The following is a 288,358-nucleotide window of genomic DNA, read 5'->3' on the forward strand; positions in this document are numbered from 1 at the left end:
AATTTAGAATATTCGACATGTTCATGTATGGATGTATGTATGTATGTTGCCTTACCTCCGTTCTGGAGTACTTGTAGACTTGGAAGGAGGTTTTTTGGTCTTTGACCCAATCCCAATCCCATTGGTTATACAGCTAAGTTTGGACTGATCGAATTGCCAAAGAAAATCGGGCTCGGACAAGTGGCTGGTAGAGACATCGAGATCATCTATGTCACTAATATTGGCCATGTTGAACCTGTTACCCCCCATAAACATATTATATGATGATTGTTCTTGGTAAATTTTTGAAGAATTTTGGAGATATTTTTGGTAAAAGACATCGGGCGAATTCTCGTTTTCTGCTTCCCAACATCCTAAGGGGATTCCTACTCTATTAATGTTGTCTTGTTTGTTCACCATAACCTTATCAACCCACTCACCCGAGCCCGACTCTTTCTCGTCATCCCTGAAGTTTTGTGTTGGACTGATAACAGGAGGCCAAGGAGGTGAATTTGTTAGTAACTCGTCAAGAGAAAAGCTTTGCTTCTCTTGCCTCAACATTGAGTTCGCTCGTGCCTACAAAATGTGGAAAAAAGTTATCAAATTCCTCTTGATCTATACATATATATTGTGTATGTATGTAGAGAATGCATGATGACGATATGAACAAGCAAGCTTTATATGTGGAAAACAATAAGTACCTCAATGTTGCCAGCATCACCCATGAGTTGTCTAGCCCCCAACATAACTCCAACTCGGTGATTAGGAGTAAACGGAAACAAATCACTACTAGTAATGTATTTTTCAGAGCAATCAGTGTCCGAAATAGAATGTCGACTTTGCTCTGTTTCTCCCTCTTTCCTTGCCAAAGCTGCCTTAAGGCTCGCAATCTAAGAGACGATTCCAACTAGTTACTAAAAGGAATAGTATAACAATTGCTAACCATCAAGATAATCATCTCGACCAATATGTGGAGGTGACTAAGAACAAGATAACCTGTTCTTTGAGTTGTTTGACATCTGCAATGTCTTTGTTCACTTGGGCGGCACCGAGTTCGACGGTAGCCACACGCTCTGCAAACTTGAGAGTACTTATTGTTTCAGCCAAGGCATCAAGCTCGGGGCTTATGTGAACAAACATTAGTGTCTTAGCCTGCCCTCCTGAAAATACATTTCTAGCTCCAATATAATTAAAACTTTCGGAAAGAAAAAAATGGATGCAGTCAAATTTCACCTTAAAAGAATTGAAATCACAATTTTTTCAACAGTTTAAACTCACCCAGTGAGTCTTGAAGAAGTTGAGTGAGTTTGCTGTTTCGGTACGGGACATGTGTATTCTTTTGGGCAAGGGAAGCAATCACATCCCCTAAAGCTGATAGAGATTTGTTTATGTGTTGTGCCTCTTTTAGTCGATCGCCTGTTACCTCAGACTTGTTTACTCTCTCACTTCCTGCAAGGTCAACAAGATGCATGCAGCCACGGAGAATAGTACCGGAAGTTAAATCCTTTCCTTGAACATGGACAGTTAAGCAACTGCAAGTGATGAGACAAGTTTTAGTTTTAGAACAAAGAATATTTTGAGACGAAATATTGTAAAAAAGAAAAAGAGGATACCTATGAGAACGACTACTACGGTCATTTAGAGCGGTCGCACCAACTGCCCGATTCCTTTGTCCTAGGTTCATCAGATCGATAACATCAGATGTCGATGAAACAGGCATAAGGCTTGCATCGGGTACATTGAGACCTGTCTGAGAGCTATTGCGAATTTCTAATGTATTACTTGATTAAGGATGAGCATCGATCGAAAATTAACCGGCAAGGGGCAACTATTTAACCCTATATAAAAGAGGTTCCACACCAAATGACCAACTTTTGATCAGTCAATAGTTTTATAACCTTGTAAGAAATAAAATCAAATGAACAAAAGGATATCTTTTGTTACTTCCGTCGATAACAAGGAGATCCCTGACTTGCTCATTATAAATTTCAATCATTTGAACAGCAACATCATAGCGGAAGGTATCCTTTCTTCGTTCTGCTAGAACAAACAAATCACCTAATGCCCTGTAATTTACTCCTTGATTTTCCTCTGTTAGGTCTTTGGGTCCAACCTACATACAGAAACCGACAAATCCAAAAGAAAACACATATTTCAAACAAGTATTAGTTGAATGTTTTATCATACTTTTAGTGAATAATTCAATTCTTACCATTGTGTAACTTTTTCCTGACCCTGTTTGGCCATATGCAAATATACAAACATTGTATCCATCAAGAACTGACCGAATTAGTGGTTGCATATCAGAAAATACCTCCGCTGCGGTGCAATAAAGATATAAACTAAGTAAAGAATGCTAAAATTGCAGACAGATTATCGACAAGCAATTAAATTTAGTGTTGAAACCTTGAGTTACAGATTGCCCAAAGACTTTGTTGAAGGTAAAGGACTTGCATCCTTTACCGTACTTTGATGGGGTGCCGATGGTGATGTTTCCATCTTCTATATGCTCCACAGTGCTAACATAGCTAGATCTTTCAGACAAGAACGGTCTCACACGACAATAAACACGGATACTTCCTGGTCAAATAAAGTTGATAACCTTTGTAATTAATTGGAGGACTTACTACAAGACATAAATCATTGTTAGAACTTATGCAAAAGGTAACTTACCTTTAAGATCCTGCACTTGATTGTATAGCTTGCGGTTTTCTTCTAGAACCCTATGGTAACCAGAAGCCGCATGAGCTAAACCATGAATATTCATACCTGTAAAGAAAAAGTGTATTAACTAAAATTTGAGATTAACATCATGCTTTGCATTTCAATAAAACACAAGAAAATGAAAATAAGTACTTCCATTAAAGCAATAAGTACCGAGATTATTGAATTCTTCATGAAATTTTGTTTGCATGTGTTGCATGTCAGCTGTTGTGGCATCAATTGTATGCTTTAGGACCTGCAAGATTTATTATTCTTATAAGTGCTTTGGTAAAGTACATAGTCGAAAAGAAAAAGGAATATACGACACGATTAGTTCTCACCTGAATATCTCTTTGTTGCTTATTAAGGATCATTTGCAGTTTTAGAGATTGATCTTTTAATTCGTCATTAGTGATGCTTTTAAGAAAGCAATCATCTTTCTTCATCATTTTGATATTTGTTTCCTCCATCTAAAGGAACATAAATTCGTGGGGAGAGTTTGAGAAACTCAGCCATATCATTAACACATTGAAGAAAAGTGATCATTGTATACCTTTTTATCCCCAGAAATTGGTTCCGATAGAGGCTTGTTGAAATTGGAAGCAGTGATGTCTGTTGAAGTTGTTTTCATCTTACAATTTGGCAGAGAAAAACATGTGGTTAGTAAAGATTTTTATTAGTTACATAGTAAATAACTTCCAGTTTTCTATCAATTTTGCAGCACAAGTTTTGCGATTACAGAATTGAATGTACCACTTCATATTGGCTTGCCAGACGCTGCTCAAACTCCTCTACAACTTTACCAAGCAAAGATTCAACCAGCTATCAACAACAAAATATGACCAAGTAAGTAGCTGTTATAGCAAAAGGATAATCAATAGCTTATTATAAACAATAAGAACATAGGAAAATTTCTAAGAGAATATCGAAAAGACATGAAACGAGTGCAATATCATAGTGGTCAACAAGCCCCAGAATTTGCACTCATAGGATCAACGCGAAACTAAAACAGTATGACTCAATGTTTGATATGTTTATTAACAACATTGAGCCGATAAAAGCTTACCAGCGGAACTTCTTCAGGATTTTTATCAATTAGAATAGTGTGAACCAACATACTTAATGAACCAGCACCACCCTGCTTGTACAGTAAAAAAACTTCATTCACATTGACCAAGTAGAACATAAAAACCCGCGACTACTGTAAAAAGTTAAGGCTTACCGACCATTGTATTAGGATCAATATCAGTGGGGTGACCATTGGATAAGTTCTCATTCATCGATGAAGTCTTTTGAAAAGAGTTCATGAAAGGCTCTGAATTTTTTCTTACAAACGGCTTTCCCAACGAGGTCGTTGCAGGTTTCGTGTTTCCACCAAATTTCCACACTCCATTTCCACCTGCGAGCTTCCATTCGTTATAGGACTTGAGCGCTAGAACACAGTTCACCACTCTCGTAGATTTGCCCCTCTGAAGAATTTTAACCAATTTACGAACAAATTAAAGCACATCATCTATTATATACTATATAATAGCATATCCTCTATTATAGTTAGTTATTAAAACTAACTTGCAAAGGTTGAGCCAATTAAAGCAAATTCAATTTTGATTTTGGATATGTATTAATAGTTTTAAAATATATTATTACTATAATAATATATAATATATTAATTATTATATATGTTGAAATATATTCTAATTCACTTACTCTTTGTACATTTGAAAGTTAATCCTTCTACTATAGTATATAATGTTTATCATATCATATCATATAAAATATAATATATTAATAGTTTGTAAACATGCATTAATAATTAAACGTTATAATATTATGTAATACTATATATTTTACTATAATTTATAACATAATAATAGTTATATATATTAATAGTTTTAGTAATAGTTATATACTATTGGGAGAAGTTCACTTATATCGATGTAAAATTAAAGTTGTTTTATCTCTTTATACGATTAATATTTTAACGACCCACCCATCACATTTTATATTTCATTCATATCAAATTTGATGTCAATTAAGATTTTCTAACTATTTATTTTATGTAAAAAAAATTCAACTATTTAATAAATATTAATATATATAGTATTTTAGATCAATATGATATAGATATCAGATTGATTCAAAAAGTCACATGCATGACAAGTGCAATTATATCGATAAATTCAAATGTTGGATTGTTAAAATATTAATTGCATAAAATTGTGTAAAACTAAAGTAATTTTACAACGGTGTAAGTGATTCCTACTTATATACTATATTATTATATTATGTAATAATATACCATCTATTATAGTTAGCGATTAAAATCAATTTAACCAACAAATCGAGCCAATTAAATCAAACCAGTTGGTAAATTCAATTTCGATTTTGGACAAATTAATAGTTATATATATGTACGTATTAATAGTTTGAAAATGTATTATTACATTATGTAATACTATATCACATACTGAAATAGTAATCAGTAATATTTTAATTATCATTATATATTATTGTTTATTATTATATTGATTGAAATATGCTTTAAATCCCTACATTTGAAAGTTAACCCTACTACTATATTAAATAATATTATATCATAACGTATGATATATATATAATATTAATAGTTTATATATTTGCATTAATGATTAAATCTTATAATATTATGTAATACTATGTCGTTTATTAGAATCTATAATATGATATAATAATAGTTATATATATGTATTAAAGTTTTAATAATAGTTATATACTATATTATATAACAGTATATCATCTATTATAGTTAGTGATTAAAACAAACTTAATCGACCAAATCGAGCCAATTTAAGCAAATTGGTTAGTAAATTCGATTTTAATTTTGGACCAATTAATAGTTATATATGTATTAATAGTTTTAGAACATATTATTACATTATGTAATACTATAAATATACTATAATAGTAGTATATAATATATTAATTATTATATATTATTGTTTATCATTATACTAGTTGAAATATGTTTCAAGTCTTTATTATCTTTGTATATTTGAAAGTTAGCCCTCCTATTATATTATATAATGTTGTATAATATCATACAATATATAATATATTAATAGTTTATATATATACATTAATGATTAAATATAATTGGTTAATATATTAATAATTTATATATATGCATTAAAATCAAATTAGATAATCGATTGATTTGACGTTGTCGTTCGGTTTTGATTTTGAAATTCAAAACCTTTTAGATTAATTAACTAAATTTACACCTATTAGATGCAATATATATTTAAACCCAAACTCAAACTCAAAGCCCAAGCCAATACTAAACAAACCCAAACCCAATTACAACCAAATCCAACTTAAGCCTATTTCAATTTTATTCAAAACCCAACTAAAATAAAAATAAACACATTCCAAATTAAAAATTAATATAAATATAATAATATTAATAAAAAAATTAAAGGTAAAACCTACCATTCTAAATCATTAAAATTAAATTTATTAGTAATGTTATTAGTATTGCATAATTTAATCATTTGAGATAAGTATAACACCAATTATCATATTATTAAATTAATATATATTATTATCAAATTTATTTATATAAATTTAAAGAATTATTAATTTTATATATTTATACATATATAATTATAGTATTCAAAATATGTTATATTTCACATTATAATCTAATATAAAATTTTTAATATAAATATGTAATGCACATTTTCATAAAATAAATAATAATTATTTTAAGTAATATAATGAAATTATGTTAATTATTAACGTCTTTTATGGTTGTTCAATTATAAATTAAGATTTTTTTTAAGTTTTGAGTCGGATTTATTTCAAGTTCGGGTTAGATCGATCTCGAATTCGGATTTTTATGAGCTTTGTCAAAACGGAATTATGTTAAACTTGAATTTTTTTAGTTTTAGGCTTTTTATGGCTCATATTTTTCAAGTTCAAATTTTTTTCGAGCTCAAATCTATTATGGATTTAAGATTTCTCCAACTCAAATTATTACGTGCTTGAATAAATACGGACCAACTTTCGAACTCGAAGCTATTTCTGAAAATGAAACCATACTTACTAAACGAAAGAATCGAGATTGGAAACGTACTTGTTCTAGATCAGATGCCTCAAATGTTGGAAGCCGCAATTCTTGGCCCGCTATCAAGAAATTCCTTACATTTTCAAAGTACTGAAATACTGACAATGCAGCTCCATCAGGTATGAGAGCTGCATCACATGGACTTTCCACCACCTAAAAACCAACCACCAAATTAATTACTGGTAATTAAAAGGAAAATCAATTTTAAAGAAAAAGTCTCAACCTTAGGCACAGCTCCAGGTTGAACTTTATTAAGAACATTGCATAGGATTATTCCACTCCTCAAACCAAGCCTAAATTCTTCCTCCGATGGCTCTGCCGGCAAATCTTTAGCTGCCACAACTCCGACCATCTTCCTTAGCCATCTAGCAGCTTCGTACCTCCTTGACGCTGCCATACAAAAGGTCATCACATTCAAATTTTACTCACCAACAAAACATAATTCATCTCAATTTTGTTTTCTTTTGAAGAAAATGAAGTGGAGGGGATCAGAGACTGGATTTAGAATAAGAAACCCATCATTTATAAAAAAAATTTCATGAAATTACATCGTGACTGATTAAGGTTATAAAAAGGAAAGAACGCATGTTTTGCAGTAGAAAATGAATCATCATTCAACAAAGTCCAGATGATCATCACATTTTCATTTTTTTTGGGAGGGAGGGGGGTCACTTTTTAAATCCCATATGTAAATTTATTAATGTCATTCAAAATTTACTCTTATCACTAGCGAGGCATAATTCATCTCTATTTTGTTTTGAAAAGAAAATAAAAGCTGTAACATGATCAATGATCAGGAGGTTTTCCTTTTACTAATTCAAAGTAAGTAGGCATCAGAGACTGAAATTCGAATTAATATATATATATATTCCCACATTTTCCATGAAATTACATCACAGTGTTTGCACTTGAAAATTAATCATCATTCAACAAAATCCAGATTCTGCCATTAAAGGAAAAAGAAAAAGAAAAGAAAAAGAGTACCAGTCAATTCAGCTTTTCTAGATTCCAAATCAGAATCCTTGGAGCGATTGCCATGGTCCAAGACATCTTCCACAACTGAAGCAACTGAAAACGACAACGTTCCCTCTGCCGCCATTTTCTCTCCACAAATTATTCCCGGAAATTTCTTCTTTTTTTCTCTCACAACTCCACCATCCAAAAAAAAAAAAGAAAAATCCCCCAGATGATGAAAAACTGAGATACCAAAAACAGAAGAATGAGATAAAAAAAAAGGAAAGTTTGGTGGGGAAATAAATGGGAGTTGGAAGTTTTCTTTTTATGATATTAACACTGAACTTCTACAACACAAATCACATTCTCCATTACCTTTTTTTTCTTTTGCTTTTGCTTTTCTGATTCTTTGTACAACGTAGAAACCAAAGCTAACTCTGCTTTATAGTTTATAGTTGCATACATTTACACCACTTTGAGTATATATATATTTCCTTCTCCCAAACCTACTATTACGCCAAACCTCTCTCCCAGCCTCACCTCGTTGGAAGTGAACTCTGTTTTTGTTAAAATCTAAGGGTTATACTCAATGACGGTCAAGCAGTGATATTAAACCACCATTAATTGGTTGAATTGAAAATTGATGATTCTAGTGGTGATATAAATTGAATCATTTGTGATACAGCACAAAAATTAAACTATTAAAGATCAAATTAATTTATGATTTTTTTAACTTTTTTAATATTTATTTAATTATTATTGAACTAACAGTTGAACTAATTGAAGTGAGTAATATATATGTTTTTTTTTAATAAAAAAATGGGTAAAATGAATTACAATATTGTTTAAAAATTATGAAGTGCCTAAAAACAGAAACAGATATGATTAATAATAGAGCAGCTCAAAACAAATTGAAATTACAGTTTGTTTCAACTAATGTTAAACCAACCCTTAATTATTATCTTGTTTACCAAACAATGTGGTTACAAGAGTTGAAGCTTTATTTCTTTCTTTCTAATAAATCAATTACTTAGGAGAAAGACGGACCCGGCTGATCCCGACCGGTAGGTAACAGGCACCTTTTGGTTGTTGAAAATCCCAAAACGGTTACCAAATAGCATATCTTTGTGTCGTTTTGAGATCCACTTTAGCTATAACGCTTGGGAGGTAATGAATGAAAGCTTAGCATTAACCCAATCCCAATATACATGTTTGGACGTTATTCATCTTGAGGGTTAAGTAAGCCAAATGATGGATATTTTTTTAGTGTTATAATATTTTAAATCTAAACTTCGTTAATAGCTTGAGTTTCTAAAAAGACATTAGGTTTATAGAATTAATCATTGAAAAATCTCAAAATCGTGTCTTGTGAACATGTCGCCTCTTTAGGTCATACTATTTCAGAGTTGGAAAACAAAACCTCTTAGTAAGGAATGTGTGTGCACCTGTGTAAGAGATAAAACTTAACGAGACCTTGGCTTAATAGTAATGTTGAGATCTTGAGAACAAAGTTTTTCAAGTTCGAGTTCAACCATCAATAAATACTATGCGTAGATACTCTTTTAAATTTATTTTAAGTTTAAATCCCACTATATATGGATCATGTCCGTAATTATTCTAATTTTCAATTTGGTTACATTTTTTATTAAGTCAATTATAATTATACTCATTTAGACATGTATAATTTGTGATTGTAGAAGCTATTGAAATTGATTCTTTTTTCAATTAATATCTATATATTGGAAGTTCCTCTTTTTTATATGGATTTATTATTTATTGGTGATTGTTAGATTAAATCAAGTGGTTGAGATCTTAAGAGAAAGCTATCACAAATTTAAGCTTCTCTTAACATTCATATGAAAAGGGATGTAGTTTATCAAATGCTGGCGGAGCGATCACATTATAAAATTTAATGCCAATTATAGTCTATTAATTAACGAACAAGCATAAAGGTTTTTGTATAGTAGAAACACTTTCCAACCGAAAAAGTCTAATCTAATAAATTTTCTACCCAACATATATTTATATATAACACCACCTTAAATAATACGATAAATTTAAGGGTTAATTCCACCAAATGTCTTCAAACTATTGTGTAGATTTTAAATTAGTCCTTAAACTTCAAAACATTTTAATTGAATAATGTTAGTTTGGATTGAATGTGGAGCATATTTAAAATATGAGTATTAAATTGTAAATCTATGAATACCTATTCATAGAGAACCAAAGGTAAAGTGATAAGGAATAGCGGAAGAAGATCATATTCAAGTTGTTTGACTCAAGAAAGAAATATTCAGATTTGATCTGTAAAGAATAAATAAAGAAATTTAGAAATAAAGAAAACAAAAACACTAAAAAATTTGAGAATAAAGAATAAATAAACAAAAAAAACAAAGTGGAAGATGAAACGAGTAAATCGATGGATATGATGGATAGATAGATAAGTGTCCAATTGAAACCTTTGAGATATAAACCCCAACAAACTCAATTTATGACTTTAATTAACCCTCCAAGAATTAATTTCTTGGCAAATTTAAGGATGAATAATGAATTCCAACGACTCCTTGAAGAAAACTACTACTAAAAATCATAAGAAAGAAATCTTGCATAAAGAAACTAACTCCCAGAGTTGAAAACCTTATTAATGAAAACAATTGTGCCTCTAATTAACAATGAAGAGGCTTTTATATAGGGTAGCTAAGCACATCCAAATAGAATTCATAATTATACTGAAACTCTAATTAATCTAAACAGCTAGTTTTAAACTAGACTTTATTGTTTGACTAAGAAACATAAAACTCCAAAATAACTTAAAATACTTAAAAATATCCAAAATTGAAATTAAATAAATAATAAAACCTAATAAATAAAATATTGGAATCATATGAAATAAAAATCAAGCATAAAAATCAAACCCAATATGATTTAAACTCGAATTAAAAACCCAAAACTTGTAATTGTCGTAATAATCCCGTCCAAAAATTTTGTTTGCATAGTCTTCATTAAAACAATTATAATTTGAGTTCCTAAACTTGAAATCGAGTGATTCAAAATGCATTTCAAATATAAGAGATAGATATTCAAACGCTATGAGACATATCAACCTAGAAATGCTTGGATCCTTTTGAAAAATTCACTGCAAGTCGATTGATTGTAACATGGCTAGGCGAGTGGGCTTGATTGGGGTCCTTGAAGTGTAACACCTAAGCTTGTTGACATTTTCCACATGGGATTTTTTTCATGGATTAAGATTTTAAGTCCACGAACAAAACTGGCCCTTCTAATTCATACTTGCTCGGTATTGAACTCCAAAGTCCATCGTCTTGAAACATCAACTCTTCTCAAAATTTCTTTTTGATAAAGTCTTGAACGAATAAGTTGAGTTTTGACTTCAATTATGTCACACCCAATTTTCTTTAAACCCAAAAATTAGGAAAAATTTGGGAGTTAAATTGAAAGAGGCTGTAAGCTGGCAGTCTCTGCTAAAAAACTAGGAAAACTTAAGAACAAAATTGGACATGGTTGAGATTCAAGTTTGGTTCAGTTGGATTAGAACCAGTTGGTCTCTTAGTTGGAGACATAATGATTGTTAATAAATGGATTTTACATGGTTGAAGACTGTGTGGGAAAGACTATAAATAATCAGGAAATAACTTCTCGATGAGGATTCAACTCCATTTTGTTTCACTTTCTTCTCTTATTCATCTTCTTTTATGGTTGCCTCAAAGAAGAAATAATGATGGGGAGCTCTGCATGGAATGGTGATCGCAAGAGTTAAGTTAGAAAAATGGAGAATCCAGTGAACTAGTAAGGTATTAAGACCTTCAGTGTTTGTAAGTTTAGGAAATAAAGTTAAGGATTTCCAGAACTATTTTAGGGGTTTTGAATGTTTCTAGAAAACTGAATTTTTTGTTGAAAAAAGCTGAGATTAATTTATGGTATTAGTTGTAATGCTTAGTTGCCAAGAGAATGGAAGCTTTGACATTTTGGAAAGGCTAAGTTGAGAAGGGAAAGGAACATTAGGTGAGTTTCTACTTACCATTCCAAGAATGCTGAATGATTGGCATGATTCTGTGTTAAGTTCTATTGTGGCGAATGTTCTCTGTTGATTGTTTATGCTAAGTATAGGTAGGATTTCCTGGTAAACGGGTATCCGCCACTGTAGTTCATTGTGCACGAAATAGTTATGATTTCATGGTAGTTTATCTATAAAATGTAAGCATTGCATATTTTCTTAAGGAAATTATCGATGGGTTAGATGAAGTTAAGAATAGGGAAAGACTGCTTCTGTTGGATACCGCCATACGATGTAGTTGTATGCAAATCGTAATGTGCGAAGCTTTGGGCCTTGCGGAGGGGACATTGTGATGTTCAAGCATCAAGGTTAGGACACGAATGGAGGAATGTCCGGAGGAGTAAGGTAAAAGGAAAATTGAAATTCCATTTAGATTCTGCCATCCAGAATTGCTGGGAACAAATTGTGATGTGCAAAGCTCTAGGCCTTACCGAGGGGGGGACATTTCATTATTCGAGCATCAAAGTGGATATAAGATGAATGATATTGACAGTATTTAGTTTCCATAGAGTATCATCGTGACGACAGTCAACAGGATCTATGGGGCGACACTACGACGACAGTAAAGTCCTTTGAGGCGACACCTCACAGAGGTTTAAGGTGTAAGACCATGACTTGGCTATGGTAGCCAATGAAGTTGTTAGGCCGTTAAATGTGGGTGCATATTGTGTAAGACCATAGCTCGACTATGACAACATATAGAGTCTACTTAGATAGTAAACACAGGATGGTTTGCGGGGACACTAAACACAGGGCAGTTTGTCGAGACATTAAACACGAGAAAGTTCATTGGGATAGTAAACACAGGGCGGTCCGTCGGGACACTAAACTGGAGTAGTCCTATTGGGAAATATGCCCATATTGTAGTAAACATATAACTATTTTCTATTTATTTGAATGATGAATAAATAAATAAATTTAATTTCACATTTCACTATTATGTCTTTTATATTTTGCATGCATAGCGAAATTGTGACAAGCAAATATTAACTCATTGATTGTCTAAAGTTCAAATTGAAGATAAGTGGCATTGTAAAGAACGCTTACATTGCGAGAAAGACAACTTACTTTAGTAGATAATCTAAATGAGCCCGTAATCCCGTAAAAGAATCAAAGTGAGCATTTGATTCAAATACTAAGAAGGATTATATGTCGTTTACAATTCCAATTGGGGAGATGGCTAGTCTTGGCTATCAAAGCAGTTGACTCCACGAGTAGAGACATAGGTGTATTCATTGGTAGAATGATACACTAGACTGGACCCAATATTAATTAATTCTAAATCCATTTGTGACTTAATTCACTTTGACGTTCATGGTGTGATTTACCTAAATCCTGAATTAGTCATTGACCATATGTATGCAACTCATGTGCTTTGATATAAGTGGAGGATTATGCTCTAAAGATGATCGAGCCCATAGCCGGTATGTTGGGTACATGACTTGTGTATGGCATCGCTTTACTAGCAATAGTAGAATTCAAAGCTCAATTAAAAAGTTAATGATATCCTCTCATTGGCATTATGTGGACTGATAAATATGGAACGTGGCCACAGGTTGCTTGTTCTTGAACGAGCAATTTATCACAGTCGTTTGTTGATAGTAATCATATTAATTATTAAGAAGACACAATGCTGACAGTGAGATAAAATAGGATTGTATTGAATGAATAGATTTAACTTAAAGGAATCAAAGATATCATATGAGGGTAACACAAAAATGGCGATGTCATTGGACAAAATAGTTGGATGAATTACTTTCGTAAAGAGTGTACAATAAAGAGTTTTCACTCATGGTACTTCTTATGAACTGACTCCATGATTAGGTAATTGTGAATTATCGGAATGATACTTCTGGGTGTAATTGCAATCACTAGAGCCTAATTGTACATGTCTGATTGGTCCCTTCGCAAGCTTAAAAAAAGCTCGATCAGACTGCATTTGAATCAAAAGAAAATTCTACGACTTTGGGAATAATTTAATTAAGTTGATTTATTCGATGTGGAATTAAATTAGGTGATCGTAAGAATTGTTTAACTAGAGAATTTGATTAAAGAATTTTCTTGAAAAATTAATTTGGAAAGTCTAAGTGATTTTTGGAAAAATTAATTTTGATCGAGTAAAATTAAATTAATCAAATCAATTAAAATTAATATGATATTTTTGGAAGTTAATTTTCAAATCAGACAATTGGCCTAATGGGTAATTGAGCTTGAAAATTGGACCTGAGATCGTAAATTGGGCTCGGGAGCCAAAAATCGAGACCAAGACCCAAAAACTGATCGAATTGGGCCCGGTATGTTAAACCAGGCTGACGGTCCAACGATGGTTAGACAAGACTGGTCGGGTCCTCATTGACCCAGATCGAACCGACAGTAGTCGAACGGCCTCAGGGTGCCATAAAGGTATCGCACTTGCATCATTATACATGGTGGTGCCGGTGGCTGCGACAGCACCGTCCTGGTCACCGACGGCGGTTGGTTGTAGATGGTTGAGCAGTGGAAGAGTTACACTCCTACTGAGACTATACCAGAGAATTTAATATCATATTAACTACTCCAAAAATAATATTATTTTAATAGTTTAATATTAAATTTAATTTAATACTCATCTTAATAGTATTTTATAATTTAGTATTAAAGTAATTATCTTAATATTAAATTTAATTTAATATTTATCTTGTAGATAAATATTTTATTATTTTAATAAGATTTAATATTAAATTTAATCTAATATGACAAATTTCATCCTCAGATCTTCGGAACAATCTGGTATTAGAGCCAAAGAGGAGCAAGTATTTCTAAATTTTAAAAATATTCAATTTGTTTTCAATATTTCTGAGTTCTATTTTAACTGTCTTTATTAATGTATTATTATTTTACTGAGTATTGATACACAGTCCAGTTAGCCATGGGTTAGGCGTGTTAAGGACAAAGTATCCCTGTAGGCAACTATAATAATCCAGAAATCCTGATAGTACCCCTTGTAGGAAATAAGAAAACAAAGAATGTTTTCCTTCCTTAGAAGAACCAATTCTTCTACAAGCTTTGTTTCCAATCAATCCTAAGAGTCCGACCAAACCTCAAACAATACCTTTAATGAATAAGAAGAACATTACGAAAATATTCCCCAAAGATTTGATAATTGGACTCTTCCAAGAGTTCCAACAAACCAAGTTTATAAGAAAACAACTTTTGAAAATTTAAATGCTTTTTGCAGTTACGTTATAAAAACAAAATAAATGAGTTTAACTATTCAAAAATAATATGAAACAATCCAATTATTAGATAAAGTCGTCATTAATAAACTCAAAGAACAAAAATACAAATATGTCCATTTTGAATTAGTCCAAGTTGGTGTCAAACCTCTTAGTGTTGAAGCCACTGAAAATACCTCAATTTTTATTGTCTTAAGAGACCAAAGACACATCATGCTTAACGACTCATTATTAGGAACTATAAAAACAAGCTTATGTACTGGCCCAATACATTTTAATTGTTATCCAAATTTTATGGTTTCTTTAACTGACAAAAATATTTTACAATCTTTGACCCTCTAAATTCATACATATAACTACAAAATGCTTCCTGGTTCGGAGTTACGAACTTTAGTCTATAGACTCCACTTCAAACCTGTGTATTCTGTAGTTAATACCAAGGCTTTACTTCAAAGCCCAAAAGGACAAACCCTCTTAATAGAAACAAACACCTCAAGATATCATACCAAAATCCCAAGAGCAATACAATGGCATGAAATCAACCTTCCTGAAAGGTGGAAACTTGAGGGTGCTACAGACTCTATGGCACAAACTCCAATAAAAAAACACTTCATTAAGTGAAATTTCCCAACACTAAGATGGCACAGTTGAATTAATATTCAACAGGCCACGAAAAATGCCTCCAAGACATTCCTTTGAAATAGGAAATACCAGCACAAATTTAAGAGGTAAAATTTAGAAGAAGAGTCAAATCAAAAAACACAAACGACAGATTTTAAGACAGCTAGAGCTTCTGTCTCTTCTATCCCAACAACATTTAGAACCAAGTTACAAGAAATAGATAATTCCTTAAATATAGCTGAACCTATCTAAGCTAGACAGGAAGAGAGTCCCCAATTCACCTAATATGTCACCGACATATTCATCAATGACTAATAATGCAAGACAAGGAGAAAATTTAGAAATATTTGTTCTAGAAAAATCTTTTGTGATAAATAAGGAATGGTGTAGAAAACACTTCTATTCCAACAAAAATAAGAAAAAAAGAGAAGATTATTCTAAAAATTATAATGATAAAAAAGAAAACATTCTTCAAGGATATTATGAATTTATGAATACCCATAAAATTCATATAAAATTCTTTGAATGGTTTGAAGAATATTATTCAGAATCTATTAATACAATAAAACATAGTACTAGATGGCAGACTAATAAAGGTGAAGTTGAATCTCAACATCCCCCTTTAATGGAGGTTCAATATCTTCACAAAAATACTAGAATAGAAGCAAATCTTTTAAGAATGAGAGCTTCTGATGCAGGAGAACAAATCTCATCAAAAGATATTAAAATGACAGTAGAACAAAACAACTATACAAATATCAGTCTTCATACAATAGGAAAACAATTAGATTATATTGAGAATTTGGTAGAAAATCAACCGACTAAGAAAGAACCAGTAAAAGAGGTAACAGAAAAAATTTCTAAAGAACCAATATTTACACCTTATGAACTTTCAAAACCTTTCCAAAAATCTCAAAATGATTTCTTAATAGAAATCCAAAATAGACTTGATGCTTTGGAAAGTTACAAGTCTGAATTAATTGCACCAAATACCCCAATGCAAGCTCAACATTCAGTAAATACATTACACCAATCTTCCCAATCTGACTCTGACCAACCAGATGAACAACAAATTAACAAAATGACCTGAAAAGAACCAAAAAGATTATATTATCCAAAAATCACTACACTTGATCTTAATATAGAAGGAAAACTCATTTTCCAAAATAAATATAATGCTAATACAATTTATGAATGGAATATAGACGGAATGTCTGAATATAATATTCTCAATTTATTACAACAAATGACAATGGTTTCAAATGTTTATAAAACCCAAAACCAAAATGGATTAATCAGTGATCACACTATAGCCAATCTTTTAGTTGCTAGATTTACTGGTCAATTAAAGGGATGGTGGGACCATGCACTCACTACGACCCAACAAGAAGAAATCTTGAAAGCAATAAAAAAAAGATGATCAAGGAAGAATTATTTTGGATGAACAAGGAAGAGAAATCCAAGATGTAGTAGCAACTTTAATTTTCTCAATCTCTAAACACTTTATAGCAGATCTTTCTCATCTTAAAGATAGAAATTCAGAATTATTATCAAATTTAAAATGCAAAAATTAACCGATTTTAAATGATATAAAGATGTCTTTATGACTAGAGTTACGCAAAGATCTAATAACCAACAACCATTTTGGAAAGAAAAGTTTCTAGCAGGACTTCCTTTTTTACTAGGAGGAAAAATTAGAAATCAATTAAGAGAAAATTACAGAGGTATTATTCCGTATGAAAAACTTACATATGGTTAACTAATTAGTTTCACCTAAAAAGAATGATTAAAAATTTGTCAAGATTTAAAATTACAAAAACAACTTAAGAAAGAAATATATCAATGTAGAAAGGAATTAGGATCATTCTGCCACCAATTTGACATTAGGAATGAACCTTTTTCTTCAAAAACATATTGCCCTGTAAAACCAAAAAATAGGAGAAAGAATATTTCAAAATATTATAAAAAAACCCAAATATAGAAAATACAGAAAAGAAAAGAAAAGAAACAACAATAAACAAAATAGATAAAACAATAAAATGTTATAGATGTGGAAAACCAGGACATATCTCAAAATATTGCAAAATTAAAAGAAAAATTAATAATTTAAATCTAGATGAAGAAATAGAACAAAAATTAAATGAGACTCTCTTAGAAACAACTTCTTTTGAAAATGATACATCCACCGAAACAGATGAAATACAAATAGACGAATTACATAAAACATCCCAATCTTCTAATGATGAAAATGAACCTTCAATTAATAAGTTAACCAAAAACCAAGAATTTATGATTGAAGTTATTGATAAAATTTAAGACCCAGAACTTAAAAGAGAATACCTTTTGAAATTAAAATCCTCATTAAAAAATAAACCAAAAAAAGAAAAAGAAAAAGAAATTATTTCTAGTCAATCACAAATGTACAATATACAAGATATAATATTTAATAAATATGAAAACTTAAAATCCAGAAAAATTACAAATTCTAAATTACAATTAGAAATAAAACAAATTAAATTAGAACTTTCTCAGCATAAAATGGAACAACAAGAAATGAAAAAACAACTGCAAACCTTAAAACATGAAATCCTAGAAAATAGTTCGTGAACCCGAACCTGAAGAAAATACACAGGAATATATGATGGTTCTAACTGAAGTATCTATCCAAAGGTATTTAATAAAGACAAATATTGTTATAAATAATGAATTTCAATTAGAAACAATAGCCCTTTTTGATACAGGAGTAGACCAAAACTGTATTAAAGAAGGGATAAATCCAAAAAAATATTATAACAGAACATCAGAATCTCTTAAAGCTGCAAATGGTAAAAAATTAAAAATTACTTACAAAATTCCCAATGCAGAAATATGCAATAAAGGTATAAAATATCAAACATATTTTTTATGGTAAAAGATATTACCCAAAATGTCATATTAGGCACCCCATTCATTTCCTTACTCAAACCATATAAAGTAACAAATAAGTCTATCTCCACCAAAGTTTTAAACACTAAAATAGAATTTCTTTTTGTAGAAAAACCAAAAATAAGAAATCTCAACTTATTAAAATATTTATCCATCCATAATGGGCAAATAAATAATTTAATTAATCATAAACAAAAAGAAATCTCTTTTTTGAAAGAAGAAATATGTTTTAAAAAATTGACTGAACAATTAGAAAAAAGAGAAGTCCAAAAAAAGATAAATCAAATCAAAGAGGAAATAGAATCAACAATTTGTTCTGACATTCCTAATGCTTTTTGAAATAGGAAAAAACACGAAGTAACATTACCATATAAAAATAATTTTGATGAAAGACAAATACCTACAAAAGTAATGCCAATACAAATGAACAAAGAAATAGAAGAATTTTGTAAAAAAGAAATACAAGATCTTCTAAATAAAAAAATTAATTAGGAAAAACAGTTCTCCTTAGAGTTGTTTAGCATTCTATGTAACAAAAAATGCATAACTAGAAAGAGGAAAGCCAAGATTAGTAATTAATTACAAACCTCTCAATCAAGCCTTAATGGATTAGCTACCCAATACCAAATAAGAAAGACTTGTTACAAAAACTCTGCAATGCAAATATTTTCTCAAAATTTGAAATGAAATTAGGATTTTGAAAAATCCAAATAAAAGAAGAAAGATACAAAATGACATTTACTGTACTATTTGGACAATATGAATGGAATGTCATGCCTTTTGGATTAAAAAAATGCTCCATCCAAATTTCAAAGAATAATGAATGATATTTTTTACCAATAATCTCAATTCACAATAGTATACATCGATGATGTATTAGTGTTTTCAGAAAATTTAGAAAAACACTTCAAACATTTATCCATCTTTATAAAAGTCATAAAAAAATAATGGTTTAGTAATTTCTAAATCCAAGATAAGTTTGTTCCAAACCAAAGTAAGGTTTTTAGGTCATTACATTACCTAAGAAACCATTACCCTAATAGAAAGGTCCATAGAATTTGCTAGCAAAATCCCAGACCAAATCCTTGATAAAGTCCAATTATAAAAATTCTTAGGAAGCCTCAATTATGTCATAAACTGTTATCCAGGTCTTAGCAATTATGTAAACCATTATATGATAGGCTCAAAAAGAACCCACAACCTTTGGACAAATGACCACACCAATATTATTGCCTAGATTAAAAAAAATTACTTAGCTTCCTTGTTTATATTTAGCTGATCGAAATGCCCCCTAAATAGTAGAGATAGATGCTTCTGAAATAGAATACGGTGAGATCCTAAAACAAGTGAAAGGGGGAAAAGAGCAAATAGTCTAGTTTACTTCCAGACACTGCAATCCAACTCAGCAAAATTATAGTACTATTAAAAAAGAAAATTTATCAAATGGTTTATGCATTACAAAAGTCCAAAGTGATTTATTAAATAAAAAATTTCTTTTGCGAATTGATTCCAAATCAACAAAAGAATTTTTTAAAAAAGATGTTCAAAATATTACCTTAAAACGAACTTTTGCAAGATGGCAGACAATTTTGATCATATTTGATTTTGATATTGAATACATCAAAGGAGAAACTAATTCTTTGTCTGATTTTCTCACCAGAGAGTTTCTTCAAAAATGCCACCCAAATCCTGAGACAAAGGAAAAGGAAAAATAGGAGAAACATCCAAAGCCCAAATTTTCTCAAAACTAATTAAGTTATGGTATGAAATTTTCTATGAAAAAGAAAATGAGAGATCATCATCCCCATCAAAATCCTCCAAAAATACATTCGTTTAAGATGCACACAGTCCAAATGAAATTGGTTCTCAAATAAAAAAATGGATTGAGTCTCTTTCTTAATCTTCAGAAATGGCATTGGCCTTTTCTCAAATGAAAAAGGAAACTCCTCTCAAGCAAATTGTTGGTGAAGCAAAAAAGATTTCAAAAAATAAAAAGATTGTTTTACACAAACCAAGATCTTTAAAAAATATTTTAAAAGAGACATCTCTCCAAGATGTTTTCCAAAAAGAAATAGAAGTGTCTTGTAACACCCCAAACCCGACCTAGATGTTATGATCGAATCTAACGATGTCACATGGAAAAGGATTTGAAGACAAGATTGTCGAGTTTGAAAATCGTTACAGTAAGTTAGCTTTTATTTAATTCGAAAAAAACTAGTTGATTTGCTTTAAATTTTGTCTTTTAGTGGAAGCTTTTGTAACCAATTAATTTAGGAAAAATCGTTTCTATTTACGAAAACCTCAGTTTTTAGAAAAAGACCGTGTTTTGTGGAGTTGCAGTTTTAAAAAATCCATAAAAAAACAATATAAAGTCCCAAATTTAAAGCCAACCAGTCCATAGCCCAGAAGATAAATCAAAAACCCCAAATAAGCAATAAATTCTAGGCATTAACGGAAAACAGTCTAAAATTTACGTGTGGCCACGTCGAGTCCTCCGCTGCACCGATTTGTCAAGTCTAGGGATTACCTGTACAGATTAAACAGAGAAATGGTGGGTTTTTGCAAACTCAGTGTGTAATCCCCACAGAAAACATGCATACAGATAATCAACAAAATTCAGTTAGATACAGTTTGGGGCCTGTGCCCATCATAGAATCATTTTGGGCCTTAGCCCATTAAGATATAGTCTCAGAAATACATTAGGGCCTGGGACCATATCAGATATAGAATGCAGATACAGTAAGTCAGAATCCTACCCATCAGCCTCTACACACCATCTTCGTCCAACCCTACATACCATGTGGGGATTAAATCAACCCACCCATCCCTACCGACCATGCTGTACCAAAAAGCGGCACGTAATAAGAAGGTTGCAGCTGAGCTGCCAAATAACAGGCTTAATAGCCTTTCAGACACTTCCTCCAAATATCATCAACCCACCCCGATACAATGCAACATACAACATATGTCATGCAATTATGCAATTAATAGTACATACATTCAGATATCATAGGTCATACTCGGTATAGAAATTAGATAGATAGATCACACATATAGGGGCCTAAGTAAAGCTTACCGACCCTACAGTAAGTCCATAGTCGACTTGGGCGACCCGTGCAACCTTACAGAACTTTTCAGAAAAATGGGCTCACACGCCGATGTGGCCCACTCGACCCCAATTGGCCTTAGCCACATGATCCATTTTTATTGTAACCCGTGCTAATTAATTATTCATATATATTTTCACTATTTACTTATATGTTCCTTCAAAGTTGTCTACTTGAGTCATTGTTACTAAATTATTTATATCTTGAGCTACAGAATTCCAAATTAAGATTAGCTTGATGTTTTTAAAACTAGAATCAAATAAATTTCTACCATAAATTTTTAGAATTTTTGGTTCAGCCAATAAGTACAGTAAAATCTTCAAACTTACCCCTGTTCTGCTATCTGATAGCTTTGTCCCTTCTTTGCTAAAAATTAATTATATTTTAGTACAAAATTTGGATGATGTTTCCATTTGTTTATATTGAAAATAGACTCATTAATAATTTAAAAATGTAAATTTTAACCCCTAATTATTTTTCTTCAATTTTTGATGATTTTCCAAATATCAGAATAGGGGAACCCGAATTCATTCTGACCTTATCTCACAAAGTTTATTATACCTCACAACTTACAATTACATTACTTACACCGTTTCTTCTATAAGAAACTAGACTCAATAAGCTTTAATTCCATATTTTATTCATCCTGTAATTCGATTTCCACAATTTATGACAATTTTTCAAAGTTAACCTACTACTGCTGTCCAAACAGCAGCAATTTCAGCTTTTCGCCGAATCCTTTTTCTTTTTACGTTACGGGTACACACTTGATTTTGTTTGATGCTAAAACAATCCCCGAGCACTCCAAAGCCTATAATCAAGATGCTAAACATCAATTTAACAGATTTACAAGTGAATTGACAACCAAGAATGAATAGAAACCCAACTTACCACCAACGATAACCCTCCGTTTAACTATTGTTAAGACGAGAACACTAAATTCACCAGTCTGAGCCTCCCCCTATGCCCAAATCATAGAGAAAAAACGTTACCACTTCAGTCGTTAAGAGATTCATGACAGAAACGAAGAGAAACACTTACCGAAACTAAGCTTGCACTAACCGCGTGCGAAAACGAAGGAAAATAAATGGATTAGGGAAAAATCGAGAAGAAGAAAAAAAAAAGAGAAATATGGAAAAACTCAGAAAATTTCGGCAAGAGGAAAGGGAGAAGAATATACGACAAAATTTTTTTAGAAAAAAGAGTCAAATTTCAGTTATGGGAAAAAAAATCTCGATAACCCCTAAAATCCCTTAATCTTCTCCCCTAATTCCCACTACACATTCACTACTCAGAATCCCCCTATTACACAACTTTATCCCGAAATTTGAGCAAAAAAAATAATACCCTTGCCTGCATAGAGATTCAAACACAAGACCTCCACCATAATAACACACCATTTAATCACCAGACCAGCAAGCCCATTCTGATGTAATTTACCCAACAATCAAATAAAAGCCTACTGAACAATAGTAAAGCCTAATTCATTCAAAATACCAAAATTTTTCCAAGCGAAGGCTTGAACTTGGGACTTCCCAAACACTCCCAGAACACATAACTACTAAATCTGATAGATATTTGTGTCATATTTTCACAATAACAAAATTAGAAATTTTGGGGCGTTACATGTCTTCACAAACTGCTACATAAAAATCCTCACAATATTTTCCAAACAAATGTTTTGAAAAAATTCTTATTATTGAGGAAGAATTTTCAGAAAAATCTCCTCATTTACTTGCAAAAGAACTTTTCAATGGATGACATTTCAAGCCATCGGATTCTCAAAAACACCAACAGTATTATGAAAACATACTGGTTCAAACTGGATTAGTAGTTTTCAAACACTACACAAACCCAAAAGATCCAAATTATATTACTCATTCAACAGCCAAACTATTAAAAATTCTTCGACCAAGGGATTGGGGTGAAAATCCAAATTCTCCAAAGAAATTTCCATCCAAATTTACCACCAAAATTGACCACCATCCATTTTTCACATATTGTGATTACCAAATGGCATGTTACAACGTCTTCTTAATGAATAATCAACATATGAGACATTCTTGGCTCATATATTTCAAATACGGTACCCAATTCAAATTCCCAAACTAGTTCTAAGAATGGTGGAATTTGTATGGACTATCATCTTTTGAGATCTTACCAGAAAAAATTCAAAACTTATAGCCCAAATTCTTTGACAAATTTCAACCTGAACTAGACCAAAAACACATTTATAGAACAATCCATTTTTTTTCTCAAAACTGTGCATTTCTTGGATTGTTTCTTGGAATTACTCCTATGAACAAGATCCATATACTGGAATTCTATTATTAGTTTGAAACTTCAGAACTAAATGGTGGGACAAATTTAATGACTAAAAATACGATTCAAAATATTTGGATAATTTTTTCAATAAGAATTCGATATTATGTAAGTCCCCAGCCCCAGATCAAACCACAACAAAATTCTTTCAAGTAAAACCGACAGCTAGTGCAATGTTAGCTCAAGCCAAGACCAAGAAGGAATACAGAAACTCATAGCTAAAATGCTCAGCTCAATGGATTCTAAATCCGAAGATATGAAATCTTCAACGTCTTCAATCAAAATGGTAGATCTTACAAACGATACCACCATAGTAACCATTACTAGGACCAAGAAAAAATAATACAAAAGAAAGAAATGAATGAAGATGAATAGGAAATATTCTCTGGCAAGAACAATAAATATTCCTTGCAAGAAAAGATGAGTGAACAGGAAATATTCTTTGGCATGAACAATAGAAATCTCTGGCAAAAACAGTAAGATTCTCTGGCGCATGAATAGTGAATATTCTATGTAGTTTGTATTTTTGTAACTAGAGAATATATTCTCTGAAAAGTTTCAATTATGTAATTATGTAAGGGATTTAATTTCCCATTTCAAATGATGTAAAGATACAATAGCCCTCTATAAAAGGCTATCAGGTTTAGAATGAAAGGCACGACTTGAAATACCCAATTCAGAGATCAAAACTCGTTTCTCCAAGTTTTAAGTTTTCAAAATTTAAGTTTTTAATTTTTTTTCCTTTTCAAAAATTTAATCAAACAATCTTTCAAATTTTAGTTTCAAATTACAAATTACGATTACAACATCACATTACAAAGTCCATCATCAGATCCTCGGGACAATCTGGTACCAGAGCCAAGGAGGAGCAGGTGTTTTTAAGTTTTCAAGATAAATAGTAGATTAAATTTAATATTAAACTGATTAAGTGTAATATAGTTGGACTCTCTAAACTCTCTCTATATAAAGAGAGTCTTGGTTTATTATTAACAAATACTTAAATTCAAGAGAAAGTTGTAGAGAGAAAATTCTATGAAGAGATTATTCTAGAAATTTTCTAGAGATATTTTTTTGATTTACAACTTGACCTAAAATTTTAGAGAAATTGCAAAATTACACCACTGGTAATTTTTATGAAAAATTTTATGATTTGAAGCGAGCCCACACTTGGCAGATGTGAGCTTTAGGATAGCGGAGAAGACTACTCGGTCGAAACACTCATCCTAGATGAATCGAAAAGGTACAATTTTGATTAAGTGTTTATTACTTTAGATATCACAACCAAGATCTTGTTTTGGAAATTTTTTTGAAAACTCTGGTTTTTCCCTAAATTTATTTTCTGTTACATTTTCCAAACCCGTTTTTCCAACAAGATCGTTAAGACGTTAAACAAGGGGTCATGTTGAGTAAGACCATAGCTCGACTATAACAACATGAAGGAGTTCACCGAGACAATAAACACGGGTGGTGTAGCATCCTTACCCGGCTCGGTCACCGGACTCGAGTAAAGAGATGCTACAGTAACATTCAACAATCGATAACCACTTACTAAACAATACTTATTGATAATTGATATTCAATGCAATCAAACATATTGAATTTTAAACTCTAAAAGTACCTAATTGTAAAATCCAAGCATAGAATAGGATAAGTTTAGAAAATTTCTAAATTTTTAATGAAAATATTGAAAATCCGTAGTTAGCATCGATATTGAAACGATACATTTGTGAAAATTGATACCAAAATTGAATATTGTTTCCTTTGCAAAATAATGATATCGATATTTATTTTAGGGTATCGATATTATATGAGAGCATCGATACTCAAATAAAAATCGATACCATTTTAGCATTTTGTTTGTTTTAAAAATGTTCATGTGGTTAAGTATCGATACCAAACCCCAAAGTATCGATACTTATTTTTAAAATTGTAAAACCTCATATTCAAAAGTTCAATTCATGCCAAAATTCACCTATTTAAACACCTAATAGACTGACCAATATGTCTTTATTGACGCCACAATTCAATAATCACATCAATATTACATTTAAAATCAAAGTAATGACATTTAAAGTGTTCATACACAATTAGCATTTCATACCAAAACATCACTATTTACCATTCATAATTCATCATGCCATATTCACACATTCTATAAGCCTTATACCAAAATACCAAACAAGTTCCAAACTCACACATATACCAAACCAAGACATATTTACATATACTCAAAATCCATCTCAAATAAACATTCTCCAAACTATTAACTTCACAATTTACTATCATAAATTCAATTCACCTATTACATGCCATATAACCTAAAAATGAACATTAAAAAAAACTACTGATAAATTTCCAGATAGTGTGATTCTTGAAATCGATCCAATCACCCAAAGTCTCAAAAACAAATCTACAAAAAGCAATAGAAAAGACACAAGTAAGCTTACTTAAGCTTAGTAAGTTCTACAAATTAAACAATTAACTTACCTAATAAACTTAATCAATACAAAAAAGTTATAAATCATAGTCCTGTCATTCATAATCAAATCACAGGTGAGCCATAAACTTGTATACGAATGAATCAATTCAATCAATTACATTATAACACTAAATATACTCGATGAATGTTGTAATGGATTTAGATACAGAGTTAAACAACCAAACACATCAAATCAGTCAAATGAGCTGTCCAACGGAGGACACACTTGAGCACCAAGCTCGTAGGCTTAACATCTTCCCCCAGAACACACCTAAAGCATTATAATATAACGCGATAGTTCGTAACAAATGTTGAACTTCGGTATATTCAGTAAACATGAATAAAACTAGAATAATCATCTCAACATCAACCAAGTCTCGTACAGCATGCGTCATAACCTATTGGTATGCCAATCCTATCCTATCCTACGTTCATCGGCTCACATATTTACCATGTATCAACATTCAATACAATTTCTTTTCCAAATCATTCCATTTACCACAATTCAATACTTCCAAGTCATTTTAATATTTCCATCCATAAGTAATTAAATGTTTAAAATATACTAAAATTAAACTGTACGAACTTACTAGGGCCAAATTGCAAAAACAAAAAAGTTCAGAGGCTACTTAACAACCTTCCCTTTTCCACGGTTATCAACTTGATCTTAATTTATAATATAATTTATTTCAATTATTAGCCTTAATTTTCATATTCTATTCAATTAAATTAAATTCATATAATTCTTTAATTGTAATTTTACACATAGGCCCCCCAACATTTACACTTTATACAATTTGGTCCTTAAAACCAAACAAGCTTATTTCCCCTAATTAAACTTTATAACTATTAAACTGAATTTATAACAATCTCAAATCAATCCTCACATACTGCAATTTCACATACATATCATATTTAATTTGATTTATTCAAAAAAATCCTTAAACTCAAAATCATGGAAAATCTCTTAGTAAAATCTTCTTAGTTATAATGCCCTAATAAATTTATTTATGTATCTATGAGTTCTGACACAAAAGAAGTATCTGTTTTTGTGGTTAAGTGTTCTGTGTGTGTATGAGGTCTTGGGTTCAAGTACCACATTTGGAAAATTTTTATTCTTTTTTGGTCCAAGTCTTACCCTTATGGAGTGGGCTTACATAAAATTATATGTTATTCATATCAAAATGAGCCTGCTGGTTCGAGTGATAAGGGGGTTGTTATGTTGGAGGCCCTTTGTTCAAATCCCTACGTGAGCAAGGGAGTTTATTTTTGCTCGATTGCCTATTAGAGTTTCAATCGAGAAGAAATTCTTATGAAGTTGAGAGTTAGTGGTTTAGTCGTTTTAGTGGTTAGTGGGGGGTTAATGTAGATATTATTAGATTTAATTGTATATTTATTTATTTTTTTCAAAATTTCGGCTCTCTTCCTCTCTTCCAAATTTCTGACGTTCATTTTGCTTCTTTTCCTATTCTCCTCTTCTATTATTTTCTCTTCAATATGTATCATCTTTTTATTATTCCAAATTGTAGTTTTTCGATTCACGATGTTTGTACGTGTTGAGAATTGCAAGGTGTGGAGTTCTTCTTTTACAGAATTGTAAGCAAAATCGTTCTGGAAATCAGGTTCTATTGGTCTCGGGTGTGTTCTTGCATCAAAATCGTACAAGGTGTATTCCAAAAATGTAGAAAATCGAGCTTCAGTGAAAGCTAAAAAAACCTTACTGTCGACGCCACACAGGCGTGTGCCTGGCTGTGTGGTTGGCCGTGTGCAAGACACGATCGTGTATTTGACGAGGGCATGGTCATGCGCAAGACATAATCTTGTGGTGGTGTTAGTGTGGCCGTGTGGGCCACATGGACATGTGGGCCCACATGGGCATGCCACACAAGTGTGAGTTTTGGGCCAGGCCGTGTGGCCACACAGGCAAGGCCAATCTAGGCATGTATGCCCACACGAGCATGGGGGCCCATAATTCTAAAATTTTCCCTAGGTTTGTACGGTTCGTTCCGATCGACTGTGGGCCTACTGTAGGGTTGGTAAGGGCTAACCAAACCCTAAAATTATGTGATCTGATATTCTGTTCTAAGTTGACACTGTAATGCATGGCTGATTGTTCTGTTAATTATAAATATGATACTCGTATATGAGCATGTTATGCATGGGATTACTGTTTCTGTATATCTATATCTGTGACTGGGGTGGGTTTTGTATATGTGGATGAAGTGTTCTGTATGGCGACCTTCGCCTATATTCTGGTAGTATGACCTTCGCCTATATATGGTGTATAGGGATAGATGGGTGTTTTTAACCCCACATGGTGCAATGGGATGGTCGAAGTTGGTGTGTAGAGGATGGGGGTAAGATTCTGTATATCTGTTCTGCATATTTGTATCTGTATCTGTAAAGGACTTAAGTCCAATTCTAAAACTGAACCTGACTGTGTATGTGATATCTATATAAGTTGCATGTCTAATTCTATTGGGCTACATGCTGAGTTTATGAAAACTAACATCCGTTTGTCTGTTCTGTTCAGGTAATCCACAGGCTTAGGCGGACCGGTGCGACGGAGCCTCACGGTGACCACAAGTTCATAAATGATTAAGATTCTGATTTTTATTTAATTAAGGTTATTTCTGAGAATTTTGTAATTAATGGACTTTTCAGACTGTTGGTTTTATTTTGGATTTGAGGTTTTTTATTTAACACTTTATCTGAGACGATTAGCTAAAAACGTGATTTTTAATACAACAAATGTTTTCAAAAAATACTAACGGGATTTCCAAATATAAAGTTTTTATTAATTCGACTGTAATTTATGTTTTGACAAATAAGTTAGTGAAATAACACTTTCTATAAAGGTTATAAGTGAATAAGAGTTACAAAATTTGAATGATTTATCGAACGACTCAGTTTTCAAAAACCTTTCTTTGTGACATCTCCAAATACGATCATAACATTTAGGCTGGGTTTGGGGTGTTACATTTAGTGGTATTAGAGCCAGGTTGAAAAACTCGGGCTGTGGTTTTTGAAACTAATTTTTAAATCATTTGGATAATTTAAGAAAGTATGTGGTACTCCGAGTCTCTGGCACCGATCCTGCAAGTATTTCTCAACTTAAATAGAACTTTCTGAAAACACTGTAGTTAGTACTTTCTAGAACTGTACTGAGATAGTTAGATACTGAAACCTCTGAAAACAATTATGAACTTCAGATAATTTTCGCATAAAATATCTACTAATAAATACTGGAACTGATACATAAAATTTTATAATGTAGATAAAATTTGAATATACAATGAGCGCTCGTGGAACTAACAGTCGTGGTATTCGTGGGCGCGGTAGAGGCCGTAGAGGGGCTCGAGCTGAGTATTCCTCTTTCAGTAGTATGCTAAATTTAGACACGAGTGAGACACTGGTTTTGCCTGCTACTGAGACTGGGTCTCAAAGCCGTTCGCATGGGGATGACGCACTGTCTCAAGCCATGCTGAGAGTGTTGGAGAGGGTCGCTGGACCCCATTTTGGATCTGGGGGCCGTGGGTCAGTAACTGAATGACTCCGGTCTAATGGTGCTGAGCTGTTTAGGGGTGTCACTAAATTCGACCCTACTGTGGCCAAGTATTGGTTGGAGGCCACCGAGAGGATTATGAATAATATATAATGTACTCTCGAGCAGAAACTTAAGGGTGTAGTCTCTTTACTTCACGACGAGGCATATTAGTAGTGGTTATCGGTTGAGGAGGGTACTCAGTCGGATCGTCTGAATTGGGATTTCTTTAAGACTACATTTTAGGGGAAGTATGTGGGAGCGAGCTATTTGGATGCTCGTAGGCGTAAGCTCATGAATCTCCCGTAAGATGATAGGCCTGTGGCCGAGTATGAGGCCAAGTTTCTGAGGTTGAGTCGCTACGCTCAAGGCATAGTGGCGTATGAGTATGAGAAATGTGTCAACTTTGAGGACGGTCTGAGGGATAATTTGAGGGTATTGATTGCTCTACAGAGGGAGTGAGAGTTTGCGATTCTTGTAGATAAGGCGAAGATCGCTGAAGAGGTTAAGAACGTGGAGTGCCAAAATAGGGACCGTGAGAGGGGCAAGAGTAAGAGGGATTCAGAGCCCTCTAGTTCTGTTCAGAGGCCTAAGAAACGGGCCAGACCTGATGGGCCAGTTAGAGTGGGGGTTTTTGTTGCTCCTACTAGGATTCAGCCATGTGGAGATTGTGGTAAGCGCCATCCGGGAGAGTGTTGGAGGTGGTTGGGGGCTTTTTTAAGGTGTGGGTCTTTGGAGCTTCAGATTCGAGAGTGTCCGCAGTGGTCTAATCAGATGCAAGCTTTAGGATCGGGTTCTGTACAACCTTAGAAGGCAGTTCAACAACCGCCTAGGGACCGTAGAGTAGCTAAGGGTGGTAATGGTATAGGCCGAGGACAGAGAGCACCGGGTAGAGGTGCTAGTCAGACTAAGGCGAGGCAGCCTACGCTGGTTTATGCTACTCGACGCCGAGAGGATAGAGATGCTTCTGATGTTTCATTATTTAACATTCAAGCAAAGTAATCCATCATGAAACTTTAAAAACCTACAATATTCATCAATGGCATATTTCAAAATATTAAACCATTTAGTAAATAAATTCCTGGGTTAGCTAGATAGAGTTAATTCGATCCCAAAACATAAAATTCATGAAAAACGGGTAAGAAAATACTTACATGAACCCCTCCATGCTTTGCCAAAACCTAACTAGAAACCTGGTGTTTTTTCACCCTCCTAACTTCGGCTATCACTTGAAGATGAATTTCATTATTTTTTTGTTTAAGTTAGTTTTAAATTTTCTTTTACCATTTTACCCTTTTTAATATAACACAATGCTTAACCAAACTTAACCCATAATTGTCCACCAACTTATTGAATGATTTAATTAACACATAGGCCTAACAACTTACATTTTACTAACCAATTAATACTTTTAAATAATAAAACCAACTTTTCAGACTTATACGTTTTGGTCCATTTTCTTTTATTAACTAACTAAATGATAAAATTTCTTAACCAAAATTTAATACAACACTAATGACCTTGTAAATATACGGACTGACATGTTGGAATTGTGGTCCCGAAACCACTATTTTCGACACCACTGGGAATTGGGCTATTACAAGTGGATAGACAAATTTTCCATGTAACACCCCAAAATAGGGCTTAGGAGTTTTAGGGGTATTTTAGGGATTTTAGCTTTAAAGTGTTCGAAATTCTATGACATGGTACACTGTAGATGTTTTCGACTATGGTTTTTAGAAAATTAAATCAATTTTTGAAAATGAGTTTTAAATACCTTAAAATTTAAAAAAATGACTAATTTGTAAAAAAATCAAAACTTAGAGTTTTTAAGAGGCAATTAGACCAAATTTTAAAATCCAACCTAAAAACCCCCATTTATATTTTTATTTTCACGTTAGTCTTATTCTCCACTTATACTTGTGTCGTCCATAGTTCTCCCAACTCTCCTAATCAATTTTGAATTCCAAATTCTTATTCCTTTTGATTTCTATCATCTCTTAAGTTATAAATCACCATATAATTTAAGAAAAATACCCAAAAACACCATAGTTTTCTCCATTGTCAAGCTTGTGAGTTATTCGAGTTTTCAATCAAACACTCAATTTTTCATCATCTAAGGTGATGATTCAACTCTTAAATGGTTTTAAATATTATTTAGTCTTTAAAACTAAGTTTTTAGCCATTAAATTGCATGTTTTGAATAAAAGCCGAAAATTGAGTCGTTAATGGTGGATTTTAAGATTTTGAGTAAAAACATGGTTTCAAAGTATTTTTCAATTAGTTTTGACATGATTAAAAATTTTCTAAACTTAATTTGAAGTTTCATTAAAAAATTCTTGAGTTTTAATGAATTTTTGAAAAATAGCCATAAAACATGTCAAAAAACTTGATACCATGAATAAAGTATTTTACTCTAGTTTAAAGGTTAGGAATTATTCATGGATTAATAATTAGATGAATGAAACTCTTTTTATGTAAAAATATTGTGTATAGACCGAGATAATTGAGTTTTAAGTTTGTTATGTTAAAGGTTTCGGTTACATGGGAACATAGCTTAAGCTTATGTTTTTGATTGCTTGTGGTGAGGTCTTGGATGATTGTTGATTACATTGTTGTGTGAATTGCTGTGTTGAAGTTCTAGATTCGATAGGACCTTCTACGAGTAGAGATAAAGGCAAGGAAAGATTAGTTTGAACTTTCAGCTTTTTGGCGAAAGCATAATTGGTGAGTGTTTGGAATAATTGCTTGTGGACATGATTCAATGCGTTATTTGGGAATTTAGTAGTACCCTAAACCCCTACTCTAAATTTCAAGTGTAAGCTTTCTCAAACCTATGCTATCTTGTGAACAATGTGCTTATGTGTTTGTGAATATGTAAATTAAGATGAGATGTTATAACATGTAATATGTGGTTATGATAACCATTGTGAAAGTGAAAATGTGTACATGTTATGTATATGTTAAATATTAGTGACAGTGTTTTGCTAAATATGCAAATATGCAGTGATAGTGCACGGATATCGATAAGTGATATGTGTTTGATTTCAGATGTTTTGGCCTTGTGATCTTGAAACCATTGGATATAGTTGGCATACCATGGAATTGTGAGTACTCACCTATATGTACAGTGATTTTAGGCATTGAGGCCCTGGTACATGTTGGAGGGATAAGGGAATGCGATTTAAACTCCATTCAACGGGATATGTGAGGGGAAATAAGGAGAGTGTTAGCTTTATGTTTCACTTTTGGGGCATGTTTAACTCTATGAATCTATATGGTATGTTGGAGATCTGTGTATCCGATGAGTAATGACGGAGCTCACTTTTATGGTTCATAGCTCAGGTGCAAAATTATCTTAAATTATGAATATGAGTGTATTACGATATGTGTCTATATGACATGTGATCATTATGCAATTTGTCTATAAACATGTTTTTGAGTATTGTGACATATACTTGAATGTTATACGATTATATGAGTATTGTGATATATGCTTAAATGTTATGTGATTATGTGTAATGTGGTATATGTTTAAAAGTAAATATGTTTACCATGTAAAATAACTAATAATAATGCACGAGTAAGTATAATACGAATGTAACGCCCTAAATAACTTATTTATGTTTTTTGTGAAATCTGACACATGTGTATATTTGCTTCAGTGGTTAAGTGTTATGGTGTAGGTGAGAGGTCTTGGGTTCAATTCCAACTTTTGGCAAAACTTTGTTCTTTTAGATCCAAGCCTTACTCTTATTGAGTGGGCTTATATTAAATTGTTTGTTAATCCACATTAGAATGAGCCTGCTCGTTCGAGTGGTAAGAAGTTAGTGTGTTGGAGTTCCTGTGTTCGAGTCCCTGCATAAGTGTGGATATTAATTTTTGCTCGGTTGTCTGATAGAGTTTCGGTAGAGCTAAAATTCTGAGATAGTTGTAAGTTAGTGGGTTAGTGGGAGAAAAATAAGGGATACGTTGTCATATCTTTTATTTTTCTTATTTTTTTTCAAAATTTTATTTTCTTCCCTAATTTCTGACGTCAAATTTTCCTCTTTTCCCTCTTTTGACATTTTTCTCTTTTAGGAAACTTTTTTTCGTTTCCTTTGATTCGAATTGTGAATCCTTCGTTCAATCGTCGTTATTGCGATTTCCTGGTTCTTTATTCGACTGGTAGGTAAATTTTGCATCCCTTTAACTTCTGGTTTAGGTTTAGCGATGTTAGAATTTAGTGATAATTGGCGGATTCTGTGATTAGGTGAAGATTGTGAGGTGGAGAATTGCATCCCAGCAAGTGGTGCGCGTTAGAGGTGGTTTATCGTCGGCAGTAAGTCGATTTTGTGATTAGTTCTTGTTGGCGAATACGTTAATCAAATTTCAAAATCGGTGTTGGGTATTCTGTTTTTATGCTTCTAAAGGCTCGGGATTATTTTCGTATCGAAACAAACCAGGTGTGCTCCCAAAACGTAAAAAATCAGATTTTGACAAAAGTCGAAAAAGTTTTTTGTCAAAGCCACACGGGCGTGTGTCTGGTCGTGTGAGAAACACGGTCGTGTGTCTGGTCGTGTGAGAAACACGGTCGTGTGTCTAACGAAGGTGCGGTCGTGTGTAAGACACGGTCGTGTGGTAGTCTGAGTGTGGCCATTTGGGCCACACGGTCTTGGCCAAAGTAGACATGTTATCCCACACGGGCATGTGAGCCCAAAACTATGAAATTTCTCCTAGGGTACCATGGTTCGTTCCAATCGACTGTGGGCCTACTGTAGGGTTGGTAAGGGCTAACCAAACCCTAAACTATGTGATATGATATTCTGATAGTCTACATTATGTAGGATTCTTATATGTACAACTGTTTTGTTAAGTATATATATGTGATTTGTATATGAGCATGTTATGCATGATGTTATTGTATCTGTTGTTCTGTATCTGTGATTGGGGTGGGTTTTGTATATGCGGAGGAAGTGATCTATACAGCGACCATTCGCCTATTTTCTAGCAACTTGACAGCATATTATCTGTTATGTTCCGTATCAACACTATATGGTGTACAGGGATAGGTGGGTCTTTTTAGCCTTACATGGTGTGATAAGATGGTCGAAGTTGGTGCGTAGACGATGAGGGTAGGATTCTGATATCTTTATATGTAAAGGACTTAAGTCTGAATCTGAATTTGACTATATATGCAATTTTTGTATGTATAGCATGTCTATTTCTGTTGGCTTACACACTAAGTTTACAAAAACTCACTTCTGTTTTTTTCTATTCTGTTCAGGTAATCCACACACTTAGGCGGATCGGTGCAGCGGAGTCTCACGGTGACCACAAGTTTTCAAATTGTTTTTAATTAATGGTTTTCGTTTAATTAAGGCTTACTTTTGGGAGTTTTATAATTAAGGGACTATCTGGACTGTTTGGATTTATTTTTGGATTTAAATTTTTAATTTAACATTTTAATTGCGACGGTTGGCTAAAAATATGGTTTTTACTAAAAACAAATGTTTTTTTCTGAAAATATGAACGGGATTTTCAAATATAACGGTTTCTAATAGTTATAAAGAAATATGGGCTATGAAACTAGGATGATTTATCAAAACCCTTCTTTGTAACATCTTTGGATTCAGCCGTAACATCTAGGCCAGGTTTGGGGTGTTACATTTAATAGTATCAGAGCCAAGTTGTAAAACTCAATCTGTGAATTTTGGGTTCCAAAATTGTGTTTTAATAAGAATTTTTCAAATAATTTGGATGGTTTTGAATATGTGGTACACCGAGTCTCCGGCGTTGATCTTGTAAGTAATTCTGAACTTAGATAGAACTTTTTGAAAATATTGTAGTTTGTACTTTGTCAGACTGCACTGAGTTAAGTTAGAGACTGAAACTTTTAAAAAACGTCTAAACTTTTGATAATTTAAGCATAAAATATCAACTAATAAATATTAGAACTGATGCATAAAATTTTATAATGTAGACAAATTTAAAATTTATGATGAGCGCTTGTGGTATTCGTGGGTGAGATAGAGGCCGTAGGAGGGCTCGAGCTGAGTCTTCCTCTTTAGGAAGTATGTCAAATTTAAACACGAGTGAGACACTGGTTTCACCTACTATTGAGACTGGGTCTCAAAGCCGCTCGACTGGGGATGATGCACTGTCCCAAGCCATGTTGAGAAGATTAGATAGGGTCGCTAGACCCTCTTCAGGATCTGGAAGCCGTGGGTCGGTAACTGAATGACTCCGGCCCAATGGAGCTGAATTGTTTAGGGGTGTCACTAGAGTCGCCCCTACTGTGGCTGAGTATTGGTTGAAGGCCACCGAAAGGAATATGAACGATATCGACTGTACTCCTCAGTAGAAACTTAAGGGTGCAGTCTCTTTGCTTCGCGATGAGGAATATCGGTGGTGGTTGTCGGTTGAGAAAGGTACTCAATGAGACCGTTTGAGCTGGGATTATTTTAAGACTGTCTTCCAGGGGAAGTATGTAGGAGCGAGCTATGTTGATGCTCATAGGCGTGAGTTTTAATAAATCTCACACAGGGTGATAGATTTGTGGCCAAATATGAGGCCAAGTTTCTGATCTTGAGCCACTATGCTCGAGGCATGGTGGCATTTGAGTATGAGAAATGCATCTATTTTGAGGATGGCTTGAGGGATAATCTGAGGGTATTGATTGCTCCGCAGAGAGAGTGTGAGTTTGTTGTTCTGGAGGATAAGGCGAAGATCGCCAAAGTGCTTAAGCGCGTAGAGCGCCAAAATAGAGATCGTAAGAGAGGCAAGAATAATTCCAAGCCCTCTAATTCTGTTCAGAGGCCTAAGAAACGGGCCAAACCTGATGGGCCTACTAGAGTGGGGGTTCCTGTTGCTCCTATAAGGATTAAGCCATGTGGTGATTGTGGTAGGCACCATCCGGGTGAGTGTTGGAGGAGGTTGGAGGCATGTCTGAAGTGTAGGTCTTTAGAGCATCGGATTAGAGAGTGTCCACAGCATGCTGATCATATGCAAGCTTCAGGGCCGAGTTCTGTACAGCCTTAGAGGGCAGTTCAGTAGCCACCTAGGGGCTATGGACCGGCTAAGGGTGGTAATAGTATGGGCCAAGGACAGAAAGCACCAGGCAAAGGTGCTAATTAGACTAAGGCGAGGCAGCCTGCATGGTTTATGCCACTCGACGTTGAGAGGATGGAGACGCTCTTGATATGATCACGGATACGTTCTTTATTTTTTATATTCCTTATACTGCTCTGATAGACATAGGTTCTACACATTCCTATGTAGCTAGTAGTATTTCCAAAAACTTGGGGATTGCTATTGAGTGTACTTCTAGTGAAATTATTGTATTGAGCCCGTTAGGGCAGTCTGTTCGAGTAAGAAGACTTTATAGGAATGTGTCGTTGGAAGTACAAGGGACTGTATTTTTGACAAATTTGATGGAGCTACCGTTTGGGGAGTTTAACTCGATTCAGGGTATAGACTGGTTAGTTGAGCACCAAGTTAGTTTGGACTGCGCAATTAAGAGGGTTGTTGTAAGGACCGTGGATGACAAGAAAATAGTAGTTATCGGTGAGCGTCGAGATTATCTGTCTAATGTGATCTTCGCTCTAGTGGCAGAAAAATTAGTTCAGAAAGGGTGTGAGGTGTACTTGAGCTACGTCAGTGTTTCAGTTTCTGATTGTAGCTCTTTGACTAAGCTTCTGTGTAAGGGTGTTCCTTTTGTCTGGTCTGATGCGTAACAATCGAGCTTCGAGAAGCTCAAGTTTGTTCTGACTCAGACTCCAGTTCTGATACAGCCTAAATCTGGTAAGGAGTTTGTAGTATATAGTGATGCATCACATGTCGGTTTGGGATGCGTGTTGATGCAAGATGGTAAGATTGTGGCTTGCGTCCCATCAGCTTAAGTCACACGATGGGAATTTCTGCCGCTAGTTGAGTTCGCCTACAACAACAGTTTTCAGTTTAGCTTCTAGATGGCACCTTACGAGGCTTTGTATGATCGTAAGTGTCGTACTCCGCTATGTTGGACTGAGTTAAGTGAGCATCGGGTTTCGGGTCCTGGGTTGGTCTCTAAGACTGAAGATAAGGTTAGACTAATTCGAGATCGTTTGAAGGTAGCTTCTGATAGACAGAAGTCCTATGCAAATCTGAAGAGGAGAGATATCGAGTACTTTGTGGGTGACTTTATTTTTCTCAAGGTTTCTTCGTGGAAGAAAGTTCTGAGGTTTGATCGTAAGGGCAAGTTGAGCCCTAGGTTCATTGGGTTGTATCAGATTCTGAAGCGTGTGGGATCAGTCACTTATCAGTTGAAGCTACCTTCAGAGCTGTACCGTATCCATGATGTGTTTTACATCTCGATATTGAGGTGGCACCAGTCTGATCCATCTCACATTGTCTTTGTTGAGGAGATCGAGGTTAGACCAGATTTGACTTTTGAGGAGGTGCCAATTCAGATTGTGGATCAAGATATTAAGGTTCTGAGGAGGAAGTCCATTCCGTTGGTTAAGGTTTTGTGGCAGAATCATGGCAATGAGGAAGTCATGTGGGAACCTGAGGACTCGATGCGTCAGCAGTATCCTCATCTGTTCGGATCAGGTAAATTTTAAAGCCGAAATTTCTTTTAGAGGGTAGAGTTGTAATGCCCTAAGTAACTTATTTCTGTTTTTGTGAAATCAGACACAAGTGTGTATCTACTTCAATGGTTAAGTGTTCTGGTATGGGTAAGAGGTCTTGGGTTCAACTCCCACTTTTGGCAAAACTTTGTTATTTTAGATCCAAGCTTTACTCTTATTGAGTGGGCTTATATTAAATTGTTTGTTAATCCAAATCAGAATGAGTTTGCTGGTTCGAGTGGTAAGGAGTTAGTGTGTTGGAGTTCTTATGTTCGAGCCCTTGCGTGAGTGTCGATGTTAATTTTTACTCGGTTGTCTGATAGAGTTTCGGTAGAGCTAAAATTCTGAGATAGTTGTGAGTTAGTGGGTCAGTAGGAGAAAAATAGGGGATACGTTGTCATATCTTTTATTTTTCTTATTTTTTTCAAATTTTTATTTTCTTCCCCAATTTCTAACGTCAAATTTTTTCTCTTTTCCCTCTTCTGACATTTTTCTCTTTTCGGTAAACTTTTTTTCGTTTCTTTTGATTTGGGTTGTGAATCCTTCGTTCAATCGTCGTTATTGCGATTTCCTAGTTCTTTATTCGACTGGTAGGTAAATTTTGCATCCCTTTAACTTCTTATTTGGGTTTAGCGATGTTAAAATGTAGTGATAATTGGCAGATTCTATGATTAGGTGAAGGTTGTGAAGCAGAGAATTGCATCCCAACAAGTGGTGCGCATTAAAGGTGGTTTGTCGTCAACGGTAAGTCGATTTTGTGGTTGGTTCTTGTTGGCGAATACGTTAATCAAATTCCTAAATAGGTGTTGGGTATTATGTTTTTAGGTTTCTAAAGGCTCAGGATTGTTTTTGCATCGAAACGAACCAGGTGTGTTCCCAAAACGTAGAAAATCAGATTTCAGCAAAAGCCGAAAAAGTTCTTTATCAAAGCCACACGGGCATGTACCTAACCGTGTGGTTGGCCGTGTGCGAGACACGGCCGTTTGTCTGACGAAGGTACGGTCTTGAGTGTGGCTGTGTGGGCCACACGGGCGTATGGGTTTTGGCCCAGGCCATGTGGCCACACTGGCAAGGTTAATCTAGGCGTATGGACCCATAGCTATGAAATTTTCCCTAAGGTCGCATGGTTTATTCCGATCAACTGTGGGCCTACTGTAGGGTCGTTAAGGGATAACCAAACCCTAAACTATGTAATATGATATTCTGATAGTTTGTCTTGTGTAGGATTCTGATATGTACATCTGTTCTATTAAGTATTTATATGTGATCTGTATATTAGCATGTTATGCATGATGTTACTATATATGTTGTTCTGTATCTGTGACTGGGACGGGTTTTGTATATGTGGAGGAAGTGATCTGTACGACGACCATTCGCCTATTTTCTAGTAGTTTAACCAGGACGGTATAAGGTATTACATTCCACCACCCATAAAGATGTGTCTTTCACCATCACTTGGCTTTCTATAACTCAAGCAACTCTGCATAGAAACCTTTATGTGAGTAGTAGCACCAGAATCTATCCACCAAATGTTTCTAAATACTGAAGCTAAATTAACCTCAAATAGACCAAAGTAAGAATTATACATTTCTTTGCACGCCAGGCATGATATTTGACACATTCTTTCTTCACGTGTCTAGACTCGTTACAAAAGAAACAACTCTCTGTAACCTATTGTTGTTTCTTTTGAGTTGGACCCTTAGTAGCTTCATTCTGATATTTTCTTTTCTTTCCCTTATCTTTAGAGGCATTGGCCAAATGGCCAAATGAGCTCATTTAGAGTCCATTTCTCCTTTTGATAGTTGTAACTAATTTTAAATTGGTTAAATTGTGTAAGAAGCGATGCCAAAACCATAAGAATAAGCAATTCCTCAGAAAGTTCGATCTTAAATGCCTTAAGTCTTGAAGCAATATGGAACATCTCCATAATGTACTCCTCACGTTTCCTTGACCCTTATATTTCATAAACATTAAAGAAGTCAGAAATGATGTCATCTCAACCTTATCATTTTTTGCAAAACATTTCTCAATTTCATCAAGGAAATCTTTAGCTTAAGTAATCTTTTCAGATTTTGTGCTCTTAAAGGCTTTTGGAATTTTGTGCTTCATGATCATTAGACTCATGCGATTTGAACGATCCCACCTTTCAAAATCCCTTTTAGCAGAAAGGGTGCTTTCCGCAGTGAGAGGTGCGAGTTGTTCTTCCCTTAGTGCAAGGTCTATGTATATATTAGACATTTATAATTGTCTGTGGTGATAAATGTGTGACAATTATAATTGTCCTCTTTCCCGCACTAACTTATTGCTCACATAAAGTACCTTATAATTGTCACACATTTATCACCACAGATGTCGTTGAAATTCTGTCAAATATTAACTTACCTTTGCGTCAATTAATAAACGAATGAATCACAAAAATATATAATCATCTTGATATTTTAAATAAACTACTCTACACAAAAGAGGTCACTTTGGTGGCGTTTTGTTGCAACTAATCTATTTAAAATATTAGACATCCTTAATTAAAACCCAAAGGTAAAATTTGAATTTATTTGTTTCATAATAAATTTATCTTAATTTCATCTTTCAATCAAATTAAAAGATAGTAGTATATGTATTTATATTTTTTCCCAAAACAACATACATCAAAGTTAAATATTAAAAATCAACATCATAATAATTGATATGTCCCACAATTCAAATTATAAATCATATCATCACAGTTTAATCGAATATTCGGAATCATCAAATGTCAAAACCAAATATTATAGAACTAAACTTAAAATTAAATTCCTTAAACATGCATCAATTTAGTATGAATTTACATCAAAACGTCCATAAAATTATATATATATCCCTACCAAAAAAAACAATTTCAATAAATGTCCAGCAATTCCAATTTAACAGAGAATTATAATTGGATTCATAAACAATTTAATATAAATACACATAAAACTTAAAACCATAAAGTAAATCGAATTAAATCTACCGATAAATATACACACTTATATGATTTACAAATAAAATATATGTCATAGCAAAATCATATGATGTCGTATATACTTGTAAGGGTAGTATAAAGACAACAATACCAAAGCTGTTATTACCATAGAAATAGGGTTAATTTAACGCCCATAACCATATATATGGTCTACTTACAAAGCATTTATAACTTTTGGCACTTTACACATTCCTTCCAAAGATTCATATTTATTTCACATTAAATCAACATACTCGTCTGCCACGAAATTTTGAGTTCATGTTTCTAAAGGTTAAAAAATTATAATAAAAAAATGAATATCATAATATATTTTTCAAAATAAGATCATAACAATTTATAAAAATCAAACTATATGATAATCTAAATATATCGTAAACACACCTGACTTTTAGCAACTTTTATCAGCAATCAATGAAGGAAAAAAAGCTAATGTGAATTATAAATCGAGAACCACATTCCGATCATGCAATTGCCCAATCAATAATCTAAATTATTAAGAAAACCCTAAAAACCTAATCCATAATTAGTTAAAACCAAAAATTTTAATTCAAGTCCAAAAGATATAATATCTTTATAATGGGAGCACTAAATTCATATACTCCCAAGAACAGAGTAATCTAAAAATATTAATTTTCAATGATTCAACATGACGAGGCTCGGATGCCACTTGTTAGAATCGTAAAAATAAATTTGAAATAAAGGTTAATAAATTAAGATCTATCATGCAAAATCATCAAGAATAAATCATGGATAAAACTAGATGCAAAAGCGTACCTGAATTCATCGATTTCTTGAAATATATGGATCTTACGATTTTGATCTTCCAAATTAGCACACAAACAATTTAGAGAATATGACTCTCTCTTTTCTAAAGATGGATATTAGAAAAGTTGTGTATGTGTTATTTGGGGACCATAATCCTAATATATAACTTTTGTACATTAACTCTAATTTCTAATCAGCCCATCATTAATTAGAAATTAATTACTAGAGTATCTACACATATTTGACTCATACTTTATTTAATAACTAAAGCTCAATAAACTTTAATCAAATTATATCACTTTTAATTTGAACTAACATTTTATGATAGTAAATAATAACATGTATTTATTATTTATGAAGGGATTAAAATGAAATTGTTTTTTTCTCCTTGTAGTCGCCCATGAATTGCCCATTTTTAACCATTCGTTATCCATACCTATATTCAATACGGAGTAGTGTTGCAAAGAGTTCATTGTTCAACTAAACTGGCTTTTGTATTTTATACGTTGCTTACCAGTACCCTTTTTCGAAAGGGTAGTGCTGAAAATGTTCAACTAAGCTTTTGTGTTTCCCGGACTGCCCGTTTCGGATTTTGGCCAAACAGGAGATTTTTTTTTTTGTTAGGGTTGGAATTTCCAACTGCAAAGGATTTTGTATTTTTCAAATTGGAAAGGAAATGGGAAGGGTTAGGGTTTTAAAAAAATTCAAAGGGAAATGGAATATTACCTTTTATATGAGCATTTTCTTAACAAAATGATTAGTTTACTCTTGATTTAATGAACATGAACTCCATTTTTTTTAATAGAATCAAAATGTAATCTGAACTATAATACAGAACGATCGATTTTGAGGAGTTTTACCCAACATATAGTTTTCTTAATACGATCATTTATACGAAATTGAAGTAGTATTTGAAAAGTAACACATTTCATTTTTAATCCTTGGGTTTAAATTTCAAGTTTTTATTAGCGAACTGAAATGAAAGACGTCAGGGTAGAAGGGGTCATATGCATTTCCTCATAGTCAAGTAAATGGTTGAAACGTTGATTGCATGTTAATGATCCCTTAAATATTCGACTGTTTAGAAGGGTTAATAAGACTTGTTTGTTATCCAAAGTATTCTTTGATTGTATTGTCCAAGTTGTCGTGGAGGTCTGCTATACTGTGTTTTCAAGTATTTATTAAATGAAATTTACTTCTAATGTTTTTTTTAATAAATAAATAAAAAACCCTCCCAAAATTGGTTGTTTTATTTAGTGTCGGCACGAGCCTCTTGTGTAGTAGCCAAAGTTGGAGTTAACAAATAGTTAAACTTTTGGGGATTAATCCAATTAAGCAACGAACAAGTAAAAATTAGTAGAAGAAATTAAGAAATTGAACACACAAATTTAATTTGGAAAAAACTCCTCCAAAGAGGATAAAAAAATCACAAGCAAATATAATTTTACTATAATGGCAAAAGCACGAAGAATACAAAATATGGAGATAAAAATTAAACCCCGAAACCTATAACAACCCGGTTTAGACCCTAGTCGGACAGTGGTTTCAGGACCACGAATCCGAGTCAAAAAAATATTTTAAAATTATTTTTTGTGTTTACAGTATATGAATTAATATGTGTGAAAGTTTCATGTGAAAATTTTATCGTTTGTGTGCTCGATTTTATAAAAGGACTTAATTGCGTAAAATGCAAAAGTGGCTAGCTATTTGTTAAAGTGCTATATTGCTATAGCTTTTATAATCTGGGTCCTTATGTTGATATTTGACCATTGAAAATAATGGGCTTATATTATAAGTTTTATCATTAAAATCATTAAGGTTAGTTTTGTTAATTAGTTAAATATGTTAATATAATAAAACATAAAATAAAAACCATGCATTTATTCATCTTTTGGCCGAAAATGCAAAAGAAAAAGAAAGAAAAAGAACAAGCTAGGTTCGGCCTTGTCCAAGCTTGATTAAGGTATGTGTTTAGCTCGGTTTTTGAAAATTTTTGCATTTTTGAGTTGGTTGCTTCGAATACTAGCTAGCCCATGTTTGAATTTTTGAATTTGTTGATGTATTCATGTTTTGCCATTGATGATAACTTGTAGTTTTTGTTGTTTGATGATGAAAAATAAATTTATGTTGATAGATTATCATGTTTAATTAAGTGATTTTTGGTAAAAATATGTATTAAGAATTAAATTGTGAATTTTGTAAATTTAAGGGTCAAAATGCAAAATAAATGAAAGATATGGACTTATATGAACCATATGAATATTCGGCCAAGCATGGGAAAAATAAAATTTTGAATATTTTGTGTTTTATGAAATATGGACTAAATTGTAAAAAATGTGAAATGTTAGGGGCTAAAGTGTAATTTTCACATTTATGTGTTTTTGAACAAAATTGAATGAATTTATGATTAAACAAGTCAATTTGTATTAATTTATATCAAGAAAAGAAGAAATCGAATTTGGATCGGGGGAAAACAAAAGTTGTCGAATAGTCGTCCCGATCTGTTTATCTCCGTACGAGATAAGTTTATAAGTAAATAAATATTGTTAAATTTGGATGTATATGTACTATAAATTTCGAATTGTTATAAGCATGGGAGAGTTGTTTATGAGTTTGATTCGATTGAATTATGAAGTCCAAAAGCCCCGTACGAACCATAGGATTTCGGTATGTGATTTCGTGTAAGACCACGTCTGGGACGTTGGCATCGATTTGAGATTTACGTGTTAAGACCATGTCTGGGAAATTGACACCGTATTTGACTTCGTGTAAGACCATGTCTGGGACAGTGGCATCAATATTTGATTACATGTAAGACCACGTCTAGGACGATGGCATTGTACGAGCTGTTAAGCTATCCGAATATCCTTAATGATTCCGAATGGTATAACGGGCAAAGATTAGCAAGATCAAATATGAGTTCGGTTTAAATAATTCAAGTATGTTTTATGTTTATATGATATTCGAATGAAGAAGTAAGTTTTGATGCAATTATGTGACTATGTGAAATAACTTGTGAAATGTGATTATATATATGTATGAGTTTAGTTATATTCGGCCAAATAGTAATAAGTTGTTAATGTCCTTATTATACTTTAATTGCTTATGACTTATTAAGCTTTCCAAGCTTGCTGTGTGTGTGTTTGTTCGTTGTTTTATAGATTTTGGGAAGCTAGTTACGAGCTCGGGATCGTCAAGGAAGTCCGTCACACTATCAACCGTTATTTCAGTATTTTAAAAGCTCGAATTAAGAACCTATTGCATGTATAGGCTAGTATTTGTTTTGGTTGATTTTGAATTTGTTTATAAGCTATGCGAAAATGGCCAGAGATGATGCTTATATTTATGCATTTTCGGTTAGGGTATATGTGTGTGGTGTGTTTGGTATTTGATTTTGGTATGAAGTAATGATATATATATATGGCTTATGATTAGTTCACTTTGGTAAGCTTGATATATGATTGATGGATGTGTTTTGGTTGTGGTTTGTTAATAATGCTAATGATAGTGATTTTCGGTCATGTATTAACTTAATTTGTAAACATAGATGATGGTTTTAATCTAATTTGTGGTTCGGCAATGGTGATTTAATCATATAGTTAACTGTTTAGTTATATGTTAATATTGAAATTAGTCGTATTCGTTATGTGTGGACTATGTTATACTATGGATATTTGACAATTTGATATGGTTACTTTGAGTCAATTAGAAATGGTATGCTTGCATTAGTGAAATGGTTTAGAAATGATGAATAATGTGTATAAGTATATTCGGCTAAAGTATTAGACTCATATTAATGAGTATGTGATACGATTTAAGTTATGTATTGAATGTGAATTGGCTATATAGGTTTGGTTGTTAAATGGCATTCGAGGAAAGTGTTTCCGATTAATTTTGCTAACCAAATTGATAAGAAGCAAGTTGGTCTTGTGTGATATTTTGGTACAATGCATAATATGTGTAATAAACATGATTTGATTCGGCATTTGTACTTATGAATTAAGATGATTTGATTTGATTTCATGATTATATTATAAACATGTTGTATTGGTTATATGATTTGTTAATAAGTGAATTAAATGCAAGTTTATATTTGACTTGTAATAGGTTTAATTAATAATTTATGCATATGAAGTCATTGGTTGTGAAATGATCAACTTTGTTATGATTAGGAAATAGCATATTTTAGCTTATGATTGAATGGCATAACTTGTACTATTTATGTGGCTAACCTTGATAGCCGAATAAGCAATGAATGAATTTGCTAAGTGTGTATAAATTTTGGACATGATGATTAGCCTATAAAATATATGTAAAGTGATATGATTAGTATGGGTGTTCGGAAATGGCTCAATTGATGTATACATATACGCATAAACTTGTAATGAGAAAATAGGTATGTTTTAGTATTATAAATTGATTTATAGTTGTCTTGGAAATAGGTTAAGAGTTAGTAAATGATGTACATGCAGAATCGGCTAAAGTTAGGTAAATTGAATGTATATATATTTATGCACATATGTCATGGTTGCTAATGTTTGGATTATTGGCTAAGCATATGTGAATTGACTTGATTAATGAAATTGTAAGTTGAGTATACTATGACTTGAATTATGCATTTTTCTTTAAATGGTTCATATTGATTATTAAGTTTAATATACATGTGTATTGAAGTATGTTTAGGAAATGTATGTTTGTGATATGCTAGATGTATGTTTTGTAATGTTATAAGCTTGAAAGAAAATTTTAATATACGAACGATAAGAATATAGTAGTATTAAGCTTTGAAAATTGAATAGGATAAGTGTATTGATGTGATTGATTTGCGAAGCATGAAATGTAATGAATACCTGTTTTTAGCTGTGTTCTGTTCGGTAATACCTCGTAACCCTAATCCGACGACGGGTACGGGTTAGGGGTGTTACAAAACCCGAAAATAAAGAACTCTCAAAACGTAAATACAAAATTCTCAAAAAATGTTATGAGTTCTAATTTTAACAAGTATTTCTTCTAAAGTTGTAAAAGAGCCTATTTATAGGCTAAATTCGTAGGTCAAATAAATTATACTAATAAATGATAAATATATTATACTAATAAATACTAAATCTTCTAGAAAGAAAATATATTTTGTTTAAATTTATTTGCAAGCAATATCTTATTTTATTTAACAGGAATTTGGGTTACACAACTCTAATAACCTCCACCTTGACACGAATTCTCACAACGTCATATTTGTCAAAGGCCACCACTGGCCTATCTTGAACTATGTAGGGAATTAACTGAGTCAAATATATGCTTAAAAATTGGAAGACTTCTAGCCTTTGACTTGTGCACTTCCAAACCAAAACTAACTCGGGTCTGATTTTCACGAACATAGTGCCCAAACTTTTCAAAACCTACATCTAAAAGAGAACCTCTCTTCAACAACATGGTCATACAATTTTCCCTCCTATGACCAAGATGCATCCGCTCCAAACGAGTTGACTTCGACTCTATAACGGACAAGGGACGTCCGGTTTTACTGGTCACTGTAGAACCTTCCAGAATACAAAGACTGTTGGTCCTTTTACCTTTTAACAAAACGAGAGCCCCACAAGACACCTTAATGACGTTCGACTCAATGTTGGCTCTACAACCTTTCAAGTCTAAAATACTCAATGAGGTGTGATTCTTTCGTAAATCAGGTACATACCTGACATTTGAGAGTACCCTAATCGTCCCATCATGCATCCTAATTTTAACAGTAGCAATACTAATTACCTTACTGGATGAATCGTTTCCCATGCGCACAACTCCACCTTCAACCAAACTATATGTCCATTCTCTATTGGGACACATGGAAAGAACATCCTAAATCTAAGATCCACTCAGACGTAAGCTCGAAACTATCACTCGTTGACACTAACAAGAAATTATCACCGCTTTCGTCGACCAAATTAACACCAGCTACATCTTCCTTGTTACTTTCAGCAGCCTTTTATTTCACAATTTATAACAATCTGCTTTGATGTGACCTAACTTCTTACAATAGCGACACATTTTATCTCGCTTCTTTGATGCTACCAAAATGAAAGCTTGCCTATTTTCCTTTCTATCTGAACCAAACTCATTGTCGAGTTTATATTTACTCAACAAATGACCCTTCACATCCTCGAACGAGAGTTTGTCTCTGCCATAAATCAGAGTCTCTCTGAAAGATTTGTATGAAGAGGTAAAAAGCACAATAATAGTATACCCTAATCTTCATCGTCAATCTTAACCTCAACATTCTTTAAATCATTCAAAAGAGTAATAAATTGAATAATGTGATCTCTAAGAAACTTACCTTCGTTCATGCGAAACGTAAATAGACGTTGTTTCGACACTAAACGGTTAGCCAGAGACTTAGTCACATAAAGAGTTTTTAACCTTTTCCACAATGGGGATGAGGTTTTCTCCATCAATACCTCCTATAATACCCTATTCGCAAGGCACAACTGGATTACAGATAGGGCCTTTTCATCAAGCTCTTCCCATTTTGTCTAATCTAGATTCTTAGGTTTTTTCTCGGTAACAGCCTTTTTCAGGCCGGTCTGAACTAGATTTGTCATCATCCGAACTTGCCACAGATTTAAATTTGTGACACCATCAAACTTCTCAATGTCAAACCTAGTTGCTGTCATCTCTGAATGGGCTAATCTATGAAAATTGAACTAGCTTTGACACCACTTGTTAAGGATCGACCCGATTAAGCAATGAACAAGTAAAAAATAGCGGAAGAAATTGAAAAATTGAACGCACAAATTTAACGTGAAAAAACCCCTGCAAAGAGGATGAAAAACCACTGGCAAAGATAATTTTACTATAATGGCAAAAGAATGAGAATACAAAAGATGGAGATAAAAACTAAATCTCAAAACCTGAAAACAAAAAATCCTCAAAACGTAAACATAAAATTCTAAAAGAATGCCACTCTGAGATTGTATCATGTGATCACCCAATTTTTATATAAAAATTCTTATTTTTAGGTATTGATCAAAATTATAAAAAAGTTGGCAAGCTTAGGGACTAATATGGAAAAAAATTAAAAAAAAAATCAGATTTAAAGACTAAATGTATAGATAGATTTGGTACAATAATAAAGGAAAACGGTTATTCCCAAACGAAGAGACAAATAATAAAGCTTATACAGTCAGGAATAATGTGAAAAAGGGATTCCATGTTTTAGTGTAGCGAGTAAAATTTCCATATTTCAACTCCCTGATCATTACAGAAGATGAGATTATTGTGCATGCATAATACAAGTGCCCTTCAAATTGCTTAAATTAAACTGAATATAGATGAAATGGTGTGCATACACACATCTATATAGATGAAAAAGAAAAGAAACTGAAGATGGGTAATTTTTAATTTTAAAAATGGTAAAACACATAAATCTTCTTATAGTTATTTTTTATTGTAAGCTTTGGATGTTTTTAATTAGGTTGATTGAATTTGTGCTCAATTACCTCCAGATACTAAGTTCAATTAGTGACTTTAAGTTGGGATAGATTAATAAGAAAAAGAAAAAAAAAGCAATTTGGGATTGTGGAAGATATGGTAATTTAAAATTGGGAGATTGTAGAAATGAGCTATGTATATTTAGGGTTTATGACTCAAAAGAAAGAGAATTTCCATTCTGATGTTGTGAAACTGTTTATGTTTAGGATTGGTACAAAGAACCTAACTCCATTACTGGACAAATTAGATCATACTTGTAATCTTGGTTTTGGCCACCCTCACATGGATTCCTTGCTCAAAAAGATGTGCAACCACCCCTCTTACTGATCTACAATAACACTTATATTTTACAAACGAATGTAAGGTGGAGTACTATGGAGTTAGATGTACCTTAAACAGCAAACTAAAAAACAAAGTCTTTTGAAGGTGAAAATAGAAAAGGAGACTTTGATTTGAAGAAAAAGGCAGTTTTGTTAACAGAGCAAACTAGTCCAGTTGGTGGTAGTTTTAGGTGCTTTGAAGGCCTAAAAAACTTTCAGCAACTGCTTCTTGTTACAATGAAAAGACGTGGAGAAAGAAAGATGATGAGAGTTTTGAATTGAGGGATTTCATGGGCTTGTGAGTTTTAGAGCATTAAACAAATATGTATTACCTACACATAGATATCAAGCCCATGAAACCCAAAAGAATAGGCACAAGTCCAAGCAAAATAGCTAAGCTCCATAACTGACAATAGCTCCTGCCAATCACTTAGTCCTTGCCCATCACTCACTTTCAGGCAACCAATGACACCTCCAGTATAAAAGGCTCCCTCATATTCCCTTTCAACTTGCTTCTATTATTTACTCTGACTTGCGTCAGCCCAACATCTCAGTAGCCCAGCTTCAATACTACCAGTTTGGGGCTTTGGGAGGGAGCAAAGCCCAAACGAATATTTTACTCTTCACGGGTTTACTATTCAAAGTCTAAACTCTCTTTTCTTCAAGGGCATTTCAATCGATTAATATGGTAAAAGTACCATAGAGGTCCTTGTATTAGGATTTGAATTGTATTTTACTACATCTATTAAAAAATTAACAAATTAGTCCCTATATGTTTGATCAAAGTGAATTGGTCCTTCTGTTAAAAACTTTATCCATTTCTACTGTTAAAAATTGGTCCATGTATGTTAGCATAAGGTATGCATGGCACATCGCGTGTCACTATTTGGTTATTCTTTCAACCATGCCAATTTTTAATGATAGAAATGAATGAAATTTTTAACAGAAAGGATCAATTCACTCTATGATCTAATGTACAAGGATTAACATGCTCATTTTTTAGTAGAGGGAGTAAAATACAATTTGACACCTAGTACAGGGACATCCATGATTTTTTTACCAAAATAAAATTATATACCTTAGTTGGATTATTAAATTTTTCATGATTGGTTCAGTTGGTTGAAATGTAATTTCTTTTTACTTTGCTAAGAAAATAAAAGATAATAATATTTTTAAATTGTAATTTGTGATTAAGATGACCAAATCATATATATATATATATATATATACACTACAAGGTCTTAAGGTCTCAATTGACATTAGCTGTCAATTTTTTGATATGTGGCATACTTATCCTATCGACACATGACAACATAATTTATCTATATATCCATTTTTTTTATAATTAATAGAAAATAATATTTTAAAATTATAATATATTTTTAAATTAATAGAAGATAATTTTAAAATGATAATAATTAGATGTTACACCCCTGTTTTACTTGGAAGGTGAACCATTAATTATAAATAAATTTATCTTATAATTATATTTTAACATTTATGTAAATAAATTTAAAAATATAGTCGAATGAAATACAATAATCTGACAAATCAAAAACTAAAATAATATATAATTTGTGAAATCCCTTTAAATATTTCTAATGGATCCACAAAAATAAATAATTTAAATAATACAAACAAACTCACAAATGATACAAATACATGAAAATAATTAAAATACAATCCTAAAAATATTATTTATATCTTCCAAATATTATTTCAGGAACAATTTTAATTAATAATTAATGTTTAAATAATAACAATTTTATAGTACAAATAAACAATTCATGCATCACATGGGATAAAATATGTACAGTTGTTCATGATTAGGGAGAGTAGCAAGATTTTTAAAAAAATAATTTGAACCAATCTTTTTGCGATTTAAATATTAAAAATTAATAAATCATTAAAATTATTTTTTATATTAATATTTATATATTTTTATAAATAAATTTAAAAAATAATATATATAATAAACACAAAAATGTAATAAACATGTGGAGTTGTGAATAGATACATTAGTTAGTGTTATTATTTCATATATACTATTTATATATGTTCTAATATTGTGGCATTGATTGGATTTATACAATTTTCACTTTTCATTTCACTCATTAATAAAAATAACATATAGTATTTGATACATTGTTACTAAGAAATTTAATTTTACAAGACCAATTAGTACACTTTAGGAGTCCAATAGAATAATATTTTACTTAGCACATTAAAAGAGTATGTGTTATCATTTAAATTCAATTTGTAGAATCTAAAAATTTTATCTACAAAATATCATATAATCATTTTAATAATGATAAATAGAGTTTATTAATGAGACAATAATCAAATTTTGAGTTCGATTTAATAATTATTATTCTATTATGATTTAAGAATAAATTGGACAAAGTCATTAAAAATTGAGAATATATTTACTCAAACCTTTCATTTTCATGTAAAAAATAATAGTATTGGAATTACTCTTATATTATTGAGTTTGGACATTGTTAACAATATCATATTATCGGTCTACAAGAAAATTGTTGAAGGAAACATAGTAATTTGATGATGGTAATGTGAGCTTAATGATCCAAACATGGTAATATCATATCACCGATTTTAAAAATGATAAAAAAATTTAAATCGATATAATAATGTGACGATGAAATCTTATATTTTCTTCCCATGATAATAACCCGATAAAAAAATGTTGAACCAAATATAGTAATATGATAATGGGATCTTACAATTCCTTAGTAACGATTATCTAATCTAAACATCCCCTTGTAACATCCCTAAAGGCCCCTAGGTTGTAAGAAGTATAAACTCGAGAATATATGTGTTAAGATTTCTTAGAGTAAATAAAATGTGAATTATCAGTGTTAGTAGAAAAAAGTATTGAGTATTGAAGGAAATTAAAACAAGTAAGATGTTGTGAGATAATGATTTGAAGCAAGGAATGAATCATAAAGAAGTGAAAAGGAATGGGGCCAAATCATAAATACTCAAAAGTTAAGGTTTCGAAGTAAGAAAGTGGAAAAAGTCTAGGGACTAAAGTTTTAATTTTGCCAAATATGTGAATGGACAAATTCTAAATATTAAAAAGTTTCAATGGCAAAATGGTCATGTTGGTGAGATTTTATAATTTTATTATTTTAAATAATATTTTATTATTTTAATATATATATGATAATTATAAAGAAAGTGTGAAGGAAATTATTTATACTTTCACAAAGCTCCCAACATCCATAAGAGGGAGAAGAAAGAAAGTTTGCACTTTATGTAATTTAGTCATTTTTCATTAAATCCACCATTTTCATCCAAAATTTATGAAAATTTCCATAGCCACCGAAAAGGAAAGTGAAGTAGAGATCCTAGAGAGTTTGATTGTCATTTTGGAAGAAATAAATTGGAGTTGGAAATGAAGTTAAGAGAAATTAGGAACTCAAGGTATCCAAGCTTGAAGATGAAGATGGAAATGTGAGAAAGCATGGGAATGTGAAGAAATTAAGGTAAGTGGTTTAAATTATTATGTTATATTTATTTGAGTGTTTAATTTGATGAGATATTGTAACAATTAATTTTGTGTAATTATTTTCTATGTTCTAAGTAAAGAAAATATTATGTTTATGTATGAAGAGAATGATGGATGATTTTAAGTGAATAATTAAAAGAAAGTGTGAGTGGTTTAATTATGAAAATTTATAATTCAAAATTTATTAGTGTGAATAACGAATTGTGTATTTGTGATGTTGAAAGTGTTAGATATTTATTTTGAATATTATTTGGATGAGTAAGTTGAAAAATTATTTGTTAATGTGATTAGTTTGATAAAAATTGAAGGACTAAATTTTAAATTTAAAAAATTCTGAAATTAAGGATTTAAATAGAGATATTAAATCTTGGGCTTTTATGATAAGACTATAAGAATATGATATTTAAAGTACTGGACAAATTGTACTTAAACTAGCATGTTTTAGATTAAAAGGACTAAATCAAGAAATTCATTAAAGTTCAAAATTTAAGAGTTGAAATGTGAAAATCTGAAATTTTAATATCTTAATTGTTATGTATAGTTTTTTTTTTAAAATTAGAAAAGAGAACATTATGTGATAAGAATTGATGTTATAGGGACTAAATTGTAAATATTTTAAAATTTGGAAATTTGAGATAAAGGGATTGACTTATAAAAACCTGGGAATTCTGGGATGTTTTTGGAAGAAATAGATTTTTTTTCAGGGACTAAAATCATAAAACAGTAGCAATTGACCTTCAGGGACCAAATTATAAAACTGCAAAACTAGAATTTTATGGATTGTTCTGTAAATTTTGTAATATTAAATGAGCAAAATAATTACATAAGTGGTTAAATGAAAGTTTTGAGAAATTATTTAATTAAAAAATAGTTAAGTAAAAATATTAAGGTGAAGTGAATTATATATGGAAAAGAATATGATTAAGAATAGATTAAGTAAATGAAAAATATAGTATAATTAAGAGAGATGACTAAATTGAAAAAAATTAAATTAAATATAAAATAGAATAAATTATGATGCATTCCGATACATGTGTTTCAAAGTTCTAATTTATGAAGACTTTGAAGCTAAAAAAGAATAAGTAACATCCCTAACCCGTATCTGTCGTTGGAATAGGGTTAAGGAGCATTACCACCAAACCGTAACATAAGAACATACATTTCCAAACATTTCATTAACCATAGTATAATTCATTCATACACATGTATATTGTTCCCTTTTAAAGCCCTCGAGGCCCTAGAAACACTTTAGAAATGATTTGGGACTAAATCAAAAACATTTAAAACATTAAGAAAAAAGTTTAAAAAATTTACAAAAATTCAACAATGGCAATATTCAAAATCTTTAATAGTTTCAAAAACAAAGGTACGAACTAGCTGGACCTAGTTACAACGATCTCAAAAACATAAAAATTATTAGAAACAGGTGAAAAACGGACTCACATGCAAAGCTTGGCCGAAGCTTCAAAATCACCAACAATGGCTTTCGGTGAATGTAAAAGAGAATAAATTAGGAAGACAACCTTTTGTTTCATATATTTTAACCTTTATTATTATAATAATGAATTATCTTATAAAACATATAAAATTAAAAGATTTTAAAGCTTAAAACCGTCCCACCATCTTAGGTATGGGTAAATTATCCATTAAGGCCATCCAATTATGATTATTTAATAAATTAACACATTTAAACTAATAGCAATTAATTTTTTTAGTTTTTACGATTTAGTCCTTTTTAATTAATTAACTATCGAAATATTAAAATTTTTTAACGAAACTTTAATGCAACATTTATAACAATCCGAAAATATTTATAAAAATATTTATGGCTCGGTTTATAGAAATAAGGTTTCGATACCTTATTTCCTAAAACTACTTGACCTTAGAGTCTTACCACTTGAACCTAATTGTTCTTACATTTAACCAAAAATTATTAAATCAAATTTTATTATTACACCATATAATATTTGTAAATTTTAAATAAAAATATTGACGGATTTGCACTTTAGTTTTGTGGTCCCAAAACCACTATTCTGACACATTAAAGAAATGGGTTGTTATAGAATAATAATTTAGTACGTATTCTAAAACTTATAAATAAGATATCGATACATTTATTTTTTAAACCATAATTTAACCTGGAAATACTTTAGAAAAAGAAATTAAAATTCCTAATTAAAACTTGATTAAAAGAGATTTAAATGTTACACGAAATGCTAGAAAAGTAAACCAGGGTTAGAGATTGGAGCTGTAAATTTTAATGTAGCGCTCATTATTTGTGATCATTAATGATATGACTTTTTATTTCTTTGATATATAATAAGTATTTTTTATTAAATACAAAAATACCATATATAATGTTAAATGTAAGGTTTTTAAAAAGTTGGATTAGATCCACCGGTTGAACCGGAAATTAAAGATTCAATTAATTTAACTAGCGATATAATTAGAAATATCTTTAACCATTTTGATTCAATAAAAAAATTCAAATATCATGAATAGAAAAAACATTTGAATTTTCTTATTTTTTTATTTATGACAAAAAAAATATTTTTTTTTTATATTTTGGTTCATTTATACTTATTTAAATATATATTTTTATTAATTTTTTAAATAGTTTTTAGATAAATTATTTTAAGAGATTAAATCAAAGTCCAATTAACTTAGCTTTTAATTTGATATTATAAATTTTACTATTGTAAATAAGATTCAAAAGTACATTACAAGCACAAAAACAAATATGAGCAACTATAATATAGAACCAAACCAATACAAAGCAAAACCCTCAAGTTGTGGCTTATTAGTGAGTGTTTATTTTATCTATGAATAGCCTGAATTCTAATTATATTGTAATATATATAAACCAATACAAAGCACAACAGACAAAAAAATAAAAAGGACCTAGTAAAATCTACCCATGACATACCCACATGGTGAGATTAAAGACCAACATATCACAATTGCATATAGTGGGACTCAAACTTAGATACTTACAACATGTTTGGTTCAGGAGAGTATGAATGCATTATAGCCCAATTCAGCAGGCCCACCACCAAACCATTGTTTGGTTGACCGTAATTACCTATTACAGCCCGTGTTGAATATGAGCTTATTCAAAGATGAGGGAGTATAGCTATTCCTTGCCCTCCCCACTAAATTGGTGATTCAAGGCGTATGGAGCAAGTAATTAGCCCCAAATGTTTCAATTTTATCCTCACCATTTTGAAACCTTCCTCACTCAACCCGACAGCCCCTTTCACCCAACTTCCATTGCTTGCTTTTTTTTTTTCTTCCATAAAAGCACACATTTCTTTTCCTTTCTTTTTGCACCACTATTTTCGTTCCAAGGGAAGTGATAAAATAATATGGAGAATGAAGGAACGATGATTGATCTTAGAGGAACCCCAACCTATGTTGGCAGATATGTTCGTTACAACATCTTAGGTAACATCTTCGAAGTCTTTTTCAAGTATGTTCTTACTATTCATGTAACACTCTATACCCGACCCAATCCACAAGTTCAGGTATCGAATGTCACAAACCATGCATAACTTGACCAAACCTTTGACTGTCCTATTTAAGTATTTAGTTTCTGTATTTTACAAAATTAAACTTCACTCATAAACTACTTCAAACAAACTTTCTAACTCTTACAATTTTACAATGATGAAATTTCTGACATTTTTTGCCATTCTGATTTAAGTTTGATAGCATATTTATTTTGCATATTTTACGTACTCAAATCAACTTGTTTTTGAATTAATTTCTTCTAATTGGTGAATTTTATGTTTAAATTTTATCAGGAACGAAATTCGGATGCTTTAATTCAAAAACAAGCAAAAAATGATTAAATTGAAGGATGAGTAATTGAAGAGGGGTCGAATCAGAAATTTGGAGACATTTAGGGGCTGACCAGATTTTTGACTTTGTAAAAGTTAAAATTAGAAAAGAAATCTTATATTTATTTCATGTAATTAGTGGGTAGGTGAGACTAGCCTAACTTTAGCATATGGTTTATGTAAAACTTGTGGAAAATGTCAAAAGGTAGGAAATTTGAGCCAAAATAATGAAAATCCTGTAACACCTATACATGGATGTGAAATTTTTGACGTATGGGGCATTGACTTTATAGGGCCTTTTGTCTCATCATTCGGTACCATTTATATTTTACTTGCAGTTGACTATGTATCAAAATAGGTAGAAGCTAGAGCCACCCGTCGTGCTGATGCCAAAACTGTAGTGGATTTTTCTAAAGAGTTATATTTTTTTCTAGATTTGGCATACCGTGAGCATTGATCAGCGATCGGGGAACGCATTTCTACAATAAGGTAATCGACACACTTTTGAAAAAATATAGGATAGTGCAACGAGTTGCTACGGCTTATCACCCTCAATCAAATAGTCAAGCGAAAGTATCAAATCGAGAGATCAAATTGATTTTGGAAAAGACCGTTAAGCTAGATCGGAAATTTTAGAGTTTGCAACTAAATGATGCGCTGTGGGCGTACCATACAGCTTATAAGAGACCCATAGGTATGGCTTCTTATTGACTTATATTTGGTAAACCATGTCATCTTCCTTTAGAATTAGAACACAATGGATTTTGGGCGATTAAGTAATGCAACATGGAGCTAAAGGCTACGAGTAAGTATCATAAATTACATATTCAAGAACTTGAGGAAATTCGACGATAAGCGTATAAAAGTGCCCAAATTTATAAGGATAAAATCAAGGCATACCATGATCAAAAAATAAGTCGTAAACAATTTGTGGTAGGGCAGAAAGTATTACTTTATGACCCTACACTAAGAACCTGTGCAGGTAAGCTCCAAACTAAGTCGTTAGGGCCTTTTGTTATTACCCAAATATTTTTGTATGATACAATTGAAGTCAAAAGTGAAGAATCCGAAAAAAAATCTTCAAAGTCAATGGAAAACGATTGAAGCCTTTCTACGAAAATTTTCAAGTACACATGGTTGAGGAATTAATCCTCGAAGAGCCGATTGAATAAACTTCTAGATCGTCGAACTAACGACGTTAAAAAAAGCGCTTTTTGGGAGGCAACCCACATTTATTTTAATTTTTTTAATTTTTAATTTTAGTTTAATTTAGGTTGGAAATAAAATAAATTATTATTTAATCCATTTAATGTGTTATTTTTTAGGAATGTGGCAGAGATTGTCAATTTTTCGAAAATCAGATACCGGTCGTGGCATGGGCGCACCATGTTAAGTGCTTTCATCTATTTTCCTACAAATAATAACCAATACATTAACCCAAATAATAACCCTAAAACCCAAAACAACTTAACCTACTTATCTCATACCTAATGCTAACCCAAAACCCAAAACAAACCCAATTACCCAAAACCCAAACAAGCCCAACTAAACCCCCCAAAAAAAAAGAAAAAGAAAATGGGCCAAACGAACAATAATGACCTAAGAAAAAAAAAGAAAGAAAAAAAGTGGAAAAAAAGTCCCAAACCAGCTAAAAATAAAAAAAGAAAAAGAAAACCCTTAAGCCCTCAACCCTTTCGCTCCCTTTCTTTTTCTTCTTTTTCTCTTCTCAAAAAAATCCCTAACCCCATTAACACCATCACATCACCACCATCGCCTAACACCACTGCCACGTCGACCAGTCGCCAATTCGTTCTTGGCACCGAGCACCATCCCAACATTCCCTTTTCTTTTTTTCTTTTTTCTTTTTTCTTTTTCCTTCTTTCTTCTTCTTCTTCCCCAACTTTATTTACCGGTCGCCACCATCGTCGAACAACTCAACCATCGATCTTAGACCTCACAAAGCCGACGTGGTCTCGTTGTTTCTTTCTTCACCGACCGGCTCTCTTCTCTTTCCCCAAAACTCCACCATTTACATTTCCTATTCCTATTTCTTCTTTTATTTTTCAACATAGCTACTGACCCCTCCAAACCACTATGAAACTACATTTAGAACTCCCACCATAATGCTACCTTTCCAACACATTTACGTTCACCACAACCACTACCTAAACGCTGTTCTCCGCCATCGTAAGCCAACACCACTGTCCCGCCACCGTTCACTGCCTCGAGCCACTATAAAATAATCGACATTGATTTTGAGCACGAACACGTTCCATGGTTCGAACAAGGAACCAAGTAGCCAACAGGTTCTCAACTTCCTTTAATCGTGGACAAAAATAATTTTCAGCTTCTCCAGTCGTCGATTTAGACGATGACAACTCGAAACCATCTCTGCCCCTACAAGACGAACAGTCGTGCTTATTAGGAATTGTCGCCAATGAAGCCCAATTTCAATTAAGACAGAATGCTCGTACAACAGGTTGATTCATAACTTAAAACCTATTTTACCTTTACTAACATACTATGCAGGTTGTTCGGATGAGGCAGGGACCTATAACGACCATGGCGAAGGTCCTTCAACTAGAAACGAGTATGTTTCTTAGTGTCAAATAAGGTTGTCCTCCACTCGAACACATTGACAACCAATTGATGTGCTAGTGACGCCTCCACATAGCAGTACTGATGCTGCTGGAAATTCAAGTCCACCACCCGGCCGCCTAACGAAAATGTTCAACCATCTCGAGACGGTCAACGTAATAGGCGAGGCCGTACCTACACTACTCCCACCGAAGGACGAGTATGAGGGTCTTTAAACTTTACAACCCCAAAGCATCGTGCAAGATATGACAATATTAAACAACGTCCACTCCCGATGTGGAAGCAAATTGATCTTTACACCCTTGATATGTTAAATATATGTGATGCTATATTGAACTATTTTGATGCTATTGGTTAGAATTCATTTGAAAATATTTCATTAATGTGATGTTATTGCTTTATAATCTTAAGACCTTTAAGGACTTGTTGGTGCATGAACCCGTTTTGAGATATATTCATCGATTTTTAGCTAAAAGCTATTCAGGTCGAAATGATTCGTCGTCTATTTTAACTAAAACATAATTGTTCTTCTTGTGGTGTATGCATTCTGGATTTAAAGTTAATTTAGGATATTGGTTTTCACGAAATTTTCATACTATTTTACGCTCTAATCGACCACTAATACTTGGCCTATATATTACAAATTTAACCTCTCAACTTTTTCCCTCTAAAGTCGATTTACCGTCCTAAACATGTGCATATATTATGGATAATCTAGATGAGTATTGTTTGGATTCTATGAGTTTTCTTGCCGGCACCCCTACTGCATATTATTTTGTTCCTCTAGGTACATGAACAGCTCGCAGTAATAGGGCCTTTTGGCAACGTCCCAATTTCACTACTAAGGAGCAAGAAGAGCAACCTCATTCATCGATAGAGGCACGTTTAAGCTGGATCGAAGCTTGACTTGACACAATAGAAACCCAAGTCTCCATGATTCTCGACATCTTGCAAAGTAGTCACTTTCAATGCCGGCAAGCACGTTAGATACACATGGGGAGTATACTTAAACTTTCTCTTTACTATACTTGATTCATATAAAATATACTTGAGGACAATCATAGGTTAAGTGGGGGATTGGGTTAGTAAGTATGCATGTTTGAATCTCTTTTACTGCATGTTTCTCTTTCGCATATATTAGTTCCTATGCTGGATTATTCATTAATTTGTTTAACATTGAGCCTCTAATTTCATTATTTAGTCAATTTAGATAGTTGGGTGATTCTTGAATTAAAGTGTTCAAATATCTAGTTTAATCGGCATGTGTGTTTTAAAGTTGATATATGTAATTAGATTGTTTCATGAAAATTGGTTGTTTATAATTGATTGGTAAGAATATTGTATTTGCTTGTAAGTAAATAAATAAATTAAAAAAAACAAAAAAGAGATAGAAGAAATACTTCTCCGCTAATAGCTCAAGTTATGAGTGAAGATTTCAGAAAAGTGACCGAATTTAGTAACCGGGATGAGGTGCTTGGGCTGTTATCTCATCTCGCGTAATAAGGTTCAAGTGACGAACCAAAAACTTACAAGCATTCTGCTAACTAAGCTGCCATGAGTAGGGACAAATAGTTTGTTTGGTGACATATCAAATTAAGTAACCGGAGTAGGGTGCTTTGATTGTCATCCTAATTCACATAAAAAGGTTTGACTATGTCCCAAATTTACTACACAAATTAATTAAGAATAATACCTTGCAAATTTTGGTTTAAACTCAATTTAGTGAAATGATTTAATTTGCATGTTTGAGTTTTATGGACACTTGTTGATCAAACTAAGTATTTGAGCACTTATTCATTTTTTCACCTAAATTTTTTGTATTGATCATAGTTGTGGAAAAGAGGCTTGATTTTTAATAAGTTACTGAATAATTTCTAATGAAGGAACGTACAGTATGCTTAAGGACAAGCATAGGCTAAGTAAAGGAATTTGATAACATATTTATTTTGCATATTTTACGTACTCAAATCAACTTGTTCTTGAATTAATTTATGTTAATTGGTGAATTTTAAGTTTAAATCTTTCCAGGAACGAAATTCAAATCCTTTAATTCGAAAATAAGCAGAAAAGGATTAAATTGAAGATGAGCAATTGAAGAGGGGTCGAATCAGAAATTTGGAGACAATTAGTGGTTGATCAGATTTTTGACTTTGTAAAAGCCAAATTAGAAAAGAAATCTGATATTTATTTCATGTAATTAGTGGGTAGGTGGGACTAGCCTAATTTTAGCATATGATTTATTTATTAATAGGTGGGATGGTGGACTTGAAAAATACACCTTGATTTGCCTGGCAATTGAATAGAAAAAATTCAATTTATTTTCTTTCGTACTTTGCGTGAAAAAGTGCAGGTATTCTGCCAACTTTTGTTTCCATTTCAATTGTCGAAACCATTTTTTCAAAAACAAAAATAAGTTATCGACTTGAAAACGAAAATTGGAGTCGCCACCAAACTTTTATTGAGGTGTGATCGGTTCACCTTGAAAACTATTTTAGGTCTATGAATTTTGAGAAAATAGGTTCGGGAGTCGGTTACGCACGAGGAAGGGTTAGCACCCTCGCAAAGCCCAAAATCGGTACCAAATTGATTATTTAATGTCTTTGTGTCAAAGGTTTGAAAAGATTTTAAAACATGATTCTTGTATTTAAAAACTCGTATAAATCAAATTAAAACCCTCTTATTTAGGGAATATTCGATTGTTTAAGTCAGATGAAGAAATCGAGACTCAATACGTTAGAGTACAATTTCTCAAAACTCTCAAACTTTGAATATTCCTTTTTTATAGGAAAAATTTCATCTCAAGAAAACAATATGTCATACTCAATACATTAGGACACAACATGTTGGATTCCCGAAAATGATTTTTATTTATGCGTTTTGAAAAAAAATATTCTCAATTATTTAGGGTTAACAAGAAAAGTTGGAACCCAATACGTTAGAGCTCAATCTTCTCAAAAATCTCAAATATCGAATATTACATTTTGAACAAAAATGGTTTTAATGCTTTAATGAAATCAAACATATTTTCCTTTTTAAAAAAAACAAAATGTTAATATACGACATGAAATAAATACTTTAATATAAATTATATATGTATATGTATTTACAATATATATATAAGTACGACCTATAAGTAAATTTTGAAAATATGCATATGCATATATTAAAATACGTATATATAATATACACATATATAAAACATGAATGAAATATACAAAACAACAAAAAAAAACTTATAATAATTTCTAAAAAAATATGTAAATATATTATAAAAAATGCATATATATGTGCATGGATTTTTTTTTGAAAAGAGATCAGCTGATACTATTAAATAAAAGGAGAAGGAAACACCTGTTACAGACTTAAAAACAATAAAATGAAAAGTCAAAAAATGAATGGCCACCCAAACGGTGCCTTGAAAAACAAAACTGAAAATAAAAGCTGTCTCTAGGACACCTGAAACGCCAAAAAAAGAAAGAAAAAAAGCCTAAACAACCCTTCTCCTTCCTTCTTCTACTTCTGTTGAGCATGAAACCTGTCTATAAGCCGTACTAGAGACATATTTTCTCCCAAAATCGTATCTTACTAAGATCACAATCTCTTTCTAAAATGCGAGTTCATCGGGCTCAAAAACATCACAGACCCGGACTCTGCCTTTCCCTCTAACCACCATGAATGTTGTTTCTTCTCTCATGATTTATCAAAATCTCCACTGCATGCGGTGCTTCCTCTATCCAAAATCGAGGATGCTCGTAGCGCCCTCCTTCTTTCGCCATCGTATGAGCCGCTTTGTTGGCCTCCCTAGGTATATGCTTGAAACACATTCTTTTAAATCTATAACTTCTTCCCTTAATTTCTTTAATCAAGCTGCTAATACACGATCTATCTTCATCCACAGAGTTCAGTTTACGTATTATGGTTAACGCATCCCCTTCAATGCAAACTTCCTGGAACCCCATATCTTCAGCCAAAATAACGGCTTGTAGACACGCCCTCGCCTCAGCCATCACTGGATCTGCAATATTTTCCCATGGGTAGGTATACGCTGCCATTATTAGACCTTCTTTGTTTCGCGCTATGATCCCTGAGATAGAACATTTTGTTATTTGATTAAAGGAAGAGTCAAAGTTGATTTTTATGGTGTCATTAACCGGTGGTTCCCAAACTAAATGTCCAACGTCACATGAGTTCTTTAATCTCTCCCTCTCAACATTTGTCTCTGCATAGTAGGCCTTAATAAATCCCACAACTTCAGTAACTGACTCTCGTACACCATCATGATAAAGCTTATTACGATTATGCCAGATTGCCCAAAATGTAATAGCTCTAATTTTACATGTATCTAGGCTCTGGTTTTCAAATTCTGTTGCTAACCACTTCTTCCAACTGTTCTCTCTGTTGCATGTTGGGACTGCCATTCCCAAACCCCGCAAGACTTGCTGCGTGAATAAGCAACGTCTAAATAGGTGATCCGCCAATTCCTCTTCAGTTTGACACATCGGACACCAAGTGTTGACAACCAAATTCCGGGCTTTTAGATTATGTAGAGTAGGTAGAAAGTCATTAGCAATTCTCCATAGAAAAATTCGTATTTTGCTTGGAATTTTGAGCTCCCAAAGCCTTGTAAAGAAAGTAGTAGGGATTTCATTATTTAATCTTGTACCCCCCTCTGTAATGAGCCATCTATAGCCACTTTTAGCTGTATATATCCCAGTATTGTCGCCACGCCATACTGGAACATCCTGTATCCTGTTGCTCACCAACGGAATTGAAATTATATGCTGCAGTTTCTCTTCTCCGAACAGCGTGCGAATAATACCTTGTTTCCAAGTATAATCTTCCTTGTTAATTAAATCCGATACTTTAGAATATCTGATATCAATATTTTGATGTTCAACTCTACACTGCCAGGTCCAGGAAGCCACCTATCATTCCATATGTCAACTGAATCTCCGTTATCAATTCGCCGTCCCACTCCTTCCTCGAGAAGATATCTAGCTCCCAGAATACTTCGCCAGGTATACGAAGGGTAAGCTCCTAACCCTACACTCATAAAATCCCCCTTCGGAAAATACTTGGCTTTCATAACATGTGCAAACAAACAATCAGGTTGTGTGAAAAGTTTCCATCCCTGCTTCGCTAACAGGGCCACATTAAACTTTGACAAATCTTTAAAACCCAATCCTCCCTTCGCTTTGGGGATGCATAAAGCTTTCCATTTGCACCAATGAATCCCTTTATTTGTTTTAGAATTCCTCCACCAGAATTTACTCATTAAATTCTCGAGTTCTTGACAAAATGAAATTGGTAACTTAAAACATTGCATTGCATAAACCGGAATTGCTTGGAAAATAGATTTTAACAATACCTCCTCTCCTTTCCTCCAGCCGATAATAGTCGCACATTCCAATTATCCAATAATTTCGCACAGCGCTCTTTAATGGCCACAAAGCATGCTTTTTTCGACGACCCACCATAGTTGGCAACCTCAAATATTTCTCTGGATTATTAGAAATTCTTACTCCCAAAATCCTTCCCACTTGATCTTGTTTACCCAAATCAACATTACCGCTAAAGTAAATAAGAGACTATTCAAAATTGACCAATTGCCCAGAAACCTCTTTATAAACTTTAATCACAGAAACCTCTTCATAATCTTTAATCACACGTTTCATTCAATTTGCTTTTTCAGCTGAAGCTTCTCCAAACAGTATACTATCATCTGCAAAAAACAAATGTGACACTGGGACTTTACCTTTTCCCATCGTTGTTCCAATAAGATTTCCTTCCCTTTTTGCAAGTGCAATCAGCCTCGAAAATCCTTCCGCACAAATGAGAAATAAATATGGACTTAATGGATCACCTTGTCTTAACCCTCATTGTGGCCGAAATTCTTCTCCATTCTTCCCATTAATCACTACTGTGTATGCAACACTGGTAATACATCTCATTATAAGTAAAATCCAGTCCTCACAAAAACCCATGCTGCGCATCATTTTTTCTAAAAAAACTCCATTCAACCCTGTCATATGCATTGCTCATATCCAATTTTAGAGCGAAACTTTTAGACACTCCTCTTTTCTTTTTCAAAGAATGCAGTACTTCGTATGCTATAAGGATGTTGTCTGTGATTTGTCTCCCTGGAACAAATGCTCCTTGTGTATCCTCAATACATAAATCAAGTACTTGTCGAAAGCGATAAACGAGGACTTTTGAAACAATTTTGTAAATCACGTTGCATAGACTAACGGGACAGAACTTGTTCATAAACTTTGGCGACTTCTCTTTAGGGATAAGAACTATGTTCGTATTATTAATCTCCTCAACATTTCTTTGACCATTAAGGATATCCAAGCAATATTTAGAAACTCCCTGTCCAACAATATGCCAATATTTTTATAAAAAATTGCTGGGAATCCGTCCCGCCCTGATGCCTTGAGAGGTGCTATCGATTTTATTGCCCTCACAACTTCTTCTTCTTTAAATTCTTGCATTAAAATACTGTTGTGTTCGTTTGTGATGCAAGGTAAAAAAGGTTCAAACAATCTATCATGGCTTGTTACTGGTTTGGATGAAAACAAATCTTTGAAGTACTTAATAGCCAAAACCGTGATTTCATGCTCATCATTGATCAATTCCCCAGCTTCATTTTCCAGCCCTTAATCATGTTCTTCCTCCTGCGATGTGTCACACTTTTATGAAAAAATGCCGTATTCCTGTCACCCATACGAAGCCAGTTCACCCTTGCCCTTTGTTCCCAATAAAGCTCCTCATTATCTGCTTCAATGTTCAATTCTAATTTAATCTCTGTAATTTCCTCCAATACACCATCACTAATTTCGCTAGCACCCATTTCCAATAATCTTTCATTTAACTCTTTCCTTCGTTGGTCTTTCCTCCGCTTCTCATCCTTTGCCCAAATACTCAAATTTGACCCCACTTTTTCCAACTTCTCAAGCACATCGAAACTATTAGAGTTCCATTCCTGTTTTAATCTCTCCTCAACTTCATCACTCAAAATCCAATTTGCATCAAAACGAAAATGCCATTGTTTCACCCCTCATTGCATATCCTTATCCCCGAATGTATCCACAACAACTGGACAGTGGTCTGAAAAACTTAATGGATCACCTTGTCTTAACCCTCATTGTGGCCGAAATTCTTCTCCATTCTTCCCATTAATCACTACTGTGTATGCAACACTGGTAATACATCTCATTATAAGTAAAATCCAGTCCTCACAAAAACCCATGCTGCGCATCATTTTTTCTAAAAAACTCCATTCAACCCTGTTATATGCTTTGCTCATATCCAATTTTAGAGCGAAACTTTTAGACACTCCTCTTTTCTTTTTGAAAGAATGCAGCACTTCGTATGCTATAAGGATGTTGTCTGTGATTTGTCTCCCTGGAACAAATGCTCCTTGTGTATCCTCAATACATAAATCAAGTACTTGTCGAAAGCGATAAACAAGGACTTTTGAAACAATTTTGTAAATCACGTTGCATAGACTAACGGGACGGAACTTGTTCATAGACTTTGGCGACTTCTCTTTAGGGATAAGAACTATGTTCGTATTATTAATCTCCTCAACATTTCTTCGACCATTAAGGATATCCAAGCAATATTTAGAAACTCCCTGTCCAACAATATGCCAATATTTTTGATAAAAAATTGCTGGGAATCCGTCCGCCCTGATGCCTTGAGAGGTGCTATCGATTTTATTGCCCTCACAACTTTTCTTCTTTAAATTCTTGCATTAAAATACTGTTGTGTTCGTTCGTGATGCAAGGTAAAAAAGGTTCAAACAATCTATCATGGCTTTTTACTGGTTTGGATGAAAACAAATCTTGAAGTACTTAGTAGCCAAAACCGTGATTTCATGCTCATCATTGATCAATTCCCCAGCTTCATTTTCCAGCCCCTTAATCATGTTCTTCCTCTTGCGATGTGTCACACTTTTATGAAAAAATGCCGTATTCCTGTCACCCATACGAAGCCATTCACCCTTGCCCTTTGTTCCCAATAAGCTCCTCATTATCTGCTTCAATGTTCAATTCTAATTTAATCTCTGTAATTTCCTCCAATACACCATCACTAATTTCGCTAGCACCAATTTCCAATAATCTTTCATTTAACTCTTTCCTTCGTTGGTCTTTCCTCCGCTTCTCATCCTTTGCCCAAATACTCAAATTTGACCCCACTTTTTCCAACTTCTCAAGCACATCGAAACTATTAGAGTTCCATTCCTGTTTTAATCTCTCCTCAACTTCATCACTCAAAATCCAATTTGCATCAAAACGAAAATGCCATTGTTTCACCCCTCATTGCATATCCTTATCCCGAATGTATCCACAACAACTGGACAGTGGTCTGAAAAACTTAATGGATCACCTTGTCTTAACCCTCATTGTGGCCGAAATTCTTCTCCATTCTTCCATTAATCACTACTGTGTATGCAACACTGGTAATACATATCATTATAAGTAAAATCCAGTCCTCACAAAAACCCATGCTGCGCATCTTTTTTCTAAAAACTCCATTCAACCCTGTCATATGCTTTGCTCATATCCAATTTTAGAGCGAAACTTTTAGACACTCCTCTTTCTTTTTGAAAGAATGCAGTACTTCGTATGCTATAAGGATGTTGTCTGTGATTTGTCTCCTGGAACAAATGCTCCTTGTGTATCCTCAATACATAAATCAAGTACTTGTCGAAAGCGATAAACAAGGACTTTTGAAACAATTTGTAAATCACGTTGCATAGACTAACGGGACGAACTTGTTCATAGACTTTGGCGACTTCTCTTTAGGGATAAGAACTATGTTCGTATTATTAATCTCCTCAACATTTCTTCGACCATTAAGGATATCCAAGCAATATTTAGAAACTCCCTGTCCAACAATATGCCAATATTTTTGATAAAAAATTGCTGGGAATCCGTCCCGCCCTGATGCCTTGAGAGGTGCTATCGATTTTATTGCCCTCACAACTTCTTCTTCTTTAAATTCTTGCATTAAAATACTGTTGTGTTCGTTCGTGATGCAAGGTAAAAAAGGTTCAAACAATCTATCATGGCTTTTTACTGGTTTGGATGAAAACAAATCTTTGAAGTACTTAGTAGCCAAAACCGTGATTTCATGCTCATCATTGATCAATTCCCCAGCTTCATTTTCCAGCCCCTTAATCATGTTCTTCCTCCTGCGATGTGTCACACTTTTATGAAAAAATGCCGTATTCCTGTCACCCATACGAAGCCAGTTCACCCTTGCCCTTTGTTCCCAATAAAGCTCCTCATTATCTGCTTCAATGTTCAATTCTAATTTAATCTCTGTAATTTCCTCCAATACACCATCACTAATTTCGCTAGCACCCATTTCCAATAATCTTTCATTTAACTCTTTCCTTCGTTGGTCTTTCCTCCGCTTCTCATCCTTTGCCCAAATACTCAAATTTGACCCCACTTTTCCAACTTCTCAAGCACATCGAAACTATTAGAGTTCCATTCCTGTTTTAATCTCTCCTCAACTTCATCACTCAAATCCAATTTGCATCAAAACGAAAATGCCATTGTTTCACCCCTCATTGCATATCCTTATCCCCGAATGTATCCACAACAACTGGACAGTGGTCTGAAAAACTTAATGGATCACCTTGTCTTAACCCTCATTGTGGCCGAAATTCTTCTCCATTCTTCCCATTAATCACTACTGTGTATGCAACACTGGTAATACATCTCATTATAAGTAAAATCCAGTCCTCACAAAAACCCATGCTGCGCATCATTTTTTCTAAAAAACTCCATTCAACCCTGTCATATGCTTTGCTCATATCCAATTTTAGAGCGAAACTTTTAGACACTCCTCTTTTCTTTTGAAAGAATGCAGCACTTCGTATGCTATAAGGATGTTGTCTGTGATTTGTCTCCCTGGAACAAATGCTCCTTGTGTATCCTCAATCATAAATCAAGTACTTGTCGAAAGCGATAAACAAGGACTTTTGAAACAATTTTGTAAATCACGTTGCATAGACTAACGGGACGGAACTTGTTCATAGACTTTGGCGACTTCTCTTTAGGGATAAGAACTATGTTCGTATTATTAATCTCCTCAACATTTCTTCGACCATTAAGGATATCCAAGCAATATTTAGAAACTCCCTGTCCAACAATATGCCAATATTTTTGATAAAAAATTGCTGGGAATCCGTCCTGCCCTGATGCCTTGAGAGGTGCTATCGATTTTATTGCCCTCACAACTTCTTCTTCTTTAAATTCTTGCATTAAAATACTGTTGTGTTCGTTCGTGATGCAAGGTAAAAAAGGTTCAAACAATCTATCATGGCTTTTTACTGGTTTGGATGAAAACAAATCTTTGAAGTACTTAGTAGCCAAAACCGTGATTTCATGCTCATCATTGATCAATTCCCCAGCTTCATTTTCCAGCCCCTTAATCATGTTCTTCCTCCTGCGATGTGTCACACTTTTATGAAAAATGCCGTATTCCTGTCACCCATACGAAGCCAGTTCACCCTTGCCCTTTGTTCCCAATAAAGCTCCTCATTATCTGCTTCAATGTTCAATTCTAATTTAATCTCTGTAATTTCCTCCAATACACCATCACTAATTTCGCTAGCACCATTTCCAATAATCTTTCATTTAACTCTTTCCTTCGTTGGTCTTTCCTCCGCTTCTCATCCTTTGCCAAATACTCAAATTTGACCCCACTTTTTCCAACTTCTCAAGCACATCGAAACTATTAGAGTTCCATTCCTGTTTTAATCTCTCCTCAACTTCATCACTCAAAATCCAATTTGCATCAAAACGAAAATGCCATTGTTTCACCCCTCATTGCATATCCTTATCCCCGAATGTATCCACAACAACTGGACAGTGGTCTGAAAAACTTAATGGATCACCTTGTCTTAACCCTCATTGTGGCCGAAATTCTTCTCCATTCTTCCCATTAATCACTACTGTGTATGCAACACTGGTAATACATCTCATTATAAGTAAAATCCAGTCCTCACAAAAACCCATGCTGCGCATCATTTTTCTAAAAAACTCCATTCAACCCTGTCATATGCTTTGCTCATATCCAATTTTAGAGCGAAACTTTTAGACACTCCTCTTTCTTTTTGAAAGAATGCAGTACTTCGTATGCTATAAGGATGTTGTCTGTGATTTGTCTGCCTGGAACAAATGCTCCTTGTGTATCCTCAATACATAAATCAAGTACTTGTCGAAAGCGATAAACAAGGACTTTTGAAACAATTTTGTAAATCACGTTGCATAGACTAACGGGACGGAACTTGTTCATAGACTTTGGCGACTTCTCTTTAGGGATAAGAACTATGTTCGTATTATTAATCTCCTCAACATTTCTCCGACCATTAAGGATATCCAAGCAATATTTAGAAACTCCCTGTCCAACAATATGCCAATATTTTTGATAAAAAATTGCTGGGAATCCGTCCGCCCTGATGCCTTGAGAGGTGCTATCGATTTATTGCCCTCACAACTTCTTCTTCTTTAAATTCTTGCATTAAAATACTGTTGTGTTCGTTCGTGATGCAAGGTAAAAAAGGTTCAAACAATCTATCATGGCTTTTTACTGGTTTGGATGAAAACAAATCTTTGAAGTACTTAGTAGCCAAAACCGTGATTTCATGCTCATCATTGATCAATTCCCCAGCTTCATTTTCCAGCCCCTTAATCATGTTCTTCCTCCTGCGATGTGTCACACTTTTATGAAAAAATGCCGTATTCCTGTCACCCATACGAAGCCAGTTCACCCTTGCCCTTTGTTCCCAATAAAGCTCCTCATTATCTGCTTCAATGTTCAATTCTAATTTAATCTCTGTAATTTCCTCCAATACACCATCACTAATTTCGCTAGCACCATTTCCAATAATCTTTCATTTAACTCTTTCCTTCGTTGGTCTTTCCTCCGCTTCTCATCCTTTGCCCAAATACTCAAATTTGACCCCACTTTTTCCAACTTCTCAAGCACATCGAAACTATTAGAGTTCCATTCCTGTTTTAATCTCTCCTCAACTTCATCACTCAAAATCCAATTTGCATCAAAACGAAAATGCCATTGTTTCACCCCTCATTGCATATCCTTATCCCCGAATGTATCCACAACAACTGGACAGTGGTCTGAAAAACTTAATGGATCACCTTGTCTTAACCCTCATTGTGGCCGAAATTCTTCTCCATTCTTCCCATTAATCACTACTGTGTATGCAACACTGGTAATACATCTCATTATAAGTAAAATCCAGTCCTCACAAAAACCCATGCTGCGCATCATTTTTTCTAAAAAACTCCATTCAACCCTGTCATATGCTTTGCTCATATCCAATTTTAGAGCGAAACTTTTAGACACTCCTCTTTCTTTTTGAAAGAATGCAGTACTTCGTATGCTATAAGGATGTTGTCTGTGATTTGTCTCCTGGAACAAATGCTCCTTGTGTATCCTCAATCATAAATCAAGTACTTGTCGAAAGCGATAAACAAGGACTTTTGAAACAATTTTGTAAATCACGTTGCATAGACTAACGGGACGGAACTTGTTCATAGACTTTGGCGACTTCTCTTTAGGGATAAGAACTATGTTCGTATTATTAATCTCCTCAACATTTCTCCGACCATTAAGGATATCCAAGCAATATTTAGAAACTCCCTGTCCAACAATATGCCAATATTTTTGATAAAAAATTGCTGGGAATCCGTCCCGCCCTGATGCCTTGAGAGGTGCTATCGATTGTATTGCCCTCACAACTTCTTCTTCTTTAAATTCTTGCATTAAAATACTGTTGTGTTCGTTCGTGATGCAAGGTAAAAAAGGTTCAAACAATCTATCATGGCTTTTTACTGGTTTGGATGAAAACAAATCTTTGAAGTACTTAGTAGCCAAAACCGTGATTTCATGCTCATCATTGATCAATTCCCCAGCTTCATTTTCCAGCCCTTAATCATGTTCTTCCTCCTGCGATGTGTCACACTTTTATGAAAAAATGCCGTATTCCTGTCACCCATACGAAGCCAGTTCACCCTTGCCCTTTGTTCCCAATAAAGCTCCTCATTATCTGCTTCAATGTTCAATTCTAATTTAATCTCTGTAATTTCCTCCAATACACCATCACTAATTTCGCTAGCACCAATTTCCAATAATCTTTCATTTAACTCTTTCCTTCGTTGGTCTTTCCTCCGCTTCTCATCCTTTGCCCAAATACTCAAATTTGACCCCACTTTTTCCAACTTCTCAAGCACATCGAAACTATTAGAGTTCCATTCCTGTTTTAATCTCTCCTCAACTTCATCACTCAAAATCCAATTTGCATCAAAACGAAAATGCCATTGTTTCACCCCTCATTGCATATCCTTATCCCCGAATGTATCCACAACAACTGGACAGTGGTCTGAAAAACTTAATGGATCACCTTGTCTTAACCCTCATTGTGGCCGAAATTCTTCTCCATTCTTCCCATTAATCACTACTGTGTATGCAACACTGGTAATACATTCATTATAAGTAAAATCCAGTCCTCACAAAAACCCATGCTGCGCATCATTTTTTCTAAAAAACTCCATTCAACCCTGTCATATGCTTTGCTCATATCCAATTTTAGAGCGAAACTTTTAGACACTCCTCTTTTCTTTTTGAAAGAATGCAGTACTTCGTATGCTATAAGGATGTTGTCTGTGATTTGTCTCCCTGGAACAAATGCTCCTTGTGTATCCTCAATCCATAAATCAAGTACTTGTCGAAAGCGATAAACAAGGACTTTTGAAACAATTTTGTAAATCACGTTGCATAGACTAACGGGACGGAACTTGTTCATAGACTTTGGCGACTTCTCTTTAGGGATAAGAACTATGTTCGTATTATTAATCTCCTCAACATTTCACCGACCATTAAGGATATCCAAGCAATATTTAGAAACTCCCTGTCCAACAATATGCCAATATTTTTGATAAAAAATTGCTGGGAATCCGTCCCGCCCTGATGCCTTGAGAGGTGCTATCGATTGTATTGCCCTCACAACTTCTTCTTCTTTAAATTCTTGCATTAAAATACTGTTGTGTTCGTTCGTGATGCAAGGTAAAAAAGGTTCAAACAATCTATCATGGCTTTTTACTGGTTTGGATGAAAACAAATCTTTGAAGTACTTAGTAGCCAAAACCGTGATTTCATGCTCATCATTGATCAATTCCCCAGCTTCATTTTCCAGCCCCTTAATCATGTTCTTCCTCCTGCGATGTGTCACACTTTTATGAAAAAATGCCGTATTCCTGTCACCCATACGAAGCCAGTTCACCCTTGCCCTTTGTTCCCAATAAAGCTCCTCATTATCTGCTTCAATGTTCAATTCTAATTTAATCTCTGTAATTTCCTCCAATACACCATCACTAATTTCGCTAGCACCAATTTCCAATAATCTTTCATTTAACTCTTTCCTTCGTTGGTCTTTCCTCCGCTTCTCATCCTTTGCCCAAATACTCAAATTTGACCCCACTTTTTCCAACTTCTCAAGCACATCGAAACTATTAGAGTTCCATTCCTGTTTTAATCTCTCCTCAACTTCATCACTCAAAATCCAATTTGCATCAAAACGAAAATGCCATTGTTTCACCCCTCATTGCATATCCTTATCCCCGAATGTATCCACAACAACTGGACAGTGGTCTGAAAAACTTAATGGATCACCTTGTCTTAACCCTCATTGTGGCCGAAATTCTTCTCCATTCTTCCCATTAATCACTACTGTGTATGCAACACTGGTAATACATATCATTATAAGTAAAATCCAGTCCTCACAAAAACCCATGCTGCGCATCATTTTTTCTAAAAAACTCCATTCAACCCTGTCATATGCTTTGCTCATATCCAATTTTAGAGCGAAACTTTTAGACACTCCTCTCTTCTTTTTGAAAGAATGCAGTACTTCGTATGCTATAAGGATGTTGTCTGTGATTTGTCTGCCTGGAACAAATGCTCCTTGTGTATCCTCAATCCATAAATCAAGTACTTGTCGAAAGCGATAAACAAGGACTTTTGAAACAATTTTGTAAATCACGTTGCATAGACTAACGGGACGGAACTTGTTCATAGACTTTGGCGACTTCTCTTTAGGGATAAGAACTATGTTCGTATTATTAATCTCCTCAACATTTCACCGACCATTAAGGATATCCAAGCAATATTTAGAAACTCCCTGTCCAACAATATGCCAATATTTTTGATAAAAAATTGCTGGGAATCCGTCCCGCCCTGATGCCTTGAGAGGTGCTATCGATTGTATTGCCCTCACAACTTCTTCTTCTTTAAATTCTTGCATTAAAATACTGTTGTGTTCGTTCGTGATGCAAGGTAAAAAAGGTTCAAACAATCTATCATGGCTTTTTACTGGTTTGGATGAAAACAAATCTTTGAAGTACTTAGTAGCCAAAACCGTGATTTCATGCTCATCATTGATCAATTCCCCAGCTTCATTTTCCAGCCCCTTAATCATGTTCTTCCTCCTGCGATGTGTCACACTTTTATGAAAAAATGCCGTATTCCTGTCACCCATACGAAGCCAGTTCACCCTTGCCCTTTGTTCCCAATAAAGCTCCTCATTATCTGCTTCAATGTTCAATTCTAATTTAATCTCTGTAATTTCCTCCAATACACCATCACTAATTTCGCTAGCACCAATTTCCAATAATCTTTCATTTAACTCTTTCCTTCGTTGGTCTTTCCTCCGCTTCTCATCCTTTGCCCAAATACTCAAATTTGACCCCACTTTTTCCAACTTCTCAAGCACATCGAAACTATTAGAGTTCCATTCCTGTTTTAATCTCTCCTCAACTTCATCACTCAAAATCCAATTTGCATCAAAACGAAAATGCCATTGTTTCACCCCTCATTGCATATCCTTATCCCCGAATGTATCCACAACAACTGGACAGTGGTCTGAAAAACTTAATGGATCACCTTGTCTTAACCCTCATTGTGGCCGAAATTCTTCTCCATTCTTCCCATTAATCACTACTGTGTATGCAACACTGGTAATACATCTCATTATAAGTAAAATCCAGTCCTCACAAAAACCCATGCTGCGCATCATTTTTTCTAAAAAACTCCATTCAACCCTGTCATATGCTTTGCTCATATCCAATTTTAGAGCGAAACTTTTAGACACTCCTCTTTCTTTTTGAAAGAATGCAGTACTTCGTATGCTATAAGGATGTTGTCTGTGATTTGTCTCCTGGAACAAATGCTCCTTGTGTATCCTCAATACATAAATCAAGTACTTGTCGAAAGCGATAAACAAGGACTTTTGAAACAATTTTGTAAATCACGTTGCATAGACTAACGGGACGGAACTTGTTCATAGACTTTGGCGACTTCTCTTTAGGGATAAGAACTATGTTCGTATTATTAATCTCCTCAACATTTCTCCGACCATTAAGGATATCCAAGCAATATTTAGAAACTCCCTGTCCAACAATATGCCAATATTTTTGATAAAAAATTGCTGGGAATCCGTCCCGCCCTGATGCCTTGAGAGGTGCTATCGATTTATTGCCCTCACAACTTCTTCTTCTTTAAATTCTTGCATTAAAATACTGTTGTGTTCGTTCGTGATGCAAGGTAAAAAAGGTTCAAACAATCTATCATGGCTTTTTACTGGTTTGGATGAAAACAAATCTTTGAAGTACTTAGTAGCCAAAACCGTGATTTCATGCTCATCATTGATCAATTCCCCAGCTTCATTTTCCAGCCCTTAATCATGTTCTTCCTCCTGCGATGTGTCACACTTTTATGAAAAAATGCCGTATTCCTGTCACCCATACGAAGCCAGTTCACCCTTGCCCTTTGTTCCCAATAAAGCTCCTCATTATCTGCTTCAATGTTCAATTCTAATTTAATCTCTGTAATTTCCTCCAATACACCATCACTAATTTCGCTAGCACCAATTTCCAATAATCTTTCATTTAACTCTTTCCTTCGTTGGTCTTTCCTCCGCTTCTCATCCTTTGCCCAAATACTCAAATTTGACCCCACTTTTTCCAACTTCTCAAGCACATCGAAACTATTAGAGTTCCATTCCTGTTTTAATCTCTCCTCAACTTCATCACTCAAAATCCAATTTGCATCAAAACGAAAATGCCATTGTTTCACCCCTCATTGCATATCCTTATCCCCGAATGTATCCACAACAACTGGACAGTGGTCTGAAAAACTTAATGGATCACCTTGTCTTAACCCTCATTGTGGCCGAAATTCTTCTCCATTCTTCCCATTAATCACTACTGTGTATGCAACACTGGTAATACATCTCATTATAAGTAAAATCCAGTCCTCACAAAAACCCATGCTGCGCATCATTTTTTCTAAAAAACTCCATTCAACCCTGTCATATGCTTTGCTCATATCCAATTTTAGAGCGAAACTTTTAGACACTCCTCTTTCTTTTTGAAAGAATGCAGTACTTCGTATGCTATAAGGATGTTGTCTGTGATTTGTCTCCTGGAACAAATGCTCCTTGTGTATCCTCAACATAAATCAAGTACTTGTCGAAAGCGATAAACAAGGACTTTTGAAACAATTTTGTAAATCACGTTGCATAGACTAACGGGACGGAACTTGTTCATAGACTTTGGCGACTTCTCTTTAGGGATAAGAACTATGTTCGTATTATTAATCTCCTCAACATTTCTCCGACCATTAAGGATATCCAAGCAATATTTAGAAACTCCCTGTCCAACAATATGCCAATATTTTTGATAAAAAATTGCTGGGAATCCGTCCGCCCTGATGCCTTGAGAGGTGCTATCGATTTATTGCCCTCACAACTTCTTCTTCTTTAAATTCTTGCATTAAAATACTGTTGTGTTCGTTCGTGATGCAAGGTAAAAAAGGTTCAAACAATCTATCATGGCTTTTTACTGGTTTGGATGAAAACAAATCTTTGAATACTTAGTAGCCAAAACCGTGATTTCATGCTCATCATTGATCAATTCCCCAGCTTCATTTTCCAGCCCCTTAATCATGTTCTTCCTCCTGCGATGTGTCACACTTTTATGAAAAATGCCGTATTCCTGTCACCCATACGAAGCCAGTTCACCCTTGCCCTTTGTTCCCAATAAAGCTCCTCATTATCTGCTTCAATGTTCAATTCTAATTTAATCTCTGTAATTTCCTCCAATACACCATCACTAATTTCGCTAGCACCATTTCCAATAATCTTTCATTTAACTCTTTCCTTCGTTGGTCTTTCCTCCGCTTCTCATCCTTTGCCCAAATACTCAAATTTGACCCCACTTTTTCCAACTTCTCAAGCACATCGAAACTATTAGAGTTCCATTCCTGTTTTAATCTCTCCTCAACTTCATCACTCAAAATCCAATTTGCATCAAAACGAAAATGCCATTGTTTCACCCCTCATTGCATATCCTTATCCCCGAATGTATCCACAACAACTGGACAGTGGTCTGAAAAACTTAATGGATCACCTTGTCTTAACCCTCATTGTGGCCGAAATTCTTCTCCATTCTTCCCATTAATCACTACTGTGTATGCAACACTGGTAATACATTCATTATAAGTAAAATCCAGTCCTCACAAAAACCCATGCTGCGCATCATTTTTCTAAAAAACTCCATTCAACCCTGTCATATGCTTTGCTCATATCCAATTTTAGAGCGAAACTTTTAGACACTCCTCTCTTCTTTTTGAAAGAATGCAGTACTTCGTATGCTATAAGGATGTTGTCTGTGATTTGTCTGCCTGGAACAAATGCTCCTTGTGTATCCTCAATACATAAATCAAGTACTTGTCGAAAGCGATAAACAAGGACTTTTGAAACAATTTTGTAAATCACGTTGCATAGACTAACGGGACGGAACTTGTTCATAGACTTTGGCGACTTCTCTTTAGGGATAAGAACTATGTTCGTATTATTAATCTCCTCAACATTTCTCCGACCATTAAGGATATCCAAGCAATATTTAGAAACTCCCTGTCCAACAATATGCCAATATTTTTGATAAAAAATTGCTGGGAATCCGTCCCGCCCTGATGCCTTGAGAGGTGCTATCGATTTTATTGCCCTCACAACTTCTTCTTCTTTAAATTCTTGCATTAAAATACTGTTGTGTTCGTTCGTGATGCAAGGTAAAAAAGGTTCAAACAATCTATCATGGCTTTTTACTGGTTTGGATGAAAACAAATCTTTGAAGTACTTAGTAGCCAAAACCGTGATTTCATGCTCATCATTGATCAATTCCCCAGCTTCATTTTCCAGCCCCTTAATCATGTTCTTCCTCCTGCGATGTGTCACACTTTTATGAAAAATGCCGTATTCCTGTCACCCATACGAAGCCAGTTCACCCTTGCCCTTTGTTCCCAATAAAGCTCCTCATTATCTGCTTCAATGTTCAATTCTAATTTAATCTCTGTAATTTCCTCCAATACACCATCACTAATTTCGCTAGCACCCATTTCCAATAATCTTTCATTTAACTCTTTCCTTCGTTGGTCTTTCCTCCGCTTCTCATCCTTTGCCAAATACTCAAATTTGACCCCACTTTTTCCAACTTCTCAAGCACATCGAAACTATTAGAGTTCCATTCCTGTTTTAATCTCTCCTCAACTTCATCACTCAAAATCCAATTTGCATCAAAACGAAAATGCCATTGTTTCACCCCTCATTGCATATCCTTATCCCCGAATGTATCCACAACAACTGGACAGTGGTCTGAAAAACTTAATGGATCACCTTGTCTTAACCCTCTTGTGGCCGAAATTCTTCTCCATTCTTCCCATTAATCACTACTGTGTATGCAACACTGGTAATACATCTCATTATAAGTAAAATCCAGTCCTCACAAAAACCCATGCTGCGCATCATTTTTTCTAAAAAACTCCATTCAACCCTGTCATATGCTTTGCTCATATCCAATTTTAGAGCGAAACTTTTAGACACTCCTCTTTTCTTTTTGAAAGAATGCAGTACTTCGTATGCTATAAGGATGTTGTCTGTGATTTGTCTCCCTGGAACAAATGCTCCTTGTGTATCCTCAATACATAAATCAAGTACTTGTCGAAAGCGATAAACAAGGACTTTTGAAACAATTTTGTAAATCACGTTGCATAGACTAACGGGACGGAACTTGTTCATAGACTTTGGCGACTTCTCTTTAGGGATAAGAACTATGTTCGTATTATTAATCTCCTCAACATTTCTCCGACCATTAAGGATATCCAAGCAATATTTAGAAACTCCCTGTCCAACAATATGCCAATATTTTTGATAAAAAATTGCTGGGAATCCGTCCCGCCCTGATGCCTTGAGAGGTGCTATCGATTTTATTGCCCTCACAACTTCTTCTTCTTTAAATTCTTGCATTAAAATACTGTTGTGTTCGTTCGTGATGCAAGGTAAAAAAGGTTCAAACAATCTATCATGGCTTTTTGCTGTTTGGATGAAAACAAATCTTTGAAGTACTTAGTAGCCAAAACCGTGATTTCATGCTCATCATTGATCAATTCCCCAGCTTCATTTTCCAGCCCCTTAATCATGTTCTTCCTCCTGCGATGTGTCACACTTTTATGAAAAATGCCGTATTCCTGTCACCCATACGAAGCCAGTTCACCCTTGCCCTTTGTTCCCAATAAAGCTCCTCATTATCTGCTTCAATGTTCAATTCTAATTTAATCTCTGTAATTTCCTCCAATACACCATCACTAATTTCGCTAGCACCAATTTCCAATAATCTTTCATTTAACTCTTTCCTTCGTTGGTCTTTCCTGCGCTTCTCATCCTTTGCCCAAATACTCAAATTTGACCCCACTTTTTCCAACTTCTCAAGCACATCGAAACTATTAGAGTTCCATTCCTGTTTTAATCTCTCCTCAACTTCATCACTCAAATCCAATTTGCATCAAAACGAAAATGCCATTGTTTCACCCCTCATTGCATATCCTTATCCCCGAATGTATCCACAACAACTGGACAGTGGTCTGAAAAACTTAATGGATCACCTTGTCTTAACCCTCTTTGTGGCCGAATTCTTCTCCATTCTTCCCATTAATCACTACTGTGTATGCAACACTGGTAATACATTCATTATAAGTAAAATCCAGTCCTCACAAAAACCCATGCTGCGCATCATTTTTCCTAAAAAACTCCATTCAACCCTGTCATATGCTTTGCTCATATCCAATTTTAGAGCGAAACTTTTAGACACTCCTCTCTTCTTTTTGAAAGAATGCAGTACTTCGTATGCTATAAGGATGTTGTCTGTGATTTGTCTCCCTGGAACAAATGCTCCTTGTGTATCCTCAATACATAAATCAAGTACTTGTCGAAAGCGATAAACAAGGACTTTTGAAACAATTTTGTAAATCACGTTGCATAGACTAACGGGACGGAACTTGTTCATAGACTTTGGCGACTTCTCTTTAGGGAGAAGAACTATGTTCGTATTATTAATCTCCTCAACATTTCTTCGACCATTAAGGATATCCAAGCAATATTTAGAAATTCCCTGTCCAACAATATGCCAATATTTTTGATAAAAAATTGCTGGGAATCCGTCCTGCCCTGATGCCTTGAGAGGTGCTATTGATTTTATTGCCCTCACAACTTCTTCTTCTTTAAATTCTTGCATTAAAATACTGTTGTGTTCGTTGTGATGCAAGGTAAAAAAGGTTCAAACAATCTATCATGGCTTTTTACTGGTTTGGATGAAAACAAATCTTTGAAGTACTTAGTAGCCAAAACCGTGATTTCATGCTCATCATTGATCAATTCCCCAGCTTCATTTTCCAGCCCCTTAATCATGTTCTTCCTCCTGCGATGTGTCACACTTTTATGAAAAAGTCGTATTCCTGTCACCCATACGAAGCCAGTTCACCCTTGCCCTTTGTTCCCAATAAAGCTCCTCATTATCTGTTTCAATGTTCAATTCTAATTTAATCTCTGTAATTTCCTCCAATACACCATCACTAATTTCGCTAGCACCCATTTCCAATAATCTTTCATTTAACTCTTTCCTTCGTTGGTCTTTCCTCCGCTTCTCATCCTTTGCCCAAATACTCAAATTTGACCCCACTTTTTCCAACTTCTCAAGCACATCGAAACTATTAGAGTTCCATTCCTGTTTTAATCTCTCCTCAACTTCATCACTCAAAATCCAATTTGCATCAAAACGAAAATGACATTGTTTCACCCCTCATTGCATATCCTTATCCCCGAATGTATCCACAACAACTGGACAGTGGTCTGAAAAACTTAATGGATCACCTTGTCTTAACCCTCATTGTGGCCGAAATTCTTCTCCATTCTTCCCATTAATCACTACTGTGTATGCAACACTGGTAATACATCTCATTATAAGTAAAATCCAGTCCTCACAAAAACCCATGCTGCGCATCATTTTTCCTAAAAAACTCCATTCAACCCTGTCATATGCTTTGCTCATATCCAATTTTAGAGCGAAACTTTTACACACTCCTCTCTTCTTTTTGAAAGAATGCAGTACTTCGTATGCTATAAGGATGTTGTCTGTGATTTGTCTGCCAGGAACAAATGCTCCTTGTGTATCCTCAATACATAAATCAAGTACTTGTCGAAAGCGACAAACAAGGACTTTTGAAACAATTTTGTAAATCACGTTGCACAGACTAACGGGACGGAACTTGTTCATAGACTTTGGCGACTTCTCTTTAGGGATAAGAACTATGTTCGTATTATTAATCTCCTCAACATTTCTCCGACCATTAAGGATATCCAAGCAATATTTAGAAACTCCCTGTCCAACAATATGCCAATATTTTTGATAAAAAATTGCTGGGAATCCGTCCCGCCCTGATGCCTTTAGAGGTGCTATCGATTTTATTGCCCTCACAACTTCTTCTTCTTTAAATTCTTGCATTAAAATACTGTTGTGTTCGTTCGTGATGCAAGGTAAAAAAGGTTCAAACAATCTATCATGGCTTTTTACTGGTTTGGATGAAAACAAATCTTTGAAGTACTTAGTAGCCAAAATCGTGATTTCATACTCATCATTGATCAATTCCCCAGCTTCATTTTCTAGCCCCTTAATCATGTTCTTCCTCCTGCGATGTGTCACACTTTTATAATAAATGCCGTATTCCTGTCACCCATACGAAGCCAGTTCACCCTTGCCCTTTGTTCCCAATAAAGCTCCTCATTATCTGCTTCAATGTTCAATTCTAATTTAATCTCTGTAATTTCCTCCAATACACCATCACTAATTTCGCTAGCACCCATTTCCAATAATCTTTCATTTAACTCTTTCCTTCGTTGGTCTTTCCTCCGCTTCTCATCCTTTGCCTAAATACTCAAATTTGACCCCACTTTTTCCAACTTCTCAAGCACATCGAAACTATTAGAGTTCCATTCCTGTTTTAATCTCTCCTCAACTTCATCACTCAAAATCCAATTTGCATCAAAACGAAAATGCCATTGTTTCACCCCTCATTGCATATCCTTATCCCCGAATGTATCCACAACAACTGGACAGTGGTCTAAAAACTTAATGGATCACCTTGTCTTAACCCTCTTTGTGGCCGAAATTCTTCTCCATTCTTCCCATTAATCACTACTGTGTATGCAACACTGGTAATACATCTCATTATAAGTAAAATCCAGTCCTCACAAAAACCCATGCTGCGCATCATTTTTTCTAAAAAACTCCATTCAACCCTGTCATATGCTTTGCTCATATCCAATTTTAGAGCGAAACGTTTAGACACTCCTCTTTTCTTTTTGAAAGAATGCAGTACTTCGTATGCTATAAGGATGTTGTCTGTGATTTGTCTCCCTGGAACAAATGCTCCTTGTGTATCCTCAATACATAAATCAAGTACTTGTCGAAAGCGATAAACAAGGACTTTTGAAACAATTTTGTAAATCACGTTGCATAGACTAACGGGACAGAACTTGTTCATAGACTTTGGCGACTTCTCTTTAGGGATAAGAACTATGTTCGTATTATTAATCTCCTCAACATTTCTTCGACCATTAAGGATATCCAAGCAATATTTAAAACTCCTTGTCCAACAATATGCCAATATTTTTGATAAAAAATTGCTGGGAATCGTCCCGCCCTGATGCCTTGAGAGGTGCTATCGATTTTATTGCCCTCACAACTTCTTCTTCTTTAAATTCTTGCATTAAAATACTGTTGTGTTCGTTCTTGATGCAAGGTAAAAAAGGTTCAAACAATCTATCATGGCTTTTTACTGGTTTGGATGAAAACAAATCTTTGAAGTACTTAGTAGCCAAAACCGTGATTTCATGCTCATCATTGATCAATTCCCCAGCTTCATTTTCCTGCCCCTTAATCATGTTCTTCCTCCTGCGATGTGTCACACTTTTATGAAAAAATGCCGTATTCCTGTCACCCATATGAAGCCAGTTCACCCTTGCCCTTTGTTCCCAATAAAGCTCCTCATTATCTGCTTCAATGTTCAATTCTAATTTAATCTCTGTAATTTCCTCCAATACACCATCACTAATTTCGCTAGCACCCATTTCCAATAATCTTTCATTTAACTCTTTCCTTCGTTGGTCTTTCCTCCGCTTCTCATCCTTTGCCCAAATACTCAAATTTGACCCCACTTTTTCCAACTTCTCAAGCACATCGAAACTATTAGAGTTCCATTCCTGTTTTAATCTCTCCTCAACTTCATCACTCAAAATCCAATTTGCATCCAAACGAAAATGCCATTGTTTCACCCCTCATTGCATATCCTTATCCCCGAATGTATCCACAACAACTGGACAGTGGTCTAAAAACTTAATGGATCACCTTGTCTTAACCCTCTTTGTGGCCGAAATTCTTCTCCATTCTTCCCATTAATCACTACTGTGTATGCAACACTGGTAATACATATCATTATAAGTAAAATCCAGTCCTCACAAAAACCCATGTTGCGCATCATTTTTCCTAAAAAACTCCATTCAACCCTGTCATATGCTTTGCTCATATCCAATTTTAGAGCGAAACTTTTAGACACTCCTCTCTTCTTTTTGAAAGAATGCAGTACTTCGTATGCTATAAGGATGTTGTCTGTGATTTGTCTCCCTGGAACAAATGCTCCTTGTGTATCCTCAATACATAAATCAAGTACTTGTCGAAAGCGATAAATAAGGACTTTTGAAACAATTTTGTAAATCACGTTGCATAGACTAACGGGACGGAACTTGTTCATAGACTTTGGCGACTTCTCTTTAGGGAGAAGAACTATGTTCGTATTATTAATCTCCTCAACATTTCTTCGACCATTAAGGATATCCAAGCAATATTTAGAAATTCCCTGTCCAACAATATGCCATTATTTTTGATAAAAAATTGCTGGGAATCCGTCCTGCCCTGATGCCTTGAGAGGTGCTATTGATTTTATTGCCCTCACAACTTCTTCTTCTTTAAATTCTTGCATTAAAATACTGTTGTGTTCGTTTGTGATGCAAGGTAAAAAAGGTTCAAACAATCTATCATGGCTTTTTACTGGTTTGGATGAAAACAAATCTTTGAAGTACTTAGTAGCCAAAACCGTGATTTCATGCTCATCATTGATCAATTCCCCAGCTTCATTTTCCAGCCCCTTAATCATGTTCTTCCTCCTGCGATGTGTCACACTTTTATGAAAAAATGTCGTATTCCTGTCACCCATACGAAGCTAGTTCACCCTTGCCCTTTGTTCCCAATAAAGCTCCTCATTATCTGTTTCAATGTTCAATTCTAATTTAATCTCTGTAATTTTCTCCAATACACCATCACTAATTTCGCTAGCACCCATTTCCAATAATCTTTCATTTAACTCTTTCCTTCGTTGGTCTTTCCTCCGCTTCTCATCCTTTGCCCAAATACTCAAATTTGACCCCACTTTTTCCAACTTCTCAAGCACATCGAAACTATTAGAGTTCCATTCCTGTTTTAATCTCTCCTCAACTTCATCACTCAAAATCCAATTTGCATCAAAACGAAAATGCCATTGTTTCACCCCTCATTGCATATCCTTATCCCCGAATGTATCCACAACAACTGGACAGTGGTCTGAAAAACTTAATGGATCACCTTGTCTTAACCCTCATTGTGGCCGAAATTCTTCTCCATTCTTCCCATTAATCACTACTGTGTATGCAACACTGGTAATACATCTCATTATAAGTAAAATCCAGTCCTCACAAAAACCCATGCTTTGCTCATATCCAATTTTAGAGCGAAACTTTTAGACACTCCTCTTTTCTTTTTGAAAGAATGCAGCACTTCGTATGCTATAAGGATGTTGTCTGTGATTTGTCTCCCTGGAACAAATGCTCCTTGTGTATCCTCAACACTTAAATCAAGTACTTGTCGAAAGCGATAAACAAGGACTTTTGAAACAATTTTGTAAATCACGTTGCATAGACTAACGGGACGGAACTTGTTCATAGACTTTGGCGACTTCTCTTTAGGGATAAGAACTATGTTCGTATTATTAATCTCCTCAACATTTCTTCGACCATTAAGGATATCCAAGCAATATTTAGAAACTCCCTGTCCAACAATATGCCAATATTTTTTATAAAAAATTGCTGGGAATCCGTCCTGCCCTGATGCCTTGAGAGGTGCTATCGATTTTATTGCCCTCACAACTTCTTCTTCTTTAAATTCTTGCATTAAAATACTGTTGTGTTCGTTCGTGATGCAAGGTAAAAAAGGTTCAAACAATCTATGCAAGGTAAAAAGGTTCAAACAATCTATCATGGCTTTTTACTAGTTTGGATGAAAACAAATCTTTGAAATACTTAGTAGCCAAAACCGTGATTTCATGCTCATCATTGATCAATTCCCCAGCTTCATTTTCCAGCCCCTTAATCATGTTCTTCCTCCTGCGATGTGTCACACTTTTATGAAAAATGCCGTATTCCTGTCACCCATATGAAGCCAGTTCACCCTTGCCCTTTGTTCCCAATAAAGCTCCTCATTATCTGCTTCAATGTTCAATTCTAATTTAATCTCTGTAATTTCCTCCAATACACCATCACTAATTTCGCTAGCACCCATTTCCAATAATCTTTCATTTAACTCTTTCCTTCGTTGGTCTTTCCTCCGCTTCTCATCCTTTGCCCAAATACTCAAATTTGACCCCACTTTTTCCAACTTCTCAAGCACATCGAAACTATTAGAGTTCCATTCCTGTTTTAATCTCTCCTCAACTTCATCACTCAAAATCCAATTTGCATCCAAACGAAAATGCCATTGTTTCACCCCTCATTGCATATCCTTATCCCCGAATGTATCCACAACAACTGGACAATGGTCTGAAAAACTATGTTGTAAGTGGTTAACCTTGTACCTTGGAAAAAGATCCCACCACTCCATATTTGCCACACCTCTATCCAGTCTTTCCCTAATGTTGTTGTTAACTAAACATCTTCTGTCCCATGTTTACCACTGCCCATTAAACCCTAAATCATATAAATCGCAGTGCCCCAATGCCTCTCTAAATGCACCCATCTATCTTTCCCCTCGAATTCTCCTCCCTTTTTTCTCAAAAGAGTAAAGAATTTCATTAAAATCTCCGAGAACCAACCATGGCTTGCTATTTTCTCGCTTTAGTCGTTTTAAAAGTTCCAAGACTTTTTCCTCTCAATCTCCACTGGTTCTCCCTAAAAACCTGTAAATCTCCATGTACCCGTCTCATATTCATTCTCAACCTCTACATCAATATGCGATTTTGAAAAGCTTTTTAATGTTACATTCCATCCCTCCTTCCACCCTAATGATAGTCCTCCTTTCGTGCCTATTGTCGTCACATCGATTCCATTTATAAACCCACAATGCCTTCTTATTAATTCCATCTGTTTACTTGTGACCTTAGTTTCCATAAGAAACATGATTTGGGGCTGGGTGTGTCTCAACATATTTTTGAGACGTCGAACTGTTCGTGGTTGCGCTAGACCACGAACGTTCCAACTTAGAATTTTCATTGCGCCCGGTCAGCCACCTTTGGGGTGGCCGCCGATAAAAAATTCTCTATATTCCCCTCTACTAGATTCTTAATATTTCCCAAGGACTCCCTCTCTAAATTAATCATCTGCCTCTTTTTTCCATCTACCATCTCCACTGGTGTGTCTTCCACCTCTTCTTCCTTCTTCCTTTCCTCCAAATGCCTCGAATTAATATGGTCTGTTGTATTCATAATTCGTATTTACCGTGTATAACGTCCCAAAGATTCTACATCCCCCCTGATTTCATCTTTATTTGTGACATCCACTTCAAACCTTTTTATCCTTCTTTCCCCATCAATATCCATGTCATTCCCTTTATTCTTATCTGGTTCTTCTCTTAGCCATTTACTTATGGTCTGTCCTCCTCGTCTCGGCGTTGCTCTCAGCGACAAATCCCATCCAAACTCCACTTGTTGATTCCCAAGAGTTAATCTTACTTCACAATAACTCTCCCCATGACCGAGCCGTCCACAAATAAAACAAAACAATGGCAATCTTTCATACTGAAATAATGCATAAATAAATTTATTCTGCCCCATGCTTATACGTTTTTTCCTTTTAAGTGGTGTCCGAACATCAATTAGCACCTTAATTCGCATAAATTTACAGCCCCCTCTTGTCACCACTGATGAGTCATACTCCATGAATTTGCCAACAAAGTCACCAAGCTGGCGTGTTGTTCCCTCTGATGTAACACCTATTGGCAAGTTGTGTACCTAGACCCAAAAAGTTGTGTGCCATAGAGGAATCAAATTTGGTTCTTCGCCCCGTCTTAATCTGTGAAATACAATGAGATGTCGGTTAAAAAACCATGGCATCCCATCCAGAACTCGCTTCAAATCGATCTCACTATAAAACCTAAACAATATTCTTTTGTTCTCCACCTCTGTGATTGATACCCCTCTTAACGGATGCCATAAATCAGCCAAAGTATTTCTCAAGGATGGGAAATTCACTACGCTATCTGTAAGAACTCTCCCTACCAAACAAAGATCATATGACTCCTCATCATCATTATTTACCCCCAAGACCACCATGGGATCTTCCTCTTCATCTATTATGTTGAGGTTGGCTAACTCGGTATCCACCAATTCAACGTTAGCCATGACTCCCCTTCTTCTTCGATAATTGATTCCCCTTCAATCAGCAGTAGAAATCAAACCCTAAAGAATCAAATTTCCGTGCGATAAAGCAGACAAAAAACCCTAACTCGTGCTACACAGCAGACCATAATTCAGTTTTTAAAGAATTAGTATAAGTATATGTGCATGGATTTTAAAATATGGAAAATGCACATGTATTATAAAATGTAAATGTATATATATGCATATAAAAGTTATGAAAATAAAATAAAAATATATGTATAAAAAATATACATGTATTTATAAAGTCTAAAAAAAATGAGTATATATTAATATAAAAAAAATATGTGTGTATATGTATAGAAACTTGGAATAAAAAACGTGGTAATAATAATAATAATAATAATGCAATAACAATAATATTAAAAAACTAAAAAAACTAAAACGACTGATTAAGGATTAAATTGAAAATAAACAGAGTTTAAGGGCCAAATTTAAAGATAGAAAACATCAAAAAGGACCAAATTAAAATACGCGCAACAGGAGTAGGACCCAAAGGAAAATTAGCCCCTCCTCCCCAAAACAAATTGCAGAAACACGGGTTGATTTGAAACAAAAATAAAATGTGTAGTAAAATTTAAAAGAAATAAGAAATTTAATTTAAACACATTGTAAAAACGCGGATCCTGCCCTCACCAAACGGTGTCGTTTTGCTTATATTATTAAAACCAAAATTTTCCTAAAAAAAATATTTTCATTTCATTTTTTAGAAAACAAAACAGAAGGGAAGGGGGTTTTCTCTGCTAGGTTTTTCCTTAACCTAACCCCAACCACCGCAGCCAAGTCGCTGCCAAAGCTCCGCCGCAGATGGTGATATGAGGAAATCGGACCCACAATAAGTCACCCCTCTTCTTTTTCTTTTCGTTTTTTCTAAATATATATATATGAAACAAAAAAACAGTAAGATGGAAACTCAAAAAAACAAAAACAAATCACCTTCAAAATTGTCTTTTGATTTTTCGTTTTTTTTTATATTTCAATATTTTTCCAATACAACATTTGTCTAACCCCTATTAAAGAAATCGATTGGCTTTTTATAGCCAAATCTTTTTACAATTTTCTCTCCTTTCGGTCACCCCCACTGTTTGTGGTTTATTGCAGGTGGAAACGGCGTTATGCGGAGCTACTAATCGTGGGTGAAACAACGTGAGGGTGATGGGCAGTTGCTACAATGTGGGTCGTGCGGCGCCGGGGCTATCTGCTTCTTAGGGTAGGGCTAGGGTTTGCAAATTTGGGCCTTATTGGGCCAAATTTATTTGGGCTGTGTAAATGGTTTTGGGCCCCGGGCAGTAATTGGGTATTACATCAATATTTTGGCTTGATTGTTTCCCAAGCCCTTTCCCTTTCACCTACCACAATTTTCATTCAAGTCCACTTCCATAACCAACCAAAGCATGATTAATTTCATGCTTCTCTAAATTGAAATTAGCTTTAGGCCAGTATTCTTTCCGATCAGGAATCGTGAGAAATGTATCTGCACTAAAAATCCTTTAGTATTCACCATCTCTCTGGAATATCGGGACTGACAAATTCATCCTTTAAAGTTAACTCGATTTCAATTCAAAAAGCACATTGGGTTGAAGTTATTTTGGCAGACAGTTGGAGAAATGAGTTGGTCATGCTATATTTGGATTTTCGCAAACAAATCAAGAGAGATAGTGATTGGTTTTAAATGTCCCGCATGATTGAGGTCGTTAATCCGAGTTGGGTTCTTCAGAACGCAAGGCTACTGAAGTCTTGAATCGCGAACGCGTGTATCGCGTTTAGATAATTGGTAAGGGTTTATTTGCATGCTGTACTGGAATCAACTACAAGAGGAAGAATTAGTGGTTAGGACGTTCTTAGCCGCTATAACCAACTTATTATTTGGAGAAGAAAACTCATTTTCAAGGATCGATTCAGAGACTAGAGTTCACCGAGTCTAGGGCTAAGGCTTATTATTTCTATTCACAAAATTCAAATTTAATTTATAATTTTATTTTATTTCCGATTTACATAATTGTTAATTTCTACTATCTCACCTATTTAATTTCTAGACATTTTCAACTCCCCTAATTTATTTTATTTATTTTTCAGCTGGTCCGTTTGGAGTCGTGGGCACGACTATTGCCACAATTATCAACACGACAGAAATTATGTTCATAAGAAAAATATGAAAGTTCATCATAATTACCAATCCCTGTGGACTCGACCCTACTACTCTTTACTACTATTTAGAGTTATTTTATTATAGGAATATTTTTATTTGGTGGTTTCGACACCCATCAAAGTGTACTACATTAATACAACCAGTTCAGTCCCCAAGGCACAACTTCTAAGGAGTGCCTCATTTATGCCCATGAATGGAAATCATGCCTTTCACACCAACTGGCGATATACAACTTTGTCCTTCCACTCGAATCTTGAGTCAAAACTATATCTTGCAACAAGCAACAAGTTTGTAAGTTCAAATGAACTTAGTGAGAATCTATAAGGCGACATTATAATAATGATTTAGATCTTTAAGGAACGAAGTTTAAGACAAATATTTCAACCCCCTGGTCATCTTTGGCCTTCCATATATTTCACCAACGAGGTCGGCGCCTCTATTTTTTTTCGCGGTTTACTAGTAGTGGCTTATTCTTTATCTGAGACATAAGCTTGTCCTTTTACGGTACAACCCACTATGGTACATGCCTGGTTCCGCCTCATCCCAACTTCCCGAGCTTTATCTCCCTTTTTATTTTATTCACAACCTTGGATGTGAATGCCATTACCTACAATTTGGTTATCTTTCATTTACTTCCTCAGATTACAAATCCTTCTTCTTTATAGGCTTATGATAATCTCTACTAGTCTGTTACGCTTTTATTGTTCCCAAATGAGACCCCGACGAACTTACCCGCTCAAGCGGTCTTATACCCGCAGACCTCTTAAACTTAGGTTCCGCTTTATCCTCCTGTTTTCACCCTTGACTTAGGTTTACTCGCCAATACCTACAAACTCATATGTTCTTAGTAGAGCTAATTAAAAATGTATAAAATGGAAATCTTTAGTGCCCTTCTACATAAATTTCAGAAATGAGCTATGGGTTTGTTCCAATTTGATGTTTGAAGAAGTTATTATTTTTACTAAACTTTTAAGTAATAATTTTGGTTTGATTTTTTTATGAGTTTGGTGCTTTGATCAAATAGCCTTAATTTTAAAAGAGAGAATGCGAGATTAAAGTTTTAAAACAATATTTTGAGTCACAATGAAATTGGATCCTATGATAATTGCAGTTGTGCTGCAAATTTCAAGGCAAAGGAAGATGTCGCAATAAAAAAGACTGTGAATGCATTTGACCACAGGATTGATGCTAAAAGAACACTCCGTAAGATCAAGCTCCTTTGTCACATGGATCATGATAATGTAATCTACTAGATTCTTAACTCGCATTGTTAATACAATTTACTGGGTTTGCTCATTCTTTTCATGTTATACTATGAAGGGGGATATGAAGTGTTGCATATGAAGTGTTGCATTAACATTTTTTGCAGATTATCAAAATCAAGGACATAATACCCTTGCTAGAGAAGGAAAAGCTCAATGATGTTTACATTGCATATGAGCTAATGGACATTAGTCTGCATCAGATAATACGGTCTAGCGAGGCTCTCACCGATGATCACTGTTAGGTGGGTTATATATCATTCTTATTAGTTCTTCCCCCTTTAGCAAGGTCCTAGTTTGTGACGCTACCGGTGTCATCAGTATTCTATCTTGGTCTGTGTACTATGTCATAGTTGATTGCAATAAACATATTTCGATATCACGCATCACCAATGGTAGTTTACTTTGATTGTGTATTATCGGAAGTTGGGCTACAACTATATTGTTTTGCAGTATTTCTTCTACCAACTGTTGCGGGGTCTTCAGTACATACACTCAACAAATGTTCTGCATCACAACCTAAAACCTAACAACCTACTTCTCAATGCAAACTGTGATCTAAAGGTTTGTGACTTTGGTCTTGTAATAACCACCTCAGATATAGACTTCATGACCGAGTATGTTGTAACCAGATGGTATCGAGCCCCTGAATTGCTTCTCAATTGTTCAAAGTATACTGCTGCCATCGATATCTGGTCAGTTGGTTATATTCTAATGGAGATAATTAGAAGGGAGACACTTTTCTCTAGTAAAGATTATGTTCATCAGTTGGGGCTTATTGCTCAAGTATTCATCCTTTGGTTTTCACTCAACCCTAAACCCAATTCTTTAGTTTCATAGAAGAGTACTGAATATTATATAATCACCATTTTTAGGTATTGTTACAATGAAAGATTGAAGCAGGTTGTAATTTTTTAGTGGACATTGAATGCATGATGATAAAACATGTTTAGATAATTATCCTCACTTTCTGATTATTTCATAAAATAACTACTAGGGTCACCAGAAGATTCGAATCTCGGATTCCTTAGGAGCTACAATGCTCGAAAGTATGTTAAGCAGCTTACTTATTTTTCTAAGTAACATTTTGCTAAAAAGTTCCCAGACGTATCTTCTGTGGCAATTGACCTTGCAGAAAAATGCTGGTTTTCAATCCAAGCAAGCGTAGCACTAGTAAATTTAGCAAGGGAATTTACAATGTTTTTTTCTTCTCGGTTTCTTTGTTCATTTTTCTTACAAGAAACATCTGTTTTGTATGATGCATGTAAAGTTGAGGAAGCGTTGAATCACCTATATTTGTGAAGTCTTCATATTGGTATTACTTCTTTAACAATATTTTTATTTTGATAGTAGTACTCTCTAACAATACTAGTAAACAAAATAACCAAAAAAAAAAGAGAAATTTTGGTATAGAAGCTTTATAAATCTAGGCTTTTGGAAGGTTCTTAAGAAAACCAAAATGGAAAATATGAAAGGGGAGATCAAGAAAAGCTCTTGGTAAATTTTAGGTAAATTCATATTGGTGGCTGACGATGGCGGAAGGCAGTAGCAACGACGATGGTCTATTGGATTTTTGGAAAAATGTTGGAGAAGAAGATGAAGATGAAGATGAATTTGAGGGGAGAGAGGGGACTAACAAAGATGAAGAAGATGGAGAAAATAAAAAAATGTTTTAATATAATTTAATATAAAATATTATTTCCAAATTCTATAAAATATAAAAATAAAATAAAATATTTTAACATTTTAATATAATTTAATATAAAAATAAAAAATCTTATAATATAATTTAAGATAAAATATTTTATATTCAAAAATTATTCTTTTGATAGAAAATATTAATCTTTAATATTAAAATGATGTGAAAAATAAATTAGAATATTAGAGGGCATATTTGTCATTCGAGTATATTTTTTTGCTATTACATATCTATTCCTCTCAACCAAACACATGGATACTATTACAATACTTATTTTTTTCCATCCAACTAAACCACTCTTATGCTTGTTCAAATCCATTACAGTCTTATTTCATTCTCATAGAATGACTATCCTATTATAACCTTATTTCATTCCAATGAACCAAACGTGTTGTTAAGAACCTTGAGTATGCCTTAACCAACAATAAGTGCCTCGCTAAAACCTCTAATTTAATTCTTACAACATTGGTTAAATGTACTGGATTATAAGTTGTACTTTTTCCCTTTTTTATAATATAATAAAAATATCTTTTAGGTATGTTTTACAACTATACATAAAAATTAATTTATTTAAAATTCGTGATTATTTCTCCTAACAATATCTATTAAATTATAAATATGTATTTTTTTTCATGTGACACCGACAAAAGTAGATTTGTCGCCTATGCTAAATAGCAGATGACCGATGGACATTTTGACCAAAGGCTCCCAAAAAGGCCAAAATGTGGACTCAGTCTCGATGGTTTACTATCTACATGAGGTGAATCAACTTTTTAAAGGTCAAATTCTGCTATTAGTCCCTGTACTTTGTGTAAGTTGTGAATTTAGTACCTATACTTTAATTTGGTCATTTTTAGTCTTTGTACTTTTAGAATTTGAAAATTTGAGTTCTAATCAAATGATAACTATCAAATTCATTAAGTTCTGTTATTTTTAAAATTTGACATGACAAACATATTATCGTATGTGTAATGCGTTGTTACTCACAAAAAATCAATTAATAGATTTAATGACTCTTGTTTGCATTAAGACTAAAATTTTGAAATTCAAAAAATATAACCACTAAGAATTGTCCAATTGGTGAACATGGACTAAGGGCCAGTTCTTCATTACTTTTGAAAAGTGCTGTGGAAAAGTGCTTTTGAGAAGTGCTTTTGAAAAATTTGAGTGTTTGTTATTGCTGTCAAAAAGTGCTTTTGAGAAATAAAATATCCATTTTAGACATGAGTTTATAAAGTAACAAATATGTATTTAAATAATGTTCAAATTAGTTAATATTATGATATTTTAGCAAAAATATAAAAATAATTTATTATAACTTATTGTTAATATTTTAATATATAATATTAATTTTAAATATTTCTAAGTAATTAATATTAATTATTTATTAAATTTAATTAGAATTATAAACTATATTTAAATATTTAAATATAATAATTAAATATTTTTAATTAAATATTTACATAATTGTATTATTTTAAAAATTATTTTTAATTTTTAATTAATGCTTTTAACACATTTGTATTATTTTATTTTAAAATGTATTAAAGCAGTGTTACTAATGGGGATGCCAATTGATAACAATCAGCAGTTCACAATTGACTCCTGTCCACACTTTTAACTTAAACATCCAACAAAACTTAAGATGCAACAGACTATTTTCTTGTCTTCTACCATTCTTAACATGTACATGTCAATTTGGGTTTTTTATATGTTAAATGGTGAAAAATTAAAATGTCATAAAAAATAAATTATCAATTTGGGTTTTAAATGGGTTTGAGTTTGTAAGAGTAATAAGTTTTAATGGATATTTAAGTTTAAGGTTTAAATTTTGATTTAGATATGTAAATGAGTTACAAGGATATGGCCTTATAGGTTATGCCTTAATCAATTTATTCGGATTAAAATGTTTAAACCAATTAAAATGAACATAAAAACCAACTAAACCGAAAAATTTGGTTTTTTATTCGATTTTTTAGGATTAGAAATTTTTTTCACACCCCTACTTTCCATATAATGCAGATGCAGAGCAGACCAACTATACACGCCATGAAGTTATCTCCTTGTTGCTTTGAATCCTACAGCATACATCATATGCTTTTCTATATCAAAGTATCTACAGTTCCAAGGCAGCAATTTCCTACCCAAGCCAATGTTGCTCCCAGTCTTCGTCTTTTCTTCCAAGCATCAGTATCCAGCACTCATGCTCCACGCACATCTAGATATAATGATGAGACCTTCTAAGAGAGAACTCGGAAAACATTTAACACATTCATGTATAATACATACTGATATACCCATATCTGACATAGCCAAAAAGTTCTGTGACAAACTCATCCATTCCAGAAAGCCACTGAACAACTGGAACCTACAAAATGATATTTTAGAAGCAGCACACTATCTTATTCCCGCCGGTAGGCTTTATTTATATACAGAACAAGCATATCTAGAAAGCATATGTTCAGGTCATGCCAATTCCCATATTTGATCACCATCCATCCAAAGAAAGGTTTCATGTTTTACTTACTTTTATCCAATAAACATCGACAGCAAAAAGCCATCATGCACATGAGAAATAATTAAGGAAGGTAAACTCGTACAGAAATTTAAAGAAGCCATTTCTCCATAGATATGCAAGGAGAATTAAATCCACAGAGTTTCTAAAGGGATGAAAGTATAATATCCACCAACAGCAGCAGGGGAAATTTCTTTCATGCATTCACTCACATAACTATAAACCAACTAGTATTTTCTAGCACAAATATATAAGTTTCTGATTTTTATAAATTAACAAGTACCTTTCTTGATTCTAGATAATTTAATATTCCACACCAAAAACATCACGAGAGCAAGTTATAGTTGCTTGATTCTCATAGCAGTCTTCATGCAAAACTTAACAGGGAATTTTGTAGAGGAAAAACTATGATAGATTTTATATAGGCATTTTCATCAGAGAGAATTACAGACCATTGCCAATAATGTGAGTTAAATCAATATGTCGCATTATCTCCACCTAAGTTGGAGCAGAAAACTTTACAGTGATGGAGGTGGAATCTACATTACTTACAGCACCCTCGATGGAGCACCATCAATCATTTATTAATCATTCACCAAACCAATAACAAGCCACTAATCCATACAAAATTATCTAAAAGACCAGAACAAGAGATGACCACAAAGTACCAATACTACCCAGTCAACTTGGAAGTCATAGAAATGTTAACCTATTATTGATGTGAAATCTACAAATGTTCATGGACTAGCAAGCATGGTATCGGATATTACAAACAGAAAATGTAAAATTCAGCAGCATATTGAATCTGAGGTAATATGGAATAAGAAGGTCCTTCATACATTGGTGCATTAATCAAATTATTTTACATTGATATATATTAGTAGAAAAAAATGAAACTCTAACCAAGAAATGCAATGCCAAAAATCAGTTTCTTTGAACTACACTACATGGCAACAAAACAAATTTAACAAAATAGTGAAAAAATTAGCATTATCACCACTAATTGTAACTCAAGCCGGTGCAACATTGATTTTGGACAACTTTTTCTCCTTGTGCTCTAGATACTGATGCAAAATCGCAAGCCTGGCAGTCTCAAATGCAAAATAGCCCAAAGTTGAAAAACAAGCACTATGAACAACTCTAGGCCCCAGTCCACTAGTCAAACCAATCCAACCTTCCTCCTTGAAAATCTGCTTCACCGTCGCATTAACCCCACTATACATGGCAGCAGCAACTTTATTCCCATGGACCTGAGTCATCAACCTTGTTTTCATGACATCGAGAGGAGTAGTCAAAGAAGCTGAAATTGCACCAGCTAAAGCACCGCAACAAACACTCTGAATTGGCTCCAAATTAGTCTGTTTCGTCTTTCTCAAAACTGCAGCTTTTAAATACTCAAATGAGGAATAACTTAACACCCCAGCAGGCAAATTCCTCAACAATGTAGCTGAGTAACCAGCATAAAGACCCAAATATATCCAACAAAAAAAAATATCCATAATCCTCAGGAAAATCAATCCCAGACGAAAATCAATCAATATACAGAAGAAGAGAAGAAGAAAAGACAAAGATAAACTCACCAGCAGAGGGCAGAGATGAGGGCAAAGAACCAGCGTAGCGCAGCAGAGGGAACCAGCAAAAAGCAAAGAGTAGAGAGCAGTGTAGCAGCAGAGGGAACCAGCGTCATGTGGCTAAAAAGGTAAAGTAACCAATCCAAAAGCACTTTTTTGGCTGAAAAGTTAAAAAAAATCTATTTTTCATCTGTCCAAAAGTCCTCCTAAGAAGTTGATATTTTGCTATCAAATGAAGGGTGTTCTCCATTACTTTTCAAAGAAAAGTGCTTTTTTAGCTAAAAGCCCATCTGAGCCGCAACGAAGAACACAGTCTAAATCTATAACTTTACAGATAATACAACACTAATAAAATAATTTAACCAAACAAATTTACCTGTTACCGTTAGGTCAAGATTAAAATTTTAAGATTTAAAAGTACAAAAATTAAAATTGATCAAATTAAATATAAAAACTAAATCTACAATTTACATGATGTACAGGTCTAATAGCATAATTTGAATTTTTTAAATTATAGCTGCCGACGATGAATATATTCAATTTGTGTTTTATCTTGTCTGTGCTTCCCAAAAATACCCCTAATAATAACATTGCATTTGCAAAATAAAATTATAATGAAATGAAATCCCTATTATTTTATAGTCAAAACAATTAAATATTCCTCAGTGAAAGCTAAGAAAATTAATATAAAATATTTAGAGAGATCGGACGATTTTATTTATGACAATTAAGGTTCCACAACTACCAAATTATAATTAGGGTCAACCAAGTTTGATCATTATTAATTATCAACTTATTAATTTAACTATAAATTTAAATTGGATGACACGTCATACCCTACTCGAAGAAGGATACGTAGTAAGTCAGAAGGTCATTCGGAGAACAAATCAATTAGTTATCAATTTGAAGGTCACCCCAAGTTTTATCTCTCATCTTAACCATTCAGATAAACAGGAACCACTTATTGCTCCGGGCCTCTAGCCTTCTGTTAAGAATGTGGTATCGTTGGCAAGATTTGTACTGTTGTATTAGAATGAATGGCAAGATTTGTCCTATCACAAACATCCTCATCCCTTCGAAGACATTTGTCCCACTTGTTCCGTAATGATGGTTAGATGCCAAGTTTAGCACATTAACACCATTTTTCACAGGACTCCCGCCTATAAATATCCCCAATAATGAAAAAGAAAAGATCGACTCTTCAAGCATATAAACCTATATTCTATCAACTTAGCCTTCATACTCTCTTCACTCTCACTTTCTGTAACCTCCGTCTCTTTACCTCGACTACGTAAACCGACCTCTGTAACCACCACCACACTTTCCTCCATATTTCCTCCTTATTCTTGTTGTTATCATTGAATCAACAACATACATCTTTTATATATATTGGTCAAATTTTGTTTCTTGATCCTTTTGATATAATCAAATTTGGAATTAAGTACTTTAATGTGAGATAATTTAGTCATTTCTATTGATGTTTTTTAAAAAGTCACGTCAGTACTTTAATCCAAATAAATTAACCATGTAAACTATTTGAATTAATTAATAACATTAATTTATCTAAAAAGTAAATGATATTATAAAAATAAAGATATCAAATTATGTCATATTAAAGTATAGAAATTAAATCACAAATTTGAGATAATAGAGGGATCGAAATCATATTTTGACATAAAATATAAGAAAAAGATATAACAATAATGTAAGAAAACTAACTTATAAATTGTTTTATTAAAAGTTGGAGGGATAAATTAGTCCAAGTTTGACAACAGGACACGCATTTGCCACTATACCAATAACTAATTAAGGCAAATGTTTTAATAACTAAATTAGTATTTAACTCAATCTGATCAAGATTATTCGTTTGATCGTTGGTCTAATAATAATTAAATAAATATTTAAAAATATTAATATATATATATAACTGGTACTGCCATTTTTTGTCTCGATTTCTAATTTTTTTTACCAATTTCGAGTAGTTCAGTTAAAAAGTAGTTCAACCCCTATGTCTAGATTGTCCAAGTTTGACAATGAGAAAAGCATTCGCCACTATGCCAATGGCTAATTGAGGCCATTGTTTTAATAACTAAATTGATAATTGAATCAATCAAATCAAGATTCTTAATTTAATCGTCGGTTTAATAATAATTAAATAAATAATTAAAAACATTAATATATATGAATGCTACCGCCATTTTTCGTCTTGATTTTTGACTTTTTTTATCGATTTCGGGTAATTTATTTAAAAAGTTATTCAACCCCTATGTCCAGATCGGTATACTAGCTAATTTTTTATCCAACTAGTTTGATTCCATTCAAATAAGATATATATAGATTTTCTAAAATAAGAAAAAAATAATTTTAGTTATTTAATAAATGAATTAAATAATTCTCCGTCCATATTATGCTTGGAATATAAATTATTAATTTTAGTCGAGGGAGTAAAAAGAAAAAAAAAAGAAGGGAGAAATTCATAGACGATGGAAAAGAAAGCAGCAGAAAAATAACGCAAAGAGAAAATAGTGATTGAAAAGGCATTTTTGGTTTCCTTTTAACTCTCGTCCTCAAGTTTTATACCTTTTAAAACCCTTACAAAAGCCTTTAATTCCCTCTCTATCCCTTCAATTTCATTGATCCTCCCCACTTCCCAGAAAGCTTTAAAACTTTTCTTTTGAGCAAATTGTAATTTTCATTTATTTCTTTCATTTTGGGTTGAGATTTAATTATAGAATGTCAAACTCGGGCGGGTTCGCGGTGACTCGAACTCACACGGAAGACCGATTCTACAACCCGCCGGCGGTGAGGCGGCAACTGCAGTTATTACAACAACAGCAGTTGGAGAGGCAGCAGCAGCAGCAGCTACACAGAACGTTGCAGAAGGAGCTACGGAGACCGTTAAAAGATGAGATCCGAGTCAACTCGGTCGATTCACTGGCTGAGTCACGGATGGATTTGGACGAATCTACATTGTCCGCGGCGCAGTCATCACCGGAGGTTGCTAGTTTGACCAATTTGGATCGGCTCATGGAATCGGTCACTCCTCTTGTTCCAGCTCAGTGCTTCTCTGAGGTATTCTTAAAAAAGAAGGAAAGTTTGTCACTAAATATAAGTACTGAATATTTTGAGTTTTGTTTAGCTCTGTTTGGTAGCTGAGAAAAAAAAAAGCAAAGCAAAGTCTTGGAGAGTTGATTAATACTGTGTTTTTTTTAGGGCCAACCTGAGATTAAGCTGAGATAACAGATAGTGTGATAGAAATAATTTTCAATTATTTCTTTAGAAATCCAATGTTTAGTTTATTAGAAATTCCAACTTGTAGAGAACATCCATACTTACTGCTAATTAATGGTGTAGGGTCTTAGCTTTATAATGACTTGCATTCTTGTGATCCTAAAGTGATGAAGAAGATTTAAAATTAATCTTGTTTCGAACAACATTGTTGAGTATTGTTCTTGGAAATAAAAGAATCATTGGTTTTCTCTGCTACTTTTTTATTTCATTAATGATCAAAAGCTGAGTAGCTTAATTGGCAATGCTTATTTTATTTGAAGGAAATTTCCTCATACCCTGTTGTTTTTTTGATTTGAAGGCAAAAATGAGGGGATGGAGAACTCATGAAGTAAATCTACGCCCGTATTTTTGTCTCGGTGACCTATGGGAATGTTTTAGTGAGTGGAGTGTATATGGAGTTGGAGTGCCGCTATTGTTGAATGGGAGCGATTCTGTTAAGCAATACTACGTTCCTTCCTTGTCAGGCATACAGTTGTATGTAGATCAACATAGGCCTAGGTAAGCTTCTTATGCTTCCTCTTGATATTGCGATGATGTAATTACTTGAATTCATTGTTGATATATATAAACTTTCCCTTATTGTCTGGCAGCAAGAAACCTTTAATGCCATCTTTAAACAGCCTGATTGTTTTAAGCATGCTTGGCTGGCTTTCCTGCATTAGACGCATCTATTTAATTTGAGGAATAATCCGTTTTTTAAGGATTCTGTATGTTAATTTGAAATGATCTCTAGTTACCTTGTCTTTGACAAGGGAATATGCTTCTCATACTTGTTTTCTATTGAATCTTGAAAGTTTGTACTTTTATTCACTTGAAATAATGGTTGATGTTTTATGACAAATCTGGCCTCAACAAAGACCACAGGCCTGTTTTCCTCTCACCCTTCCTCTGACATTATTGATAGACATGATAATTGCCTTTCTCCTTAAGTGATTTATCTCCAGCTGCTTCCTGGCACTACTTCTCTTAATAAGGAATACCAGATTGTTAAACCTAATTCAAGGCATTGGCTCACCTGTTTGCAACTTAAGAGCTATACATGTGATTTTAGATAATATGTATAAATACACTGTGAAGCTTTTGAGTTGCCTTCCTGTTAATTTTGCAAATCTGACTATGTATTGAACTATCAGGAGGGCTAGTGAGGATAGTGATGTCGAGTCTTCAAGAGAAACTAGTAGTGCTGGAAGTAGTGACTGTGAAATAGACAGGAGACTGAAAGGCGGTGTTGATGGAGCATGGGAGAAGCACAACTCCCAGGGGACCAGTAAACCTCCTACAAGTTCATCTAGTGATGAAATGGAGGTTGGCAAATCACCTGGCCGTTTGGTTTTCGAATACTTTGAACAAGAACAGCCACATTACCGGAAACCTTTATATGACAAGGCAAGTTCATGTTAGGTGGTGATGTAGAATGTTAAGTTAATGTTTGTTGCCCTGACTTGGATGCTTGTGCCACTTGTTTTTCTGACCCAACAGGTTTCAAGTCTGGCATCTCAATTTCCAGACATCAGGATGTACAGGAGCTGTGATTTATTACCAGCAAGTTGGATCTCGGTGGCTTGGTAGGACATCTTATACTTCTAAGGCTTGACCATGTCTCTATTCTTTTTAACTTACCGTGAATGTGTTTTTGGTTATTCGATTTTGGTTAGGTACCCAATATACAGAATACCTATGGGTCCAACCCTACAAAATCTGGATGCATCATTCTTGACCTTCCATTCTTTGTCAACACATTCTCAAAGTACATTCCTTTCCCTCTCATTTACAATCATGAGCAGGTTACATTATGTGCTGTGATGTGTTAAAAATATTATTTATTTTTACAGCAGTTGCAGGTAAAAATCAACTCCATTCTCCTGCTTCTAGCAGCAGGAAAGTATGTGGCTTTGATGCATCTTCACAGATCTCTCTACCTGTTTTCGGTTTAGCATCCTATAAGTTGAGAGGCTCAATTTTGACCTCCAATTGTTCCCAAGAATGGCAGCAAGCGAGCTCTCTGTTACATGCTGCTGATAATTGGCTGCATGGTTTACGAGTCCATCTTCCCGATTTCCAGTTTTTTGTATCGCATAACTCGAAACGGTGATTACAAAGGTACCTTAAATTTTGTAACTGCTCTTTTGAGTAGTCGGGGGAGTCACAAAGGTTCGGTTGGAAATGATATTTGGTGAAAAATTAGACCTGCTACAAAACAGCTAGTTTTTCAGCCTGGTCATGGTCATTTTTATTATGATTCCCTCATTTGGCAGCAGTGTGTAGAACAGAGTGCTTGTGGTTTTCAGTGAAGCAAAATAAGGGAATGGAGGTCAGATTTTGCAACTAGATTGCATTAACTGAAATTGGAAATGGTGGATTTACTTTCGAAGGCAGCCGTTTTCTCATGTTTGCAGAGTCCTAGAGACTATGATCTGCTAACCGGAAGGCGGATGTGTTCTCATGTATACCGAGTCCAAGTAACTACGATCAGCTACCTGGAATTTATATCCCCACTCAATTATTTTGTCGTCCGTCACCGGTTCGAGTTCTATGATGCTTGTGAAAACATATTTGTAGTGCAAATGTTTTATAGACAAAAAAGAAGAAAAAATAGGCCCTAGCGTTGTTGTGGCCTAATTGTTAACATAGAACTTTTTTAAAATTATAATTCAGATTTTATCTTTATATTTTAATTGCACCATTGGTTTTAGAAAAAAATTCAGGACTTCTATTAACTATTGTTATAAATTTGGATTTATCCACAACTTTATTAAAAAAAATAGATATTAAATTAAGTGAAGAGAAATAAAATTTTACATTTTAATATGGGAGAGGGTACCGACTGTTCAACATAGCCGTTCCTGTGGTGGCAGCCAAAAACGCAAATCTTATAGCGAGCAAAAGTACGTGTTTAAACGGGTATATATAGATGTTACCAATTGATTTAATCAACTTTTAATATAGTATATAATTTTTTTTAATTCATCACTCGATTCAAATAAGTTGCTTGAAGCCTTTTAATTGCTATTCGGAATTTTTTTTTAACTTCACACGGTTGGGGTTTCCAATATATGAACTCAAGTTTAAGACACCCGTACCCCAAGCGAAGTGGGGAACCATGTGTCGTTTTTGTTTTTGTTTCTAACGAAATCATACATTACATGAAAAAGATAAATAATCCCTTCTCAAAACTGATATTGGTGGCTCTTTATGATCAGAAACCACAACTACCCACTACAGTGAAAACAAAGACAAACATATATGTATATAATATATATAAAGAAAAATAAACTCACCCTTGCATCCAGTAACAAGGATGCTGTGAAAGAATTTTATTTACCGTATGGAGAAGTAAAATAAGTATTTAAACGGTTTTACCAGACACTCTCTCCTCGAACAATTTTACCATGATGGTGTGTCATTCACCCGTCTTTATTGAGATGACTTCTTAATCACACACTTTGGCATCACTTCAACTGTATGTGAATACCGAAACCAAACACCGAGATAAAATACCCGACCTTAATCCCCTTTCCTACTACTCCAACCATGTGTCCTGCGAATTTGTAATCATGTAAGGAAATCTTCTAACCAAGACAAGAAACATGATGGTTGTCGTATAACATGCAACTCACTAAGAAATTAGGCTCTGCAATAACCTAATCGTTAAATAAAAAAGGTATTTTCTTGCGTATTAAACTTTACAAGAACCATCAAGAGGACTCAAATAAGAGCTCAGAGCATGGCCATATATAATAAGGGCGTAAATGAAACACTGGCGCTTGCAAGCTACTAGCATTCGACTCAAAAAAAACTTAAACTCGATTCAGTAATTATCGAGCTGAGCTCAAGCTTAGTAATATTCTGCTCAAACAGCTCACGTACCTTGAATATTACAAGCTTAATCAAGCTACTTATCTCAAGCTGAGCTCAAGCTTGATTGAACATCTATTATTAAGCTTGACCCAAGTTTCAAGTCAAGCTCAGCTCGGTTCGATTACACCCCTAGCCGTATAATCTCTCATACATTTAAGGAAACATTTATCACAGCCTACTGTCTGGTTTATGAGAAACACTACTTTCCTAACAGACTGAGTGGATTGTTTGGGAAAGGTAATCAGACGTATATTCAAATGCGTACCTTCAACTGAAATTGAATCCACCAGAAGGAACAGGAAGTTGATTGCCTCCGAATTGGAACCCAGATTGAGAAGCATCACCAGGGGGTAATGGCTCATCTTCTTCTTCCACCCAATATGTTTCAAGAATCTTTACCGCCTTCTCATAGATTTCATTGTTGTCATGACTCTGGAGGTTTTCAATCTTTTCCAACCCCTCAGCATCATCAATTAACTGGGCATAGAGATTGACCTCTCCGGTGTGACCCAAATTTTTCTCAGCTTCCCCAACCTTCAGAATGTTCTCAAGGCCTTCTAAACAAACTGTCACAATTCTTGGGTCTGGACAGTTTAGAAGATCGCACAATGGCTTAATGCAACCTTGGCTCACCAGGAACCTGGCAAACCAAAAACAAAAAATCATTTTACCGGATCTTGTTCTCGTATCAAGAAGAACCCTAGAGAATGATTAAGGCAAAGAAAATATACTTTATCTGTTCGTGGGTGCCGCCGGAGGTAGCATTTGAAATTGCCCAAGCAGCTTCTTTCTTGATTTCAAACTCTGCGTTTTGAAGTAGATGGACTAGAGGGGCAAAAATGCCAGCGCTGATTACAGCCTGCAAAGGATTTTCAAAATTCATGCAAACTGGGTGAAAAGACTACAGTTGAAACCTAACAAACCATCAACTATAGGTTTGTCATACCTGTATCTGATCTACATTTCCTGCAGTGATGTTTGAGATGGTCCAGCAAGCTTCCTTCTTGATACTCTTTTTATAGTTACTTGTCAACAGGTTCAGAAGGCATGGAAGGGATTGGTGGTTTATTATACACTGAAAGGGGAATATAATGAAGCATCACAATACTGAAGAAGCACAAGGCAACCTAAAGTAGTGACACGAACACAAAAACTGCATTCCAAAGAAAAGCACAAGGAATTGTCCAAACAACTGACAATTCTGTCTAATCCAAATGTAACTTAAGGCATAAACCAATTCACCTCATAATATGCCAATTAACCAAGACCAAGAGTACATTAATCATATGCCAATCAAGAAGCCAAACACAAAATATGATAGAATCATGGAAGATGTGCAATTTATTTCAGTCTACACTCATTACATGCATCAAGTCTTTTCGGCTCTATATGCATGTCAAATGTTAATTGAAACGCAAGAGTCAATCTTCAGTAATAAATGCCCGGTTTCAAGTTTTCTAGAAAAATTCTTTAAAATAAAATCTAATGAACAAAACAATGCTAAAGTCAAGGTTCTGAACTCAAAAAAGGGTCGGAAATATCTAGCTAGCCAACCTGAGTAAAGACCAACGGATTCTACATTGACATGTATAGACATTCTGTCAAACTAATGCTAATAAAAAGATAGAACTGTCAATTTTGAAGAATTATGATCAAGTCACAATTCATTATTGAATGTTGCGTAAAGTCACAAAACAAATTTGAAGAGGAAGAAATAACAGTAAGGAAAGTAACAAATCTGCCAAAAACGAAATCCATACCTGAGTCTGCATATCATCCCCTGTAACAATATTTCCAACAGTGCGAAGTGCAGGAATTAGGACAGTTGGGGATGGATGACTGACAACAAGGGGCAAAATGTGTAAGAAGATATGCAAAACAACTAGAAATCAAAAAGCAACTGCTAGGGGAGAAAATAAGGAAGAAAACACATTGAATCAGAAATAATTTTGAGAAAAGGGAAAGAAGTGAAGCACTTACAGCAAAAGCTCAACAAGTCGGGGGCAGACACCTGAATCAATAACAGCTTGGATTTTATCGTTAGTACCATCTGAGAGATATGATAGGGCCCAGCATGCATCTGTAAGGACTTCCTCATCATTTGAATGAATAAGGCGTTCAAGAGTCGGCAAAGCTGGTCTTGTCTGCTTATTAAATTTCAAAAGCACCATGTATTAGCAAAAGAGTCATAACAACTCCTACATTTGTGTTAAAAAAAAAGTCAAACCTGCTCAAATGAAGGCTGTGGTTTGCCCCGACAAAAGTTGGATAAAGTCCAAGTAGCATTTCGCAACATAGAGAGCTTTGCATGATCATTGAATTGTGCCAACAGTGGCATCAATGCCCCATGGCCAAGGACCAGGTCGCGACACTTAGGAGAGTCTCCAGCAACATTTCCTAATGCCCAAACAGCCTATAATTCCAAACGAATGACACCCCATATGAGAAATGCAAATAAACTGTACAAATGAACAAAGATCACTTGCAATCTGCAATACATACCTGTTCACGAACATCATCAGTTGGAGAACCTAGAAGTTTAACAAATATAGGGACAGCTCCATGATCAATCACAACCCTGGTGTTATCTGAAGTCCCTGAAGCAATATTTGTGAGAGCCCAAGCTGCCTCAAACTACAACCCAAAAGAACAAACAAAAACACTTAAAAAAGATGAAGCAATCACAACAATAACAAATAGACCAAGAAAATCTAAATAACCTGAAGCTGTGGGAAGTCATCCCTTGCAAGGAACTCAACAAAGCGAGGAATAACACCTGACTGTACAACTTCGTTGATCGGAGGACTACGTTCTGCAGATAAAATAAGAATAAGAAATAACATCAAACTTACAGAGCTAAAAACAAATTGTATCAATCAAGAACAACAAAACAATTTATCAACCTATTGATAGCAGCTTTCTGAATTGAGTAGTTGCCTCAAGCTGCATATTCCTGTCATCTGACCAAACACCCGCAACCATGGCGGGAAGACTTTCTAACTGCAATTACATTATAAACGCACCAAAATCATGTTAAATTCAATAGTAATTAAATACATAAAATCAAATATTGTTCTTTATTGAGCCTTACTAAAATCAGTAAATTAAACAAGTATTTTACTTCATTTAATTAATATAAGTTTGAGCTACCTCCTATTTATAAATAAATATATAAATTAACCAATCGAGATAAATCAATTGCCAATCAACTCAATGCAGAAATTCATGCATAACAACTTAACCCTAGTTATCATTCATGATCCGACGGATCAAAATCAATTAATCAGAAGACAATACCTTTTTCTCGGACCCGGCGGCGGAAGAGAGCAGCTGCTGTTGCTGCGGCTGTTGTTGTTGAGAGAGAAGTCCTTCGCGGCGTTTCTTAAGAAGGTTTTCTTCTCTCTTGTTCTTTCGGATCTCGACCATGTTGTCTTCTCTCCTCCGTCGGCCTTCCTCCGCATCAACCGCCACCTTGTACCTGTTCCGCCGGACCTCCGCCCTCGCGTTCGGTCTTAGAGACATCGTCGATTCTTTATTTATTTATTTATTTTTACTTTCAATCTGATGGAATCGCCGATTAATTCACAGTCGATGTACGATTTCTGGGAGAGTCGATTGGTTGTTTGAGAAAATGATAGAGCGAGGAGGGGCCGATTAAAGAGTGATATGGTTTATAGAGGATTTCTTTTTTTAAATAATTAGTTTGAAATTATTTATTATTTTTGTGGTGCAATTTGGGCTTTGATGTTGTGTTAATAACAACGGTGCCACTGATTTTGAATTTGAAAGTTTTGGATCCTCTAACGTACCCATGCCGTTATTGAATCCAGCTCATTTTTGCATATTTGAAATTTACTTTCTTTATTTTTGTTCTTAGATATTCTGTCTTTCTATTTTTTTTTAATTCTTAAATTTGGGTCTAATTTTAACATCATTGATTTTTATTTTTATTAATTAAATTCATTAGTATGACATTTTAAAATTTAAAAAAAACACATTTGATAGCCATGTAATAAAAAATTGTAGTAAACCTAAATTTAGTAGAATAATTTTAACCATGTTAACAATTAGACTTATATTTCTAAATCCGAAAAGTAAATATACTAAATTCCTTAAAATAAAAAAAACTAAGTTTTAAGTATAAAAAAATACACGAGCTAGTATATTTTGGACTAAATTAAGCAATTACACCATTTTTTTAATTATGCTTATATGCCGTTTCTTTTTAAAATTTTAGGGATATAGTCCGTTTTTGAAGAGAGAAACGAAAAGAGTACCCAGCTAGACGCACTTTACCTCAACGTTCAAATGACCGTTGGCCGAGCAACAGTAAAAAAATTTAAAAGGGCCAACGGTCAAATTTTTTTACCTATAAATACCACCTTAAAATAATTTTTTTCACTCACATCCTATTCTCTCAATTCTTTTTAATCTCTTAACTCTCTTAACTTTCTCAATTTTTTCAAGTTCTTGTTCAAATTTTTTCAATATTCTCATTTAAAAATATTACTTTTTTTAATTATTCCGTATTTTATTCGTTCGGATTAAGTTTTCACGAATGACAACTTCTCTAATTCGTTTCAATGACAAACACCTTTTCGTCGCTCAAGCGATAATGGTAAGAAGAAATTTTAATTTTCGTTATTTTCAATTAAGTTAAATTTAAATTGTTTTTTATAAATTAAAATATTTTTTTTGTTATTATAAATAGGCAGATGATCATGTTTTGGAGGCATTCATGCATAATTTGGCAAAGCCTCCAATCACTGAAATTTGTGGTTACTTACAAGAAGCAGGATTTTTGCATGCATCTCGCTGCTTGGGGCTGCAAACTTGATCCTAGACTTATCAGCGCATTGGTGGAAAAATGGGGGCCCAAGACACACACTTTCCATCTTCTACGTGACGAGTGTACAATCACACTAAAGGACATGACGTTACAACTTGGTTTACCGGTGGATGGGTCGGTCGTCATAGGAGCAACGATTGTTCCCGGTAAAAAGGATCTTTGCGTAACATTATTAGGAAGGTTTCAAACAATTTTGATGGCGGCCGAATATCGATGAATTGGTTTGCAAAAAAATTCTATAAGCTTCTTATGGATGCGACCGAGGTCGTCAAAGAACAATATGTCTAAGAATCCATCCTTCAGTTAATTTGGGACATTTTAATGCCCAATAAATCTTGAAATTGGGTACACATAAGGTGGCTACTACACCTAATAGACTTCAAAGAATGCGAAAAACTGAGTAGGGGATCATACGTGCTGACTATGTTATACCGAGAATTGTGTTAGGCTACGGAACCAGATAAGATGTCAATCGTTAATTGTCTGCTTCTACTGCAGTCGTGAGTCTAGTGGCAACTACCATTTCTATATCCCCGAGTGAACGACTCATACATGTTTCTTTTGATGATAAGGTAAAAACTATTTATTAATAAATACGTAGTTTGTACAGTAAATGTTTTATTTATCATATGTTTGAACTAACATATCGCTTTTATAGGTGAAACCATAGACCAAGTTACGTGGGATTACCAAGGAGTTGAAAGATATTAGGCTGTTGTCAGATTAACGCTTGGAAGCCGATGTTAGTTACTTATTCTTTCGAACCTATATTAATTACGCAATAATTTGTAAACTAAAATTTCATACATAACGGAATTTACAATTGTGCCTTTCAGTTTGAATGGATGCCATACGTCGACAACAATATGCATCCCGCCGGAAGTGTTGGCCAATGAGGGGATGTAGGATGCAATTGTGTCGTTGAAAGTGTATGCGATGGTGGAAATGCAAGAATCAAACCGGGTGATGCAACAGTTTGGGTGGAGACAACAAATTTTACCGCCACCGTGAGACTTGAAGGAGCTGTACAAGGTGGACATGTGGGGGAAGAACGATGATGATTGACGAGAGATGCACAATGGGTGAATCGAGGCTTGGGGTCATAGGATGAAACTCTTACCTGTCTACGAGCCATTTTTCTAAGTGGACACAGCAGTTTGTTTGGAGTACTTGTCGTGGTTCAGAGTCACTAGAAAGTCATATATGCTATCAGTGGAGGCGAGGAGTAGGAAACTTCGTCAGAAGAGGCAACGACGACCACCCCAGCAGCAATATTGGGCCAAATGTAGTTGCATGGTTGGTTCGTCATTGGCTCCACCCCAAGAAGTGCCACATATGTCTACGCAATATCCCGATTAGTTCACTCAACTTGTCCCTATTCATTTCACTAACCCTATTTTTTTACAAGCACCGCACAATGTACCACCACCATACGTGTCTGGTTCTTCTGTTCTCGTAGATACATGTTTTAGGCCACCAATATCCCTCACATTCTACACCTCTATGTCGACCCAAATATCAACGTATGCACCATCACTGATGACACCAATGCTTGAGTCAATACTGACGTATTCAAGTTTTCTTGCACCTTACGATTACACGCTGATAATGACACAAACATCTCCCGTGTTATTTTTTTATCAGAGTGGGTTATCGGCACAACAGTCTGTCGGTAGAGTGGAAGATACATGATGAAAGGCTAGGATGACACGACACTTGAGTACGAAGGAAGACGATGGAGATAAAGATGAATACGAACACGAAGATCAAGACAAAGACTAAGATGAACACGATGACGACGATGGAGATGAACAAGAAGGTAAGGGTGAAGGCGATGATGACGAGAACGATGCAATGAAAAAGTTTATAGGTCTGCATCTTCGGTTGTGCCCAAAAATCCTCCTCACGAGTGTTGTCCACTACCTTACGGCACACGTTCTTCCCCATGACATGATTAATGTATTTTTTATTATTACTGCGATGGAAATATATATGACATATATATAAAGAAACCATAGATTTTCATTCCAACATTATATTTGCCTTCGTTACATTCTAAACCGAGTTATGTGTAAGTTACTAATAAAAACAAATTTTGAACACCAAAATAGTGGAAGCATCGTATTGAATATATTCTTTTCTCGAAAATAATGCTATCGATGAGTCCCCAAAGTACCCCTCAACATAGAACATGTTGCCTTTATATACTCCGAGTTTTTACAATACTCGCATAACCTTTGTTGACTATCCTTGTCCCGAATATCCATATTGTTCTGTATCTAGGTGGTATTTGGGCAACCTTTTGGGACGTGACGTAGGTTCATGTTCAGTGCCAACTCGAATAGCACGCTAAACACTAGCAGCCACGTACTCTCATCTGGGATGGGTGGGAATTCAAGACTCCATACTCTATGCATGCATTCTAAACTGTACACATCGTTGATGTAAGACGTGTACTCAATTTTTAGGTTCACACATGCGACAATTATATGTGCGTATGGGAACTGAAGAGCTTGGCACCTCCCACAATTGCAAGTCCCTCCTATTAGGTTGACACGATATGATGCCCCTAACATGTCCTAATCTGGCCTAGCATACTATGTGACTTGAAATTCCCGGTTCCGACGTGAGTGTTACACTGCATACATAGTGGTCGCTCTTGTCGTAGTTCACCTAATTTCTTTTATTACATCATCATACTATGTGACTTGATATTCCCGGTTCCGACGAGAGTGGCACACTACATACATAGTGGTCGCTCTTATCGTAGTTCACCTAATTTCTTGTATTATATCATCACACTAAGTATGGCTGTCTGCTATCTGTTCAGCGTACGTCGCTGCCCTCTTTGGAAACAATGCAGTCAGATGAAAGTTTGTTTCTTTTACAATCGAGGTTATCGGGAAATGATGCGTAACCCTAAACCTTAAACCTTAAACCCTAAAACCCTAAACACCTTTAGTACAAAATTGATACGCTCTGATAAGTTTGACGTCATGTACTCATACTGTAAACCCCCGTCATACGATTGCGTCCACTGTTCAAAAGGTATGTTGGCAAGGTATGTCACACTATAGCTGTGGATGGCACCCAAATTGTTTAACATTTCATTAAAAGGACGTTAGATGAACTTGTAACTTGTCGAGAAAAGAATACCAATGAATGCAAACAATGAACGAAATACGGTACAACATGACTATGCAGGTAGTGCCAATTACATACCCATGTTGATGATTACATCTCGCTCACTTTTCGAAGGTCATTTTGTATGGTAGTTGGATCTAACATGTTGTAAACAGTACCTATGATGGGTGCGAACCAAAAAGCTACCTTGCCGCTCAATCGCGGACAGGATTTCGATTCCCCTGTCAAATATGACACATATGTTGGGCTGCGGGCAAATGCGATAGTGCAATCAGCTCAGAAAGAAATCCCAGTCGTCTATCATTTCTCCAGGAGTTATTGCAAACGCAATCGACAAAATCTTTCGATTACTGTCTTAAGCAACAACAAACAAAAATCGATGCTGATACCTTTTGTACAGCCAGGTGTTGTCAATTTCTACCAATGGCTTGTAGTGCTAGAAAGCTTCTTTGCATTACTCAAAGGTCCAAAAGAATCAATGGAATACTTTTTTCTCAAGGATCAATTGATCGCCGAAGTACACTGGGTGTGTTTTTAGATTGATTATGAAACCTAGAACGTATCAATTCAACACTTGACACCATTGCTAAAAATAATTATACGAACTGCCCCAACTATGATGCAACTTATGCATAGCTTTTTTTTTCCAACCTACGCTTTGAAGTATAATGGAGTGTAGCCAAGCTGGCTACAAATGTTTGTAATTAACACCGGGACGAGAACTCTAAGACTTACCTTCACCATTGGTAGATAATGTCAGAAATCATGTTAGAATCTAGCCTGGGATGATCCTAACTTGCACCTATCACAACATAAGTATGTGGACCGAAATACTTCTTTATCATCCACAGCCCGGTCTTCTTCTGTAAAGATGTCATGACTTTTCACTTACACCTCTCGTTGTGAATTGCGCAAGTTCCCTTGAATTTCTCAGAATGAGACTTTGTGACGTGGTAGTTCATGCTGTTCTTGAAGCTATACCTCTTTAGTATAACAAGGAAAACATCTTTGCTTGAATATTCCATACCAACTTCTAGTACTCATACGTCACAAGATGTGCGTGCATGGGTAGGTGTTCTATGCGGTAGACGCGAAAACTCTAAACTACCCTTGATTGATAAGTCGATGTTGGTCATATGGGGCAGAGGTTCATATGCCATGTATCGCAAATCTGGATCTGAAGCATTGTCCAAGCTATCATTGTCGGACCCGCAAGGTTCTGGCTTAGTTGGAACCGACTTTGGTTCTTTCTCTAACCTTTTTCTTCAAAAGTACATGTCCGTTCAATTTTTCAATCATTTTTAAGTACATTTTGAATATATTCCTAGAAGATGCTGGTCTTGCAACGTGTTTTCGACCGCGGGAAATTTCTACTTCGCAATCCAACCCTTCCCCCACGCTTATAAAAAGGGGTCTTCCACTCCATACTTCATCATCCCTAAAAAATCTTCTTCCACAGCCACTCTATCCCTCCTCTACAAAATACTTCTTGGTGTTAAAAATTTCTATCAATAAAATTTTTTGGTTGATTTTCGAGGTATTATTGAGTCATCGGTAATGCGATATCGCTCTGAGCCACACACATTTCATATATCATGCTGAGATGTGACCATTATCTCCGAAGCCTATCTTGGGGAAGTCAGGTTCCTAGGTGACTTTGCTTTGTACAGTCACGGGTGGTAGTATACATGGAGATCTCAATTAACGATCGTTATACGGTCATGGATCGAGGTATAACGGGAGAGCTAGTTGACGGTTGTTATGCGACCACAAGCTCAAAATTTTTGAATACCCAAAAATTTTACCTTATAAATAACATTTGGAAGTTTGAGGGCATAATCATAGAGAAAAACTGTGGGTCTTCATGCTATAATCGGCGTAATTTTTTCTCTATTTTTAGGCAGCCAATAACTTTAACCTTCATTCTTATCCGAAGGTCGGCATCGTCGTGGTCGCAAGAGGACTCTCAAGAGGGGAGCAAATGTTTCGGTGGAGCAAAAGTGATGCTCCTTTAAGGCTGACAGCGATTGTCATTATTAAACAACTCATTAATAACTACAATTGTTGCCGCATTGACCAAAGTTTAACCTCTACTTCCGCTGAAAAACCTGCTCTCCTCCTCTTGTGTCCACTTTGGTGTTAGCCTTTGGATAAGAATGAAAGGTTGAAGATATCAACAGCGTGGAAATAGAGAAAAAAAATTACGTTGATTACACCTGAAATCCCTCCATTTTTCCCTATGATTTTGACCTTAATCTTATATATGGTATATATAAGAAATAATTTGTGGAGTATCCAAGAAGCTTGAACTCGTGACCACGTAATGACCATCAACTGGCCCCCAATTGTACTCGAACCCGTGACCGCATCACGGCTGGCGACTGAGACTTCCACTTGGACTTCAACCCCTTATTTTATCAAGCACAATCACCTCGAAACTAGATTTCCCAAAAATGGGTTTATGAGGTGATGTTCCTATCCTGTCACAACATATGAGACATGTTATCACATCCCCGACTCCTCAAAACTACCTTTGAAATTCACCGATTTCAATCGAAAACCCCGAACCCTTTTAAAAAAACTCTAAACCTAAAAATATTAAAAACCCTAACCCTGAGAGAGAGAACGGAAAGCGCGCTTTCTGTAATATTTTAATAATATTTTATATTTATTTTTTAAATACTTATTACAAAAATTTATAACATTTCAGTAATATAATGATTGAGGAAGTAAAAGAAAATCATATAAATGTTTAATTTTTAAATTTATGATAATTAGTATTATGATAAATATAAATTAAGAAAAAAATTAAATTAAACTTGAATTAATTATTGATATTCAAAAAAATTATTGAAAATTTAAAATTTTAAAAAAGAACTCGTTATGTTAATATTTTATATCTTCAATCTCAATCCTGAATAATTGTTTCTGTAGTAGGCCCAAATTAGCCCGGGCCCATGTGAAATAAACAATGGGGCAAACTCAGTTTATTACAAGCCCAACAAGAAGCCCACAACATTTTTAGCAAAAACCCTAAACAATTCAACCGAAACCCTAGCCGCAGCAAGCCCCGCCTCCATCAGACTCCCTAGGCGCCGCACGTCTCGGGGCCAACTGCCTTCCCCGCGTCGTGCTCTTCACGATTTCTTGCAAAAGTGGACTAGAAATAGTCTAAAAAAGGAGAAAATACTGTAAATGGCTTATATTTTTAGGCTATATAAAGGGTATCTGTTTTGTAAACAATGGGGGATTTTTCAGTGTAAAAAGCATACGAAAATAGGGGGAGAGAACAGAAAAGATCAGTATTTTTAGGTGTTTTTTGTTTTCTTGGAAGTGTCCATCGTCTTTTTATTTATATATATATATTTTGTATTTTCTTTTATTTGGATTTTATTTCACTTAAAATAATAAAGAAAAGAGGGAAAGAAGCTTACCTGGTGCTGTCGCGGTGTCCCCTCTCCGTCGCAATCGGAGGCCGGGGCATCATCGGAGGCCAAAGGTCGGCCTAGCGGCATCGACAATAGGAAAATTGAAAAACCCTAGCAGAGAAGGCTAGGGTGGTTTGGTGTTTTAATATAAACTGTTTTTTTTTATTTTTTTTTTATTTTTTATTTTTGGGTTTTATAACAGACCAAACGACGCCGTTTTGAAAGGGGCCAGACCCGCGCGTCGACCCGACCTGCAACAGAGTCCGCGCGTTCTGGCTCTAAATGGGGAATTTACGCATTTGGTCCCCCGTTTTTTATTTGATTTTAATACAGTTATTTCATGTATTTTCAATTCAGCAACGAAATTTCTTTCCTGCTTCAATTTGGTCCAGGGGCCATGTGCCTGCAACCACTAGAACGGCGCCGTTTGGCCAGCGCGGGGATATTTATTTCTTTGGTCCTTCCCCTTTCAGGCGCAATTTAATTTGGCCCTTTTGTTTTTTTAATTTTTGACCCTAAAAGTCTGTTTAATTTTGATTTAGTCCCCATTTGTTGTTATTATTATTATTACTACTCTATATACATACGCATGCATATATACTATATAATATGTACTTTATATATTAAATGTTTTAATGCATATACATATATATATATTGATATATTTCGTTATTGTTTTATTCTCATAGTTTTATATACATATATATATACATTTATATTTTATAATGTTCATATATTTTCCATGTTTTATAATTCGTACGTATATATAAATTTTTTTAAAAACATTTTTTACTGTTCTATATATATTCTATTATTTTATACATATTGTACATATGTAAATATTTTAATATACATATACGTATTTTCATAATTTACCAATACATACACTTATACATTTTTTATTTTGTAAATATATACACATATACATTTTTTTTATCTTTATTTTATTTTCATGATTTTCATATACATATATACATGCATTTTTTACTAGTTTTTTTGGTTAGATGAATTTCATTCTTTCTTTTTGTTTGCAAATTTACTTGTAAATTGTACTTGTATATATATTTGTAAATATTTATTCATATATGTTTGAAATTAAAGTTGTGTTTCATATTATACATTAACTTTTAACATACCATTCGGGAAATATATTTTGGTTTTATCGAAGCATTAAAATCATCATATTTTTACAAATTTCCAAAATATTTGGCATTCATGATTCTCGGGAAAGATTGTGTCCTAACTTACTGGATTGCGATTATTTTTCGATGAATTTAGAAAGTCAAGTATTTGTTTTGCAATAAATTCGCAAAATTTAAATAAAAGCTTATTCTCGGGAATTCAAAATGTTGGGTCCTAACTTACTGGTCATGACATTTTCTTCTCGAAATAAGAATTTTCAAAAGAAAAAGGCAATATTCGGGTATTTTGAAGATTTAAAAACATTGTGCCCTAACTCACTGGGTGTGATGTTTTATTTCTTTGAAATAAGAATGTCTTATTATTTTAATTCGTTCATGAAATAAAAAGTTTCATTTTAAAATCTTTTCAAATTTTCGACACCAAGGCATTAAAAAAATCAATTTAGTACCAATTTTGGGCGTTACGAGGGTACTAATCCTTCCTCGTGCGTAACTGACTCCCGAACCTGTTTTCTCAAATTTCGCAGACCAAAATTATTTTTAAGGTAGGCCGATCACACCTTAATAAAGGATCGGTGGCGACTCCAGTTTTGTTTTTAAAGTTGACAACCAAAATTTTTTGTTTTCAAAAAAACGGTTTCGACAGCTTCAAAATATTGTTATAAGTCCAATTTTTTTAAAAAAAGACTTATAATTAATTAACACATGTAATAGATTAAAAAGGTGTGCTTAGTTGAATTAAAATTACATAATATCTTAAAACATATTATCATCATTATACACATTTTTTTAATAATTTAGTGCAATATTAGCATCATTGTTTGAAGTTTCAAAATATAAAATAAATGTGGTGTAAAAAAATGTAAAATAAATCTATTGTGATATTGTTTATATTTTATTAAAATTGTGTTTATAGAATTGCTATACTAAAATACTTAGATTATATTTTTTGTTTTTAAAAATATAAAATTATGTTTATAGAGTTTTTAATATTATTTTACAATTATGTTGTTATTTAGTTTTAAAATTAAAATTAAAATTTAAAATATATAGTTAAGTTTGTATCTATATTCATATAATTCGAGTAAAAAAGAGAGAGACTTTTTTTTTTAAAGTATTTTAAAATAAAAGGGACTTATGTTGTAAGATTAAATAGAGATTTATCGAAAAAATTAAATAGATGCTTTAATTACTATATTTATAAAAATAATTCAGAATTTAAAGAAATTCATGATACCAAACTATAACACGTAATAATTTATAAGGATTAATAATAAAAATACACTCCATTAGTTTAAGATGTAATTGTAATTTTAATTCATTAATAATTATTACAACATAACAATTAGTGGGAAAATGTAATTTTAAAAAAAAATGAGACCCATATCATTACAAAAGTCAATGTAAAAGAGCACGATTGTGAATTTATTGCAATTAATTTTCAAAATAATAAAGATATACAAATACATTAAAAGTGTTCATAGACTGTGTTGAGGTCAGGTTTCAAAAACTTTCTTAGAGAACTTAACTTGTCTCGATTAATTAAAATGACTTTTCTTTTTATTGTTTACATGTAGCAATAAATATTTTTATTTAAAGTTAATTATAAAAATTATAAATATTAATATAGCATTATTTTTATTATTTTTTAACAATAAAATTGATCGGGTTAGATCAACTTAAGATTAAATAATCTAAATTTAAACTCAACCCAAATTGACCCGAGGCAAATAGATTATTTAACAGATGAACGCCTTTAATATATATTAATAAGGTTTAATAATGTTAAAATAATAAATATATTTACCAGAAAAATAAAAATATTGTAAGTAATTTACGTTAAATAATAGAGAAATCAGAACTCTTTTGATTGTGAATTTATTTATTTACGTATTTAGTAAGGTTTTATCTCAACAATTAAGGAATTAAACCAAATATATGTACCATCTTTATTCTCATTAAAATGCATATCCAACAAGATAATAATTTAGTAAATTATGCAAATTTGAAAATAAAAAGTATTAATATCCGGAAAGAATCAACTCAGTTTTAAATTAATCAATTGACAGTCAATTGATTTAAGGCTGATTTATGTGAATATGTTAAAAAAAATTTAATTGAGAAATCACATTGAGTTTTTGAAAATTTATTCATCTACATTATTTTTAGAGAGAGAAAGAAAAACGTGTTTTATAGGGCGCATTTTTACTAATGTAGGTAGTGTTTTCTGGCCAACGTGCAGAATTCCAACAGCGGTAGGATACCAATAACCATATTATTTCTTATATAAACTTCTCCAAACCTCATTCTTTTCAACTCAATTCTCACTTTTTGATTTTCAATTTTTTATTTTCAATTGTCAATTCTCGATTTTTTATTCTAAATTCTAAATTCTAAATTCTAAATTCTAAAATCTTTTCTTTTTATTTTTTTGTCTGAATCCTTCAATTTTATTTTATTCATTATAATTTGTAATATGACAAATCAACTTATTCGTTTAGATGACAAGCAAACTCCGATGTTCAAGGTAAGAAAATATTATTAAATTATTAAATTATAATTAGTTAATTATTATGTTGTTAAGAAAATTTATTAAATTATTTAATCTTAAATAGTTAATTATTATGCTGTTTAGATTATTACTTTTTTTTATGTTTTTATACTTAGCCTGAAGATCAGATTTTGGAGGCGTACATAAACAATTTAAGCGAAGGTGCACCAGATGTCATTCATGGACACTTGCAAGATGCAGGATTTTTATACATGGCTCGCATGCTCGAGGGGACTAAATTGGACCCCTTACTTATCAATGCTTTGGTCGAAAGATGGAGACATACACATTCCATCTTCCATGAGACGAGTGTACAATTACACTCAAGGACATCAGTTTACAACTCGATCTACCGGTCAATGGGGATGTCGTTATGGGGCCAGTTACTAGTTCGGATTGGAGTGCAACATGCGAGCAACTACTAAAGAAGGTGCCGAACAAGTTTAAGGGTAGCCAAATCGAGATGAGATTGTTGGAGGACAACTTCCAAAGTTCAAACTATTAAGGCTTCTGCAAGTGACATTGAAAAGGAACATTTCGCGTGCACATTGATCTTGAGGTTGATCGAAGGTCTTCTAATTCCAGATAAATCTCGCAATCTGGTACATTTAAGGTGGCTACTATTACGAGCTGACTTGAAAGAATCAGGATGACTTAGTTAGGGATTAGCGGTGCTGGCGACCTTGTACCAAGAAATGTGTTGAGCAACGATACTAGATAAAGTTAAAATCGGTAGTTGTATGCTTCTTCAATCGTGGGCATGATATCGACTACCATTTTTATGCCCTCGAGTGGAACTCCCTTATAAATTCTCACTCGTCATATGGCAAAATTCATTTGATAATATCATTACCATTTTTATTTTTCATTGTTGTAATTTTGAAAAAACATATTATTTGAATAGGTGGAACAACCCCACGAGACACAACGGTATACCAACCGAGCTCGAAGATGAGACTAGTTTATAAATTTTAAATTTATATAATATGAATTCTAGCACTTGAAGTTAAATATTAGGTATGTGCTAAAAAATATAAATTCGTACTACTTTTTGTATAGATGCCATATGCGAATCCAAGGAATCAAGAATGCGTTTTGATAGAATTTTTGGCCAACATCTAGCATGTGAAAATGCCATTGGTCATTTTTGCAACTGTCTAGATGCACAAATCCAACTGAGTGATGCGACAATTCGAGTGTAAGCAATGTATTCCACCGCCACCGCAAAAGCTCGATGACTTGCACAAGACCGATTTGTGGGGGAGACCCGAGGAAGATTGACCTGCGTTTCGCAAGAAATACATTGATATGTGGCAGCATGGGTACGATTACTTGCCAATACGTGAACCATTTCTCACACCGCAGTTGGCGACATTTTCGAATTACATGGAGTGGTTTAGGCATAACTACAAGCTGTATCTACTGCCGGCTTCAGGAAGGAGTTGACAACGTCACTGTAGGAGGCCAATAGTAGGGTCTCAATCCTAGGTTGAGAGGAGATGTCATGACGAGATCGACATTTGCTCCATCTACACCAGTGGACTCGATTGCCATGCAACCTCTTGGTCAGTATAGTTCATTTTTTTCTTCTAACTAGTTTTTCAGTCACAAGCATCACAACACGCACACTCATCCCCTGTATCATCACCTTTAGTTCCAGTTTATTTCACACAACCACCATAGCACGCACAATCATTCCCAGCATCAACACATTCAACACTAGTTTTTTTTACACAAGAACCACAACACGCGCAATCATTCCCTACATCAACACCTTCTCCAGAGATAAAATATGCACGACTGCCACCCACCCTGCCATATTACATGTCGATCCTGCCCACAACACTGACGCATCCGGTATCGTCGATGATTCCCACCTTCTATCCGTAATCAAGTTATGCAACACCATATAGTGGCCCACTAGTAGTGTCGCAAACACCCCCATCATTGTTATTCTACCGAGGTGGGTCATCCTTGCAACCATTGACTCAAGCAGGGGGATCTATGATGGGCGGCTAGGATGCAGTCGCAGTCAACCACGGAGGAAGGAGATGAAGTCAGCGATCAACTCCAACATGCACATTAAGATGAAGCCAAAGTCGAGAAGAGCTATCAAACTAAATAGTGCGATGGAACTCTAGGTGTGCCCGATGCCCACCCGATTGTGGCACACATTCGGGACACCAATAATTATGTTATTTTGTAATTTTGTAATTTTTTGTATACTTTGTTTTACACCCTAAATTTATAATTATTTACAATATACGAAATAAATTTATTAAATTGGTGTGATTTGTACACAATCAAGTTGAGAGTTTAAAATTTACAATTATTTATGTTACCTTTTCATTTAAGTTTTTCTCAGTCCATTTGTTAGGTACAATATTTCCAAAAAGCAAAGAATTGTTCAGAAGGTTCGGAAAAAGATTAAAATTTTGGCTTGTGAATTGTATTATATTTTACTTCAATAATTAATATCAACTTACAATTTACAGAAAAAATTAATGAATAAACGAATAAATTAGTGTTTTCACTGCATGAGTTAGTGTTTTAATTAGCTCTTCTACACTTCAATAATTAATATTAACTTTGGCTTGTGAGTTCTACAAGTGCAATTTCTACATTTTTCTCGATCAAGTTTATCCCAAGAATCTCCGGTTGTAGGGGCTCATGAGCAATCAAGTTTGGTGGTTAAAATACTTAGAAAGAACATGCTCTCTATAAAGGGAATTTTCATCTGACATGGTAGTGAAAATGCATCCTGCAAGACGTATTTTTAAGCCACATGTCTGACATGTTAGTAGAAAACGCGTCCTGTAGGAAGCACCTAAGTCAATATGTCTAGAGGTCTTCACAAACCTAGAAGAAAAATATGTATTAAACCACATTCATTCCCCCAAAGAACGAAAACATTTACTAAGAGATAAACTAGACCCACTAGAAGGAATAGTTCAAAGTGTCAACAAATTCTAGAACTACATCTCATTTTTTAACACGATCTCTAATGAAATGATGTCTAATTTTAATATGCTTAGTTCTAGAATGTTGGATGAGATATTTAGTGAGACAAATAACACTAGTATTGTCACACTTGATAGGAATGATATCTACATCAATTGCATAGGCCGTAAGTTGTTTCATCCATAAAACTTAAGCACAACAACTATAGGTAGAAATGTACTCTGCTTAGGTGGTGTATAATGCAACACTATTCTATTTCTTTAAAAACTATTATATGAGCATGTTGCCTATAAATTGACAAGTATCGGAGGTGTTTTTCCTATCTAATTTGCAACCTTTAAAATCTGCATCCGAGAAGGCATGCAAGCTAAATGAAGAGTCTCTAAGATACCAAAGGCCTAAATTAGGAGTGTCTTTAATGTATCTAAAGATTCTCTTAATGGCTTGTAAATAAAACAATGAGCCAGTCATTGACCTATATAATTTTATATCAACACATTTACCTTCCTCATCTTTGTCAAGTTTTGTAGAGGAGCTCATTGGTGCACCCTATGGTTTGAGATTATCCATCCCAAACTTTTTGAGCATTACCTTTATGTGCTTAGTTTGATTGATGAAGATGACATCCTTCTTTTGCTTGATTTGGAGTCCCAAAAGAAATTTAGTTCTCCCATCATACTCATCTTAAATTCACCTTGCATTAGCTTGGAAAATTCTTGAAAAAAATCATTAGTAGCACAAAAAATAATATCATCAACATATATTTGAAATAATAACAAATCTTTGTTTTTTCTTTTGATAAAAAGTGTTGTGTCAACATTCCCTTTACAATAACTTTTTTCAATAAGAAAATTTGATAGTCTTTTATACCAAGCTCTAGGAGCTTTTTTTAAACCATATACTTTTGAAAGTTTGAAAACATGATTTGGAAAATTTGAATCTTCAAAGCTGAGTGGTTGTTCTACATACACTTCTTTATTTATAAAACTAATTAGAAAAACACTTTTAACATCCATTTGATATAATTTAAGATCATTAAAGCATACAAAAGCTAAATACATCCTAATAGCTTCCATTCTAACTAAGGGAGTATATGTTTCATCATAATTTATTCCTTCCTCTTGAGTGTAACCTTGAGTAACAAGCCTAGCCTTGTTCCTCACAATGATACCACTCTCATCGAACTTGTTTCTAAAAACCCATTTAGTACTTGTAGTAGATTTATCATAAGGTCTTTCTACTAGGATCCATACATTACTTCTCTTAAATTGATTTAACTCTTCTTGCATGACCAAAATCCAATATTCATTATTTAATGCTTCTTTGATATTTTTAGGCTCAATGCATGAGATAAATGCAACAAAATTACAAGTATTTATAAGATAATATCTATTGGTTACCCCTTTGGATGGATCTCCCAAAATCTTATCATCCTTTACCTAGTTATACTCTCTTGTATGATTGACTTCCTTTTTATCTATGGTGAGCTTCTTTAGAGCTTCTTGTGTTTGTTCTTGAATCTTGTTAATTGATGAATGATTAGTCTTATCATCATTGTTTAATATTCTTACATAATCATCATCAACACAAGAATCCTTTCTAGAAAAAAGGGTTAGCATAATTGAAAATAACATGTATTGACTCTTCAACTACTAAAGTTCTTTTATTAAAGACTCTATAAGCTTTAAGATTTAAGGAATAACCAAGAAAAATTCCTTCATCACTTTTTGCATCAAATTTACCAAGATTGTCTTTACAATTATTTAAAACAAAACACTTGCATCCAAAAGGATGAAAATAGCTAATGTTAGGCTTTTTGTTTTTAAAAAGTTTATATGGAGTTCTTTAAAATAGGTCTAATCATTAATCTATTAACAATATAGAAAGTGGTGTTTATGGCTTCCGCCCAAAAATATTTTGGTAAATTGTTTTCACAAAGCATGGTTCTAGTTATTTGTTCTAAAGTTCTACTTTTCCTCTCAATATCTCCATTTTGTTGAGCGGTTCTAGGTGCAAAAAAATTGCGGCTAATACCATTTGATTTGCAAAAATTTTCAAAACCAAGATTTTAAAGTTCTGTTCCATGGTCACTTCTAACACTAATGATAGAGTAACCTTTTTCATTTTGATTAATTTATGAAAATGTGATGAATTTTTCTAAAGCTTCATTTTTAGTACTTAAGAAAGAACCCAAGTAAATCTAGAGTAATCATCTACAAACACAAAAGCATATTGTTTTCCGCCCAAGCTAGTAGTCCTAATTTGTCCAAAAAGATCAATGTGAATTAATTGAAGAACTCTACTAGTAGATACATCATTGATTGGTTTAAAAGAAACTCTCCTATATTTGCCTTTAACACATACACCATAAACTTTATTTAAATCAAAATCAATTATTGGAAAACCTCTTACTAAGTCTTTTTTGGTTAATTTATCCAATATGCTTATGCTAGCATGTCTTAATTTTCTATGCCACAATAAATAATTATTTTCATTTTTATCAATAAGGAATATGTTTGATTCATGCATGTCATCTAAATGCACCATGTATATATTTCCTATTCTATGTCCTACAAGAACAATCTTATTAGATACAATGTCAATTACTATTGTTAGATTCAAAGATGACATTCAAACCTTTATCGCACAATTGACTAATACTTAATAGATTATACTTAAGACTGTTGACATATAAGGCATTTTTAATAAAGATTAAAGAGTTTTTACCAAAAGAGCCAATTCCTTTAATAAGTCCTTTGCAGTTGTCACCAAATGTAACTTATCCTCTACTTTTTGGCATCAATTCGATAAAATGTCTCTTGTCATCGGTCATGTGTCTCGAGCATCCACTATTAAGGTACCATGAGTTCGTACTTGTATTGTTCAACTTGAAGCAATGCCCATTTCCCTACAAACATTGAATTAAAGTTTTGTTTTTGGTACCCAAATTATTTTGGGTCCATAAGCATTAGTTCCTAACATTCTTGTCCTTTTGGGTATCCATTTTAGAAGAGCATCCTTGTCTTGAGTATCACTAAGTCCTTTAGGGACCCATATACTCTTAACAAGTTTTCCCTTGTAAAATCTTGAAGGACTTCTATGTTTTTAGTAATTAAAGCTTGCTTTAATAAAGTTTGCTTTTGAATTGTTAAATTAAGCTTTCTTTGATACATGATTTTGATATAAAAAGTTAAAAGTCTTTTTGAATATAAGCTGAATTTGACAAGATAATTTTAAATTTGAATTCTAAGAAATAAAATTGTTAATACTTATAATAAGCTCTTAGAAAATTTTGAAAAAAAATTAAAATCAAGTGAAATTATTTTTAACCAAGTCAAAATGATCTCAATTAAGTTAAAATCATTTTAACATATCAAAATGATTTTCAAACAAGTCAGAATTGCTTCAGGCCAAAAAGTATCGATACCGTTTTGCCAGGTATCAATAATTTTTGAAAATAATCGATACCCTTAGTAAAATCGAGACCAAAAAGGTATTCTGTTAAAAACCTAAAAATTATCGATACCATGTTTTTAGTATCGATACTTTTTCAAAAATAATCGATAACTTACTTAAAAACGATACCAAACTTGTATTATATTTTTTTTCATATATCAGGTATCGATACCTATATCAGGAAGTATCGATAAAATATTTTTGAAGTATCAATTTTTTATTCCAACGGTCACTGAATTAGCATTTATGACAAAAAAATATCGATACTCTTTTTGGAGGTTTTGATACTCGAAGTTTCAGGTGAAATAAATACTCTAGTTTTTCATCCCTAATGGCTATATTAACTTCTCCAACATCCTCAAATGCTGGTAATCTATTAGGGGGTATAAATATCATCTTTTAAAGTCCTACAACATCCAAGAAAAGTACTTCAAGGAAAAATCATCAATCAAACAATTTTAGAGCTTAAAATTTCATATTCTTCTTACATACACTTGTGAGCCTTATCTCCTTTATTTTTGTTCAAGTGTATTTCATTGTTTTTGTGCTTCAATTTGCAAACAAATTTATCTTGTAAGGATTATTTCTTTCTTTTTTCTCATTTGTATCTCTTTGAGAGGTTTTTAAACTTAAGATTTGGGGTAGAAATCTTAAAGAGTTTTAAGGTTAAACATTATCCACAAAGGTTGAACAAATTAGTGAACTTGAGATGAATCCTTAGTGGTGGAAAGCTAAGGTAGTGGAGTAGGCAATTAGGGCTGAACCACTCTAAATTCTTTGTGTTTTTTATTTCTTTCTTGCCTTTGCTTTCACCAAATTTTTTAAAAGGCCAATTCACCCCTTCTTGGCATTTTCCTTTTGTTTCATCGAGCTTTCAAATTCTTTTGCTTTTTAAATCTTTTTGGAGAAACTTTGTTAGGTAAAGCTTTTTATTTTTCAAGCTACTCAAGCTGCTTTTGATGATCATTATGAACTTTTGAAAGTAAATTATGTAAGATAGAATTATTTTTTTCAAAATCATTTATAATTTCCTATATATAATTTATCTTACTTTCAAGTTTATGATTGACCTTGGAGAGTGAATTATTTACATCTTTTAATTTGGAATGTTTTTCTTATATTTAGAAACCGTAATTTAAAAATCCAAGCCTAACTCATCATAAGCATCTTGTAATTCATCAAATGAATAAGAATCTTCATCTCTCCAAGTAACTACACTAGTATTGTGCTTATGTTTGCTAGATCATTTTTTCTTCTATTGGGGACAATCAAACTTGATATGTCCTGGCTTCTTGCACTCATAGCAAATTATGAGATCCTTCTCCTTGGTAGATTCAAGCTTTAACCCTACTTCTTTTGGAATCTTTTTCATTTATTGGACTTCATGAATCTCTTAAATCTCCTAGCAAACATAGCCATATCTTTGTCTTCATCCACCTCTTCTTTTGATTCACTATCTTCATTTGTGGTGGATTTAATAGTAACACCAACCTTTTTATTCACAACTTTTTCTTCTTCTACCTTTTCCTCGAGTCTCATCTCATAAGCGGGCAAAGAACCGATCAGCTCATTTAGAGAGAGGGTCTCAAAATACTTTACTTCTTCTATAGTGGCTACCTTAGCTTCCCAATACTTTGGCAAGCTTCTTAGCTTCTTTCTTACTACTTCTTTGTTGGGGTATGTCTTCCTATAGATTTAAGCCCATTTATGATGATGATGAATCTATCGAACATTACTTTAATATCCTTTTTGAGCTTAATTTTGAAAGTTTGATAATTAAGGGTAAGGTTTTCCACTTTTGACTTCTTAACTTGGCTTGTGCCCTTATGAATGACTTCTAGCTTGCCTCATATCTCCTTGGTGTTGGGACAAGATGAAACTCTAATTTAATGCTCTTATCTTTCTCGTTTCATTCTTTTTTACTTTTTGGAACTAGAAGCTTTCCTTGTTTAAGAGGTATGGAAGGACTGTCCATGATGATATCCTATACGACAAGATTATTGACTAGAATGAATAGCATCATTCTAGTCTTCCAATATGAATAGTTGACACCATTAAAGTAAGGAGGTTTGAAGATAGATTAGGATTCTCCAAGAAAGACTGAATCGGATGTAGACGTCATCTTGTGGATTGAATTTAGGATTTGAAGAGCTTTCCTGAGGATCTTCTCTTAGTTGTTAAACAGTCTTTTAGAGACTAACTTTGATACCAATTATTAGTTCGATAATGGATCAAAAACTCAATCAAAATAGACAAAAGGGTGGTGAATTGGTCTTTTGAAAATTTGGAGAAAGCAATGAAAGAATATGAAACAATTCACACAACAATTTAGAGTGGTTTGGTCTCAATTGCCTACTCAACTACCTTAGTTTTTCACAACAAAAGATTTTCCCAAATTTACTAATTTGATCAACCTTTGAGGATAAGGTTTAACCTTACAACTCCCTTAAGATTTCTACACAAATCTTAAGACTCAAACCCTCTCAAAGAGAGACAAATAAGCAAACAAAGAAATAACACTTACAAGATCAAAGTGTTTGCCAATTAAGCAAAATTACAAAGAAAACACTTGAGCTGATAGAAAAACAAAGAAGCTCGAAGTGTATGTAAGAAAAGTAAGAAAAACTTGAGCTCAAAGGTTGTTTAACTGATCTTTAAGCTTGAATACTCTCACTCGTTGTTGTAGAACCTTTAAAAGTTGGTATTTATACCATTCAATTGATTTCTAACCATTGTGATTGTTGGGATATTGAATAGAGTTGTTGGGGATGAAAATACAAGTGCATTAGTTCACCTCCAACAATAGGTGTCAATATTTTTCTAAAATTATGAATATAAATAGCATTTAATGACTAAGAATTAAAACTGTCGATACCAAAAGAACTTTATCAATACCAAACAAAAGGTATCGATACTTAATGAATCCTTTGGAGGTTAGAATACCAATTTAGTATAGATATAAAAGAATGTATCGATAAAGGTGTACTTATATTGATACTTAAATAAATTTATCGAGACCAAGCAAAAGGTATTGATATCAAATCGATATTTGGGAAACATTTTGGACAGCTGAATGTCATTTTCATATGATACGGAAAAATGTATTGATAAATTTGTGAATCTATCGATACTCATTTAAATTTATCGATACTTGTAACACCCCAAACTCGGCCTAGACGTTATGGCCGAATCTGGCATGCCACATTAAAGTGTCTTTCGAAAACAGTAATTATTTTGAAAATTCGTCTTCTGCTAAACTAGCAGTTTAAAATAAGTAAGCAAAAGCCCAATTAAAAATTTAAACAAACTTAAAGGCCTTATTACAAAAAACAAACCTAACATTTAATTTAAATTAAAAAAACAAGTGCAGATCAGCTGTAGTTGTGTGGCCACCTCCAAGTCCCTCGCAGCACCAAATCGCCTAAGATTGAGGATTACCTACACGGTTGAAAGGAAAGAGTGGGTTTACGAAACTCAGTGTGTAATTCCCTATCAGTCAATCAGTAAACAACAAGTACTGACAGTCTAGGCCTGAGCCCTATTCAGTAACAGTACAGTGTGGGCCTTATCCCAAGACATCAACAATGTGGGCCTTAGCCCAATACAGCAACAATGTGGGCCTTAGCCTAAAACATTAACAATGTGGGCCTTAGACCTAAACAGTATCAGTACCGTGCAATGATGCAACCCATCCCAATCCAGCCAACACACTACTCCGTACCACCAACACACTTTGTGGGGATAAAATCGACCCACCCAGCCAACACACCAATATCTCAGCAAAGCTGTCAATAATAGAATCACAGTAAAGCTACTAGTAACAGTATTGCAGCAAAGCTGCCAGTAACAGTATCGAAACAAAACTGCCAGTAACAATATACTTCCTTCATAACAGTATCCCAGCCCCATGCAATATGTCATATCATAAATCATACGTGTATGCAGAATGTCATACATATCATAGAACAAAACAACCATACATAACATAAGGCCATATAGTCATTTCATCTTCTAGGGGTATAATAGTCATTTTATCCTATAGGGGTATTTCGGTCATTTTATCCTATAGAGGTAATTCGGTCATTTTACCCTATAGAGGTAATTCGATCATTTTACCCTTCGGAGGTATTTCGATCATTTTACCTTTTAGAGTATTTTGGTCATTTTACCCTATGAGGGTAACTCGTTCATTTTACCATATGGAGGTATTTTGGTCATTTCTACCTTCGGGGGCATTTCAGTTATTTCACCCTTTGAGGGTATTTTGGTTATTTTACCCTTTGAGGGTATTTCGATCATTTTACCCATCGAGGGTATTTTGGTTATTTTACCCTTTGAGGGTATTTTAGTCATTTTACCCAGTAGGGGTATTTCGATTATTTTACCCTTCGAGGGTAATTCGATCATTTTACCCTTCAAGGGTATTTTAGGTCATTTTATCCTTCGAGGGTATTTCGATTATTTTATCCTTCGAGGGTATTTTAGTTATTTTACCCTTCGAGGGTATTTTGGTCATATTACCCTTTGAAGGCGTTTCGGTCATTTTACCCTCTGAGGGTATTTCAGTCATTTTACCCGTCAGGGGTATTTCGGTCATTTGCCCACAAATCACATGTTGGGCTTACCACTCGAGCAATCGCACGCCCGTGTGGACTCAAACGCCGTGTTAACGGCTTTTCAGCTTTTCACCGATCTACGGTTGTAGTGGGTGATTACACACCTGATTGTGAAGACGCACCTAGATCCACGAACTCCCAAAATCTCGACTAACAAAAATGGCTTAGCCAACTTATACCACTAACAAAAGTTGACAAAAATCTTCTTGACGGATATCTGCATTGGAAATGGATTTATTAAACAAACTTGATTAATCATGATAACTTACAGAAATACAGCGAGCATTTGGCCTACACCAAGAATGCTAGCCCACATACCTGCCTTAGATCGAGAGAGGAGAGGAAGATTTCGACGACTTGGAAACACTTGAATATTTCTTCCCTCCTAAAGGAATTCGAATTGTTAGAGAATGGAATGGCGACAATTGGCTGAACCACAATCAATAAGGGAAAAGAAATAGCTCTCGATCACAAAGAAAATAATAAGAGATGGAAATTAAAGACAGAGTGAGAAGGACATTCGGCCAAAGAAAAAGAAGAGGAGAGAAAAGTGATTTGGCTCGACGGATAAGAGAAGAGAAGAGGGAAGAGAAAAGAGATTTGGCAATGAGGGGATTCAGCCACAACAAACAAAAAGGAAAAAAAGAAAAGTAAAGAGAGAAAATGAAATAAATGAGCAAACCCGAGAGTAACTTCCAGTACTTGGCAAAATTCGACACCAAAACTAAAACGTGAAACCCGAACTCACAGAAATCGAAACAGACTAAGAGAGAAACTCCAAAAAAAACCAAAACCGAACACTTTAAGTGATAAATGATCAAATTCGGCACAACCACCCTCCCAAATCAAATTCCTTGATTTCCTCCCCAAATCTCTCCCCTTATCCCTCCTTGAGTTACTCCACCTATTTCTCCTCAACTCCCTCTATGACCAGTTCAAACTCCATTTAGCAGTGTTCTATTCCAACTCCACCACTTACCCAGCTCAAGTAGCAAAATAAATACTCCCATGTGCAACCCAGGACTTGAACCTCAAACCTCACAGTTACACAACATGCCACCTTGCCATTAGACCACAAGCTCTTTTTGTGTCATAAAACAAACACTATTATTTATAAGGCTTATATGCTAGTGTCCAGATTCATTTAAGAGCAAAACTAAAAATTTTGCAAAAGCTAAGACTTGAACCTCTAACTTCTCAAACACTTCCAAACACTCCTAAATCACTTAACTATTAAAGCAGGCATTCATTTATGTTACTTTCTTGCACAACTAAATATTTATGTGCAATCTCCTAACTGTTCCCTTATTCAAAACCTATTTCTTCTAGGTCTAAAATTCGGGATGTTATAATACTTGACAAAAAAGTATCGATCCTGGATCGATACTTTTTGGTCTAGAGCAATTTTAACTTGTTTGGAAAAAATTCTAAGACATTGTTTTAACTAAATTGGCTTTGAAAAATGATTTAAAATTATTTTGATTCAATATATTTTCTTTTAAGATATCATTTGAGATCAACTTTTTGCCAAGTATTGTTTTAAAATGATTTTGATTCAAAAAATAATATTTGTTATATCAAAATTATTTTCCAACTAAAGATTAGTTTAACAAACTACAATAAAATGAGCAGAGTTCTTCAACTTGTCTACAATCACTTAAATTGAACCCTTATTTTTCGGTGATAATGACAATCCTGTCACAAAGTCCATGGTGATTTGCTCCCATTTCCATTCAGAAATCATTATAGGTTTCAATAATCCTTACAAAACTAGAGTTAATAAAATAATACAAACATATTATGAATTAAAAAAAAAGTCTCATATGAACTTACCAGATACAAACAACAATAAAAGAAGTGTCAATGACTAATCTACAATTTCTCCTATTTCTCTATTATCTTTCGATTGATTCAAATCCCGATCTATAATAATTCATTTCAATTTATCAATTCTAAACATCTTTTAACAGCCTATTATAAACATATATCAATTAAATTTCATTTTTTGGATCTCCCCTAAAGTTTTAGATTTTATTCAATTTAATCCCTAAAATCAAAATAACTATATATTTCAAATTTAAGCTTTGTTTTTCAATTTGATTTCAATTTCATCATTCTATAACCCTCTATTATCTATAATTAAAAAATTTCATACCAATTTTGAAATATTTAACTTTAGTCCCTATATTCAAAATTAACAATTTTTACTTTACAAATTAATCCTTTTTCATATCTAAGCATCAAATCTAAAGAAATATTACCAATTTCTTCAAGCATTCATCAATAGTAACATTTAAAAACTTTAACAGTTGTGAAAACTAACATCCGGATTAGCTAAATCGAGTTACAACAATCTAAAAAACATCAAAATACTAAAAATGAGATTTGATTAGCTTACCATGCAAGAATGGAAAGCTTGGCCGAATGTTGGAAATAAAAAATGCTTCCATGTTTATTTTTCTTGTTTTTGGACGATGGGGGAAAGAAAAATAAAAAGGAGACGACGGCTTCTTAATTTATTATATTATTAACATATATATTATTATTTTCATTTAAACTTTAACATATAAAATATCAATTTCATACACCTAACCGTCCCACTATAACTTAAAATGGCTATTTTTCATTTAAAGCCTTGAATAATCATTATTTAGCCCTTTCTAGTTAATGGAAATCAATAGAAATTATTTTTTATGATTTAGTCCTTGTACCTTAATTAGTCACTAATTGAGTAAAATTTCCTATCCAAAATTCAATTCATCCATATAATCGGTCAATAAATATTTAATAAAAGAAAACAAAGTCTTGGTACGTCATTTTCTGACACCACTGACTTTAAGGTCAGCACACTTGTACTTTAACTAACTATGCAATTGACAATTTTCACTAGAAAAAAATTAACTAATAATATAATTAACTCCTAAATATTAATTAATAATATTTACAAACTCGATCATCAAAGAACGGGGTTTCAAAACCACTGTTTCTTGCACCACTAAAAATTGGGTCGTTACAAGTTTAATTAGTTACATTGTATAATAGAGTAGAGGTGATCAAAATATATAATTTTTTTTTTAATTTTGGACCAAATTATGAATAAGTATGTAGATAGATGTGCAAATGCATGTTTGATCTGTCGTAATTTGGTGTAGCAGATTAAACTAGTTTTCGCACTTTAGGAGCTCGAACATAATCATTTTAGTTAAGTTTTAATTACAATTTCGTAACTATTAGTTAAGTTTATAAAATGTGCAATTTGAGTCCTTTATTGATCTTAGGGGTCGAATGAGGCCTCAGGGTAAGCTAATATATTTTGTGAATGTGCAGGAGACTATTAGAAGGCATATTAACTCAAGAGTGGTCACTAGGTTGCAACACGGAGCATGCGATGTTGCAACATAGGGAGCATAATAGAAGAATTCCAAGACTACCTTCAATGTCATGACATAGCTTGAGGATGTCCCAACATACCCCTGAAGACTCCCTGAAGCTGAGCATACTGCCCTCGATGTCGGGACACATGACCTGGTGTGTCGCGACATCACCTCTGAATGGGAAATAATTATGAGTAATGGGTGTTTTGGTCCACACAATCAAACATTAAACACGAGGATGGCAGTTGACCTAGGGTTAAGGACGACGACCAGCCTAAAGTTTATAAATAGGCTCATTTAGCACATGTTACATACACCTTTCATATTGTATAATTTATTCTTTAGATTTAGTCTTTCATTTTTCCTTTTCGTAGGTTTTAGATTTCTGTTCTTGTTATTTATTTTTGTGAAGAAATCAGATTCTAGATTACTGTCAAACTCTGTAAGGATTTTGTGCATAATACAAATTAGGCTTCTTCTAAACTCTATTCTTGAATTGTTCTTTATGTTCATTCTGTTCATTAATTTTATATCATTTATTAGATTCATGAGGAACTAATCCTCCTGTGGGGGATTAGCTAGTGGAGGTAAGAATAATTAACTTTTTGTAGGGATTTCTTAATGGATCAATTGTTTAGGAAAGGAAGAATCTAGATCCTAGGCTTGACAACCTTAGGAAATCATCAAGGTGGGAATTGACCCAAATTTGGTATGGCCTATTTGTGAACACCTTAACCTTAAACCAATCTAGACTGTTAGGTCAGAAGATAAGTAGTTCTTGCTGACTCAGTATTTCAGTAGATGTATGGAAAGATCCTGTTGGGGTATTGACTAGCTGATTGAACAAGAAAACCCAAGACGACAGTTGATTATGACTACCAAAGCGAGCTAATCACCCATGCCTAGATTTGACACATTCAATTATTTGATTCTTGTTTTTCATCTATTTTATTTTATTTTATTTCTTATTATTTTTTAATATAATTTATCAAACACCTCTCCGTTAATTCTTCATACTATAATTTGATTTAAGTACTAATTAAATATATTTATGTTTAGATTAGAATTAATTTAGTGCTCGCCTCCCTTGGGTATGATCCTCAGAGTACTATATTACAACCTGACCTGTATACTTGCGGATATTGCTTTTTTACATCTTTTGTGTAGGATTTCTACTCTGGATGTTGGTATGTCCGGAGACGATTAATGTTTTGGAATTCAATGTTATTCATGGAATTACTATTAAAAGCATGTTTTGGTTTTGTATTCATTGAGATGTTTAGGGATGATTTAAGACATTGTTTGAGTAGTCAATAGCCTAAATGACTCACCTATATGCTATATATATCCCTAGTTCCCAAATTTTGATCCATTATGGACCCTTGACGAACCCCTATTTTTTTAAACCTTGAGCCTAAGTTGAGTTTAATTCACAAATTGTCTGTCTTATAATTGTGTTACACTATGAAATAGACGTCAAGCCACGAACATAAGGGTTAGGTAGAAATAATTTGGTGATTTTAAAAAAATAAATTTGAGTGAATAGTAAAGAGATGGCCTGATCTAGCACGTACAAACTCTTGCAAAAATATGCTTAGAATCAAAACTGTTGAGTGAACAAAAACAATGTAAACGTCAAAAGCAAAACGATTGAATAAAAATACAGATAAGGATAAAAGCATTGTGAGTGGAAAGAGTGAAAAATTTTAGAATATGCTCAAAGTAAAAAATCAATTCATGAGCTTAAAAAGGACTTTTCACTTTCACAATGCATAATTGCTTGCTAGTTGCCTATACTCGTTAATATCGAGCCATATCTTCCACATTGTTGGAGAGAAAAGGGAGGTGAGAGAAGGAGAAATAAGGCAGTGAGCTTGATGATCACATATGGAGGGAAATGGGAACAATGTCAAGTGTTATACTATTCTTAGTGCTTAAATCATTTTAAGACGATCATTTATTTGAATTCATACTAGCCTAAGCCTCAAAACGTTACAATCCTAAAAGGCCCATGTGACCTTAACATCTTTGTTTATAAAACCAATACTTGCAAAACTTAGTGAGAGATGAATAAGTCAAATTCCATATTGTATATATACTTTATATTTGCTTATATTATGTTGATGGAATAATATGAAACATATTGCTTTTCTAGGATTGCCTCTATATTTATTTACTCTGTAACTTTGTGAACTAGGTTGATTTGCTTCCAAAGTTGTGAATTTATGATTCATTATTCTTAGATTGTATAGTAGAAGAATTTGTTGCACTGTACATATCCATCAATTGATTGTCAGATCTCACCATTATTTAAAGGTCGTCTAAGTTTCATGTGCAGTGTCTTAGTTGTTTGCTTGATTACAAGCAGAGACTTAAGTATGAGGGAGTTTGATATGTCGTAATTTACTACGCCAAATTAGGATATCTAAAACGCTTAATGAGTTTGTTCTTAAGCAATTTATGAGTCTTTTCTATACTTTCTGCTGATTTTTAGTTTTTAGCATTAATGATTGTTTTTATTTAGTTTTAGTCCTTTTAAGGCCCAAATTGGAAAAATGGTGCCATTGGGATTTTAATGGGGCATTTGAGTTTGTGTAGAGAGACGACAATGACCAAACCTTGAGGAGAACTACATTTGACATGGGTGTCACGATATTGAGCCTCCATTACCTTAAAGGAGCAAGACTTCAACAAGAAATTAACCTAGAGCAGATTGCTGAGAGTGCTGCAACACTAAGGGTGTTGTGTCGCAACACTAAGCTTAAAGTCGTGACACCAAGCCTTCATGGTCCCAATACCACTGCTGACTGTTGAAGAAGTCAGTGCCACTATCGAAGATGTTGCCACACTAGCCAATCAATGTCACGACCTCGAGAACCCTAGAGCCAAGAGTGTGCCACTATCGAGGGTGCCGCGACACTGAAGCTTGGATTTCATGACACCGTTACTTGATAGGTTGAAATATACTACAGGGGTAGTTTTATGTCCAACACAAAGACAAGTCAACTCATCCATTTTAAGGGTATTTTTTGTCAATTTGAAGGTTGAAATTTTATTTGTATTAAAGATGTTTTCGCTATCAAACTTAAAGGAGCCACCTTTTATCATCTTTTTAGCTTAGTAGTTATTTTCTCCTTTTTTAGGTTTTAGTTCTTTATTTTTTTAGCTTAGTAGTTGTAGTTAGTAGTTTTATCAATTTTTACTGTAGCTTTTCTTTTCTTTTCTTTTCTTTGTACTTAGATACACAAACTCTACTTTGTATTTTGATTTCTCCTTTAATCCTTCAATATATTTCAACTTTGTTAATTCTCAAAAGCATAAAAATCTCTACTTTCCTGTGCTTTCTTCTTCATTGTTGTTCTTATCATCTTCTCTAAAGAACCCATTAGGAATCCCTAAGGTTTCTTTAACCTTACATTTATACTTTCTTTAATTAATTATTTGAGCATGAATTTAGATGATGTTGTTGTGTTGATCATGGATAGTAACTAAACTTTATGGTGGTTGGTTGATAGAAATGTTGCATGGTTAGTTTTTGGGTCAAGGACTAAATCGTAAAAATTGGACTAAATTGAATAAAGTTCAAAATCTAGATTTGACACCTCTAGGTGAACAATTTGATAGGTGATATCAAAAGGAGAACCTATTGGGAACCAATTTGATTGTCCCGATTTAGTTTAGTGAGATTGAGAGATAAACCAGACTAAATCGTCTAATTGGGTAAAATGGTGACCGAGAGCTAAAATTGAACCAATTAGGAGTTTGAAATCTTTAGATCCCTAATCCAAGAATTAACTAGCAACATGAAAGTCAACCGACCACTTTAGCTCTTTGAATTAATTTTTGTGCACTTTTGATTTTTTTGTAATTTAGTCCTTCTAGGTATTAGATAGCGTAGTTAACCTTTGATAATGATTTTTTGTACTATCATACTTAATAAGTAGCTATCTAAACTTCTTGTTTGCATGCATTTTCATTGTTAATCACCTTTTCACTCAAACTCTCTTAGGTTCGATCCTCGAAATATTTCGTGTTTCGCTGTAACATAAAAATCTTACAACTGACCTATCATACTTGCAAATAACCGCTATATTTATGATTGTATTTGTTTTGATTCTCTTACCTAGACCTACGCACATCGAGGGGTGGTCAAAGAACTTATCTGAAAATTATCTAAATTGTTTTTAAAGCTAGCTATAAAATATAAATATTCATCATGTCCGTAGGCGAGTTTGTACACTCTTAAAGTAAGAAGAAGCTTGAAGAGATATTTTTCTGGGAAGAATAAAAATGGGGAAAAGGAATGTCTAAGCGCATCCATTTTTTACTATGTTTCCTACATTCACTCGACGCAAGTGTTTTCCTAATAGTAAGCAACTAGCCATGAAATGTGCTCCATTCTCATGGGTGAGGATCAAACCTCTAACCTCATGATTAAGGGATGAGGTAACCAACCGCCACACCACATCCTGATTAATTTTGTTATGTTATAAAAAAATAAGTTTAAACGGTTTAAATAGTACTACAACTCCTTTTTAGAACTTAATTTTTTCACTATATCTTAAATAAATATGTGTCATCGTTTAAATCTATTTATGAAATCTAAAATTTTCTCATAGTATATCAAATTATTTTCATATACAATTATTAAAATTAATCTAAAATATAAAATTATAATAATAAAAAAGCTTATAATGTAACACCCCAAACTCGGCCTAGACGTTATGGCCGAATCTGAGAGTGTTACGAAAAAGGGTTTTGGAATCAATCTTATTATGTAAAATTTCTCGCGTTTAATCGTTACTAAAAAGAATCCACATTTTTCAAACATATTATTATTTTCGTTAAGAAAAACATTGTTAATTTTCTCTTTCAGAAAACTTATTTTGCAGCAAAAGTTTGATACTATTAATGTTGAAAACCGAGTTTGTGTTTTCTGAAAAATATTTGTTTGCGTAAAACTGTGGTTTTGTCAAACATCGTAGTATAAAAGTCAAAAACACATCCAAAACCAAAATTAAAACAAACAGTCCAGAGAGTCCCAAAATTACAAAACTCTAAATATATTCCAGATTTTCAATAAAGACTATTAATTAAAACAGTTCGCAACCTAGTGGTCACTGTTGAGACTCCGTCGCACTGACCCGCCTATGTTTGAGGATTACCTGAACAGAACAGACAACACATGTGAGTTTTCATAAACTCGGTGTGTAACTCAACGGAATATACATGCATCAAATTCAAATTTTCAGTATATCAGAACAAAAGCGAACATAAGTCCTTATCAAAATCAGATTATCTGAAACATACATATATGCAAAGTCCCCCATCCTCTACACACCATCTCCGACCATCCCAATAGACCACGCGGGGTATAAAACACCTACATAGCCCTGCACACCACATAGTGCCAATACGACATTTATCGGAATAATTTGCAGCTGTGTTGCTAGAATAATGGCGAATTATCGCCTCACAGAGTGCTTTCTCCAACAAACAAAACCCACCCCATAAACAAATACAGAATACAAATATACAAAATTAACAGATTTAACATGACTCGCATGCTCGTATACAAATATCATACATGCTTATGCAACACAATTAGACATACATATCAGTTTTCCTAAACTTAGATCAGTTTATCCAAATAATAAATATCATACATTAGGGTTTTTTTGCTCTTACCGACCCTACGAAAGCTCCATAGTCAATCAGAACAACGTGTGCGACCCTAAGTAAAATTTTAGAATTTTGAGCCCACATGCTCGTGTGGGCCCATACGCCCAAATTGGCCTTGCCCATGTGGCCGACACAGCCTTGCCCACGACCCACACGCCGGTGTGGCCTATACACCCAAATCGGCCTAGCCCATGTGACTTACACGGCCACACACTCGTCCGTCACACGGCTGTGTGTCGTACACGGTCGGGCATACGCCCGTGTGGCATTGACAGACCATTTTTTTTTGCTTTTGTCGAACCTTATTTTTTCGTGTTTTCGTTACACACTTGGTGTGTTTTTTATGCAAAAATAATCCCGAGACCTCTAAAACCCTAAAATAGTATACCAAACACCATTTTAGCAATTTAATTTACAAATCAACAACAATAACCCAAACAAAGCAGATGAACTTACTGGCGACAAAAGCAACCTCTCTCACGAAATCAGGTTGTTGGAGCGCAATTCACTGCTTCACAGTCTTCTCCTATGCAACACACATTCACAGAAATTAAATCCTTTAACTACACACCATTACCCCAAAACAAAAGGTATAATTCCAACCGACTTACGAAATCAAAAGCTACAGAAAAACCAAAACCCCACTTATCAAAAGTTATGATGACGGATTCTGAACAGGATAGAAGGAGAAAGAAAAAAGAAGAAAATAAAATAAAATGCAGAGAAAGGGGAGAGGAGAACGTCAAAAACCAGGGATTATTGGGAAAAACAAAAATAAAATAAAAATTAAATTAAAAGAAATTATCCTAACTTCCCACTAATACCTAAATCCCCCAGAATCCTACTCAACCACATCCAACTACCTCAAAATTCCACTTCCACCAAACTATCACACAATTAAAGCAAAAATTAACCCCCACACTCATTGCAAGGATTTGAACACAAGACCTTCAACAAACTAACACCTTACCACTCGAACCAGCAAACTCATTTCAATATAAATTTATTAAAGATAAAACATAACCCAACCCATCAATGATAAGGCTAGAATAAAAAAATAATAAAATTTTCCAAAAAGTGGGACTTGAACCCAAAACCTCAAACACACACCTATATCACTTAACCACTAAAGCATATACTCATTTATGATAAAATTTACATAAAAAAATAAATTAGTTAAGGCATTACATATAGCTTTAAGAAAAAAAAGTTGAGCTCCTGTACTAAATTCACACTCAATTAAGCCCTTACTGTTAATAAAAATATCAATTAAGTCCCTCAATTAATGGTTTCCATCTTTGGCCATATTAACTGTTAAAATCAATCGACAGACCAATCAGATGATGTTACCTGGCATCTTTTGGTTTTAGTTCAATATTTTTCTCATAAAAAATCATAAAAAGTATTAAAAAATAAAAATTCTTAAAATTAAAAAAACTAAAATATTAAAAATTTATATAAAATTATAAATATTATAAAATATATAAAACTTATAAAAAATTCATAATAAGTTCTAATAAATTATAAAAAAAATTATAATTTTTAATAAAATTATAAAACATTATCGATTCCTTATTTTGGAAACTAAGTCCCTAAAATCAAAATGAATGCATGACATTAGAACAACTGTTGGATAACGGGAATCGTGTCAAAATCAATATTGTTAGAACTATACCATATTGGTTGGTTAGACCGAGAATTGGCAAGGATAACGATCTGGAGAAAGCCATTACATCAATTGACCTGGGGACCATTACAAATCGAGTGGTTGAACAAGATTTTTTTTCATTTTTTTTGAAATTTTAATGATTTATTTAATTAAATCGGATAGACTAGTTGAACTGTTGAACCGATAGCTTGACCACTTCCAACCGATGGCGTGATCAGTTCAGTCACCGGTTCGGTTCTGAAAATCTTGTTTAGAATATTTCATGCTGCCATATGTTAATATTTGCAATAGTTGGATAATGAAATTTTGGTTTGATAGTATCTAAGTGTACCAAAAATACTTTATACCATACCATACTTAGCAAATAATTTTCAACTTTTCAAGGTTTAAACTATTGCATTGTACGTGAAAAATTGGAGATAAAAATTGTAACAATAATTTGTTAATAAAAAAAGAGAGAGTCCCACAATTATCATTTTATTTGTGAAAGATGGAGAATATTTTATTCAATATGAAAATGACCCTAACGATTTGACAACTATTCTCATTATTCAATGGTTGGTTTGATGTCATGTGTTGAGTTTAGGGGTTTGAAATTTTTTTATAAATTTTAATTTTTTTATAATTTATAAGAATTTATTAGAATTTTTATATTTATTTATAAGTTTTTGTGAATTGTTATAAGCGTTTTTTTAATTTTGAATATGTTAAATATGTTTCATTAATTTTTATAATTTTTATGAATTTTTATAATACATAAGTTTTTATGATTTTTTATATTTTTATACTTTTTATAAGTGTGAAAATTGGAATGTCGATAATGAAAATGAATCGCAAAGAAAGAGAGAAAAATAGAACACATAGAGTTTTGCATGGAAACCCTTTCGGGAAAAAACCATGGGTAGAGGAGAAGAAAATTCACTATGTCAAATTTGAATGGTGCAAGAGGAGAGACGAATACATCTATTTATAGGTTTAAAAACCTTATTCTAATCAAAGTCTAATAGAATTAATACAGTAAGGTTAAAACACCTTATTCTAATCAAACATCAAAATAAAGGAGCTAAACTTCTATACGGATTTCACTTGTACAGCCTGTACCAACCATGAGCCCCAGTCTAATATTTTGCTTATTGGGGATCTACGACGGGCTGCGGCCTTTGGCCTCGTAGATCCTCCTATCTCGACACTTGTATTTTATTTTAATAGGAATTTGGGTCATACAACTCTTAATAATCTAACAATAAGTTTATATCAATCTCTTTTTTTTTAAATATTTCGATAATTTTCATGGTTTTTATGAGAAAATATAAGATTAAATTAGAAGTTGTCGCATGTCATTATTTGATTGGTCCACCAATTAATTTTAAAGGTCAACTTGATCAAAGACAGAAACCATTAATGAAGGGGTTAAATTTTAATTTTTTTAATTAATGACAAAAACTCAATTAGATATGAATTTAATGTAGGGACTTAAATTTTCTTTTTTAAAAGATTTTTTATACCTATAAACCTAATAAAAATAAAGAAAATTTGGATATCTGCCAGTCATGTTCTATTTCACATTATTTAATCGTTAAGAAAAGTTATTATTAATTTTAAATTAACTTAATTGAGTACCTAAATGATGTTTGTCCAATTTAGTATCTAAAGTTGTGAAAGGCTGTACAAATTATTCTAATATACTAATAATGTTATTTTCTATGATGTGGCAAAAATAATCAAGGAATGATATTTTAGTTTTAGTTTTATGATTCAATATGTATTAGTTAAGCATAACTTAAAAGATGATATTTTTGTAGAGTTGGAGATTTTGTAAAGAGTTTAATCTTTACGTGTCATAAAAAACTTCATCTAAGCAATCCACTTCTCTAAAACTTTAGGTTAAATACAAAGTATTGTTAATAATTTAAAAAGAGTAAGTGGTTGACATCTCAAAATTTAGAAATTTGAAAAATGCTGTAACAAGTATTATAAATTATTGTGTTCACACCTGTGTGTATATACATCGAGTTTTTTATTTGCTCGTATGTTTATTTTCACTTTTTTAAACAACTAGTTTGGCTTCCTCCTGGAAATAAGCACACTATCCTCTAGTTGTATCTATAGATGATAAATTATAGATTATTTTATTAAAGGTTTTTTTTAATATAAACTGATATTGTATAATGATGGGGAAATTTTGAAAAGTGACTTATGGTTAATCGATCGGTTAACCGACCCAAAATAGCATTAACCGAATTAATTGACCTTTTAAAATTTTTAACCGTTAATCGAAACGAATTTTTTTCAAAAACATTAACCGAACCGAAATTTTTTCTGTTAATTCGGTCGGTCAACCAAATTAACCGAAAATTATATGTTTTTTTTATTTTTGGTTAAAAATTACCCGAATTAATCGAATTACCCGAATTAACTGAAGTGAATCACTACATAATTAAAAACATTACATAAGTCTTTGAATCACTAACATTACATAAGTCTTGAAATTAACACATAATTGAAATTTTATTTTTATTTATTAAATTATTTGTAATTTTTATGATTGGGTTGGGTTGGGTAATTGGGTTGGGTTGGATACTTGGGTTTGGATTAGGTTTAGGTGAATAGTGGGCCTAAGATTATAATTTTATTTATTAATTTTTTCAGTTAAACCGAAAAAATTCGGTTAATCGATCGGTTTCAAACCGAATTAATCGTTAACCGAAAAATTAAAAAATAGTTAACCGACCCCTGATCGAAAAAATTCAGTTAACCGACTGATTAACCGAATTCGGTCGGTTAATCAAATTTTTTCGGTTTTACCCGAATTTTACACACCCCTAACTAAAATTATTCACAACAAAGACTTTTACAGTTTTAAAGATATGTATAAATAGTAAACGTGGATAGAAATGAATACAAATATTTTACGTGGAAAACCTTTAAAGAGAAAAAAACTATGAGTAAATGAGGTATCGACTTTTCACTAAATGAGTAAATAAACGAGAGTACAATATGGAGCAAAATAAACCTAAAAGTACTAAACGTAAAATCCAAACCCTGAAAATAAAGTCCTGACTTGGGAACAAAATTCTCTCCATAGTTACCACGAAACTCTCACCAAAAACTCATATACGACTACATCTTGTCACCCTAAAAGAAAGCCTTGTTGATTGACATGTCAAAATAAGGATATAATGTCCCCTTTAAATAGGCTTAGATTATAGTTCTAATCATATTAAAATATCCCTAAAATAATTAGAGCCCAACTGGGAGAAGAAGTCTTACCTAAAGTCTAAAATGTGGTTGCATAACTTGGACAATTTGTCATCCTGACATCGATGTCGCATTTGCCTAGGGTTTATATCACGTCGTCCCAACGAGCCTTACCTGCGCTCATCACGACGCCGAGCCTATTTTGTCCCTTATTTGATTGTTCATTGATTGTTGTCTTAAGTGTCTACAAACCTTTTGATAAATGCGATGCACACTCTACAATTTTAATGAATCTAAAGATTGTGTTGATATATATAATAAATTAGAAATCAGAACTAGATCTCTAGTGATAATTTATTTCACAGTAAAAAATAATAATAATTGGACAATAATTGCAAGTTGTAACTCCTTCTAAAACATATTTAAATCAACGAGATCCCTTTGAACAGGCAAAGTTAATATCATTAGTTCAATTGTTAGTGTTAGGATATGTCTTACAAATATTTACTCTAACATATCAATTGAAGTAGGTGGAGTTGAAAATTTTGAGTTTTCAAAGTTAGATTCCTATAATTATGTTAATAAACATAATATGATGATGATTATTGAAGCTGGTTAAAGATTACTTAACTATTTCACTATATATACCTGTCATGCTAAGCTTTCGCCCATGGTTGTTTGAATCAAATTCAATAAGTTGAGTACATCGGTTGAATCAAGCTAAAAAAATCAATTTAATTGATAATTGAATTATTTTTTATGAATTTTTTAATTAATTATTTAATTGAACTGATGAAATGATCATTTTAACCATTGTTATAGTTCTGAAAACCTTGCTTCCAACTTTGACAAAGGCATTACTACTAACTCAAGTAATGTTGTCAACTTTGTGGGAAAATTTTGTTCAACACCAATTGCCACTAGAATCTACTGTATCACACACTCACATTTATTAGATAATTTATCATTTTTTAATGTTTATACTATACTACCATATATTATTGTATGTTTAATTTCTATTACGATATTAAAAAAAAAAAATTAGCTTTAGCTTTGAGCAACTCTATTCTTAAGTTCTTTTTTTCTTAATTTCTTTCTTTTCTTCCGTACTCATTCCCATTTTAGATTATTCTTTTCTTTCTTTCTTTTAGGAAACAAATCTTATAATAGATTTTGTAATTTAAGTTCTTGAATGATCAAACTATAATATTAGTCCTTATACTAAACAATAAATTAAATAATAATATGAATCTCAATATTTGGCCCATTAATTAAACGTGTTCACACCATACTCATATCGTGGATTAAATTACAGGAATTGTGCGTTACCTTACTCTTATTACTAGTGTGAGTTGTAGCAAAATAATAATAAGGAATAATGTCATATTTGGTACCTACACTTTCATAAATTATCTAATGTCACACATGTATTTTGAAAATGTCAAATGTGGTATCTGAACTATGAAAATGTGATTTATTATGGTACCTAATGTTAACACTTTAGTGAATTTCTAAATCAACCAATGAAAATTCGATTGGTAGTTTTTTTCTTCAAATCATCAAGTCCACATGAATAATAGAACATTATGTGAAAAACCAAATAAAATAAAAAAAATTAAATTGAAAACAGATAACTAAACATATGGTTAATAACAAGAAGCAAATACTAAACTTACAAGAGAATACTTATACTTTCATGGAAAATTTAAAAATATGTATTTAAAAATTAATTAGAAATAATATTTCAAATGGAAAATTCTTTGGAAAAATTACCATTTACTTAAATGAAGAAGATGACAATTTTACTAATGTAAGTTTAGTATTTGCTTCTTTTGTGTTAGCCATATGTTTAGCTGATTTGAAAAAAAAAATATATGTGTTGATTTTTCATGGTTGATTTGGCAATTCACTAACAGTATTAACATTAGGTACCAATAAGTGCTAAAGTTAACATGTGTTAACCTCATTCTTAATACGTTTTTGGGTGATTATTCGATGGTAATTGTGAATTTTATGCTCCTAATCCCTTAAATTCATGCTTTAATGCTTGATAGAGCACTTAGGAGCAAAAGGAACAAAAAATGAGCGAAAAACAAAGTATCGGAGCAAGCTACATAAGCCACATGGGCTGAACCATTTCAGACGACCAAATCACACGATCATGTGACCCACACAGGTGTGTGGTAGACCGTGTCGATTTCATGGAATTACACATTGAATTGCGGAAAATATTAATTTTTAGATTTTTCAGGCATTTTAAGACGTATATATGACAAAAATAAGAAGATAGGAGTGAGCCGCTAAAGAATATTCAAGAAAACAACTAAAAAAACACCATTGAAGCCGACTCTAAAGCAGATTTCCAGTTGATTTCTTGGGAAGTTATCATGAGTTTCTTTATTTCTTTTGGTTATATTGTGTCTTGGTTGTTTTTATTTTCAAGCATGAACTAATTTTCTAAATACTTAGGGGAGATGAACCCTATGATGGATTTTGTCATTTGATTTTTATTTTTCGCAATAAATACTTAGTTTTTTTTTCTCAATTATGTGTGCTTAATTCTTGATTTGGTATTTCTAGATTATTAATCCATGTTTGATGTGCTTAAATCGGTATACCCTATTTAAGAGTAGATCTTGCATAGTTGAGTGGAGTTGCTTACAATCCTAGAAAACAAACAACATAAATCTATCGGATTAGAGTCAATTCCAATAAGGGAATCCATAGTATGATTTAATGCAATAATAGGGGTTTTAATTAAAAATAAATTTCAATTAATCAACCTAGATCCAGTTGCTTTTATGCTCGAAAGAGATATTTGCATAATTTAAGGATTTCTACATATCAAGATACTAAGTAAAGAAATTGCATAATTTAGATTGATAGTGACAGATGAAATCTAGGTGAATTCTTTCCTGTGTATTGTTTTGCTTCTTAGTTGACAATTGATTACTTTTGTGTTTATTTCTTTGTCATGTTTGTTAGTTAAATAATTTAGTTAATTTTAGTTTTAATCAATCACTCGAATTATTCAATTAAATAATAGAAAGACAGTAATTATTAATGCGTTTAGTCCTCGTGGGAATGATATCTTTGTTCACCGTAGCTATACTATTAATTGATAGGTGCACTTGCCTTAATCAAATTTTTAGTTAGTTTCGTGCCACATTAAGTTTTTGGCGTTGTTCCCAGGGACTAGAATATTAGGAAAACTTTATTTCTATTAATTTATCCATTTTTTATTTTAATTTTAATATTTTTTTAAATTTAATTTTTACATTCTAATTTTTCTTTAGTTTGATTCTTACAGGTTCTTTTGGTTTATGACTAGAGGCAACCCATTGGAACCATTAGTCTTTGATAGTGAGATCGAAAGAACTGCTTGTAGAAATCGAAGAGAGGTTAGAGAAGCAAGGCAAGGTCAACAGATTTTAATAGACGATCAAGAGCAAAAGGACATTACTGTGGAGATGGATAATAATCCTATTAATCCACAACTTCCTACATGTCCTGCTCCTCGGACTATGTATGACTATGCTAAGCCCACTCTGGTTGGGGCTAAATTGAGTATTGTCAGACTGAAAATTGCTGCAAATAATTTTGAGATTAAGTCGAACACAATTTAGATGGTGCAATAGTATGTTCAGTTTGATGGGTTGTAAAACGAAGATTCGAATACTCATTTAGCTAAATTTCTAGAGATCTACAACACATTTAAGATCAATGGCATTACTGATGATGTCATATGCTTACGGTTGTTCCCATTCTCTTTGAAAAACAAGGCAAAATAGTGGTTGAATTCACTTCCATGAGGTTCCCTCACTACTTGGGCTCAAATGACTGAAAAATTTTTGTTGAAGTATTTTCCACCAGCCAAAACAGTCAAGTTGAGGAATGACATCTCTTCTTTTGCTCAATTTGAGCTTGAGACACTGTATAATGCATGAGAGAGATTTAAAGATCTTCTGAGAAGGTGTCATCATCATGGGTTACCTTTGTGGTTACAAGTTCAAACCTATTACAACGGTTTGAATCCCTCGAATAGGCAAATAATTGATGCAGCAGCTGGCTGAACACTAAATAATAAGACACTTAATGTAGCCAAAGAATTTATTGAGGAGATGGCATTGAATAACTATTAGTGGCAATTTATGATAACAAAGTCTACTAAGGTAGTAGGTGTCTTTGATATAGATGTAGTTGCTATGTTGGCGAGTCAGGTGGAAACGCTGAGTAAAAATATTGATGGTTTGAGTTGCAGTAAATAAGTGAATCCAAAAATGCAATGCGATGCGACTAGAGCGAGGATGATCAATCCAGATTGTTTGCGCTTCAAGTCTAACATGGAGCATGAGCAAGTCGATTTTATGGGTAATAATTCTAGACCTCAGAATAACCCCTACAACAACAATTATAATCCAAGATGGAGGAATCATTCAAATTTATCTTAGGGTGGTCAAGGAAATCAAAATTCACAATCACCTCTGGGTTTTCAACAACCTTATTAGAAAGAAAAAAAGCTGAATTTGGAAGAGATGTTGACTAAATTTATTTTAGGGTCAAAAACTAGATTCTAAAACATTGAAACAACTTTGAGGAATCAACAGTCATCTATTCAAGGCCTCAAGAATAATATTAGTCAACTTGCTAAATTGGTTTTAGAGAGACAACAAGGTAGTTTATCTAGTAACACTAAAACCAACCCAAAGGAGCAAGTCCACGCAATCACTATATGAAGTGGAAAGGTGTTAATCGAGCCTAAAAAGAAGCTGATCTAAAAGCTATTGAAAAAAATAATGGGGTTGAGAAACACAAGAAAGAGCATAAGCCAGTGTTCAGAGAATACAAACCACCAATTTCATATCCCAAAGTTAAAGAAAGACTGCATTAATGAACAATATGGTAAATTTCTTAAACTCTTGAAAAAATTACATATTAACTTACCTTTTGTTGAAGCCTTTTCGCAAATACCTGAGAATACAAAATTTTTAAATGAGTTGTTAAGAAATAAAAGGAAGTTAGACGAACTGTTCATTATAGAGCTCAATGAGGAGTGCTCGGTCATTCTCCAAAACAAACTACCCACCAAGCACGTGATTCTTTTTAGGTTGATTCTTTTTAGCCACTACTATAACTGTTATTAATGTCGGTAATGGTGAACTTGTGCTGAGGGTAGGTGATGAAAATGTTACACTTCAAGCACGTGATGTTGTGAGAGTTTCTAGTGAGCGAGATGATTCTCGTTATTCTGTTAATGTTAGTAATCATCCGGTTCAATATTCTTTGCAGGAAATCATCATAAATACGTGTTAGAACTGTATCTTATTCAAGGTGATAGAACTTAAGGGACAAGTGAAGAGAGAATGGTGCAACTCGATGAATTAGATGAATGGCGAACAAAGGTTGATGAAAACCCAAAAATCTTCAAAGAAGTAGCAAAGCAATTCCATTGTAACACCCATAACCGCTTCCATCACCGGAATAGGGATTACGGAGTACTACCGTACATTTCAGGACATTCAGTAACAATAGCATCCAGTTCACTAGAATGATTAACAGTAATAATAATTTTTTAAAATAATTAAGATTGATGTAAACATACACTTATGGACCCTAAATCGGGCCTACAAGGCCCTAAAATTAGTTTGGGAACAATTAAGGACCAATTTGAAATAAATCAAAATATTCAGGAAAAATTTGTAAAATTTTAAAACAAGGGTCACACGTCCGTGTGGCCAGGCCGTGTGACATGATCCAAACCGTGTGTTGCAGGGCATGGTCGTGTCGCTACCCGTGTGTCAAATCGTGTACCTTTCAAAATGATACCACACGACAATGTCGCTGGTCGTGTGCTAGCACGTGTAACATTCGATGTAGAGTCACACGGCCCTGTCGTAGGCCGTGTGTCAGCCCATCTGAAAATTACACCTATACTATTTGATACACGTTCAGGGCACACTCCCGTATGGGTTGCCCGTGCACATCACACGACCGTGTGACAGCCCTTGTTTCAGTTCGTGTGTGCCCAAAAATGGCCAATTTCAATCTAAATTTTCACCATTTGCTTAGGTACCTAAACACATTCAACACACAATTTTACAAACCAAAAACCATCTTCAATAACACTCAAACATGTCAAACAATTCAACCTATGTACCTAACCAATGTGCCATCATTGACAGCACAATACATTTCATGACATTTAATATCTAAGGTTTCATATACAAGATATGGTTTACATGTTAAAAAAAACATCTATTTTATTTTATACCATTGTTCCACATGTTGGCAATATTATCATTCTTGATCAACAAGCTTAACTTAGTAAAACATGTCTAATTCCATTTATTGTTCAATCACACAACACAAGTTCTAGTAAAACTTACTCAAAAACTAGAAACCATTGTCATGCATACAAAGGGTCCTAATACATGCCAAATATACCAACCAAAATCAAAGTTTACCAAAGGTTTCCTGGATAGTGTGATTTCTTGTGTTGATCCGATCTTCCGAGCCCTTAAAACAAAATCTACAAAATGAAACAAATACAGTTAAGCTTGAATAAATCTTAGTAAGTTCGTTTAATAAATCGGTAAGGTTTTCCAACCAAACATAGTAATCAATTTAAAATTAAATAATGAAATCCTCGTAAATCATAACTTTGTTTAAGAGGTAGCTATCTGTATAATATTTCAGTATATTCAGTGAGTAATGCTCTTTTGAGAAACTTCTAATAGAATCATTAGGTATGGCTTGATAAAGCATACTTTCAATAGAATTAGTAGGTAAGGCTCGATAGCACATACATTTCAGTGGAATCGATAGGTATGGCTCGAAAGCGCATACGTTTCAGTAGATTCAGTAGGTATGGCTTGAAGCACATACATTTCAATAGATTTAGTAGCTATGGTTCGAAAAGCACAAACGTTTTAGTAGATTCAGTAGGTATGGCTCAAAAGAATATACGTTTCAGTAGATTCAATAGATATCGCTCGTCTGAGCACCAGTCAGTATATCAGTGGATAACGCTCATTTGAGCTTTATTCAGTATATAGGTTGATATCGCTCACTGAACTTCATTCATTATATAATATAACATTCAATAATAGTATATTAACCAAGAATCTAAGAATTATTAGAAGCATAAATAAATGCACGAACTTATAGGATTGGTTTGCAGTAATGACTCATAGTATCTCAATTAGTGATCGATGTCATTTCAATTCATTATTTTCACTTCCAATTACACACATCAATATAATCCAATATTATGCAACGAAGTTCATATAATACATATGTAAATGTACTAAAATAAAATCGAATGAACTTACCTGACTAAATTGCAGCAATGACAAAAGTATAGGGACTATTTGGTACTTTTCTCTTTTCCTCGATTTTCCACTTGTTTTTTTATCTAAAAAAGAAATTTTCATTCAATTAACTAATTCCAACAGTAAAATTAAATCATTTTATACAATTAAGTCCTTTTTAGCATTTTTATAAAATTGCTCCCAATATTTCTTCACTTTTATGCAATTTAGTCCCTAGCTCAAAATATGCAATTTAACCATTTTTATTCTAACTTTAGCTTATCCAAATATTCAAGTTCCATTCTACAGCCCATTTTTGCAATTACTTTGCATCAAGCCCTTGTACTTTTACTATTTTCACATTTTAGTCTTTGAACATTAAAATCAACAAAAACTACTTTATAAAATAGTCCTATTGAGAAACCAAGCTTAATATTCTACCATAAAACTCCGAGAACAACTCAAATTCATCAATTACACAATCCATAACATTTTATAGTTTTACAAATTAATCCTCGTGTTAGCTAGATTGAGCTAATACGAGTTCAAAAACATAAAATTTACTAAAAATGGATGGAATTTACTCACCCAAATAGAGAATCAAAGTTACCCGAAGGTCCCTCCTATGGTTTCTTAGGGTCCGGTTTCAATTAGTGAAGAAGATGATGAAATTAAAATGATTTTTAACTTATTTTATCTATTACATTTAACTTAATTCCTAATTTACCAAATTGCCCTTTTAATTACTCATTAATTTCAACATTTAAAGCCCAATACCGTCCACTATCTCCTCTAATGGTATATTTACCATTCAAGGACAGTTTAATTGTACAATTGGTCCTTCAATTTTGTTAAATTTTAACTAAACAAGCTTATTTTCAATTTAATCCTAAACTAATTAGGACTAAAAGAGCAAATAGTCCAAAAGTTAGTAGATTTAATCATATCCACCACTAGTTGGACTTTTTGACCACTATTTAATTACCATTTTGGTCCCTTTACTATTTTAAATCTATAGCAATTAACTTTTAGCTCTTTTACAATTTAATCATTTTGCCTTAATTTAGCAGTAAATTATCAAAATTATCGAACCAAGCTTCAATTCATAAATAATACAACTCTATAAATATTTAATAAAAATATTTATGACTTTAAATTACGGTGACGATGTCTTAATACCTCGTTTTCAATAACCACTTAACTTTTGAACCTAACCATTTATACTAACTTTTAATTTAATTGGTTAAATTCATCAAATCAAAATTCAATATAAAAATTATTATTGACTTATATAATTTAAATAATAATTATACGAATTCACTCGTTGGATTGTAGTCCCGAAACCACTACTTCTGATACCACTGTTTAACAGGTTGTTACAACTCTCCCCCTTAGGAAATTTCGTCCTCGAAATTTTACCTAGCAGTACTTGTTTATTCTGAAATTTGCCTCACAAACTTTATCTTCAATTTTACTACTCAGGCCTGTCTCACTATTTAGTTTTCGCTTAATTCAATCAATATAACAAGGTTTGACATTTCCCAGTTATCTTTAAACTTGAATATGCAGCATTGTAACATGTCTTCCAGAACCCGTATTACCACTCTACTTGGTCATCTGCCTGCAAATGAAATGTTGTACTAAAATTAATTTAATGCTCAAAGCGTCGCAAAATTTACCCCAAAAATTTAGAAGTAAATCTCACATCAGTATAAAAAGTAATAATCATTGGCACTCCATGAAATCTGACAATCTTTGACACATATGACTCAGTTCCTTCTCAAGCGGATAATCAGTTCTGACTAGAGTAACTAAGCTAACCTTGTCAATCTATCAACAATAATCCAGTTCAGTATTTCTTTCTCGGTGACACAAGAATACTAGATACAAAATCCCTCATGACTTGCTCCCATTTCCACTCAGGAACAATGCTAGGCTGTAATAATTCCGACGGTACTTGATGTTCAGTTTTTTTTTATCTGAAAGAATAGAATAACTGCTGCTGCGAACCTTAGATAAAATGTTCCGTTTATTTCCAGATTATTCAAAACACACAATCTATTACGATAATACCTCATACTATTTGTATCCACTGTAACTCTTGTAAACGAATCACTCTAGGTTTACTCTCACTTAGGTATCAGTTTTCAGGTCGTCATCATCATGCAATTCTTGAATTCTTTGTAGAGGCAACAGCCTAATTTTCAAATCAGCTAATACAGAACCATTATTATAATCAATATTTTCCTTTCCGGATTCAGGTTGGATCAATACAAAACTTCCATCAGTAAGACTTTCAACTGGTCATAACTTTTAGAGACATTTTTAGTGTTTCCAAATAACAATGGAAAAGAGTTTACTCGGATCTATACGAATCTCATTTCTCAAATTTACATAACCATGAAAACCAACCTCGCTAAACCAGAACTCACCTTTACTAACCTTCACATAATATGTTTCTCAAGTAAAATCTATAATAAAATTCTCAAATGCTAAGCATGCTCGGATTCTATTTTAGAATAGACCAGAATATCATCAATAACAATAGCTACGGCTATATATATATCCAGATAGACTAAAAAACCCGATTCATCAAATTCATAGATTAACAGAGACATTGATTAGTCCAAGCAACATTATCAGAATTCATATGGCTACATCAAGTTTGAAAGCAGTTTCAATATACCACAATCTTTAACTTGCAACTGATAATAATCGAATCTGTATTTATCTTCGATAACACTGTTATACCTTTTTAATTGATCAAACAGGTCGTATATACGAGATAAAATATATTATTCTTTGTCTTGAATTTATTAAATTTCACATTCAGATAAAAATCCCAATTTTTTTTGGATAAATTTTTTATCCTATTTATTGAGTATCAAGTAGATATATATAATATACTAAAAATATTTTACAATCGTCCAAATCATTTTCTGTATATAGATAACTAAAATCACTTTGGTTGTACTATCTGATTTACCAGACTCATTATGATCATTTCACTAGTCTGACATTTTAAATTAATTCATTTCGGTCTACAGACTACTATAGTATCATATAACCTTTAGCCAAACTATTTCTAGAATAATGTCAAATTCATGAAATCGTAGTAACATCAGATCAACAGGAAAGTCACAGTCATATTTTTAGTAGGTAATTTCAACATACCAAAATAACCATTACACTATGACCCACTGGATTATGACTCAAATCTTAAACTTAATTCATTAAAGAAATAGATCATTATTCGTTACTAATGTAGTGCAAATATACGAGTAAGTTGATCCAATGTCACCCAATGCATATACAATAAATAATATCGAAGAGATAGAACGTACCAGAAATAATATCATATGCGGTAGATCCATATCTAACAACTATGTTCGATCCCACTACATTTAATACATGTGTTATTAATCTAACCAGGGCATTTGTCTTTTTGAGACATAGATACTGTTTAACACTATTCACAGACAATTTTTTTGTCGATTATCTTCATTGACCTGTACAAATTCATGTTCAGATGACATTTGATAATATTTCTCTTTCTGAATTCAAATATAAAGAAATCTTAGTTAATTCCATCTCTGAATACAATAGCTGTTAATGTTGACCACTAGTTACAAACCTTACCATCTATCAAAGACATGATACATCTAAGATAATCATTAAGAAAATAAGCCATATCCTCAAAATTCCCTGGATATATTTTCAACCCAATACCTAGTCCTAGTCAAATCATCACCTATTTTACCACTGGATTCTTCGGTATCATACCTTCTAATTAATTAATCGAAACCCCTTGAACCATTTCAGTCTGTTGAGGACTTAAGAATGCCATAAGAAATATATTAGGGGGTAAAAGTTGTAAAGCCACTAAATTAACTCGCACTAATTCTATAAGCCACTAACTCATTAAATCAAAAGACATTTTGTCTTCACTATCAGACATTTACAAACCGATAATCTATAACTTACCTTTTGTTAAAAAGTCGAAATATTACCTTTACCCTTTTCCTCATCAACGTTAATATGATCAGGTTCTATTAACATTTATTAAATCTGTAAGAAATATTCTTGCCCTTATTTTTCAAACAATTGTAAAACCGGCATACTGTGACTTGTACCAGAATCAGTAGTCGAAATGTTACTGTTAACTTCCTTAGTTTCATCACGTTCAAAATCAGATGCCATTATTAAAATCTACAATGAAACATAAGTTAGATCAAACCAATCAATATCATACTATTACAGGTTTATATGGTATGTCCATTCTGAGTTAGATCAGACCAATCAATTTCACACTATTACAGGTTGATATGGCATGTACTTTCTAATCTTTCAACATATTAAATTTAGCTTGAGAATCGACTAAACCACAGCTCTAATACCACTAAATGTAACACTCATAACCGCTTTCATCGCCGGAATAGGGATTATGGAGTACTATTGTACATTTCAAGGCATTCAGTAACAATAGCATCCAGTTCAATAGAATGATTAACAAAACTAATTTTTTTAATAATTCAGATCGAAGTAAACATACACTTATGGACCTTAAATTGGGCTTACGAGGCCTTAAAATTAGTTTGAGAACAATCAAGGACCAATTTGAAACAAATCAGAATATTTAGGGAAATTTTGTAAATATTTAAAACAGGGGTCACACAGCCTGGCGTGGGACATGATCCAAACCATGCGGTACAAGGCATGGCAGTGTCACTACCTATGTGTGTAATCATGTACATTTCAAAATAATGCCACACAGTCGTGTCACTGGCCGTGTGCTAGCCCCTGTAACATTCGATGTAGAGTCATACGGTCATGTTGCAAGTCATGTGTCAGCCCGTGTGAAAACTACACCTATACTATTTGATACATGTTTAGGGCACACACTCGTGTTGGTTGCCCGTGAGCATCACATGGCCTTGTGATAACCCGTGTCCCAGGCCGTGTGTGCCCAAAAATGACCAATTTCAAGCTAAATTTTCACCCATTTGCTTAGGTACCTAAACACATTCAACACAATACTTTACAAGCCAAAAACCATCTTCAATAACACTCAAACATGTCAAACAATTCAACCTATGTACCTAACCAATGTGCCATCATTGACACCATAATACATTTCATGACATTTAATATCCAAGGTTGCATATACAAGATATGGTTTACACATAAAAAACATCTATTTTATTTTATAACATTGTTCCACATATTGGCAATATTATCATTCTTGATCAACAAGCTTAACTTAGTAAAACATGTCTAATTCCAATTATTGTTCAATCACACAACACAAGTTCTAGTAAAACTTGCTCAAAAACTAGAAACCATTGTCATGAATACAAAGGGTCTTAATACATGCCATATATACCAACCGAAATCAAAGTTTACCAAAGGTTTCCCGAATAGTGTGATTTCTTATGTTGATTCGATCTTTTGAGCCCTCAAAACAAAATCTACAAAATGAAACAAATACAAGTAAGCTTGAATAAAGCTTAGTAAGTTCATTTAACAAATCGATAAAATTTTCCAACCAAACATAGTAACCAATTTAAAATTAAATAATGAAATTCCCGTAAATCACAACTTTGTCTGATAGGTAGCAATTTGTACAATATTTCAATATATTCATTGAGTAATGATCGTTTGAGCAATTTCTAGTAGAATCATTAGGTATGGCTCGATAAAGCATACTTTTAGTAGAATTAGTAGGTAAGGCTCGATAGCACATGCATTTAAGTGGAATTGATATGTATCACTTGAAAGCGCATACGTTTCAGTAGATTCAGTAGGTATGGCTCGAAAGCACATATGTTTCAGTAGATTCGGTAGGGGTGGCTCGAAAGCACACACGTTTCAGTAAATTCAGTAGGTATGGCTCGAAAGCACATACGTTTCAATAGACTCTATAGGTATGGCTCGAAAGCACATAAGTTTCAGTAGATTCAATAGATATCGCTCGTCTGAGCACTAGTTAGTATATCTATGGATAATGCTCATTTGAGCTTCATTCAGTATATCAGTGGATATCACTCACTGAACCTCATTTAGTATATAATATAACATTCAATAATAGTATATTAATCAAGAATCTAAGAATTATTAGAAGCATAAATAAATGCACGAACTTATAAATATGATTTGCAGCAACAACTCATAGTATCTCAATTAGTGATCGTTGTCATTTCAATTCATTATTTCCATTTCCAATTATACACATCAATATAATCCAATATTATGCAACTAATTTCATATAATACATATGTAAATGTACTAAAACTAAACCAAACGAACTTACCTAACTAAATTGCAACAATGACAAAGGTATAAGGACTATTCGGTACTTTTCTCTTTTCCTCGGTTTTCCACTTGTTTTTATCTAAAAATAATGTTTTCATTCAATTAAATAATTCCAACAGTAAAAGTAACTTATTTTATGCAATTAAGAATTTTTAGCATTTTTACGAAATTGCCCCCAATATTTCACTTTTATGCATTTGTGGTACAAAATGTATTCCCATTCAGAACCATTGAGGTAACACACCCTGATTACGGCACATTCAAGGCAAACGATCATCAGCTTAAAATTTGTCCTGGTGGTGATATTGATAATGAGAGAGAGGAACTCCAACTCAAAATCTGACTTAATTATGAGCTTGAAAAGGGTACTCGAGCTTAGACTTTAAATAATCATTTCTTGGGAGGCAACCCAAGTGTTTTTATTTATTTATTTTTATTTCATTTTTTTATGTTTCATGCTAATACTTTTATTTTTTTTAAATATAAAATTAAAAAATCAATTAAAGAAAAAAAAAGGGACAACATGGTATGGGGTAGACCATACAGCCTATACACACGGGCGTGTCATGGATCATGTGAGTACTGGAGCCAATTTTTTTAAAATTTTTTGACACACTTGGTCTGAGTGGATTCACACGGCCTAACGACATAGTCGTATGGCCCACACGCCCACATACATGGTTGTGAGAGAAACGAACAATAAACCTACACGGCCTGAACGAATACACACGGGCATGTCACAGGTAGTGTGAACACTGGAGTCATTTTTAATTTTTTTTCATGGGACACACGGCCGCAGAGAGATACACGGCTGTGTGGCCTACATGGGCTGGTACATGGTCGTGTACCTTTTTAAAGTTATGTCTTTTAGTTTTTTTCCTTTTCTCTTCTTAAGCCTTTTCATAAAACTCCCCAAACCCTAATCGTCGATCTTCCTCGTCATCAACTATACACCTTTATCATTTCCTTCCAAACGTCGAATGCCCCTGTCGCTTCACGTACCACCACGGTTATTCCTCTCCATTACTCGATTCACCCTTCTCTTTCCATTACCGTTGCCCACAGAGCCACCGTCGACAATCCCTCATTTTTCCTTCACGCCACCGTCAACCGCTCCCCCATCCCCGTCTCCATCAACCATACCACCACCGTCCATCCACCCCTAGCCACCATTTGTCCTCCATTCCTCTATTAGCATAATTTTATTTTATTTTTCTCATTAGTATTTTTACTTTTATTTTTTATTTTATTTTATTTTTTTCTTATAATTAATGTTGTTTGTTTGGTTATGACTGATCTGACTTCATTGATCTACATTGTATGCTCTGTTGATGTTGCTTGGTTACCTACTTTGTGCTCTAGTTCGATTTAATTTCGTGTTGTTGTTAATCCTATTTAACTTGATGGTAATGTTGCTCTGATTTTCTGTATATTAGTACTTTGTGTCTGGTACTTAATGTCTATTGCAATTAATGAGTTTTGGCACCGAGTTTTTGTTTTCACTATGTATCATAATACTTGCATGGTTGTTGCAAAATAAGAATTTTAGTGCATATATATACCTGCTACAAATTTGTTTTTATTACACAATTCTATTTATAGTTTCACTAGTCATGTACTATCACTCCAATACATTGAACTTGAATACTTCTATCCTATTTATACTTTAGATAGTCTGATACACTTTATTGTCATTTGTCTTTCAGGTACATAATTTCAAACATACGAGGTAAGAGTAAGGTACCTGCTCAGTCCAAGAAACGAAAGGTTATTAGGACCTCATATTCATCCTCTTAGACCGCAACCACTCGATATCAATATTGCACAATCGATTATCCACTCTATGAAGAGAGGTACCAGCATCTGAAGGACAAATCATTAGGTTTGGGTCGATTTATCGACTGGGAAGCCCTTCAGACTATGGGTCTATCCGCACGAGTCCATACTCTATTAGACACGACATCGTGAGAATGGTTTTTTACAATCGTGGAGCCAACGTATGATGAGCTCACTTTGGAGTTTTGCTTCACATTTTTCCTACAAGCCATGCTATTGTCAAGGGATGAACCTTAAGCGATCTCATTCCGTCTTGGGGGCGTCACTCGATATTTGAGTATCGTAGAATTTAGAGTCACTCTCTATATATATTCTAATGACTTATTGGCTACGCCCTAGTTCTCCACCCTCCCGAGGCACGTCCTTCAACAGACCGACCCCTTTCTACTAGTCTAACATTTCTGAGGTTGTTCGTACAACCCGCGCCAGTCCAAGGCTTAGTGTTTACCTTCAGCCTTGCGTTATATTCATGTCATTTTATACCACACTTTGATTGGTTGAAAGGAAAGTACGAGTGTTGTAGGTACTTTAGATGCGTACTTTTTATAGAGCACACACGAGTAATACCAATAGATATAGCCCATTTCATGGACCAGTGTTGTCGGTATTAGAGTGAACGTCTACGAAAAGGACCTATCTGTATGGATCCATATGTAGCACGCCTGGCCCATTACTTCGGCCTCCTTGAGACCCCTGAACAGATCAACACTCTTAGTTTGATTGGAGACATGGCACCATAAGGCTTAAGTATAATGAAACATAAGAGGATGGTCATCCGTTAGCTGTAACAACCCGATTTTCAATGGTGACGGAATAGTGGTTTCAAGACCACAAATTTCTGTCATGTCAACTCATAAATATTATTTTAAGAATATTTATAGAGTAAATATAGTCATATTAAAATTTGGTGTAAAAATATTATCGTTTAGATAGTTAATAAAAGAAAAATGACTAAATTGAAAAAGGCGCAAAATTTACAAATTAAAGCAATTAGGTGATGAGATGGTTTAATTAATAAATGAGGAAGGACTTAAGTGATAATTAAGCCATAAATAATGAGTGGGACGACAATTAGAGTTAAAATGAAAGAAAATTTAATGATAATGGTATTATTGTAAATTTGTTAAAATTAAAACAAAACAAATTGGAAATTAAAGTTTCTTTTCTATTCATTTTCTTCTTCAATGGCTGAAATCCATAGCTAGGGTGAAGAGATAGTTTCGACCAACATAAAAGCTTGCATATCAAAATCTTGTAGATACTCATGGAAAAGGAAAAATAGCGGAATAGTCCCTAAACCTCTGCAACGACTACAATTCAGTCTAGGTAAGTTCGTACGATTAAAATTTAACATTTGTATAAATTAATGATTGGTATTATATATATGTTCTATTTTTGGAATTGAATTATTGTTGGGAATTATATTATCGAATTTAATATTCAGTTTGGATTGAATGCAGGATTTGAGTACATTCGTGTTTGGTGTATGATGGGGGTTTGGAGTGGAGATGGTATTGGAGGGGGATGTCAACATATTGCCCAAGTAAATTGGGGTTCAGCATTTGTTGTGAACTCTTGCGTTTTACTTTCTGTTTGGCATGATTTTGGTAAATCAGCTCTCACGAGCTTCTGTTAGCGTGCTCGGGTGGACCAGCTCTATAAGCTTCTGTTGACAATGTACTCTTACCCGTAAGTCGTTCTTTGAATAGAAAATTTCGGTAAGGTAATCTGCTAATGAATTTGAAATATATGTTATTTATTTTATATTAATCTGAACATGGATGAATTTATCGATTGAAGTTGTGAATGACAAGGAGTTCTCTTGGATGATTATTATTATTTGAATTATTATAGTTAGTTCAGTAAGATTTATAGTATAACTCGTCGAACTTACTAAGCTTCATTAATATTACTTGTGTTGCTTAATGTCATTATAGATTTTCGAAAGGTTGGACGATCAGATCAGCACTCAAGTCACACTATCCAGCTTATCTTTGTAGTTTTTGAAATGTTTCATTTGGATTATATGGCATGTATAGGATTTTGTACAGTTTTGGATAATGTTTGGCTTGTAAATGTTATGAATGATATTTTGTGCAAATAAGCAACTTATATATTATATGAGAATGAGGTAAATTTGATATGCTAGTATGTATGGTATATATATAATTGAAATATTGTGATTGTGGTACCTTTGATAGGTATTTTGATTAGGTATTGCTTGAGTGAATTGATGAAATGAATCAGTGTTTATTGTGTCGTAAAATTGTATATACTTGTGGTACCAATGAAGGTACATTGGTTAGGAACTTATTTGGTTAGTTTTGATGTGTTTTTGGCTTGATTAATGTCATTTTGAATTGGTATTTTGGTTGGTATTTGAGTTTCTTAAGGTCTAAGCAAACTTGAAATGGTAAACTTGTGTTTTAAGGTTCATTTTGAGGCCACATGGTCTGAGACACGGGCGTGTGTCTCAGCCGTGTGTGACACACGGCCATGCGACACGGTCGTATGTCCCCTATAGGTTCAAAGCATACAAGTCAGGCAATTACATGGCCTAGCACATGGCCTGACATACGGGTGTGTGAGGTTATTTCAAGGGGTACACGGCCTGGCACACGGGCGTGTGGCTTGGCGGTGTGACCTAATTCAGTAAGTTACACGGGCTGGGACATGGTTGCTTGTCCCTATTTCAAATGTCCACACGGCCTGAGACACGGACGTGTGTCTCAACTGTGTGAGTCACGGCCGTGTGACCCCTGTAATCTAAATTTTTTTAACTTTTTCCTAAAATTTTTAAATATTTTCGGTTTAGTCCTGGATTGTTTCTATAGTATTTTTAGGGCCTCAAGGGCTTGATTTAGGGACATTATGAATGTATTTGGATGAAATTTAATTATGTTTGTATTAATGTATGATTTGAATGGTTTACTATTCTATTGGTCCAATAATGCTCTATAACCCTGTTCTGGCAACGGATGCGGGTTAGGGGTGTTACATCAGCCCGGAGCTTTCGGTGATTAGTACATTTTGCTACATCTGACTCAACAGAATGAGGATGATGAGCATCTGGACAATGACCTCCTACCACCACCATTGCAACTCGTTCTCAATCATCTTGCTAGTCACTCTATTGTTACGCCTGCGCATACAGTTACACTTGAGGATATCTATCGCCTCTAGTAGTAGCAGTTAGAGAGGATCGATCACCTTGAGCAATGACATTCAAACCACTTCAGCAGCTTCAATGGTAGCAGGATCACATCGAGGCCTATCTACAACGGATGTGCCCGCATTTTCATATTTCTTCTCCCAATCCCCCTGTTGTACCTGAGCCTATCGATCCTGACTTCCAACATGACGTCAATTAGTGACTTTATTTAGTTTTATGTTTTATTTGTTTTTATTTTTATTTTTATTTTTATTTGTACTTTTATTTTTTGTTATGTGTTTTTATTTAATTTTTCAGACTTATATGTTTTGTTTTGTTTTATTTTATTTTATTATACATTTTACAATTATTGTTTTGTTGGATGTTTTTCTATCTTGCTATATCTTTATCTTATTTTATTTTTTTCTATCTTCTTATTAGTGTGCTCAAAACCATGTATTTAATTTAGGATCTCTTACAATTCTATATTTCACAATTTCTGCAAAATCATCCAAATTCAAAGGCAATTTTAATTATCTTCCTCCCTTTTGATATTTTGCTTCTTGTGATTCTGTTTGTTTGTGCATTGAAAGCAATGTACATCTTAAATGTGGGGTGGATTTTATATATTTATGCGATATAGTCCCTGAATTGTTGGTTGTGTTTAACTAATTTTCTCGAACCTAACATTAAAGTTATTTTTTTTAATTTAGAATTTTATTGATTTTGTTTGGGATTATTTTTTAGATTTTCGTGTATTATTTTATTTAAACTTTAAGACATGAGAAAGTTAATTATGATAAGTTATTTTTCAAAAATTATTATTTTAGGTTGTCTCCTTGAACTTAAGCATTATCTTGAGATTTTAAATTTACAAGTTTGACATCAAAATCATAATTTTTTTGTGAGCTTTTGAGCCTATAGAGCATATATTTTATTGTGTGCTCATTTTAGTTTTGGTTGTATGTATGTCAACTTGATTTGTTATTCTAGAACTTGCTTCGGTTATACATGTCAAAACCGCATTATTGATTTGATATATTGAGATGATAAAGACACTTAGAATTTAACCCACTTAACCTTTAACAGAGCTGACCTATTGAATTAACCCCTAGTAAACCCCATTGACCCTAATTTTTTTTTACTTAACAACTGTTCATGTTAACCCAAAAACTCACATTAATGTTGTAAATCACCCTTTTTATTGACTCCCTTTTTGTCGAGATTCGATTTGGTTAGTTGTCTCACTATATTTTTCTTTTGTATTGCTGAATTTTACTTTGTTCATAAAAAATGAATATTTTCTTTATTAAGCTTGAATTGTTTGTCTCATATTTTGTTTAAAAGCTCATATCTACATTTTATTTCTTGTTGATATAAATTCTTTTAATTTGGCAACTGATTTTTTTTGTGGTTTAGTAACTTATCAACTCGACTCCCGATTGTAACCAACTTTATGGCTTTTTCCGTACCATTAACCTAAGCCCCATCATAACCTTGTAAGGACCTTTTGATTAGTGTGTCCTCTCAGTTTTATAGTCGTGGAGATTTCATTTTCAAGCAAGTATATGGTAATAACATTTCTTATTCAATTGTTGATTGCACATTACTTGAACCTTAAACACTTTGAGTGCTTTGAGTGAACCTTAGTGAGGGTGTTCATTCTTGTTGACTTTGAATTTCAAGTAATTTTTGAATTAGGGGAGACACCTATGTTTTTTTGCCTTAAAAATTTCTACTTGGATTGTTTGTGTTCTTTAGTGTCATTTTAGTTTGAATTTCCAATACATGATTATCTATAGATTATTCCTAAGACATTGTCAATAAAAACAATAAATTAATAGAAGTTAACTTGAATGTGGGTTGAGAATTTTGCTTGAGGACAAGCAAACACTTAAGTTCGGGGATATTTGATAAGTGCTACAAGTAACATGTGTTAACCTCATTCTTAATGCATTTTTTTGTGATTATTCGATGTTAATTGTCAATTTTATGTTCCTAACCCTTTAAATTCATGTTTTAATGCTTGATAGAGCACTTGGGAGAAAATGAGCGAAAACCGGAACATCGAAGCAAGCTACATGAGCCACACAAGCTGAATCATTTCACACGGTCAGATCACACGGTCGTGTAACCCACACAGGCATGAGGTAAACCACGTCGATTTCACGAAATTGCACACCGAACTACGAAAAATTGTGGTTTTTAGGTTTTTTGGGCATTTTAAGAAGTATATATGACAAAAATAAGAAGATAAGAGTGAGTCGTGAAAGAATATTTAAAAAAATAACTCGAAAAACACCATTAAAGTCGACTCTGAAGCAGATTTCTATCAAGATTGAAGATTCTCAATTGATTTCTTAGGAAGTTATCATAAGTTTCTTTATTTCTTTCTGTTATACTATGTCTTAGATGGTTTTATTTTCAAGTATGAACTAATTTTCTAAATACCAAGGGAGATGAACCTTATGATGGATTTTGTCGTTTGGTTTTATTTTACGTAATAAATACTTAATTTTTTTTCTCTATATTATGTGTGCTTAATTCTTGATTTGATATTTCTAGATTATTAATCCATGTTTGATGTGCTTAAATCGATGGTTGAATATACCATGTTTAAGAGTAGATCTTGCATAGTTGAGTGGAGTTGCATACAATCCTAGAAATAGGATGACATAAATCTACCGGATTAGAGTCAAATCTAATAAGAGAATCCATAGTACGAGTTAATGCGATAATAGAGGTTTTAATTAGAAAGAAATTTCAATTAATCAACCTAGAGTTAGTTGCTCTTATGCTCGAAAGAAATATTTGCATAATTTAGGGATTTCTACGGATCAAGATACTAAGTAAAAAAAATTGCGTAATTTAATAGTGGCAGATGAAATCTAGGTGAATTTTTTTCTAGGTATTGTTTTGCTTCTTGGTTGTTAATCGATTGCTTTTGTGTTTTGTTCTCTGTCGTGTTTGTTAGTTAATTAATTTAGTTAATTTTAGTTCTAATGAATCACTTGCATTATTCAGTTAATAATTAGAAAGACAATAATTACTAGTACTTTTAGTCATCATGGGAATGATATCTTTGCTCAAGACAATCAAATTTTTAGTTAGTTTCATGAAACATCATGTATCATAATAAAACACATACTAATAGTTCGGATATCATATTTGATATTTTCAAAGTATAAATACCACATAAGATATTTTATGAAAGTACAAGTACTAATTGTAACATTGTCCTTAATAATAATAATAATAATAATAACAATAATAATAATGGTACTAGATTGGCTGCTAGGCTGTCTGCATAAACAAATAAAATAAATACCAAGACCTTACCTTTTGAACTTTCAGAAAAAAAAAGAATCCCTGCCTTTTGAAATTTAAAAACAGCGACATAGCGGTTAGGGTTTAGAGAGCGAGAGATACGATGAGAAGAGAAAGCAAGGGTGGCTCTTACTTTTCATGGGCCGATGAGGTCGAGAAAGAAGAACAAGAAGCTGCTGTTGCACAATGGCAGAAGAAACCAAACCCTTTTGGCTCAGCAAGGCCCAGAGAAGTTGTTCTTCAAGAAAAAGGAATCGATTGGAGACAACTTGATCTCCATCTTCAACAAGCCTCTCCACTCCCACTGTATGCTATTTCTCTTCTCTAGTTATAAATGTTTGAATTCGAATCTCAGATTTATTAAATAGAGTTTTCAATTGAACTTCGGGTTCATCTCGCTTGTTGATGCAATTTGTAATAGGTTTGTTGCTTGAATTCACATTTCCAGGCAGGAACCGAGACCACGTAATCCTCAGCCTGTCATTGTTACATTAACTCCCCAGATTCAGAGTCCTATATCGCTTGTTCCTCCACTGAGGTATCCGCCCAAGTACGTCGCTGGCTTTCTCTACGAGCATTGGAACGCGTCCGGTTATCGACATTTAAAGCTCGAGAAAGAGAACCAATCTCCGGGAGGAGGAAAGAGCGAGTCCGTGAACACGAGGAGAAAGAGAAGAAGAACAGCAAGCAATGAATTGGTTGAAGCTAAGGAAGCACAACAAAAGGGCATGAATTTGCCTCTGGTGAATCAAAGCATTGGAACCCCTGAAATGTCATTGCCTGCTAATGGGATTGTCAGGCAGCAGCCTAGAAACATACCAGACGAATTCGGCATCGACCAAACCGCCTTTCGAGTTACCAAACACAATGAGGGAATGGAAAATGGCAAAAGGTTAAGAAAAAACGCCATGATTTGCCTATAAAGCAAGTACCCAATGGTGTTCATCACAAGGTCAAGGGAGACGGGGCAGTTTTGGGAAGGAATAAGACGAAGAATTAAAATCAATGGCTCTATAATGTTTGCTGAAATTCATGATGACCAATTCACCCACGGTCCTTCTGTATCATTGTTTAAAAGCAGCTTTAGTTTTGATGAAATGATGCGACTATGAAGTGTTGTTTATTAACTACAACTAAGCTGGAATTAAAGATGGCTCGAGTTCCTGCACCTTCTTCAGGCTTTGCTCTACTTTTGATTTCGTTATCTTAAATCTCTATTTGTTTAATTTGAAAATTAAAATTAAATTAAATTCCTTTTCTTCAATTTCATTAATGTAAATCTTGTTTCTTTGATTTAAAAATTAAAATCTAATTTATAACAACTTAAAATTTAAAATTCAATATATTTAATTATTTGATTTGGCTTAACCAATTAAATCGTTATTCTCCAATTTAAAATTAAAATTAATAATCACCTGATTATTAATAAATTTCTTTTAATCACCCAATTATAAAAAATTACTCTTTAATTTTATTTTTTTATTACACAATGTAATTTACCTTTTAAAGTTTGAAGTACAAGTATAGGAATTCTATAAAATAAAAGTCTCAATTAATGATGCATATTTAACTTTAACAAAAACTCTCTTTAATATAATAATTGGATTTTTAAATTAAAATTGACAAATAAAGGGGGTAGATCTCGGGAATTAAAAGCAAAAATGTCTCATTTCCAAAAGTTTAAAGAGTCCTGAAAGCATAATATAAATTCTGCTGGGGTGAACAGAGTAAAAATTTCTAATCATTGAAGAAAAGGGCACAAATACGAAACTGTCTAATTAGATCATTTGCTCTAGATGATCTCAAAAAAGTACTTTACTACTGTTATAAAAAAGGCCTAGCCATTGCTCTCAAAGATTAAAATCAAAATGAAACATGAGTGGATCCCAGCACTGGGAGGCAAAACCAATCCTCGAAATCGTCGCTGAAAACTCGAGCTCCATGCCAGTGTACTAGACTAGTGAAATTCAGTGAGCTAAGTTCACATAAATGTTGATAGGATATTCTTCTTGAGAGTGAATTCATCTGCTTTTGCTGGGCTTATAGACTGCACCGGTAACAAAGAATTAAAACTCATGGTTAGAGCCATCTCATGTATCACATGCTTATGATGGAAACTATTGTTTTGTATAACTAAATTTGTCTTTTAACCACCTCTCCCGCGGGGGCAGCAATATGAGCTTACATGTCCCGTAAATCTAAAGTCAAACATGATTTCAGGACACCATCCTAGTGATTAATTGTAACTGTAATCCTTACCTTGTCAAGAATGCGCTGCAGCCGCTCGATTTCCTTCTTGGGATAATCAGCACCTTTCTCCAAACAGCTTTTAGCAGCTTTCAAGTATATCTTTCCATACCTGCAACCAGAAACAAGAGAGGAAGTAAAGACAATGGAACAGTTTTAACAGGAAACTAGGGATTGAAGTTCTCCTTCGGAGAAGACTATTGAGAGAGAAATTGAATACCTCTCGCTGGACCCCTTCAGTTTCTCAACTTCCTGTTCGATCTTAGAGAAGACCGTCTTCTTCTCATCATTGTTGGCAGCCACAAAATCCTTCACCAGTGCATCTAAACTAGACAAAATACCAGCCTAGGCAAAAGGAAGAGGAGAGCAATTAATCACATATAGAAGTACGGATAATGATGAACATGATGTCCTAGTACAAATCATGAAGTATTAACCTTTGAAGTCAGCTGCCCTTTTCCATCACGGCTGGTGCCACACTTCTCATTGATGAAAGAAACAAAGTCATCTAGACCCCTGCCACCATTGTAGTCTTCACCAGCTTTGTTGTTTTTTGGGAAGAATTTCAGTGTTGGATACCCACTAACTCCATACCTGCAATTAAAGGCCTTTAACATCCATTGCTACATTTGATGAACATTGAGAAACCATTTATAAAAGAAATCTGGGCCAACTGGTTGAATTTACACACTTTTCAGCTAGATCCTTGTGCTTGTCAGCATCTAGATTAGCTATAACTACGTCTTCTTCCATTTTGAATGCCAATGCTACCTTTTCATAGGTCTGCGGAGACAAAGACCAAAGGGTTAGAAAGGAGATCACCATTTCTAACCAAATAATCATACCTACTTTATTCAGCAAAGATATAGATGCTTACAGGAGCAAGGTTTTTGCAATGCCCACACCTGGAAAAAAAGCCAACCCAGAACTCAACCAAAACACGTGAAGTAGAAAAGATGGAAACAAAAAAATATATCAACCGCAAAACTTGCCACTTGTATCATGAGGTCCTTAAACAGTAAATCTCAGGTGGATATGTAATGGCTGAACTAGAAAAAACCCTTAACCTTTATTGTTTTTGCAAAATAGTAAATTTAACAACAACAAAAACAAAGCACATGCTTACCAAGGTGCATAAAACTCAACCAACACATCTTTCGTCTCATCAAGGACAACCTCATCAAAATTATCAGCATTTAGCACTACAACACTGGATGGTAATGTGGCTATCTTCACATTGGTCCCTGTAAAACAGTACACCACCTCAGCAAATACTTCTGGTTTTGGCCTATGGGCATTAATCTACATTCAGCAAGTTCACCTTGAGGAACACGGAAGGAAGGAATTGAGACGAAATTTCTTAGACTAAGCAACCATAACCAGAAACTTGTACAAAGAAAAAAAAAAGACAAATTACCTCCTTCAGTGTTGACAAACTCAGCAAGGGCCTCTGCGGTTCGTGGTCCTTCATATCTAAATAAAACAATTTCAATCTATTAAGAACATGACTTCAATAAGAAGTTGGTACCAATAACAAAACTTAACCTAAGTCAAAGATCAAAATCTTTTCCAGGTTCTACTTGTACACGTTAAATTAGACTCACTTTTTAGGTTCCAAAGAGCCTTTTGGGAACCACTGAATAGTTGGGTAGCCCTGAACACCGTATTTGCTGCAGACACTCTTATGCTCATCACAGTCCACCTAGACCCACATTATTACATAAAACTTTAGAATACAAAGGAACAACAAAAGAGCTGTGTAAATACCCTGATCACTAATAATTCATATTCTAAACAAACAAATCTCGGGTAATTATAAATCGCAAACCTTTCCAATCAAGACGGATTTAGCCTTCTTAAAACTTGACCCAAGCTTCTCGTACTCAGGAGCAAGCTTCTTACAGTGACCACACCTGTGGTTGAAAAAAAAAAACCCCGATTAGATTGAGAATACAACTAGCTGAATCTTATAGTTTTAGGCCGTAACATGGTAAAAGAACCCGATTAATCTGAACCAATATCCAGAAGCGATACCACTTAGCTCAAATGTCTTTAAAAAACAAATAAATAACCAAATTCAAATCCAAGGAACATCTTTAACAACAATAGATTTATCTATAGAGAGTTTGATCATAATAAGAAAGTTTCAGAAACAATCAAACAAAGGAAAAAGTAAGTCGAAAATTCTAGGAGAAAATCATCGATGTTCTTCATTTAAATTGTCGAAGATAGATCTAACGATCGATTAAACAGGAATTACTGTAAAACATCAAAAACATAAAGCCTTAAAATCTAATCGAATCTAATCTAATCTAATAAAGAAAAAAAGAGAGGGAAAAAGGCGATAAAAAATGATTACCAAGGAGCATAGAACTCGACGAGAGCTCCTCGATCTTGACCGACTTCCTTCTCGAAGATATCTTCCGTTAGTACAACGACGTCATCCGCTGTCGCCGATGCCAATAACAAGGCCATGGCTCCAAAGGCCAACCAGACCTGAGATTTCTCCATTTTTGCTTTTTGTTTTTCCTCTTTGATTTTGTAGCTTCCTCTGCTTGCTTTGTCTCTGGCTCTTTCCATATTTATTATTTTCCCAGGCTTTACTGTACTGAAGAGTAGGGGTTGAAATGGTCTGTTAACCGAACCAAATTATAATTATATGAATTAATTTAACCGAATTAATATTAATTAAATTAATTGAATATATTTTAATAGTTAATTGAATTGAATTTTTTTTAAAAATAATTGAATTGAAATATTTTAACTAATTTCGTGGTGAACCGAATTAAGCAAAATTGATATGTTTTTATTTTTTTTAGTTAAAATAAATATAAAATATATAGAAAAAATAAATTGATAATGTTCATTTTATCAAATTAATTGAATTAAAATTACATATAATTTTTATTATTAATTATTAAGTTCAGTTAATTTAATTAATTATTCAATTTTAAACCTAATTAACCGATAACTGAACGTCTAAAAATTATTAATTGGCCTTCGACCGAATTAAATCGATTAACTGGTCGGTTAACCGAATTAAATCAATTCAGTCAATTAATTTAATTTTAACCGAAATTTAAACTCTCTTAAAAAAGAGGTATATCATATCTCTTTTTCCATTTTTTGTTTATATACTTTTTTAATTATGAATTTCGTCCACTCCCATAATATTTCTATTTAATTTGTCAAATTTTAATTCTGAAATTGTTGAATTATTAGTTTTGTTTTTTGTTTTTCTTTTATAATTCATGGCAAATAAATAGATGAACTCTTTTCGTGATTTAATGACAAAAAGTTTAATTGTACCGTCCAATTAACTTAAGTCAATTAATTACAAATTAAACGGTTAAATTTGGTGAAAATGTCGATATTTTTTAATATTTGTGGAAGTAGGTTGTTTTTTTGAATATTTATGGGATTAGGTCGTTTTTTTTTTAAACACGCTTAGTTAGATGTGTTTTTAGCGTATTTTGTAGGAAAACGCATTGAATTGGACGCGTTTTCAAAGTACGTTGTAGGAAAATGCTTCCAACTGGGGGAAACGCGTTTCCCATTCTCTTTCCTGAACCAGTTTAGGGTTTTTCTTTTAGGGTATTTATTTTAGAGTTTTTAGAAGACATGTTTTTAGGGTTTTTGATATAAAAGTTTAGGGTTTATGTCATTTTAATGATGTTCGTGTTTGAGGGTTAAAACCTTCGAGTTTTTTAAATTTTCCAATTCAACTCCAATTCTTAACACCAATTAAATTCTTTATTAAAATTGTTGGAGTAATATTTTAATTTTTTTTCTTCTGTTAAATATTTATATAGTAATCATGTAACAAAAAAAATCCAATGGACGTGAATTTATTAGATAATTTTGGTAGCTAATGTGGATTTTTTTTAAAAAAAAATTATTCCAACACATCATACAAAAGTTTTTTTTTTGTTAGAATGATATTTTGTTTAAAAGTTCACATAAAAATTTTTATCACAGTAATCAACAATATTAACTATTTGAAGTAAACATTATAATAAAAATTAAAATTAAAATAACTTTACTTTTATATATACATTCTCTAATTAAAATCGTATTCAATTGAATTGTACAATTAATTGATTAATTGATTGAATTATTAATTGTGTTCGTGTTTGAGGTAGACATTATGAAAGGGGGTTGACAACGGGAATGAGTAAATATGCAAAAGCTACTCATGTGCCCTGAAAATATCATCCGGGAATCTTGAGACATTTGAATGATTCTCGCGTGAGGAAAACTTTTCACAATATGTAAACCTTTTGCCTTAGAAGCATGGCCGGCGAAAATATTATCTGAAGGATTCCAGGTGAGGAAAACTTTTCAGGGCAAGTTAACAATGGGAGAGTGAAAATGCTCCCAACAAGGCGCTTTTTGTCCACTTTACTTGAGCGCACCTTGCTGGGAGCGTTTTCTTTCTCACATTGTCAACTTGCCCTGAAAAGTTTTCCTCACCCAGGAATCCTTCAGAAATCCTGGGATTCCCGAGATAATATTTTTGCAGGCCATGCTTTTGAGGTAAAAGATTTGCATATTGTGAATACGGTTCTAAGGCAAAAATTGTATAAATGGATTGGTAGTTCAACTAGAGACACCATGAGAAAATTTTGAGCATACCAAAACGCAAGTAGGTGAATTTTGCAAGACGTTCCATAAGGTAAAATTTCAAGCAAACACATAATTACATCAAGTAAGTTTCGATTTTTGTTGTTAATGGATAATTACTACTCTATTTTTTGCATACTTTTTTTTTGTTTTAAACATGTGAAACAAGTTATTTGGTTCGAAATGAGTGGACGAGTTAATGCTATTGTTGGTGAAATTCGTGACACCGATGTTGGGGTCATTTTTTCATCAACTTACACAGCGCGATTGGCTTTCAACCCGAACATACAATTGCCAGAACTTTGTGAAAGAATTAGGTGGAAAGTCATCGGGTCCACCCGGATTGGAGTGTTGTCCTTGAAATATAAAAATTTAGCATCGATAGACCCCATCAAATATGAGGTTTTTTATGTCAAAGGCCCAATGGAGATCGAATTTATGGTCCGAATGCATATTGTTAGAGGATCACCAATACTCTAGTTATATGCGGAGTTTGTGAACACAAATGAAAGCAGTCGGAGGTTAACATTTGTTCCAATTAGACCTGTCCATGGGCCGGACGGCCCGGCCCGACTGCCTACCCGAAATATGGGAGGGTTCGGGTAAAAATATAGGCCCAAAATATAGGCTTGGGCAAAAAAACGAGGCCCGTTTAAAAAATGGGCCGGGCTCGGGCTCAACTTTTTTGGCCCGAGCCCGGCCCGGCCCGGCCCGAAAATAATAAATATATTTTTTTTTTATTTTTAAATTTTAAAATACTTTAAAAATATTTTTTTATTTTTTTATTTTTAAAATATTTTTTGTGTTTATTAAAAATCGGGCCGGGCCGGACCGGGCTTGGGCTTATTGTTTTTTTCCCGGGCCGGGCCTAGGCAAAATTTTAGGCCCATATTTTGGGCCGGGCCGGGCCCGGGCCTAAGAGGCGGGCCAAAATTTTTTTCTAGACCCGGCCCGAACCCGGCCCGGCCCATGGACAGGTCTAGTTCCAATTCGAGACGTCAGAACGAAAAAGAAAGCTGAGAGTCCAACGGCATGATTGTGTGGTGGGTTCATGGCTTTGTTATAAAGGTCTCATTATGATATCCTTGAATCATCAATGGGAAGGCACTCATCGGTTTCATCCTTAAATTTCAACTATGGTAGACAGAACGTCCAATAATTGGGGTATGGCAGTAACTAAGACTTCGACACCTCGACAAGACACTTTGTTAGTGGTTTTGATTTCAACTTCGAGAGTTTGATGTTCTATGTTGAGAACACTTACAGGGGTATGACATCAAGTTCTATTGGTGGGAAATTTGCAAGTGATTTTGGTTACGCCGACAACTATAAAAGAAGGGATGATGTACTCCCTACAACCTCCACCAGTAAAGGGATATCCAACCCTGGAAATTGAGATTGAAGAGGACACTAAATTCGATGACGATCCAATCCGAGAGTTCTGGCTAGATGGTTCAAAAATTACATTATTTTTTGAACCAAAGTTAGTTTCAACTAAACTAGAAGATAGAGGTTCAGACGATGAAGGTCTAGACAAAATTGCCGAAGAAGATCTGCGATTCAGGGCATACTCACCTCTGACCCACATGCATAATGTGGACCTCTCAACAGAAGGTGAGTTGGAGTTTTTAGAACTTCCACACATAAGACGAGGTCATACGAGTTTTTCGTTCGATGTTGGTGATTTAGAAGCGGGGAAGGAGTTTTCCTTTAAGTATGCTTTAATCGCAGTTAAGGGTGAGCAAAACTCGATTCGACTTGAAAAAATTGAAAAAAATTCGAATTTCGAGTTAAACGAATTGAGTTATTCGAATCAACTCAAATTTTTTTTTCGAATTTTGAGTGCGAATCGAGTTAAGTTTTCGAATTCGAATAATTTGAATAATTCAAATATCAAACTATAATATTTTACATTTTTACCCCAAACTCCCAAACCTTTTTACTTTTCCTTCAAAACTTTTATTCCTTCCCACTTTCCCCCCAAAACTTTTACTCCCTTCCCCTCCCAACCCCCCAATCTACCCAAAATCTATTTCCCACCAAAATTTTACTATCCCATTTACTTTTTCTCAAAATTTTACTCCCCAAAACCCTCAAAACCTTTTATTTTCCCCCAAAATTTTTACTCCCTCTCACTTTTCCCCTAAAACTTTTATTCTCTTCCCATCCCACCTCCCATCTATCCCAAACCCTCCCCCCTCCAATTTTTTTTTAATATTTTTCCTCCAAAATTTTACTTCCCCTATTTACTTTCGCTCAAACTTTTATTCCCCAAAATTTTTTATTTTTCCTCTAAACTTTTACTTCTCACCCTTTACTCTCAAATAAAAAATCAAAATTATCCCAAAAAAATCACTAAACATTAATAGTAATAATTTTATTTATATCTACTATTTATATTATTAAATTAAATTTCACATTTTATATTATTTATATTATTGAATTGTTTAGTTATATTGAATATTTATATTAAAATTAAATTATTAATTATGCCATAAAATATTCGTGTTGAAATTTTATATTGGTATCAATTTCACATTTTATTTTTAAAATAACTTTTATTAAAAAATCATATTTTTACATTTAATATTTTTTTTAATTCCAAAATACATAGTGACAAGAATCTGAAGATAATTGAAACAACTAAGCAAGCAAAGAAGCTAACCAGTATATAAAAAATTAATAAATAAATTATGAGGTGATGAAAGTTAAAAAAAATTGATTAAGGTGGACAAATTTTATTACGATGGGTGACAATGGTTACAATGACCCAAAATTATTTTTTAAAATTTAACTCGAACAAATATATTCGATTCAATTCGATTCGAATTCCATCTCACTCGACTCGATTCGAGAAAACTTCAAATAAAGTTAGGATGATAAAATGAGATTCGAAAACTCGATTAACTCAAAAATTTTTGATTCGATTCGATTCGATCGAATGCTCACCCCTAATCGCAGTAGTGAAGTGATACAATATAAAGAACAAGGTAAACTTCTACGTTGTTAATCCCAATCGAAAAAATTTGAGGTAAAATGCCAATGCGAGATAGTAGGTGTCCATGGAAAATCATGGCTTTTATGAAGAAAAAGACAGGTCGGGCCTAGTCAAGCTGAACGTGTACCACAACCGAGTGGGCGTCGGTTGCGAGATAAATTTTTTATTCATACAAGTTATGGTTTCGACTCTTCCTTCTCTTCTTCATCTTCATCAATTGCGAGATAGATTTCTTCTTCCCATTCATCTTCATCTCCTTCATTCGTTATTGAGTGCGGTGTACTCCTACATTGCCAATGATGCTTGGGAAGATGATCCACCTTGGTAGAACAATGATGCTCGGGGTATTTACGACACTAACAACATATAAGTGTATGGTATCCCAAACACGGGTAGCGTAAAACATGGTAGAAATATCATCAGTGGCACAAATATCGACGACAAATACATCGTCGACGGCAAATGTGTCGTCGACAGATACATCGAAGTCATTGAAGTGTAATATGCTAGGGACGGAGATGATGCAAAAAACCCTGTACCTGTAGAAAGTGTAGAAACATGGATGGAGGTGGCGTAAATAACATACCTGAACCAGAATAAGTCGAGCCATACTGACCAAAAGGTGGTGTGGACGGCGGTGCCTCTTGTTGCATTGGTACTGATGATGGACCCATCTCGACAACTGCTCCAAGCATTGGATTTCTAGGGGGCGTCATGGCCTCCTAGAATGAAGTTGCCTACACCCTGCCTCCTTCGATAGTAGATATGGTTTGCCATGATGTTTAAACCATGACATGTACGATGGATTGGCAGCTAATTTATGAGCAATAATGTGTTCGTGACTAGGCAAAAACTCATACATATGCTCCCAAATGTTGATATATTACTCTTTGAATTTAGCCTGACCTTCCTCAACTCTCCCCCACAAGTCGATCTTGTGCTGCTCTTCGATGTCTGGGGGCGGTGGCAGAATCATTTACCTAAACCCGAACTACCGCATAACTCGATCAGATTCATGCATTTGCACCATAACTTAAACTATCAATGGTACCTTCACGTGCCAAATGTTGGGATTCACCAAGAGTTCAAACGGGATGCATGATTGAATTCTCGGATCAGAGTATGGCGTCCATTCAAACTATAGTACAAAATAATAATTTCAATTATATATTTACTAATAAATTTTAAATCCTTGCGTCAATATTATATAATTAAAATTTTAGAAATACTAACTTTCGCTTCTGATCATTAATCTAACAGGAACCGTATATCTTAAAGCTCCTCTGATAGTCCTAATAACTCGACCCATGGTTCCACCTATTGAAATAATATGTTAATACAAAAAATTTTAAAATTTTTAAAAAATATTATTGTAAATATATTATCTAATGAATTTTACCTTGATACGAGTGGAATGTATAAGAGTAGTCAACTCGAGGACATAAAAATGACAACCGATACCACGCATATGATTGCAATAGAAGCATGAAACCATCGATTTTAATTTGTTGTGGTTGTGTTGCCCGACTCATCTCTCGGTACAACGTTACCAACACCGTTGATCCCCAATTGAGTTAGCTCGCTTCTTTTAAGTCCATGAATTGTAGTAGCCACATTAAATGTACAAGATTTCGCGATTTTTCAGGCATTAGAAGACCTATGATTATCCTAAGAATGTATGCCCTAGCATATTGTTCCATTTCAAGTGGATTCGACTTCGCATCAAGCTCATCTAAATCTCTTTTCAACCAATTCATGTCTATCCGAGCACCATAAATCCTATCTGAAACCTTCCCTAACAATTGGCCTCATATGACTTTCCAATCAGTAACGAAAACTGAACCCATCACTACCGGCCCATCCACTGGTAACCCGAGTTATTATTGCACGTCCTCCAATGTGATTGTACACTCGCCGCATGAAAAATGGAATGTGTGTGTCTCAAGTCTCCATCTTTCCACCAATGTACTGACAAGTGTGGGTTCCAATTTACATATCTAATTTATGAACACTTAAACATCATTCAAATTCAAATTATAAACATATCTAATTTAATCCATTTTTCCTAGTTTATGAACACTTAAACATCAACTTATATTCACATGCACCTATCTAGATTTAGTTTAATTTACCATACTATAATATAACTTCAAACACAAACACATGTTTATATATATACCAACCAATATTAAACTTATAACCTCATTTACATTCAATCTACAAAAATAACTATTGTTTGGACACCCTCGGTACATGCCAACATAGAAAAGTAATCATCACCACGTTTGAGTTTGGGATCATTGTTGGATGCTGAATCGGCGATCAAAAGCTAAATACCTAACCTGGGCACGAAAAATAAAATCGTACGCTGAGTAAAACTCAGTGGTATTTCTATAATCCGAATATTTAAAGACAAAACAGTATAATGACACAATTGAATATTTAAAACCACATTCATTTATACAATAACATTAACCATTCAATACTCAAAATATAAATATATCATTTTATACCATATTCAATTCTCATGACTTGCTATTTGATAGCTTTTCACAATTTGATCTACATATTATTTGAAACAATAGAAATATCTAATTCATGAATACATAATTCATATGTCTCATTTTCTTGTTTCAATTCACTATCCCATTTTCAGTTTATATAGAATATCATCCAATATCAACCATAGTATCGGTTTATTTAATTATCCCTATTAACACGACTCGGACTCAGACAGATATACGAATCCAATCAACACACCCGTTTGGCACCTAATGCCTCATCGGATAATTCGAAGTAGTAATTTGACACCCAGTGTCTCATCGAATAAATCCGAAGCAGTAAATTGACCCCCAGTGTCTGATTGGTTATACTGAAGTAAAATAGCACCCAGTGGCTCATCAACTCGAAGTCGAAGAAATCTCTGAACTCTTCCAATCCTATGGCATGCCATCTATATCCCACTCAGCTCGATACAGTTAATAGGGTTCCAATTCACTCTCCAAACACAACAAATATCCAATATCATATTTGCACATATATATATTCATAATATATCTCAATTCAATCCAATTCAATCAACTTTAAATCAATTCAACAATCAAAGTGCCACATACTTACCTTAACCACTTACCATATACATTAATTTAAAATACAACAATTAACAACTAGATTCGGATTATAGAAATACAAACCAGGAATTCCGTGCTATTTCACAATGACTTTATCTTTTCCCTTTTTAGTCGAAGATTGCAGTACGACATTAGCTACGGAATTAAAAAAATTAAAATTTATCAATACAACATAATTCAATTTCATATTGCATATTTCAATTTTGGTTCAATATTTGCCTAATTTTAAATTTAGTCCCTAAACTGAGACTAACTTTATTTCTTTATAATCAATCCTATATTTTCATACAAATTCCACCTTAAACTAAATTTAACTCCTTGCTTTCACTTAAATCCCTAAATTTTGAATTTTTTACAATTTAGTCCCTATTACTCAAAATTTTCAATTTATTCTACAATTTAATCCCTTTTCACTTCTAGCTTAAAAATCTATCAATTTAATCGCCAATACTAAAATTATTCAACATTAACAACATTTAAAAACTCAATAATTGCTAAAATTTCGACATAGGTCGGGTAGTACTTAACACTGGGATTCCAAAAACATAAAATTACAAGAAAAATGGACTAAATTGACTAACCAATTGAACTTTGAATTTTTGAAGCCCCCAAGGCCTTCGTCTCCTTCTTTCTCCCTTTTCTTGTTTTTTCTTTTTCTTTCTGTTTCGTTTTGCTTTGTTTCTTTTTAATTCATTCTTTTATTATTTTGTTTTATTATACATTAATATATTATTATATAATATAATATAATATATATACTTAACACTTAGTTTTTATTTTATAATATATATAATAAATTCACAAATAATCTACCTTATGTTGCCTCATAAAGAAATAATGGCATAATTGCTTCTTTAGTCCTTTTAAAAATTTTGATATAGTCCATGTTAAAGATACTGCATCATTGACTTTGAAGAATGTGATTTTTAATGTTTTCTTGCAACATAGTTTTAACATACAAAATATCTGAGGTCAAGGCTACGATGGAGCAAGCAATATGCGTGGGGAATTTAACGGCTTGCAAGCTTTGATTTTGAATGATCATCGATATGCTTATTATGTTCACTGTTTTGCTCATCGTCTTCAATTAGTATTGGTTGCAGCAGTTAGAGAAGTGGTTGAAGTATATCAATTCTTTAAAGACTTGTCTGATATTGTTAATATTGCTTCGGCTTCTTCCAAACGACACGATGAATTACAAAATCCCAAGTAGCTGAAATAACTCATTTGTTATCCATCAATAAGTTAGCAACTGGAACAATAATGAATTAGATTGGCACTTTACAACGTCCTAGTAAGACTCGATGGAGTTTCCATTTAAATTCAATTACTAGTTTACTGAATATGTACAATACTACTAGCACGGTTCGTGAAAATCTAAAAAATATTGTTTCTAACTATTCTCAGCGAGGAGATGCTCATAACGCATATAATAGATTGAGATCTTTTGAGTTTATTTTTATTTTGCATATGATGAAGGAAGTTTTAGGGATTACTGATAACCTTTGTTAAGCTTTGCAACGTCGTTCTCAAGATATATTAAATGCCATAAGTTTAGTTTTGACAACGAAAGATTTAATTCAAAAACTGAGAGATGATGGATGGAATGAATTGTTGAACAATGTGATATCTTTTTGTGAAACTTGGGAGTAGGATTTTCCAGATATGAATGCTCAATACATTGTGGGTCGTAGTCACAACAAGAAAGATGTTATAGTGGAGCATCATTATCAAGTGGATATATTTTTTTCTACAATAGATACTCAGTTGCAAAAATTGAAAAGCAGGTTTAACGAAAATGTTGTCGAGCTTCTCACTCTTCCTACAGCTTTAAATCCCAATGAGCTTTTCAAGTTATTTGATATTGATAAAATTTGCATTCTTGTAAACAAGTTCTATCTAGAAGATTTTTCTCAACAAGAGAAAGAACATCTCCTATATGCGTTGAAGCATTATGAACTTGATGTAAGTAAGCATCCTGATTTGAGAAAAATATCAACACTTTCTGAACTTTTTAGAAGCTTAGTTGAGAGTGGAAAGTCAATCATGTACCCACTCATTGACAGATTAATTCGTCTTATATTGACTCTTCTAGTTTCAACAACATCCTCAGAACGTGCTTTTTCTGCTATGAAGATTGTGAAGACTCAACTTCGTAGCAAGATGGAAAATAAATTTTTAAGTTCTTTGGTTGTGTACATTGAGAAAGAAATTACAGAAAAATTTGATATAAACGAAATAATTGATGATTTTAGTGAGGTCAAGGATCGAAGAGTGCAATTCAAATAAATTTTAAGATTTCTTTCTAGTTTATTTTTATTTATTAAATTATTTTTCTTTAATTAATTTTTATTTTTAAATTTATTATTTGTCATGATCTCGGCCCCCCTCTTGAAATTTCCTGGCTTCATCCCTGCTTGTAACCCTGCCTTGCGCGCAGGGGGGTGTAGGTCCAAACCCGATGGGGTTGGGGCACACCCGCACAACGTGGGCAACGTGAAATGTACGGACTCGTCGAGCCCAAATGGGCCTGTAGATATTTTAGCCCAACACAATTTTATTTTTCCTCAACAGACATAATCTGTTTATATAAGGATATTATCAGATTCCAAATCAATTTGATTTAATTTTTTTAATCAATTTGATTTTTTGCCTCCTTAACGGCAGATTTTGTGGTTATTTCCAAAATTTCCACCATCCTAAATGCATATAAAAGGCTGTGTATTCTGTAGAATTTTACACACTCATACTCTCCTACATTGAAATTCTTTTGGTCTCAAAACTCTTCTTTTTCCTCTCCGTATTTTTCAAACGTTCTGGTGATAGAAAAAGGCAATGTCCGTCCGATTGATCTTTGTAGAGGTTCTACTAGTTTGATCAGTGTTGTTGTTGTATCTTGGGAGGCTTTCGACCAACATTTCTCCAAGTACCGTAAGAGCGGCCGAATTTATCTTAAGGAAATTGTGTTTCACAGGCCTCCACGTTTCGTAAAATCTCTATTCTTCTTTATTTCAAATTTTTATTACGGTTTTGTTTGACTTTCGTATTTCACAATTTAAATATAAATCATTCCACTTATATTTAATTTTATATGTGTTTATTTATAATTAATTATATGTTCGCTAACGTGTTTTTGTCCAACATACATTTATGCATAACCCTAGGTATATTCTTATGTACTATTTTATAACATTGTTTATATATTGTCATATGTATTTTTATATACATTTTTATGGATATTTATATATATAATTATGTATATTTTTCACATATAAAGTTGTATATGTTTTTATGTATAATTTCATTTGTAGTTTACATATAATTTTTATCAAACATTAATAAAATTGTTTAAAAACTAAAAGAAACTATCATTTGTATAATTGTTTGAAACAAGCCCTCTTAAAATCGTTTCTTTTTTTAATTGTGGATATTTTTGTATTTATCATGAATTATTATTAAAATTGCTACATGTTGTTTTACCTTTTTTTCAAATTAATATTATAGTTTTAAATTTGTATATTATTTAAAAACTAAAATGAATTATCATTACATTCACAAAAAAAATGAATTATCATTACCAAAGATAAATAACAATAATTAAAATACATTATTTAAAAACTAATTTAAAAATTAAATACTTAAAATCAGGTGCGACATTTGTGCATTAGAAACTAATATATCAAAAAAAAACATATAGTGTCACTAATTGCAAAATTTTGAAAAGTGCTATGAAGATCTTATTAAGTGGATGTCCATCATGATCAAGATAAAATTTTAATGTACTTTAAATTTAATAGTTATTAGAATTAGATCTCTACTTCTTTTATACTTTTTATGCCTATAAATAGAGACTCTGGTGAAATATTGTAATCATCCCTTTGATCAATAAAGTACATTCTCTATTGCTTTCATATTTTCTTTGTTCTTTATTCTCTCCATCTCTCTTTATTTTATAACACGTTATCAGCACGATTCTCTTTAATTGTTTTTCTCCATAAATCACAAAAATGTCCCAAAATCTAATGTTGTCGATTGCTTCCTAGAGCTGCTGCTATTTCAATTGAAGCCTGCGCGCTATAGGTAATCATTAGAGTCTCTAACCATTCAGGTGCACATAAATATCTAAATTTTTTATGTCCTTTTATGCAAAGAAATTTATATAATCCTTACATGGTATGTTTTTTTCCTTTGTTGCTTGGTTTTTGGTAAAATTATTTTATGAAAAATATTATTACTTTAAGGTTTCTTTTAAATTAAGATTATTTTATTAAATTATAGTATGTATGATATTTGGATGATTAAAAATTTTTATGATTAAATTGTTGTTATTAACTATGCTTAAAATTGTTGTACTATATCTTTTAAATTGAATTTATAAATATTTGATTAGAGCATCATAAGATTTTATAACATATATGTGGTATTGAAATTTGGTACAATGTGTATCAGATAACTTTCAAGCATCATATACGAAAATTTTGATTTTGTTTATTAAATAAATTTGTTTTACTATTAAATTATAAATGCTATTACGAAAATAAAGTTGTTTTACTACTTGCAATAGTGCTCATGATAATAGCCAGGATGATGATAATGATGTTAAAGATCTTCAAGTATATTTTACTATGATTTATTTATTATATCATGTTTATTATAATTAGAGATTGATCATGACAATATGAATAGATAGATTTTGATTTGAAATCCATGAATGTTTGCGATGGCGATTATGAAATAAAGAATTTTTTGGAACGTTTATAAGTTCATTATAATAAATCTATTGCATTCCCCGACGTAAACGCAAAAGAAAATATAAACCAATATTATTCCAAAATTTGGTAGTACAAAATTAGTCAAAAACTCTAAAAGAGATAATATTTTAATATATTTTGATGGTTAATCCATTGGTTTTAATAGGTATTTATAATGTATATCATATTGAGGTTGTGAATGAAGATAAATATATATTCTGAAAGGATGAAAAAAATGGAGGATTGAGTTATTGATTACTCTTGTTATTAAATTGAATTGACTATGGCTATCTTTGTGATATTCTTTTGTCATCATCCCCATTAAGGGATTGAAAGTGAAATATTTGACTGTGAAAGATTTATTTATGAGCAATAGAATATGGTAAATCTATCTAAAGCTCGTTATGGTTGAATGCACCTGAAGTTGCAAATTTTTTAAAACTGTGAGTATAGCTCTACAATATTTAGAATAAGTTCTCAATTAAAATTATGTAGAAAAATATTACTGATGGGAACCTTGCAAGAGAGAACTTATTAAACTTTTCATGATTCAAATGTGCTCTTACGATAGAAATATCATGAAAAAAAAGTATTTATGATTGAACAAAAGTGTTTAACCACGAAACCAAACCATTCCCTAAAGAGAATGTAACAATATGTAATAAATTCGAAAGACATAATCTTTAACGTGGATATAGTAAATTGGACTATAATAATACTCATGGGAGATTGTTGTGATAAATTTTCTCACCACCAGAAGTGGAAAAATGAAGAAAGCAAGAAAAGAACAAGAATTTCCAAAAACTTTTTAAGAAGAGAGACAATTTATTTATGAAGAGTCATTGGTTATGTATCTATTGTACACTTGAAAAATAATATCCACTTTCAAAGTTTGTTATTAATAGATTTTGATTGGATTCAAAGTCTACTACTGAAGTTTAATTTGTTTACTTTTTATCATCAAGACTCAATGTAGAACAAAAAAAAGGCATGTCTTTAAATATTAAATCAACTTGATATATGGTTTAAATATTTTGAGATGATCTTCTTTTTAAGTTTTGATTGTATGTGTTACATATTGTTTTAAGCATCTCATTTGTTAATGAAAATGAATATTAACTGATTTATTTATATCGCTATAGTAGGTTTTATAATTAAATAATATATTTGATTAAAACATATCTAGTATGCAAATTTATGTTAACAAACCAATGAATTTTATGGTTATTCAGATTTGATTTAGTTCAAAGAATTAGTTCATACGTTTTATATTATTCCATTTGTTAATTATTTAGAGAAATAGCATGAGCAATTGTAAATGAAAAGTTCTATGAGCTTGAATGGTTGGATTTTGAATTAAATTTCATGCATGTTTATGATGATGGTTTTGAAAAAAATTGCTAGTTTTCGTTATGTCATATTTTTATGTTTGAGATGTGACGTTTATTGATATATTTAGTATAGGCTTGTTTCTATACATGACCTAGGCAGTTATTCTTGGTAGTTAATTGATTATGCAAAACTCTTGTTAAAAGGGTTTTAAAAGTATTCTGAATCGAACTCGGGACTTCTTGCATCCAAAGCGAGAATCATACCACTAGACCAAATGCCCTACATTTGAAGATTTTGACATATTCCCTGAAGCGAATTTTGCATATAATTATTTGGAAATTATATTTATTAACTTAGTGGCATTATAGGCTTCATATTGATTTAGATATTTCCAGTAATAAATGTCACAATAGTACTTATATGTGGATACAAAGTAAAAGGAATGGTAGTAAAATTATCAATTTAGTACAATTGAAACGCATGTTAAATTAAACCAAAAGTTTTCTGATACAAATGCATTTACTACTTGGCGTGACCAATTAGACCGTCCTGGATCATATATGATACGAAAGTTAATTGAGAATTCATATAGACATTCATTAAAGAACCAGAAGATTCTTTAATTTAAAGAATTCTCATTTGTTGATTGTTCTCAATGAAAATTGATTGTCAGAAACTCACTAGCTAAAGTTGAGAGTTAATGTCTTGCATTTCTAAAATGAATATGAGCTCATTCATCCACCATGTGGATGGTTTTCATATTATATGATTTTGGTAGATGTCTCTATAAAATAATCATGTATATGTTATCAACTTGCAACCTGCCGTTTTCAAGATTGTTTATTTAAATAATTAATTTCAGATAATGCAATTAAGACAATTCATCTTGCTAAAGCTGATGAGTTTATATCTCAGTCTTTTATTGATTGAGTTTGAAAAACTTTTGTAAAAGTTTGTTCTTTATGCACATAATGGTTTAGAGAAATTATTGACTGAACGCCTCTGATTAATGTCTAAACCATTACTTATGAGAACTAAACTTCCTATTTCAACATGAGATTATGTTGATTTATGTATTGTATGCATCAAGCCAATAAGTTATAAATACTCCCCATTACAATTGATTTTTGGTCAAGAGCTAAATATTTCTCATCTTTGAATTTTTGTATATGCATATATATTCCAATTGCTCCACCACAACGCACAAAGATGAGTGATTCCTCAAAGAAAGTTGGGAATATATATTAATTACAAATCTCCTTGTAGTATTAGATATTTTGAATGTATTGGAAATTCACTTATGACATGATTTATGATTACCATTTTGATTCGATAGTTTTCCTGACATTATGGAAGAGAAATAATAATTTGTAATAAGTTAGGGGGAGAGTAAATTGAACCAGAAGTTCAACAAGGATAACTCATTACAAGTTAACTGTCAGATGTATTTACAAAATTAATGAGAATAACCCAAGTGTTATATACCATCTAATATTTTAATTTGAATCAAAGTCCTAGTAGGACAATCAGTTAGAATAAATAATAGATTGATCGGTTCCAAAGATAAAAATTCTTCTAGATGATCATATAGTGGAGGCGAGTACTCCAGAAGAGACACAAGACATAACTAATAAGTAAAACTCCAGAAGAGATTCAGGTACCTAAAACTGAAGATTAAAATAGTGAAAATAAGATATCTCGATAAGTTATGTCAATTCGAGAAAATGTGGAACCGAATAATAAAAGTGGTCGACAATGATTTTGCATGCAATATTATTGTTGAAATAATGAAATAAAATGAGGATCTTGAATAAATCTATTGAGAAATATAGATATGGAATAAATTGATCAAAATAGAAAGACGCAACTCAAGTACAATTAAATTCATGGAGTTTTTAAACTAGTAGTTCAAATATATAAACGTATAAAGCCAATAATGGTACAAATGAAGTAGTTTTGCAAAAGCAGAATAAAAATATGAAGTTTTTCGCTAAGCTCTGGTATTGATTATGAAAAGATATAATATTTTTTTGTGGTGGATGCAATAACCTTTAGATATATTATTTTGAACATTCATAAAAGATTTAACTTGCGTCTAATGGTTGTTATTACAACCTTTTATGAATTACTATATAGTAAAGTTTATATTAAAATCCTTGAAGGATTTAGAATGCTAGAACCATATTGAAATTCTCGGGAAATTGTTCATTTATATGAATTGAAATAATTTGAACATGTGTGGTAAATTTAACTTAGTGAATAGTAGTTGAAAGAGGATTATAAAATGATCCAATATTCTTATTTGTGTTTTTATAGAAGAATCATGATTAAATTTTACTGTTATTATTGTTGAAACTCCTGAAGAGATCAAAATATATTACCCCCAAATTTTCCCTCACTCATGACTTTCAAAAGAATGGTGATATAAATGCTTGGCAAATACATTCAAATAGTCATTTGAAAAACTAATATTCAAGATTGAATACGTAGAATATGAGAAAGTATATGATGTTTTCGTGAGGGAGAGTAAATACGCGCTGTACTCTTTTTCTCTTAACCGAGGTTTTGTCCGATTGAATTTTCCTGGTAAGGTTTTTAATGAAACAACATATTATGTGTATTATAGAGATGTGTACTCTTTTTCTTTCACTAGGATTTTTTTCCCATAGGGTTTTTATCTTAGTAAGGTTTTAACGAGACACATTATTTACCAATGGACATCCAAGGGAGAGTGTTATGAAGATCTTATTAAGTGAATGTCCATCATGATCAAGATAAAGTTTTGATGTACTTTAAATTCTAATAGTTATTAGAATTAGATCTCTACTTCTTTTATACTTTACTCTGATGAAACATTGTAATCATCCCTTTGATCAATAAAGTACATTCTCTATTGCTTTCATGTTTTCTTTATTTTTTATTCTCTCCATCTCTTTTTATTTTATAACAAAAAACTATTTCTTTACCATATCGTATTAAGTGTCTTTGGATGAGCGGTGCGTTTACTTCCGGTAAGATTAATAATAACGGTGATAATAAAATTAATTACTATAACTGTGAGATAAAAGATTCCACCACACCACAACCATAGTCTATCCAAAGTGACACACAAACTATCAATGGTATAAATACACATTTATTGCAATATGATGAATTTGTTTTAAATGTATACTTTTTACATATTTGAGTTACTATATAAGGTTTAAACTAATAATCAAATTGAGAGAGAGTTGGATTAATACAATAATGGTATTTCAAGAATTTAACTAAAATAAATTAAAATGTAATTAGGTAGGTTGGCTGGTTCTAGTTGGGGACTTTGTGGAACCGAAAAAAGTTTAGTCTCTACCTAAAACGATGATGTGGCAAACTTTCATTTGCTGGAAAACATGATTTGTAGGTAGGCGCATTCTTTTACCACGAAGCCTAGACGATAGGATACGCTCAATGCCTCTCGGAGTATCTGTCAAGCGAAGCAAAGTGGATGTGTTTCAGATGACATGGCATATTTTGGTAGGCTCGGAACTTGGTTTGGATGCCACTCCGTTTTATTTTGATTTGACTTTTCAATTATATCCCTTTTTTTCTAACATTTTAGTATTTGAATTATTATTTTCATTCTAGTTTATCTTTTAAAAATAAAAGTAGATAATAAAAACCTTACACATAATTCATGATGAATTGTCTACCTTTTTGAATAATATTTGTGGTGACGGGATTAATCACTGTTGTCAGAGTTGGATGTCTTAATTACAACATAAAAATATATTAAAATGTGATAAAAATTTAAACTAAATTATTAAATACTCATCTAACTATTAATGTGTTTATGTTTTAATTACACATGTTTAAAATTTTCTATTTTAATTAGTAACATTATTGAAATTTAATATTTTCTTGTAAATCACTAATAGTGCCTTTTCTATTGGCATAACACTAAATTTAACCTTCAATATTTATAAATTTTATTAATCTAGTCCTAAATCTAAAAAATTCAACAAATTTAACCCTCAACTTTATACAAAATTATAAAAATATTTATAAATAAATGAATATCTATTTTTCTCATTTTCTAACATGAATTTTATTTATTAAAATAATAATCTTATAAAAAACAATTTAAGGGGGAATGCCATGAAGAACACTTACATAGATTCAACTTTTTTCTTTTGCCAACATTAATGACCACCATGTTCAGGTTGAGTCAAAACTACAGCTTGAGGTCGAAAAGGATGAGAATCGATGTCTTTAGGTTGTTTCCTGGGATAGATTTGTTGCATTTGAGGTTGCAATTAAAGGTGGACATGATTGAGAATATATAGGTGAGGATGAGGTCTTGGAGATGGCCATGCTAGCAACTCCATAGCCAATTTCTAGTTCAATAACACATGGAAGTGTGCAAATCAAGGAGTTTGGAGCAAGGGTTATTGGTGTCGGTGATTATGGGCAAACGCGATGCTCAGTGCTTGATAGATTTGACGAGGACTAAGGAGCAAAGTGAAATGCATAATAAAATTTATTATCTATAAAATAAAGTAAAAAGGGGGGAAGCTTGAATGTGGTTTTAAGTATTGTTTGTGGTTTTTTTTTATATTTTATTTACAAAAAAAATTAATAAATAAATTTCATAACAGAAAAAGAGAAAAATAGGCATTTGCTTATTTATAATTTTATATTTATTTTTTATAACATCTTATGTAATCTTATTTAGAAATTAACTTTTAAATATATTTTTTAAAGTTTTTAATTTTTGTTTTTAAAATTTTAAGAAATAAGACAAAATTGACAAAATGTGTAAAGTTAAAGGTTAAATTTATTAATTTTTTAGAATTAGGATTAAATTGATAAACCCCATAAATACTAGAGGGTTAAATTTATTATTGCAATAAAAAAAAGCTATCATTAATTATTTAATAGAGGAGTGATCAAATATTAAATTTCGATAATATTAATAATTAAAATAAAAATTTTAAACCTTAGACGAAACAGAAGGTAGCTAATAGATAGGCAACTATTTTTAAGTTTATACGAATATATATAATTCGTTTTGAGTTGATTATTTATTTTATATTAAATTATACAGTAAAAATTTGAAGATTAAAAATATGATCTAAGTCCCTATACAGTTCATAATTTGAAATTTAGCCTCGTTTTATTTTTCAATAATTTAGTTCTTATATTTTTCAAAATTAAAAAACGAGGTTCAGTTGTTATCATCAATAAAATTCTTTAGTTAAATTTAATGGTGCGATATATTTTTTTTAAAATCACTTATTAGCGACGTAATAAAAAAATTATGTTGAAAATGCTTTTGTGGTTTTATTAAAAACACACATTTGAACTCGTCATAATAGAATAAGTTTTTTTTATTCGGATAATGTTCTTAAAAAAAGGGCTATAATATTGTAATTGAAATAGTTAACAATATTAGTTATTTAGACTAATTAATGACATTATAAAAGTAGAAGGACTTATGTCAAAAATTAAAACATATGAATTGAATCCAAGTTTTAGCATAGTATAGGGGATAAAATTGAAATTTGACCGTTGTTTTATAATGTAAAAAAAAGTAATGCAAACTGAAAATGTGTGTTTGTGTTTATTATCCTTAAATATTCAAATTATATATAACCACGTAACATTTTAATCGGAAATTTAACTATGTTAACTATTTGGACTAACTAATAACATTATGAAAATATAAGACTAAATTATGTTGGAAATTAAAGTATAATGATGAAATTTCAAATTTAAGTATGATAGAAGGACTAAAACTGAAATTAAACCATTTTTGTGGAGTGGTGTCCATGTGTCAATAGAAAGATACTGCAGTTCCAAGATTTTTGTGAGCAAATGATCATATGGAGAAAATGTTCAAAAAGCATTTAACAATTAAGATGTGGAAAAAATAATACAAAATATGTTACGTCCGCATTTCCGTGTTTTGTGCGGTTATTATCATAAATATATTTCGCAGCGTTGGTCCATATTAAATTTGTAGTACATTTTATCGATGAAAAATAAAAAATTGTAGTACTTTTTGCGGTCCCTATATTTGTACCCTATGTGATTGATCATCAACATTTATAAGAGTTTTCGCGTAAGATTTATGTTTAATTTTTATATTTTAATTTAGTGGTCTTTAGGTTTTATATTTTTAAAATTTAAAATTTTAAAGTAACTGAATTATTGTATTAAATTATGTTGTTTTTAAAATATTATAAAGTTAATGTACTACAGTATATTTTATGTCAAGTTAACTTATTATTATATAATATTCGTAAAATTGTGGCCTAATGATTAAAGTATTTATTGTTTCAGATATGAATTGAGTTCAAGTCGTGCTGATCGTGTTAATTGTTCAGATTTTACTTCACTAACAAAAATTAGGGTAAACTGTACAAACTTTCATAATTTTAAGCATTCAAATAAAAATTTGCAAAATAAACATCATTATACCCCGTTAAAATTAATTTCAAGAAATTCCAGCTTCTTCTTTTTTTCATTCAAATACTTTAGTTTCATTTTAAGAACGTACATGTCAAAGCTTAAAAGAGGAAACATCCGGCCCCAGCGGCTAAACCACCAACACACGGCTGACGCTTTTAGAGTAGTAGCACCGGAAGTACCTGGTTCAGGTGCGCCGTCCCTGGCTAGTGTCGAAACCACCTTTTTTATTTAAAAAATGGGGATCGACTTTGAAAATAGAAATGGGAGTCGCCACCGATCTTTTATTAAGGTGTGATCGGTTCACCATTAAAAATAAATTTTAGGTCTGCAAGATTTGAGAAAATGAGTTCGGGAGTCGGTTACGCACGAGGAAGGGTTAGCACCCTCGTAACGCCCAAAGTTGGTACCGAATTGATTGTTTAATGTCTTAGTGCCGAGAATTTGAAAAGATTTTAAAATACGATACTTTCTTTTTTATTAATGTTAATTTTTTGAAAGATGCTTGGATGAATCGAGGCGAATGCTAAAGACCTTCTTGTCTCAGAGTAGTAAAATGTCATACCCAATACATTAGGACACGACATTTTTAGTCCTCGAGAATGAGCTTGTCTTTTGATTTTCAAAACTCTTGCGGTGAAGTTAAAAAGGGGATATTTGATTGCTTTAAGTCAGATGAAAAAGTGAAACCCAATACGTTAGGGCACAATTTCTCAAAATTCCTAGCATTGAATATAACCCTTATTATTATTATTTTTAAATCTTCATTTCGAGAAAAAGACATGTCACATCCAATACATTAGGACACGACGTATCGAATTCCCAAGGATGAGTTTTTATTTATGTGTTTTGATTAAAGCATATCCACGATTATTTAGATTCAACGAGGAAAATTGGAACCCAATACGTTAGGGCTCAATCTTTTCGAAGATCCCAAATGTCGAGTGTTGCGTCATTTTTGAAAACTTTTTGAATAAAAATGCTCTTGGTATTTGAATGATATTGAACGTAATCTTTTGAACAAATAAAACAATGAAATAATAACGTACAACGCGAAATGGTGATTCTTAAATTAGAATGTACATTAATGAATAATGAATAATTAATAAATAAATTTAAACAAGCATAGCAATAATTATCTCAACCATATATCATACAAATACCAACATTGGTAAGTAATAGAAGACTAATTGAAACCAAGTAAGTTTACATAAACACTAATGAAATATACAAATTTAAACATAATTTAAGAAATAAGTATAATATATGAATTAAAATGTTAAAATAAATTTAAATAAATTAACAATATTGAAATAAGTTGAAATAAATTAAAAATGTTAAAATATTTGAAAGAGATAAAATATCTATATAATAATATGAAATTAACAATAGATTATGTATGTATGGATAATGAAAATAATTTAATATGAAATATGTACGCATATAATATTATTATATAATAGCATTATAAAAAATATTTACAAATCTAAAAATATGTAATGAGTGAATTTAGAGGAAATATATTATAGAATAAAATATTTAAAAAATGTATATAAAACATATTGAATTTACATGAAAATATATAAAAAAAATGTGGAAATTTAAATAATGATATATAATAAATTTTGAACAATAAAACATGGTAAATTTATAATATAATAATGATAGATTCAAAATAATAATATATTATAATATTGAAATAGTATTAATAAAATTAAAAATATATTAAACTTAAACAAAAAAAAGAGTTAAATTTTAAAATAAATATATCAAAAAATAAAAACGTAAACAGCATAAAAAATCAAGTACATTAAATTAAATAAGTATGGACAAAATTGTATTAAATTCGAAATAAAAAGGGAAAAAAATGAAAATAAAGCAGAATTGAGGATTAAAAAGGGCACGCGCGAATAACATGGGGGTTAAAGAGGAAAATATCCTCAGCTCCAAAATGTCGCGTTTCAGCATGGACTAAAATAAAACGAAAACAAATTAAATGGCAAAATTTAAGAAAGGTAAAGAACTGATTTGGACTCGGCGCGAAAGAGAGAGGACCATTTGCGCAAATAACCCGAATTACAGAAACACGCGGATCCTTCCCCGGGTTGGGTCACAAGCCTCTGAACGGTGTCGTTTTATCGCCTATGAGTCCTTTGTCAAAACGGCGCCGTATATCTGCGCTATTTAAACCAGTTTTTGTTTTTGTTTTTTTTTAAACATTCATATCTCAAATAAAAAAAAACTAGGCTCTCTGCTAGGGTTATAACCCTAGTTTTCACGCCGCTCAGAGGCTCCGTCGATCCTCACCGCGATTACACCGTCAACGGTGGTCGGAGCTGCACCCCTAGGGGCTTTTTAGCTCCTCCTCGCGCGGATCCGAATGCGCTACAGGTAAAACCTTCTCCTTTCCTTCTTTTTATTTCCTCTTTTGCAAACAAGAAATATCAAGCTAATATTGAAGAAACAGAAAAGAAAGAAGAAATCGAAAAGAAATAAAAGAAATCCTTTTCAAATCACCTTCAGAAACTGTTTTTTTTATTGCTATTTTCTTTCAATCGTTTTTCAATACAATCAGTGTGCGTAACCCCCTTTACAAATTCTGGAAAAATGGCTTTTTATAGCCAATGATACAGAATATAAAATAAAAAAGAACAATACAAATTCCTTCTCTATTATTTCGTTTCTTTCTTTTTTTGTTGTTTTTGTTGCGTTGTTTTCGTTCTATTTGCAGGCATGGTGTACGGAGGTCGACGTGGCGGTATGGAGGCCAACTGGGGTGTGTGTGGGGTGGAAGCTCGGCGCGTGCGTGGAGGCTACTGTTGCGGTGGCTGGAATTTTCGAAACCCTAGGGTTTCTATTTTTTTCGGTTTTGGGCTAGGGATATTCGGGCTTGATTTTGGGTAGTGGGTTTAGTTTGGGCCATATTGAGCCCAGTGTAAATGGACTATTTTTGGACTATTTCCATTTGGTCTTTATTTTTTTGTTTATTTATTTCTAGTTTGGGCCGGGCAATATTGGGCCATTACAGCTGCCATTCTTTGCTCGTTGTCGTGTAACAGAAATGAAGCAAAGACTTTAAAATGGCCAATTTTGCCCGGTCATGCTAGACCTTGGTGCTCTTCAAGTAGCCTCATTCTATCCGACTGCATCTTCAGAGGTATAGGAATTGCTTTGATCCACTCTACCACAATGTCGGGGAGATAGGATTCGTAACTCGTAACTTTAATCTACTTGACTGTGATGTCGGGGAAGCAAGATTCGCCGTTGTGGCTTCAATCTGTTCCACTGCACCGCCTGGGAAGTAAGATTCGCTGTTGTAGCTTTAATCTTTTTAAATGCAATGTCGGGGAAGCAAGATTCGCCGTTGTGGCATTAATCTGTTCCACTGCATCGCTTGAGAAGTAAGATTCGCTGTGGTAGCTTTAATCTTTTTAATTATAATGTCGGGAAAGCAAGATTCGCCGTTGTGGCGTTAATCTGTTCTACTGCACTGCTTGAGAAGTAAGATTCGCTATTCTTAATCTACCCTACTGTGACTTCAGGGGTATACGACTTGTTTTCTCAACCTATTCCACTGCTGAATAAGGATATAGGACTTGTGGCTTAAATCTGCTTCCTTACACTACCGATGCAAGAAGGCAAGGCTTGTAGCTTCAACTTGTTCTACTACATCTTTAAAGATAAGCCTGATGCAATCTGCTCTACTGTAACTTCAGCGGGATGAGATCCATCATTTTGATCCGCTCCACTGCAACTTTAGGGAGATAGGATTGGTGGCTTAAATTTGCTTCCCTCCTACCTTGGGAAGATAGGATTCACTGTCTTTGATCTGTTCCACTACTGTTTAGAGAGACATGATCTACAATCTTCAACCTATTCCACAGCTGGTTAGGGAGCTAGGATTTACAATCTTCTACCTATTCCACTGCTGGTTAGGGAGCTAGGACTTATAATCTTCCGCCTATTCCACTGCTGTTCAGGGAGCTAGAACTTTCAGTCTTCCACCTATTCCACTACTGGTCAGGGAGCTAGGATTTATAATCTTCCGCCTATTCCACTACTGTTCAGGGAGCTAGGACTTCCAGTCTTCCACCTATTCCACTGTTGGTCAGGGAGCTAGGATTTATAGTTTCACCGGTTTGTTCTCTGGGGAACATGACCTGTATAATTCATTTTATGAACCTAATTATGCCTAGTGATTAGGATGTCATGATCAGAATGAGTCAAATGCTCCTAACTAGGTATGTACGAATGATGTTCGCATGAATGCAGAATGTCGTTTTTTTTACAACGATCTTTCTTTATCGCTTAAGTTATCATTGTTCGAAGTTTATTAAGGCTTTATGACTGACGTGCTACAACGCCTTCTTGCTTGACTGGCCTTTTCTGAATAAACATTTAGCCAGGTTACCCCACTGTAAACCTCAAAGTTATATCCACTAGGGCACAAAATTAGTACTTTTATTCTCCCACCGTAATCCAATGGTAGAAATATGACTTTTCCTCAATCCTCTTTTATCACAATTTAAGGATATAGGGTCTTAATCTTTCTGGTCCCCTTACACCATTTTCAGGGTGTCGTACCAAAGATTCATGCGCAAATGAAGGCTCTTTTCTCTGAGGTAACCTCTTCCTATTGCCTGGTGATCATTGCGTGCTCGTTTATTTAAGCTCTGTCATTAACACGACATCTTGTCATTTTGTTCAATCAATGCATTTGACAACAAAATCCAAAGAGAAAGTCCAAATTTAGACTCTTCCTTCTCAAATTTCCAACCTTTAAATTTGGTGTGTTCTAAACAATAGTCCTGTTTCAGGTTCCTATATTATTTAGAAATTTTCAGAGTAATATGCCAAACTTTCTTTGTGAAAGTTTTATTAGTTCATTAATCATTATTCCAATGCAACATGCTTGCAAAAAGGGTCATAACAATGGATAAGAATAAAGTTGGTTCTGGGCATAGCTTAAAATGAATAAATTATCACAAATAGTAAAGAAGGATAATAAAGAAATTGATCGGGAATGTATATCTTGGAAAAGAAAAAAAGTATTCCAAGAACAACAAATTCAATATAAATAATATGAGAATTGGGTGCCCCAGATATCGCAACTTGAACTTTTCTGTACAAATATTCTGAAAACCATTTTGAGTTTGACGTGTGTTTAGGAGATCTACAGTGCTTTGTCGATGCCCCAAGATGTTGCCTACCCTTTCCTGTTGATTCAGGTATAACAAGATCACCTCATGCCCCAATCTGATCAAGATTCGAGTTACGCTGATCACTTCATGCCCCGTTCTGATCAATATTTGAGCCGCCCTTTTTAAAATAAATATATCAAAAAATAAAAACGTAAACAGCATAAAAAATCAAGTACACTAAATTAAATAAGTATAGACAAAATTGTATTAAATTCGAAATAAAAAGGAAAAAAATGAAAATAAAGCAGAATTGAGGACTAAAAAGGGCACGCGCGAATAACATGGGGGCTAAAGAGGAAAATATCCTCAGCTCCAAAACGTCACGTTTCAGCATGGACTAAAATAAAATGAAAACAAATTAAAGGGCGAAATTTAAGAAAGGTAAAGAACTGATTTGGACTCGACGAGAAAGAGAGATGACCATTTGTGCAAATCACCCGAATTACAAAAACACGCGGATCCTTCCCCGGGTCGAGTCACCGCGTGGGTCGCAAGCCTCTGAACGGCGTCGTTTTATCGCCTATGAGTCATTCGTCAAAACGGCGCCGTATAGCTGCGCTGTTTAAACCAGATTTTGTTTTTGTTTTTTTTTTAAATATTCATATCTCAAATCAAAAAAAAAATTAGGCTCTCTGCTAGGGTTATAACCCTAGTTTTCGCGCCGCTCAGAGGCTCCGTCGATCCTCGCCGCGATTACACCGTCAACGGTGGTCGGAGCTGCGCCCCTAGGGGCTTTTTAGCTCCTCCTCGCGCAGATCCGAAGGCGCTACCAGGTAAAACCTTCTCTTTTCCTTCCCTTTATTTCCTCTTTTGCAAACAAGAAATATCAAGCTAATATTGAAGAAACAGAAAAGAAATCCTTTTCAAATCACCTTCAGAAACTGTTTTTTTTATTACTTTTTTCTTTCAATCGTTTTTCAATACAATCAGTGTGCGTAACCCCCTTTACAAATTCTGGAAAAATGGCTTTTTATAGCCGAAGATACAAAATATAAAATAAAAAAGAACAATACAAAATCCTTTCTCTATTATTTCGTTTCTTTCTTTTTTGTTGTTTCTGTTGCGTTGTTTTCTTTCTATTTGCAGGCATGGTGTACGGAGGTTGACGTGGCGGTACGGAGGCCAGCTGGGGTGTGTGTGGGGTGGAAGCTCGACGCGTGCGTGGAGGCTACTGCTGCGGCGGCTGGCATTTCCGAAACCCTAGGGTTTCTATTTTGTTTTGGTTTTGGGCTAGGGATATTCGGGCTTAATTTTGGGTAGTGGGTTTAGTTTGGGCCATATTGAGCCCAGTGTAAATGGACTATTTTTGGACTATTTCCATTTGGTCTTTATTTTTTGTTTATTTATTTCTGGTTTGGGTCGGGCAATATTGGAGCATTACAGCTAGAATATTCGGTTTTGAAACATTTAAAAGATGCCCAGATTGTATTTGAAGGAAGTCTTGTTAGAGACTTTGTTTCTTATAATACCATGATAAATGGGCATGCTTTAGTGGGCCATCCGGCGGTGGCAGCGCTGATGATGATGCCGCCTTCAGTTCCGCTTTACAAACATCCATCATGGCCACCAGACATTTTCCGCGACGAAGCATGGCTTAGAAGGAAACGAAACATCAAGAAAAGGAGAAGCAAGAGCGTAACAGATGAAGACCTTGATGAACTCAAGGCCTGCACTGAGTTAGGCTTCGCCCGTGAGGTGGATCCACTTTTGTCCCATACTTTGCCTGCTTTGGGTCGTTATTATGCTATTAATAAGAGCTACAACGACGCCATCTCTAAGCCTTCTACCTCCTCTCCTTCAGTTGTATCGGATTGTGATAGTATTCCTTCCCCTATTGGCAGCCCCCACGCCGTTGTTAACCCTTGCCAGTCGCTGATTATTCAATTCAACTTACATCATCTTTAGTTTTTTCTGCTAATTTTAATGATTTTGGTTTTGTTTTTATTTGGTGAAACACTGAGTACAGAAGGCCTTGGTTGACCCACTAAACCATGCCCATTTACATGGCATTATAAGAAACAGAATCTCTAACAAGACTTCCTTCATATACAATTTGTTCATCTTTTAAATGTTTCAAAACCGAATACTCTAGTCAGCGACGGCGCACCAGAACCAGGTACTTCTGGTGCCGCTACTCTCAAAGCCGCAGCCGTCGTTGGTGGTGTAGCCGCTGTTCTCTATTAAGTTTTGACATGTGCATTCATGGAGAGTTTTAAAATGAAAATAAATTATTTAAATACAAAATAATAAATCCTAAGTGCAAAATAAATAAATAAATAAATAAAGCTAGAATGTCACGCAAGACTTCAGTTTGCAATTTTAATGAGACCGACTAAAATTAACAATTTTTATAATGTAAATGTTTATTTATTAAACTCTTTTATTTAGATGTTTAAAATGAATTTTTTTTAAAGTTAAGTAATTATTCGTATAGTTTATCTTTTAAATTAAGGTTAAAAAAGTAAATAAGAGAACATGGTAAAAATTTACCCTTGTACTTTAATAAATCTTTCAATGTGGTACCTATAGTTTCAATTTATCTAATATGATATTTGTACCTTTTTTTTTTGTCTATCATTTTAATACGTTAATCTAATGGTGTTAACTTTTAACTCAAATTGACACGTGACTCAATATTATAATACCATGTGGCGTGATTAGCAACACCCAAAAAGTTGAACAAGCATTCAAAAGGGCTTAGTAAAAAATTTTCATTTTTACTTTTGAAGGTTGAGACCATTTAAAAAAAATATTAAAAAAAGTAAAAGAAAAAAACAAATTCCAATTTCAATTCCTTTTTCGTTTTATTTTCTCTCTTTTTTTCTTTTTATTTTAATGATCGAAATCAAAGTGTTTGTTGGTAGCATTGAAATTAAAAGTCATGAAATATATAATTTTATTTTCATGGACAAAAATTAAACTTTAACCTCGCGAGACAATAAAAAATAATCAAATTAAAAACAATGATTAAATCTATGATCTCGGCATATGAGATTAATGAACAAAATTTATCATAATAAATTTAACTATTATTATTTGAATTAAATTTAAAATTTTAAAATAAATGGAATAATAGAGAAGCTATAACTTTTTAGTAGATTTCACTTTAGCCACAAATCATATGGCCAAAGCTCCCACATTGAATTGGTCATTAGATTATTCAAATACTAAATAGTTTGACAATTTAAATTAGAATTTGAAAATAGAGAAAAAAAAGTATAAATGTTCTTTTCTATCCAAATGTTGGACCTAAATCAACTTTGGATTTCATCATACCAAAAGACTAAATAAAACTCCTATATTGCATTGTGAATTTAAAAATATATAATAGATAATTTTATAAATATACATGGTTCATTTTTATCTTCTTTCACTCAACTGATATAAAATTAAAATAATTTATGCTACATATTTTAACGAACAGTCAAAATTTATTTACTTAACGTAAATAGCACGCCCTTAAAGTCCAAATTGCTTAGTGGATTGGATTAATTGAGGATTTCAGCCTACACCTGTAGAGTCGTTACTCCATATCCATTTACGGGAAAAACCCATAGAAAATTTAATTCTACATGACATCCCCAAAGTATGGCTTAAATTTTGAATTCATCACTAAATTTCAAAACCTTATAATTGAATCTTTAAATCATCAATTAGATTTTTCTATCAACCTCGTTTAGACATTAAATACTAATTCAAATCAGGCGTGAAATTTCTTAAAACATGTGAATTAAATATATACATATATGTGTCAATTACATGAATAATTTAGATCTAAATTGTTAAAAAGATAAATAGCTCTTCTAAATTTTATTATCACTCTTTATTTTTTTAACATGTCTTATCTAAGCTAGCCACACATGATTACAATCTAATCTAAATATATGCTGTACGTCATGTTTAAACATGTATTTAATGCCCACATTGAAAGCTTAATTAATTAAGGGATTTGATGGTTAATGACAAATTTGAAGTTTAGGGATTAATTTCAAATATAATCAATATTTTGGAGACATTTAGTGTCATTAAAGACTGTTTTAAAAAGCCTAACGAGAATTGGATTACAAATTTGTAAATAAACTTTTCATTTTCCATGAAATCATATATGCTACACTGTGGAAAATGAATCATCCACGTGGCAAAACCCTATAGGAAGGAACAACAAAAGGAGCCTGTTTTTTGCAAGAACACGTTGCCAAAGTACAGTCTCTAAAGCCCAGTTTCCAAGCACCTAACTGAAAAAAGGATCCATTTTCATAAAAAAGAAAAAAAGAGATGCATCAATTACCTCTCATTATCTCACACACAAATTAAGGGTTCTTTATTTGGAATCGAAGATTTGATAAGGATTTTTTTTTTTGTAAATATTTGTGAAGTTCCTTAGACATCCAGTTTCTCTACCGGTCTCAAATCCATGGCGCTTCCAAGAACGAAGCGATTTTTTCTGTTATGCGCTTTTTCTTACGCGATCGTCGCCATTGCAGAGTACGCGCCTTTCTCTCTCTCTCTCTCTCTCTCTCTCTCTATATATATATATATATATCCAGAAAAGTGGTGTTCCTGTGAGCGTGAAAGTATGTGGTGTGATACCATATTTGATTCAGGAAGAATTATTACGAGATTTTACAAGTGCCGAAAGGAGCGTCGGATGAGCTGATCAAAAGAGCATATAGGAAGCTGGCATTGAAGTATCATCCCGATAAGAATCCCGGTAATGAAGAAGCCAATAAGCGATTTGCAGATATTAACAATGGTAAAAAAAAATTCTCCTTCTTTATTTAAGTTTTTTGTTCTTTAGAAAAGAGAGAAAAAAAGAAGAGCTTTGAATGATGGAATAATTTGGTTTTTATGAAAGGTTAGCTTATGAAGTGTTGTCGGATAGCGAAAAAAGGAGTATATATGATAGGTATGGAGAGGAGGGCTTGAAACAACATGCTGCCCGTGCAGGCGGAGGAATGGGGGTCAATATGCAAGACATTTTTAGCTCGTAAGTTTTTTTTGAAAATCTCGCTCTTTCTTTTTTTTTTTTTTACTTGTATTGGATTACATTATGTTGTTGATAGCAATATAGTAGTGATTGAAATGCTATGGTATCTGTTCTCAGTTCTCACTTACTCAAAACAAACGTAGGAGCATGCTTTGTTGGTGATAATGTATGAAAATATCCATAAAATATTTTTTATTGACTGATATTTGGGATAGCATTGATTAAATAATCATTTAGCCTATACAAACTGTCAGCCTAATCTTATATTAACTTAGGTTTAAATGTGGATAGCCATCATTTCTTGGAACTGTTCACCTTTATTTATGTTACTGGATTCAATTTCAACCACCTACTATTGGTGACGAGATAAAGCTTTTTCTTCAGGTTTTTTGGGGGAGGCCCAATGGAAGAGGAGGAGAGAATTGTGAAGGGTGACGATGTAATTGTCGAATTGGAGGCAACACTAGAAGATTTGTACATGGGAAGTACTCTTAAGGTGAGAACCTATGTCTTCTGGTGGATTTGTTACCCTTAAACCAAATCCAATAATTGATCAGCTTTTGGTCATCTTAGTAGTGTGGACTATGGGCATCACGATTTTTGTGCATTATGTCTTGTACCTTATTTAATGCATTTATGTCTTAAATAAGTTGGTTAGTGGCTACCTGGTGTACAACAATGTGAAAGTTTGGATATTATATAATCTTATAACTTGGGACTTAGGAAGCAAGTTTGTAACCTAAACCATATTTACTAGTGTGTACTTATTCTTTCTCTAGATATTCGTGTAAGCATTGTATCTATGTAATAGTAACAAAGCTTTGCATAGGTACTTCATCTAACTTGTGTGTTTTGTCTATTAGCAAATGTCAAAGCTAGATTCTCTTCCTCAGAGTGATTGTTCATCACTGTTTAGGAATCATAGGGTATAGTCTGATGCATAGCTTAGTTAGGATTCTCCTTGTCAGGCTTGTTAAATTTGCTGGTTGAAGTGCAAAAGAAGAGCTGTTAGGCACTTGGGCTATCATTTGAAATACAGATATTTGCTTAATGATGTTGCATTTTAACTATTTTTTAATGTTTCCCAAGAAACTAGTGGATCAGTAAATTATACATGATCACGAAATAATAATGATGATGGGCACATGATGTATTCTTTTCCTTCTTGTCTTTCGTTTTAGCTTTTTTGGGGAAACTTGAAGAAGCTATTAACTAAGTGCTAGCTTCTCTATACCCAATCTTGATCTTTCTCTGAATATTCTTAAAGAAAAGTAGCATTGATCTAGGTTTGGAGGGAGAAAAACATATTAAAGCCTGCTCCTGGTAAACGTCCTTGTAAATGCAGAAATGAGGTCTACCATAGGCAAATTGGTCCAGGGATGTTCCAACAGATGACTGAACAGGTATTTTGGCTTTTTTTTTCTTTAATATTTAAGTTTCATACTGTTCTTCTATCCTTTATCTTGTCTGTCGAGCTTTGTAGAGTGTCATAATTGTTATGTATTTTGTTGCTTTGATCGAGCTTTTATTTTATTTTATTATATTCTCGAATTTTCTTTTCTCAGGTTTGTGAGCAGTGCCAAAATGTCAAATTTGGAAGAGAGGGGTTTAATGTCACAATTGATATTGAGAAAGGAATGCAAGATGGGCAAGTAAGCATGTAGAATTAGAATTTTTTTTGTGACTGTAGTTTTCCTAAATAATGTTCAAATTTGCAGTCAAGCTTAAGACCTAAGGAAAGTGGAAGAGGATAAACTATTATCTCGATGAAATGTTTTTTTTTATGACAATTATTGGTTGCAGAACGATTTTTTAATAGTATCATCATACTTTTGTATTTCATTGTTCTCTTAATTCTTTTCAAATCTGAACTCTACGATGCTCCATTCTGCTTTCTTGGAATCTCCTGATCTGGATGCTTTCATGATTCCTCGCATACAATGATAAGCTAGCAATAAAAAAGAATAATTGTTTACATGTATCAGTGCGTGCTGACTTATTTTCACATGCTTTATTATTTTAGCATTACTCCACAAGAAGCTAACACAGAAATATGCTTAAGTAAACCTCTGTGGTATTCTTTGCTGTTATGTGTGAACGGAACACATTGCTTTTATGCAAATTGGTTCATTAAAACAATTTCATTCGAATTTCTCATCCTACATCTTCTATGAAATGTTGTGATTTTCATCCTCGTGAGCTAATCATTCTTGTTGCTAGATTTGGAATAATGCTCCTTGCATATTTTCAGGAGGTAGTTTTTTACGAAGATGGTGAACCTATAGTAGATGGAGAACCTGGAGATTTGAAGGTTAGTATGTTATTAGATGCTATTGTGACAATCCTGTGCAGTCTTTCTTTAGTATATTGGAATTTTCTCATTAATGCTCACATGTTCGCTTGAGACTAACATTTTTTACAGTTTCGTATTCGCACTGCACCCCATGACCGATTCAGAAGGGAAGGTGATGACTTGCACGCTACAGTCACCATAACACTTGTAAGTCCCTTTTTTTTTATAGTATCTATGTATGTCTCAACTTTTCATAATGAGCCAATTCTCTTCATTTTTCCTTGTACCAGGTTCAAGCTCTTGTTGGTTTTGAGAAGACCATTAAACATCTTGATGACCATTTAGTGAACGTTAGCTCTAAGGTAAGCATTAAGCGACGACAGATCCTATGGTAATTTGCTCAGTTAGTGTCCATCATATACAACAACTAAAACCCAAATTTTAAAAATAAATAAACATCAAAATTATGTTTTAGGAAAAAATAAATATTTGTATTTGCATAATTACATAGGATATTACTAAGCACAAGGAGGTGAGAAAGTTCAAAGGAGAAGGAATGCCATTACATTCCAGCAAGAAGAAAGGTGATCTCTATGTCGCCTATGACGTTTTATTCCCCACATCGTTGACGGAAGACCAGAAGTCCAAAATCAAAGAAGTTCTTGGCTAGGAATAGGGGATATTAGTTTTTATTTTTATTTTTATCTTTTGGGGTTTGGGTCCTAATATTTTCCCATTACAACATGATGAGGCTACATAGAAATTAGGATAATCCAAGGGTTTCTAATTTTTTTTTTCTCCCCTCCCTTTTGTTGCCTATTTCCTCTCGGCTGGCATGCACGGATTTTTGCCTGTTTCGATCTTAAAATGAAATTTTATCTTGAGAAAATAATTTGTCTCAAACCCTAACCTTAAATTTAATAAAAGATTTGACTTCACCTGATCTGATTTAAATTTAATTGAATTGTTTTAATTTTTTATTTTGAAGAAATAAGATTGTCATTTTAGACTTAATATATTTATTTATTGAAAGCTAAAACTTAATATATACATACATTAAGTGTAATTTTTGTAAATAATTTGACGTGTCGGACTTGACTTGAGTATTTTTCCAATGCCACTAATCTGACCTGAAATTAATTTTTCAGAAAAAAAAGAAAAACTCTAACGAATTAGAATTCATTTAAGAAAAATGTGTTTAGTTGAAAATTCTAAAATTAATTTTTAGAAAATAAAAATATGTGAAAAAAGAAAGTTGTTTTCATTTATTCACTGAAAATGCTCTGTAAATAGTAGTTGAAAATAAGGGTTTTTAATTTAATAAATTACTTTTGGTACAAACCCAAAAATTATTATTTTTCAAATATTAAATCATATAGTCTAGTTCGAATTCATATAAATAAATATATATACTTATTTATTTCACATGTTTCTATTATAAAAAAATAAATACCATATTATTGATGATGTCCCTTGATCTTGGAATGATTTTATTGAATTTGTCTTTTAACTCTTCTAGAATCTTTCTCGTAATGTTTTATACTATATTAATATTTTTAAAAACAAAAACAAAATATATATTATAAAAAAAGTTATAAGATTAAATATATATATTACAAAATTTTTAAAAAAATTATAAAAATCAAAAGATAAACATGTGAATAAATATATCCAGAAAAATTGTAATGAAAACTGTTATGATTTACAACTGCCTCATAACCTTGTGTAACGGCTAACGACAATTCATTATTTAAAGTCCTCCATATGATTATTTTGTAGTTGAATGATTATGTAGTAATTTTTAAAATGTAATTTACCCTCTCTTCCTCCGCCTATTTAGAACCTTCCGTCTCTCTCTTTTATATATAAATGAAGAAATTTGATCAACCATCTTAAAACCGGAAAACAGGTTGGAGAAACAAAGAGATAAAAGCGCCTTGCTTCCCGCCATTGTTGCCGCTTGATATTTCCTATGTTTTTACCCACTTTTTGTTTATTATAGTATTAGATCTTTTTCATACTTATATTTGATTAGAAACTATAAAGAATTTTAAGCCCCCACAAGCAAATTGTAAAAATAAAATAAAATGGATGGGCGTTGTTTGAAAACAGGGATTCATGGTATGCCACCTGCGATCTCGGTGACCAGGCCATTGGAAAATAGGACCAACGCCGCGCAAGTGAGTGCGGTGGCGCGGTCTTTGGTGGCGGGTAATAATAGTAATAACAACAACAATAATAAATCGACGTCGTCATCGTCCGGGGCGGTTGTATCGCCGCAGAAGAAAGTGTTTTCCATGTTATCGTGTCGGTACACATTGAAATCATTGTGGCCTTCCGGAAGTGGAGGTAGGAAGTACGCGAGGTACAGCGGGACGGCCGTCGACGATACGGTTTTATTGGAGAAGGGTAACGGAGAGGAGATGAAAGTGAACGGCGGAGAAATGAACGGGACGTTGGAAGGGCGGAACGGGAATTGGGTCATGAAGATCTTGGACGTGAAGTCGTTGTGGAAGGAAGACGCTGGTAAAGAAGGGGAAGAAGCCGAAGAAGGAAACAATGAAAACGGCGTCGTCGACGGGGAGGAACGAATGTGTGAATGCTGCAGAGCCTGTGATGATGAAAATGAAATAAAGGAAATCGATAAACATTCGTTTTCCAAGATGCTCAAAAGGGTGTCGTTAGCTGATGCTAAGCTGTACGCTCAAATGTCTTACCTTGGATGCTTGGCTTATGTCATTCCAAGGATTAAGGTAAACCAACCCAGAAATTTTTTTCTTTTTTTTTTTAATTATTCATACTTTTAAAACGTTTTAACATGTTTTCATTTTATATATTAGATTAAGGTCTCGTTTAAGAGAGGTGAAAAACTGGGTTTCACTGAAAAAAGCAAAATGATTGATGATTTGATGGGTGAAATTTCTTGTTTTTGAAATTTGATGATATCTTCATAGTTTTGTAATTTATTTGTACTTGGATGATGATGATGGGTTTCTCTCTTTTGTTGGATGTGTGCTTTGATGTTTGTTTATAGATGAAACTATCGCTCGGATCTTTGAAGAGTAATTTTTTCTGTATATATATTTTTTTGTTTTGCATTTCAGCCTGAGAATCTCTTAAAACATCACGGTTTGCATTTTGTGACTTCGTCAATGGAGAAGAGAGAATCAGCAATGACTGTTGAGAAAAATCATGAGGTATCCTCTGAAAATCAAGAGGTGCAAAGGAATAACGAGGATGATATGTACGGCAATGAGAAGAAAAATATCGGGTATCGAATCAGTGCTTCTGCTGCTTATCAGATAGCTGCCTCTGCTGCTTCTTATTTGCAGTCCCATACAAGGACCATGCTTCCTTTCAAATCGTCGAATCCTGAAAGCATCAAGGATTCATCCAAAGATGGAAATGGAATTGAGAGTGGTTCCGATATGATAAGCTCTGACATGGCTTCTTTAATGGCAACTACAGACTCCGTGACGGCCGTGGTTGCTGCCAAGGAAGACGTGAAGCAAGCTGTTGCTGATGATTTGAACTCTACGCATTCATCGCCTTGTGAGTGGTTTATATGTGATGATGATCAGAGTGGTACTAGATTCTTTGTAATTCAGGTAGATAATACCATCCATACTAACAAGGGTATGGCACATGCTCTCTTTATATAGGAGTTGCAGATTTTTATTTAGAGTTGATTATATTGATTCCATTTGCACTTTGGATGTTGTTACCTTACATTTTTGAACTAGTTATGATGTGTATATGTAGGGATCTGAGTCATTAGCATCTTGGCAGGCGAATCTACTTTTCGAGCCTATCAAGTTTGAGGTAATTTCTTGACAGAATGTGTCTATTTGCTTCTTGTTAATCTTTATCTGATTTTGTTTGGATTCTTGAATGCATAAAATGTTCATTGAAACCGCATCAGATGTCAATTTACATATATAAACTTTTTTAGATGAGAACGTTGATTGCTTTAGCCTCTGTTTTTGGTATGCGGTAAATATCGTAGAGGACTGGAAAGTATATCCATTTCCGGTTTTCGATTAATACAATACAATCTTTTATGGTTTAAGGGACTGGATGTTCTTGTCCATAGAGGTATATATGAGATTGCTAAAGGCATGTACGAGGGAATGCTGCCTGATGTCCGTTCCCACTTAAAATCACATGGAAAACGTGCAACTTTCCGCTTCACTGGGCATTCTCTCGGTGGCAGCTTGTCACTTTTGGTAAATCTTATGTTGTTGATACGAGGTGAAGTGCTGGCTTCTTCCTTACTTCCCGTTATAATGTTTGGATCTCCAAGCATCATGTGTGGGGGTGACCGTCTTCTTCGCCAACTCGGGTTGCCACGAAGTCATGTTCAAGCAATTACGATGCACAGAGACATTGTTCCTCGAGCCTTCTCTTGCAATTTTCCTAGCCATGTTGTAGAGCTTTTAAAGGCTCTTAATGGGAAGTTTCGACACCATCCTTGTCTCAATAATCAGGTAATGTATCTGCATTTTTGAAAACTGTAAATGCAACTGAATTAGAACATGGATATTTAATTATTTATCTTGTTTTGCTACAGAATCTATTGTATACACCAATGGGGCAACTTCTGATTTTACAACCAGATGAGAAATTCTCTCCACCTCATCATCTCCTTCCTTCAGGAACCGGTCTATATTTCCTAACCTCTCCATTCTCAAACGAAGACAGTGAAGAGAAGTTGCTCCGGGCTGCACAGAGAATTTTCTTTAACTCGCCACATCCACTTGACATCTTAAGTGATCGTACTGCATACGGTTCCGAAGGAACAATCATAAGAGATCATGACATGAAATCTTACTTGAAATCCATTCGAGAAGTCATCCGTCAAGAGCAAAATCGCATCAGGAAGACCAAGAGAGAACAACGACGCAAGGACTGGTGGTCCCTGGTGTTATCTCGCAGCGTCAGTGCGGGTATCATTCTCGGGAAGTCCATCACGACAACTGGTCTACACCGAGGACAATTCAACTTAGCCATTGTTTTACAAACCGGGAGAGCGTCCTTGAAGCGGTTTGGTAAGCTAGTTGGATCTAGGCACATATATTTGCCGGTGATCCTTTTATTGCCTGCCAAACTGTTACTCTTGGGTGCATACCATGTGATCAATTTTCGTTGAGAACCATATATTGTTTCTTAGGAGGGAGTATTATACAGGTGGAGTCACATTGCCGTCGATGATTCTTTTATTCATTATTGATTTAGGAAAGGAAATTTGATAGAACTCATGAAAATTGTTACTCTGTATTATGAGTAACACTAGCGTAATGATGTTTTATCGTCTCATTGGATCATTGGTAGAAGTTAATATTTCAATAATGGCTACCTAAAGCTAACGAGATTTTTCCGGAACATGTTCAGGAAAATGATAGTCAATGTGTCGGCTTATGGGGCAGCCTTTAAGTGGGGGATATCGATGTCTTGAGAGTAGTTGAAACGTGAAAGAAAGATCTTGCTTAGGTGTTATAGTTATTGAGAACGATATTGAACTTGCTGGTATGCAATTACAATTCAGCTTTAATTGAATTCGAGTAGCTCTATAGAAAATAATGATCGATTGAGCTCAAGTCGATTTCGAGCAAACTTTAGCCCGCACAGCTTGACAAGTTGTTTCTTGGTCAGCTGGAATCTGCAATTCCTCGTCAGATTCTTATAATTTGTTGTTGGTCTGGCAAATTTTGGTCTCCATTGATGATGTAACGAGTGATGACCCACATTTGAGATTCTCAGAAACCGATGACCCATGAACACCAAGGTTTCGTCAAGCACAAAACAAAAGGCTCCAATAATGGACAAAAATGGAGCCCAAAAGCACAGTGACTGACACGGCAAGAAGTCGGCTTGGTTTTGGAAGAATTAAAGAGAAGCAGGACCCACCCAAATCTTTCATACAACCGCGCAACCTACAAGCTTTTTCTAAACTTTTTATGTAGACATGTTAAATTCAAAAGCATCAAAAGATGGCTTAGTGATGATCGGTGCCTATCTACTGTAATAAAAATTGTAACTTAATATGCATGCTGTAAAAACCAGTCATTTAATCTCTCTACATTTGGTATCCATGCAAACTAAAATTAACTTTTGCCAGTTTGCAACAAACTTGCTACAATTTATGATGAAAACAAACATAATTGCTACATGCTAGGCTGTTATGCTTCATAACAACACATTATGCATAGGGATCAAAATATAACCCAAATTCAATTATTTTTCTTTTGAAACGGATAGGGACGGGTCTAATTCTTCAACTAGTCGGATTGGGTTATGTTGGGGGTATATCAGACCCGTCTAATTCTTCAATTATTTCGATTTAACAGAGTTGTAGTATGAGCATTTGGATCAGTTTGTCCCACAAAAAACACATACAACCATGTAAAAGTGAAGTACAAACTACAGACTGAGCTTACCGGCTAAGTACCATGTGTGCATAGCCAGAACACCAAAGGACATAAGATTAATAAGCGAGGATAACCCGTGAATCATTCCAAATTTCTTGTTCATGGCTGCGAGCTTTGGGTTCTTCTTCGCGACTTCCTGGTTCTTTGATCCTCCAATTTCATTACCAATGTTCTCTTCTCTCTCCACCTTGTGCCTATGCTTCATCTGCAAGTCCACAAACAACATAAGCCAGGATATCAACTCACAAATGCAGCATTAGTAAGAATGAACTCACTTATTTACTTCATGGTTGCTTAGGGAACATAGAATAAATCAGAAAATACTTAACACCTTGGAATCTCATGCATCCAATCAACAGAATCTTAAATACAACCATTCTCCCTTCTCAGTACAAATATACCCTAAATTCTCATAAAAACACAAAAGATTTCATCACCCTAAAATATCTAGACATAAAATTTATGGGTTTCAACCCATCAAACTTATCCAAACTATCGCCCAGCTTCTAAATTGTCTCTAAACTTCAAAATATTCTAATTGAATCTCCATACTATCATTATTGTATTTTGTGAGCCTAACTGCCAATTTAGGTGTTAAATGTCAGTTCAGATTTGACAATTAAATTATAAACAAGTGTTTTAAATATTTAAGGGGACTCTTTTTTTTTTTTTTTTTAAACATCAAATTTAAGCTATTTTTCAATATGCTTCACTGAGCTAGCATGCTAAACTAAATGGCCTTATTGATACCGCATTGATACTTTAAGGACTCAATTAAAACATTTTGGAGTCCAAGACCAATATAGAATGTTGGTCATAATTTAAGGATATCAGGTGCAATTAACCCTAAAATAAAAGTTCTTTTATCTTTTTATTTCCCAGCCAAGTGAACCCTACAAGTCAAACCAGATTCCAGAGATTTTCATTGATTAACATGAAAATAAACCAGCCCAATTTTATGATGAACAAGGGATAGAACTGAACGAAATTACCTCAATGGTCATGGGAGTGAAAACGAACAAATTTATGAGATTAAAAGCAAAAGCAGAGACTAAAAAGCCAAGCTGGTACTTCTCGGTAGTGGTCGCCGACTTCCACGGATGCATATAACCAAACGCCGCCGCCGTTTAATTTGGTAATCTTGCTTTGTAGATTACCAAATTGATGCCTTGGCAGATATCTAAGTAAAAATTAAAGGAAATAACAAATTATTTTTAAAAAAAATAATTTGGGATTAATTAAGGGTATAATAAGAAAAGAAAAAGGCGTACTTGAACATGAGGATACCGCCGATGAAAGTGACCCAAAGGGCGGTGCCCCAGGCGGTTGCGAAGCAGAGGAGATGAGCTAGTTTAATAGAAGTAGAGAGAATGGGTGAGATTGAGCCGTCGGATATTGATCCAAAGGTCTCCGGCGAGAATATTACTCCGACGGCTAAGAAAGCCACCGCCGTCAAGAGCCATCTTCCGGTTTTACTAGAATTACGGATTTGGAGGAAATGTTACATAGAGATCTCTTTCATGGTGGTAGTTGGTAGCGAATTTCAATGGAAGTGTTTTGTTGACTTTCTTGGATTTACCAAATTACGGATTGCGGTCATACCGTGAACAAAACGCAGTCCACCATTTCATTTTTTCTAAAAAAAAATTGGGAACAAGTATTTTCTTTTTTCCATTTTTCATGTGATTTTATTGTCCGCTTTTATCTCATCACTCATAGCTTTATATATGAAAAAGTGGTAGAATAATACCGAATCAAATTATATTTCATTTTTTATAGTACAGAAATGGATAAATTAATTTTAGTACAATAGAAAAAAATACTAATTAACCTTTCCATTAAAATTTTTATCCATATATATTATTAACTGATGATTTATCTTTTTCAAAATTTTGTATGTGAAGTGGAATTAAAGGATGGATATGATTAGGTAAAAGTATCATAAAGGTTTCAATACTAGGAGTCGAATTACATTTTTTCTCTTTATTAAAAGTTTATCTCTAAAGAATTTATAATTCAATCTCAAGCATCATAACAATAAATTCTCAACTTCGTCTTTGCCCATGTATTTCATTTATTTTTTTTAATTTTTTTAAATATCAATAAAAATGTATTAAAAATCTCTACCAACAATGCATCAAATAATTATTCATACTAAATACAAATTATGATTTCAAAATAGTGTAAAATTAACATGGTTTGACAACATTTAATTTTTTAATAATCCAATTATTAAATTTTATGTTTCATTCATATAAATAATGTGTGTTAAGTTTGAAGTAAAGAAAATATTTTTAACTATTTATTTTATGTAAAAAAATTTCAACCATAATATCTATATTAATATATATAATATTTTACATCAATGTGATGGAGATATCAGATCGATTTGAAATTTTATAAGCATGACAAGAATATATTTATAAATTTAATGGTTAGATTATTAAAATATTAATTCTAGAAAAAAAATTTTATGAAATGGTGTAAAACCATATTAGCTTTACATCGATGTAAGTGGATCATTCCCCTATCTCATATTTTTTTTAGTATTTATTTGTGTTATAGTTATTGCAATATATTATAAGGAAAATTATCCAATACATAAGTTTTTGTGTTTTTTAAACTCTATAAGTAGGTTAAAAGTGCAACATGTGTCTCATATAGTAAAAAAATTAAAATTATATAACCAAATGAAATACTTGTGTAACACACCACACTCGACCCGGTCACCGAATCCGAATATTTGATGTCAGATTACGTTGCCGAAGCAACTAAGCTAAATTACTACTTATTCACATCATTCAATGAACATTTATCATATCAATCCATTTATTCATCCAACATATTAAACACATCCATTCTTAATATTTAAGTACCTAATTTATTAAGTTACGAGTTTATGCCAAGTCTATTTTAGAGTTATGATTTTAATCCAAACTCAATTATCACATTTTAGTCTTATGTCTCAAGACAAAGAACTTTATGTCTCGAGACGGGCCTTATTCTGTTTTTGGCAATTTTTTTCTCTGATATCAACATGTCTCGAGACACTAGATGTGATCTTTCGAGGTAAGGTCCCTTATGTCTCGAGACTAGGTCTAAAGACCAACCTCCTTTGTTTTCTTATTTTAGCTTCGATGATTCCTTGTCTCAAGACAATGGGCACATTATCTCAAGACCTAAATAGAATTATTGAGACTATTTAGACAATGTCTTAAGACATTAAACATATAGATAATAAAGTAAAATTTGATCTTATGATCTCGAGACACGTTTATGTTGTCTAAACATATAGATAAACAATAAGGTAAATTTTGTTCTTATAGTCTCAAAACACATTCATGCTATCTCCAGACTCAATGGCAAAAGGACCCTAAATAAACGTTTTCAAGTGTTCAAACCATACCAAAATATACCTTAAACATACCTAAACATTACCTCAATATAACACATACAAACATAATCAAACATCATCAAATCGTAACCATCGATGCATCATTATCTAACCAACTAATTCACATATTCAAACACATATAATCTAGCATAATTATCTACTAATCAAGGAATGAAATTCACCTTAATAAAGCTTATATGCCAAGTATCAAATATACCAAAATGTTAACTTAAACATCATGCCCAAAACAACCTAGGTATATACCATTTCAAATCAAACACGTATATACATACAAAAGAGTTAGCAAAATGATTCTCGAGTTAAATAGTTGAGAATGGATGCTTGAACACTTTCAATCTATGGAAATCCTCGTCTAAACCTGCACAAGGAAATAAATATAACTATGTGCTAAGTATTGAATAATTAATGGTGCTAAAATAATTTAAACACAATACATTAAGAATAAACTAAAACAAATACATATAAAAATATCAATTACATTAATGTATACTAAGTTAACTCATCACATCATTTTCCAACTTTCTTATTTATTTCTTATTTAAATATCAACTTCAATGCTTACTCATTTTTGCAAAAATATAGGCTTGAAAAATGGGTTTGGGTAAAAAAATAATGTTTGGCCTGGGCTGGCTTGACCCAAATTTGTAAAAAAAAGAACTACTATTTTTTTTGTTGTTTTCCCACTATTTTCCTACTGTTTTGCTTCCATTTCACTATTATGTTGTTACCATTATGTTGTTATTGTTTAGATATTGTATAACTCTTATTTTATTGTTAATTTTGCTACTATTTTAGAGACATTTGTTTGTTAAGTTGCACCTATCTTAGTGTTATTTAAGTATAAAGACTTTTTTTAAAATTATTTTCAATTTGTTCGGAAATATTTATTTTAATATTTTTGGTGTTTTTGATGTATTATATTTTCATAATTTTTTATATAAAAAAATAAAAAGATTTAATATAGGCGAGTCAGGTCGGACTTGGGCAAAAATATTGGCCCATTTTTTGGGTCGGGCTTGGGTTTATTAATCGAGCCTAGAATTTTGTTAGGGCCAGGTTCGACCTATGGATAACTCTAGCCCGTATTATCTGACGATAGGCATTAGAATGGGTACTTGGATCTATATAACGAGTAAGTCCACGACCCTCTGAGAATTGAGACTGTTTCATTCTGCCATCCCGAGTTGCCCGACAATGATAACTTTTAGTATTTTCCCACAAAACTCAAGGAATTAGAGCTAGTAAATCACTGTATCGGTGACTTTATGACATGCCAATTATATCCGAACTACGTTTAACATCGTTTAACGGGGCATTAACATCACAATCACCATTGTAACACATGTCATCATAATATCAATGACTCAATATTTATCAAACACAATTTCGAATGTTTATTACATATTTCAACTATCATCACATTGAATCCATCATTAAAAGTTTATAGGGGAAAGATACCATTACCTTGATGTATATTCATATTAGATTATAATGACCAATTAATCTACGAAAGCAAATTGAAATTGAATTATAGAAACACAAACCATAAGCAACTATTTGTTAGCGACTTTAATTTTTCCTTTGTCCCAAGGTGATCCTACATCGTTTTAACTATAAAAATTAACTCGAGTACAGAAACAAATTAATCACACAATTCAAACATAATTCTATACAATGTAAATATGAACGCATTTTATTCATTTAGTTTAATATCTGAAATACTCGTAACTTTCAGTTTTCCATATCGAATTGAAAATCTTCACATTTTTTACTAGAAACCCCAAGTTTTCAATTCATGAAAATTATTTTCTAATAGTTTTTAATTTATTCAATTTGGTCCCTAATACCATAAAATTAACTATATAAATTTAAGTTGATTCAAGCTTAATTTAACACTTTTTAATGTAATTACAACCTATTTCTCCATAATCTTAATTCATATTGGTTTGTATGAACTTAACCTTTAGACCCAAACTCTCTCAAACTTTCTATCATTGTTTCACTTAAATGAACTAATCAATTTCTAATTCCATGGTTTGTTGTCATTATCTCTAACATATACAAATTATTTACCAAAACTTTACAAGAAAAAGTCACTTACCTTGGGAAAGATGGAGAAGATGATATTTTTATATTCTCTTTCCCACTAAGGAATGTATATATATAATTAGTCAGGTAATTAAGTTAACCATGCCTTTAATCCATCATCAACCATATATGTATTAACATTATTATTTTATGATCATTTATAAATAATGATGAAAAAAGCCATCGATTCCCACTTTCATATTTTTAATATGGAATAATTAATTCTAAGGACTTTATTAATAACTCAATAAGGATTTATGAAATTTTCTAATCACTTTTCTATATTTTTAATCACTTTTTAATTTAATCCTCATACTATTTATACTAACTAAATCAATTTAATTATTAGCTCATTCTACTTCCTATTGCCATGTTTAACTTATAACCTCGTCGTTTCAACTTACTGAACATCTCAACTTCAAATTTTTGGTCTAAAGATAACTTTCCCAACACCACAAGAATCAGGTCGTTACATTTCTCCCCTCTTTTAAGAAATTTCATGTAACACCCCTAACCCGAATCCGTCGCCAGAATAGGGTTACAGAGCATTACCAGAGTTTACAAATTAATTATCATACATTTCATTTCATCTAGCATTCATATTTGAATCCAATCAAAATCAAAACATTAATGAGCCAACGTTGGCCAAATTAACATATACATGTCATTATAACCAGAATCAAATCATCCAAAATTACCGATAGAACCAATGGATAGTGTGATAAAAATCCGACAAGGTTCCAACCCAATCGAGCTTCTGATAATCTGAAAAGCAAAGAAAAACAAATACGTAAGCAATAAATGCTTAGTAAGCTCGTATAAACTTTAATCAGTAATAATAATCTATAAATCTTTCAATAATACATAATTTCCTTGTCAAATACAATATAATCAATAAACACACTTCCTTCAGATCAATATTAATAATAATCCATAAATCTTTTAATTCAATCACATAGGTCTCTTACCATTTCTTACTGAATCGAAGAATGACTTACGGATATGAGTACATCGTTCTTTTTGTGCCATAGTCCAACTATGGTCTTGCACATGCATTTCCATGGCCCTGCCATGGTCTTACATTTGTAGTGCCATAACCCAGTTATAGTCTTATCATCAGAATGCCATAGCCTAACTATGGTCTTACATATAAACACTATCATGGTCCAACCATGGTCTTACGTTCATAGTGCCATAACCCAGTTATGGTCTTATCCATCAATTTATCCTTTGGCATAGAACGATTGTACTCAATCTCGTGTTCAATCCAAACTGAGTATTGAATTCGATAATTTATTTCCAATAATAATTCAATTCCAACAATAGAACACACATATATGATATCCATCACCAATTAACATTCACTTTAATCAAAATTATATAGAATATAGTTCATACGAACTTACCTGGCTAAATTGCGGAAATATCAAGATATAGGGGCATTTTGGTAATTTTCTATTTTTCTCGTATTTCCACCCTATCTTGATCTAAATTAATGATTTCATTCAATTTACTAATTTATACAATAAAAAAATTCATTTCCCGTAATTTGGTCTTTTTTACATTTTTACAAAATTGCCCCTAAAATTTTACTATTATCCAATTTAGTCCTTGAGCCCAAATCATGCAAATTAACCATTTTTAATGCAAACCCATGCTAGAATAATATTCATGGCATTCAATACAGCCCAATTTTTTAATAATTTCACAATAAACCCTTTTATTTTTACCATTTCAACAATTTAGTCCCTAATCAGAAATTCATCAAAAATCACTTAATAAAATACTTTTAGTTAACAACTAATATCTCAAAATCATAATTAAACACCAATAATCATATATATTCATAAATGGAAACATCCAAAATCTTTAACAAAATAAAAAACAAAGGTAAGTTTTAGTTTGACGTAATTGTAACAATCTCAAAAATATAAAAATTATTGAAAACGGAGCTAAATTTAACTTACCTACAGCAAAAAAATGAAAACCCCCTTAATCTCTCCTCCTCCTCTATTTTTTTTACCGAAAACTGGAGAAGAAAATCCTAGAATGCTTTTAAATTCAATTTGGGTGTTTTAATTTCATTTTATTTACAATTTTGCCATTAAATGGATTTATTTTATTATTTTCTTCTCTTATGCCCCCTCATCCTTTTCCTTTAGGCAAAATTGCCATTTAGATCCTTTTTTATTTATTAATCATGCAATTTAATCACTTAATTATTATAATTAGCAAGTTTTGTACCTTTTTCAATTTAGTCATTTTTAATTAATTGACTACCAAAACAATAAAATTTTTCAACAAAAATTTAATATTACCTTATTGACACTCTGTAAATATTTATAAAAATATTTGCGGCTTGGTTTATAAAAATGAGGTCTCGATACCTCATTTTCTAAAACTACTTAACCGAATAACTCATTATAAAACACAAATTACTAATTCTAAAACCTTTCTAAAACCTTATTTAACTTGTAAATATTAAATAATAAAATTTACGAGTTAACTCGTTGGATTTAGTGACCTCAAACCACTGTTTCTGACATCACTGAAAATTAGACTGTTACATTTCGTTCACGAAATTTACCTAAAAATTCATTGGGTTCCCAAGTAGCCTCCTCGACATTGTAACTATGCCATAGCACTTTTACTAATGGGTCCTGTTTATTTCTCAACTCTTTAGTTTCTCGGGCCAAGATTTCAACATGTTTTTTTTCATATGATATATTTGGTTGAACCTTAACTGATTCTATTGGAATTACATGTAATGGGTCTAATTGGTACCATCGAAGCATAGAAACATGGAATATCTTGTGGATTGCCTAATTCAGGAGGGAGAGCCAATTGTAAGCTATGAATCTAACACGTTCCAGAATTGTATATGGTTTGATGTATCTTAGGCTCAACTTGCACTTTCGACCAAATTAGAGCACCTTTTTCTATGGAGAGACTTCTAGAAATACTTTATCTCCCACTGCAAACTCAATTTCTTTTCGTTTTAAGTTTGTATAGGATTTCTATATCTTTGAAGCTGTAACAGCTCATTTTTAGTGGTGTCAAAAATTGTGGTTTTGCGACCACAATTTTGATGAGTGACTTTGTAAACATTACTTATTTTATATTTACGAGGTCATTAGAGTGTCATATTAAAGTTTGGTCCGGTAAATTTTGATGTTTGAATAGTTAATTATAGTACAAGGACTTACTCGTAAAAATTATAAAACTTAATCGCTATAGATTTTGATCTTTAGTTGTAGTATTCACACTCTAGACATTAGATTTAAGGCAACTAAAGATATAGATTTGAGGTGGTGTCCGCAAGTATACAGGTCAGGTTGTAATATAGTTACAACGAAGTAGATAAGTACTCCGAGGATCATACCCATGGGATTTCAGTTTGGAGAAGACTGCTATTAAATCAATTACGAGAAATAATTACTAATATATTTGAGTCACGAATTAGTAGTGTTAATATGGAAGTAAGATGATAATAATATTAATAAATTAAATAAATTAAATTAAATCTAAATCTACTCCTAAGTTTATGTATCAGCTTCTCAAATCCCTTGTTTTGACTATGCAAGTTCCTTTAGCATAGATCCAATTGTTTTACCTAATTAATTATTGATGTAAGGTTCTAATCAATCAACTAGTCAATACCCTAGCAAGATCTTTCAATACGTCCACTAGAATAACAAGTCAACAATAACTACTTATCTTCCAACCTCACAATCCAGACCGATTCGGGGTTAAAGTGTTCACGGATAGGCCATACCAATTTTGGGTTAATTCCCACCTAAATGACTTCATAGGGTTGTCAAGCCTAGGTTTAAGTTCTTCCTCTCCCAAATAGCTAATCTGCTAAGAAACTTTATCCTTCAATCAATTAATAAGATTAGAACAGTTGAAACCAAGCAAGATATGTGTGAAGCATAAATTGATTCTAATCTTTACACAAACATTCAATTAGATAATGTTAAAAAAAGAGATATAAAGAATATAATAAATGGAAAAAGATGATCATGGATTTATCAATGAAAACGTAGCTCTGAAATAATCTCTACTTGCGAGGGTCTCATTTCGGAATAGGATCTTTCAATTACAAGAATATAAAAATACCTTAAGTAAAAACTAAGAATGAAATAAAAATCCTAAGTATATTTTCTATCTCTCTCCAAATTGTGTGTTTAAACTGATTACAATGGCCTTTATATAAGCTAAACTCGAAATCTTAAAATATCTAAATTTTCCTTGAAGTCCTTAGAGTTCAACTAGGACAAATACACCTAATTTCCCTTCAAAACATAATTATCACATACAGGATTTTTCTAGGTTGTGTAGGGCTTGGTTGCAGCGTAGGCCTGCGATGTTGCAACCATGCACAGGGGGTATGTCGCAGAACAGTAGGGAACATGTCGTGACATCGAAGGCAGTTTCACTCTAGACCTTATTTTTGGTTTCTATCTTCAATGTTGAGACATCAGTTTCGTAGTGTCACGATATAGGCATCAATTTCGACCTGAATATGCATCTTTGCTCTCAGTTTTTCCTACAAGACCATGTAAACTTATTTAGATATATAGAATGTAATACAAACTACTAAAAAGCATAAATTACTACTTTAAGCATGAATTAATAGATATATACTAAGATGATTTGATTTAACTTTTAAACAAGCTAAAGTTGTGTAAAAAGGATGTAAATAATAGTGTAATTCATCGTAGATCATCAAACTATTTTTATGCTTGAAACTATTTGATGCTTACTATTCTTGAAATCCATACATGTCTTAAGCCTCATAACATTACAAGTCGAAAAGCCCTGTGTGATCTAGGTAGGCTTAGTCACAATTTGGCATCATACTGAATAATGGCACATTTGACTGTTTGTATTCTACTAGGATAATCAAATTACTTGTGTAATTTATTTATGGATTCTTACATTTGAGACCATTAATGCTTGTATACTTTGTAATATACTAAACTTAGGTGTTTGATATCAGAAGTGGTAAGTTAGTTACATCTCATGCCAAGATTATGTGTGAATATGAAATACCTATTCACGTGCTCAAAGCTAACACTTGTACCATACTTTTTCAAGGGTCGTCTTTTCATTTATAACTTTTGTTTGTGTTATTTGAGGAAAAGTAATGACTTAAGTTTGAGGGAGTTTGATCTGTCGTAATTCGGTGTAGCAGATTAAACTAGTTTTTGTACTTTAGGAGCTTAAACATAAGTATTTTAGTTAAGTTTTAATTGCATTTTCGTAAGTTTAATTAAGTTCAATAAAATTTTTAATTTGAGTCTTTTATTAACCTTAGGGGCTGAATAAGGCTTAAAGGGTGAGGTAATATATTTTGTGATCATGTAGGAGACCACTAGAACGCGTCCTAACTCGATACTAGAAGCAGTGTTGCAACATAGAGCATTGGATGTCGCAATATACGGAGTAGAATAGAAGAATTCCAAGACTGCTTTCAATGTTGCAACACAGCTGAGGATGTCGCGACATATCCTTGAAGACACCCTAAAGTTGACCATACTGCCCTCAATGTCGCGACATGGGACCTAGTGTGTCACGACATCACTTTTGTATGGGATATAATTACGAGCCAGGGCATTTTGGTCTGCATAATCAAATGTTAAGCACGATGACGACAATTGACTTAGGGTTGAGGACGACGACCACCTTAAAGTCTATAAATATGCTCATTTAACACATGTTATGGACACTTTTTCATATTGTATAATTTTCTCTTAGATTTAGTCTTTAGTTTTTCTCTTTTCTTAGGTTTTAGATTTTATTTCTGTTCTCGTTAATTACTTTTGGTGGTGAAATTAGATTTGAGAAATATTGTCAAACGCTGTGAGGGTTCTGCGCTTAATTTTAATGTAAGTCAGGCTTCTTCTAAGCTCTATTCTCTTGAACCATTCTTTATGTTCATTCTTTTTGTAACAGCCCGTTTTTAGTGAAATCGAAACAGTGGTTTCGGGACCACAAATCTGAGTCTGAAAGGAAAATTATTTTAATATTACTTCATGGTCTGCATTATCATAGAAATATCGTATGAAAATTTAGTTAAGAAAACTTTACTAATTATATGCCCAATTTGATAAAAAGGACCAAATTGCATACAGCGTAAAAATTGAATTCTAGTGGCTAAAGAGATCAAATAGCTATGAAATTCAAAATTTGAGGTCCTTATATGGAAAATAGACCATTAAGAGGAGTTAGTAGATAAGTATGATTAGTCATCAATGGAAATTTTGATAAAGAAAAGAATGAAATTGGAAAGTAAAAGATAAAAAAGATGATAAATAATAAAATAAAGTAAAATATCATCATATTATCATCTTTCCTAAATTAAAAATATGGAAACCTAAGCTATGGAGACTTTAGTTCAAGCAAGTTATTTTGGCTTAATTAGGTGAGTATTCTTGTCTCATTTTTAATAATTTTCATGTTTTCGAGATCGTAATAACTTAATCTAACTATCTCGAGGATTAATTTGTAAATTTATCAAAGTACTAGGTTTTTCCATGGATGAGTATGCATAAATTATGAAGTTTTATGGTAGAAAATGAAAGGTTGTTGATAGATAAACAACTTTTGCAAAGGGAATTTTGATGAAATTATGATTTAGGGACTAAATGGAAAAGATGTAAAATTTATGGAAAAATTCATGAAATATATGGGCTGCTATTGTTACATGTAAAAATCGGCTAGGGTTGAAATAATTATTAAATTGCATGAATTTTATTTTCTAAGCCTAGGGACGAAATCATAATTAAATGAAAGTATATGGGCAAAATGGTAATTTTGTCAAAGATGTGTATTGAATTGAATTAAATATGAATCGATGTTAAATTCATTTATATAGATCCGGATAGACCAAATACCAAGTTAGAATGAGGAAAAGAGAATGTATCAGATTAGTAGATTACAAATACACGAACACTTGTCGAGGTAAGTTCGTATAACTAAATTGTGTATATTTATATGTTTGAATTGAATGTTATAAATGTGAATTGTGTAAATGCCATGTATATGAAATTGATTACATATCCGACAATACCCGACAAATATTAATTCCCGTTTGAATAAATGAAATTCGATGGATACAGGGTTCCCGAATTAGTTGTGGTCCTATATGTGTTGCGGACACACCATAGCTTGAAAGAGCTTAGCTCTCATGAGCATCCCGATATTTGGCTCTCACGAGCTTCTCGTTATATGGTTCTTGCGAGCTTCCCGTTAATAGCTCTTCGAAACATCCCGATTGGTTGTGATCCTACATGTGTTGTGGATGCACCGCAGCTCTTATAAGCGTCCCAATATATGGCTCTTCGTAACTTCCCAATTAAAGGCTCTTTCATGAGCTTCCTGATTAATGACTGTCCGGAGCTTCTCGATATTGGCTCGCTTGAACTTTTCGATTACGGCTCTTATGAGATTCCCTTATACAGCTCAAATGAGCTTCCCATTACATGGCTCACATTACCTTCCTGTTTTATGGCTCGAAAAAGAGTTTCCCGCTTATGTGCTTGTATGAGTATTCCCGAATATGAATTGACGGATTACAGATTTGTGCACTTCGTGTGTACCACTCGTGTATCCATCAATACTTTAAATGATTCAATGGACAAAGTTTTGACATGAGATAACATGAAATTGAAATGAACTATATCAGTATATACTTGAAATATATGGAATTGATGTATGAACACAAGATGGGGAAAGTTTATGAACATGGAAATTTGATGTTTGAGGAACTCATACATGTTTCTTGAAATTCATGTAAAATACATGAGTAACATGTTTGATGAGGATATGTGTATAGGCTATTACCCAAATTGCTTTGGATGTATTTTCTATGCTTACCTTAAATGTAAATGAATGGTAAGTTCCCGTTATACGAACTTACTAAGCTTAAAAGCTTACATTGTTTTATTTTCCCTGTTTTATAGTAATTCGAATGCTCAAATTGGTTGGAAACTGGTCAGACCAGCATCACACTATCCTTCGGCTTATTTCGGTATAAATAATAAATTACTTATGGTTATAATCGCATTTATAGGTTAACTTGGCCAATGTTGGCATGTAAATGTTTTTGTTATGATTAGTCATTAGAGTGGCTTGTGTTGGTACAATTTGGTATATATATATATGAATGAGGCCCAAAAATTTGATATATGTGTGGGTGAATGAATGGAAATGAAATGTATATTGAATATGCATATGATAATTTTAATCAACAAGGTAAGTTTATATACTTGGTTTTGTGTGGTATAATGTTATGTTTAAGACTTGATATTGGTTTGACTTGAATGTTTTGTATTGGTTTGTGAATATGTTAAAGTGATAATGAAGGTGGAAGACAAAATGGGGTAAGAAATAAGGCTTGAAAATGACCTATTTCATCCACACAGGCAGAGACACGGGCGTTTGTCTTAGTCATATGTGATACACGGCCTAGTACATGGGCATGTGACTTGGTCGTGTGTCCCTTGCATCTTTAAATTTTACAAAACAGAATGCTCAAAATGTTCACACGGCCTAGCACATAGGCGTGTGGCTTGGTCGTGTAACCCCTGCACCTTATTTATTACAAGTCAGTATGTTCACACGGCCTAGCACACGGGCGTGTGGCTTGGTCTTGTGACCCAAGTCAGAGTGCACCCTAATTTGGACATGGGCTGGGACACGACTGTGTGCCCTACTTCGAATGCCCACACGGGCGTGTCTCTTGACCGTGTGAGTCACACGGCCTGATCACATGGGCATGTCTCTTGACCGTGTGAGCCACACAGCCAGATCACACGGGCGTGTGTCCCCTGCACCTAGGAAAATTTTTTTGAAGTTTTACGGAAAATTTTCTGAGTACCTGGTTTAGTTCTGACTTGTTTCTAATGCATATTTTGAGCCTCATAGGCTTATATAAGGGACAATATGATTGATTATAATTAGTTTCTAATATGAATTATTCAATGATATTAGATGTCTGTATTTGATCTGTAAATTTTGGAATGCTTTGTAACCCTATTCCGGCGATGGATATGGGTTAAGGGTGTTACACTTTCTATCAAGTTTATATTGTTTACTAGATCTATGAGGAACTAATCCTCTTTGGGGGAATTAGCGAGTGAAAAGTATGATTAATTAAGTGTTTTGTAGGGATTTCTTAGTAGATCAACTGTTCAAAATAGGAGGAGCCTAAAACCTAGGCCTAACAACCCTAAGAAATCATTAATGTTGGAATTAACCCAAATTTGGTATGCTCTATCTATGAACACCTTAACCTTGAATCGGTCTAAATTGTGAGGTATTGACTAGTTTATTGAACAAGAAAACCCGAGACAATAGTTGATTATAACTACTGAAGCGAGCTAATCACTTATGCTTAGATTTGATACATATTTGATTATTTGATTTCTCGTGTTTTATTTATTTACTTTCTTTTATTTCCTTTCTTATTATTTTTAGTATAGTTTATCAAAACCTTTCTTTTAATTGTTATTACTATAATCCAATTAAAGTACTAATTAGATCTAATTATGTTTAGATTAGAATTAATTTAGCGTTCGCCTCCCTTGGGTACGATCTTCAGAGTACTTACCTACTTCGTTATAACTATATTACAACCTGACTCGTACACTTACGGATACTTCTTTTCAAATCTTTTGTGCAGGATTTCTACTTTGGACGTTGGTATGTCCTGAGACGGTTAATAGATGTCATATTAGTCTTTCAATCGATTTGTTCATTTTAGATTAGACTAATGACATGTTTAGGTTCATATATTAATACACGCTGTCTTTCTATATTACAATCGGACCACGTAATACCGCTTAATGTTAGTTAAACATTAGACAACCAGTGAGTAACATTTGCTTCCATTTTGCTTTGCGTTCAAAAACCATATGAGGACAATATATGAAGTATTAAAGTAATTCATTAATAATTTTATTAACCTAATTGTTTGAAAAATTACAAGTGTACTTAGACGAAAATACTACACTTAGGGTACCAGATCCAATATTCCATGCATTTACATGTTGTCTTGCTATGTCAACCCATACCTAAAAGGGAAAGAGCATAAATAGGTTGATTGAGCTCTAAGGAATACAGAGGCTAATAAGTAAAAAGACATGTAGCACATAAGGAAAAACCGACAATGCTCTTTGTAAGATCTCCTAAGGCTTAAGTGTCACACATTGAATCGAGGCATGACAGACATCGCATGCTCGTGAGATAGAATCTCATGAATATGTAAGGCTATAACTAATTAACTAAAATTCAACTAAACTAAAACATTTAGTATAAAAATCATAAGGTCATAATATCTTAAAACTTTTATACATTTGCTTTGAAATTATCTATCAAAATGTGTAGTAAATAAAGAAAGTTCAAAATAATAACTTGTCTAGTAGTATCGAAATTGTAAAACTTCAAAACATCTTAGAAATATAAAGAAATGCAATAATATCTGAAAATGTCACTCCCCAAACTTTTTACGTTCACAAGCTAAGTTATAACCTGTAAAATATAAAAAGATGGAGTGAGTTTTACTACTCAATAAACAATTGGCATTTCCCTTAGTTGGGTTAAATGAGCACAAAAACATCTAGGCCAAATATTTAGTAAAAAATACGTAATTGTAAAATTTATGGTAATACGTGATAACATAAATTCAAAAAATTATTTCATGTGAAAAACAATAATTAAGACAAATTAATAATTTCTAAATATATCAATAGAAAAAAATCAATTTCCTTTTTATCGCTATGGTCACCATTAACCCTAGTGGGAAAGGTCAAAAAACACGATTAGCCCCAATTGTAATGTGTCAAAACATAAACCATAATTCACCTCAATAAAAATGAGTCAAAAACCACTATTCTAAACCGGTGACACGATTGAAATTGATTCCTAAACATAAAATACATGTCGACATAACCAATATTTAACCCCCATTGGCAGGGTTGGAACATAACATTTCAAGAACAAGTTCAAAATCACAAAATTGGGTTACCCATAATATCTTAAATATATACATACAAAACATACTTCATATACAAATACATAATTTGATATTATACTATCACAAAACATATTATATATATTCTGAAACGTAATTTGAATGACATAAGTATACCAAAAGCATAATCTGATCACATATTTCTCAAACGTAATTGTACTACCATGCTAAACCTGATTTTCATATAACATGGAAAAAAAAATAACATATGCTAGATAATAACATAGAACATGTGAAGTTAATTTTTTGAGAATTAAACACCAAAAGAATACTAAGTCACTTATTTGGTCTACTCATCCGACACATGAGCAACGATTTTTAAAATTCTCCTAGTAGCTTAAAATTTAATAATGGAACTCGAAATTCAAAATTCGATCAATAAATTAGAAGATTCAAAAGTACAATTTCCGCGATAATCCTAAAATATTTCGGTTGTGTGGCACTCCACTAATAAACTGAGACACAATTATACAATTTAATAAAGCCATCTTTTTACCTTGAAAGTATGTAAATCAAATTTAATAAAATACATACATATATATAAGAAAATTCAATAAATTCAAACTCAATTTAATATAGTCCCAACAAAATACCATGTACTCGGGCAAAAAATATTAAAAAAAGACATGAGTCTAAGCTCGATTGGCATGGACATTATTGCCAATACAGGAGGACGTGGGTTTGAGTGCGCTGAAACGCATTATCCTCCTATTTATGGGTTGGGGAGGGGCTATGGGTAGTTGGAATTATAAACTTCATGATCATTTGGCTTACTTGAAGCGGCTCTAACTCATAGTTTATTGGGTATTTCGATAGTGTAAAAACATGAATTTAAAGATTAAATGTAGTACTAAAATTGATAAACTTGTTTCATCAAAATTTATTACCAAAAGCCTTATTTTGAAAAGCCAAAACATAGGAATTTATCACAAACTACCTAGATTTTCTGGGTTAACAATTAGGGTCTTGTATCTTTCAACACCGAAATCATATGATGAGGATAGAAATGCCAAATGATAGTATAAACTTCATATTACGAAAAATATCTAAATTTTGAAACAAAAGAACACCTATAGATAGATTTCTAGTGTCTTAAATTTGGCTACTTGAAACTGTCAAAATTCACACGACAAACATCAAAGTTATTTTCTCCTAAATTACCCCATCAAAAAAGATGTCACACATACCATTTGAAAGGTCTTGAAAAGAACTTTCATTGGGTACCAAAAATATTACTGGAACCTCATTGAAAAATGTTAAGTATGACACTTATTTCAGTCAAATTTGAGAAATAATCTTCTAGTTAAACTCTGTTTATTTGTTTCAATCAAACTTTGATTAGTCTAGATTATTTTATCATTTGACCTACGAATTTAACCTATAAATAATTTCTTTTACAACCTTAGAAAATACATCCATTAGAGATTAGAACTCATAACACATTTAAAGAATTTTGTGTTTACGTTTTGAGGGTTCTTTGTTTTCAAATTTTTGGGGTTTAGTTTTTATCTCCATCTTTTGTACTATTCGTTCTTTAGCCATTATAGTAAAATTATCTTTGCCCGTAATTTTTATCCTCTTTAGAGGGGTTTTTCCACGTTAAATTTGTGTGTTCAATTTCTCAATTTCTTCCACTATTTCTACTTGTTCGTTGCTTAATCGGGTCGATCTCAACAAGTGGTATCACAGCTAGTTCAATTTTTGTAGATCAACCCGTTCAGAGATGGCAACAACAAGGTGATGATGTCAAATTCAGATGATGTCACAAATTTTAATCTATGGCAAATTCAGATGATGGCAATTCTAGTTCAAACCGGCTTGAAAAAGGTTACTACCGGGAAAAAGCCGAGAACCTAAATCAAACAGAATGGGAAGAGCTTGATGAAAAGGCATTGTCTACAATCCAGTTGTGCCTCACAAATACGATATTACTTACAGGAGGTATTGATGGAGAAGACCTTATCTACCTTGTGGAAAAGGTTAGAAACTATTTATGCGACCAAGTCTCTGGCTAACCATTTACTGTTGAAACAATGTCTATTTATGTTTCACATGAACAAAGGTGAGCTTCTTAGAGATCACATCAGTCAATTCATTGCTCTTTTAAATGATTTAAGGAACATTGAGGTTCAGATTGACGATGAAGATCAGGCTATGCTATTATTGTGCTATTTACCTCTTCATACAAGTTTTTCACGGAAACCTTGATTTATGGCAGAGACAAACTCTCTTTCGAAAATGTGAAGGGTCATTTGTTGAGTAGAGACAAACTCGACAATGAGTTTGGTTTGGATAGCAAGACAGATAAGCAAGCTTCTATTTTGGTAGCATCAAAGCAACGAGACAAAAGGTGTCGCTATTATAAAAAGTTAGGTCATGTCAAAGTAAATTATTAAAAATTATGAAATAAAAGAGTAACGAGGAAGATGTAGTTGGTGCTAATTTGGTCGATGAAAGCGGTAATGATTTCTTGTTAGTGTCAATAAGCGATAACTCCAAACTTACATCCGAGTGGATCCTAGATTCGGGATGTTCTTTCCATATGTGTCCCATTAGAGAATGGTTCTCACATACAGTTTGGTTGAATGTGGAGTTGTGCGCATGAGAATTGATTCATCTAGTAAGGTAATTGGTATTGGTACTGTTAAAATTAGGATACACGATATGATGATTAGGATGCTCTTAGATGTCAGGTATGTACCTGATTTACGAAAGAATCTCATCTCCTTGAGTATTTTAGACTTGAAAGAATGCAGAATCAACATCGAGTCGAGCGGCATGAAAGTATCTCGTAGAGCTCTTGTTTTGTTAAAAGGTAAAAGAACCGCTAGTATTTATATTCTGAAAGGTTCTACAGTGACTGGGGAAATCGGACGTCCCTGGTCTGTTACAGAGTTGAAGTCAACTCGTTTGGAGCGGAGGTAACTTGGTCATAAGAGGGAAAAAGGTATAATCATTTCGTTGAAGAGAGGTTCTCTTTTGGATACAGGTTTTGAAAAGTTAGGGCATTGTGTTTTTGAAAATCAAATTCGGGTTAGTTTTGATTTGACAGTGTACAAGTCAAAGGCTAAAAGTCTTTTAGTTTCTAAGCACAGATTCGACTCAGTTAATTCCCTACATAGTTCAAGATAGGTCCGTGACAGGCTTTGGCAAAGATGACGTTGTGGAAATATGAGTCAAGGTGGAGATTTGTTAAGTATGACTCCTATTTTAGTCAAATTTGAGAAATAATCTTCTAGTTAAACTTTGTTTATTTGTTTCAATCAAACTCTGATTAGTCTAGATTATTATTATTATTTGACCTATGAATTTAGCCTATAAATAGGCTCTTTTACAACCTTAAAAAATACAGCCATTAGAGATTAAAACTCATAACACATTTAGAGAATTTTGTGTTTACGTTTTGAGGGTTCTTTGTTTTTGGGTTTTTGAGGTTTAGTTTTTATCTCTATCTTTTGTACTCTTCGTTCTTTTGCCATTATAGTAAAATTATATTTGCCCGTAGTTTTATATCCTCTTTGAAAAGGTTTTTCCACGTTAAATTTGTGTGTTTAATTTATCAATTTCTTCCACTATTTTCACTTATTTGTTGCTTAATCGGGTCAATCCCAACAAAAAGTTGTTAGAATTTGAAAAACTATTAAACTAACCCAAATAAATATACGGATTTTATGAAAAATAATTTAAAACATAAAGATTTTAAGAAATCTAAATCAAGACTCTCCTTGATTGTTAAAATAAAAAATCGATTTACACTTCCTCTTTTCTAGGGTGAGTTTCTTCCTTGTTAAACCCACTAAAAAAATATCATAAAAAATACCATAAAGTGATTTTAAGGCAAAATACCAAAAAATCTTTTTTTTTAAATTTACCGAAATAGGCCCAGTATTTTATTATTTATCGGAATGGGCCATTTTCCCCAAAAACGCATCCCCGTCAGCGCGATGTCAGGGGACATGTCAGTAAAACGCGTCCCTGTGGGGCGCACTTTGCTTACGTGGACACAAAGCGCGCTTACGAGGACTCGATTTGTTGTCATGTAAGCAAAGCGCGCTGACGTGGACGCGTTTTGTTGCCACGTAGCGCGCCCCTGAAGACGCGTTTTTGCTGTTTCTCCCACGTTAGGTTTTGGGTTTTTAGGGTTAGAGTTTAAGGTTTTTAGGATTTTTAGGGTTTTAGAGAAAAAAATTAAACAAATAATGGATTAAGGTTTAGGGTTTCTTAATTAAATTAATTATAATTTTTTCAAAATTATATTCAGTTTCTTGTTTATGGGTTTTTAAGATAAAATCAAAGCAGGATGCTTTATCAGAAGAATTTCTAAAATCGCGCCCACGTGGACGCGCTTTTGCTACAGTAGCTCCTGAAAAAATAATTTCGAGTTGACGTTTCTAAAAAAATAGTATAAAAAACGCTTCAAGCAGAATGCTTTATCAGTAGAATTTCTGAAATCACGCCCACGTGGACACGCTTTTGCTATAGTAGGTCCTGAAAAAATAATTTCGAGTTGACGTTTCTAAGCCAATAGTATAAAAAATGCTTCAAGCAGGATGCTTTATCAGAAGAATTTCTAAAATCGCGCCCACGTGGACGCGCTTTTGCTACAGTAGGTCCTGAAAAAATAATTTCGAGTTGACGTTTCTGAGCAAATAGTATAAAAAATGCTTCAAGCAGGATGCTTTATCAGAAGAATTTATGAAATCGTGCCCTTGTGGACGCGCTTTTGCTACGGTAGCATGTTTGGGCTGAGGCTATAAATGAGGCAAAAAAATGTTTTCAGATTGCATAAGTTACACAGCAAAGACAATTTAGAGAGGCTAAAAAGGTTAGAAATTAAATATGAGTGAACGTATTGGTGTTGTTATTTACTATGATGGTGAGGTTTGCTACACCGAGAACAGTGTTGTTTTTTTCGGAGAATACGGTGTGACTGGTTTTTAACCAGAACATAGATTTGACAGAACTTCGTAAAAGAATTATGCGTAAAATTTTCGGAATGACGCTAATGAAAGTTCTGTCTGTTACGTATCAATTTTGTTCTTCTATTGATCCAAAGACAAATAACTCGTTCGACATAAAATGTGCTCGTAGCTTGGAGGCAATGGTGCAGACTCATCTTGTTAGTGGAGCACCTTATATTGAGTTATATGTACAATTTACATCGACAACTAATGTACTTGCAACCGATGTTCGAGATGTATACACGACCATTGGCCAACACTCGGTTAGCGGGTTACAAAATACAGAACAGCCCATGTTTGGTAGCGGTGTGGAATGCACATTTCCTTTAAAACACTCTGTCGGTGGATGGGACATATACGTCGGTGGCTCGATGTTTAATGCTGGAAATACATACTGGGGAACGACATCAAGTTCTAGTGGTTGGCAATCTACATCCAATTGGGGACGTTATGAAATGCCCAGAAGAAGGGATGATGTACTCCCTACGACGTCCACCGGTGAGGGGACCTCGTACGCTGCAGATGATGGTGGGTTAGAAGATGACTCCAATGTGGATCCACCTCGAGAGCCTGGGCCCGATGGTGTAGAAGTTGGCTCATTTTCTGAGCCGGAGCCTATTCCAACAAAACCTGAAGATGCTGAAAGGAGTTCAGATAAAGAAGAAAATCTACGATTCAGAGCATACTCACCTTTAGCCCACATGCATTATGTCGATCTGTCTGCAGATAATGCGTTGGAGTTTCCAACAATTTCGGGGCTAGATTTGGGTGAATTTGAAGTTGGTAATCAGTTTTCCAACAAGGATAGTTTTATTGGTACTTTGAAACAACATAGCATCAAAAACGGCGTTAACTACCACGTCATTAAATCCAAATCTGATAAGTTTGAGGCAAAGTGTACCGTGCAAGACGGCACATGTTCATGAAAAATCTACGCCTCGTTGAGGAAAAGGACAGGGTTGTGGGAGATAAAAAAAGTATAAAGGTCCACATACATGTGCTGCAGGTACAGTATTGACGGTTTCTAAATAATACTGTTGTTATGTAATGTTGCATTATTTAATGTACTTTGTTTATAGGTGTTTCACAAGATCATCCCAAGATGGGTTCAGCTATGTTAGCTAGCTTGATACTGCCCACGGTGAAAGCAGATCCCAGGACTTCAGTGCCGGTATTAATTGCCAATATTCGTAGCCAAATGGGGTACACGCCCTCTTACTGCAAGGCTTGGATAGTTAAGCAGAAGGCGTTGGAGAAGATACATAGTGGGTGGGACGCCTCATATAATGAAATATGGCAGTGGTGGCAAGTGCTAGAGAGATACGTCCTAGGTGCCATCACAGACCTTGAAACGGAACATGCATACTACAATGGCCGATTGCTACGTGGATGCCAAGTGTTCAAACGCCTGTTTTGGACCTTTAAGCAATGCCAAGACGCATTTCCATACTGCAAGCAATTGGTACAAATTGACGGTACCTTTATGTTTGGTAGGTATACTCATCGGCTATTGCTTGTAGTGGCACAGGATGGCGGTGGGAGAATTCTTCCAATTGCGTTTGCAATAACACCAGGGGAGTCATCTGATGACTGGGATTTCTTTCTATCTAGGTTAAGGACGCATGTGTGCCCCCAACCTGATATTTGGGTTATTTCAGATCGGGGCACTGGTATACTAGCTGCATTTGATCGACAGGGAAGCTTATGGCAGTGCACACACCATCGATATTGCCTAAGGCATATTGCTTCCAACTACTACAGGCAATATCAATCTAAGAGCGAACGTCAACAAGTGACCAACATGGGTATTTAATCTCTATCTGTGTTATTTCGTTTGTCAATTTGAATTAGTTGTAAATGAAGAAGTGGTATGTAATATTCGCTATGAACTTATATTGGTAGGGTATGAAATAAATAAAGACTGTTTTCACGAGATGTTGGTAATTTTATGTTCAATTAACGGAGAAGGCGCAGACTACCTTTGTAACATACGTTTCGAACAGTGGGCACAAGCATACGACGGCGGCCTACAATATGGTTATATGACCTCAAACCTGGCTGAATGTATAAATTCTGTTCTAAAAGGAACACGTCATCTACCGATAACATCGGTTGTGCGAAAGACATATTTTCGTTTGGTGGCACTATTTCCAAAGTGAGCAGCGAGTTATGCAGGCCAGATGCAGGGAGGCCATGTATGGTGCAGTAAGGTAGTGCAAGAAATTAACAATGCCAAGGCACGGGCGAACACCATGCACACAGTGTGTCACGATTGAGACAACTTATGGTTTCGCGTGACAGAGTTTGACAGACCGCACCAATGTGTTGTTGGCGGGCAATATCGTGTACACTTGTGAAATAGGACTTGCGGCTGTGGGATGTTTGATGCACTTCGTTATCCATGCGCTCATGTTATTGCAGCTTGTCAGAATCTCCGTCTGGATTCGATGAGCTATGTAGACGAAGTGTACAAATTAGAAAACATGTACAACGTCTGGAGACATTTTCCCACCGGTTCAAGATGAACGTAAGTGGCCGCTCGTATCTCTTGCTCCTTTTAAGCTGTTACCGGATAGAGAATTGCATCGCAAACCAAAGGGTCGACCTTGCTTGACTAGAATACGTAACAATATGGATATCTGAGAAATAGCCAGTCAATAGAAGTTGTGCGGATGGTGTAGGAATCCAGGTCATACAAGTTGATCATGCCCAAATCGCAATGGTTGAATGTCATTGTAAACAAATTATATTTTTTTGTACCAGTCAAAACATTTTGTAAAATCTAACATTTTGTTAGTAAAATTATTAATTGTTAATTGTATTAATTGTTAATAAAATTATCAAATTATTAATTGTTAGTACCAGTCAAAACATTTTGTAAAATCTAACATTTTGTTAGTCAAATTATTAATTGTTAATTGTATTAATTGTTAGTAAATTTATCAAATTATATCATATTAGGATTAGGTTTAGAGTTAGAGTTAGGGTTTTTGTTAATATTAGGGTTTTGGTGTTTTTAAGTTAAGGGTTACGGTTAGGGTTTTTAAGTTTAGGGTTAGGATTTTTAAGTTAAGGGTTTAGGGTTTTTAAGTTAAGGGTTAGAGTTAGGGTTGGAGTTTTTGTTAGGGTTTGTCAATTAAATAATAATTTATAAATTTATAAATTTTTAATAAATTAGTTTAGGGTTTTTAAGTAATAACTCAAATAAATTTATATTTTATTACATCAAATAATATCAAAATATTCAAAATGTTTATACAAATATATTAAAATACAAATCAATCTCCGTGCCCGCCGGATTTAGTGCCACATGGCAGCTGTCGACGGTTACGCCCTGGATTCCTCCTTTGTCCAGCTTTCGACGGGGGTTATGGTTGCTCCGGCGGGAATTCTGGCCCCTCCAGTAGAGCATCTGGTTGTTGGTGTTGGGACGATGAGCCACCTTGATAGAATAGTGAATGTGGAGGTGTTTGCATCACCAACGGCGACGATGTTTGAAACCCATACGATGATGGGATTGGTAAAAAGAAGAGCTCCCCGACGGCCTTTCTTGCGATCCCTCATGCGACGCTGGCCTATACATCGGTGGTCCACTCGGCGTAACAGAAAATGGAGATGAACCGGGCCATTGGCTCCAACCTGCCATAGGACTCGAAAAAGGAAACATATAAGGGTTAGGATACAAAAAAGAGCTAGGATACGCACCTGGCATCATCTGAAAAGGCTGTGCCGTGGGTATCGTTGGTTGAACTGCTGGGTCGGGTGACTGTGTCGGTACTCTCGCTGGGCCTGGTGATTGAATGGCCGCTGATGATGGGCCGGGTGAATGTCTGGGCCTCATTGATGGGCCTGCATCGTCGTCCCTTCGTCTTGGATTTAAAGGCCCACGTCGTTCCCTTTGGATACGTAATTACCTCTGCCTTTCCTCTACCAACAGTAAATACGGCTTGCCATGAATCCTAAACCATGGCATGTATTCCGGCACGCACGCTAACTCCGGAACGATGATCGGTTCTAGAGTAGGTATATAATCGTACCGGTCTTCTCATATTTGGATGTAGTGGGACCAGAATCTCGGCCAATCCATATGCAAATGTCGTAGGTCGATTTTGTGGTGATCATCAAACACTTCAGGTGCCACGGGAATCGATTGTCTACATTCAAATTGTCGTAACACTCTGTCTGACTGGTGCATCTCCACGGTCGCATAATTGATCAACGCGACTTTCGCGTGCCAAGCGTTTGGATTTTGGAAGAACTTATCCGGAATTACTGCCCGAATTGCCAGATCCTCGTATGGTGTCCATTGAAACTATATGAACATGATAGAAATATTAGTTATATACATATTACTAAATACTAAATACCAATCGATTAGCTCATGATGGAAATATAAATTTTATTTAATACTTACATGTGCTTTCGGCTGTTGGTCTAATAGAAGCCGTATATCTTTAAGAGAGGTAGGTAATCGAGCATAATTTGTTGGATGGTTCCACCTAATTAAATAAATTTTTAGCATACTATTATTTTTAAAAATCTACATAATAATTATAAAAATATAATATAAAATTTACCTCGTTATTAGTGGGAATGTATATGGGTGGTCCACTCGAGGACGTAGAAATAGAAAGTGAAACCGTGCCCATGACTGCAGTAGTGACAGGCAACCTCCGATTTTCGCTTTACTCGGTCGCGTCGCCCAGCACATCTCCCGATATAATGTTGCCAAGACGGTAGACCCCCAACTCAATTCACCAGCTGCTCTAAAATCAACGAGTTTCAGCAGCCATCTTAGATGTACGAGGTTCTGTGACAAGTCTGGCATCAGATAACCTCCAATTATCTGAAGAATGTATGCCCGAGCATATCAAATTCTTTCTACTTCGGTTGAATCATCATCTGGATCCGGAAATGTGTCTCGTAACCAGCCCATCCCGATAAGACCTCTGTTAATTTTCTCCGGAATAGCGCCCAACAGCTCGTAGCACACCGCTCCCCTATCGCCAGATTGAACAGACCTGGTGATTGGGTACCCGTCCACCGGCAATCCCAATTGTAGATTGACATCTTCCAAAGTGATAGTGCACTCTCCACATGGAAGATGGAATGTGTGCGTCTCGGGTCTCCACCTCTCGATCAACGCACTAATAAGTTTCGAGTCCAACTTGCATCCCCGCCCTATCGTCGCCACGTGCCAAAAACCCACTTCCCGCAGGTAATTCTCTACCAACGGTGATGGAGGACCATGCATATTCCGGATATAGCATTCCAATATCCGATCTACAAAATTTTATAACAAATAATAAATTAATAATTATCTAAAAATGCATAAATAAAAAAATCTTAAATAATATTTAAAAAATAAATTTAACACTTACCATTTTCATTTGTTCGATAGATATGTGCTGGTTATCAAGACGAATCAATTCTCCGGCCATTGCTAAATTCGTACAAATTTTTACGATTTAAAAAAATTAAATATTTTTAAAAATAATTAAAAATAGGGATTTAAGAGAAATTTAAGAGGAAATTGAGAGTAAATTAAAATTAAATATGGATTTGAGAGAAATTTGAAAGGAAATTGAGAGCAAATTGTGAGCAAATTGAGAAAATAATTGAGAGAGGATTAGTTTGTGAAAAAAAATGAAAGGGTGGGTGGTTTTATACGGTTTTTTTTACTGTTGAGGGGTGGGCAACGGTAAAAAAATGACCGTTGCACTGTTCACGCGAGGAAAACGCGTCCCCAAGGGCGCGCTACGTGGCAACAAATCGCGTCATCGTAAGCGCGTTTTGTGTCCAAGTAAGCAAAGCGCGCCCCAAGGGACACGTTTTGCTGACACGTCCCTTGACATCGTGCTGACGGGGACGCGTTTTCGGGGAAAGACCCATTTCGGTAAATAATAAAATACAGGGCCCATTTCGGTAAATTTTAAAAAAATAAGCTTTTAATGGTATTTTGCCCGTGATTTTATCCCTTTTTTCCCTCAAAAACCTATAACATAGATAAAGTTGGGCTTTATAAAGAGATGGGCTAATGGACCACACAATTATTGGGCATTTGAAAATATAGACATTTTTAAAATTGTGAATATTACATAATGAATATGATCTCTCTCTCTCGGCTACCTTTCTTCCTTGTAAGCACTCACAACACCTCCGACAGCTCTTCGCCAACTAAGCCATTTCAGCTTGGTATCAACACTATTTCACTTTAATACCTAAGTTATCATTTTTGTTTTGTTTTACCTCAAAAATTACCTATATCCCATAAAAATGTGCCTCATGTTATAATCTTTTGACATTTTTTCTAGTGTGTTGGACAAAAACGATAGCTAAATAACCTAAGTAAGAAAAAAGTTCTAAGAACTAAACTGAAAATTAAGTATAATACAAGAGCCAAATTATAAATTAATCCTAAAAAAACCCTCGAAATGGCCAAGTATTAATGTGATTATGTAAGTATTCATGAATGTTTTTTTCTTTTGAAAAAATGTTAAAAAAGCAAATCGGACTCGGATCTCAGTGAAAGTGTTTTTAATATGACTATAATTAGCTTTTGACAAAGTAAAAAATCCCAACTACTGAATACCCAAAAACGCAAAAGAATAAAAGAAAAAGACCAAAACATTCTTTCTTTATGTTAGAAGAAAGAGAAGGGAATGAAGAGGCAAATTAGGGAAAAGCACAAAAGGCTATAGTGAGATTATTGATTCATAAAAGATAAAATAAAATCACATGATTGCATCACATGGGTGTCTTAGATTAGCTTGTCTGTCATTGACATCATCCTTTAATCCGGCCACCACATTCTCTCCCCTTTCCAATGTCCCCAACATTCAAACATCACCTCACGTGTTCCTTTTTATCCCCCAACTCCCTTTCTCTCCATCTTAATCCCATTTTTGTTTACTATTTCTTCAAATTTTTTGTATTTATTTTCGCGATTAAATTTAAATTCAAAGTAAATCTATTTTTTCTTCATTTACAAAAAAAAAATTGTTAAATTAATGCATTTGATTAAGGAAGATTGTTTTGTGAGTTGAGGCATCCATCTGTTTAAATTAGTGAGACCACATGCTTGACATGTATGATAATTCAAACATTAAAACTTGGGACATAACTAGGGGCAATCAACGACTTTGACTCCCTTAAATAATCGGTATAATTCATTTTTAGTCCTCTATAAAATATTAAATTTTTTTACCATTAGCTCTCTCAAACTTCATCCCTAAACTCTCTTTAATCTTCTTTTGACATCCGCATCCCAATCATTTTAACCTACTCACAGCATTTTATTCTTCAAATAAATAGTTCATCTTATATCAAGAAAACATTATTTAAATGAGGTACCAACAAATAATACAATAATAAAGGTCAAATAAAATGTTATACCCTTGCGAGAATTGATGCCAAACTTTCCCTTTTCTTCCTCCGCAAGAATATTGAGAAAACCAAATTCTGCTTTAAAAGGTTGAACAGGCGTAATACTTAACGATAAATGTTTATTAAAATAAACACTATTAAAAATTGCTAATGCTTTCAGTTGTAACCTTAATTTTAGATTTTCTTTCTCATCCTCAAAATTTGATTTTTTTTTAAAATCAGAGTTTGATAAATAATACAATGCTCGAACAATGAGTTAAAAAAAATCATTTAAAACATGGATCGGACTTAAACTTCACCATTCAAGACTTGAGTTTAATCAAATTCAACCCATTTTATACTATTTTAATATATTTTTATATTATATAATATATATCACAAAATTAAATATATAATAATATAATACTATATAAACATTAAAAAGAAATATTATCTACATTTGAAATTCTAGTAAAAACATCTAAAATGTTAAAAGTAAAAATAAAAATAATGAGTTAGTATTCTGTCCACTAGCAGTCTCTCTTTTTTTTTAAAAATATTTATTTTTTTAATATTTAACTATATAACTGTGGGGCACTTGTCAACTCATAACCTTTGTGAAGTTTGAAAACTTCACTGTTGGTTTTCTAAATAATTTTCTAAAAAATAATATGTATTTTTTTAAAAAATTAAGGCTTCAGTTAACTATTTATAAATGTGAATGAATTTGGCAAAATTTTAAACCTACATTTTTTGTTGAGGCAAAACTTAGATGAATATAAAATAAATTAAAATTGTACATAAACTCCACCCAAACATGACCAGTACAGCAATAAACACCTCAAATTCAAAGGAATCAAATTGTAAAAAGAGAGAGATTAAGATGTGGAAGGCATCTCTCTTTTTTCCCACTTTATTGCACCCGAATCAGATTCATATTTCTAATTTTTGGAGGGGATTTATTATTATTTGCTTTTACTATATTTTACACTATATATTTGATGTTTTTGTGGTATTTGTTTGTATAATGAGTAGTTGGTGGCTGTGTAGTCACGCGAAGCTAATTATGCAAAGGGGTATTATCATGTGGTTGGAGGAGGTTTCACATATTTCATGGGAGATGGGAAATTTTGGAGTAAAAGTGAGCTGTGTTCTGTCATGATGACAACATGGTGGTTTTGGTGTTCCAGAAAATGGTTGGTCCTATGCCTAGGGTGTCTCAAATCCTGTTTCGGTTTTATGTAAGAATACGCTGAATTGATAATCGAATCATCTCAATGCATAAAGTGATATAAAGATGAAAAAGAAGGGATGGTAGACGAAAGAAGCAAAGGAAACGGAAGTGTGAGAGCCGATTTTTATGGGGGAAGGGAGCATAATATCACTTGCAAGGAAAGGAAATGAGAAGCTTTTTAAAGCTACAATAAAAAAGGATAAGTGGCCCTATACATATTTATCAAGTACCTGATGATTTAACTAATTCCAAATGATGATAATTTGATTATTGGTGAGAAAGAAAAATGTGAAAATGATGTGTCGAACTCGAATGTCCTCAAAAGTCAATAGCACCTTGTTTTTATATGAGAATGATTCTTTGTTTGGTTCCCACTTCCCATGAAAAACCAAACTGATCGATTATACTCAACGGTGGTGTTTAATTGTTCCCCTCTTTCTTTTTTGGTGGTATCCTTCGATTACACTGAATTCTGGGTCAAAATTTAAACTATCACGTTTATTTACGTATAACGATTACTCTCAACAAGGAATTGCATGGAGAGCAGCTACTTTTACTAATGGTCTGCCGCTGTAAAATGATTATTAACCATCGGAGACAGCTTTGTTTCAATTAGATCCGTTGAGGATTGCAATCGGAGAAGACCATTCCGAGAAGGCCAATGCAAACTACGTATCATCAGTTTAAATATCAATACAAAACTAATGTAGTCCATCCAATTCAGAGGTGTAAGCTTTTCATTTGATATGTTATCTCCATGTTTGGTGCCAATCCAAATTCATATCAATTGAAATCCAAAAATTCTAATGAATGAAAGAAAGAAAAAAGTTCAGAAATCAGAGTACGAAATCAAATGTACCAAAATGTAAAAATTCAATATGAAAAATACTGTTTTGAAACAACAACAAAAATAAAGGGAAATTACTGTACATGTAGGAGCTAACAGAAAAGCGTGACAAAATTTTCCGGCAGGCAAAAAAAACTTGATCTTTTTTTCTTTACAGACAGTGAATGAACGGCGACTCTTCTGCCGGAAAAAAAACCTCACGAGCAGCTATCTACAGTGACCCGGCATTGATTTTCCAAGCAAAACTCAGCAGCTCAGCGCCTCGTACTTCACCGGAATCGGACGATTAAACCCAACTTGTGATAGCAAACTCCCGACCGCAGCGAGATCCCTGCAAAACACACCTTGAAACGCATTTGTTGCGGCTTTGTTTTCACCCGAATTAACCCTGTCATTGAAACCAGTTTCAGGTTCCAATTTAGAGTTACAACACTGTGTTTGCTGCACTTGAATTGCTGCTTGTAAAGCCGCCGTCGCCGCCGCAGCTTTCTTCCTTTGCTTCTCAGCCGCTTCTTCATCCATAATAGCAGACATCACGCTAGAATACCCCTTTTGAAGCAATCTATATAGGAGCAAAGCCGACATCTTGGCTCTGTCTTTAACCGAGTCGAGATCCCGCTCGTCGGCCAACTCGCACCGGTCGATAAAGCCGGTGGCTTTATCGGGCTTGTGCCTTAAACAAAGCAGCAAATGCGCCCTCTCTAATTCAGACCTCGAGCACCCACGTTTTAAACCAATCAATGCGTAGTAATCGACATTCCCGGTCTCCCCTGAAGCTACCCTTTGCTTCAATCGTTGAATCTTAGCCGTTAATGCACAGAGCTTCCCTGGTATCTCCCTGTACCTCACATTGTGACGCTTCCATGGTGGACCTGGAAGCTTTCTATCACGCATGATTGAATTGTAAAGGAGCTTCAAGTGTTCAAGGTCGTGCAAACAGTCGGGCAAACAGCGTATTGTTTCCAACAGTTCGGCCCTGGTTTCAAGCGCTTGGATGGAAGTAGGATCGAGGGCTAAGGTCTTGTTGCAATCCGAGATCGACTCGGCTATGCGACCCGAGGCCTTGTAAGCGGAGGCTCGGTGCATGTAACACTCTGCGAGGAAGCCCTGAGAGGCAGGGCGGCGGCCGTCAACGATTTTCGAGAAATGGCGGATGGATTCTGAGTATAGGCCGGCATCCGAGGCAGCGATTGCGGCGCTTTTGCGGCGGATGAGGAGCTTGATGTGGGATAGGAGGTGGGAAATGTTTTCGGACTGGGAGAGAGAGCTGACGTTGCGGGGAGGCGTTGCGGCGGAAGAGATGTCTGAGGTGGTTATAATGACGGGGAGGGTGAAATTGTCATCGGACCAACAAATGCTTTCTCGGCGGAACGCGGCGGAGGCGAGGCGTTTCCCGGTTTGGAGCAAGACCATGGCGTCCTCCATTAGGCCTAGGTGGCAACATGCTTGGCCTAGAACCAAGTACCTGATAGAAATTGAGGTTCATCATGAATAAAATGACTCAAATGCCCTTCAATACCTAATTTACAAGTGTATTAAAATCAAAGCATTTATTTTGAGGAAAGTGAAATACTTGGCAAATTCCAATAAGGCTGGCAGTGTTGTGTATTTAATTATTTACTCAAAATCCAATGCAAAATTAAAGGTCAAAATATGCTACCAAATCCCTACATCTTAAAAAAAAAATTTAAACTAAATAATTAAATATGCTTAAATTTTCTAACCCCGTTAAATATTTTTCGTCAAAATTCCCGTTTCATACTATGTTCCAAGTTTGAATGTTTTGAAATTTTGACAACGAAAAACTAAATCTCAAGTTTTATAAAAAGTACAGGGACTGGCAGAGGAATTTAACCAAAACCATAAAATATGTATAACCCAGAAACCGAAGAAGAATAAAAGGTTGAAAATTTATTACCTCCATTGCCCTTCTTTGTCGTAGTTTTTACACAACCCAGCCATGACTTTCTTCTTCAAGTCCGAGATGGAGAAACACTTGAAAGATGGGTCATGAACCGGTGAACCCGACGACGAGTTATCAGAATGGAGAAGCTTGACTTGCTCCCTCGAGAGCTGTTGAGACGAGATATCCGAGGAGACGGAGCCAGATGAGTCGTCGCTCGACATTTTGAGGCTGGGGATGTAATCTTGAAGCATATCGGCGACGTCCCTGAATCGCCTGAGGTAGAGCAAAGATCTCGCTTTGAGTTCCAGAGCCAACTCGGAACGAGGCGAGAGGGCCAAGGCCGCGTCGAGAAGAACGAGGGCGGAAGTGACGTCGTTTCGTTCCCGCGTTGCGATGAGGAACCTCGCATCTTTGACGTACTTATCTACAAGCTGTTTGTGCATTAGATCAAAAGAAAGAAACCCATTTCAAGAACAGAACAAAAGAAAAACTTTGTAGAAGAATATGGATAAAATAGATGAAGATGAAGCGTTTTTTTGTTTGTTTGTTTACCTTTCTATTGGTAACCCACCAGTGTTTCTTGTGATCAGTTGCAATGGAAGATGGAGAAACAGCCATGGTTGATTTCCTTTTTTGCAATAAAAACTTGTTAAAGAAGAATCAAAATCAATCAACCATAACCCCCCTCTCTCTCTCTCTCTCTCTCTCAAAGCTTGGACCTTTTCGTTTTTTGCCTCACCTAATAAATAAAGAGAAGACGGAATTTGTGTGTATATATATCGGAGAAAATGGGATACAGGGGAGAGTTGGAACAATGGGAGCTCGATATAAAATGGGTTCAATATTGATTTGACCTTGAATTATTATATAGTTATATATTACCGGTTGACAACATTTTTTTTTAAGAAGTATTTTTTATGACCAAAAATCATTTTTCATTCCCTGCTGTTCTAGGGGCGGCCTCTAAGACTACGACCCATCAAACCCAAGCCTTCAAAAAAAAAGAAAGTGCATTTTCGAACTATAATTAATCCTCAAATTTCAAATTTGAAGTTATTAATTTATTAGTATTTTCTTAATCAAATTTATCTGTCAATTTAACTATTATTTGGAATGTTAAATATGAAACACAACTATCAAACTACAAAAGTTATTAGATACAGACATTTGTGAACGTATTTGTGAAATCCTGCTATTATAATGTGTAGATTAAATTAGTTTCTCTTTATTTTATTAAAAAAAATAAATAATGTTAAATTAGAATAAAGTTAATATTTAATGTTTAAAAAATTACATAAAATATTTTTTTTCATTTACAGTTTATCGCCTAACAAATAACAAAAAAAAACTTTTAGAATATATTTATGCTAATTAGTAAATGGTATTTTTACTTTTAACAATATAAAGACTAAATTGAGCAATTTAATAATAAATGGATTAATTTGATTGATTTTACATTTCTCTTATTTTTAATATATTTAATTCAAATCATCTTAATATAGTTATGCGTCACATCAAATTAAAATTGATATTTAATGTCGATTAAACTAACGGAATTAATCTAAAACAAAAATTTATTAGCTAATTTTCTGGTGAAAGCTTGTATCGGACCGGGAAAAATCGGCGAACCAACACGGGTCCTCGGGTTGAACTACGAAACGAGGAGAAAAGATGAGATATACGCCAGCAAGTTGACCCAAAAGGTAAAAGTATGAGAAATTGCGGTTATTTATTTTTTCTGATGACAATAGAATGACCAAAAAGTCCTTGCTTTTCTAAGATGTTGACTTTGTTGAGTTCATTTTCCAAACCCCATGAATTGTCATTTTGCACCACGGTCCATTAGGGTTCTTAATTTGTGGGTTTGGGGTTGGGGATCGTGAGAGTCTCCAGAGTCAGATCGGTGACCACAAAAAATTCAGAGTGAAAGTCCAGTCATGGTGATTTTAATGGAATCTCGATGTTCAATAATTTGTAGATGAAAACAGAGGCATTATGAGAGTTTGACTTTTTCTTTTAAGAGTTGAATTTACTTCGCTCTAAATTTAGTTAAAATTAACGTGGTTATCAAATATTTCAAGTCATTCTTTATTTATAGGAGTTCTCTTTATGTGTCATAACTATAATATTTACTTTTGATGGAGGTAATTAATTCTCTCATTATAAATTCTTTTCAAAGAAGGAATATGATTCATTTATATGAACAGGGTTTGAACTCCCGACCAGAAACAATTATAAAATCACATTTCATGATTATATTTCGAAAAATTGTTTTAGTTGACTATACCGAATTAAATACAGTGTATTGTATGAATTAAATTATTAACTCACTCCAAATTCCTTTTTAACTCATACGTTAGGAACAAAATTACCCCTTTATACATGAAATTGTGTTATTATTGTGCCCCAATCATCAAATGACCTAGCTTGCTCCCAAGTTACTACTTTGGACATCTGTTTTGACTTTTGAGACCAGAGTACTTGTTTAAATCCAATAATAACCTCAAATTGTTTGAGTTGCGCTTTCTTCTACCATAAAATGCCGACCACGTGTATGGTTATGGAATTTTGTAACACAATGATAATTAGTTTGTTTTAACAAATTCTCCCCAACTGAGTTTTCTTTTATTACTTTTCAACACATACATCACCATCCCTTGTGTATAAAGAGATTTACCAACATTGTTTTATTATCCTGCAAACTGAAATTTTACATATAAGATTGAGTGATAATAATAATTTAAATTGGGAAAATGTATCAAATATTAACCATTATTGTTGGGTTTTTTTTTTCAAAGTACAAATTAATTGTGGGTTTTTTTAGTTGTTATGAGATATAAATATTTGAGGTCTTTTTCACACATACAAATAATACCAAATATTGTTGCAATTTGATGATTTAGGACCATAAATTTATATATTTAACTTTTTAATTATCAAGGATAACAGAAGGAGGTTTTCAAGTTTTAACTCATTTGATACAATATTTTAAAGAATTTGAACAAATTAAAATAAATATTTAAATTAACTTCGACTCGTTTCAAATGATTTTTTAATCAGTTGAATGGTATAGATTGAATAAGTTAAAGCATTGATTCTTAATTTACTTAATTTGGTCTAAACTATAAATAATTATTTCACTACATTCCTATAATTAATTTAATGAAGAAGCAGATGGTTGTTCCCATATTACTTTCAAAGAATTGATTTATTGACTTTTTATTGCTTTAGCTTAAAAATTCTTTAGCAACGTAATCAAGTTTACATAAACAAATCACACGTTTATTAACACAGTAATTTTTCTATTTAGAACGGTAGTAAGCGTTTTCATGGTTGTGTAGTTGCGCACCAAATCTAGTACTATAAATGAACAAAATTATTGCATTGAAATCAAAATATCCTTTGAATGAATTAATTCAAACTTTTATCCTTTTCAAGACTAGAGGTGATCATGACCCGGGCCAGGTTAGATTCAGAGCGGGTTGTGATCAAATTTTAAGTCCATTTTAATGTAATTTAAATTTTTATTTAAGTCTGATTCAGATGAAAAAAAAGATAAAACCCTAGTCTCGCTCGTATTATTCTTTTTATATTATTTTTATATAAAAATGATTTTAAAAAAATATAATACATCAAATACATTAAAATAAATATTTTCCAACAAATTAAAAAGTCTTTATACTTAAATAACACTAAGATAGATGCAACTTAATAAGCAAATATCTCTAAAATAGTAGTAAAATTAATTAAAAAAATAAGAGTTATACAATATCCAAACAATAATAACAAAATATTAACAATATAATAGTAAAATAGCAACAAAACAGAAAAAAATAACAATTTTTTTTGCAAATACGGGTCAGGCCAAACAAGTTTACCTAAGACCTGGCTCATTCTCTAAACGAGCTTTATTTTTTTACCCAAACTCATTTTTTAAATTTATATTTTTATCTAAACCCTTTCACTTTTCATATCATAATAAGTATAATCACCAAATAAAGCTTCTTTTAAAAAAACCACACTCACACACCACCAAACAAAAAAAGCTGATTACTAATAAATAGATAATTAAAATAAGTTAACTCTATCGATTATCAGATTTAACTGACTTAATCAACTGATACTTATGTTTAACTTATTGAAGTATGAGAATTTTTAAACTAAAATGATGGATGGGGTATATTATGAATTAATTGGGTGGTTGAAATTTGAGATAAAATATTGGAATGCTAATTTATGGTCCGACAGGGAAACAAATGCAGTATTCGCTGTTGGTGATATTTTTTTCCAGTCCCATGAGCTTGGGACCATTGTTTTAGGACCATGGACAAGTCAGAGTGGACTAAGGGTCTGTTCCTTTCATAAAAACATTGCGGCAGCTCTTCTACAGCTAAGGGATTCCAGGTTGTAGATGGTCGAGGTATAGCTATAAATGGGCCCTCTTCATTGCTAATTGCTCCAATTCCGGGGGTCCACTTTTTAGGTTTCCCTAAGCTATCGTCTTACAGAAGAGGGATGAGTTATTCAAAAACCGAACCTAAAATATGATGTTAATTAAGATTTCATTTTTATATGATGATAATTTATGTATACAAATTCATGTTTCTAAAAAAATTCTCTTTCAATACATGAATGAAACTTTCCTTAACTTGTTATCTCTTGGCAATAATCACCAAAGACGAATTCAAAGAGAATTAAAGTGCAATTCTATTATATATTAATTTGTAATTTCAAACCGAGTTTTAATTTAATTGGTATTGACATTGTTACTAATGTAAGAGGATATAAGTTTCAATATGCTGACGTATGTTTATTCTCCTATTTAAGGATTAAGATTATGGGTAATTTTAAACATCATATAAAAAAATCTGAGAAAATTGAATTATAAATTTTTTTAAAGCCAAGACCCTTGCCTCCCATTAAATTCACCTTTATAGTCATTGTGCATGCTTTGATTTTGAATCACATAAAAGAAAAATGGAGAGATTTTGGTTGTTTTTTTGGTCTAAAAACCTTTTGATATTCTAATATTGGACTTCAACCAAATTTGAAGTTAAATTAAGTTGGATTATTAAATAGAAGTAAAATTATCATAATCTTGTTTTTTTTAATTTTTCATCCTTATCACTTGAATCTAAAGCTGTTAACAATTAGATTAATAGGGGAAGTAGGTAGTGGCTTGCACGGAAGAGCACTTGGGTGAATATAAGGAATAAGATCTTTAGTAGGAGAGTTTAGGGTTGAAGAAGAATAAGGTTTATGTGAGAGTGTATGAGCTATCTCCATGGTCGTTTTATAGTGAGAGGCAAGCTTAGCTATGTGTTTAAGGCTATTGACACGGAAGTCTGATTTGATATTCCTGACAATGACGATGATGTGATGTTCTATATCCTAAGATAAAACGTTTTAAGACAACTAGCAATCAGTGGCCTTGAACTTTTCCACGTGGGCCTTACATACTCCCAAGGTTCGTCGGGTTAATGTTCGCAAGTTACTTCAAGGTTAGCTAGTTGATAGGTCGACTTTGCATAATTCATTAGAATGTTAATTCTGTCAGAAGACAAGTGTCGGGTTTATTTTAAGTACGCTATGAGATCGTAAGATTGTTTATATAAGGTATAAGACCAAAGTTCCCATCAAATCAAATGTGAATAATTGAGATAGGTTTTTATGTAGGGTAGGAATCTATTGAAGTGGATGCTTGTTGTTTTGTAAGAAAAGGGGGCAGGAAAATTATTGATTAGAAGTTTCTTGTTGTTGTTTGGTGTGGTAACGAGAATTGCAGCTTATGGCAGTTCCAAAACAGGGGAACAAGATATCATGTGCCAATTAATGTTGAATGAACTACCCCTGTAAACATTATATCACTTAATTTGCTAATATTTGAAAAGGTTTAATAAAAAATATTAAATTAAAAAAAGAAAAAGGAAAACGACTGTAGAAAATTGAATCCAAATTGATTCAAATAACATATTTTTGAACATTTGAATGAATATGGAAGGCATTTATGTGGGTTTTTTACAGAAATAGTATAGAAAAAAAAAATACTGAAATAGTATGTCAGAAAAAAAATTTACCAAAATAGTTTGTGAATTTTTTAGGATATATTTTAGAAGATATTGTGAATTTTTTGTTATTAATTATTAATTATAAATTATCTATATTTAATGTTTATAGTTTAGATTAGAATTTTGTATGAATATTTTAACTTTTTTGTATGAATATTATAATTTTTTTATGAATATTGTAATGTTGTATGAATATTGTAATTATTTTATAATTAAATTTGTATTTATAGTTTTGGGTTAGTAATTTTTTGTATGAATATTGTAATATTGTAATTTTGTATGAATATTATAATTTTTTTTGTATGAATATTGTAATATTATAGTTTTGTATGAATATTGCAAATTTTTTCTATGAATATTGTAATTTTGTAATTTTGTATGAATATTATATTTTTTTTGTATGAATATTGTAATATTATAATTTTGTATGAATATTGCAATTTTTTTGTATGAATAATGTAATATTGTAATTTTGTATGAATATTGTAATTATTTTATAATTAATTTGTTAGTAATTTGGGATTATGTTATAAATTTTGTGTTTGTAATTATTTAAAAATTAATTTATTAGTAATTTAGGATTAAGCTATAAGTTGTTGTGTTTAGTTTAGTATTTGGTGAGTTTAACATATAAAGTTTATAAAAAATTAAAATCATTTCATTAAAAGTTTAATTATAAAAAAATTAAAAATTATTTTATTAAAAGTTTAATTATAACTGACTTTTTTAATCATATAGTTGTTGTTAACTCATTTAATTTTTATATAATGTAACTTTTATATAATTAAATTTTATTTGATTTTGTATTTATTTAACAGTAATTATTGATTTTTTGAAACAAATTAACTGAATTAATTTTTTTATTGCAGATTTGCAGGAAATGGGTTCTCTAATTAATAATAATAATCGTATTATTAATGAGATGGTAATAAAATTTATTTTTGATATTCATGTTATTTGTTGAGTCAAATTATATTGTATTAACTATTTTGCTAATTTAATAATGTCAGGGTCCGTACCGCGCATTGAGGGGCCGTGTTAATAGTGTAGGGTTTCAGCCAGATGAACGCCTAATACCATACTTAGAGTTAGCCGGGTTCGGATCAGCGGCATTGATTCGGACTTTTGATCTGCGATACGACTTGATTTCCGCTTTAGTCGAGCGATGGCGTCCGGAGACCCACACATTTCATTTGCCGTGCGGAGAGTGTACCGTCACTCTAGAGGATGTTGCAGTACAGCTCGGGCTTCCCATAGACGGGAATGCGGTCACGTGCGTAAGTTCAATCTCTAGGCCGGCTACCCTTTGCAATGAATTACTTGGACGCTCGCCAAGTCAGGGAAAATTTACCAGTTTGAGATTTTCATAGCTACATGCCAATTTTGAGCATTTGCCAAGTACTGCTAATGAACGGGAGGTGATGCAGGCTGTTCGAGCTTACATTATGCACCTTATAGGGGGTGTACTCATGCCGGATGCAAATGGTATTAAGGTCCACTTGATGTACTTACCCTTATTATCCAATTTGCATAACACTCGTTCATACAGTTGGGGGTCTGCAGTTTTAGCCATGCTGTATCGCAAACTTTGTCGGACAACAAATCCTTCTGCAGTTGACATAGGCGGATGCCTCATACTGCTGCAGTCGTGGGCACTTTACCGGATGCCATTCTTGGCATCCATTAGTCATCAATCATATGTATTTCCACTCGTTAATAGGTGATGAATTTTTACTCATTATAATAATTAGTTGGCTTTTTTTATAATATATTATTTTAACAATTTGTTTTCGTAGGTGGAGTACTAATCCGGGTATCGGGAAGTCACCGTCGGTTCCGATATATCGTCTAATGATTGAGAATCATGCTGGAGAAGGGGTAAGTTTTTCGAATATAAACTTAATTTTATTATTTTATCTCACTCGACCCGCGTTAATATAACAACGTTATTAATTGTGCAGTTCATTTGGCTGCCGTATTCTGCTCCGAAATTATGGTAGTTATGCCATCATCTGCCCGCGTCCACTCAAACCTATGGTGCATTAGCGCATCCATTATCAATTTTAACGTAGTGGAGTGGTATCATGGCAATCGAGTACTCCGGCAGTTCGGTTGCATACAGTATATCCCGACACTGCCAGTACAATTGGAGGAGATCCATGGGATGAGCAAGAAGAGGAGTTATGAAGATAATTGGGAAGAAGTGCATGAAGAATATATCACGATATGGAACAACCAGTTCGGGAGGGTACCTCAGATGGATCGTGCTCCGGATGTGCAGCCCTCGTTAGAGTATATACAGTGGTACTGTGAGACAGGGAAACCATTTCTGTTTGGTGGGCGATCGATTGTAGTCCCTCCGCATACGACACGAATTACGCAACCCCTTCGACATCTGCATCATGCACCAGAGCCAGAGCTAGAGCTAGAGCCAGAGCCAGAGCCAGAGCCAGAACTACATTCTAGGGATAGTTCTTATCATCCAGAATTAGGGGGCGATGACTATTTCGTGGCCTCGTATCCACCTCAGTACTCCGCTCCTTCCGGCCAATATCCGCCGTCGTACTCCTCTCCTCCCGGATCAAGTTCATCGATGGCATTTGAGATATATGATTATTCATCTATGTTTCACACACCCCAACATACTGTTGAGGAGAATGTTGATAACCGTAATCGCCCACAACGTGAGCGTCGAGCTCCACAAAAATATACCCCTAGAACCACACCATCAAACCATCAATTTTAGGGGTTTTTGTAATAAACAACCATTATCAATTTATGTAATGATAGTTCTTATCTAAATAAAATTACAATGGTTTAAAAATGTCTCCATAACTGCAACAAATTGTAGACAATTTTGTGATTCAAACCATATTTATGTAATGAAGTACATATCAATTTCTACTCGATTGAGACGATTGTCCAACATGATAGTTTCGGAGAGGGCATTTACTTCGATTATGATCGGGTAATCTACATACGCCACACAAATTCCTGTCAGATTTCTCCCTAATGTCCATTTCGTTATGGATTCTGGATGATTGCGGACGACCTTTCAGGTTTCTACGCAACCTTATGTCTGGGACTAGCTCGAAGGTCGTCGGAGGTACCTCCCAAGTAGATAGGTCAAGAAGCACGGGGAGCTCGTTTTCCCATACACGCAACGTGCGTTCGATGGTGTACACTTCATCGATAAATTGTTCTACATTGAGCCCAACTTTAGCACAAGCTGCCACGACGTGTGCACATGGAAAATGGAGTGTTTGAAACCTTCTGCAATCGCACCGTCTATTACGGAGATTAACTCCGTAGGACCTAGGTGGTATACTGGGTCGACGACCGATAGTCTCTGTAACTCGAAACGTTTCATTATGTCGTGAATATACTTCTACTGTCATCGACCTCGCCATTCGACGATTTACAACCATTGCATCCCTAATGCCTTCGACAAAGACATGTCCCGCCTCCATCTAGTTCACTTATTACTGACCCATTCTTGGCATCAAGGTAGCCAACCTGTAGAACGTTGCCGAGAAGACAGATGAAATTGGAAGATGTCGTATTTTTAATAACACAGCGTTGATCCCCTCCACTAAGTTTGTAGTCATTTGACCGTAAAGAAAGCCCTCGTCAAAACTTTGAGCCCATTGCCACGGCTCCATGGTACCCAGCCACTGCCGGAAAGATGTGTTGGTTTGACCCTCCATGTCACTCTCAAGCCAGGCCATTCTTTGGCGAAAAATGTGTGGCTCTAGCTCCTACGCTGCATATTTATTAAAAAAAATTTAAGTTACAATATTGCTCTAAAACATTAAAACTTATATTTAAAAGGTAAGGTAATTCTTTACCCATTCTCACAACTTGTCTCTTCCAGTCTGCATTCTTATAATCTCGCTAGAAGTTAGCCGCGATGTGCCGGATGTAGTAAACAGATTGCCATGGTATACCAGAACGCCTAATGGCTGCAATTAATCCTTTCCCTCTATCGAAAATGATGCAAATATTATCATTGCTAATCACATACCTCCGCAGGTTGGTAAGAAAGAACTCTCACGATTCCATGTTCTCCTTATCGACGATGGCAAATGCTATCGGAAGTACGTTCCTGTTGCTGTCTTGAGCAACCGCAAGAAGTAAGATCTGTGTGTATTTTCCATATAGCCAGCTTCCATCTACTTGCACAAATGGTTTGCAGTGGGGAAATGCGTGCACACATTGATCAAAAGTCCAGAACATCCGATGGAAAATTCTTTTTCTCGATTGTAGTTGGTCATTTGGCCCGTCATAAGATCGTGTCTGCAACTCAATTACAGTCCCCGGCACGTGTTCCCTCATGGCGGCTATCCATCCCTGTAATTCATTGTACGATTCATTGAAATCTCCATACAATTGCTCCATTTCCATCTGTTTAGCTATCCATGCCTTCCGGTATGATACTCGATACTGGAATCGTGCTTGTATTTCAGCAATCAGTACCGAAACTTTAATGGTCGGCATGTCTTTCACCATTGGCATGATGCATGTACAGATAGTTTTGGAGTCAAGTTTTCGATGATCTTCTGTCATACGTGTTGAAGGGCATGTGTGGGGCCCAACAAATTTTCGTATTTCCCACATCTGCGACTTCTGCATAAATGCAGCTCGTACCCGCCAATTGCAGCCTTCTGCCGACCTCCAACACTCTTCAATATATAATGTTGGTTTAGACTCGATGACTTTGTAATCTACTGATACATTCATGCTATACCGCTGAATCGCAAACATACATTCTTCCTTACTTTCAAATCTCTAGCCCACGCGTAACTCATCAGGATCAAAATATACGCCCATTCGATAAGCATGTGGTATTTTAGGGTACTCCGGAAACTCAGCTGCCCGTGCCGCATCGGGGTCTATCCGAGACATGTGTGCCCCAGGATTATTGTGTATCACAATACGACGAATCTGGTTTCTGACTAAAGACGCATTAACATTTCCATCCCCATTCACCCCTTCGTCGTCAATATCATCCGGGACCTCGTCTGCGTCGGGATCACTCTCACTATCCACTTCGTAATGAACAGGATCACTACTATAGTATACATCATCACCAACCACATCAGTCTCGGCTGCAGCATTAAGATCAATATTTATCTTATGTATAGGTGATTGACTATCAACATACGATACCGGAACCACCATACATGGCGCTTCAACTCCATCTTCTTCACCTAATGGAGTGGGATCTTCAGTTGCCTCCACACTGGCTAACTCAGCAAATAACTGAATCGGTACATTTTTGTTACTCGAAGTCCCACAATAAAGAACGACCATTGTTTCCACGTCTTCATCGTCTACAAGTTATATTTCGGTAAATTTTATTGGATCTGTTGATACTGAAAACTTGTAGAAAACTTTTGATATCCATCTCCCACAACGTCTATAAATTTTTTCACTAATTTTTTCCTTCATATCATCAAACAAGATATTTCTATCAAATCTCATTGCTACTTGTTTGCGACATTCAAATATACATCCCACAGTTGTTGTTAAAATTTCTCCATCGAAATAAACGCATACAAAAAACTGATTCTCCATTTTCAATACTAGATCTGTAAAAAAGAATTTCAAATTTCTTAAAACAGTTTCAAAATGTAAACAAAATACATAAAAATTTTAATGCAAAATTTTTCATTCAGAAGCTAACAAAATTAATAACATGACAAAATAACTTTCAAATAATAAAATTACTAACAAGACTTTACATTCTATTTAAAAAAAACCAAAATACCTAATTTTTTTCTTCTTTTCCTTCCTTCTTTTCTTCTGCTTCCTTCCTTCTTTTCTTCTGCTTCCTTCCTTCTTCTTTCTTCCGTTTCTGTAGTCAAATTTATGTCTGTGTTGGGGGTATTTATAGAGAAAAATCACAGCATTGGCGCCTTTCAGTATGGCACCACCATTGGCGCCTCCCAGATAGGCACCACCATTGGCGGCTCCCAAATAGGCATCACCATTGGCGCCTTCCAGATAGGTGCCAATACTATGTATTATACGGGTTATATACTAACCCGGAAAAGTATAAAATTATATTTTATTCAACAAAAAAATATTATTATTTTATTCATTGGCGCCTATCTAATAGGCTCCAATGAAAAAGTAACCTATTTTGGTAAATTTTTTTCTGACATCCTATTTCAGTATTTCTTTTCTATACTATTGGTGTAAAAAACCCCATTTATGTTGACTGAAATGGGCATGCTACACGTGTCTCACCATTATTTGGCCCAGCCAATAGACTCATTTTACTTATCTCTTTTGCTTTTGCCTATTTAGCTTGTTTGTGGGGGCAATGGTTAAAAAATTGAATTGATTGGAGATATAACATTATTTTGGCATTCTTTTTATGACACACCAATTAAACAAACATGTTTTTATTTTATAAAAAAAGTCAAATTTCAATTTTAGTCCTTGTAATATGATCAAATTTTAAATTTAAATTTTCTACGTACACTATATATAAAAGGAATATCCAAGGCATTCCTTTTACTATACTTGTCCAATTAAATAAACAAATCCCTTTTTTGAAATTTTATAAGAATGGTCCAATTTCAGTTTTAATCATTATAATATGTTCAAGTCTCAATTTTAATATTTATACTTTAATTTTTTTATATAATCTCATACTTCAATTTTTATAATATCATTGTTAGTTTTAATATTTCAATCCGATTAAATCATTGACATACACGTGTCCAAATATGTAGCCTTAATGATCAAATTTTAGTTTCAATCTCTATACTAAGTTCAAATTTGAAATTTAATATTTATACTTTAATTTTTTTAACATACAATTTGGTACCTCAGCTTTTATAATATCATTGTTAGTTTAAATACTTTATTCTGATTAAAATGTTGGTTTAACATAATTTGGTACTTCAACTATTAAAATGTTGGTTTAACATAATTTGGTACTTCAACTTTAGCCCCTATATTATGCTCAAATTTGAAATTTAATCTCTATAAATTAATTTTTAACATAATTTGGTACTTCAACTTTTTAATGTCGTTAGTTAGTTTAAATATTTTATGTTGATTAAAATGTTTATGTAAAGTTTTAAGAATTGTCAACGCTGTTAAAATTCTTTGTTAAATTCAAGTCTATTACATTATCATTTTTTTGTTACATGACTACCAAGTGAGTTCTTTTTTTTTAATTTCAATATGTCACACTAGCAAATTTAACAGAAAAATCTTAATAGCATTAACAGTTTTAAATCTGAAAAGTAAAGAGACTAAATTCTTGAAAATAAAAGTATTGAGATTAAATTTCAAACGTACAAAGAGTATAGGGATTTAGGGTTTATTTTTTATTTGTAAATTTTTACTCTATAATTTAATGTAAAAATTAACTGGCCCGCGTGATGAAACCATAATAATTATTATAAAAATAAGAAAATAAAATAAAATATTTTTAAAAATCAAAGATAAAAATGAATCAAAAGATAATAAAAATCTTTTTTTTTGGTTAACAACTAAAAAAGTAATAAAAATATCAGTTTTTAACTAATTTTCCCAATCCCCAAATTTTGATTATGACTTGTTTCTTTAATTATTCGGTTCTTACTTTTTTATGATGTTCGTCATTATCGACCGCTATCCAACTATGATTAATCCGATCCTCTTCAATTACTTTAGTAGTGACAATCTATATGGTTCGCATATGGTGGGGGGGTTTGTATCACCATGCAAGCAAATCCACACTTAGGGAACACATGTTGACCTTAGAACAGGGTATGTGTTAGTATGCATAGAGACCTGCCTAGTACGTCACATTTAAGAATCGTGTCATATAAATATGAAAATTAGCCTCCATGAAAGATAGATTCACAAAAACACTCAACAAACTTATATAATTAAACTATCTAACCAACTAATTGTTAATTCGAACTGACTGAATCAATTTTACACAAACCAAAGTTTTTTAATATAAATTACAACATTTGGTCCATGTATATTTATTTTTTGAATTACTATATATAATTTCTTTGAAAAAAAATAAAATAAAATAAAATATTGATTATTTATATCCGAATAATGTATTAGCTAAGCTTAAAATAAAGACATTTGTTACCTAACAAAAGCTTTAACCAATTTTGTTTAATTAAAACAAAGGTTTGGTTAAAAAGGCATATATTCTCGCATAATCCCACTCGTCAAGACATGTTCGTAGCCAAGGGGGCAAATCCATGATGTGAATGCCCAACGGCCCAAATAATTGTTGAATATAGGCCTAATCTTTTATATTTTTTTAACAAGTCATGTATTATGATTTACCAACAATGTAAGGATTAATGCACTAAATATAAATTATTAAATTATCCACAAAAATAAATTTTAATTATTAAAATGCAGAAATTTGTTAACAATACTATTTATTACAACACAAAATATAAGAGTGGCGGTTCATACTACGAGGGTGATTATGAGGAGTCTTGGCATAGTAAAGTTGCTTGCCCTTCTTTTACCTTGGTGATGGATATTTGTGGGGAAGAGGGGATGAGGATTCTTTAAGAATGATGTCCGAGTAATGTTAGAAAACTGTGAAGTTACGCGTAATTAAATTCTTGTGGTGATTAATTATTCTGATAGAGAGACTTACAATAAAAAATTTAAAATTTAAAATAGAATAACTAAGTTCACAAATCTAAAAAGTGCATACCACATAGATTGCGATTAAATTAAAGCTTTAGATTATATATTTGTGTTTGATGTAATCCGGAGAAGTTGAAATCATAGTGGGGGACACGGGAACGCACGTGCCTAGATTATGGAATTTCACGTGGGATGATGACCCATGTGCAAAGTCATGCACCTTTACACATTGCTAAGCTTCTTAGCTGATTAAAATGTCCCCCCCAAAAAAGAAAAGACAGGTGGTGCTTACTGGCTGCCTACCACCAAAAATAAAAAATAAAAAGAAATCCTGAAATTTGAAAATAATTGTTTAATATTTTAAGGAGAATGAAAGACACATAATCTAAATACATATATTTAAAAGAATCCGAGGAAAATAGGTAAAAGAAGGCATATTATGTGTCCATTCCAACGGTCTTTTATCTATAATCAGAAGAAGAACATGTGCTAGTCACACACACTAGCTCTAGCTGGCCATTGAATCCCTCTCTGTAATCCACATTGAGAATGATATGTAATCATTTCACAAATTCAAACACATGCCCTCCCACCACCACCTTTGCTATTTCAAACTAAGTCAATGTTGTTTTGTTCACAACTTAATTTATTCATATTCATCAATCGAATGTTGATAAAAATTAATTATTTTAAATTTAATATAGCATTAAGAAAGTAGGGTGAGCAGTGGTACTTGACACTTTTCTTTTTACTGGAACAGGTAATGTTTCTAATTTCTATATTTTGAAATCCCCGCTGTTGCTTAATATGGTTGATCATCGATCAAGAACCAGCTCATTCCAATAACATGACCCATTCATGTCCAGCTCACTATCCCCCCATTGTTGATATTTGGCGGAAGTGAGTCAGTGAGTGGGGGAGAGTTTGAATTCTATTTTTTTATCATTACAAATTAATTTGATACCTCACTTATCTGTTGAAAAGTCAAACGTTAGAATTTTTAGATTTTTTTTATTTGACTCTAAAAGCTGATTTGGCAAACACAACTTTAATTATTGTCGTTATTAATTGAAGAATTTTCATGTGAGTTTAAGTGTATCACTGGATAACAGTAAAGTAATCATGGCATTAGTAAAACCAGAATTCGAAGATGCGACGTATGGTTGTGGCAGAAGACTGATATGGAAACCTATGAGAGTGGGTAATGGGAGGGATTTTGGTATTATTATGGCATCTGATACTGAACTGCGAATCCAGGGGAAAAAGAAAGGGTCTTTTTGTAACTTTGGGATTCTGAATTTGCCTTTTTCCCGAAACTGGTTCTCAGCTGTTTGTACGAGAAGTAAAAGGACATGACATGTCCATTTTTGGTTGTACTTTCAGTTAAGGGTGAGTAAAACTCGATTCGACTCGAAAAAATCGAAAAAAATTCGAATTTCGAGTTAAACGAATCGAATTATTTGAGTTAATCGAGTTATTCGAATCAACTCGAATTTTTTTTTCGAATTTCGAGTTCGAATCGAATTGAGTTTTCGAATTCGAATAACTCGAATAATTCGAATAATTCAAATATCAAACTATAATATTTTACATTTTTACCCCAAACTCCCAAACCTTTTTACTTTTCCCTCAAAACTTTTACTCCTTCCCATTTTCCCCCCAAAACTTTTACTCCCCTCCTCTCCCAACCCCCCAATCTACCTAAAATCTATTTCCCACCAAAATTTTACTCTCCAATTTATTTTTTCTCAAAATTTTAATCCCAAAAACCCTCAAAACCTTTTATTTTCCCCCAAAATTTTTACTCCCTCCCACTTTTTCCCTAAAACTTTTATTCCCTTCTCATCTCACCTCTCATCTATCCCAAACCCTCCCCCCTCCATTTTTTTTAAATATTTTTCCTCCAAAATTTTACTCCCCCTATTTACTTTCCCTCAAACTTTTATTCCCAAAACTTTTTTATTTTTCCCCTAAACTTTTACTTCTCACCCTTTACTCTCAAATAAAAAATCAAAGTTATCCAAAAAAAATCACTAAACATAAATAGTAATAATTTTATTTATATCTACTATTTATATTATTAAATTAAATTTCACATTTTATATTATTTATATTATTGAATTGTTTAGTCATATTGAATATTTATATTAAAATTGAATTATTAATTATGCCATAAAATATTCGTGTTAAAATTTTATATTGGTATCAATTTCACATTTTATTTTTAAAATAACTTTTATTAAAAAATCATATTTTTACATTTAATATATTTTTTAATTCTAAAATACATAGTGACAAGAATCTGAAGATAATTGAAACAACTAAGCAAGCAAAAAAGCTAACCAATATATAAAAAATTAATAAATAAATTATGAAGTGATGAAAGTTAATAAAAAATTTGATTAAGGTGTACAAATTTTATTACGATGGGTGACAATGGTTACAAGGATCCAAAATTATTTTTTAAAATTTAACTCGAACAAATATATTCGATTCGATTCGATTCGAATTCCATCTCACTCGACTCAATTCGAGAAAACTTCAAATAAAGTTAGGATGATAAAATGAGATTCGAAAACTTGATTAACTCGAAAATTTTCGATTCGATTCGATCGAATGCTCACCCCTAGTTTCAGCAATGAATACTTTGTGGTTGGAGTCGCAGGTAGAGATGCTAAAATTCTTTTAAGGGCATTTGTTTTAAAGTGGGTCAGATTTTGGAAGGTTTATGGAATTCTTCTTCTTCTTCATTTTAAATTTTTGTTATTGATTAAAAAGCTATTTTTATATTTTTGAATTATAGTTTTCATATTTATTTAATCTTGTAATACTATTTTAAATATTCCAACATTGGGCAGCTATTTCAAAGTTGAGATTGGAGACATAAATTGTTAACAAAATGAGTTTGAGGGTAGGACCTCGTTAATTACAGGTGAGCAGGTTAGAAGCCCATCAGCGAGGCTAAATTGGGCTGCTTTATTGACTCTGTTCTACTCCATTTCTTCTCTTCTCTTCTTCCTTTTTAAGTTTTCTCTCTCTTTCTTTCTTTCTTTTGTTTGATAGTTCATGTTCGAGATTCGTGATTACCTTTTCCAGTAATGTTACCTCCAAGGTTTGAATCTGAATTCTTCCTTTGAGAATGAAATATGTATTACCAATATACCCAACCACTTATTTATCAAATTCGATTTAAATATTATCAACTAAATTATAATAAAATAAAGTCATCTTTTGTGCCCATCGTAATTTATTGGCCAAACACAAAAGCTTCCCTGTGATAATTTGAACATAATTTGCACAAAGAAGTAAAAAACCCCTAACCAATTAACATTATAAATTCTTCCCACTATTACCATGCATTTGCATTCTTCACAAATTAAATATATATTTGATGCATTAAAAGATATGCATTTTTATTAAAAATATAATAATTTTATTTATTTTAAATTACGCATTGGTTTATTGATAATGTGATTAGATGAAATATAAACTACAGCATTAACCTATAATATTAGCTAGGTTTATAAAACTAAAACAACCGCTTGGACATTATGTATTCCTAAAGAGGTGACTTGGGTTTGACTTTTCAGGATAATATTATTAGGCTTAAGCAGCATGAATCCCAAAAAAATGACTCGAAAAAAACCTAAAACAACCAATGTGGGATTTTAAACTTTCTCTCAACCTTCTTCTCCTTTATAGTATCCAAGCTCGGTTTCCATCCCTTGCCTGAAAATTGCCTATTCAAATACACCGGCAGATTTTCCCAACTCTCTGGAAACAACTCCGTCAAACATCGAATCTCCTCCGGCCTCTCACCGCCCGCACTTTCCTTCTTCTGCAACGGCAACTTTTGTCCCATCCCTTCGAGTACACGATAATCCGCAGTGCAAATCCTCGCAAACAAAGGAACACACATCGGGGACGACGATAAGATCGATTTTGATCTCGACACCGAATTCGCGCTCGACAGTACACGGCAAGCTTCCTCCGACGACAACGCGATCGGCTTCCCACGTTTCATAGGTAGCATTATGTAAAGCTTTTTTACGTCGAGTTTATGGTCTGCCGGCAATGGGATTAGCCTCTTTTGATTAACTCCAGCGTTGAACTCCACGACCACTTGCTGCGGATGCTCCACCATCAGCTCTGCAGCTTCCACAGGCCCGCCGAAATCCTGAACTGTGCCGTCCCATAGAATTACTTTCCCGGTAGAATCAGATGGAAAGCATGTGGCAGTGCTAATATAGTTACCCATGATATGATAGTAATATGAAAGAAAAGGGATTTTCAGTCATATGAATTGAAAGGAGTTTAATTATGAAAGCATTTTATGTAGGAACTTGGAGAGGGGTCTTCAAGTTGTAGGATTTGTTAGTTAAACTGCTACAAATATTGTGAATGATTTTGTGGTGGACTTTATTAATATCATGAAAACTAGGGTCGTTGGCTTTTAGGCCATTTTCATCAACATCAAGTCAACATCTGATGGATTAATCCAACGGTGATGAAAGCCATAGACATGTGGGGCCTCCGGTGTAGGTTCTACTGCACCTTGCTTGAACAAAAATGAAGTCAAACAAATGGTTGAACCAAAACTGTTTTGGCCAATTTAATGCTTTATATTAGGTCAATTTCTAGTTTATATATAAATTAATAAATATTTACATTTGTACATATATATATATAAGAGATAGAAATTTGGTTAAATTCTACTATTAGACCTGTACTTTGTGTAAGTTATGAATTTAGTTTATGTACTTTAACATGATTAATTTTAATCTTTATATTTTTTGAATTCTAAAATTTTAGTATTGACCAAATAGTAGCAGCTAAATCTATTTGGTTAAATTATACTATTAGTCATGTATTATGCGTAAAGTTATAGATTTAATTTATGATCTCCAAATGTATCATTCTTAGTTGCTATATTTTTTCAATTTTGAAATTTCAATCTTAATGCAAACGACGATCGTTAAATCTATTAACTAATTTTACATGAGTAATATATGGAAATAACAAGCTGACATAACATTATACATGCGATAATATGTTTGACGCATTAAATTTCGAAAAAAACATAATTTAACTTAATAAATTTAATAGTAACCATTGGTCATGAATAAAATTTTCAAATTCTAAAAGTAAAATAACTGAAAATGACCAAATTAAAATATAGATGCTAAATCTACAACTTATGTAAAGTGCACGTTTTGATAGAAGAATTTGACCTAAAAATTTGAACCCAAATAATTTATCATTTTACTTGTGATTCAAGCAACTAGTAAATTCTAATTTTAGTTCTAAATTAGGGTTTAGTTCATACAAGGGCATGTAAAGAGTTAGAATCTCTCTCAAAATAATAAATCTATCATTTAATACCTTTAAAATTTATAAAATTATAAATTAATATAATGTTAAAATCGTACTTTGGCATAAAAAATCAATAATTCATTTATGGGTCCCAATTCAGTTTTATGGCATTGTCCTTGAGTCCATATACCTTAATTTAAAATAGGTTGATCTCTCTACTTTTGTAATATCATTTTTTAATACAAATAGTTAACTCAGTTACTTATTCTAGTTAAAATGCTAAGGTGAACTTTTTCTTAAAAGCACCATTACCAACAAAATAAAATTTATGCCTACATGTTGGGTTTGGAAAAAGTGTTTTAAAGAAAAAGGCTACATTAACATTATAAGTGAAATGGATTGACTAATAACATTATAATAGTATAAGACCTATTAACTAGTTAGGTGAACAAGGGAAGCAGGTGGATGCAGAATAAAGGAGAGGATGATGAAGGTTGGGAAGTGATCTTTGTTTTTTAGAGAAAGTGTGGAGATCAAGAACGAGTGTTTTTATGTGAGTTTATGTGAGATGTTTGCATGGCTATTTTATAGTGGGGGACAAATCTGGATATGTGTTCTAATGTCACTGACATGGGAGTCTACTTTGGTGCCCTTGGTAGCGACGATGGCGTAACATCCTAGGATGAGATGTCTTAGGGAGACTGACAATTAATTACTCTAGTCCTCAACGTGGTCCCGACATAGTCTTACTAGAGACGCCTTGTTCTACAGTTCACCAAGTTGAGGTTCACAAACTAGTTATGAGAGTTGGTCCACAATTTTGTTAGTCCCATTAGGAGACACATGTCAAGCTTCTTTATGGGTATGCTATGAGGTTCGCGAGTTACACTACAAAGGTTCGAAATGTAACGACCTGATTTTCAGTGGTACTAGGAAATGTAATTTCGGAACCCCATTTTTATAAACCAAGTCAGTAAATATAAATATGAATATTAATGAGTTAATATAGAAATATATTGAATTATCCCTATAGATGCTGGGTCTCAAAAGAGGTGGTAATTTCAAAAATTCCTTGGTGCTTTATTTGGCTCAAAATTTGTGTTGGAGTCGTTGTTAAATTGTGGCAGGATTCGAACTTATTATGATAAGCCCTTTGTTGTCCTCACTGACTTTGATGATAACCTTTATCCGTTCTTACCTGTCCTTTGTAACCCCGAGAGTCACTAGAATGATAACCTTATTGCCCCCGAGTATGAATGTTGAGATTGAGCTCTCCCAACTTAATCATGCAATGGGGTTTTGCCTCTTTAAGAATTGCGGAGGTCTCCTAAGCTCCGTGCGCTAGTTTGTTGCACTTGCAACTTAGCTTTCTCTGACTCATCACATTCAGCAAATACACGAGCCTTTATTGGGAAATATGCCCATGTTGTAGTAAACATGTAATTGTTTTCTATTTATTTGAACGATGAATAAATAAATTTCACATTTCATTGTTATGTCTTTTGTATTTCTGTCTTTCATGTTTTGCATGCATAGTGAAATTATGACAATCAAATATTAGCTCATTGATTGTCTAAGTTCAAACTGATGATAAGTGGCATTTTATGAACGTTTACATTGCAAGAAAGATAACTTACTCTAGTAGATAATCTAAACGAGTCCGTAATCCCGTAAAAGAATCAAAGTGAGCATTTAATTCAAATATTGAGAAGGATTATTATGTCGTCTACAAATCCAATTGAAGAGAGGGCTAGTCTTGGATATCGGAGAAGTTGACTCCATAAGTATAAACATAGATGTATCATTTGCAGAATGATACATTAGATTGGACCCAAGATGAATAAATTCTGAATCCGTTTGTGAATTAGTTCTCTTGTGACATTCGTAGGTGATTTACCTAAATCCTGAGTTAGTCACTGCCCATGCAGATGTAACTCATGTGCTTTGATATAAGTGGAGGCTTATGCTTTAAAGATGATTGAGCCGATAGCCAGTATGTTGGATACACGACTTGTGTATGGCATGACTTTACTAGCAACAGTGGAATTCATAGTTCAATTAAAAAGTTAACAATATCCTTTCATTGACATTGTGTGGATTGATAAATATGGAACGTGACCACCGATTGCTTGTTTTAGAACAAGCAATTTATCACAGTCATTTGTTAACAGTGATCATATTAATCATTAAGAAGACACAATGGTGACAATGAGATAAAATAAGATTGTATTGAGTGAACGGATTTTACTCAAAAGAATCAAGGATATCATATGAGGGTAACACACACATGACGAGGTCATTGGACAAAGCAGTTGGATGGATTGCTTTTGTAAATAGTATAGAATAAGGAGTTTTCAATCATGATACTTCTTGTGCACCGACTCAATGATTAAGTAATTGCGAATTATCAAAATGATACTTTTGAACATAATTGCAATTACTAGGGCCTATTTGTATATGTCCGATTGGTCCTTCCGCTAGCTCAGCAAAAACTCGATCGAGCTACATTTGAATTAGAAGTAAATTCTATAACTTTGGAAACAATTTAATTAAGTCGAAGCGTTTATCCTAAACGATTTGAAAGAGTACAATTTTGATTAAGTGTTTATTACTTTAGATCTCATAACCAAGTTCTTGTTTTGAATTTTTTTTTAAAACTCTAGTTTTTCCTTAGATTTATTTTTCACTGCATTTTTCAAACCCAATTTTTCATTAGCCTTATCATATAATGCTAATAAGTAGGATGAGGATTTATCAATTAAATTATACTTCAAAAATTGGTGAGATTTTCCAAACATGTAAGCTTGAACAACAAATTCTTTAAGAATGTCTTTTGTGACCATGGTTGCTACGTTGAACCTTTTTACAAAATCTCTTAAAGGTTCATCCTCATATTGTTGGAAAATATGGACATCACATATATAATAAGGGTAATTACTTATTATTATTTATTATCATAATTGGTTAGTCCAATTTAAAAGTGATCTAATTCAGTTAAAGTTTATTGGGTTTTAATTATTAAATAAAGTATGGGTTGAATATCTGTAGATACTCTAGTAACTAATTTCTAATTAATGATAAGCTGATTAGGAATTAGGGCTAATGTGCCAAAGTTATAAATATTAGGGTTATGGTCCCCAAATTATACAGTAAGATAACTTTTCTAATATCCCATCTTTGGCCATTGTTATGGGTTTTGGTGCAAACGCACCATTGTTATCCCTTTGGATAACATTTTAACTTTGGCTAGTAAAATTTTGAATGCATTAGAGATGGAATTTTAGATTGGAGTATTCTGCTCCAGTTAAGAAAAAGAACATTTATAGTGAGAAATATTTTTCCAAGTTTAACCTTATATTGCTATTATAAAAATACGAGAAATTATTTTATGTACTTTTCCCACTACGTTGTCCATGATCCCTTTCTAATTATATAGTGACATTTCAATAATTTTTTCATATCATTGATACATAAATTTGGTTTTTCTACCTTAAAACCCTGAATTTTAAACTTTAAACATTGATCCCAAACCTTAAATTATGAATCCCAAATCTTGAACCCCAAACCTTAAACATGAACCTTAAACCCTAGACTTAAGGACCAAGGTTTGAGGGTCAGTGTTCTGGGTTTAAGGTTCAAGGTTTAAGGTTCGTGTTTGGGGTTTAAAGTTTAGAGTTTAAAGTTTAAGATTCATGATTTGAGGTTTAGGGTTTAGGGTTCGAGTTTGGGGTTCATACTTTGGAGGTTAAGATTTAACTTTAATGTTTGGGATTTAGGATTTAGAGTTTAGGGTTTAAAGTTTAGGGTTTGAGTCTGGGGTTTGGGGTTTGAGGTTCAGGGTAATACTAAATGGTAAGTAAGTATGTATATGAAGTCAACGATTTGTTTTGTTTTTGTTAGTTGTAAGGGAAGTTGCACGCTGAGTCAATACTTGTATAGAGAGATGCGCCATGAAGAATGGATCCTCCATTAAAGATTACATTCAACATTTCCTGGTGTCTTTGTTAAAAAAATAAAACATTGCTTGGTGTCGGAAGAACTGGTGGAGACTATCGAGTACACCCACCACATAAGCAACTCAATCTTCTACACAATTGGATGTGCCACTACCATGTGTTTAACACTAAGCTGCCAAGGGAAGCCTGGTTGTTTTTCTTTTTTCTTTTTATATTAATATTTGATGGTAAGTATGTATATGAACTCAACGAGCTGTTCTGCTTTTATTAGCTGCAAAGGAAGTTGCAAGTTGTGTAAATACTTGCATAGAGAGATGTGCCATGAAGAACTGAGGATCATCGCCTATGAATGAAATAATAATAAAATGCATTGAATTACATTTAGTCTGAATGAAAAAAAAACATAATTTGGCTGCTGTTGTATTTTCAGTTTTATATTTGCTCAAATAGTATAAAAAATACTAATACAACTACATCTCAACTTTTTATATGTATTTCTTTATACCATGTCTACTTCTATTTATAATTTATCTCAATCCCAATCCTTAAAATAGAAAAAGAAATGCATTTAATCATGTTCAAATACCCGTCCATCTAATTTTCTCAATAACAATAGTGTTAATTGAGCTAAACCTTAATCAACATCTATTTGATTTTTTTAAGTATTCTCAGTCTTCTGTTAAAATTATCGACATGAATTGATCACAATCAATAAAAAGTTAATCAATATGAATATCATTGTCACCGCGGCATCTTTGCGACCAAGAGCAAGTTATTAATGACTCTATCCTTGGAAAGACGTTCATATTTGGAGTTCATGACTGCCCTTTCTAATAATGTTGTTTCAAAGGTTCAAATTCACATTCTCACATTGGAAGTACAATGTGTGTTACCATTGCACCCAATACTTATTATTTTCATATTAACGATATGATTGGAAAAATTACGTAAAAATTATAGCCATTAGAAGTTATATATTGATAAATTATAGATCTATAAATCTAATTATGTCAAAACGAAGATCCAGATAATTATTCCACTGACCTGTCATACACATTATATATTTGTCTGGAATAAATATTTAAGGGATCTTTATATTAGAGGATCAAATTTAATTTAATTTTTTTAAAAAAATATGCAGAGTAATTTAATTAAAAATATAGCGACATATTTATTTCGGTTGGTAAATGACTAATTTAGTCCCTACCAAAATAAATAAGGGAATTTATTTTAAGATTGTGGACAAATTCTAAAAAAAAAAGACATTAAAGGATTTGACACAATCAGTTACCTATAAAAATATTTTAAAAAAAAAACTTTGGAAAATTCCATTTTGAATCCGCATTTGAAAATCAAAGAAAAAGTTTGAGTTCAATAAGATTGTATTCTAGTACTTTTGACAATAATTCCATTAATTTTTAAAATGGATTGAAAACATTAAATATGATTTTTATGACAATTAATCAAAAACATTTTCTATATAGTTTGGCATGACAAGTCCATTTCATCTCCATTTGATTGCTTATAGAAATGTCCATTTAATTTTGCATTCAATCAAATTTTGGCAGGGCAATTTGGCATGACAATCTCCTACACAAAGTCTATATAAACCCTCTCTCATGCAATGCAAAATAATCATAAAAAAATCTATATATTTTAAGGGGAATCAAATATATACAGAATGGGTGAGAAATCAAGGGTGTTGATGTTCTGTTTGGTATTGGGAATCCTTGTTAATCCATCACATCAAGTTGTTACAGCACTCATCCCGATTGGGTTAAAGAATACGTTTTTCTTTACTACCTACGTCGCCAACGGATCCTCCCTTAAAAAATACATTCAACATTGCCGGGTGTTTTTGTTAAAAAAAAATAGCTTGGTGTCGGAAGCACTAGTGGAGACTATCGAGGACACCCACCACACCAGCAGCTCAACCTTTTACACACTTGGATGTGCCACCACCATGTGCTCAAGGCTAAGCAGCCAAAGGAAGCCTGATAGTTTTTCTTTTTTCTTTTTATAATAATATTTGATGGTAAGTATGTATATGAACTCAATGATTTGTTTTGTTTTTGTTAGCTGCAAGGGAAGTTGCAGGTTGTATCAATACTTGCATAAAGAGATGCACCATGAAGAATTGATGATCATCACCTATGAATAAAATAATAATAAAAGGCATTGAATTACATTTAGTCTGAATGAAAAAAAAAACATAATTTGAATGCTCTTGTATTTGCTGTTTTATATTTGCTCAAATAGTATAAAAAAAGTTATAGTACAACTACATCTCAACTTTTTATATGTTCTTCTTTCTACCATGCCTACTTCTATTTATAATTTATCTCAATCCCAATTCTTAAAATAGAAAAAGAAATGAATTTAATCACATTCAAATACCCGTCCTTCTAATTTTTCGAATAACAATAGCGCTAATTGAGCTAAACCTTAATCGACATCTATTTGATCTTTTTAAAGTATTTTCAGTCTTCTGTTAAAATTATTGACATTAACTGATCACCAATCAATAATAAGTTAATCAATATGAATATCATTGTCACTGTGGCTTCCTTGCGACCAAGCACAAGTGATTAACGACTCTATCCTTGGAAAGGCATTAATATTTGGAGTTCATGACTGCTCTTTCTAATAATGTTGTTTCAAAGGTTCAAATTCACATTCTCTTATTTCAAATACAATGTGTGTTACCACTGCACCCAATACTTATTATTTTCATATTAACGATATGATTGAAAAAAGTATGTAAAAATTATAGTCATTAGAAGTTATATATTGATAAGTTATAGATCTATAAATCTAATTATGTCAAAAAGAATATCCAGATAATTTTTCCATTGACCTATTATACACGGTATATATATTTGTCTGGAATAAATATTTAGGGGATCTTTATATTAGAGGATCAAATTTAATTTAATTTTTTTTAAAAAATAAACAGAGTAATTTAATTGAAAATATAGCGACATATTTACTTCGGTCGGTAAATAACTAATTTAGCCCCTATCAAAACAAATAAGGGAATTTATTTTAGGATTGTTGGACGAATTCTAAAAAAAAGACATTAAAGGATTTGACATAATCAGTTACCTATAAAAATATTTAAAAAAAAAAGAAAATTTGGAAAATTCCATTTTGAATCCGCATTTGAAAATCAAAGAAAAAGTTTGAGTTCAATAAGATTGTATTCCAGTGCTTTTGACAATAATTCCATTAATTTTTAAAATGAATTAAAAACTTTAAATATGATTTTAATGACAATTAATCAAAAGCATTTTCTGTGTAGTTTGGCATGATAAGTCCATTTCATCTCAATTTGATTGCTTATAGAAATGTTCTCTTAATTTTGCATTCAATCAAATTTTGGCAGGGCAGTTTGGCGTGACACACTCCTACACAAAGTCTATAGAAACCCTATCTCATGCAATGCAAAAGAATCATAAAAAACCTATATATCTTAAAGGCAATCAAATATATACATAATAGAGGAGAAATCAAGGGTGTTGATGTTTTGTTTGGTGTTGGGACTCATTAGTCCCTCACATCAAGTTGTTACAGCACTCATCTCGATGGGTTAAAGTATACGTGTTTCTTTACTACCTGCGTGGCCAACGGATCTTCCCCTTAAGACTACATTCAACATTGCTTGATATCTTTGTCAAAAAAAAAAAAACATTGCCTGGTGTTGGAAGCATTGGTGGAGACTATTGAGAACACCTACCACACCAGCAACTCAATCTTCTACACATTTAGATGTGCCATCACCATGTGTTCAAGGCTAAGTAGCTAAGGGAAGCCTGGTTGTTTTTCTTTTTTTCTTTTTATATTAATATTTGATGGTAAGTAAGTATGTATATGAACTCAACGATTTGTTTTGTTTTTGTTAGCTGCAATGGAAGTTGGAAGTTGTGTCAATACTTGCATAAAGAGATGTGCCATGAATAATTGATGATCATCACCTATGAATGAAATAATAATAAAAGGCCTTGAATTACATTTAGTCTAAATGAAAAAAATGTAATTTGGCTGCTATTGTATTTGAAGTTTTATATTTGCTCAAAAAGTATATACAAAAGTAGTAATACAACTACATCTAAACTTTTATATGTTTTTCTTTATACCATGCCTACTTCTATTTATAATCTATCTCAATCCAAATCCTTAAAATAGAAAAGAAATGCACTTAATCCCGTTCAAATACTCGTCCTTCTAATTTTTCCAATAACAATAGTGCTAATTGAGCTAAACCTTAATCGACATTTATTTATTTTTTTTAAAGTATTCTCAGTCTTCTGTTAAAATTATCGACATGAACTGATCACCAATCAGTAATAAGTTAATCAATATGAATATCACTGTTACTGCGGCATCCTTGCGACCAAGCGCAAGTGATTAACGACTCTATCCTTGTAAAGGCTTTCATATTTGGGTTTCATGATTGCCCTTTCTAATAATGTTGTTTCAGAGGTTCAAATTCACACTATCTCATTAGAAGTACAATGTGTGTTACCATTGCACCTAATACTTATTATTTTCATATTAACGATATGATTGAAAAAAGTATGTAAAAATTATAGTCATTAGAAGTTATATATTGATAATTTATAGATCTATAAATCTAATTATTTCAAAAAGAAGATCCAGATAATTTTTCCACTGACCTATCATACATGGTATAAATTTGTCTAGAATAAATATTTAGGGGATCTTTATATTAGAGGATAAAATTTAATTTATTTTTAAAAAAATAAATAGAGTAATTTAATTGAAAATATAGCAACATAATTATTTCGGTTGATAAATTACTAATTTAGTCCCTATCAAAACAAATAAGGGAATTTATTTTAGGATTGTTGGATGAATTCTAAAAAAAAAAAGACATTAATGGATTTGGCACTATTAGTTATCTATAAAAATATTTAAAAAAAAATTGGAAAATTCCATTTTGAATCCGCATTTGAAAATTAAAGAAAAAGTTTAAGTTGAATAAGATTGTATTCTAGTACTTTTGACAGTAATTCCATTAATTTTTAAAATGAATTGAAAACTTTTAATGTCCAATTTTGAAGACTGTATTCCATGTAGTTTATCATGACAAGTCCATTTCATCTAAATTGGACTGCTTATAGAAATGTCCTTTTAATGTTGCATTGAATCAAATTTTGGCAGGGCAGTTTTGCATGACATTCTCCTACACAAAGTCTATATAAACCATATCTCATGCAATGCAAAAAAATTATTAACAAATCTATATATCTTAAAAGAAATCAAATATATACATAATGGGGGAGAAATTAGGTGTGTTGATGTTCTGTTTGGTGTTGGGAAACCTCGTTAGTCCCTCACATCAAGTTGTTACAACACTCATCCTTATTGGGTTAAAGTATACGTTTTGCTTTACTATCTGCTTGGCTAACAAATCCCCCCCTTAAGACTACATTCAACATTGCCTGGTGTCTTTGTAAAAAAAAAAAACAATTCATGCTGTCGGAAGCATTGGGGGAGACTATCGAGGACACTCGCCACACTAGCAACTCAACCTTTTACACACTTGGATGTGCCACCACCATGTGTTCAAGGCTAAGGAGGCAAGGGAAACCTGGTAGTATTTCTTTTTTCTTTTTATATTAATATTTGATGGTAAGTATGTATATGAATTCAATGATTTGTTTTGTTTTTGTTAGCTGCAAGGGAAGCTGCAAGTTGTGTGAATACTTGCATAGAGAGATGCACTATGAAGAACTTATGATCGTCGCTTATGAATAAAATAATAATAAAAGGCCTTAAATTACATTTAGTCTGAGTAAAAAAAATTGATTGTTGTATTTTCAATTTTATATTTGCTCAAACAAAATAAAAAAAAATAATACAACTATATCTCAACTTTTTATATGTTTTTTTATACCATGCCTACTTCTATTTATAATCTATCTCAATCCAAATCCTTCAAATAGAAAACGAAATGCATTTAATCACGTTCAAATATCCATCCTTCTAATTTTTCCAATAACAATAGTGCTAATTGAGATAAACCTTAATCGACATCTATTTGATTTTTTTAAGTATTCTCAGTCTTCTGTTAAAATTATCAGCATGAACTGATCACCAATCAATAAAAAGTTAATCAATATTAGTATCACTGTCACTGTTGCATCCTTGCGACCAAGCGCAAGTGATTAACGACTCTATCCTTAAAAAGACGTTCATTTTTGGGGTTCATGACTGTGACACCCCTAATTTGACCCTAGTCGGGAAGTGGTTTCAGGACCACTAAACCGAGTCATAAAAATAATTAACCGTCATAATTGATGCTCATTATATGTACATGTGCATGTGTGAAAATTTCATGTTTGAATTTTGTTAATTGTAAGTGAATTTTATCAAATAGGACTTATGTGAGAAAATTTAGAAATGTGCTAGGCAAATGCAAAGTGGCCTATTAATGCATATTGTGAAAATGATGGGTTTGCATGTCAATTTACCCAAATTAAGGCATAGTGGCCGGCCATGCTATGAGTGGAAACATGTCACAAACATGTTTTGTTAGTGATGGATGTTAGGAACAATAAAATAAGGAGTATGGGATACAAAATATATGCCTTTTATATTAATAAATTAAATGTTAAATGAATAAATAAAAAGGGGCTTATGTGAAAAATCTTGAAAATGTCATAGGTTAATTGCTAGTGGCTAAAATTTGCATGGTTTGAAGCATGAGGGACTTGCATGTCAAACATTCCTTTTTCTTGGTAGTGGACGGCAAGGATGGGCATGAATGACACATTTTGGCATTTTGTATGTTATATTTTAGTTAAATAATATCAAATAGTTTTATAATAAATCAAGCTATTATATGTCATAAGTTATAAGAGGAATTAAATAATTAAAAGGGTGAGAAAAAAAAAGTTGGGTCTTTTCTTCTTCTCCATTGCCGTGAGTAGAAAAGAGAAAGAAGGGAAAAAAGGCTCAAGACACATTTGGCCATTAGCATAGATTGATTCTAAGGTATGAGTTTATGTCATTTTTTTTGTTGAAAACTTGTGAAATTGAGTTTGTATCTTAGTTCTATCTTAAACCATGAGTTATTCTCTTAGATTTTTTTTATGGAAGCATGTACGGTTTTGTATAGAAAATCCTATGCTTGAAATTTGTTGTTAGAAAAGGGATTAAGAGTACTTAATAGACTCCATGAGGTTAAATTTCACATGAATAGGAAATTGTGAACTTAATTTATGAGCTAGATGCAATCCTTTATAAACCCCACGTTGAATTTCGATTTTGGTCAAAGAATGTGTATTCGGCCAAGTTCTTGATGAGTTAAATTTGATTGCTTGAAGCTTTAATTTGTAATTTGTCATTAGGTGAGTTTTAAACTTGTCAAAGTTGATAAATTGGGGGTTTAAATGGCTTGTTTATATTGTTAAGTTGGTTATGGTGATTTCATCAAATGATGATTATTAATGATTTTGATAAATTGACCAAAGTGTAATGATAAGTGTGAATTATATTTGACACGTTGCTCATGATTTTGTTGATTCGGTTATGTCATGTATTTAATGGTGGTGGTATAATGTTTGTGCATTATATGCTAAAATGACTTTAGGCTAAAGGGGTAATGTATTAGTAAATTCGGCAATGGAGGCTAATTTCTAGAATTTTTTTTAGAGAAATTTATTATGTGTTATTTGAATGCCGAATATACTCCCAAATTGATGACATGAATTGTTTGTAATTTTGAGAAGTGGTAAGGTGAATATGCCAATTGATATTTCTTTAAAAATATTAGTATAGCATTCGCCATAGGTAAAATGTCATAAGGATGGAATTTATGCTATTTGTTGGTAGCCTAAATCCATAAAGGAGCATTCGATTTTGGTCTAAAGGATAGTGAATTGTTGTTGAATGGCCTCAAATGAAATGTGTATGTTATAAAATGAGTATTTGGGCAGGCTAATTGATTGAAAAGTGTTTGAAGCATGTTTGGGTGGAACCTAATTGAGTCTTTGTGACTGTTTTAATTGTAGTAATCGGCTAAAGTGGTTATTGTGTAACTATTTATATATTTTTATTATGATAGCCGAATGTAACATAAATGAGGATGTGAATAAATTGTAGTTTCAGAGGTTGTTAATGAAGACATGAGTGTGGAAGCATTCGGTCAAAGAAGAATGGTTGTATGAAAGTAAGATTATAAATGTAGTAGTGCCTTGTAAAGTGCGTAAATTACATGACTTTGATAAGTGTTGCTTGTGTTTTGAGACTTATCAATGTTTTTTTAAATGTGCCGAATGTGATTTTTGTTGAATAATAGAGATGTGATAAGTTGAATTTGTTTAATTAAGCTCAAGGACAAAAAGGGGCACAAATTTCAGATAAGGGAAAGAGGAAGTAGCTGAATAGTCGATTCGTGATAATTCGATAACATCCGAGGTAAGTTTTAAGTGATTAAACGTTGAGTAAATTCAATTATAATAGGACATGATGAGTTGATTTAATAAGATATGATGTGGCCATGATATGTTCTAAGCTCAAATGGTAAGTTCTTAAGTGTTTGAGCTTGGGAATTTAAGGGTAATTTGAAATAGTCTGCTTAGGACAGCAGCAGTAACGTGAATTTAGAAAATCACCATAAATTTATGGATTTGAATTAGAGGCTGAATGAGACATTAAATTAAAGCTTAATGAGTCTAGTTTCTTATAAAAGAAACCGTGTAAGCAAAGGGATTTCCGATAATGAGATACTTAAAGTTGTGTGAGACAGCGCAGAATGACACTGTAATCCTCTGTTCTGTTTTTAGAAAATCATTATCAATTGTACAAAAATGGTTATAAGATAAAATTTATATGCTTAGACTCCTTAATGAGTCTAGTTTCAAATGAAATCAAATACAACACATTTTGAATTCTGTAAAATGAGAAATTTGATTCGTAGTGAAGAGTGGTCAGATTAGTCAAACAGTGAAACAGGGGAAACTTTAAGAAAAATCTGGTATTGATTGGCCAAACCTAAAATTCTGGAAATTTTATGGATGGAAGATATATGAGTCTATATTCAGGAAAAATTAACGGCAAGTGATTTGGAGTTTTTTAGCTCCGGTTATAAATAATTTAGTGACCATTGCTCAGGAAAACAGCTCGTAGTGAATATGTGATTTTGTTGTAAACATGGATAAAACTTGTTTTAGTTGCTCATAAGCTATTGATTAAACCCATACTTGAATTCTAAATCGTGATATTGTAAGCTTATGATTATTTGAATATGAAATGATAGTATGGAGTAAAATTGAATTATTCATTGGAAAGTGATGGATGTAGATTCGGCCAAGACCAAGTCTGTACATGATAGTATAGGTGGTATGTGAAGTATATTTGAATAAATGTGAAAGTGTATATATATGTGATAAGGCCTAATGGCCGATGTGATGAATGTGAAAGTGTATATATATGTGATAAGGCCTAATGGCCGATGTGATGAATGTGAAAGTGTATATATGTGATAAGGCCTAATGGCCGATGTGATGAATGTGAAAGTGTATATATGTGATAAGGCCTAATGGCCGATGTGATGAATGTGAAAGTGTATATATGTGTTAAGGCCTAATGGCCGATGTGATGAATGTGAAAGCGTATATATGTGACAGGGCCGAGTGGCCAACGTGATGGATGTGAAAGTGTATAAATGTGATAAGTCCCGAAGGGCATTTGTGTCAGTACTATATCCGGGTTAAAACCCCGCAGGCTTTATGCGAGAATATTATCACTGATTAATGTCCGTAAGCTTCGTGCTCGTACTATATCCAAGCTCTAAAGACGCGACGACTACGTGTGGGGATTTTGTCCGGGTAAGACTTCGTAATAAGAATTGCTTATAAATATATTCAATGCGAAAGGTTAAACAGGTATGTACTCCAAGTTTATATGTGAGCTTGATTTGCACTAAATCATAAGGTAGTTATGTGATGCATACGATATATCTATGTCACATGAGCTCACTTTTATGTGAAAGTTTATCTGCCTATTGTATATGATGAGATGTGCATATTCGGTAAAGAGATGGTATGCCCGAAGGAAGAGTGAAATAAAAAAATACGAACAACTATGTTATAATTTGATTGTTATCTGTTGACACTGCTTAAAACTTACTAAGCATTGTAATGCTTACTCCGTTTACTCTGTTTCCTCTGTTTTATAGATCTCATTTGGAAGCTACAGGCTCGGGGATCATCAGCAACTAGTCACACTATCACTATCCATTGTTTGGTACCGCTACGTTTTGGATTATCTTATGGCATGTATAGAATAGACTAGTGGCGGAAGAATATTTTTGGTTAATGTATATAAGCCATGCGAAAATGGCATCTTTCGAATGTTTACTTAAGGAAGTTTAAATTTTATCCCTGGTTGTGCTTAGTACTTATTTAAATGAATGATCTTTATTTCAAGAAAAAGTTCAAAATTTTACTGTTCTGACATGAGTTACAAGTCCGGTAATACCCCTTACCTATTCCGGCGACGATTACGAGATAGGGGTGTTACATTGACTGCCCTATCTAATAATGTTATTTCAAATACAATGTGTGTTACCACTGCACCCAATACTTATTATTTTCATATTAATGATATGATTGAAAAAAGTATGTAAAAATTATAGTCATTAGAAGTTATATATTGATAAGTTATAGATCTATAAATCTAATTATGTCAAAAAGAAGATCCAGATAATTATTCCACTGACTTGTCATATACGGTATATATAATTGTCTGGAATAAATATTTAGGAAATATTTATATTAGCTGATCAAATTTAATTTAATTTAAAAAAAATATAGCAATTTAATTGAAAATATAGACACATATTTATTTCGATTGGTAAATGACTAATTTAGTCCCTATTAAAATAAATAAGAGAATTTATTTTAGGATTGTTGGACGAATTCTAAAAAAAAAAGACATTAAAGGATTTGGCACAATCAATTACCTATAAAAATATTTAAAAAAACAGAAAATTTGGAAAATTCCATTTTGAATCCGCATTTAAAATCAAAGAAAAAGTTTGAGTTCAATAAGATTGTATTCCAGTGCTTTTGACAATAATTCCAATAATTTTTAAAATGAATCGAAAACTTTAAATATGTTTTAATGACAATTAATCGAAAGCATTTTGCATATAGTTTGGCATGACAAGTCCATTCCATCTCAATTTAATTGCTTATAGAAATGTCGTGTTAAATTTGCATTCAATCAAATTTTGGCAGGGCAGCTTGGCATTAGATTCTCCTACACAGTTTACAGAAACCCTATATGATGCAATGCAAAACAATCATCAACAAATCTATATATATTAAAGGGAATCAAATATATATAATGGGGGAGAAATCAAGCGTGTTGAGGTTCTGTTTGGTATTAGGAATCCTTGTTAGTCCCTCACATCAAGTTGTTACAATACTCATCTCGATTGGGTTAAAGTATACATTTTGTTTTACTACCTGTGTGGCCAACGGATCCACCCTTGAAGACTACATTCAACATTGCCTGGTGTCTTTGTTAAAAAAAAATTGCCTGGTGTCTTTGTAAAAAAAAAACATTGCTTGGTGTCGGTAGCATTGGTGGAGACTATCAAGTACACCCACCACACTAGCATCTTAACCTTCTACACAATTGGATGTGTCACCACCATGTGTTCAAGGCTAAGTAGCCAAGGGAAGCTTGGTTGTTTTTCTTTTTTCTTTTAATATTAATATTTGGTTGTAAGTAAGTATGTATATGAACTCAATGATTTGTTTTGTTTTTGTTAGCTGCAAGGGAAGTTGTAGGCTGTGTCAATACTTGCATAGAGAGATGCGCCATGAAAAGTTGATGATCATCGCCTATGAATGAAATAATAATAAAAGGTCTTAAATTACATTTAGTTTGAATGAAAAAAAAAATTTGGCTACTACTGTATTTGTAGTTTTATATTTGCTCAAAAAGTATAAAAAAAAGTAATAATCCAACTACATATTAACTTTTTATATATTTTTTATATCATGCCTACTTCTATTTATAATATATCTCAATCCCAATCCTTAAATTAGAAAAAGAAATGCATTTTATCACGTTCAAATACCCATCCTTCTAAATTTTCCAATAGCAATAGTGCTAATAGAGCTTAACCTTAATCAACATCTATTTGATTCTTTTTAAGTATTCTCAGTCTTCTATTAAAATTATCAATATGGACTGATCACCAATCAATAAAAAGTTAGACAATATGAATATTACTGACACTGCGGCATCCTTGCGAACAAGAGCAAGTGATTAATGACTCTATCATTGGCAAGATGTTCATATTTGGGGTTCATGACTGTCCTTTCTAATAATGTTGTTTCAAATGTTCAAATTCACATTCTCTCATTGAAAGTACAATGTGTGCTACCACTACACCCAATACTTATTATTTTCATATTAACGATACGATTGAAAAAAGTATGTAAAAATTATAGTCATTAGAAGTTATATATTGATAATTTATAGATCTATAAATCTAATTATGTCAAAAAGAAGATGCAAATAATTATTCCATTGACCTGTTATACACGGTATATATATTTGTCTGAAATAAATATTTAGGGGATCTTTCTATTAGAGGATCAAATTTAATTTATTTTTTAAATAAGCAAGTAATTTAATTTAAAATATAGCGACATAATTATTTCGGTTGATAAATGACTAATTTAGTCCCTGTCAAAATAAAAAAGGGAATTTATTTTAAGATTGTTGGACGAATTAAAAAAAAGAGACACTAAAGTATTTGACACAATCAGTTACCTATAAAATTATTTTTTTTAAAAGAAAATTTGGAAAATTCCATTTTGAATCCGCATTTGAAAATTAAAGAAAACATTTGAGTTGAATAAGATTGTATTCCAATGCTTTTGACAATAATTCAATTAATTTTTAAAATTAATCGAAAACTTTAAATATGATTTTAATGACAATTAATCAAAAGTATTTTCCATGTAGTTTGGCATGACAATTCCATTTCATCTCAATTTGATTCTTATAGAAATGTCCTCTTCGTCTTGCATTCAATCAAATTTTGGCAGGGCCGTTTGGCATGACAATCTTGTACACAAAGTCTAGATAAACCCTATCTGATGCAATGTAAAACAATCATCAACAAATCTATATATCTTAATGGGAATCAAATATATACATAATGGGGGAGAAATCAGGGGTGTTAATGTTCTATTTGGTGCTGGGAATCGTCGTTAGTCCATCACATCAAATTGTTACAGCACTCATCCCGATTGGGTTAAAGTATACGTTTTGCTTTACTACCTGCGTGGCCAACGAATCCTCCCCTGAGTGCTACATTCAACATTGCCTGTTGTCTATGCCAAAAAAAAAACATTGCCTAGTGTTGGAAGCACGGGTGGAGACTATCGAGGACACCTACCATACCAACAGCTCAACCTTCTACACACTTGGATGTGCCACCACCATGTGTTCAAGGCTAAGCAGCCAAGGGAAGCCTGGTAGTTTTTCTTTTTATATTAATATTTTATGGTAAGTAAGTATGTATATGAACTCAAAGATTTATTTTGTTTCTGTTACCTGCAAGGAAAGTTGCAGGTTGCGTCAATATTTGCATAAAAAGATGCGTCATGGAGAACTGATGATGATCGCCTATGAATGAAATAATAATAAATGGCCTTGAATTACATTTAGTCTGAATGAAAAAAAAAACATAATTTGGCTGCTGCTGTATTTTCAGTTTTATATTTGCTCAAATAGTATAAAAAATAATAATACAACTACATCTCAACTTTTTATATGTTTTTCTTTATACCATGCCTACTTCCATTTATAATCTAACTCAATCTCAATCCTTAAAATAGAAAATGAAATGCATTTAATCACGTTCAAATACCCGTCCTTCAAATTTTTCCAATAACAATAGTGCTAATTGAGCTAAACCTTAATCGCCATATAGTGGATTTTTTTAAGTATTCTTAGTCTTCTGTTAAAATTATTGATATGAACTGATCACCTATCAATAAAAAGTTAATCAATATGAATATCATAGTCACTGAGGCATCCTTACGACCAGGCCCAAGTGATTAAGGACTCTATTCTTAGAAAGGCGTTCATATTTGGGGTTCATGTCATCCCTTTCTAATAATGCTATTTAAAAGGTTCAAATTCACATTCTCTCATTATAAGTACAATGTGTGTTACCACTACACCCAATACTTAATATTATAATATTAACGATATGATTGAAAAAAAATATGTAAAAATTCTAGTCATTAGAAGTTATATATTGATAATTTATAGATCCATAAATCTAATTATGTCAAAAGGAAGATCCAAATAATTATTCTATTAACCTGTCATACACGATATATATATATTTGTCTGGAATAAATATTTAGGGGATGTTTATATTAGTGGATCGAATTTAATTTATTTTTTTAAAAATAAACAGAGTAATATAATTGAAAATATAGCGACATATTTATTTCTGTTGATAAATGACTAATTTAGTCCCTATCAAAATAAATAAAGGAATTTATTTTAGGATTGTTAGACGAATTCTAAAAAAAAGACATTAAAGGATTTGTCACAATCAGTTACGTAGAAAATATTAATAAAAAAAAAGAAAATTTGGAAAATTCCATTTTGAATTCACATTTTAAAATCAAAGAAAAAGTTTGAGTTAAATAAGATTGTATTCCAGTGCTTTTGACAATAATTCCATTTATTTTTAAAATGAATCGAAAACTTTAAATATGATTTTAATGACAATTAAGCAAAAGCATTTTTCATGTAGTTTGGCATAACAAATCCATTTCATCTCAACTTGATTCTTATAGAAATGTCCTCTTAATTTTGCGTTAAATAAAATTTTTGCAGGGTAGTGTGGCATGACATTCTCTTACACAAAATCTATATAAAACCTATCTCATGCAATGCAAAAAAATCATAAAAAAATATCTATATATCTTAAGGGGAATCAAATATATACATAATGAGGGAGAAATCGGGGGTGTTGATGTTCTGTTTGGTGTTGGGAATCCTCGTTAGTCTCTCACATCAAGTTGTTATTGCACTCATCTCAATTGGGTTAAAGTATTTGTTTTGCTTTACTACCTGCATCGCCAACAGATCCTCCTTGAAAACTACATTTAACATTTCTTGGTGTCTTTGTAAAAAAAAAACATTGTTTGGTGTCGGAAGCACTGGTGGAGACTATCGAGGACACTCACCACACCAACAGCTCAACCTTCTACACATTTAGATGTGCCACCACTATGTGTTCAAGGCTAAGCAGGCAAGGGGAGCCTGGTAGTTTTTTTTTCTTTTTATATTAATATTTGATGGTAAGTAAGTATGTATATGAACTCAACGATTTGTTTTGTTTTTGTTAGCGGCAAGAGAAGTTGCAGGTTGTGTAATACTTGCATAGAGAGATGCGCCACGAAAAATTGATGATCATCATCTATGAATCAAAAAATAATAAAAGGCCTTAAATTACATTTAGTTTGAATGAAAAAAAATATAATTTGGTTGTTACTGTATTTGAAGTTTTATATTTGCTCAAAAAGTATAAAAAAAGTAATAATACAACTACATTTCAACTTTTTATATGTTTTTCTTTATGCCATGCCTACTTCTATTTATCATCTATCTCATTCTGAATCCTTAAAATTGAAAAAGAAATGCATTTAATCACGTTCAAATACCCGTCCTTCTAATTTTTCCAATAACAATGAATAAATAAATTTCACATTTTACTGTTATGTCTTTTGTATTTTTGTCTTTCATATTTTGCATGCATAGCGAAATTGTAACAAGCAAATATTAGCTCATTGATTTTTTAAGTTCAAACTGATGATAAGTGGCATTATATGAATGTTTACATTGCGAGAAAGACAACTTTCTCCAGTAGATAATCTAAAGGAGTCTGTAATCCCGTAAAAGAATCAAAATGAGCATTTAATTCAAATATTGAGAAGGATTGTTATGTCATCTACAAATCCAATTGAGGAGAGGGCTAGTCTTGGATATCGAAGCAGTTGATTCCACGGGTATAGATATAGATGTATTTATTAGAAAATAATACATTGGATTGGACCCAAAATGAATTAATTTTGAATCTGTTTGTGAATTAATTCACTTGTGACATTCATGGTGTGATTTACCTAAATCCGGAGTTAGTCAATGACCATGCGTATGTAACTCATGTGCTTCGATTTACGTGTAGGCTTATGCTCTAAAGATGATCGAGCCGATGGCCGGTATGTTGGATACATGACTTGTGTATGGCATGACTTTACTAGCAACAGTGGAATTCATAGCTCAATTAAAAAGTTAACGATATCCTTTCATTGGCAATGTATGGATTGATAAATATGGAACGTTGCCAAGGGTTACTTGTTCTAGAATGAGCAATTTATCATAGTCATTTTTTGACAGTGATCATATTAATCATTAAGAAGACACAATGGTGATAATGAGATAAAATATGATTATATTGAGTGAATTGATTTAACTCAAATGAATCAAGGATATCATATGAGGATAACACACACATGACGAGGTCATTGGACAAAGCAGTTGGATGGATTGCTTTCATAAATAGTATACAGTAAGGAGTTTTCAATCATGGTACTTCTTGTGGCTTGACTCAATGATTAAGTAATTGCGATTTATCATAACGATGCTTCTGGACATAATTACGACTATTAGGGCCTAATTGTATATGTCCAATTAGTCCCTTTGCTAGCTCAGTAAAAGCTCGATTGAACTGCATTTGAATTAGTAGTAAATTATATGACTTTGGAAATAATTTAATTGAGTTGATTTATTCAATATGAAATTAAATTGAACTGTTGTAAGAATTATTCAACTAGAGAAATTGATTAAAGAATTTTTTTAAAAAATTAATTTAGAAAATCTAAGTGATTTTTGGAAAAATGAATTTTGATAAAGTAAAATTAAATTAAAAAATTAATTAAAATTAATATGTTCTTTTTGAAAATTAATTTTCAAGTCAGACAATTGACTCAATGGGTAATTGAACTATAAACATTGGATCTTAGATCATAAATTGGGCTCAGGAGCCCAAAACTGAGACCAGGATCCAAAAAAGGTTAAATCGGGCCTTATATGTGAAATTGAACCAACAGTCAATTCAGTGGCTAAATCAGACCAGTCGGGCCATCATTGACCCGGACCGAATCAGTAGAAATCGAACTAATTAAGACCCTACCAGAGAATTTGATTTCAAATTAATTATTCCAAAATAATATTATTTTAATAGATTTAATATTAAATTTAATTTAATAATTAGTATTTATTAATTTAATATTAAAGTGATTAAGTTTAGTTATAGTTGAATTCTCTAAACTCTCCCTATATAAAGAAAGCCTTGAGTCATTATTTTTTACACACTTGAATTTAAGAGAAAGTTGTAGAGAGAAAATCCTCTAAAGAAATTATTTCAGGAAATTTCTAAAAATATTTTTCTTATTTACAACTTGATCGAAAAGTTTAGAGAAATTGCAAAATTATCCCACTGGTATTTTTTGTGGAAAATTTTCTGATTCAAAGTGAGCCCACACTTGGCAGATTTGAGCTTAAGGATAGTTGAGAAGACTACCCGATTGAAGCGTTCATCCTAGATGAATCGAAAATGTAAAATTTTGATTATGTGTTTATTACTTTAGATATCACAACCAAGTTCTTGTTTTTTATTTTTTTTAAATCTAGTTTTTCCCTAAATTTATTTTTCGCTGAATTTTTCAAACTTGATTTTTCATCAGCCTTCTCATATAATGCTACCAAGTAGGATGAGGGTTTATTAATTAAATTATACTTCAAAAATTTGTGAGATTTTCCAGACATGAAAGCTTGAACAACAAATTCTTTAGGAACGTCTTTTGTGACATTGGTTGCTATGTTGAACCATTTCACAAAATCTCTTAAAGGCTCAACCTCATGTTGCTTAATAGACATGAGGTACGTATTAGATTTTTTCAATGTCTTATTTGCCAAGAACCTACTCATAAATAGGTTTTCCAACTGCTCAAAATTTAGAATGGAATGTTGTGGCAATTGTAAATACCACACTTGAGCCGAGTCATTCAATATCATTGAATGTCATGCACTTAACTTCATTTAAAGCCCCAAATACAATCATATGATTTACATAATGGGCTAAATGGTATTGAGGGTTTCCTTAACCATCATACATCATTTGTAGGAATTTAAACGCCGGGGAAACATGATGCTGCAATTTTTTTTAGCTAAGGGCTCATTTTATACTTCTTCACTAATCTAATGATTCTATTTTTTAAAAATCCTATAAATGTTTCTATAACTTCTGTACTTTTTGTTCCAAGGTATTTTGACTAAAGCAACTATAGCTATCATCATAATTCTCATCATAGTTATCATCTTTATCATCCATATCAACATCCTCATCTACTAAAATTTCTTTACCTTGGCCCACATACTAATGATCGTGTTCGGAATGGAAAAACTCTTCCCTTCTATGCCTGGGATTTTGCTATTGGTTTACTTTATTTGGTTTGAGCTCCTTAGTGAGCTTTTCATTTCCTTAATTTCTTTTATTTGTGAACTTTTGTCTACCCATCTACTCTTGGATAAAATTGTGTTGATTTTCGTATCTTTTTTGTTGGAAGGAGATTTGTTCCTCCATAACTCTTATTCTCTCTTGCATGTCTAAGTATTACTGATTATTGGACCGATAATGTTGAGACCCTTGGTCCATTGGTGATGTTCCAACGTTGTGTTGGTTTTGGGGGTTGTAATACCATAGGGAAGATATTGGCAAAATTGGTGGCATGCATTTTGTTGTTGAAGGTTTTGTTGATACAAATACAAGAAAATGTCAAATGAAAACAACTGCATAACTTTGTAGAGGCTTAAATGCAAGATTGACGCTTAAACTATATCAAATTTCCTACTTAGATATTTTAATTTTTTTGGTAAAAAATTATATCTAAATTTTTAATTTGGTATCACTTTAAATGTACCATGTGTTACGTTTTTACTGGTTGGTATCATCATTTTGGGGTAAAATGGGATGAAATTAATAGTTTAGATATTACTTTTGACATTAAAAAAGTTTAGGTACTTAAATGAAAAACAGTATAATTTAGGGACCACTTTTTGTTAGAGTTGTGTGACCCAAATTTTAAGAGATTGCTTGCAAGTCAAGTTAAACAAAATATATCTTCTTTTTAGATGATTTAGTATTTATGAGTATAATATATTTAACATTTATTAGCATAATATATTTGACATTGATTAGAATTAGGTTTTTTCAACCTATAAGTAGATGTAGTCGAAACTCCTCTTGTAATCATTCGAATTTGACATAATGAATTTTCTTCTCCTTTGCGTGC

At 33.2% G+C, this 288,358-nt stretch overlaps 11 protein-coding genes, 1 long non-coding RNA gene, 1 other non-coding gene and 2 pseudogenes across 18 annotated transcripts in view; 7 read left to right on the top strand and 8 right to left on the bottom strand.

Moving 5' to 3' along the window:
* LOC107911014 (kinesin-like protein KIN-14I) overlaps nucleotides 1-8,365 on the bottom strand; it is an 8,707-nt gene extending 342 nt beyond the window's left edge. The window contains exons 1-19 of one of the 2 annotated variants that reach the window (XM_041098199.1): nucleotides 8,117-8,365; nucleotides 7,772-7,984; nucleotides 7,011-7,177; nucleotides 6,797-6,940; nucleotides 3,909-4,151; nucleotides 3,749-3,820; nucleotides 3,436-3,504; nucleotides 3,236-3,313; nucleotides 3,024-3,152; nucleotides 2,857-2,938; nucleotides 2,653-2,748; nucleotides 2,386-2,559; nucleotides 2,192-2,298; nucleotides 1,914-2,092; nucleotides 1,593-1,754; nucleotides 1,258-1,511; nucleotides 976-1,139; nucleotides 681-869; nucleotides 56-555 (exon numbers count right to left, since the gene is read on the bottom strand). In XM_041098199.1, coding sequence (XP_040954133.1) covers nucleotides 56-555; nucleotides 681-869; nucleotides 976-1,139; nucleotides 1,258-1,511; nucleotides 1,593-1,754; nucleotides 1,914-2,092; nucleotides 2,192-2,298; nucleotides 2,386-2,559; nucleotides 2,653-2,748; nucleotides 2,857-2,938; nucleotides 3,024-3,152; nucleotides 3,236-3,313; nucleotides 3,436-3,504; nucleotides 3,749-3,820; nucleotides 3,909-4,151; nucleotides 6,797-6,940; nucleotides 7,011-7,177; nucleotides 7,772-7,886 — 2,924 coding nt within the window. In that variant the 5' untranslated portion in view covers nucleotides 7,887-7,984; nucleotides 8,117-8,365. Of the gene's footprint in view, nucleotides 1-55; nucleotides 556-680; nucleotides 870-975; nucleotides 1,140-1,257; nucleotides 1,512-1,592; nucleotides 1,755-1,913; nucleotides 2,093-2,191; nucleotides 2,299-2,385; nucleotides 2,560-2,652; nucleotides 2,749-2,856; nucleotides 2,939-3,023; nucleotides 3,153-3,235; nucleotides 3,314-3,435; nucleotides 3,505-3,748; nucleotides 3,821-3,908; nucleotides 4,152-6,796; nucleotides 6,941-7,010; nucleotides 7,178-7,771 lie in introns of both variants that reach the window. The other variant, XM_041098200.1, reaches the window with a different exon arrangement.
* Nucleotides 8,366-57,076: 48,711 nt separating this feature from the next.
* Nucleotides 57,077-96,668, top strand: LOC107910999 (mitogen-activated protein kinase homolog NTF6-like; annotated as a pseudogene).
* On the top strand, nucleotides 63,547-65,855 carry LOC107950413 (uncharacterized). 2 transcript variants are annotated; one of them, XR_005916727.1, is made up of 4 exons: nucleotides 63,547-63,953; nucleotides 64,047-64,978; nucleotides 65,060-65,177; nucleotides 65,841-65,855. It is a non-coding gene; the product is annotated as an uncharacterized lncRNA (long non-coding RNA). The 2 variants fall into 2 exon arrangements; XR_005916726.1 differs by lacking the exon at nucleotides 65,841-65,855 and having other exon boundaries at nucleotides 65,060-65,466.
* A 1,087-nt stretch (nucleotides 96,669-97,755) lies between the features above and the next one.
* On the bottom strand, nucleotides 97,756-98,515 carry LOC121219815 (protein MITOFERRINLIKE 1, chloroplastic). Its single transcript, XM_041098201.1, has one exon. It carries the CDS (start codon nucleotides 98,436-98,438, stop codon nucleotides 97,950-97,952), a length of 489 nt encoding a protein of 162 aa, XP_040954135.1. The 5' UTR covers nucleotides 98,439-98,515; the 3' UTR covers nucleotides 97,756-97,949.
* A 2,450-nt stretch (nucleotides 98,516-100,965) lies between these two features.
* On the top strand, nucleotides 100,966-104,468 carry LOC107910986 (uncharacterized). Of its 2 annotated transcripts, none has more exons than XM_016838898.2 (6): nucleotides 100,966-101,582; nucleotides 102,100-102,299; nucleotides 102,935-103,187; nucleotides 103,281-103,366; nucleotides 103,457-103,548; nucleotides 103,637-104,468. In XM_016838898.2, exons 1-6 carry the CDS (start codon nucleotides 101,244-101,246, stop codon nucleotides 103,891-103,893), a joined length of 1,227 nt encoding a protein of 408 aa, XP_016694387.1. In that variant the 5' UTR covers nucleotides 100,966-101,243; the 3' UTR covers nucleotides 103,894-104,468. The 2 variants fall into 2 exon arrangements, with proteins under 2 accessions (XP_016694387.1, XP_016694383.1); XM_016838894.2 differs by having other exon boundaries at nucleotides 100,967-101,582; nucleotides 103,634-104,468.
* A 387-nt stretch (nucleotides 104,469-104,855) lies between these two features.
* LOC107910972 (importin subunit alpha) lies at nucleotides 104,856-109,388 on the bottom strand. 2 transcript variants are annotated; one of them, XM_016838888.2, is made up of 11 exons: nucleotides 108,957-109,388; nucleotides 108,563-108,659; nucleotides 108,380-108,471; nucleotides 108,162-108,293; nucleotides 107,887-108,072; nucleotides 107,640-107,803; nucleotides 107,420-107,498; nucleotides 106,606-106,734; nucleotides 106,391-106,518; nucleotides 105,925-106,299; nucleotides 104,856-105,339 (listed from the first exon to the last, which is right to left on the bottom strand). In XM_016838888.2, the coding sequence occupies exons 1-10, from the start codon at nucleotides 109,179-109,181 to the stop codon at nucleotides 105,927-105,929; spliced, it is 1,605 nt and encodes a 534-aa protein (XP_016694377.2). In that variant the 5' UTR covers nucleotides 109,182-109,388; the 3' UTR covers nucleotides 104,856-105,339; nucleotides 105,925-105,926. The 2 variants fall into 2 exon arrangements, with proteins under 2 accessions (XP_016694377.2, XP_016694371.2); XM_016838882.2 differs by having other exon boundaries at nucleotides 107,640-107,806; nucleotides 108,957-109,369.
* A 40,225-nt stretch (nucleotides 109,389-149,613) lies between these two features.
* LOC121220612 (small nucleolar RNA R71) lies at nucleotides 149,614-149,720 on the bottom strand. Its single transcript, XR_005917832.1, has one exon. It is a non-coding gene; the product is annotated as a small nucleolar RNA R71 (small nucleolar RNA).
* Nucleotides 149,721-167,616: 17,896 nt separating this feature from the next.
* Nucleotides 167,617-168,833, top strand: LOC107910964 (eukaryotic translation initiation factor 4B2). The gene is made up of 2 exons (XM_016838877.2): nucleotides 167,617-167,971; nucleotides 168,114-168,833. Exons 1-2 carry the CDS (start codon nucleotides 167,769-167,771, stop codon nucleotides 168,586-168,588), a joined length of 678 nt encoding a protein of 225 aa, XP_016694366.1. The 5' UTR covers nucleotides 167,617-167,768; the 3' UTR covers nucleotides 168,589-168,833.
* Nucleotides 168,834-169,314: 481 nt separating this feature from the next.
* LOC107910953 (protein disulfide-isomerase like 2-1) lies at nucleotides 169,315-172,547 on the bottom strand. Its single transcript, XM_016838867.2, has 11 exons — nucleotides 172,272-172,547; nucleotides 171,741-171,825; nucleotides 171,517-171,614; nucleotides 171,330-171,385; nucleotides 171,039-171,156; nucleotides 170,790-170,817; nucleotides 170,604-170,695; nucleotides 170,350-170,506; nucleotides 170,133-170,257; nucleotides 169,925-170,024; nucleotides 169,315-169,712 (listed from the first exon to the last, which is right to left on the bottom strand). Exons 1-11 carry the CDS (start codon nucleotides 172,490-172,492, stop codon nucleotides 169,647-169,649), a joined length of 1,146 nt encoding a protein of 381 aa, XP_016694356.1. The 5' UTR covers nucleotides 172,493-172,547; the 3' UTR covers nucleotides 169,315-169,646.
* Nucleotides 172,548-199,834: 27,287 nt separating this feature from the next.
* Nucleotides 199,835-200,418, top strand: LOC107918325 (uncharacterized). Its single transcript, XM_016847860.2, has one exon. It carries the CDS (start codon nucleotides 199,866-199,868, stop codon nucleotides 200,298-200,300), a length of 435 nt encoding a protein of 144 aa, XP_016703349.1. The 5' UTR covers nucleotides 199,835-199,865; the 3' UTR covers nucleotides 200,301-200,418.
* Nucleotides 200,419-202,611: 2,193 nt separating this feature from the next.
* LOC107910946 (dnaJ protein ERDJ3B) lies at nucleotides 202,612-206,618 on the top strand. Its single transcript, XM_016838861.2, has 10 exons — nucleotides 202,612-202,880; nucleotides 203,000-203,148; nucleotides 203,256-203,382; nucleotides 203,767-203,878; nucleotides 204,669-204,785; nucleotides 204,948-205,034; nucleotides 205,634-205,693; nucleotides 205,805-205,882; nucleotides 205,966-206,037; nucleotides 206,187-206,618. The coding sequence occupies exons 1-10, from the start codon at nucleotides 202,810-202,812 to the stop codon at nucleotides 206,343-206,345; spliced, it is 1,032 nt and encodes a 343-aa protein (XP_016694350.1). The 5' UTR covers nucleotides 202,612-202,809; the 3' UTR covers nucleotides 206,346-206,618.
* Nucleotides 206,619-207,506: 888 nt separating this feature from the next.
* On the top strand, nucleotides 207,507-211,226 carry LOC107910932 (phospholipase A1 PLIP2, chloroplastic). Of its 2 annotated transcripts, XM_041098203.1 has the most exons (6): nucleotides 207,507-208,428; nucleotides 208,780-209,283; nucleotides 209,438-209,497; nucleotides 209,746-210,162; nucleotides 210,246-210,723; nucleotides 211,067-211,226. In XM_041098203.1, the coding sequence occupies exons 1-6, from the start codon at nucleotides 207,763-207,765 to the stop codon at nucleotides 211,072-211,074; spliced, it is 2,133 nt and encodes a 710-aa protein (XP_040954137.1). In that variant the 5' UTR covers nucleotides 207,507-207,762; the 3' UTR covers nucleotides 211,075-211,226. The 2 variants fall into 2 exon arrangements, with proteins under 2 accessions (XP_040954137.1, XP_016694340.1); XM_016838851.2 differs by having other exon boundaries at nucleotides 207,508-208,428; nucleotides 210,246-211,226.
* LOC107910940 (transmembrane protein 205-like) lies at nucleotides 211,145-213,604 on the bottom strand (annotated as a pseudogene).
* Nucleotides 213,605-243,058: 29,454 nt separating this feature from the next.
* On the bottom strand, nucleotides 243,059-245,842 carry LOC107910925 (uncharacterized). The gene is made up of 3 exons (XM_016838844.2): nucleotides 245,510-245,842; nucleotides 244,970-245,388; nucleotides 243,059-244,516 (listed from the first exon to the last, which is right to left on the bottom strand). Exons 1-3 carry the CDS (start codon nucleotides 245,573-245,575, stop codon nucleotides 243,298-243,300), a joined length of 1,704 nt encoding a protein of 567 aa, XP_016694333.1. The 5' UTR covers nucleotides 245,576-245,842; the 3' UTR covers nucleotides 243,059-243,297.
* Nucleotides 245,843-263,120: 17,278 nt separating this feature from the next.
* On the bottom strand, nucleotides 263,121-264,122 carry LOC107918319 (uncharacterized). Its single transcript, XM_016847850.2, has one exon. The coding sequence runs from the start codon at nucleotides 263,912-263,914 to the stop codon at nucleotides 263,303-263,305; it is 612 nt and encodes a 203-aa protein (XP_016703339.1). The 5' UTR covers nucleotides 263,915-264,122; the 3' UTR covers nucleotides 263,121-263,302.
* Between the last annotated feature and the right edge of the window lie 24,236 nt (nucleotides 264,123-288,358).

This window comes from Gossypium hirsutum, chromosome D08 (genome assembly GCF_007990345.1).
Source record: "Gossypium hirsutum isolate 1008001.06 chromosome D08, Gossypium_hirsutum_v2.1, whole genome shotgun sequence".
In the NCBI taxonomy this organism is placed as follows: domain Eukaryota; kingdom Viridiplantae; phylum Streptophyta; class Magnoliopsida; order Malvales; family Malvaceae; genus Gossypium; species Gossypium hirsutum.

Excerpts from the sequence above, each read along its gene's own strand:
- LOC121219815 (XM_041098201.1), bottom strand. The coding sequence starts at position 98,438 with ATGGATATTTTTTTTTGTTGGATATATTTGGGTCTTTATGCTGGTTAC.
- LOC107910986 (XM_016838894.2), top strand. The coding sequence starts at position 101,244 with ATGTCAAACTCGGGCGGGTTCGCGGTGACTCGAACTCACACGGAAGAC. Across the intron at positions 101,583-102,099 it reads CAGCTCAGTGCTTCTCTGAG|GCAAAAATGAGGGGATGGAG; the intron begins GTATTCTTAAAA and ends TTTGATTTGAAG. Across the intron at positions 103,367-103,456 it reads AGTTGGATCTCGGTGGCTTG|GTACCCAATATACAGAATAC; the intron begins GTAGGACATCTT and ends GATTTTGGTTAG.
- LOC107910972 (XM_016838882.2), bottom strand. The coding sequence starts at position 109,181 with ATGTCTCTAAGACCGAACGCGAGGGCGGAGGTCCGGCGGAACAGGTAC. Across the intron at positions 107,807-107,886 it reads CACAGCCTTCATTTGAGCAG|CAGACAAGACCAGCTTTGCC; the intron begins GTTTGACTTTTT and ends AAATTTAATAAG. Across the intron at positions 106,519-106,605 it reads GAAATGTAGATCAGATACAG|GCTGTAATCAGCGCTGGCAT; the intron begins GTATGACAAACC and ends AATCCTTTGCAG.
- LOC107910964 (XM_016838877.2), top strand. The coding sequence starts at position 167,769 with ATGAGAAGAGAAAGCAAGGGTGGCTCTTACTTTTCATGGGCCGATGAG. Across the intron at positions 167,972-168,113 it reads CAAGCCTCTCCACTCCCACT|GCAGGAACCGAGACCACGTA; the intron begins GTATGCTATTTC and ends TCACATTTCCAG.
- LOC107910953 (XM_016838867.2), bottom strand. The coding sequence starts at position 172,492 with ATGGAAAGAGCCAGAGACAAAGCAAGCAGAGGAAGCTACAAAATCAAA. Across the intron at positions 171,826-172,271 it reads GTCGAGTTCTATGCTCCTTG|GTGTGGTCACTGTAAGAAGC; the intron begins GTAATCATTTTT and ends TTTCAACCACAG. Across the intron at positions 169,713-169,924 it reads TGCAGCGCATTCTTGACAAG|TCTATAAGCCCAGCAAAAGC; the intron begins GTAAGGATTACA and ends TTACCGGTGCAG.
- LOC107918325 (XM_016847860.2), top strand. The coding sequence starts at position 199,866 with ATGATAAATGGGCATGCTTTAGTGGGCCATCCGGCGGTGGCAGCGCTG.
- LOC107910946 (XM_016838861.2), top strand. The coding sequence starts at position 202,810 with ATGGCGCTTCCAAGAACGAAGCGATTTTTTCTGTTATGCGCTTTTTCT. Across the intron at positions 203,149-203,255 it reads ATTTGCAGATATTAACAATG|CTTATGAAGTGTTGTCGGAT; the intron begins GTAAAAAAAAAT and ends ATGAAAGGTTAG. Across the intron at positions 206,038-206,186 it reads TAGTGAACGTTAGCTCTAAG|GATATTACTAAGCACAAGGA; the intron begins GTAAGCATTAAG and ends ATAATTACATAG.
- LOC107910932 (XM_016838851.2), top strand. The coding sequence starts at position 207,763 with ATGGATGGGCGTTGTTTGAAAACAGGGATTCATGGTATGCCACCTGCG. Across the intron at positions 209,284-209,437 it reads CTAGATTCTTTGTAATTCAG|GGATCTGAGTCATTAGCATC; the intron begins GTAGATAATACC and ends GTGTATATGTAG. Across the intron at positions 209,498-209,745 it reads TCGAGCCTATCAAGTTTGAG|GGACTGGATGTTCTTGTCCA; the intron begins GTAATTTCTTGA and ends TTATGGTTTAAG.
- LOC107910925 (XM_016838844.2), bottom strand. The coding sequence starts at position 245,575 with ATGGCTGTTTCTCCATCTTCCATTGCAACTGATCACAAGAAACACTGG. Across the intron at positions 245,389-245,509 it reads GGTGGGTTACCAATAGAAAG|CTTGTAGATAAGTACGTCAA; the intron begins GTAAACAAACAA and ends ATGCACAAACAG. Across the intron at positions 244,517-244,969 it reads GACAAAGAAGGGCAATGGAG|GTACTTGGTTCTAGGCCAAG; the intron begins GTAATAAATTTT and ends AATTTCTATCAG.
- LOC107918319 (XM_016847850.2), bottom strand. The coding sequence starts at position 263,914 with ATGGGTAACTATATTAGCACTGCCACATGCTTTCCATCTGATTCTACC.